Source organism: Melitaea cinxia, chromosome 10, assembly GCF_905220565.1.
Source record: "Melitaea cinxia chromosome 10, ilMelCinx1.1, whole genome shotgun sequence".
Lineage (NCBI taxonomy): Eukaryota > Metazoa > Arthropoda > Insecta > Lepidoptera > Nymphalidae > Melitaea > Melitaea cinxia.
In genome coordinates, this window is record NC_059403.1 from 16,208,992 (window position 1) to 16,497,349 (window position 288,358).

The 288,358-nt window shown below is 35.1% G+C and overlaps 9 protein-coding genes and 1 long non-coding RNA gene across 12 annotated transcripts; 4 read left to right on the top strand and 6 right to left on the bottom strand.

Annotated features, from left to right (window-relative positions):
- The first annotated feature begins 7,898 nt into the window (after positions 1 to 7,898).
- LOC123657482 lies at positions 7,899 to 56,864 on the top strand. Its single transcript, XM_045593024.1, has 14 exons — positions 7,899 to 7,912; positions 9,391 to 10,160; positions 10,203 to 10,403; positions 10,996 to 11,128; positions 50,969 to 51,103; positions 51,479 to 51,818; positions 52,191 to 52,410; positions 52,998 to 53,172; positions 53,667 to 53,794; positions 53,878 to 54,060; positions 54,241 to 54,568; positions 54,666 to 54,797; positions 54,898 to 56,499; positions 56,711 to 56,864. Exons 1-14 carry the CDS (start codon positions 7,899 to 7,901, stop codon positions 56,862 to 56,864), a joined length of 4,515 nt encoding a protein of 1,504 aa, XP_045448980.1.
- Positions 56,865 to 59,790: 2,926 nt separating this feature from the next.
- LOC123657309 (inositol monophosphatase 1) lies at positions 59,791 to 60,653 on the bottom strand. Its single transcript, XM_045592880.1, has one exon. It carries the CDS (start codon positions 60,651 to 60,653, stop codon positions 59,832 to 59,834), a length of 822 nt encoding a protein of 273 aa, XP_045448836.1. The 3' UTR covers positions 59,791 to 59,831.
- A 4,074-nt stretch (positions 60,654 to 64,727) lies between these two features.
- Positions 64,728 to 151,314, bottom strand: LOC123657483 (myosin heavy chain, non-muscle). The gene is made up of 30 exons (XM_045593025.1): positions 150,970 to 151,314; positions 97,794 to 97,950; positions 90,653 to 90,774; positions 88,735 to 88,758; positions 88,196 to 88,216; positions 87,223 to 87,315; positions 86,716 to 87,145; positions 85,294 to 86,633; positions 84,559 to 84,729; positions 83,920 to 84,087; positions 83,556 to 83,702; positions 82,979 to 83,107; positions 82,563 to 82,683; positions 81,480 to 81,713; positions 79,830 to 80,000; positions 78,052 to 78,214; positions 77,576 to 77,714; positions 76,880 to 77,011; positions 75,644 to 75,809; positions 74,975 to 75,078; positions 74,062 to 74,190; positions 72,756 to 73,004; positions 72,036 to 72,206; positions 71,361 to 71,495; positions 70,806 to 70,925; positions 69,786 to 69,905; positions 68,922 to 69,071; positions 68,025 to 68,207; positions 67,238 to 67,401; positions 64,728 to 64,860 (listed from the first exon to the last, which is right to left on the bottom strand). The coding sequence occupies exons 1-30, from the start codon at positions 151,312 to 151,314 to the stop codon at positions 64,728 to 64,730; spliced, it is 5,931 nt and encodes a 1,976-aa protein (XP_045448981.1).
- A 3,049-nt stretch (positions 151,315 to 154,363) lies between these two features.
- On the top strand, positions 154,364 to 164,284 carry LOC123656881 (probable low-specificity L-threonine aldolase 2). The gene is made up of 7 exons (XM_045592494.1): positions 154,364 to 154,643; positions 154,912 to 154,986; positions 156,174 to 156,340; positions 157,181 to 157,401; positions 158,174 to 158,310; positions 159,107 to 159,255; positions 162,986 to 164,284. The coding sequence occupies exons 1-7, from the start codon at positions 154,439 to 154,441 to the stop codon at positions 163,160 to 163,162; spliced, it is 1,131 nt and encodes a 376-aa protein (XP_045448450.1). The 5' UTR covers positions 154,364 to 154,438; the 3' UTR covers positions 163,163 to 164,284.
- Positions 164,285 to 164,652: 368 nt separating this feature from the next.
- On the bottom strand, positions 164,653 to 164,879 carry LOC123656883. The gene is made up of 2 exons (XR_006743613.1): positions 164,737 to 164,879; positions 164,653 to 164,698 (listed from the first exon to the last, which is right to left on the bottom strand). It is a non-coding gene; the product is annotated as an uncharacterized LOC123656883 (long non-coding RNA).
- A 1,332-nt stretch (positions 164,880 to 166,211) lies between these two features.
- On the bottom strand, positions 166,212 to 167,350 carry LOC123656879 (beta-1,3-galactosyltransferase brn). Its single transcript, XM_045592493.1, has one exon. It carries the CDS (start codon positions 167,311 to 167,313, stop codon positions 166,276 to 166,278), a length of 1,038 nt encoding a protein of 345 aa, XP_045448449.1. The 5' UTR covers positions 167,314 to 167,350; the 3' UTR covers positions 166,212 to 166,275.
- A 1,286-nt stretch (positions 167,351 to 168,636) lies between these two features.
- On the bottom strand, positions 168,637 to 172,439 carry LOC123656882 (protein C10). Of its 3 annotated transcripts, none has more exons than XM_045592497.1 (4): positions 172,259 to 172,439; positions 171,882 to 172,122; positions 169,616 to 169,762; positions 168,637 to 168,746 (listed from the first exon to the last, which is right to left on the bottom strand). In XM_045592497.1, the coding sequence occupies exons 2-3, from the start codon at positions 172,108 to 172,110 to the stop codon at positions 169,629 to 169,631; spliced, it is 363 nt and encodes a 120-aa protein (XP_045448453.1). In that variant the 5' UTR covers positions 172,111 to 172,122; positions 172,259 to 172,439; the 3' UTR covers positions 168,637 to 168,746; positions 169,616 to 169,628. The 3 variants fall into 3 exon arrangements, with proteins under 3 accessions (XP_045448453.1, XP_045448451.1, XP_045448452.1); XM_045592495.1 differs by having other exon boundaries at positions 171,882 to 172,119; positions 172,271 to 172,438; XM_045592496.1 differs by having other exon boundaries at positions 171,882 to 172,119; positions 172,195 to 172,287.
- A 2,056-nt stretch (positions 172,440 to 174,495) lies between these two features.
- On the top strand, positions 174,496 to 191,700 carry LOC123657378 (transmembrane channel-like protein 3). The gene is made up of 14 exons (XM_045592933.1): positions 174,496 to 174,659; positions 181,435 to 181,597; positions 182,667 to 182,814; positions 183,243 to 183,482; positions 183,895 to 184,040; positions 184,873 to 185,044; positions 185,801 to 186,039; positions 186,833 to 186,947; positions 187,590 to 187,693; positions 187,983 to 188,175; positions 188,832 to 188,926; positions 190,168 to 190,323; positions 191,037 to 191,170; positions 191,383 to 191,700. Exons 1-14 carry the CDS (start codon positions 174,536 to 174,538, stop codon positions 191,658 to 191,660), a joined length of 2,307 nt encoding a protein of 768 aa, XP_045448889.1. The 5' UTR covers positions 174,496 to 174,535; the 3' UTR covers positions 191,661 to 191,700.
- Positions 191,701 to 196,187: 4,487 nt separating this feature from the next.
- LOC123657484 (dynein axonemal heavy chain 3) lies at positions 196,188 to 249,642 on the top strand. The gene is made up of 71 exons (XM_045593027.1): positions 196,188 to 196,374; positions 197,422 to 197,535; positions 198,615 to 198,812; positions 198,931 to 199,072; positions 199,987 to 200,125; positions 200,609 to 200,784; positions 201,570 to 201,773; positions 201,923 to 202,159; positions 202,375 to 202,462; positions 202,608 to 202,815; positions 202,907 to 203,121; positions 203,242 to 203,432; positions 203,784 to 203,968; positions 204,654 to 204,916; positions 205,038 to 205,195; positions 205,344 to 205,536; positions 208,522 to 208,748; positions 211,193 to 211,370; positions 211,676 to 211,938; positions 212,156 to 212,357; positions 212,646 to 212,816; positions 213,243 to 213,390; positions 213,815 to 214,013; positions 214,343 to 214,511; positions 215,056 to 215,249; positions 215,547 to 215,675; positions 215,949 to 216,150; positions 216,846 to 216,998; positions 217,738 to 217,961; positions 218,291 to 218,459; positions 218,767 to 218,872; positions 218,963 to 219,129; positions 219,745 to 219,859; positions 220,324 to 220,538; positions 220,708 to 220,914; positions 221,645 to 221,716; positions 222,121 to 222,264; positions 223,153 to 223,338; positions 224,340 to 224,566; positions 225,206 to 225,386; positions 225,709 to 225,856; positions 226,443 to 226,531; positions 226,960 to 227,073; positions 227,456 to 227,581; positions 228,100 to 228,260; positions 228,539 to 228,682; positions 229,267 to 229,386; positions 229,997 to 230,162; positions 230,333 to 230,585; positions 230,817 to 230,943; positions 231,736 to 231,847; positions 232,192 to 232,305; positions 232,640 to 232,817; positions 233,386 to 233,490; positions 234,215 to 234,376; positions 234,615 to 234,801; positions 235,595 to 235,715; positions 235,955 to 236,122; positions 236,581 to 236,816; positions 237,612 to 237,795; positions 238,266 to 238,402; positions 238,988 to 239,125; positions 240,524 to 240,761; positions 241,316 to 241,523; positions 241,968 to 242,218; positions 242,660 to 242,817; positions 243,063 to 243,222; positions 243,982 to 244,164; positions 244,881 to 245,089; positions 247,150 to 247,360; positions 249,028 to 249,642. Exons 1-71 carry the CDS (start codon positions 196,188 to 196,190, stop codon positions 249,322 to 249,324), a joined length of 12,351 nt encoding a protein of 4,116 aa, XP_045448983.1. The 3' UTR covers positions 249,325 to 249,642.
- On the bottom strand, positions 245,780 to 250,286 carry LOC123657379 (GSK3-beta interaction protein-like). Its single transcript, XM_045592934.1, has 2 exons — positions 249,935 to 250,286; positions 245,780 to 246,699 (listed from the first exon to the last, which is right to left on the bottom strand). The coding sequence occupies exon 2, from the start codon at positions 246,692 to 246,694 to the stop codon at positions 246,338 to 246,340; it is 357 nt and encodes a 118-aa protein (XP_045448890.1). The 5' UTR covers positions 246,695 to 246,699; positions 249,935 to 250,286; the 3' UTR covers positions 245,780 to 246,337.
- Between the last annotated feature and the right edge of the window lie 38,072 nt (positions 250,287 to 288,358).

Genomic DNA, 288,358 nt, shown 5'->3' on the forward strand with positions numbered 1-288,358 from the left:
TTACAATCCTAAATTTTTACCCTTCTACCACCAACCCCTATTTTTAAAACCGTTTAGCGGTAAGCCAACCGTTTCCGGGTCAGCTAGTAAGATATTAATACTACTGATAGGCTATCAGCGAATTTATCAATAGGAAAAACAAACTATGTTTTTCTATCTAAACGCATTTACCACAATTTTCGGTTTCACAGACAGATGAATCCCCCACTCTAAAACCATATGATATGTACAGCAATTTTTTGTTTTAATCATTTCGCGCCCCTTTGTGAGTAGCGCCCGAGGTATGATGCTGCCCCCCCCCCCCCCATTTTTCCCGCTACGCCACTGACTACATGAGGCTTATAAAGCTATAATACACAATCATACCAGCAATAGTTATCGTTTTATGACATACCCGAAGGTCTGTTGCATAAATTACGTGATTTGTATCGAAAATCAGATACGCAATACGACCCTAGCCTAATTCAAAGTGACGTGCGCATACACACCTATGAATACAACTTACCAATTTGACGTCACAATTGTCACGCATATTTCTGAATTATGTATTGCGAAGGGCTTTAACGTTTCTGGACAAAAATAGCTATTTTAAATTAGTTTACGATTTGTAATCTGATGTTATATAGCCTATTCACAATAAATATATTTCTAGTACATAGGTGTTCATTCTTTTTGAGATTATAGCGTTACATCGGACAGTAAAAGTTGTGGCATTATGCTTCCCTCTTCTTCTAAATCTTCTTTACAAAAAATCGTAGTCCTCGTGTGTGATGAGAAGTTTCACCGCAATTCATATGGGAGTGTTCATAGCTGCCATTAGTCTGTCTCGTGCATTAGTTACCTACCACGTTACACATTATTGTTCCCTAAACTTTACCCTGGAGTATAGTTTATCTATCGATATCTCTCCTCGCCGTGAGACACGGGTAAAGCAATTGTATTTGCTCGTAAAGGAAAAAGATGGACTTCAATTGACATTAACCAATAACATAACGTGGGTATTTCGATTAAATTTAAATGGGCCCATATGACAAGTACCAGCTGTATATTAAAAAAATCATCGAAATCGTACCCAGTAAAAAGTTATGAGGTAACAAATTTAAAAAATACAATCGAATTGAAAACCTAATCCTTTTTTCTGAATTCGATTAAAATGACAGTATACAAGTAAGTATAATTGGAACATCGACGCTGTTTCACAACTATCTATGGTTTGATTTACCTATCTTTATCGCAATAATCCGATTTTTTCCGACCAAATTTATACCAATTAATATAGATGTAAAACACTTTATCCCGGATCTGCAGGCATAGGATCCCTCCAGTAACAGGCTGGCCTCAGCGAAAAGGCCAGACTTCTCCTCCATAGAGACTGTCCAGCTCACCTCTGAACAATCCCGACGACGCCGTGTCTAGCAGGACCGGTTTCCCATCCCGGCCTAACACGGGCAAAGGGGCGTTACTGGAGGCGCATTAAGTAGCGTTTCCTACGCAGCCCCGTTCGTCACCTGCGGATAGATGAAAAACACTAAAAAGGACACTGATTGTTTTTTTTTTTAACGAAGAATGGTTTTTAGATCGTTTAACGTCATATTTCATACCGCCAATCTAAAATATATTAAAGACGTTTGTTATAACTTAAAAAACATTTACGACGCAGCGAGATGAGTAACCTTTACGTGATAGCGTAAAAAATTACAAGCAACTATGCACACTTTCGCAAATAACTGTTTTTGTTGTCACAATGCCTATTAAGTCTGTCTGCAATGTAATGCCAGTAGGTACCATTTTAATGCTTATAATTAATGATTAAATAATAATTATTACAAAAATAATAATAAATATATAATAAGACGTTTAGAAAAAAAACGTGGGCAGTGATACGCTGAAGTGATGATGATGATGATGATGATGATGATGATGATGATGATGATGATGATGATAATGAAGACGTTTATTCGCCAAGCATAAAAAAGTGTGTGTGTACTTATGTACGCACGTAAGAAGTTATGCTTCATTGGCTAACTTTACGTTGCCAACTTCTTCGTTAACTAGCTAACTCCAGGGTGTCGGTTTTTTGTGACGGTGTGCGCGCACATCGTAAAAATTTACTCTCATTATTTTTCCCTTACGCTCCAAAAGAAGTATAACTTCAATAAAAGATTTCTTATTATTATTTATTATTTCTTCAATAAAAGTCGTATTTACAGAGATTTTAGACAAAATGCTGGTGAAAAGGTCGTAGACTCAGCTTACTGTTGCTTTTCAGTCCGCACCTTTACAATTGCTGTCAGCACAGGACATTAGATTTACAGCTAAAAACTAAGTATATGTAACTAAACATATGTATGCGTAACATTAAATAAGTATATAAAAATTATAATAAATAAAAAACAGGAATAATAAATTAATGTCACCGAAGATATAAGTAGACAATGGTCCAAGTACCATGTCAAGGATTATCAAACACATACCCAGACAGACCTAGCCTAGTTTATAGCTAGCGCATTAGTTAGTCGCTCAACGTGTAATGGAACGGGCTATGCTTGGGGTTTCTCTCAATGATAGGAAAGTAACCGACATAGCCCACAGAATTAGCAAGTTGAAGTGGCAGTGGGCTGGTCATCTGTGTTGCAGGACCGATGGCCGCAGGAGCAGACGGGTCCTGGAGTGGAGAACGCGTCTTGGCAAACGCAGTGTGGGATGTCCTCCGGCCCGTTGGACCAACGATCTACGTAAGATTGCCGATGTAAGCTGGACGAGGATTGCGGAAAACCGGGATGTCTGGTGCGAACTTGGGAAGGCCTATGTCCAGCAGTGGACTGCAATAGGCTGAACTGACTGACTGACTGACTCTAACGAACCATTATGTCCTGAGTGAGAATCCAGAAACGCAATAATAAAACATAAAACCATAAAAAACGTGTGTGTGTCAGCTCCAACACGACTGTAGTTTACTCCAATCGACTGTCTAAATAGGCATAAAAAAGGCTTTACTAGTCGAAGAAAAAGATTAATAGCATATCAAATGGTTAATAAACGAATACGACGTTAAATAACGCCATCTATCGGAACCCTATTGTATAATAAATAATAACATAATAGATGGCCCACAAAAAAATAACGAGGTCATTCGTTCAGTAGACTTTACTCATATTTTTTTAATACCATATATAAAATGCCTTATATAAAAAGTAAACTCCGAAAAACACTTCAATACTTCCTAATTAACACATGTAAAAACAAGTAAATAATATCTAGTACAGTGCCTAGGCTATAAAAGGACGATATATTTAAATTCTAATCGTTAAGATGGAGTCTGTCGTTGAATCTTAAAACATTTAATGACTTTACGCCTCTGTGACACACTCTGAATAATAACGTGTTCTTTAAGGTCATTGAGAAATTTCAATTTGAATTTAATAAAATTGGATAACATTGTATTGCATTTTACCGTGATTTTCCAGTACAACGATTTAGAAAAAACTTGATGCTGCTAACTATAATTTTTAGGTTAATATCTTAGAATATTTTCTACGAATGAAGAAAAACACAAGAAACAAAGAAACACGTCGATAATGAAAAAGCAATTTTTATATCAGTACTTTATGCTATGATGTTTTGCTTTTCATTTCAAATTTATCAAGTTCTTTATAGATATATATGCATTTGTGTTTTATATATCATTTGTAATACTATCTACGATTTTATTTTTGTGTTACCCACACATTAGGAATTCTAAACTTTTTTTGAATATCATATCAAAAATTGACCGTACCAGCGGGGATCGAACCTGCGTCTCTGACTGACCGTGTCGGCGCTCTAGCCAATTACGCTATGGAGTGTTCGAAAGTGTAAAAAAATTAATTAATTAATTAATTAAATTTAATAAATGATTTAAAAATTTTATAAGTTCCAAAGTAAAACTCTTGTTATTCGTTTAAGTAACTTGACGTTTTACCGTAATATTCTCATCAATCTAGTTTTTACCACGCATTTATTAGCTTGGGTTGTATGTATGTAATGGAATCTTTGAGCATAATTTTCACCAACTTCCAGAAGTTTGATTAATTTGAAACTTTGCACACGTATCAAGGACCGATGACAATGCAATAATTCAATAACAGTTTTCCAATATCCTTATTAGGACCGCAAGGATTAATAAATGAATAATAATGACGCCGCGTTGGCGCAACGGTCACAGCTATAAATTGTTCTTGATGCGCTGGCGATTGCGGGTTCGATCCCCGAACATGACAAACATTTGTATTGGCCATACAGGTGTTTGCCGTGGTCTGGGTGTTTGTGCACTCGTTGTGCGTCCTCCCACCGTGCCTCACTACACTACCTACACTTGATATCGATCGTTACTCATAGTAGGGAATATATGTGCCAACCCACATCGGTGGATTAAGCTCTGGTCCTTCTCCTTACACGGGGCCCAGTAGTGGGATATTACAGGCTGAAGCAGGATTAATAAATTCTTTCTTGGATCCTATGTAAGGAAGTGAGAGAGATAAAGCTAGCGCTAGTTTCGGACTTACTCTTTCGCTCGGGCACTCGGCACAGCACAACGAAGGCATATACTTTTTCAGGCTAGTTCATTTTTACCTTTTTTATTCCTTACTAGCTGTTTCCCGCCCGCTTAGCATAGCGTAAGTTCGTGGCTTCGCTCCACGCGGAATAGTTATCCTTTTGTTGTTTATATTAATAATGGAAAACTATCACATATCTGCAAAATAATTGATTTAAAAATCGAACAAAAAATAAAAAATAAATTATAGTTTAAAAAAAAACTAAAAAACCACGCTTTTGTAGCTAATCGAACTAAAAAGTAGAAAATAATTTTTAATTACATGTAGTTTATATTACAGTAGTACAAGATCGCACAATCAATCATAATTAATTACTTCAAAATAAAATTATAATTAAATTTAAGTTATTAAGAGAATAATTCAATTCAGAGTAAAAAGCGTGGGGTGCTTGATAAATTATTAATTAATAATTATTAATTAAACTAAAACTTAATAATTATTAAATGTAACAATTATTCTACTTGCAACTACGAGTATATATGTGCGGAGAGTTATAAAAACATAGTAAAAAGTTATGAAAATATAGTAAAGGAACATTAAGTAGCTTATGTCTGTGTGTAGAGTATATTTTGTAAAGTTTTCTTGGCTTCATTTTGTATCGGTTCTCACATGTTTTTTTTTATAGATATATATATATATATATATATATATATATATATATATATATATCAGCCAGAAATTGCCAGTCTTAAAGCAACAAATACTGCGATATTGGTATACGAAAAATTACATAATAACATCACTACATCACTCACTCACTCACTTCAGCCTATCGCAGTCCACTGCTGGACATAGGCCTCCACAAGTTCGGGCCATAAATGGCGTGAACTCATGTGTGTTACCCATAGTCACCACGCTGGGCAGGCGGGTTGGTGACCGCAGGCCTGGCTTTGTCGCGCCGAAGACGCTGCTGCCCGTCTTCGGCCTGTGTATTTCACAGCCAGCAGTTGGATGGTTATCCCGCCATCAGTCAGCTTTATAAGTTCCGAGGTGGTAATGGAACTGTGTTATCCCTTAATCGCCTCTTACGACACCCACGGGAAAAGAGGGGTGACTATATTCTTTACTGCCGTAAACACACAGCAGGCCTATAACACAAGTATTGTCTATGTGTTCTTTATTTATAGTATAAAATCAGTCCAAGTTTTAGTGATTTATTTACTACAGTTAACTTGTTTCTTGCGACAAACATTTATTTTTTTAATATTTACATCTTCATTTTATAAAATGTAATTTGTTAAGCTATAGAACCTTTTTTTTAAGGTACAAATCTGCAAAACCATTATTATATTTTAAAACTGACAACTATGATTCTTTAATGGCTGTTAAATAATTTTGAAACAATATATCGTTAGTCACATAACCTGTCGCCATAAAGATACGCATATTGGACGTTTTTTTTCTTGTTTAGCATCGAACTATTTATATTCGTTGACTGTGAATACAAACATTGTATGTATGTAGTTCATTAGTTGAGTCTATCTCAAAACTATTTTTTTTTATACACATTATTTATACATCCCTACTGATAAAGCCTATTAGTGACATATGTACTAGATAAACTTGATCAGTAAACAAAGAACCAAGATTAATAAATTATATTATTACTACCTAGTTATATTATCAACACAGGCAAAGTCTAAATCATTACATATACACGTTAATTTAAACGAAACAAGAATGAAAAAAATAAATTGAATAAAAGAACGTGTAATAAATGTGATTGTGTGTTTTTGTCGTGCAAAGGTCTTTCACCGGTTTCGAATCGCTTACGTCCGCTCTGGGAACCGACTTCTTATAATTGAGCCTTTGGTCAACGGTTGACTGTTACACCGTTAGGCGTATATAATGTTATTATTATTTATTATCTTTACGTTATTGCTTAGAAGTTTGGGTGGATATTTATAAGTAGCTACACGTTTTATACATTAATAGATACTATGATTCATAATGGTTTTTTTTTTAAATACGATACCTTTATCACGTAATTAATAGCAAATGTAATCCATAACTTATAATGTGGTGTTTAAGAACCTTTCATAAAGACACTTTGAAATACATTTTTTACTAACAATTTATAAAAAGAAATCTTCATAATATTAAGAAAGTATTTTATGCCATTCTAAATGTATATATTAACTTATAATTGAATTATTAAATGTTGTTCATGCAAATAAAATTTTTTAATCTCAAAATCTTTAATTTCTATTTAATATTTGTATTTGTAAAATAGATATATTTCGACGCATTTATAAACATTGTGTAAGGTTATAAGGCTGTAAAACTTCACACTTACAACAGACTTAAACTTCAGGAAGATGATGAATGAAGATGGAGTCCCAAATTCCAAATGACCATATATCAATCATAATTATATAAATCTGCCAGTAATTTACTGTCAAAATATAATCGTGTTTGCTAGCAAACGAAAAAAACCGACTTCAGTTAGATACATCGACAAGTAATACAACGTAAGTGGACGAAAGAAACTAACAAACGTACTAGTCACCACTACGATTTTCAAAAATTCCCCTCGGTTTATCTGGGATACCATCATCAGATCCTGGTTTCCTCATCACGGTACCACCATTGGGGTGTCCCCTTTCTAACAATAAAAAAATCAGCAAAATCGGTTCGTAAACGACGAAGTTATCCGCGAATACACACAGAAAACATACCTATATACGGTCGAATTGAGAAACCTCCTCCTTTTTTGGAATTCGGTTAAAAACTACAAAAGTAATAATAACAAATACAAATATACCAACAACCGACTAACTGCAAAAAAGTGTCGATAAAAACGTTATTCCTAAACATCGTAACAAATTAAAATAAGTTATGGTCTTAAAAAAAATTGTAAAAAAAATCGCTAACAGCGGAAACCTCAAGCGGACCGTCTGTACGGCGTCCAAGAAAGCTCATTTCGCTACAAAACAAGCAAGCAAGCGAGATCATCGCACGGAGCAAGGTCTCCTAACTGTATAGTTCCATCTAGAGATTATGTAACTAGTACCATCTTGCCCGCCCGCCCCACACCACGTTCAAGGGAACAAATACAATAATAATATATACCCAAAGTACATAAAACAGTTATATTCGATTAAAAACAAGTTTCCTAAAAATTTTGGGATCAGTGACTCGACCGGCCGGTGCGCATGCGCATTGCAAATGTTTCGTTCCTAAACGATTTTTTTATAGTTAATTGCGATTTTCTATACAATTCATAAAGTAACGGTTCTTATGCAACGAGTTTAAGTTACAATTGTGGTTATTATGTTATAATTTTTATTTTGGATTACGAATATGGAAATAGTGAGGTCAGTGAACTTGATTATTATATATATTTTTATGTAACTACAATATTTGCATTAATAAACAATAATTTAACATATCTTAAATCAAAAGCAGATCATTAAAAATTTCCATTACTTAATTTTTTCTATTTTTATTTTTATTCAAAAGAACTTTACACGGCGATTTATCACTCAAACCTGATTGTCAGGATCGAAGCTCGCTTCTGTTATAAATAAAATTAATATCAAAGACAATTAAAATCTTTTATTATACATTGTGCTGTGTGGCTACGGCACTAAAGAATTTAGCCACCCCCTCTCTTCCCGTGGGTGTCGTAAGAGGCGACTAAGGGATAACAAGGTTCCACAACCATCTTGGAACTTAAGAAGCCGACCGATGGCGGGATAACCATCCAACTGCTGGCTTTGAAATACACAGGCCGAAGACGGGCAGCAGCGTCTTTGGTGCGACAAAGCCAGTACTGCGATCACCAACCCGCCTGCCCAGCGTGGTGACTATGGGCAAAACACATGAGTTCACGTTATTTTTGACGTAAACTTGTGGAGCCTATGTCCAGCAGTGGACTGTATAGGCTGTAATGATTATACATTAACACTGTTCAACACCTATAAAAATAACTTAAACAAACAGATTGATCATTTTAACACTGTTTGATTAAACATTGTTGTTTGTTATATGTAAATAACTTTATTAACAAATTATGTGTAAACAGTAATAAAAAACAAACAAATATCGTCTGCTTCCCTATAAACTACGGTTTATTATACAAAAACAGAAAAAAAGTAAAAATTTTCTTACTTGAAGTAATCTTTAAAAGCACTTTTGACTTGCAAAGTAATAGTGTAGTGTTGTTCGTGTAACATACAGTAAGTAGACAATACACACAACTGTTGGTTTGATTAAGACATTGATCGGAATTCGATATTTATGATTAATGCTTTGCAGTGGCGTAGCGTTTATGCCGCCCGGGGTGCGCCGAAAATTTGGCACCCGGGGCCCACCAGAATTCGCCGTCCCTATCAATTAATTTAACTTTTTTATCAAATTAATTTAACTCGCTCATTGCAAGCACGATTTTCATAAAGTTTAATTAACTTCTTACTACTACTTCAATAAAGGATAAAACATGCTCTCAATTCTACTATATTATTATATGTGTTACATTGCGGACCTGATTTGGATTTTTTTATCCGTTGAAATGTGTTAACTTTGCCGCCCCCTTTCGTGTTCTGCTGCCTCCCGGGGCCATGGCCCTCAGCACCCCTCACGCTACCCAAATGCTGCTTTGCATCAGTGACTTGTGATTTTACTGTATTTTTTAATTATCACCTTAATTAAAATCTTTATTAGTACACCTACATATTTTAAGAATAAAAAAATTTCAATAGTTCTCTCAAAGTTTATTCATACCCGAATATTTCATATTTAGTTACAAGCAAGTCTACGCTTAATGTAATTCCATCCCTTTCCATTTTTTCAGATACATATTTATCACAGCACTATTCGTCGTCACCAATGCAAAAACAACGACAGAGACAAAGATAGAAAATACAACACACAACTGTCCATTTACAAGAATAATAGAAGACATATTTAATATTAAAAATAAAAGCACAAGTGTTAATAGCTACAATAATAAAACAAATTTGTATTCAAATGTAACAAACAGTTTCATTTCCGGTAATCAAAACATCACTCAATCTATTCAAGATGAATTAGTGAATGATATCATCGCATCGATACGAAGAATAAAAGCGAATCTTTCTATATCTGAAGATCATAAACTAAACGAGGCAATCATACTCATGCCAAAAAATAATCAAAAGGCTGAAACTGAATCAGTGGTTAACAAAAAAGTCAATCAAATCAAAAGCGGTATAGAGGATAAAGTAGATATATCTTATATCAACTCAGATACAAAAGAAGGTAATAAACATGAGATAGATAACTCAAAATCTACCATCACAAAACCTACAAGAATTGACAATAACTCAAACAAAGCTAACTATATTGAAATACTTACAATAGAACCAAATAATACGAGTAACAGCAACACAACAACGCATAATATTTTAGAAGTATTGAAAAATCTAATGCCATCACTAAATAATTCGATCACAAAAGATCTTCACAGCATCACTATCATTGAAAAGAACCAAAACAAAAACCATTCTTATACAGAGACGAAAAATATATCAACAATTATTGTTAAATACTGTGATAAAGATAACACGACTAAAAACGAAACAAGTAATGGTGATGAAGCTAAGAACCCAGATGAAGATGTGAAAGCACTGTCATCACCAATTGTGTCGTTAACAGATGATGACTATGAATTAGACGATGACACAGATTATGAAGAAGTTTATGAAGAAAAGATTCCAAATAATAGATCTAGTGAGAATGCTAAAGATGTGTTAGAAGCTGCTGAATATGGATTACAGAAAATGCACGAGTTATATGGTATTTTAGAGCCAAAATTATATTCGATGGGTAAGTTAGTATTATCTATAACTATTATAAATAGGTCATAAAACTTTAAGTGGTAGTTTGTTACTTAATCATGCCAGAACGACTACACAAAAGAAAAATGGCATGCTGTAGTCAGGAATAACACGAGGGTACATACTTTTTATACAAAAAAGTGTATGATATCCGGGATTTTAGTGTTGACATTTTTTTTCTCGCAGATCACTGGACACTTTTTTTGCATTAATTTACTAATTAGAGAATAACATTGGCTACATTTTATCCCTATTTATATAAATAAAAATTTCGCAAGGACACAGCCGCGTTTATAGCTATCTCTTCATATACTGTGAATAAATTTTAAAAGCAGAAACAGCAGATTCGAACACTTAACACGTGTAAAATATTCATATATAATTCACGTTGAATTCCCCAAAGACGTATCCATTCTTCATGATTTACCCACCGCAAATGACACTAAAAAACTCTGACGTGATACTCTGGATGTTCACTTGCTAAGTTATATGCACATTTCCTTACAGTCAATGCTAAATTAAGATTCTAAAAACGACCGTGGAATTACACACATTAATTCAAGTTTTAAATAATTTTCAAGGTCTGTGGTTGAATGAAAAGGACCCCGCTCGCTACGTAGCAGCCTTCAACGCACCTTCCGAAGATATCGCCAAGTATTCGCGATATGGCTACGCTTCTTTACAAGCTGCTTCTAAATTGAGACAATTAATAAGGTAAGAATTAGTATTATACTCGTATTTTAATAATTTACTTTGATCATCACTTCAGCCTATCGCAGCCCACTGCTGGAGATAGGCCTCCACAATTCGCGCCAAAAATGGCGTGAACTAATGTGTGTTGCCCATAGTCACGTGTTAAAATCTGGTTGCTTTATAAACTAATTAAATTCTGTTAAGATGTTTCCAGTTAATATAGTACTTACAGCCTAAATATTAGATGAAATTTCGCAACTCTAGTCTTATTATTATAGAGTTATAAACCTATGAATTAAGATGTAATAAAAAACTTTAATTACTTAAGTCATTAAGAAATTAAGGATATGTAATTATAAAAGTAATACGTAGGCAGGAAACGGCGTCAACATATCCTAGGTATTCAGGTCATTTAAATGTCTAGAGCCTAGACCATAAAGTGTATTTCGAAATTTCGAGAATCTTATACCACAGACAACCACGACAGATAAGATTAACACTGTGGCGCTGCTGTCAGTGTGTCAATAAATTTAATTTTCTAAAGAAAACATTATATAATTTTGGGCGGTACATTTTATTGCCTAGATAGAAAGCATAGAAATGAAGTCATGCATGTGAAGCTGCTATTCCAGTCATGACAACGTTTCCGCGTCCCCTAATAAATATATATTTTTGATTAAGTAATTTTTTTTTATGATTTGTAACAACAAATGTAGTTTATTTTTTATTATATATAATTAAATCAAATAAACGCTCTGGTGTAGTGGTGCTTGTAGGCGCCTAAACACCGACGGTTTGTGGGTTCGGTTCCCGCTCCCGTTGGATATTCGTATTCGTTCAAAAATTTCCTTCCAGTTTGAATATCTGTCCTTGTGACTTTCCCTACCATAGCTTGGAGATTAGATTAAACTCTTCATCCCTTCATCATAATCACTTGATAACTAACGTTATTTATAGTAGCAGCGTTGTGGAATCCCTACATGGAGATGGGATACTCCAATTATTAACCAACATGGAGAAGTTGGCCTATGCCCAGCAGTGGAATGTTCCAGGCTGAATCGGGTATCGAGTATATAATTTAAGTAAATGTATAAAATTTAATTATATAAAAAAATAAAAAAAATAAAAATTTTTAGTTGTGCTACAAAGGTCTATAATTTTCACTGGAATTTCCATCTCTAATAATAATCTTTCTGGAAACATCCAGAACATTTTTATAGAAAAAACTGACATTTCACACAAATATAATTATTGTAATAAACTCTTTACAACCGGAAATGAGAAGCTACGATGATAGATAAAACAGCCTTTTTATATGTATTTGAAGGGAAAACACATCGGTGCAATATCCATACCATTAACACTATCCGCTGTTGACTGTTAATATATTATTATTTTCAAATACACGGTTTTATTTTAGTGTTTATTATTACTGCCTAGCTTATAACCAGTAAATTCTGCAATTATTAATTTATTAAAACTTTTTGAAAAATAGTAAAATAAAAAAATTAATTAAAAAACCATCGAGCATTATATGCAGGAGGTGGCTAACACAGCGATCTGGAAATAACTTCTCAAATTATAGTATCGTTATGACTCATTTAAAGCATATAAAACATTTATTGGATTATTTATTTATTTAGTGTTATCTTAAGATTATTGAAAATCATCAAATCTGCATATCCAAAGTGGATTTTTATCGCTAAATAAATTACGTAGAACAAGAAAATAAAAAAACGAAAATTTAAATTTATTTAACGACAGATGAATAGACTAAATATATTTGTATGTATTTACATATGTGTATATATGTTTATGTAGGTGTGTACCGTTTAAATGTATGAATATTGTATTATATAAGTACGTTTAGTATTATAAATTGATTTAATTATGTGTAATAAACTTGCGTTGTTGATTGCGCACTATTACCGACATATTTTTCATATACTACTTTTATTAAAGGTTGCCTGGAAGAGATCGCTATAAGCGATAAAGCCGCATTTGCATACATTTTCATTGGTTTTTGTATCTAATCGTTCTAAAATTGATCTTCTTTTTTGTGTGTGCAATAAAGTGTAATAAATAAAATAAAAACTAATATTAACGAAATGTTTCTAGTAATTTCGATTTTTTTCTTATCGAAATTACTATTTACAAATAGAACGCCCAGAGTAAATTGAATTCAACGTAATGAATTTATAATTTCACACCGCATCAAAGCAATATTTGCAACACTGATACTTGACTGAGTAAAAAAAATAATCATTAAAAAACAAATTACTGTCGAAGCACATCACAATCATTACGGTCGTGGGTCGATAAGGGTTCGTTCAGATGGTACTTCAATCTATACAACGTGTTACTAAACTGGCTTCCTTTCATTTAACAGCGATGTCAGAACCGATATTATAATCTAAATATTTAACTTACTTGCCATTAACGCTTTAATAAAAATAATAAAATTAATTGTTAAATTATTATTTCCTATTCATAAAATCACCGTCGTGTGTACGTTAGTGTCTTGTCGCCTGAGTTTTACAGTTAAGTCGGATATTTGTAACCGATTTTTCCTTGTCTTCTGATCATTTTTTTTCCAAATTTTCGATTTTAATGTTACGCAGTAATAAGTTGTACTTATTACTGCTTCATTTTTCCACGTATAATTTCGGCTATGGCTGACTTCATTTTCCTATCTCTAATTCTCTATATGGCCTTAAACGAAAAGACGCTAGTTTAATAACACGTTGTTTACATATCTTCTTTCTCATCATCATCATCATCATTATCATCATCATCATCATCATCATCATCATCATCATCATCATCATTTCAGCCTATTACAGTCCACTGCTGGACATAGGCCTCCACAAGTTTGCGCCGAAAATGGCGTGAACTCATGTGTATTGCCCATAGTCACCACGCTGGGCAGACGGGTTGGTGAGCGCAGGGCTGGCTTTGTCGCACCGAAGACGCTGCCGCCCGTCTTCGGCCTGTGTATTTCAAAACCAGCAGTTGGACGGTTAGCTCGTCATCAGTCAGCTTTTTAAGTTCCAAAGTGGTGGTGGAACTGCGTTATCCCTTAGTCGCCTCTTATGACACCCACGGGAAGAGATGGGGTGGCTATATTCTTTACTGCCGTAGCCACACAACACATATCTTCAGCAGTCTTGTATTCCCGTGGCGAGTGAAGAAACCATAGTTTCTGGGGTAGAGGGTGGGTCGGCAATGCGCTTGTGATGCTTCTGCTGTTGCAGGCGTCTATAAGATACGGTAATTGCTTGCCATCAGGTGAGCCGTTTGTTTCTCGACGTAGTTGTATAGAAAAAAGCAAAATCTGTTTGGTTGAGGTAATATCAGCTAATATCGTAAAAAATCATTTATATTTAATACTTATACGCGGGACCACATTAAAACTCCTTGATTTTCCTTATAAAATGGACAAATCGCATCATGAACGTACCCTTAGGTTCAATGGTTGCTCGGACGTGCGCCGGTGCAAAAACTATTACCTCATTGTGATCGCGTCTGGTTTGAAGCACAACAGTCCATCGCTCTGAGAAACCATTGTTAAATTTTGAAACTACCGTTGAAGTTCTGTCAATTTGACATTTCAAACTTCATTAAAATACATGACTTGGAATAATATTTTTAATTTAATTACCATTATTGACAGGTTGAATAATATTTTATATTTGTAAGAATGTGTCATGCGTTTTGTACTTAGGTTTGACTTGACTTTAAGTATTCTAAACAAAGTTGTATAACTATTTTATAAGTAATAAAGGTAATTTTACCTTTTTCCTTATGTTTTTCTTTACCATTGAACGTCAGATGAATTTCAAAATAAAAGTACTTGAAAAACAATCCTACCTTTCCGGTATTAAATCCACGGCCATCGATTAAAATCTACTTCTTCAATTTTAATATATTGACGCGTTTTGATATTTTGATTTTTTAATTACTATGGAAGGCCCTTTATTGAAAGAATACTTGTAAAATGTTTTTTTTTTTAGGTCCCGGTTTTAATAAATATGTCCAACACATCGTAAAACAACGCGTAACGCGCTGTAATATTAACTAAAATCCAATGTTAAATAAAAGAAAATATTGCTAGCCAGCGGACCCTTATTGCATAGTAAAAGTCAAATACTGAAAAAAAATTGCTCAATTAACAATTGAACATATATGAAATCAAGTTGTAATCCAACATTTTTATAAATCACACAACACTATTTAATTAGTAGTAGTTAGGGGATGTGAAAAATCAACACAGAGCCAAGAACGGATTATCCACGTCGTACTTAAACTCCTTAAAGCACTTAAATATTTTAATAACTAGTTTTTATTAATTAAATATATGCGACTCAAGCAACTTAAATCCACATATTTCTGCCATAACATGCACTTATTAGCCAAATATCTCTTGACGAAATCTGCATGTTTCGGAAGAAATTCTACAACATAGCGTGACCTGCAATTAAGCTCACTAACGTATAAGAGGTAAGAACTTTGACCAACTTTTGTAAGTATCTAAACATTTTAGCACCGTACATATTTGACCAATGACGCCTACGCTGTAATAATTTGTCTTTAATTATTGCATCATGTAATTAAATTAAAAATTTACTCATTATCAAAAATTAACTTATCTACTTGAAGGCCTCAAAAGTGCCATAATTACTGTTACAATTAAAATAAACAAAATATTACATTTGAATTTGGAATCTGTCGTTTTTATATGAATAATCATTGTGTTTTCTCAATTTCGCGCCTATAGATTGTAAAATATTTTGTGAAATTAAAATGGGATGGGATGATAAATAGAACCGAATCGCTGTGATTGCATTACACAAAGTAGGTATGGAGCCAAATACAATTTTTAAAACTCTCCATACACTTGGTATTAGTCAAATGTTTGTGTACAGGGCTATTGATAGGTACAGTTATTTCAGACAAGGCCCATACAATGAAAATATAGCATACAAAATAATTAGCTTACAAACGGAGAAAAACTTAAATAAACTTAATAAAACAATATATAATAGGTAAGAAATGAAATCAAAATACAATACATATAATTATCATCACTTCAGCCTATCGCAGTCACTGCAGGACATTAGGCCTCCACAAAGTCGCGCCAAAAATAGCGTGAATTCATGTGTGTGTTGCCCATAGTCACCACGCTGGGCAGGCGGATTGGTGCCCACAGGGCTGGCTTTGTCGCACCGAAGACGCTGCTGCCCGTCTTCAGCCTGTGTATTTCAACTAGCAGTTTGATAGTTATCCCGCCATCGGTCGGCTTCTTAAGTTCCAAGGTGGTAGTGGAACTGTGTTATGCCTTAGTCGCCTCTTACGATAACAATGGGAAGAGAGGGGGTGGCTATATTCTTTACTCCCGTAACCACACAGCAGACACACCCACATATAATTATACAGATTAAATTAGATATATATTTTAATGTCAATAATTATGAAATTCTATGTCAACCAAAAAAAAATATTAATGAGACAAAAAAACAATACATTCCAAATTATTAAATAAATAAAAAACGGTCAATAATATCAATTTAGACATCTTAGCTCATAACTCAGCATATAAATAGTTACATTGAAGCAAAAACAACGGCCCAGTTATGGGCTGACGCTATTGTGTCGCAAGTGCTCGCTTTGTTCTATAATCCATTTAGTTGTGAAATATTTGATACATTAATGGTTTGTTTTAATAGAGTCATAATTATTTGATATATCTGATCCTAAAGAAAAAGAAGAGAACTTCAAAAAGGAGAAGTTCTAAATTCGACTGTAGTCTTTTGTTTGTTACCTCAGATTTTTGCTTCATGGACAGATTTCGATGAATCTTTTTTTAATCGAAAGGTGGTGCCTATCATGTGGCCCCATTTAAATATTATCGATATCCGATAAGTACTTTTTGAGTTACCTTTAATAATGAATTATTTGACTACTTTTTCGTCGACCTACGTTGTATCATACCTCATAACTTTTTACTGGGTGTACCGGTTTTGATGATTTTTTTTAGTCAAAATCTGGTGCTTGTCAGTACCATTTTAATTTGGTATATATAGATCTGACGACAAGCGTACGGCTCACTTGATGGTAAGCGACTACCGCAGCCTATAGACATCTGCAACACCAGAAGCATCGCAAGCGCGTTGCCGACCCACTCCCCAATCCCCCCAGGAGCTCTGGTCACCTTACTCACCAACAGGAACACAATAGTGCTTGAAAACAGTATTATTTTGCTGTGATCTTCTGTAAGGTCGAGGTACTACCCCAGTCGGGCTGCTCCATATTTTGAGCAGGAAATTCCTGCTGTGCCCTACCTCAGTTATCTTTAATAATGCTTATTTACTTGACCATTTTTTTCGTTTATTTACGTTATATGACTGGTCGATGTACTTAATGGAAGTCGGTTTGCGAGCAAAATCAAACTACACATATGCTTGTTTTTTCTTTATCATTATATTATATATAGCAATGTGATTATTCCCGCGTAGACCTTAAAGTAATAGGTTTTTTATAGAGCAATGTATGGCATCTTAAAGAACAGGTTCTAATGACTTGTGTTGGATTCATCTCAATTTACAAGCACTTGTAAAAGTAAAATTGTCTTTAAATATCTGCTTATAGTAATAATAGCCATAAAATAAAAATACAATTTACATTCAAAATGCATTGTGTTCTTGACAAAAAAGTTTGCTATAAATGTTCAACGCTAGGTGAAATTTTCAATCAAAACTTAAACGAAAGCATCATAAACGACAACTTTAATTTAACAATATCAATACAATACTCATAATAAATACGCTTACAAATGTACCACGCTATTGGTATATATCAACAGACACAATGCCAGTTGCTCAACCCGACATTGAAAATTGGATGACTATTAAAAAGACACATCAAAATTCAACGCGATACACGTCGTCGCCGTCGCAAATTTCAATTACTCGACCATCTGAAATTCTCAATAATTACTCAGCAATTATACTATCATGAACAAACAGGGGAAAATGTTGCAGAAAACTCACTGTCTGGTTCTTAAAATAAGAATCTTTTCTGTTTTTACTTTTATAAAGAGTCACTGACTTTAGCATAATAGAATTACCTTCAAAAATGGCGCTGCCCACAACTTCTTTTGATGGTAGCTTCACATCAAGGATACTAAGCTTATCAAGGACCTATATAATTACTAGCTGACCCCGTAAACGTTGTTTTGCCATATATTAACCCCCTTTCACCCCATTAACCCCCTTGTAGCTTAGGGATATGAAAAATAGATGTTGGCCGATTTTCAGACCTACCCGATATGCACACAAAATTTCATAGAAATTGGTCCAGTCGTTTCGGAGGGTATTTTAACTGACATTGTGACAAGAGAATTTTATATATACGATAATACGGACTACGACCTTTAAGAGTCTATTGATGCCGTATTCTCAACCGCACCGATTAATCTCCTTCGTGTCTTCTCCATTCTACGTGACATTGGCGAAATCATCTGTGCTAGTTTGGCACTTTTGGAAGCCATTAATCTGAATGAATAAATAAATCAAGATAATATGGTACAAGGGTGCTTTTGAAGCCTATTTGAAAAAAGAATTATGATAATTTCATTTTTATTTATTTCTTCATTCATCAATTTGTATATCTATAATTTCTGAGCGACCAGTAACAAACCAGAGGTATTGAAATTTTGAAGTTTAAACGTTTATCTTACTAATATTACTAGAAGCAATCAAATCGTCTCACGGTGACTCAACACGGTCGTTCATGCGAAAAAAACAGTATTTCTTAATCGATTTTCATAACGCAGTTCGATTACGAATCGAAATACAACCGTAATCCAAAATGGCCGCCATCGCGATGATTTCGATTACAATATACCTTGCAATGATTATATAATAAAACTTATATCTATATCGCTTAGAGTTCGCCACAAAACATTAATAACTGCCAGGCTTATTGCCATTAAGCAACAAATCCTGTGTATTTATTATTATTATTCTAGCTACAAATACGTTGAGCTTAACGTAAGCAGTATTGTGTTCCTGTTGGTGAGTAAGGTGACCAGAGCTCCTGGGGGGATTAGGGATTGGGTCGGCAACGCGCTTGCGATGCATCTGGTGTTGCAGGTGTCTATAAGCTACGGTGATCGCTTACCATTAGGTGAGCTGTACGCTTTTTTGCCGACCTAGTGATATAAAAAAAAATCGTTTTCTTACCCGACTGTCAAAGTCAAGCTTGCATTTTGTTTCCGTATCTAAATTGACAAGCATTCTGGTATAGTGGTGTGTGTAATCGCCTTAACACCAATGGTCGTAAGTTCGATATTCTAGCCACCCTATAGCGGGACTTGAGTGTCTTTTACTCGCGCTAGGGTAATTATCCGCCAATTAGCACTCTTTTACCATTTTCTTAAATCCGGAAGAGATATTTGCCCAGAGTTGGGCTGATTACAGGCTGATTTAAGTAAGTCAATTTGTGAATATCCACAATAATAACGTTTATCCTAGAAGAAGGGACCTGTAACAGAGCTTCGGTAGATACGATGGTATCACACGCCTCTCAAAATACATATAATGGTGCTACTAAAGGTGAAGTTGTATGTTAAAATTAAAATCACCAATAACTTTAGCACCATCACAAATAGAATAACTTACGCTTGACTGAGCACCGCTATGTATCGTGTGAGATAATTTGACGTTCTCACGTAAATTACTAACTTTGACCGTATATTGCCAAAAACCGTGAAGCACCGAAGAATATGGTCGATGGATCTTGTGTTAAAGAAGGTACAAGTCCCTTAAAATACTAAATTATTTAAAATTCAGTCTCATTGTACAAGAGTACATTGTGATCTAAGAAGTGCATCTCACGAAAAAAATTCTCAGTCAAGTACAATGATCAATCTAAATTGGGGCATAATGACCCATTAAACTCTAATCCCGTTCCGGTCTTTGACCACCAGTGGGATACTTCAGATTACCACAGCATCATTACTTTTGTAATATTTTATAGACTATTATTCTATAGAATTAACCACCTACAAACTTTAATAACTGAAGTAGGGCAAAGCAAGAAATTTCCTGCTCAAAATATGGAGCAACCCGATTCGGGAAGTATCACAGTCAAATAATACTATTTTCAAGTAGTGTTGTGTTGCTGTTAGTGAGTAAGGTGACCAGAGCTCCTGGGAAGGATTGGGGATAGTGTCAGCAACGGACTTGTGATGCTTCTGGTGCTGCAGACGTCTATAAGCTACGGTAATCGCTTACCGTCAGGTGAGCTTTACACTTGTTTGCCGACCTAGTTATACAAAATAAAAATTCTACAAATAATCATCATCATTACAGCCAATACAGTCCACTGCTGGACATAGGCCTCCACAAGTTTACGCCAAAAATAACGTGAACTCATGTGTTTTGCCCATAGTCACCACGCTGGGCAGGCGGGTTGGTGACCGCAGTACTGGCTTTGTCGCACCGAAGACGCTGCTGCCCGTCTTCGACCTATGTATTTCAAAGCCAGCAGTTGGATGGTTATCCCGCCATCGGTCGGCTTCTTAAGTTCCAAGGTGGTAGTGGAACTGTGTTATCCCTTAGTCGCCTCTTACGACACCCACGGAAGAGAGGGGGTGGCTAAATTCTTTAGTGCCGTAGCCACACAGCACAATACACTACAAATAATACTATTAACAAATAAATAATCAAAAAAAGAAAGAAACTTTGCTACATTTTATATTTCTAAATGAAATTAATTACATTTGTGAAAATCTACGATTTTATTTTTGTGTTACCCACACATTAGGAATTAAATATAAAAATCATCATATCAAGAATTTCGATCTAGTACATCGTTCCATAGCTTAATTGGCTAGAGCGCCGACACGGTCAGTCGGATACGCGGGTTCGAACCCCGCTGGAGCGGTCAATTTTTGATATGATATTCAAAAATGTTTACATTTGTGAACTTTTTGAAGCACCAATCGGTACACCGGCATATTTAGTCATCAGTCAGTCAGTCCTCCAATCTGTCCAAGTAACAAAAGTTATTTATTCCTTATATAGGTGTTCACTTTCTCAAGTGAAAGCAGTGGAATAGGTAATATCAGTGTTTTATGAAGGAGGCGCGGCAGGAAACTGACTGTACTTTAAACATTGAATTATTGATTACGATTGAAATACATATATATGTACATACATACGTATATCTAGTTGTTTGTAGTTTTGTATTTTTTTTTTAATCTATTTACTTTTTTTAATTTTACAAACAAGTTAAAAGTAACGAAAGTATTTTAGTTTTTAATGTTACGAAAATAAATTAATAATTAATAAAATTAGAATAATACAAATTTAAATATGTATATGTCAGGTATTTGTTTTTAAGCACGGTATATACACACACGGTCGTCTGTTCCTAAGCTAAGCAACTTAATGATTGTGTGGTATTAAATGCAAAATAACTTAATCGCCTCTAATCTTATCCATATAAAAAAATCATCTGGCATACAACCTGTGCTAAAACTGTATATACAAAACTTTATTAGTAATTTTCATGTATACCAATAAATAAAATTGAAGTGTCTGTTCGTAATATTAAAATTTCCACTTTTTACTAAATGCATGTAGATCTACATGCATTTAGTACATGTACACGGTACTTATACCTAAATAATATTTTTTTACAATTTTGTCTCTCTGTCTGTTTGTTCCGGCTAATATCTGCAACGGCTGAGCTGATTTTGGCGGGACTTTCACTGGCAGATAGCTGTTGTAATAAGGAGTAACTTAGGCTAATTTTATTTTAGAAATTTACTTATTTTATAACTCTGCGAACTGAACAATATTTTTTTGTTAAATACCACACAGACGAAGTCGCGGGCACAGCTTGTTAACAATAAAACGAACAAAAGCCTTATAATACTGATTTCTCGTTAGTAACGACGCATTGTCCATAATCACATACACAATAAATATCTCACTGACGTTTAGCACTCTCCCACGATATAATTAATCTAATAAAATCGTGTTTTGCTTATTGTACGAAGTTAGGAAATAGTTGGAAATTCCAATACACACAATCTACATTCATGTGTATCCATGACCATGGGGCTTGCAACACCGTTGTTATATAGGGATTATACTGAAGGCGTTACTTTTAAGTAGACCTATCGAAGATACTAATATCGTTAATTTTAATTAGATCTATCCGAGATACAATCAGTATATTGACGAGGCTCAAGCAACCGGGAGCGAAAGAAAGATGGCGCTGTGCTAGAAACTACTCGCTTATCCACAGGCCCTAAAGATGGCCTCCAGAAATTAATAAATCCTTTTTGAAGTAAAACTTTACGCGCGCTTGCCTTGAGAAGTAAGCTGGTGAATGCGTGACGAGAGTGTTACGAAAAATGTGATTGAGTGAGGCGAACGGAAGTTGGATAGAGGTGAGGGAGGAAGATATAAGTTAGATGGAGCTAAAAAAGTTTTACTTCAGTCGTGTGGTCTAAAGCACTCTCGTTTTTTTTTTTTTTATGAGGAACTCATTAAATTGAAACATTTTTTACAATTATAAATACTCGTATTATACTTGTCAAAATATTTTAAACTATAACGATTCTACCTGCTTTCAATAACTTTCTCCCATGCCTTATGGTCAAGTTATGTTAGCCATGACCATAATCGATCGGCAGGTCAGCGTTGCGTAATCTCCGACGGCGGTATGCGGAGTCAACTATTTGCTATAACATTAGTTTACGAATATTCGCGCGCGTTTTCACTTGTTTTAAATTTTACTAAATGTAACATGCTTGATATCACAATTTTTATAAAACACTGCTTTTTTTAATGGGCAATTGCGGAATTTCTTACCGATTCCAAATCGATGGTCCACATTTACTTCAATCAATTTATGAAACCAAACATAATTTTAATTTGTAAAAAAAAAATAACTATTCAAGAGCTGTGCTATTGTAGCCTAAATAATTTAACCGACTAAATTAAATTATCCGACTTACATACTGAAAACTTCTAGACCGACTGCAATATAATTTGGTACGCAATTATCTGCAGATCTAGAATACAGATATACTATATAGTACCTAGTAGTATTTTGTAGTAGAAGTATTTTCTAATTATTATTCTTTAACTTGTGTTGGTTAAAATATAAAATCAGCTAAAGGACTCATTGTAACTAAATCGTAAAATATTCACTTCAGCCTATCGCAGTCCACTGCTGGACATAGGCCTCCCCAAGTTCGCGCCACACATCCCGGTCTTCCGCATTCCTCATCCAGCCTACACCAGCAATCTTACGTAGATCGTCGGTCCAACGGGCCGGAGGACGTCCCACACTGCGTTTGCCAAGACGCGGTCTCCACTCTAGGACCCGTCTACTCCAACGGCCATCGGTCCTGCGACACAGATGACCAGCCCACTGCCACTTCAACTTGCTAATTCTGTGGGCTATGTCGGTTACTTTCGTTCTCTCGCGGATAGTCTCATTTCTAATCCTGTCTTTGAGAGAGACCCCAAGCATAGCCCGTTCCATTGCACGTTGAGCGACTTTAAACTTGTGGACCAGTCCCTTGGTCAGTGTCCACGTCTCGGCTCCGTATGTTAACACAGGCAGGACGCATTGCTCGAAAACTTTTGTCTTCAAGCATTGCGGAATCTTCGAAGTGAAGTGAATGAAATGAATGAAGTGAATCGTAAAATATATCATTAATTAATTCTTAATTTTATTTTCAATAAACCGATGTCTTGAACTCAACCAAACGTTGTTCAACAGGGGGCGTGATCTTTGCCCCGACGCGTTTACGAAATATCAATTAAATGTATTAAGATAAAAAGTGAGATAAAATATTTTTCATATGTCAGATATAAATATAGTTCGGCTTTCTTGCAATCGAAAGCTGTAGAAAGCGAAACAGGTTTCGGCGGATGTAGGCATTTCTTATGTTTGCGTGTTAGCTAACTGGTGTGTTTACTTTTTTTTATTACCATAAGCTTCTCCTTCGGCTTATTTCTATATATACTTTAATTGTTTGATAGGCATAGGCCTCTTTCTATGAGTAGAAGGGGAATCGAAGCTTAATTCATCAAACTCCAACGCGTGTTAGCGGATTTATTCCCGACTAAGAGTAACGATCGCTATTGTCTATAATGATAACCGGGACTGACAGCTTTACGTGCTCTCCGAAGCACGGTGGGGAAACCTACTTAAACAGACACGTACTTGAAGCAGATATTTGTATAAATACAAATACCCCGCACAGGAACAAACTCGCGACCACTCTCCACTTAACCCGAACGAGTGTCTTATAAATGCTATTTCTATTTTACTCAATAAGACTTAACCCCGAAAGTAACTCCTAGAAATTTAATTGTACTAATTTAGAATTAAAAAAAAAAGTATACCTAATAGTAGCCCCTTAATTGTTTTCTTTAATCCCTCCCTGTTTTTATAAAGACCTCTCGTTTCTCCTACATCGAATTTTGACATTTTTTAAATTTCATTGATATTTAGTAATGATTAGATTATTGAGAGTAATAATTAGAATAATGAGTTAGTAAATGTGATTCCTTATTAAGTAGCCTATAAAAACAAATAAAAAGATACTTACATATTAATTTCTTCCTCTTTTTCACCCCTATATTATTGTCATTACCCTTAAAAATATAAATTCTATTTCGTTTTCAAATATTCAGAATTAAAAAAAAAACGCAATTCCGCACTTCATTAAATAAATTTGAATTCCAACATATTACCTTAAAATATACAGTAAAGATTTTTTTTTTAAATATGTCGTTGTCGAGACGAGCAATTATCGGATTAGTTATACTAAATAACAATACCAATTACAAAAGAAATTCTAAATATAAAATTCTAATAATGTTCGACCGTTAGAAAGTAGTTATTAAATATAAAAATAAAGTAATCAAAATATAAAAATGATAGATCAAATATATAAATGATAATAATAAGAGTGCCGTGTGGTGTCGGCCGAGTAGAATAGCACCGAGGGATAAACCTGGCTCAAAATCATCAGGGTCCTGGAAAAGAAAAACTTCATTTGAAACCCGGAATGGGGTCTCCGTCAAGCATTCGTGGCATAGCTCTAAAATGCGAAAGACTCCTGCAACCGAACTGGCTCCACACGTATCGACTCGTTCCTGTGGGCCTAGCCAGTGAGGTCGAGAGGGTGGCACAGAGCTTAGACAACTATGCGTTTTCCTGAAGAGTGTCCTAGGCGACACAGTGTCTGTCTGACACTGTCAAATCGTCTGCAATACACGGACTAAGGCCAATGTTATGTTATGCTATTCAAGAATTTTTATATGCTCATAATTAAATAGTCATAAAAAAATTGTTTATCTATTTATGTTTTGTATATTTTCTGCTATGCCTCAATAGTGTGATGAGGTAGGTAGACAGAGCTGCCCTCGAGTCTGTCTAACTTACTCACTACAGGAACTAGGTATTGCCATCCCGCAATTCGCTACCTTCCATTTTATTGACCTGCGGGATCCCACCTCAAAAACAAATATCCGCGAATCCAGTTTTAAAAATTTGTGCTAAATCTTTTGATAATACGCAAATAAATAAATATATATATACAAACACTCCCTGTATCTTCTCATATCTCATAGTCGCTTGAGCATCTGCAAGTGACACGGGTAGTTATCACGTTAAATGCCGAAATAGCTCCTGCTCCTTCTATGCCCTCAATAGTCATTTTTAAATAGTTTTGTAGCTCTCAATATGAATACAATTAAATCAAATAATATCTCAAATAATATTTACCCAAAACGGCTCACGCAAGTTAGCCATCAAATGTTACCAACAGTTCGAAATGTAGATTCTCTCAGGAAAAACCTGTACTATGACAAGATTTCCTTGACTCAAAAAAGCCTTAATAACATTCGTATAACCTTTTGGAATTAGATGCCTACTCTATCTACGTTTATACCGAGTACAACAACTAGTAATTTGTTCCTGCGATTTTAAGTTAATACATTTTGACTTTCATCCAATTTTTCTTGTTGTAGGTACGTACGTTTTACGTACTGTATTTTCTTATAAAAAGTATCCAGAGTCTTAATTCGTACTAAAGATCATCTTATTACACCAACACCAAGAACTTTTAGTCCGACCTGATTTGAACTTATGGTCAAAGAAAAAAAATCACCTAAGTCCATTTCAATCAGTAGATATCATTTATAATATACACAAAACAACCCCGTTAGCAAATGCCATCCGGGAACTCTGATCACCTTGCTCACACTGCTTGAAAACAGTATTACTTAGCTGTGATCTTAAACATACAAGACGCGCGGTATAAAAAAAAATTCTAGTTAAATCTTGTTAAACATCGAATCAGCAGTGAAGCTGACAGTTGCGCTTAAAATTACGTATTATAGTACACCAGTATTTACTGTACCGATAAGAATAACGTTTTGATTTTAGATTTTTATTGTTTACTAACTGTGCCCGCGACTTCGTCCGTGTAGAATTAAAAAAAAGGTATTCTTCAATTCGCAGAGGTATAAACGAAATAAATTTCTAAAATAAAAGTAGCCTTAGTTACTCCTTATTACATCAGCTATCGGCCAGTGAAAGTCCCGTCAAAATCGGTCCAGTCGTTTCAGAGATTAGCCGAAAAAAACAGACAGACAAACAGACAAACAAACAGACAGACAGAGAGACAGACAAAAATTGTAAAAAATGTTATTTTGGCATATGTACCGTGTATACATACATCCATATGCATTTAGTAAAAAACTGTTATTTTAATATTACAAACAGACGCTCCAATGTTATTTATTTGTATAGATTTAATTACATGTTTGTAAAAGTATATTTAGAACATTTTAATTTTTAAATGTCACGCTAAGCGTAAACTGTAGTCGCGTGTCTGACACACACTTGTTATGCATATTTTTTTCATTTATGCAATAAAAACATCGCGGTCATTAATCGAAATGAAGTTTCAAGTTTCAAGTTGGATAAAGTTACATATCTGTGCATATCAAGACTAGCCGATTATATATAAACTAGCTGTGCCCGCGGCTTCGCCCGCGTGAAATTAGTGTGTCACAAAGTTTTCCCGGCAAACTTCCAGTGAATATCTCGTCAAAATCGGCTTAGCTGTTCCGTAAACCTTCCTCTTGCCAATAGAGCCCTCTATCCAATGGTGAAACCGTATGAAAATCCCTTCAGTAGATTTTGAGCGAATCGATCACATACACTTTTGGGGACTTTGTTTTATAATACACTAACTGTTGCCCGTGACTACGTCCGCGTGGTTATGAAGATATGCATTACTATTAAGATAATTAACGCAAATTATTTTTTTATTTCAGTCACTTGAAAAGTTTATCAAACTGAGTAACTTTTTAAAAGGCACAATTTAGTATAATTTAATAGTTATTTTTTTTAAATCTTTCTATACACCACATTTTTAGTTTTATTTTCATGCTGTATATGTTTCATACAAACTATCAACCCCAATTGAACCCCCTTAGCGGTGGAATATCGTAAAATCCGTTCTTAGCGGATATTTACGCCCTATAAAAAACATACCTGCCAAATTTCAAGTTTGTAGCTGTTATAGTTTCGGAGATTTCGTGATGAGTGAGTCAATACACCATCCTTCGTTTTAACCCTAAAAGGGAGTTACTTTCTAAAGACATATTATTTGGAAACCTCACCATCTATAGAGCATACATTTTAAATTTCAAGTCTCTTACTTCAAAAACATAGGTTTTTCATACAAACTTGCAACCCTCGTTTTACCCCCTTGGGGGTCGAATTTTGTAAAATTCGTTCTAAGCGAATGTCTACGCCCTATAAGGAGCCTATCTGCCAAATTTCAAGTTTGTAGAAGTTATAGTTTCGGAGATTTCGTGATGAGGGAGTCAACCTACCATCCCCCGTTTTCACCCCAAAAGGGAGTTGATTTCTAAAGATACATTATTTGGACAACTTCTCATCATCTATAGAGCATACATATTGAATTTCCAAGTCTCTTACTTCAAAAACATAGGACTTTCATACAAACTTCCAACCCCCGTTTTACCCCCTTAGGGGTCGAGTTTCGTAAAATCCGTTCTTAGCGGATGTCTACGTCCTATAAAAAGCCTACCTGCCAAATTTCAAGTTTATAGGTGTTATAGTTTTGGAGATTTCGTGATGAGTGAGTGACCTTTCGCTTTTATATATATTATTATAGATTACTGTATTTATTTATTTATAGTACACCAACAAAGTATACACCATATTTCAAGTACATCATACAATAACAGTAAAGACTGAGTGTAACTTTAATTACTTTTATCTGGGGGCACGGTAGTGCCCCCGCCAAGACAAGACAAAAAAAAAAAAAAAAAAAAAAAAGAAAAGCTCTACCTATCTTTTCTCGAAGTGCTTCGTCGTTTTTTTGAACCCCCATAACTTGGGTTTGGATTATACTAGATAAACAACATTCTCGGAATATAATGTCAATAGTAGACTTATTAAACATATAAAGTTTCAATTACATAGCTCTTATACTTTAGATTTTATTGATATCTAAAAAACCCCGATTTCGTCACTCACTGATGATCATCAAAATTCTTAGAGTACTTCCTGAAGTCCCAGAAAGCTGAAATTTAGTATGTAAGCTAGTATTAGTACACAAACAAGAAAAAAATTCTAAAACTTGGAACTTTTACCCCCCAACTCCTTAAACTAGGGGATGGAAGTTTGTATGAGACTTCCGCAAATTTTGATGCTAGAGGTCTGAAAATTGATATAGGGACTCCTAGTTACTCCTTGTTATAGATAATAACAATAAAATACATAAAAAATAAAAATCGGTTATTAGTTTAGGTCGAAAATTTACATTGTGTAATTTTGGTATTTAAGTTTTGGCGGAGGTCCGTTTGCATATCAGTTCAACATAAAATCAAAAACAGCGTGCTTAAACCGAATATGGTGAAGATTGAATGATATTTATGGTATAAAATGTGTCGGAGGTAAAATGCAGCTATAATATTGTCATAAGCAACTTACAAAAAGAAATGAAATCCCACCAAAAACATTTTCATGTCAAATGTTGCCAAGACGAGATCACATGGCTCGCACTGTCAAAAAGTTATCAGATCTCATGTAGAGCCAAGCTTCTAACTCTACACGCCCTAACTCTACAAGCCCTAACTTCACAAACTCTACACCTTAGTCAAAATATGTGTCTTGGCCGTTTCGTTACTACCGGCTGCCGATGTTGTGACACGACTTTCCTGTTTCATTTATATATATTCTCTTTTTATTTTTATTTGTATTATATGTATGTATCAATTATTCTTCTTCTTTTTATTTTTTCTTTAATAGAACTATTGTATAACAGAAAAGTAATAAACAGTGAATAAATTTTTCACCTTACGCCCACGTGAAGGTAGCGAAGGAATGCAGATTCCACTTTTAAAAATAATTAAAATGAAGAACTTTTAACACAGTCATATTTTTAATATATAAATTTTTCAAATGTTACCACAAACTTATTGTAGTACAAAACACATTACTATCATATATCCTACCGTAACAATATATTTCCGTATCAGAGCTATAGATATAAAATCGAAAGTATTTAGTGAAAGTAGAACCTTGCACTTGAAAGCGAAAGTAAAGACCGATGCGTCGGCGCGTTACGGCCGAGGACAATGAGGAAATTATACTTATCTCGATTTTCCATCTCAGTACACAGTTGTTTTGTATTTAGTAACTACAAACTACTACTTAACTAGAAAATAATAAAAATTTAAGCTATTTTGGTAAACGAAACGCTTCTATAATTTCTATTGCCTTTGTTTTATTTTAAACTAAATTATTATTCTAAAAATTCCACTTTTCTGAATATTTTTACTCAATATTATACCTAATTAGTTCAAATAAAATAAAATCAATTTACAATTATCGAAAATATAAGCGTAACATAAAAATTACACCTGTTCAAATAAAATTAACTTAAATGAAACAATAATCTTCTTCATCATTTCATTATCACTTCAGTCTATCGCAGTCCACTGTTGGACATAGGCCTCCACAAGTTCGCGCCAAAAATGGCGTGAACTCATGTGTGTTGCCCATAGTCACCACGCTGGGCAGGCGGGTTGGTGACCGCAGGGCTGGCTTTGTCGCACCGAAGACACTGTTGCCCGTCTTCGGCCTGTGTATTTCAAAGCCAGCTATTGGATGGTTATCCCGCCATCGATCGACTTTTTTAAGTTCCAAGATGGTAGTGGAACTGTGTTATCCCTTAGTCGCCTCTTACGACACCCACGGGAAGAGAGGGGTGGTTATATTCTTACTGCCGTAACCACACAGCAACCGTTGCTGTAATAATATTCTTAGTGCGTAAGATCTTTCTGTTTCTAGAGGCGATCGAAGATCGAAATGTTTCTCTGAGTTTTTTTTTATTATTTATATATCGGAGAATTTCATTCCTAGTTTTTTTTTTATTAGTATAATATATATTTCAAAGACTGTCCCAAAAAATATTTCAATGACAAGATATTGTATGAATTTTTTATAAGAAAAAGTGCAAAAGCTTTACGGCGTACTGCCTTGATTTTCATATAACATTTATTTTGTTTCTTTTACATATATACATGTATTATAAAATACACGTTTTTTATGATACCATAAACATGTTAATTGAATAAGCGAGTGAAATCATGAACGTATGTCATAACATCGAAGTATTACGATTAATTACAAACAATAGAACACAATGGAGAAACTTATATGGAAACAATATGACAACGGTTGTTTATTATCTCACATACCTCGCAGTTTATTAGCTTGACGGATATTATTGAAACCTTTGCATAAAATATTCTAGAAATTTCCATGTTCCAGCTAGAAGTGTGTATAAATTAGTCCTAATATATTTAAAGAGACGTTGTTGATTTAGTTAAGAACGATGGAGGTGACGTGGTCACTGTGTGAAAAAACCTCCATTTTTTTTTTTAGAATTAAAAAAATCCATGTTACATGACAAGTATATGGCATTAGTAAGTAAATGGCAATATTATAAATTTATTAGAATGCTAGCAGATTTGTATGCTCGCTTCTATGCAATGTTTTCTTGAGGTTTAAGGACATATATTCTCACCAGCTATTTTTTTCTTAAATATAATAATTACATATATCAAAACAAAATATAGACTATCTTTTAAATTGGATCAAACTGCACACGGTGTGATAATTTAATTAAAATCGGGGAGTCCATTGCGGACAAAATAACGTGACAAGTAATTTATATAAGTATATTAAGATTAAGACATTGTTATCATCTACATGAGAACACATTTATAACAATCATTTAAAAAACAGTGTGACATCGCACTTACCTAAAAAATAATTGACATTGAAGTAACACAGTTAATTTAAATTATTACATATAACATTTTTTTTAAATAAAATAAAGTTTAATTAAACTGTTTTAATTTTAATTAATTGAATTTCCAATTGTTGAAACTTAATTTTATTTTGAAAGTATCTTCCGGCTAAAAATAAAATCTTTAAACTCGTGTAGCCGTTCTCTGTGTGCGTATAGTTCGAATTATGCAATTTTTTTTTTGTGTAAATGACGGCAGTCATTGTCCGAGCGGTACGCGTTATTGCTTTGTTATGTACAAGTCCATAAAAATAAAACTTGATTTATAACTTCTGTTGTTCTAAGTTTTGAATAACAACTTAACAAGAAATATATTGTACTAGCTGACCCCGCAAACATTGTTTTGCTATAACACAAAATTTCAAATATTTTTCTCAATTTGATCGCAACTGTCGGGACAAACTGAAATTAAAATAGAATAATATTTAATATGTGATGCTGCGATGGTACCGGATCTAATGTAAAACATTCCAAAATTAACAACTACTTATAAATGAAAAATTTGTTAAATAAACATTTTCCAGTGGACCAAATTGTGAATCTAAACCATCCTCGAATCCCCTTGAACTCACACAAAAAATTTCATTAAAATCCGTCCAGCCGTCTAGGAGGAGTTCAGTGACACACACACGCACACAAGAAATATATATATAAAGATAATACTAGTGATTTACTATAAATCTTAAACGCACACATAGTCACATTGTTTATAAGATTTGACGACCTTATGACCACGGCCAAATAACACCGTTCTCAAATAATGTAATAATTTGGATTTATCAAGCTTTGCATTTTAACGCTGGCATGTATGAGGCTTTTATATTTCATTTATTATTATTATTGTTGTCTTTATTAATATATTATTAATGTTTTTTTTATAGTTTTCAACATTTTACTGCATTTTAATAATATACTTTTATGAATATTTATCTCTAAACTATATATTTGTAAATATATTTATAATCTGATGATGACGATGTGTTTTTTTTTATATACTTAGCGGTACAATTATTTCTGACGATGACAATTATTAATTAATTATTATCCCTTAAGCTCATCTTTGGATGATAGTTTTCATAGTGTTTCTTTTCCTTTGAATAATGTCGTTTGCTACGTTTTTCACTTTGCAGAATAATATTTTTATCGTTCACATAAACGCATGAGCATCTCGGCCAATTATGCCAATCTGTCACCCACTTTTGCCATTACAATATCCATGCCACACTTGTCTCTGAGTCTTTCTCAAAACCATCTTTACCTTCAACTTCTTTCGTACCCCTGACATTTCACCTTATTCAAAACGATCGAACTGGCAAAGAGAGTGGTGGCTATTTACCTTCGAAGTCACACCTTTCTCTATTCTGAACGAATCTCCTTCAGCTTATTCGGAATCAGCGGAGCATATTATTTTGGAAGTATTATTTGGCAAAATAAAATTACTCTTAGGACTATTCTATTCTCCGTCACTCCAAATTATCCGATGCGGGCGATCCCCGCACATGACAAACATTGGAGCAGCGTTGCGGATTAAGCTCTGATCTTTTTCCTACATGGGAAAAGAGGTCTATGCCCAGCAGTGGGATTTTACAGGCTGAAGCTTCAAATTTTTCAAAGCTTGCTTGAAACTTACCTCACTAAAGCCGATCAAACGATTAGCATGGGCGATATTAATACTTGCGTGGTTAAAGATGACTCAGGTGCTGAACAACACAAACACATAGGCACCAGCTCTAACCTCATCTACTCCAAACTAAACCCTCAAACACTTCTCACGAAATTTCTCATCTTCACTTCTTGATTTCATGATCGTTCCTTCTCTAGATTTTGTTGGCTACACTACAAAAGGCTTTTCGTACCATGACTTGGTTTATATCTATATAAATAAATAAAATTGGAGTGTCTGTTTGCAATATTAAAATAACCGCTTTTTACTAAATGCATATGGATGTATAAACGGTATATATACCAAAATAACATTTTTTACAATTTTTGTCTATTTGTCTGTTTGTCTGTCTGTCTGTTTGTTCCGACTAACCTCTGAAACTGCTGGACGGATTTCGACGGGATTTTCACTGGCAAATAGCTGATGTAATAAAGAGTAACTTAGGCTAATTTTATTTTAGAAATTTATTTATTTTGTAACTCTGCGAACTGAAGAATAGTTTTTTGCTAAATTCCACGCGGACGAAGTCGCGGGCACAGCTAGTATTCTATAAGATCCAACCAACCCCCTACAATGAAACCATTAATAATATTCCGTATAAATTTTACAATAAGTCTTTCCGCTTAGGAGGGCAGGGTGATCTGTACATCAGTTACATCCAGGTAATCAAATAAATAAACAAACTCATAATTATTTATGTAAATCTATAATAAATATCAAAATAGAAAGTAAACGTGCGCGTATAATTTCTTAGAAACATTTAGAAACTACTATAAAGTAATAATTGCGTAGCTTTCGCTCCGTGGGGAACGTGGGTTCAGTTCCCAGCATTGTGTTGGTGACAACAATAATAGGCAAGGTTTTTCTACATTGTGATCTAGAACAAGCACATATATTTATCACTTATAGTGTTTATAATCGTAAAAACTACATTGTCAGTCATTTTATTACAGGAGAAAAGTCAGAATTTATTTTTTAATTACTTTTAATACGCTTATTTGCCGACCTAGTTATATATAAAAAATACCTATTTGCGAAAAAATGGCAACTCCAAGTCTCCCATTTAAAAATGTAAAAATCTTTATTGGCCAACGTGCACATAAAATCCCACAAACAATTTTCCAATTGGCAATGAATAAATTCAATGCTTATATTAAATAGTCCTAAATACCAGGGTACAATATTATATAAGTAACAAAGACGTGTGGGCTCAGTGACGGAACGTTTTATGCAAGATTTATATCTAATGATTGTGTTTGCTCGCAAACGAAAAACACCGACTTCAATTACATCGACACGTAATACAACGTAGGTAGACGAAAAATTAGTCAAGTAACTACGCGCTATCAAAGATTACTCAAAAAGTACTCATCAGATACACTACATGAACAGCACCACAATTTGAATTTGAATTAAAAAAAGAATTATCGAAATTGGCCCAGTAAAAAGTTATGAGGCATTGTGGTGCATTATTAGCGATAAATCAAAAGGACAATATGATACGCACTATCATTTGATTGAAAAAAAAAAACATCGAAATCGGTCCACCCAGTCAAAAGTTCTGAACATACATAAAAAATACAATCGAATTGAAACCCCTTCTTAAATGAAATAATGTGTTCGCGTGTTTTAGTTAGTTTCTTTTCAATATTTTTTTTTTTTTAGGACAACATGTGACATTCCGAATAGACACTAGCACGAAATTAACACAAATTTGAATGAATAGTTAAGTAGTATATTGCAAATATTAAAATTCCTTGGAAGCCCACTTAAGTCAAATAACTATCAAAATTTCCTCGTCAACGACATCAAAGACTATAAATGTTAATAAGGTTTAATTCATAATAAAAATATGCTTCAATAATCCTGGAGGATTTTTTAACTCCTAGCCCTCAAATTTCCAAATATGTAAATTTGAGATGTATAAATATAGTGTACACGACTGAAGTAAAACTTACGAAACGTAACTCTCTCTCTTTCTATCTTCACTAACTTATATCTCCCTCTCAACTTCCGTTCGTCTCACCCGATCACACTTTTCGTGCCGCTCTCTTCACACACTCAACAGCTTACTCGCCTAGGCAAACTTGCGTAAAAAAGTTTTACTTCAAAAATAATACAGTTCATAATTGGCAAATACTTCTACACCACAAAATATATGGACACCACAACTTAACAATGGAACAAAAAACTCTTATTCATTTTCATAGTCATTAAAAAATACTCATTAGGTATTTAAGAAATCGTGCAACACAATACCATTTATACTCATTATTTTAACTAAATTATTACCTTTCTCATTTCATCACTCATATATTATGACTAAGGATAATTAATTATCTTTAACAAAAACTGTCAAACGATACAAGTAGAAAATCACTGTGAAAATAATTAGTCATTATGCGTCTGCACTCACAAACAACATCACACTTTTCTGTATTACATCTTCAACCTTTTGCCGATATAAGCAAGTGTCATAATCCTGTAACGTAAAATAATTATTTTCTCTTGACCTAGAGTATGTAACAAAGATGTGACATTGCGTAATAATCAAAGAAAAAAAAGTTACATCCTTCCTACGAACGTGTGAACATGTACTGTGATACACTAGGTTTTCATACTAGTTTTTTAACCGACTTCCAAAAAAGGAGGAGGTTCTCAATTCGACTGTATTTTTTTTTTTTTTTTTTTTATGTATGTTACATCAGAACTTTTGCCCGTGTGGACCGATTTCGACAAATTTTGTTTTAATCGAAAGGTGGTGTGTGCCAATTGGTCCCATTTAAATTTATTTGAGATCTAACAATTACTTTTCGAGTTATATCTAATAATGTGTTTTTACTTGACGCTTTTTTCGTCGACCTACGTTGTATTATACCGCATAACTTTCTACTGGATATACCGATTTTGATAATTCTTTTTTTGTTGGAAAGGGGATATCCCTAGTTTAGTACTGTGATAAGGAAACTAGGATCTGATGATGGGATCCCAGAGGAATCGAGGAAAACTCTCGAAAATCCGTAATAACTTTTTACTGGGTGTACCGATTTTGATAATTTTTAATTTAATCGAAAGCTTATGTTTATCATGTGGTCACATATAAATTTTATCGAGATCTGATAACTAATTTTTGAGTAATCTTTAATAACGCGTAGTTGCTTGACTATTTTTTCGTCGATCTACGTTGTATTACTTGTCGATGTAATTGAAGTCGGTTTTTTTTCATTTGCGAGCAAACACAATTATTATTTTTGTATTTTATTCCTGAAAAAAAAAAACAAAATTTAATGAAATTCGGTACACAACTAGCTAGGAACGCATCTTTTACTGGTTTGACATACATGTATAAAAAGGAATCTGTTTTAATCTGTTTTATAAGCTTTCCTGTTTTCATGCCAACAATTCAAAGATCAATTAATAAATATTATAATTGTCACGCTCTAAGCCGACTCGTTGTGCAGTAATTCTAACCGGAGAAAGTCAGTTACGTTTATTAGCTAATTACATCCGATGACGGCTACGTTACGTTACGATAATCGCGTGACTGAGAACTTTTTGACATCTCGTAATACATGTGAAATGTATTATTACTGTATAAATATAGTAATGTAAGAGAAATTTGCGTATCAGGCAATTAATAATGCCACCATAATCCTACCTTTTTGGGGACCGCTGAGTGTAAGGCATTTATAATATATTTATTGTATACCATGTCTAAGGTTACGGAATTAAAGAATATAGCCACCCCCTCTCTTCCTGTGAGTGACGTAAGAGGCGACTATGGGATAACACAGTTCCACTACCACCTTCCTACGTCTTGGGTAGGAACCCCACGTCGGACGGGATCCTACGGGTGCGCCGGATGGGGCAAGAAGCACTAAAGCGGGGGTGGCGGAAGAACCTGGCGGAGCAGCAGTATGGCACACGCGTAACGGCTGCCTTACGCCCGGTCCTAGAGCGGTGGATGTTCCGTAAGCGCAAGCCCTTCCGTCCGTCTGACGCAGGTTCTCACCGGGCACGGGTGCTTTGGTGACTACTTGTGTCGGACGGCCCACAGGGAGCCGACGGCTGAATGTCACGATTGTGGCGCGGCGGTGGACTTGGCCCGGCACACCCTCGAGGTGTGCCCGAGATGGGCGGCGCTGCGTCGCGATTTGACGACAGTCCTCAGAGGGACATGTCACTCCCGAGCGTCATCACCGCGATGCTCGGCGACGACGAGTCCTGGAAGGCGGTGGTCTCCTTCTGCGAGACAGTAATGTCCCAGAAAGAGCATGACGAGCGAATGAGAGAGGAGGCCGCCGACGAGCCCTCCCTCCGCAGGCGACGAACAGGGGTGCGTAGGAGGCGCTACTTAAGGCGCCTCCAGTAACGCCCCTGTGTCAGTGTCGGGCCGGGATGGAAACCCGGTCCTGCTAGACACGGCGTCATCGGGATTGTTTAGAGGTGAGCCGGACAGTCCCCATGGAGGAGAAGTCTGGCCTTTTCGCCCAAGCCAGCCTTTCCCTGGAGGGATCCTGTTGCCTGCAGATCCGGGACCCTCCAATTAAAGCGGCTGAACGCTCCCCGCAGGGGTTTGGTCGGTATTGAATCCCCAAGTGCTGAAGCTAACATACGGTCTAGGACTGCCTACCTGATCGTCCTGAATATCACCCGTAAATGGGTTCCCCTGCGATACCAAAAAAAGTTCCACTACCACCTTGGAACTTTAAAAGTCGACCGATGGCAGAATAATCACCCAACTGCTGGCCTGCTGCTGGGAATGTGACAATTGCAACTGGCAACATCTATGTGTCAATGATAAAAATATTATACTGTCAAGTGTACACCAGATCTTTTTTAAATAAATTACCAAAATAAGAAAAACTATAAAAGAGTTACTTATCTCATAAAACAGTTTCTTTCAGGTAAGTTTTATGTTGTTTGAGGTATAATTAATATGTAGTGTTTATCGACACTCATAGAAAGATAGGAGCCATTTTCCCAACACTAGTTACAACACCCATACAGCTTCTTTCAGTTTCGTTTAGCTGTCTTTTATCTAGCTATGTATTATACAACTGCTAAAGTACAGTAATATCAGTAAAACTAAACTCGACTTGGCGTGAAGGTATCCATCTCATCATTGTTTTATAATATCATTTTAATGACACTTAAAATGTTTACAAATCGTTTTTATTCTCTCATCATGTTTTCATGCTGATGATTAATCACTATCTATACCATAGGTATAAATAAAATTAAAATGTCTGTCTGTGATTCCAAAAATCTTTTTTTTTTCAAATTTTCAATTTTAGGTATCAGTACAGAATCGACGCCGCGTTGGCGCAACGGTCATAGCCATGGATTGTACCTGTTGCGCAGGCGGTTGGCGGTTCGATCCCCGCACATGACAAACATTTGTATTGGCCATACGGATGTTTGCCGTGGTCTGGGTGTTTGTGCAGTCCTTGTGGGTCTCCCCACCGTGCCTCGGAGAACACATTAAGCCATCGGTCCCGGTTATTATCATGTACCCCTGATAGCGATCGTTACTCATAGTAGGGAATATATCGGCCAACCCGCATTGTAGCAACGTGGTGGATTAAGCTCTGATCCTTCTTCTACATGGGGAAAGCCCAGTAGTGGGATATTACAGGCCGAAGCGTACAAAATCGATCTACGTAAAATTACCAACTCTATATTTTTTTGTAATTGACAATGTATGTACCTAGTGTAGATGACGACAATAATCTTTACTAATATTATAGAGCTGAAAAGTTTGTTTGTTTGTTTAAACGCGCAATCTCAAGCTCGAAAAATTACTTTTTATCGGACGCTCATTTACCTAAAAGGCGTTTGTTCTTAAAATACATACATACATACATACATACATACATACATACATACATACATATAATCACGCCTCTTTCCCGTAGGGGTAGGCAGAGACGGCTTCTTTCCACTTGCGACGATCCTTACATACTTCTTTCGCTTCGTCCACTTTCATTATTCCCTTCATACATGCTCTTCGGTGTAGGGTACTTAGGGTTTTTTAAAATAATGCGGCCGAAACCGCAGGGCACAGCTAGTCCAATATAAGAAAAGCAGTATACATAATAAGTCATTGAAAACTATTAGTAACTTATAACTAGAACAAAATGCATATTTTACAAAAAAAAAAAAACAATATTCTAACTTATAAAAGTGCAAAGGCGGTTTTATCACCAATAGCGATCTCTTCCAGCCAACCTTTGTCAATAGAGGAAATATGACATTACTAGGTAAACCTAATGAATAGCTTAGAATCTTCATTATTGAAAACAATAAAGTATTAAAATTGATTATTCAAACTACACATTATGTGCAGTAATTGAGGTTAGACTGATCGAATCTATCATTAAATAAATGTGTTTGCTCGATGCTTTCGATTAAAAATCATCGAAATCGACCAGTGAAAAGTAATGAGAAAACATAAATAAAAAATACAGTTAATTTTAGAACCTCTTCCTTTTTAAGTCGGTTAAAAAGATGACGTTACATCACCTCTTCCTTTTTTAAGTCGGTTGAAAAGATGACGTTACATCGTCAAGAGCTAAATTAGGCACATTCTAAATTTTCATATCTCTTTGAATCATTAAGATGATGGTATATCATTAAAGTCGTAGAAACGAAAAAGAAATCGACTCAGCAAAACTAGAAAGCACTTAACGTTGTCTAAGTCTAGCTTTCTACCGCGAATTCACTCTTCGACGTTGCTTCACTTTCGCCCACCAAAAACTCTTCATCGTGTAATTATATATCATTAATATCTAAAAATATAAATATAGTTTAAATAATTTAAACCACAGTCTCTGAATTACGTAATTCTTTTAACGACTTAGGTATACTAGATACCTAACACCTATAATCCACCAGTGGACGTATTTTAAGATTGAGCGCCCCGGGTCAATTAAGTTTTCCACCGTGAAAAAAGCAAAATCAACGAATGCATTAAAGATGTCATATTACCAAAAATAAAAAAATAAAAACACTTAGTGAATAATCGATTATTTTAAGAGCAGAAGCCGCAGCCCGTCCGGTGTTGTGTGCTTGAAATTAGTATTTTTAGATGACTTCAAAAAAGGAGGAGGTTACTCAATTTGACCATATATATATATATATATATATATATATATATATATATACATATATATATATATATATATATATATATATATATATATATAGATCCCAGAGAAATCGAGGGGAAAACTTTGAAAATCCGCAATAACTTTTTACTGGGTGTACCGATTTTGATGATTTTTAATTTAATCGAAAGCCGATGTTTATCATGTGGTCACATTTAAATTTCATCGAGATCTGATTACATCTTTTTGAGTAATCTTTGATAATGCGTAGTTACTTGACTATTTTTTCGTTGTAATACTTGTCGATGTAATTGAAGTCGGTTTTTTTCGTTTGCCAGCAAACACAATTATTATAAATACAATATATCTATTTTATACGGTCGAACCCGTGACCGTTACTATTTGGGCAACTTTCAATAATTAATCGTAATTCGTAATATAATTAATTAAATTTAAATAAAATGAAAAGTACACAAAATTAGTAAGACGAAATCGATTTCATAGTATTTCAATGTTGTTTCGAAGTTCTCGACAATCAGCTTTCTCCTGGTTTTCTCCGTCTGATTATTAAGGCATATTCGCGACTGGTTCGACTTTCCTCACACTTGCAGCGATACAAGCGAGTCTCTTTGACTTTCTCGTACAAATTTTAGAAGATTCTAAGTATATACTTAGTGCCTTTTACCTGTGGTAGAATATGTTAAGAGCTGGACCGCATGAACTCTGTACCTCCATAATCTTTTCGCGAATACTAGATTTTTATTTTAATGGCATTTAATGTTCTTTACAAACCATGTCCTCACTAAATTAAATAAGAAGATTTACCCATTTTGGTGTCAATCGTCGGAACATACGCGTGTGCAAACATTTCAAGTTATTTTTTTTTTTATTATTATTTATATATAAAAATATTGAATATATTTATAATCAAATGTTTTTGTGATAGTTTTTAACAATATAACACAGACATATATATAATTACTAAAGCACGATAAACAATAGAAACGTACCTCTTAAGGGTAACTTTTAAACCAAACCTGTTTTCATATAAAACCTTTTCTTCGTAAACCTTATGCAAATATTTTCTAGTGAAAGTTAAGTCGCAAGTATGTATAACGTCACAGTTGCCGCGTAACTTGAATCTTTACACATATGTACATATAGAAAACCTGAAATTTATACGTCCATACTTAAGGTATCTTACTAGATATCACATTTTTATAGGAAACATTAAAACAAAGTAAATTGGATTTCGTAAAAAAATTTTTTTTTTATCTAAACTATTTTGGAATTAATAAAAAAAGTAAATTTTAAATTGAATTCGTTTTTATCTAGTTGCGTCAACAAGATAAAAACGAATTCATTTTGAACCGACTTCAAAAAAAGGAGGAGGTTACTCAATACGACCTATATGTTCGGGGATAGCTCCGTCATTTATAAACCGATTTTGATAATTCTTTTTTTTGTTGGAAAGAAGATATTCCAGGTGTGATACCATGGTAAGGAAACCAGGAACTGATGATGGGATCCTAGAGAAATCGAGGGAAACCCTTGAAAATCTGCATAACTTTTTACTGGATGTACCGATTTTGATGATTACATTTAAATTTCATCGAGATCTGATCACAACTTATGGATTAATCTTTGATAACGCGTATTTACTTGACTATTTTTTCGTCTACCTACGTTGTGTTACTTGTCGATGTAATTAAAGTCGGTTTTTTCGTTTGCCAGCAAACACAATTATAGTATATTTTTAAATCATCTACGAGTAGTATCTATTCGTTATAGCTTTGAAAATAGTCTAAGGCAGATTTCCAAAACACCTGCCAAAGAAGTGAACACTAGATTGGATATCTCCATATCTAATGTACTACTATAGATGTAATTCAATATGATAACCCAAATAAAACCAATGGTCAATATACTCATATCTTCCGCCAGTAATTCATGTAATTATGCTACAATTGTTAGGTATACTTACAAATTAAATTAATATAATAATAGTTAATAACATTTATTTCGGGACTAATCCATATAGTGTTAGTAACAATTTTAATATAATAAATTAAATGATTTCTTTAGCAATATTAAAATGCAATTAAACAGATAATGAATTTCGATACCATCAAATTGTTTTTTTTTTTTTTTTCGTTACTCAATTAACGATATTTAACGCACTATTTTTATTGATTTTTTTTTTTATTGAGGAAGCGAACAAACACGCAAGATGGTGTGACTTACGATCACGATATCACTTCACGTGCACTGAACTCTTTAAAACTATGTTAGAAATAACAACTTCCTTACAAATTTAAAAATATTTTATTACATAATATCATACACTATCATATACTACATAAGATAATACATACATAACATATAAGTACATAAAAAGGAAAGTGATTTATTAATAGGACGAATTCTAAAGCAGCCTGAGTGTAGGAGTACCTCAGTCTTACCAAATATAACAGCCAAATAATATAGCTTTCAACTTCAAAAGTAGCGTTGACTTCAGACGATATGCTATGTTGATAACGAGGTCGGCTAAGACGAGCGCTGTTATGCTCCTGGCATGGCAGTGTCCATAGGTAGCCACTTACCATTAGGCGGGTCGGTTGTTTTTGTGTATAAAAAAAGGACTTCAAACTTTTATTACCACATTTGAAGTCATATTTTTTTAGTCGTTACAGTTTATCCCTTCACAGACTATATGGTTTAATTCACAAAACAGGTTCACAAATGAGGTTTAATTGAATTTCCAGAACTTTTTTTTTAATATTTATACCTTGTTACTCTGTGTTAAAAATATTTGATATATATAAATCTTAAGATAAAAAACTTCAATTACTTTTGTATATTGTAAAGTAGTAACTATTAATAAAATTAATTTATCACTTAATTGACTCAGCTCAGAAACAGGAAATCAACATAATTAAAAATGGATGTCAAAATATTTGCATCAAGCAAAATGAAGAAAAATAAAATAACAGCTTTTATTACTAAATCAAGTAGTAATCAAAAAGTTATGAAAAACATTTCGACAGACAAAACACCGTAAAAAAATTACGTAAACATTAAAACCTAAAGGTTGTCGGGAAGAGATCGCTCTTCTAACGATAAGAACGCCTTTGTACACTCTCTTTATTTGTAATATGTTATTGTATTGATTGTTGTTGTATACAATAAAGAGTATTATTATTATTATTAAAATTAAATTATAGTAATCCACACTATTATACAAAAACTAGCTGACCCCGCAAACGTTGTTTTGCCATTTAATATGTTATTAACCCCTTTATTCCCCCCCCCTCCCCCTTATACCTTAGGGATATGAAAAAATAGATATTGGCCGATTCTCAGACCTACCCGGTATGCACACAAAATTTCATAATAGTTTATTAACCCCCTCAATATCCCCCTTATAACAGGGGTATGAAAAATAGATTTTGTTCGATTCTCAGACCTACCCAATATGCACACAAAATTTCATGAGAATCGGTCAAGCCGTTTCGGAGGAGTTTAACTGCAAACACCGCGACACGAGAATTTTACTCGTATATATTAGATGGCACTGCTGGGCATAGACGTTTTTCTCCATATAGGTGAAGGATCACAGCTTAATCCATCACGCTTCTTCGTGGGCTGGCGTATATATTCTATACTATTAGTAACGATCTCTATCAGATGTCTATGACAACAACTGGAACCGACAGCTTCACGTGCACTCCGAGACACGGTCGGAGACTCACAAATAACACCGAACAGACAAACCGGAAAGAAATATCTGTACACATATGTACCTACAAATACAAATATCCGGCCCGAGTTAGAATCGAACCCGTAAACCGTCGGTGTTTAGGCGACTTCGTTCATCACTACACCAGAGTGGTTGTTATAGATGTTCTCATAAATCTCTGAATAATTCGCATCGTGCTAAGTAAAAAGTTCACGCAAAGCCATAGATCATAAACAGTATTTTCTCTTAATATCTCTTTAATTGATCTTTAACAATTCTTTATTTATTTATTTTTTAATATTTTTCAAGTCAAAGACATTTATTATCATAAGAATTAACGATTCGCTTATATGAGAAATACATTAGAAAGAATACATTTTTAAATAGCTATAAGTTTACAATAATTATTGAAAGAAGATACCCACAGTCGAGGTGCCCAATTGGTTCACAAATCGATTGTAAGTAGGTATATTTTTAGGTGTGTTTTTATGCTTATTCCTATAATGTTTTACTGGTTGTACAGATTTAAATGGTTCACGTTTAAATTTGAGTGTGATCTAACGGGTAGTTTTTAAATGCGCAAATTTGGTCGTTTTTTTTTTTTGTTGGAGAAAAATATAATTATTTAATTGTCGTCTAAAACAACTGTACTAAAAAGATATTCATCAAAGATGCGTAACGCATTTCGACACCCGACCTTTGACTAAGCTTACCTTAAAAAAAGACAAAAACAAATGACTCGGTTCGTTTCGCAAATTCCCGATACGATTCGTCGAGGTGTGAAAATTTTGTTTTATTACAAGCAATAGTTACCGTCTCGGAACCAAAGCAATGCTAACGAGAATCGCAGAAGTAAACAGCTGCTGTTTTGTCACAAGCCATAGTTCGATGGTTTGTAGCCTAATATATCGTAACCTGTCCCTTCAATTAATAATTACAAACAGAAAAACCAATTTTACTATATAGTAAAAATCGTTTATTGACACATCAAAACTAATATAATATAACTCATTATATTTTGTTTCTTATTCGTATTTACAGTGGTTATAGAACAGTTGACAAAGTTTGTCAACTTAATGTCATGTTACGGAATAGTGAAAGACAACATTTTAAGCAAAATAATATTTAATGGTTTATTTATTTAATAACATGTTTAAGTAATTTGTAATATATCATTGAGTGCAAATTATTACAAGTTTCAAAAGCTATCATTATTTTTTGTACGCCCTAACGATAATTGTATTAAATTAAAGTTTACTCAAAGATACATCAAATAATGTCTCTACAGTCAGATAACTGAAGACGGAATCACGGTGAACGATACAGATAAAGTTTTTTTTTATTAATATTTCCAGATCATACTAAGCAAATAAGTTATTAAATAAACTTTATTGGTTTGTTTATTAAAATTTTAATAAATACCATAAAATAGGTATCTTGCTATCACTACTCTATATTTCGTCTAGAAACATTTCATCAAACGATTTTAATTAAGCAGATAAATGTGTTTTTTTAACCTTTAAAATATAAATAAATACAAAGTACATATGACCGAAGTGAAACTTCTTTGGCAAACATATTTATTAAGTCGTTTATATTTATACAAATCTAAAGCTTTTGATTTCCGTTCCAGCGCTATCGACAAAAACGTTGACGTTTCATCCCTAAAAAAATTTACCTTTATCCGCCTAAAAAAATTTCATTTCAAAAATGTAGTAATTAAAGATCGTCAGCCACAATAATAATAACGTAAAAATTATAGTATTTCAATAGTTATTAATCGTCGACGAGCGGCCTTCCGTGGCTTGTTGACAAACATTTTGAGACACGGGTAGTGGAACTATTTGAACGCGCGAAACCCTCCCCTCACGACAGTATCGCGCGGGCGCCATGGCGGCTACACGCCAGCTGAGGCGCGCGAAAATTAAAATTACCTAGTCAATTTTTTTTAAGACTGATATGACTAAAGATGACTTTGATGATAAAGACTCATGATATGTACTCGTGACTTATGTTTTGACTGACTATTGACAGTGACAGTGCATGTGACTTGACTTGACTTTGACTGGATTTTTTTTTTTTTGAAGCGACAGATGAAAATGGTATGTATTTTTTTAATTATTTTTTTACACAGATTCTTAACTGTAAAGACAATTATAATAAGATGGAAATACGGATCATATTTTGAGTAACTAATGTATAACAGAAAGATTTGAATTATCTCCAATAAAATTTATACTAGAATAAAAAAGTTGGAGAAATGTAATAACATTAAAAATCCATACACGCGAAGCCGCAGGCAGAAAGCTAATTATAACAAACCGTTTTCTTTGACTCGAGCTTATAATTTACTATGAGTGATATCGTAATTTTTATGGTATGCCGCAAAAACAATTTGTTTCCAATGCGTACAATGTTTTTTAAAATCGAACAAAACAAACGTTTACAATTACAAAAATAAAAAAATCCAGTGGTTCAATTAAAATATTTCCATTTGTTCATTAATTTGAATGATATCTCCAATAAAATTTATGACATTCATTACTACAATCGAAGAAAAAACTGAACTCACTTCGGTGCCTTTCTAAGCCTATACAATCTCGCTAGGAAACACTTTTAGGACGAGCGTCTTTTCTGAGCCCTAATGGGACCTCTCAATTTTCACGGATGGTCTTTTTACCCGCCTCTCAATGCTCTAGAGGTCCCTAGGGCCATCAGACACTTCGACAATAAAATAATCACTACTAAAAAGAAATAAATACATTTTAAACATTGATTTTTTATATATAAGAGTAAATTATATAATAGATATAATGAAAGCTTGTTTTGTTAGTAGTTAATAAAGGTCTCTAACGCTTAACGTTATCCAGCGAATAAGTAAAAGATTATTTTATATTTTTCTCTTTCAAAATCAAACACTACGTAATTGTTTAATATTTCTACTTTCAACCATGAATCCAAAATTTACAGTGTTTGAGATGAAAAAAGCCTTTAGGCTTCCATCGCCTTCTTCAAATAAATACTATACTTACTTAATTACTACTAATAAACTTTTTTAACAAATAGTGAAACAGGCACTTGCACTACATACTCTAAGTACATTTAACAATTCATGCAATCAATCATTTATTCATTCAGATTAATGGCATGCAACCGGGGGTGCCGGAGCTATGGCCCGGGCGGCACACGAAAGGGCAAAATCATTACGATTTTTTCAATTGACAAAAAAATACGTAGTTTCTAATCGCGTTCGCAATGTAACACATGTAAAAATATCGTAGATTTGAGAACCCTTTTTGATGTCGGTTAATGAACATAATGAAATTTGTGCTTGCAATGAGTGTCTTCAATTAATTTGGTAAAATTAAATGAATTGGTAGGGGCGTCAAATTTTTAGTGGGCCCGGAGCGGCAGAAAACCGTGCTACTCCACTGCTTGCAACAGTCCAATAGTAGCACAGGTGATTTCACCAATCTCACAAGAACGGTGAAGATGAGAAGGAGATTAAGTAATAATTCATACAAAATCTTTCAAATAAAATGCCTACATACTAAAAATTAATTGCTAATAATTGTGTTTGCACGTAAAGGAAAAAAAATCGAGAAGTAACCACAATGTAGGTAGTCAAAAAAATAATCAAAGAAATACGCATTATTAGATATAACTCAAAAAGAACTCGTCAAATCGCGATCAAACTTAAATGGGACCACGTTACAAGCAATCAATTTTCGATTAAATAATTGTGTTTGCTCGCAAACGAAAAAAAAAACCGACTTCAATTACATCGACAAGTAATACAACGTAGGTCGACGAAAAAATAGTCAAGCAACTACGCGTTATCAAAGATTACTGAAAAAGTAGTTATCAGATCTCGATAAAATTTATATGTGACCACATGATAAACATCAGCTTTCGATTAAATTAAAAATTATCAAAATCGGTACACCCAGTAAAAAGTTATTACGGATTTTCGAGAGTTTCCCTCGATTTCTCTGGGATCCCATAATCAGATCCTGGTTTCCTTATCACGGTACCAAACTAGGGATATCCCCTTTTCAACAAAAAAAGAATTATCAAAATCGGTACATCCAGTAGAAAGTTATGCGGTATAATACAACGTAGGTCGACGAAAAAAGCGTCAAGTAAAAATGCATTATTAGATATAACTCGAAAAGTAGTTGTTAGATCTCAAATAAATTTAAATGGGACCAATTGGCACACACCACCTTACGATTAAAACAAAATTTGTCGAAATCGGTCTACCCGGTCAAAAGTTCTGATGTAACATACATTAAAAAAAAATACAGTCGAATTGAGAACCTCCTCCTTTTTTGGAAGTCGGTTAAAAAAGAATCAACAAAATCGGTACACCCAGTAAGTAAGAAGTTGTGAGGTAACACACATTAAAAAAACATACGAATTGAGAACCAACCCTTTTTTATTAAGTTGTTTAAAAATTATAACAAAATAATTTATCTTAGATTAAAACACCTATAACATATCGACGCACATGGCGAGCGAAAGTTATCACTTTCTCTTAAAACAACAAACAGGCTCCTCACAACATCGGTGAGAAATTATCACAACAATACAAAATACCATAATTTAGTATTATTATGGACGCACAATAATTTTGATTTTGAAGGAAAGTGGCTATCTATCTATGTGTATTTACTATAACTAAGTAGGTATCCATTTTTGTTGCGTTAGCGCAGTTGACAGTGAACAGTCTGCTTTTTTCTACAGGGTTATGGTTTCGATTGCCGTTTCGCGCCTGGCTGTTATATTTACATACGTAATTTATGTAATTATTTAAAAAAAAATATAGGTAGTGTATATCTGTCTCGTTCGTACCAAGTTAAAATAAAATGTTTTTTAAATATTTCTTTCTAGTACTTCCACTTACCACTACTACTAATAATTATTACTACTTTTGCTTCTTGATGAACATTAAGAACAATAAAAAAATAAATCATATTAATTTGCACTTTTTCGCTAAAATTCGCTATATAAAATAATACACATATAATAAATTAAAACAGTTCCTACACCAAATCATTAATAATTTCATAAGATACTAGTTATACAACATTTTTAAATAAAAAAAAATAAATTATCGCTAATAAAACTAAATGTAAAATAATAAAATATATATATGATATAATCTCGTTACGGTACATAAATAATGTCCACGTAATTGAATTCTAAAATTATTATGGCGGAATTTATATATTATATTATATTATTTATTATAAAATTATTATTTAACGATGCCTATAATTATATGGTAATTTGGAAGACTTTCTCTTTTTTACGTTACGGTGAGCATAACTATCAGATATAAATGCGACGGTTATGAATATTGTTATATAATCACATTTTAAAAGTAATTTCTATGCATAAATGACTTTTTAATTTTGTCTTTATTTGCCGGCGATTGTGTGATGTGTTTGCTGATTGTCTAAAATTCTCTCAAAGTTTTCACAAATGTAACTTTTTAGAGGTGCGTTTGGACTTTTCCTTAAATCATGGTGCCTTTTTCAGAAGTAGAAAAAACTTTTTATTGTAACTTTTATTAAAATATTACAATTATCAAATAAGATCAACGAAAATAAAATTAAATACGTACTACTAGATTATATATTATTATTATTAATAATAATATGATAAAACATATAAGTACAAAGATTTATCCCAAAGTTAAATAATTATTAAGCATTATTCCGTGTACCTTTTTCTTAACTTTTAAAATTATAGTTGATTTAACATGACGGTAAAGTAATGTGTGCGAACAGAGCTTGTAAGTACTCTGTCTAAAATGAACAAACGCGTTTCCGAGTAAAATTTCTCTGCGCAATTAATCACAAATTAAGTCCGAATTAAAATCCGCAATTATTAGCTTAATTACCTAACATGACTATGTAGTTTTACGTTTAATGTTTTCCTCCTACAGCCGAAAAAAGTCATTTTTTTTTTAAGATATCTTGACACTTAAACTACGCACTATTTATTACGCAACCAATCTTGATACCGAACCAGAGATTAAAGATTATATTAACATATCCGAACGAAAGAAAGTCTTACTTTGTTCATCATTTAAATAATTTAAACGGTCAAAGAACATGAAAGTGACATTAACATCTCATTAATATTTATGTATGTATAGCGTCTTGATTTTTTTTTAAATCTATATGACATTAGCGGAATCATACGTAATATTTTTGACGACGCGTTTAGTACAATAATCACAGCGCGCTGTTGCGCTAGCGGTCGCGGGCTCGATCCCTGCACGTGGCATACATTTCTATAAGCCATAGTGTTTGCCGTGGTCTGGGCATTTGTGCTTGGGTATAGTTTGTGTTTCCGGACCCCTGACACATGAGAAAATTGTAGTGGGGACCGTTGAGTGTGAGGAATTATTTATTTATTTATTATTATTAATTCAAATAAAAAATAAATATCTTTAATTCACTGTTGTCACGGATGCGAAAATTTTGACATCCGTGGACGCAGAGAAAGATTCGGAAGTCGGGATTTTTCAAAATATTTCAACTTTATGTACATAAATAAGAGAAGATCGATTAAATTTTACTGTCTGTAATTTATTCATTTTCTGATAATACAATTGAAAGATTTTTTTAATAATTCTCATGAAAATGGATGTATAGCTTTATAACAAAAAAAATGCTTAATTTTAAAATTGGTGTTTTGTGTTTAATTAATAATAATATTGCATTATTCAATCACAAAGTAAAATACTGAGCTTAAGCTACCTAGCTTAATAAAAATTAATTTAATATGTAGATGCATTTCAAACCAGTTATTAGAAAAAATATAGAGTATAATTTTTGTATATTAGTTAAGTTTCTCAAAAACCCATTTCCTTCTTCAGCAGTGACAATGGAGACGGGATTGAGAGCCGCACAGAAGAAAGCCAGTTTCCCGGCGCAAGTGCACTGCGACAGTCGTCTCTACTGGAGCAGTGTCCGCTTCGAGGTCCCCCTAAATGCCCACCAGCTTCTAAAAGGTAAAAAAATCGTCCTTGCTCCATTTTTATACTGTTAGAGCTTGAGGTCCGCTTGATGATAAGCGATTACCGTAGCCTATAGAAAGCTGAACTTATTATCTGACTGTGATCTTCCGTAAAGTTGAGGTGCTTTTCCAGAGGAACAGCTCCAAATTTAATTCCAACAAAATCTAAGCAAATTTCGTACTGCATCGTACCACAATAACAATTATTGTTAAACTTTTGTTTTGTTAAGTATTCATGCCTATATTAATTATACTATTATGCTATAAACGTTATATGAACAAGTCAGCTTTCTTGGTCACTGAAGTCAGGTTACAGAGGATGAACTAGTTTTGTTTCAAAGCAATCGTTAAAAATATTTTCTATCACCAGATACCGGACTCATGATGGTACATGCAACAACCTCAGCCGTCCAAGATGGGGTGCCACCATGACCCCCGTCCAACGTTTTCTCCAACCAGTCTACTCGGACGGTATCCAAACACCACGCAAGTCCATCTTCGGGGCCACTCTTCCTTCAGCTAGAGAAATAAGCGCATTGATCCATGAGGACAAAAATGTGGAGAATTCCGGTGTTACTCACTTGCTGATGCAGTGGGGTCAGTTCTTGGACCATGATATCACCTCATCTTCACAATCCAGAGGGTTCAATGGTTCGGTTCCGAGGTGCTGCAAGGATGGTGGAAGGGATTTCATACCTAAGGAGTTTATGGTAATTTCTGTTTTGTTAACCTTTGCTGTTGTTAGTCTATTGATCAAGTAAAAAAAACAATATTTATAAACAAGTAAATAAATGAAAAGTAATAAATTATAACGTTGATTAATTATATAATGTACAATTATTCCATATAGAGCATAGTTTTTACTTTTTGTTTAAGTTTTGTTAAGCTTGCGCCTACTCGATTTTTTTTTCGTATTTATTAGTTCATTTGTAGAACTCTGCCATATCAGAGAGATCAGAAGATTTTCATCAAATGACTGAATCTGGCTGATGCTACATTGCATAGAAATTTTTAATGTCTCTTAGTAAATTTCTAACAGAAAAACAGTCCACAGCAATTTGCTAAAATATTTTATTTTCCAGCATCCAGAATGTATGCCTATCGCCGTGCCACCGTCAGATCCATTCTACGGTCCAAGAGGTGTTCGTTGTCTGGACTTCGTACGCTCATCTCCAGCTCCTCGAGACGACTGTGCGTTGGGATGGAGAGAGCAGTTCAATCAAGTATCCGCATACATCGATGGGTCCCCGCTTTACGCCAGCTCCGCCAGACAGTCGGATAAACTCAGGCTCTTCAGAAATGGTAAGGCTTTGGACCAAATCGATGGGTATCATTGCTATTATCCAGCCCTTAAAAATTCCGGTCGATGTAATTAGCAAGCTACAACAAAATCCGTCCTATCTATGAGGGACCTGAATTTGAATAAAGAATAACGTACGTATATACCCATTACTTTAAGAAAATCAATAATAATTATTTTAAAAAAAGTTAGACAACTCATCACATATCTACAGGTTTTTGTCATGTCTGTTAATATAATATTACAATCATAAACAAGATCATTACTTCACAAAATGTTTAGCACATATATGACAGAATTGCATACACTTAAAAACTATTCTATTATTTACGACATATGTCCAACTACATTGAGGTACACACTATTTCGTAATGTTTTTACTGCGAAAACATTAATGATTTACTTTCCCAATTCAACTTTTAGCTAAATATTACGTTACATCTTTAAGTCATTTTAAATATAAAGATAAATAACAACTTTGTTTAATACAGATACGATGAAAAAAATGATAATACTTAGGAAAGAATACAAAAAGGATTTATTTTTTATTTGTAAGATTAAAAAGTTCTGACGTTGGACATAATTATAGGAATGCTACAATATGGGCGCGTACAACAACGTCGACCGTTACTACCGCCGGACCGCGATGAGCTCTGTCGTGGCGGAGCAGTCTCTACCGAGTGCTTCAAATCTGGTGATGCAAGAGTCAATGAACATCCAGGACTGGTAGCGGCACATATTGTTTGGCTGCGGCAGCACAATAGGTAATACCAAATTTAGGAGAAATACAAATGTGGTTTTGTTTCATTACTATACCCGTGATACACACGTGCACGTTCCAACTATTAAACACATATTTACTGGTAATTCGTTCTAGGTTTTATTGGTGGATGTTTAATGTTTTCGTTAATCATTAATTCATTCATAATAAGCAGAAACGCAGTGTAGTCAAGTAGTTATCAATTCACTGTGGAACAGCTTAACACCTCACACTCAACGGCCCCCAGTAGGATTTTTTTCTGCGTCGAGAGTCCAGAACCACACAGAATACACAAGATCAACCGCCCAGACTAATACAAATATTTATATCGCCAATACAAATTTTTGTCATTTCCGGGGATCGTATCCGTGACCGCCAGCGCAAGAGCCAGTGCTGCGACCGCTGTGCCAACACGTCGTCTATTGAATAAACCACAGCTCTTGTCAAAAGACTAATGTGATGCACATATTAGTTCTTATGTAAATATTTTAATGGCAGAATGGCTCAAGAACTCGCACATCTGAACCCACACTGGAGCGACGAAAAGATCTACCAGGAGACTCGTAAAATAGTCGGCGCGATGATCCAACATATCACGTATCGAGAATTTCTACCAATCGTGTTAGGTGGGACATAGTTTTTCAGTTTGTTTATTAAATTTTGTAGATTTTATTAATTCAGATAAACTAAGTAACAATTCGTATTTCAGGAAGTGATGTAATGCGTCTGTTTGAATTGGAGCTACTGCAGAAAGGCTTCTATCGCGGTTATAGTCCTAAGATCAGCGCTAGTCCGGCAAGTGCCTTTGGATCTGCCGCTTTTCGTTTTGGACATAGCCTCGTACAGTCTTCCTTTGTTCGCTTCGACAGGTTCCATCGCCCTATCAATAACAGTACGTTGATTTCTTTTTTTATTCACCAATAAAAAAATTAACGTTATTTTATATTTGGTAAATTTTGCAAACAATTTCTTAAAAATATAAAGTTAAAATTAGGACATTATATAAAGATAACGATTGCACTATTTACAATAAAAAAAAATTCTATTAATACATTACAAGTAATTATTCCAGATGTTTCTCTCCATGACGAATTAACTAACCCATCTAACATCTGGAGCATGGGAGCTGTCGATCGTTTACTCCTCGGGATGGTGAATCAACCGATACAGAAACGTGACGAATTCATTACCGAAGAGTTAACTAATCATCTCTTCCAAACTCCTCACTTTAGCTTCGGGATGGACTTAGCAGCTATTAACATCCAAAGAGGCAGAGACCATGGAGTCCCACCGTACACCGCTTGGAGAGAACCTTGCGGCTTATCAGCTATAAGTAACTTTGACGATCTATTCAGAATGATGCCTGCTAGAGTTGTAAGGAAATTGAAAGTTTTATACAGGTACGCTAATTATTTCTATCCATTTTCATATTTTACAAAGAATTCTAAACGGCAAAGTTATGTGAGTGTGCATCCTGAAGATATATTTTTGTCCTAGACACGTTGATGATATTGACCTGTTCACCGGTGGTATGGCAGAACGGCCTGTTATTGGAGGCTTGGTGGGTCCAACCTTTGCCTGCATTATCGCTCAACAGTTCTCTAATTTACGGAAGGGTGATCGTTTTTGGTGAGTTACATTGAAATTATAACACATTACCACAAGAAGTTATATTGTACTAACTTTTAAGAACCATATAAATACAAATCTTTTTTTATAATTGTTTTAGGTATGAGAACGGTGGTTTCGAGTCTTCCTTCACGCCAGCACAATTGCAACAGATACGAAGAATATCTCTAGCTCAAGTGCTCTGTCGTACTTTAGATTCAATCGACAACATTCAACCTTTTGCTTTCCTCTCCCATCAAAATCCTGACAACGAGCGGATATCTTGCCGTACTGGACAGCTTAATAACTTTGAACTATCGCCTTGGATTGAGATAAATTCGGATTCTACCAATGACGTCAAGAAATCCGATGAAGTTGATCCTACTACTACGAAACCCAGAAGAACAAAACCTACTACAGCTAGTCTTGAAACAACTACACGAAAATCTCAGAAAGTATCACAAGGTAATCGCAAGAAACCAAACGTTGTGCATGAATCCAATAAATCACAAAAAACAACTCAAAATTTAAATGAAACTGTTACTAACGACAACGACAAAGGTGATAAAAATACTACTGACTCAAAACCTAACATTATTTTACAAGCGATAGATGACAAATTAGACTTTAGGAATAAGACAAGACGCTACAGTGACATTGACATACGAAATCGATTCAACCCAAACAGACAATACAATGACTATTACGATGACGTGCAAAATGTACAATCTGTAGTTATTAATAATACCCCAAATAAAAGACCTAGTAGACCATACATTTCTGTGACTGAAAATATAGACAAATACACATACTTAATAAATTACGTACCGAGACCGACTCAGTCTTGGCGACAGACTACACGACGGAGCCACGACAGAGATGTAGTTAAAGTTACTTACCAGAATTATGATGATACATACAGACGACCAAACAGACCGTATTATAATAGAGATGACTTAGACAATGACTTTGAATCGAGAGACAACAAACCGAATGCGCCCGTGACTGAAAATTTTCAATCGTCAGCTCGATCTAATGATGATAATACTTTTGACAAAAACCTTAAACTTTCCACTGAACAGACGGTAATTACTAACAAACCAAAACTCCAGACAAATAAGACACCAGTTGACAAAATAGACCCAACGACTGAAAACATTTACAAATTACTTACATTCGGTTATGTTGGTACTTACAGAGGTGACGTGACAAACAATAATGGTAAAAATAATACAATTAATACTGACAAAGACAAAAAACCTGACGTAATAAGCAAAGACTTCTCGACTGTTGAAACTAAGGCATACGACGATAACGTTACAGACGACTTAAGCAATGCTAAACTATCGACATTCATTCTCTACGAAACTGCAACAAAACCATATAACTTACACAGACCGACAAGACGTAACGATGACGACCATTTGACTTTAGACACGAGAAATAAATACTTCTTTATGCATAACGTATTACACAAATACCCAGAAGGATCGTCGCTTAAAGACTTCAATAAAAATAAAGGTGAACAAAAAAATGATGAGGTTAAAGCGGTTTCACAATCATTAGATGATTTAGGAATACAAGAAAGGTCAGGAATTAATAAGTTACCTTCCAACGCAGCTGAATCTAAAACTGTTGCTAATGAGAGGCCAAAGCGTAAGAAGCCCTCTTCTTCAGTGAAAACTCCATCAGTTGCTTTCCAAATAATACCCAGTGAAAACAAGTAAGTATATCTTTTTCCAACATAAATAAGTAATTATGTCTAACGTATTAAGGTTGACTGGAAGATATGGGTGTAAGGCTTTAAGTCCGCCTTTTGCGTTACATGTTATATTCAGTTGTGTAATAAAGTTTAAATCGATAAAAATAAATAAATATTTTACACATATATTACGTACTTATCACAAGTAACGGTTTAACGTTTTTTTTTTCAGTCCATCACAATGGGCAGTATACGATGAAAAAGAAGACTTTCCCGTGGTATTACCTCAAAAGATGCCTTCCATTAAATCTGACCCTTACGCTCTCAGAGAAATTCCCAAACCAATGAACTTTAACAGCTTAAAAAAAAGACCTGGAAGAATTTAAGTAAGAGATATCTGAAAAAAACATAGTAATGGTGATAGTTTTTAGTTGTTTAGTAATTTTTTTTTAGAAATTGTAATGATGGATGTATTGTTCAAATGAAAGTCAATGAATTATGAAGATTACTTTGAAACTTTTCATAACTCTTTGCACGATCATGTGACTATAAAAAGACTTGACAATTTGATTTACATCAATTGTCTCTATAAACCAACATGACAATTCTAAGCTGTTATTTATGTCTGTCAAATTACTTGACTGAATTCTTGACTCGATTGAAAATGATTTTTACGACTGAAACTTGATGTTGAACTAACGTGACGGATGCAAATTCATACGACTGAAACTTGACATTCACCAAACTTGATTGAAATAAATTCTCATGAATGAAACCAAAACCATTGTGCTAACCCGACTACATAACACTTACTACTGAAACTTGACCTTAACCTAGCTGACTGAATAAAAATCACAAGACTAAAACTTGACACTGACGTAGTCTGGCTCAATTCTCACAACCGATACTTGACATTGACCTAACCTGACTGAATAAAAATCACAAGACTAAAACTTGACACTGACGTAGTCCGACTCAATTCTCACAACCGATACTTGACATTGACCTAACCTGACTGAATAAAAATCACAAGACTAAAACTTGACACTGACGTAGTCTGACTCAATTCTCACAACCGATACTTGACATTGACCTAACCTGACTGAATAAAAATCACAAGACTAAAACTTGAGACTGACGTAGTCCGACTCAATTCTCACAACTGATACTTGACATTGACCTAACCTGACTGAATTAAAATTACAAGACTGAAACTTGACATTGACGTAACCAGACTAAAGTAAATTCTCTAGACTGAAACTTGATACAAAATTAATTACGAACAGAATTACTTACCAGACTTACGAGACAACTTGACATTAGATAGTAATATTGATTATTTGACTTTATAACTGCTATGTTAATTGACTGTTACTCAACTTTATGACTGACAAAAACTTTACTACTGACATGACGAATTAACTACTAGTTGAAGTTGAAACCTAAATGAATTTAACGACTTGATGAACATCATGATGACTGTACTAAACAGTGAATAACTAGACTTTTGACTGCTTGAAACATGCCTGACTAAAATAAAAAAATTAGGTTTTACATTACAAATTATTAGCGAATGAAGGTGTGTGTGAAGTGGCTTAATTTTTAATAACTAGACTAATGAGGTGAAATAATTTTGTGTTGTTAGACAAAAAGTGAGTATCTAATAAGCATCTTTTGACATGACTGACACATGACTATTAAAAATACGACTAGATTAGGCGAAATAAAATAAAATCTGAAGCTGTTTAAAGCCAGGACGACTTTAACTCTACTGTGACTCTACTTTGACAATGTTACAAGAACTACTAGATTTACAAAAAAAACTAGATTTAAAAATAGTTAATAGTTACTATGGACACATGTTACTTGACAGAATAATATAGTAAAGTGAGATGACAAAACTTAAGACTAAAAAGAAACTAACTCTACTTTCAAGTTTATTTTAATGAGAGTTATGCTTGGATAAATAACTGACTTGACTTCAAGAATTAATTATAAGTTTCGACTGAAAACTATTTAATAATAAATAAATGTAACTAATATAAGTAAACTGTGGAAGAATAAAGTGTTATAACAAAATGGAACTTAAATAGCAGAATTGATATTGTCAAAAAGGTATATGGTAGATATCTAATAAATAAGTTAATCACTATATTTTTGAAAAATTATTTATAAAACCGCCTTTATTTATATAAGATATATTCAAAATTATTTTAAAGGGATCTTCAATAAAACCTTTGTAACTTATTCAACATTTATATTTCCAGTACATTGATACATTAAGTACAATCATAACAATAAATTATATAATATTACATAATGTTTCATTAAGACTTGGTTTGACCTAATGACCTTTAAGATAAAAATAAATATTATTTATATTACATTTGTTCCTATTTAGTATTTTAGGGAGAAAATAATTAAACAATATGTTTAAATTTTTTTATAGAGATTATAATATTAATAACAGATCCACTAATGAAGCCTTAAAATATTTTCTTTCAATAATTACTTGTCAATGAACCATGTTTAGTCAAAAGATTTAAAAATAAAACTAAAAAGAATTCTTTCCATATTATTACTTCCATCCATAAATGAGATATTAAATAAAGCTTTAAAAATATCTTCTTTGCTGAGATATTAACAAATATATAATTATATTATTTACTCAGAATTTCATAAAATACTTATTTTCCTTTGTCACATCCACAATGTTTGGTTTAAAAAATATATCTGCCTAGTAATGTATGTTCTTATTATATTAATATTGAATTCAAATAATAAAATCCTACAAAGTTATATTCTTATTTCAGACACAATCTCTACAAAAGTTAGGTACTACAGTATTTCCTTCTTTTGAAAACTACATTGATTATAAAAATTCTTATACTGGTAGAACTATACATCATTTTCCCTACAATATATATTTATTTTTCTTATTAATAATTACTTTTCAAACGTGAAAATCTATCTGCTATATGTAGTTCATACAGACATAAAGTACAGGAAACAAAGACTATATGTATTTATCAACTGAGGTAGGGCAGAGCAGAAAATATCCTGCTCAAAATGTGGAGCATCCCGACTGGGGAAGTACCTCGATCTTACAGAAGGTTACAGCTAAATAATACTGCTCTCAATCAGTGTTGTGTTCTTGGTGGTGAGTAAGGTGACCAGAGCTCCTGGGGGGATTGGGGGTAGGGTGCTTCTGGTATTAGTATGTGTCTATAAGCTACCATAATCTCTTACCATCAGGCGAGCAGTACACTTGTGTGTCAACCGTTGTATAAAGAATATATATATACATATAAATTTCAAATTATTAAATTATATAAAATTTATTCATTTATTAATTAATCTCTTTCTGGGTAGTACTGGTGTATCATTTTGGAGAACTCCTGAGCCAACTCATTGCTGCTAGCACAGAGAACTCTTCGAGACAAAACATCAAAAGGTCCCCCCGCTGGGTCTATACACACACCTCCGGCCTCTCTGACTATGATATCTCCAGCCGCAATATCCCATGCATGAATACCAAACTCAAAGTAAATATCGGACCCTCCTAAAGCCACCATTGCCATGTTTAAAGCTGCAGAACCAAGTGTCCTCGCTCCCTGTGCTTTGGTGACTATCAATTTAAAATTCTCCAAAACAATCCTCTGTCTTTCTGCATCACGAGAAGTTCCAGCCTCAAAGGATACAAGTGCATTACGGACCTCCTTTACTTGAGATACGTGAATCTTATTACCATTTAAAAAAGCTCCCTTACCTTTCTTTGCGGTAAAAAGTTGATTCACAATTGGGTTGTAAATGATACCAGCAACGGATTCCTTATTGATAACAAGTCCGAGTGAAATGCAACTGCTAGGATAGCCATGAATGAAGTTAAGTGTACCATCGATTGGGTCAATAATCCATGTTGGTTCGTCAGTGAGAACGCATTTAGCACCGTCAGCCACTGATTCCTCTCCGATAAACTTGTGTTCAGGATATTTTGCCGATAAGCCCTTAATTAACGTATCTTCAACCTTTTTGTCTATTTCTGTCACTAGATCGATATCGGAAGATTTAGATGTAAATTCTTTGCAACCATTTCTGAATTCAATTATAAGGTTTCCGGCAGTTTTAACAAGCTCTAGAGCTACTTCAAAGTATTCGTCGATTGCATCAGTCATGTTAAATAAACGTATTTAGTAACGTTGTGGGGATTTGATGTAAAGAAATATTCACTTATAAAAGCTATTAATTTTTTTATTTAATTTATACAATTGTAAATTTTATTTAAAAAAATAACTTTCAGATCACTGAATTCAGAATTCACTGATAATGAGCGTGACAGTTTTAGCTGACAAACTGTCAGAAACAGACTGTCAAATGTCAGACTCAGACAAGTGACAAGTGAGACAAAAGGGCGCATTCCACCTAAGGCCTACAACGCCAACGCCCACGACCGCTGAAATTGCCATTCCACTAACGCAAAAGACGCCACGGGCGTTGTGGGCCAATTTTATAAGTGGAACGCTTATTTGGGCGGATTGGGTGCTGTCAGGTGTCAGCTGTGTGCTCGCAAGGTGGCGTGATGAAAACGTGCAGCTGTGTGTTGTTTTTTTTTTAAATTTCCGCCACGCTTTGATGAAAGCCAACTTTAGCCCACCTATATTTTGTGGGCGAAGTAGACGCGCCGGGTCGCGATCGCATATAGAACGGGCACCACGATCGTTGCGGACGCTTAGTGGAACACGGCCAAACAATATGTGTAATTTTGTAATCCACAGATTTTTCAAAATGCATAAATCTTTCAGAATTTACTTCTTGTTTTCCATGGATGAGTGATCTGTTGTGTCTTCCACTCTACGTTATAGAAAGAAGTAGATTTTTTGTAGCTGTAGATCGTTTATCTTCGCGCGCAGCTCATGCGTGCATGACACGCTCTGCGTGTCATTTAAGTATGTAACATCGATATAACGCGATAGGTCTTCCAGGAGATGTGGTCTCAGGGCTTCTTTGTACGAGTAGAAGCAATAAAAATGAAACGACGTTTTGATGTATTATAGATATTGCATAATCATCATATATACGCTAAGGTTTATTAATTATATTAATACGCTAAGGTTAAAATGTTGTATGTATGTATGTATTTATTTATGTATGTATGTATGTGTGTATGTATGTATGTATGTATATACCTATATGTATATGTGTTTAAGTATTATTCAAACGTTTATGTCTCAATTTGAACAACTACGCCGACACAATACCATCTCCTCTGCCCCTAGGTTGCCTGGAAGAGATCACTTTTCAGCAATAAGGCACCCTTCAATCAGCACCCTTTGTATTTTATTATACTCTGTTAAAATCAATTTGATATGTATTATTTCTGTATTGGTGTACAATAAAGTGCATTGTTATATTATGTTTGCCTCCCTTTTTAACCGACTTCAAAAAATGATGAGATTATTCAATTCGACCGTACATATATTTTTTTATGTAAAATCGTAGTGACGACTAGTGCGTTTGTTAATTTGATTCGTCTACTTACGTTGTATTACTTGTCGATGTACTTGAAGTCGGTCTTTTCGTTTGCGAGCAAACACAATTATTACAATGTTTTTAACTAAGGTTTGGGCACAGCAGGATATTTTCTGCTCAAAAAATATGGAGCAGCCCGACTGGGGTTGTACCTCGACCATACATAAGATCACAGCTAAATAAACTGTTTTCAAGCAGTGTTGTGTTCCTGTTGGTGAGTAAGGAGACCAGAGCTCATGAGGGGAACTGGAAATGGGGTCGACAATGCGCTCGCGATGCTTCTGGTGTTGCAGACGTCTAAAAGCTACGGTAATCGCTTGCCATCAAGTGAGCCGTAAAATTGTTTACCGATCTGGTTATATATATAAAAAAGTTAAGATAAAGTTTGGAACTTATATGTTGTGCCATTTGTAAAGTTGTTGTATTACTTCATGCTTTTTTGAAAAACAACGAGCTTGAATTTGTTTTTCTTAAAAATAAAAAAGGATAAATAAAACACAGATTATTAAAAATCATGAAAAATTGTTTAATTGGCATACCAACTGACAACTTGTTACAACCTATGGCCAATTTTACAATTATCAATATTGTTAATAATTAAATATAATATTTATGTAAAATATGTTTATGCTTCAATGGTTTACTTACATTTAAATTTTATATTATTATTCAGAAACAAACTATATAATAAAAAAAGAGGTCATTACATTAATTAAAACTCGGGATACAATAGTGTAAAAATTTCACAAATGATGCAAAAATACGTTTACAATAATAAAAAAAAAAAAACGTTAGAACGTCGAAACGACAGACATTACTTTAGACGAGTTCCGCGATGAAAAACCTAAGGCCACAATTTATTACTAAGTTTTACCTAAATCTAGTTATAATTGAAGCGGCGTTCTAGCGCAACGGTAATACCAAAAGCTATTGTAAAAAAAAAATACCGCGTCAGCGCGTATGTACAATCCGCTGACGGGTCGATTAAATAATAATAATAAAAAATATCCGTCGTATTCTGAACGTGTCGATACTCACTCCGAGGCGAACACGTTGCCGCTATACACTCTAGCGTGAATAAAATATTACCAAAAAATAAACGTTTAAAAAAAACCAAGTAAGTACAAACATCGCCCGGGAAGCTCCGTACCGACACGACTGGCGGTTAGCGCTACTGCTAACCGTTACTTAAGCTACGTTTAAAAATTTTATGGCAACTAAGCGCTCAGTGCATCACACTGATATTATTTACACCGTGACGGGATTTAAAAAAATATTTTTTTTTAACTGTTTTGATCGCTTTAATAAACGTGGTCAAAAAGACCCCATAGTGAATCAGAGTGTCAATGTGTATAAAATATTGTCGCAACGGCAGTCTTTGTAATCAGTCGCGATAAATGCAATACAGTGAAGAATCTAATTTGCCACAAATTATAATACTTTCAACTTTTACAATTTCATCAAAATATCACCCAATGAGTAAATTTATATCTACCCGGCCGACCGCGTCGCGACGGGCGGACAAACTCGATTGTTCAGGAATGTCTCGATATTAATACTGTCGCGATACATAACCGACATTTAACGGACTGAGAGGGATTCAACGTTTTTCTCTTCTATTCTGCGATGTGATGACGTAGATTTAAAAACAGAATTCTACAAAAAAGTTTCTACATAAAAAACATCCGTCACACACCACAAATGTATTTTTTTTAAAGCACCAATCCTCAATCAGTTACAAAACGTAGATATCGCGTTTCGGTGCATTTCATTCGTAAAATAGTAAAAAAAAAAAACATTATATACTGTTATATATAAACCTTATTATTGTATGTACAATCGTTACTTGCGATCGTTGTCTTATATCAATGTTAAAGTACGTCCAAAATACATGCGATAAGATTACGATACAGAAGCGATATCGTTGAAACAAAAAAAAAAATAATTAGCACAATGCAACCACGATCGCAGACAGAATCAGGCTTCCGGATTCGCTTACAAATAAACTGCGGTAATGTTAAATCTATACAACGCTGTAGGCACACAAACGATATAATTATTACATAAGATACCCATAAAGATTTATTTTTTAAAATGATTGTCGACTAAAACATTGTACATACAAATTAACGGAGACACTCGGAACCGCGATTCGATAGAATATAATCATAAGTTTTACTAACATTTGCCAATCATTCATAATAATTTTATTAATTTTACACAAAACAGATTTACAATGTTCTTTTTATTTTTATAAATAAATAAAATAAACTACACGCTGTATTAAGAAATTGTACTTTTAACATTAAAAACGAGCATATGATCGTCAAAAACAATTAAACATCAAAACGGTCATTTTAAAAATCAACTAATTTAATGTACACATAAAACATTTTATTGACACAATACAATAAACATCGAATCGCAGTACCGAAAAAAAAAGAAATTACAAAAAGAAATCCTAAATAACCGATATTAAAAATTTACACTAACGAATATTATTGGAAAAAACAAGGAGTAGTCAAAATCTACCCAGCCGGACCGGTGAGCTAGACTCTAGATAGGGCCTGGGGTCCTATCTAGACGAGACTAGCTCCCCAAAGCTTAATGGCCGATATTAAAAATTTACATAAACAAAAATTATTTTGAAAGAGAAGTCGGTCAAAATCTACCAGACTAACCGAGGGTCGGAGGCGAGGCGAGGCGAGGCGAGACGAGGCTCACTCGAGCGAGTTGGCGGCGTCCGTGCCGTCGTCGAGCGACTCGTCGCCCGAGGCGGCGCCGGCGCCGGGCGCCAGCGACGAGCGCTTGACGCGGCCCGCGCCCGCCAGCCCCATGGCGCCGCCCTGCCGCCTGCGGACACGCGCGCTTAGTGACCCACCGCTGGCCGTGGGCGTGGGCTCCGTGTACGGGAAGGGTCGGAGCCGCGACCCACTGCGGGCCGGCGGATTTGTTCCCTAATTTTGACTGAGGTAGAGCACAGCAGGAATTTCCTGCTCAAAATATGGAGCAGCCCGACTGGGGTAGTACCTCGACCTTACAGAAGACCACAGCTAAATAATACTGTTTTCAAGCAGTATTGTGTTCCTGTTGGTGAGTAAGGTGACCAGAGCTCCGGGGGGATTGGGGATTGGGTCGGCAACGCGCTTGCGATGCTTCTGGTGTTGCAGGCATCTATGAGCTACGGTAATCGCTTACCATCAGGTGAGCCGTACGCTTGTTTGCCGAACTAGTGATAAAAAAAAATATGGGCAACGGTCGCTATCGGGTATTTATGATAACGACCGGCACCGACGGCCCAACGTGCTATCCGAGGCACGGTGGCGAGACCCACGATGACAGAAATCCAATCCGGAGAGAAATATTTCGACTGTCCCTACGTACAGTATCGAAACTGAAAATTTTCTATTTTTTTTTTATTGCATAAAAAAACTACTTATGTATATTTTCAAAGAAAAAAGAGAAAATGCTATAAAATACACATAAAGTCACATTTTTCATGAGCTTATACGCAATATCGATACTTAACAAATCATTCAGCGTAAAAAATCTAAAGTGCCTTTTTTCAATTTTGATGTTATCCAACCGTCGGTGTTCTAGGCGACTACTCGCACCACTAGACCAGAACGAAAGATTTTATACATAGAAAAATTATATTAAATCATTTATGTGCTTAATAAATTGATGGTAAACACACATAGTACATTTTTTTAACTAGTCTGAGAAAAAAAAGTTTTTTTTTTTCTTATATTTAGAAAATTTTATCATTTCAAGTGAATAACGAATGACATCTTGTTTAAATTTCATACAAAAAACCCACAAAAGTACAATATAAATTCCTCAGACAAAAGCATATGATGATGATGATGTAATCAATGTTTTATTTGTTGATGTAGTACTGAAATCGCTCACAAAATTATTTATGACGACAGCAATTTCTAAAATTTTAACATTTTGTTAATAGGCGCAAAATTTTTCAAATAATACTAGAACAAGAAAAACAATTAATTGTTATAGTTTAAAAAGAAAATCAGATCAAGTTAATTCATATGCATGAAGTTTTCTGAAATAATGAAACTATAAAATATAGAAACACAAAATATAGAGATAAACCCAAACATAGAACGACACAAAAAGCCCTCGATAAAAACAAGTTCGACAAATCGTAATCAAATAAACGATTAGTTGATTTTATGAAAACCTATTCCTATATTCAAAAAACGATTCGTCATTACGAACCGTTCAATTTTGAACACAGAAAGTAATCTTAAATGAAAGAATAACAATGACATAAGCATGCTACCAAAAAGGTTACTCAATTTTTGTTTAAATGTCAAATATAAGTATTTATTGAGTTGGAGATTTTTTAAACATGGTAGACTCCGATGGCATAGGCGTTTAAGTACGATTTATGATTATTTTTTGTTGCATGTCAGCGTATGTTCCAAAGCGTTCCCCCAAACATTTCTTTACCTCTCTCCTCGTTGACAGCTCTCTTATTCACTATCGTCACTTATGGTGGGCCTAGACAACCATAATAAGTTTAACTAACACGGAAAAGTTTGTCTGACATCGTCAAACACCCAGAAATTAAAGTCAAAGAACCTTTAAACATATTACAGAAGAAAAATGTAATAAAAATCACTCGGGATATGTTACTTTACATAGATTTCAATTATAATATAGATACATATTACAATTATGACTAGAATAAAAAAAATTGTTTTGATGAGTACGGATGATACATGGATGGATGATAGTTATGGAGTGACCGCAGAGGGTAGTGTGATAGTAACTGGGTGGTAGTTATCAGGTCGAAACGTCCAATATGAGTTAGGTATGACGATAGTCAGGTAGTATTTAACTCAGCTTGTAGCGCAGATTCGAGCAGTGAATTTAGTGACATAAGGTGACATGACGGTGGTCAGTAAATAGTGAGAAGTTATTGGTGAAGTCGGAATGAACGTCTAATGGAGGAACTGCAGCAAGTGGTATGAAAATGTTTATGGTCGAGTGTTGGTAGTTTAGTTGAGTACATCCAAGCTACGGTAATGTGACAGTTGTCGGCTGAGTAGTGTCACACACCTAAGCTCGTTACGGATACGGTCTCGGAACACGTAAGGGCAATGATTAACAAAGTTACGAGATAATAACGATGACTGACAGCGATGTATCGGTGGTTAGGTGGTAGCGCTGTGGTATGTAGCTGGTGGGTGGCGGTGCTACAAACCTGAGCTTGTTGCGCAGGTTGGAGCACTCGCGCGCCAGGGTCTCGTGGGTCTCCAGCAGGTCCTCCAGCTCGCGTTGCGCCTTCCGCTTGCCGACCTTCTCGCGCTGGACCTCTTCCTCCGCCTCGTCCACGGCGCGCTTTAGAGTCTTCACGCGTGCGTTCATCTGACACACACAAACACACAGCGTCATATATACACATGTGTCGACAGTACACCCGCTGAGGGACCTAGAGGTCATCCATTTACGTAATGTATTTAGCAATTTATTAACCCTCTACCTCTCTCGGTGATTTGTGACGTTTCAAAAGTCACGTGTATTTTTTATGCTAAGTATATTAAAATTTAAGAATATTATCTTTAAATACAGATTTAATCTGTCTAAATTTTGAAAGTTTAAGCTTCGTAATACAAATTTATAGGTAGACATCAAGGCTGCAGGATGTTTGTTGGTTGATTTTTCTTTTTCATTGGTATCTCATTACAGAAAGGAAGGTGGGCTCTTTGTAATATTCGTGATTTTCTCCTAACCCCGGCCCACAATTTTTTTCACCAACAAACCAAATCCTCAACCTAATAGTTACAGTGCAAATAAGAAGTCTGCCAACTTGCAAATCTACCATAACCTGTACGTAAAAATATAGCAGAGTCAAATCTCGAATTACGTCCAGAGTGAACAAAGAACTAGGCGACCATATAGATCTAAATTACTTTGGCGGTAAAGTCGAGAACGACATTTATTTCGGTTCTTATTTCAATATTTATGTTTTTGATGGGATTATATTTTACCTTTTCAATCTGCTCCTTGTACTGGTCGGCATGTCTCCGTTCCTCTTCCAGCTGTAGCGCCAGCTCCTTCATCTTCTTGTCGAGCTTGCGCGACGCCTTCTGCTGCGCCAGACGCTCTCGAGACTCCGCCTCCAGCTGCTCTTCCAGGTTGGCTACCTTCAGCTCCAGAGATGTGATCACGCCCTGTGCAGCGGTTACACAAGATTAGCGCTACCCAATAACTCAGTGGCCGATTTACGCAAGCTGAATAGGACGAATCTTAGGTCGCATGAGTAGTATAACTCAGTGACCGATTTACGCAAGCTGGACGAACCTTAAGTCGCCAAATTTTAGGAGGCGGTAATATGGCCTAATTTTTTTCCAAAAACTACACTAATTTTGAGTGACAAGAGTAAGCAAGAGAAAGCAGAACGAAAGAGAACTCACTTGTCGTGCACTCGAAGTTAACATACACAAGTACATTGTGATTGATGCAAACAATTTTTTTTAACAAATTAAAACAATTACATCACCCATAACTCATGAATATGGCTCATACAGATGTCTGTGGGGGTCTGGGCGAGAATTACGCATATTTTAAGACCCTAGGACAAAATTCGAGAGAAATCTACATCAGTGGTATTTTTTATACAACTAGATTGGCAAACATTCTTATGGTCCCCCTGTACCGTACCGTAGACTATAAACGCTTGCTACCTCAATCCCGCCACTCCCCAATAGCTCTAACCCCTCACCACAGGATCACAATATTATATGAGAGCAGTATTATTTAGCTGCGATCTTCTGTAAAGTTTTTACTACTTCTCCAGAAGGGCTGCTAAAGATTTCAAGCACGATATATCCCGCTGTGCCCTACCTCAATGAAATGTAAAGGTTAACTTGGTCTTTTCGTATTACCTTGGTCTTTGTACGGCCCGCAGTCTCCAACTCAGTAAGCTTGGTCTTGAGCTCCTTGTTCTGCCGCTCGAGCACCAGCTTGCTGCTCTCCAGTTTCTGTGTGGCAGACTTCTCCGTACCCAGCTCCATTGTCAGCTGATCAATTTGATTCTGTACAAGATAGGAACATAATGTTAATACATATATAATATAAATATAATTAGATATTTTACCTTAATTTTCATTTACATCTTTAACACAAAGGGTTACAAAGTTTTTCAATAAATATCTTATTTCTTAATAAAGATTTAATTTTTATTTGAACAGGATCTTTATATTTAAATTTTCAAGCTTCCATGGTCACTATCCACACTGACTTTTACGAGACTTATAGATTGCTAGCAACCCGACCCGTTTTCGAAAGGTTCCAAAAACTATCATTGTTCCTCTTCTATATTATGCATGTATCATACATTAAAACCTTCCTCTGGAATCACTCTATTTACTAAAGAAAACCGTATAAAAATCCGTTGCGTAGTTTTAAATAACTAAGCATACAAACAACGGGAAGCGACTTTGTTTTAAACTATGTAATGATATATATAGTTTTCTAATGTGCACGCCAATTACACTCATTATAATGGAACAACCTTTTCGGATTAAATCGCGATTTATTAAGTTTTTTAAAAGCCCGATGTTTCGGATACTTTACAGCAACCGCGGACACGGGAGGACGTACAGATTATATTGTTATTGTACTTCACATTTTCATTTTGAGTGTCGAATACACTAAACTATTTTACATTTGTACTAAAATTATTTATATTATCAGCGATATGATCGAGTGTGAGACGTTCATACAAAATATTAAATAGTGTCAGTTACCTGTGCCTTCCTGAGCCTGTCGTTGAGGATCTCGGTGTTCGATTGTTCCTCATCGAGATCCTCTTCCAGAGCCGCTATCCGCGCCTCCAGACGTTTCTTCTCATCCACTAACAGCGTCACCTGTTCACGGTTATACATTCATAGCTCTGAACACACAATATTAAGGTATGTACATTAAAATCTTGCTTGTTTGGTGTGATGAGATACGGTGAGGGACAGAGAATAATTAATCTGTTTTCATGGGTTCGTTTTATTATAGAAAATTTTTCAGGATAGTAAAATGTTAGTTGTAGAGGGTTGGAGAAGTTTAGCTTTAGCTCAATAAGATACACATATACGTGTAGTAGAAGGTGGTGGTACTAGAAGGTGGTGGTAGTAGTAGGTGGTAGTAGTAGGTGGTGGGGGTAGTAGGTGGTGGTAGTAGAAGGTAGTGGTACTAGAAGGTGGTGGTAGTAGAAGGTGGTGGTAGTAGAAGGTGGTGGTAGTAGAAGGTGGTGGTAGTAGAAGGTGGTGGTAGTAGAAGGTGGTGGTAGTAGAAGGTGGTGGTAGTAGAAGGTGGTGGTAGTAGAAGGTGGTGGTAGTAGAAGGTGGTGGTAGTAGGAGGTGGTGGTAGTAGGAGGTGGTGGTAGTAGAAGGTGGTGGTAGTAGAAGGTGGTGGTAGTAGACGGTGATGGTAGTAGTAGATGTTGGTAGTAGAAGATGATGGTAATAGTAGTAGGTGGTGGTAGTAGTAGGTGGTGGTAGTAGAAGGTGGTGGTAGTAGTAGGTGGTAGTGGTAGGTGGTGGTGGTAGGGGGTGGTGGTGGTAGGTGGTGGTGGTAGGTGTTGGTAGTAGGTGTTGGTAGTAGGTGGTGGTAGTAGGTGTTGGTAGTAGGTGTTGGTAGTAGGTGTTGGTAGTAGGTGTTGGTAGTAGGTGTTGGTAGTAGATGTTGGTAGTAGGTGTTGGTAGTAGTAGGTGGAGGTAGTAGTAGGTGGTAGTAGGTGTTGGTAGTGGTAGGTGGTAGTAGCCGGCAGGCAGTACCTTGGCGCCGGTGGCGGTGAGCTCGTCGTCGCGGTCGTCGCGCTCGGTCTCCGCGTGGCGCCGCGCGCGCTCCGCCGCCGCCAGCTCCTCCGCGTGCTGCAGCGCCTCCGCCTCCAGGGCCTAGCGCACCACATTACGTTTACTATAACACATACGTCATCGAAATATTTCTTTATTCCGGTAACTTACAAAATATAACATCAATCTTAACTACATTTAATATCTTTTAACAACCGCTTTGGTGTGTGTAGTCGCCTAAAAGACCGACGGTTTGCGGGTTCGATTCCCGCTCGGAGTGGATATTTGTATTTGTACCAATATTTCTTTCCGGTTTGGATGTCTGTCCTTGTCCCCACCGTGCTTCCGAGAACTGTCCGTCCCTGTTGTTACCATAAGTACCTGATAGCGATCGTTACTCATAGTAAGGAACGTATCCGCCAACCCGCAGAGAGACAGCGTGGTGGATTAAGCTCCAATCCTTCTCCTACATGAAGAAAGAGGCCTAGGTCCAGCAGTGGGATGTTACAGGCTGAATGCCTGATGACTGAAATTCACCTTCACTCGTCGCTCGGCCTCCCGCGCCAACGCCGCGGCCTCTTCTCGTCCGGCGCGTGCCTCTTCCGCCTCTCGCGCGGCCTCTTTCAGTTGCACTGTTAGCTTTTTGGCTTGTTTCACCGCATCCTCTTTCACCTGGAAATGGTAAAAACAATAGTTAAAGCTTTTAAATACGATATCAACTTCGATGAGTTTGCTTTTTTTATAATATTTAATTTCAAGTATTTATTTAGCAGCGTCTTTGATGCGAGATAGCCAGCCCTACGGCCACCAGCCCGCCTGCCCAGCGTGGTGACTATGGGCAAAACACATGAGTTCGCGCATTTTTGGCACGAAATTTTGGAGGCCTATCTCCAGCAGTGGACTGCAATAGGCTGGAATGATGATGATGATGATGATGATGATGATGAAGTATTTATTAATGTAAATTTTACGGTATTCCATTTTATTTACTATTAAGATATTAAAAAGAGGCGACAATATGTTTTGAACAAAACCTAATTTAGAATTTGGGATAGGTAGGTGAGAAGTGGGAGGTGAGGAAGGTGAGAGGTGGGAGGTGAGACGTGGGAGGTGAGACGTGGGAGGTGGGAGGTGGGAGATGGGAGATGGGAGGTGGGAGGTGAGAGGTAGGTGGGAAGTGGGAGGTGGGAAGTGCTCGGTGGGAGGTGGCACCTTGTTGGCGAGGTGCAGCGCCTGCTCGGCGTCCTTGAGGTCGGCCTCCAGCTTCTTGCGCGCGGCGGCGGCGGCGGCGCGCTGCTTGCGCTCCTCCTCCAGCTCCGCCTCCAGCTCGCGCAGCTGCTTCACGATGCCGCGCCGCTTCTCCTCGCCCGCCTCCTCCTTGGCCTGCCACACACACACACACACACACGTGACATCAGCGATGCTGGATACAACGATACACGGCCGACGTAAAGTCGTTTTGGTTTTTTATTAAATAAGTAACACATAAATATCGTTAACAAACACGGTCGTGCGTTCCTGAGATAAGCAATTAAATGCTTATGTTATTTATTTTTATACAATACAAAAAATTATATAATTCTGAAAGAGTATTTATATCAAAACCAAATTTACTTCAACATGTCTCATACTTATTACATTCTAATATAATTTCATAACTTATATGTGTATAAAATTCTCATGTCACAATATCCTCTGAAACGGCTGGACCAATTTTTTATCAAATTTTGTATGCATATCGGGTAGGTCTGAGAATTGGCCAACGTCTATTATTCATACCCCTATATTCTAAGGGAGAAGAGCATTAAGGAGGTTAATACCATATATGGTAAAACAACGTTTGCGGGGTCAGCTAGACTTTATATAAAACAAAGTTAAGAAACTCCCCTCCAATTACTTAAAGTTACAATACAAATGATGCATGATACATACCTGAAGGTCCCTCTCAAACTGAGCCCTCATCGCCCCCATGTTGACCTCTAGCCTCAACTTCGCATCCTCTGTGAGCTGTAGATCATCCTCGATTTCCTCATTCTGAGCCTTTAACTCTGCCAATTGTGATTCCAAAGCTCGCTTGGCTTTCTCGAGTTCGTGAACATTCTTGTCTGCAGTGCCTTGCGTGTTGGCCAACTCGTTTAGTTCCGATTGTAGGAGGCGTTTCGATCGCTCTAATTCTTCTATCTGCATCAAAATTTTTTTTTAAATATATAACCAGTGCTGTTAAATTTGGTACACAACTAGAATATATACAATTTACCGTTACAGTTATCTATTTACATGATACCAAGCGATTTAAGAAAAATAAGTGATAATAAAGTAACATCTCTAAACAATTAAATATTTTATTTAATAGTATCTATACATATAATAAAGTGGTAGGAAAGTCAAAACTGTACATTGAATATTTTTTTAAAAGAATACTTGGGGTGTGATCTACAATCGATACCGAAGCCAAAAATATGGTTTTTAGAATTTTTGTCTGTTTGTCTGTATGTATGTCCGGAATAAACTCAAAAAGTACCACATGGATGTACTTCGAATATTATTAAGAAGTCGGGTCAACATATAGGCTACATATTATCACGTTATCACCCACGGGGAACGAGCAGTGAACTTTTATTTCTTCAACGCATTCTGTAACAACGTGTAATCTAACGACGAATATTTGAATGTGTATGTTAATAACCATGTATAGCATGGTAGCTAGCTTCACAGTATAAAAATCACGCATTATAAATAACTTAGGCTGATAAACATAATTAAATGAATATAAGTAGTATAAAGACAATTTTAAAGCAGCGCCATCTATGAGATTTTTCTGTAGATATGAAATGTAAAGAAGAAACGGGTTAATGAATGTTATTTTAAAAGGTATAATCGTAGATATTTTTGGTGCTGTATAACATTCACGCAGACGACGTCGCGGGCAGCAGCTAGTAATAACTAGAAACGGTAAGAAAGTACATTAATTAATAACTGGGCTATCTTCGAACAAATTGGGTTAGGTTAGTTCAACTTCAATAGTAAAAACTGACCATCCGAGTTACAAGAACTAGTTCACAGACACGCAGACCACCCAAGCAAAGAGCTCGTCCTCACACAGCCGCAGCGAGCACAGTAGGCTACGGACAGGTCACAGACAGGCCACAGACGGGCTACAGACTGGCTACAGACGGGCCACAGCCGGGCCACAGCCGGGCCACAGACGGGCCACAGACGGGCCGCAGCCGGGCCGTACCTTCTCGGCGGCCACGTCGAGGTCGCGCGTGAGCGACAGCACGCGCGTCTCCTTGTCGCGCGCGTCGCGCTCGGCCGCGTCGCGCTCCGCCGCGTACCGCTCGGCCACGGCGCGCTCCTCCGACACCACCTGCGACCACCACAAGGGTTTTTTTTTTTTTTTTTTATACAATGATAGGCTTGCGTTTGACCACTATTCCACCTGATGATAAGTGACAATGCGGACTAAGATGGAGCACGCTTACCTAGAAGTAACCTTCTGGAAGGGAATGGTGCTGATAGCCGAGATACAGACTATGCCTAGTTCGGTTACAGATGCTAATCTCATTACTTCTGATATTGTTACCACATTATCATTGTAATATAGTTCTAAGTTTGTGAAATAAAGATATTATTATTATTATATTATTATTATTCACTTGCGACTTAAAGATCCCCAGGTTATAATTTTCTGGAAACACAGACGCTGGTAGAGTTCCATTCTTTGGCTGTACGGATCAAGAATGTACTAGCGAATCACTAGTAACATCCTCCTCCCCACAATTTACATCCCGTCTACTTGGTTATCCTTGCGTGTCTCCCCACCGTGCCTCGGAGAGCACATAAGCTGTCGGTCCCGCTTGTTATCGCGTACATCTGACGGTGATCGCTACTCATAGTAGGGAATATAACCGCCGACCCGCATAGGAACAGCGTGATGAATTAAGTTCTGAGTCTTCCAGTCCTGGATTTATAAATAGGACGTATAAGCCGCGGCCTAGCGGTGGCAGATTTCAGAAAATTATTATTTTAGAAAGGTATGTACATGAGGCGGTAGAAATAAAGTGGCCTACACTCATACAAAATATAAATCGGACACTGGAGTCTTCTCCGATATGGAGAAAGAGGCCTAAGGCACATAAACTGATAACAACCTTGTCAAAGTTCTTTTGTTTCTTTTCCAGCTCCAGCACCTTGGCACGCTGAGCGCTTAGTTCTATATTCGTGTCTTCTAATTCTTCTTGGATCTTCTTTTTACCTGTAAGTATAAATTAATTATTAAAATAAACATTCTCTATTGAATAATTATTGATATTACAGAAATACACTGATAATAATTATTTAATTTTATTACTGTCAGTAGCTTTAAAAAAATATATTTTGTTTTGTTTTTTTTTTCTCGTTATTAATAAAATAGTTAATATAAACATAATTGGAGAATTATTGATAGTAAGTAGTTATTAGCCGACAGTCTAAAAACATTATTATGTTGCATTGTTAACTTTAAAAAAAAAATATTTTATATCTTCAAGTAGTCGATTATTAATTATTTTTTTTATACAACTAGGTCGGCAAACAAGCGTACGGACCACCAGATGGTAAGCGATTACCGTAGCTTATAGACGTCTGCAACACCAGAAGCGTCGCAAACGTGTTAAAGGCCCTTCCGAGCTCTGATCACCTTACTCACCACAGGAAGGTCGAGGTACTTCCCCAGTCGAAATGTTCCAGACTCTGAGCAGGATATCTCCTGCCATGCCCTACCTCAGTTGAACTCCATATACAACCAACTCTATATACATAGACAAGATAACGCCACTCACTTTTGTCTAGCTTGTCATTGGCCTGTTTCAGCTCGTCCAGCTGACAGTGAAGTGCTTCGATGTCCTTGCTGAGCTTCTTACGCTGCTCCTCTAGCGCTGCGGCAGCTTCTGCCTCTTCTTCTGCCTTCTTCTTCGCTTCGGCCAGTTGTTGGGTCAGCACTGATACCTTAATGATGCATAATGATTTTAGTACACAAATCAAAAATAATTCTAAGGTGTATCATGTAAAAAAATACAGTTTGTTATACATATAATTTAAGGTATAATAGAAAAATTACAACTACATAAACTTTTTAAATAACCTGATAAATTCGACTTTCTCTCTACATTCCAAAGCAAATAGTATAAAATAGACAAAGAATACAATTAGCAATTCTCTATAAATAAATTTAAAAATTACGAGTATTTTAAGATGCGCAAACGGAAAACAAATTTGATGGCAAATTTATTATCAGTATATTGATTGCAAAGCAAATTAGAATCACACGATATAAAGTGCACTGGCCAACAACAAAGAAACACAAAGAAAAATTTATTTATTTAGAAAAAAATACAATGACTATCTACTCGGGCTGTAAAGTTTTCAAGTGTCACTTGTTACAGGGCCTTATATTTATTTTAGTTATTTTTATATATCTTTGTGTTTTTTGTCTTAGGCAAGTTAACTTTCCTTTCAGGCAAACTTGTGCGGGAATTGGAACCGAACTTGTACTCCCACTATTGCTCCAAATAAAGCAAAGTTTACATACTCTGATATTGGCAAATCCGCAAGGGGGCATTCTTTTTTTTTTTTAATTGTTATACTTCTGCTATATTTTTGTGATTTGCTGCAACTCTAAAACTGTTATTTAATGTCTTCTAAGGCGAGTGATGTATGCACCCGTAACTGGCATGCATACCGGACTATGTACATGAACGTGATATTGTAATGTTTAGTATGTTATGCTGTTGGTGTGTCAGTAAATAAATAAATAAATAAATAAATAAATAAATAAATAAATAAATAAATAAATAAATAAATAAGGGGGCCATTTCAAGAATAAGAATACGGGGCCTTCGAAGCATGTGTCAATATAATTATAGATAATTATTTTCTCGTGTAAACTATAATACACTGTGTGCATGAATAGTATATGTCAAGTTCTAATTTGTAAGTGCCTATGTATATATGTATAACTTTTGGATATTCGTATTAATAAATAATTATGTAGACGTGACACGCGAGGCGTGCCCCACCTGCTTGTCGAGGTTCTTCCGCGCCTGTTCCTCCTCGTCCAGCTGGTCGCGCGCCTGCTCCAGCTCCTGCTCCACGTTGCGGAGGCGCGTCTGCAGCGACAGCTTCTGCTTCGTCTCTTCTTCCAACAGCGCCTGGGCAACAACAATCACATGTTTATAAAGTAGATGAACATCTCAGACTGCGATACTACAAATATCTGTATATAATATTATCTGCTGATTGACTGTACAATTTATGGATAAGAAGTCTCAAGGAAGAATCATTAGGAATGTCAGCAGAATCTAGTAGAAATGACACAGCAGGAAATTAAAGGATGGTCCCAAGCGGTCTCACTCTCGTTTAGGACATCGCAGGGATGTCTCATTTTAAAGTGGAACGGTAGGCGACTAGTCTTTAGATTAAGACGCTATTTTGTAGTTAGATAGGGTTATTTTTTTATTTTATTTTTTTGTAACGAAATTATGTCGACAAACAGTCTAATTTTGAGCTTAGGTAATTCGACGGGTCTTAATCTAAAGACTTTCCCGGTAGGCTATATTACTATTATTTATAGTTTACAAACATTTTTTTAATTTCGGTTTTAATAGCGCTAAAAGAAATGATGTTAAAAGTAAGGTTTTTCCTATTGTGGTGTGTGCTACTTATCACATTTAAAATACCTTTAAAATTATAATATTTACATAATTAGATATTACCTGTACTTCAGCGTGTTGCGAGCCTGCGGTGGCTGCTTGTTTGGCGGCCGCGGACGCTTTGAGTTCTGCTTGTTCTAATTGTTGCAACGCTTGTTCCGCTTCGCTTTGTAGACGAATGCACTTTTCTGCTAATTCGGACCTGAATAAAAAATACATGTAGTCAGACATATTCTAAATCAAATTATATAACATTCCCTCAAACTGAGAATTTAAACTCATTTGACGAGAAACATCTGTATGCCTTATACGAACATGCTATGAGCGGCGATCAAACAAGCTACTGCAAGCTGGTTGCGACCACTGTGTCAACCACTTAATATAAAAATTTCTGGTAATGAACCGCACGTGTTATCAGACAGACACTATGTGCCAGTTCAATCCAGATTTAGCCGATTTTGATAAGAATTTACACAGCATAGCGGTAAGAGAATAATAGCAGAGTCGCTCTCTCACAGCCACACAAGTGACGTCAGTACCTGGCGCGGTCCACATCCTGCAGTTTAGCGGCCAGGTCTTGCAACTGCGCCTCAGCTTGCTTGCGACGCCTCTCTCCCTCAGCTCGGGCAGCACTAGCGCTCTTCAGCTCCGTAGCCAAGTCTGCGTTCTCCGCCTCCAGAGCCTGCTTCGCCTTCTCCAACACTGCCAATACATGTCACTTTTTAGTCCTTACTACGTAATGTTTGAATTAAGGTCTGATCCTTCTCCCACACAGAGAAAGAGGTCTAGGCCAATAGCGGGACGTTACAGGCCGAATCATAAATAATGTTTCTTCTAATATAATTATAGCTCTAAGGTTATATATATATACAAAATCTCAAAAACCTAATTATTTATTTAAACAGGTCAAAACTAGTCATTAGATTAAAAGCCATCATTTTGAAGTTAGGTTAGGGGTATTTTTTATTTTTTGGTAACGAAATTATGCGGATAAACGGTCCAACTTTGAGCTTAGATAATTCGACGGCCCTTAATCTAAAGACCTTACCTTGGTCAATAAACTAACACTTATTGTGAAAAGTCACATCCTGTTTCCGTTCAGGCGACGAACTGTTACACTTATGTTGCCAATAATCTCGCGTCGAATGAAACACACTCCCTTCTTCATAGGGTAGAGAATTTTCCACATCAAAATTATCATCTTTCGACAAACCGAATTTTACGCTTTTCTGCCTCCGTTCGTTACAATTAGCCATTTTTACATAATATAATATTAAAGTTACATAAATACATTAAAAATTTTAAGTAAATCTTGTACTAAAGTTTTCGTTTTGTTAACAAATATTGACATTCTATGTCATTGGATGTGTTAATTAAGGAACTTTTAAATTTGGAATGATTCATGATATTTTTTTTTTTTTTTTTTCAAATATTAAAACTGCTATATTTGACAAAAATATCACGAATTAGATATATAAACTCTTTTCTTATGCGAAGCGTTAAAAACTCTACCAAGTAATGTAACCTATTACACACGTTTAGTTAAGTAATGAAAAAAAAAAATAGACGTAGTTATATATATATTTAAACATTGAGATAGGCCACAGAAGGATATATCCTGCTCAAAATCTGGAGCAGCTGATCTGAGGAACTAACTCAACTGTACAGAAAGATCACAGCAAAATAATACTGCTCTCAATGAATATTGTGTTCCTGTAGCGGGTAAGATAGCCAGAGCTGTGGAGAAGGGTAGGGTCATTAATGTTGGCAATGCTTCTTGTATTGAAACCGTGTATAGGCTACGGTAAGCGTTTACCATCAAGCGGGCCGTACACTTGTTAGCCGACCCAGTCGTATAAAACGGTGGGCACATCCTGCTGGAATGCGGTAGTGTGGCGAATTACAGGGCGCTACACCTCGGGACACCGAGGTCGCTCCGGGAAGTCGTCGGCAACACAAGGGGTCTGCTAGGCTTCCTCGAGGAGCTAGGCTGGCACGAACGAGGCCCCCAGCCTACCACGCATAGGCGCACCGAGACGTCGAGTTGCGGAGAATAGCCCGTGGAAAATCAATCAATCATCAATCGATCAATAGAACGGTGAGTGTGAGGGCGCTCACCGGCCTTTTTTTTTTTTTTTCTTTTTTTTTTTTTTTTTTTTTTTTTTAATTTGGCATCGCGCGGTTTGCGCATATGCCACTAATAAAAGCAGGGAAACGTTTATCAAGATTTGAAAGGTTATTACTTACGGAATTGGAAAAGGATCAGATAGGATTACTACGATACGATAAGTATACGGATTTATAATTTGAAACTCACCGGCCTTGGCCTTCTTGAGCTGGTCGTGCTGCTCGTTGAGCAGCTGCAGCTCCTGCGAGTGCCGGTGGCGCTGCTCCGTGAGCGCCGCCTCGTGCGCCGCCGCCTCCTCCTCCAGGCTGCGCTTCAGCACCGCCACCTCCTGCTCGCGCTTCGTGCGGAGCTCCTGTTGCGCTGGGGGGGGGGGGTTAGTGGCTCTTAGTGACGTGTATACATATATGTATGTAAAGACAATACACTCAAGTACTAGTTTCGCAGTTTTCTTAAGTATGATCTTGCCGCGATATACACAGAGACTACCTGTTGCGCTGGGGGGGGGGGGGTAGTTACTCTTAGTGACGTGTATACATATATGTATGAAAATAAAAGACTACACTCAACTAATAGTTTTGCAGTTTTCTTAAGTATGATCTTGCCGCGTTATACACAGAGGCTACTAGTAAGGCTGTAAGCTATGTATAACCTATTTTTTGGACATAATAATGCAGTCTATGGTGATGGCATTAGAATAATTGAGAGGAAATATTTTGATTGTAAGAAATTTTGTTTCGTATAGTTACTCCACCTGAAGTGAGGGCTTTAAATGTTGTTTCTTTTGTTTTTATAGGTGAGTGGAATGTTTTATTTATAAGAGAATGTAGTTCTAAATATTGTAAGAACGTATTGTAAATACATTTTTTATTTTTATAGATATGTGCAATTTCATTTATTTATTTTACACTTTATTGTACACCAAACAAAATAAGCAAGCAATATTAGCAATAATTTGTAAAAAAAAAGAATGTACAAAAGGTGACCTTATTGCTTAAGAGGAATCTCTTCCACCTTAGGGCAAAGGAGATAGAGATAGGGATATATTGACGGTGTAGGTGTAGAGTTTAATTTTATCAAAAATAATATATAATAATTCATCTTAGTTTTAAGATTCCTACCACGAGAGACATGGGATATAAGTATAATGACTATTATATGTATGTATAATTTTATAATCTATTGTGATGTATTCTAATTTTTATAACAATTATTTGTACACTTCCTAACCGCTTTTCTATGCGCTGTCCTATACCCAAAGGTTGTCTGGATGAAATCGCTCTTTTAGCGATAAGACCGCCTTTGCACATCTTCCTCTAATTATACTACTTTTGTTTGTATCTTTTAATGGTGTGCAATAAGAATATTATTATTATTACTATAATAATAATAAATATCTACACAATACACACACGGTTGTCTGTTCCTAAAGTAAGCAACTTAATGCTCGTGTTATAGGTAACAGCCGACTGGTATATAGCTACATATATTTTTTTTTTTTCGATAAATATACTTATAAATATTGCACATATAAATATATAAATAAATATATATATTACACCCAGACTCGGGGTGGGAATCGAACCCACAAGCCTCGGAGCAGAAAGCAGGGTCACTACAAACTGCGCCAACGGGCTGTCTACTATAATATCGATGGCTCCTAAGTATACTGAGTCAACTAACAACTTTTGACAATTTCATTTTTTAAGATATTAATAACATTTACTTCATTTCCTATCTATCTATGTAAAAAAAAAATAAAGTTATTAAAAGTAGAGTTGACTCAGTATACTTAGGAGCCATCGATATGTACGAAGCCGATCTGCTCGGCACGCGACTCACCGGCGGTGGTGTCGAGCGAGTCCAGCAGCTCGCTCTTGAGCGCCTCCAGCTCCTCGTTGAGGTCGCGGCGCAGCTTCTCGGCCTTGGTGCGCGCGGCGCGCTCGGCGTCCAGGTCCTCGTGCGCCTCCGCCAGCGCCGCCTCCGCCTCGCGCGCCGCCTTGTGCGCCGCCGCGCGCGCCGCGCCCTCCTCGTCGGCGCGCGCGCACGCCGCCGCCAGCTCCTCCTCGCGCTTCGCTGCGGGCGTGCGGGCACGTTACTACGACTGGGGAACTACCTCGGCCTTACGGACGATCATCATTCATCATCATTTCAGCCTATTGAAGTCCACTGCTGGACGTAGGCCTCCACGAGTTCGCGCCGAAAATGGCGTGAACTCATGTGTTTTGCCCATAGTCACTATCTGGGCAGGCGGGTTGGTGACCGCAGGTCTGGCTTTGTCGCACCGAAGACGCTGCTGCCCGTCTTCGGTCTGTGTATTTCAAAGCCAGCGGTTGGATGGTTATCCCGCCATCGGTCGGCTTTTTAAGTTCCAAGATGGTAGTGGAACTGTGTTATCCCTTATTCGCCTCTTACAACACCCACGGGAAGACAGGGGTGGCTATATTCTTACTGCCATAACCACACAGCAAACGGATGATCGCAACTAAATAATACTGCTTTCGAAGCACTGTTATGTTCCTGTGGTGAGTAGGGTGACCAGAGCTCTTTGAGGCATTGGAAGTAGGGTCAGCGACGCGCTTGCGATGCTTCTGGTGTTGCAGGCGTCTATAGGCTGTGATGATCGCTTACTATAATGATATGACTACACGAGTTAGTTACAAGGTCATTTCCAATTTCTACCATTTTAGACCCCTCACTCCCCCTTTATCAAGCAAACTTTCAGCGACACACTAACTTACTATTACAACTAATTACTATTAGATATTTTCTTTCTCATTGTCACAACTAATCGCGCTAAGAAAAACCCCCTTCCCTATATTTGCAAACATATTTTATGAACGACCATCTAAACATTCAATGGTAAAAAAATGTCGACTTTATTATTCATATCTGATTCATTCTTCTTCATTTGCACAAACTCACTCAGAATAATCTGCAACTCTTCAACTTGGACCTTCCTTTCAGATAGCTGCTCCTTGACATCTTGGAGCTCGGTCTCCAGTTTTCTCTTAGCTCTGTCTACTTCTTGTCGCAATTGATGATCCTGTATAATTGAAATAAATTATTTATGCCACTTTTTTTCAAGGAAATTTCAGATACATTACTACTGTTCAATGTTAAAAGCCTACATTTTGAATGGACAAAGCTTAACACATACATGGCAATGTATTCGTTCAAAAAATTAAGTATGAAAAGTTCTTGCCATATCTAAAGAAAGCACCTACGTCCCAAGCAGATGGTAGCTTTCCAAAGAATTTAAAATAATTTTCAAACACTCAAAAAGGTCCAAAAGAAAAATTTAGTTTACTGAAATCTTGATCTTAAAGTTATTTACTTACCTTAAGTAATTTCTCCTCTAGTTCAGCGATAGCCGACTCCTGTTTTGCCTTCAATTTGCTGAGATGTTTAGCTTTCTCCTCTTCTTCGGCTAATGCTTGAGACAAGTCGTTGGCGCGTTCTTCTAGAACCTGTAATTATAACAATATTTATAAGACACAGATAGATAAAGAGTACTCATTCCTTGTCCATTTTTTCCATGAGCATTAAACTACAGACATCCATCAACATGCAGCACAAGAGAAGGTGGAATTCATTCTCTCTCACCATTCAAAAACGGCTAACCTTACCACTAATACATAGAATATACTAAAAATTTGTGTTAAGGTAGGGCACAGCAGGAAATATCCTGCTTAAAATCTGGAGCTGCCCGACTAGGGAATTAACTCGACCTTATAGTAACATCACAGCTAAATAATAGTGTTCTCAAGTACTGTTTTGTTCCCGTGGTGAGTAAGGTGGTCCGAACTCCTGGGGAGCGTCGGGAGTAGTGTTTAGAGGCTGTGGTAACAGCTTACCATCAGGAAGACTGTACGCTCGTTTGCCGACCTAGTTCTATAAAAAAAGAGACCAAGTTACCTTCTTTTCTTTGAGCAGCTTCTGGTTGGTATCCTCACTTAGAGCCAGTTCCTCTTCTAGTTTCTTTAACTTGCCGTCGCATTGGACACGCTCAAGCTGTAACTTCTGGCGGGCTGCCTCCTCTTCTTCCAGCTGTTCCTCTAAGTCCTGTAAATCAAGAACAATATTAAGTGGGGTGACCATATGAAACCATTTGATAAGGTTTCATCTTCACTCTTATTATTATAATAGCAATTTTTACAGTGGAACATTCACATGAAAATTATTATATTTGTGAATATGTCTTTTTTAGTAAAAGAAGATTTAGTAGGGGGAGAATATCCAAGACATTAGCAGAAGATTTACCGATTTTATTTTGTCTCACCTGTATATTAAGTTGCAGACGTTTCTTCTCCTGCTGCAGAGCGTTACAACGTTCTTCTTCTTCTTCTATACGCCCTTCTAAGTCGTGTAACAGTTCTTCTAACTCTTGCTTTCTGGCTGCTACTCTAGCTCGACTCTCTTCCGCTTCCGCACATAGTTCTAATTCAGCCTAAAAGAAATAAAAGTTATTTATTATTACATTTTATTGATCATTTGGATAACATGATGCAGAATTTTTCTATTGAACTTGGTTTTTAATATATCATATGTTCTATACTTTTTTTTACACACATACACATACGTCCGTCTGTTCCGAAGGGAAGGTAACTTAATGCCTATGTTTTAGTTATATTGTTACATATTCATATATAATTATATTTTGAATCTCTTCTTGATTGTCAGACTTAAAAAAGCTCTTTTTATTTCAGTAACATTATATGTAGACATATTTTGCCTCAGATGAATTTAACAAGTGCCTAGCCCGTTGGCGCAGTTTGTTGCAACTTCTGCTCCAGAGCTTGTGGTTTCGATACCCACATTGGATGATTTATTTGTATTTATTTATATATGTATTATTTCTATGTGTAATCGGCTATTACCTGTAACACAAATAATAAGTTGTGTGTTCAAAGCTATGTACCTGCAGTTGTTCTGCCAGCTGTGTTTTCTCAGCGCTTGCCTGCTGGTACTTAGCCTCATACTCTTGACATCTCTTCATCTGTACGTCTAGCTTCTCACGAATCTGTCTCAGCTCATCTTCCTTCTGTGTTAGCTTCTCTTCTTGCTTCGTCACTTCTAATAGAGGTTTCACCTGAAATTATTACACCGTAATATATTATTTATGTATATTTGTGACATATCTATTTGCAATCTTTTTTTATTATTATTGAATTCTTGTCGCCAGTAATTAAGACATAATGTGCCTTTTTTGGAAATGGTGTAATTTATTTTGTTTTATCCTTATAGCCATTTTATTTATAGAGTTTGAACAATATTATTAACATGATTGTGGTGATGTAATATAAATGGAATTCTTCAAAACGAAGATAAGTTCATTTAAATACAGTATCTAAGACAATAATCTATTGAATAAGCCTTCCCATCGTATTAGCATTACAATGGTAATTTATAATAATACAAAGGAATGTTTTCAAAACACAACCACATCGGTTCTAACATCTAAACTACGGATACGGTGTTATATAAGTATGATGATTTCAGATGTTATATTATTTAGAAATTAAGATTTAATATTTTTTATTAACATTATTTAGAACAACTTTCTTTGAAGACGCTAGATTTGGTATTAACTAGTTTGGTTAAAGTTGCATAAGCCTAACGTCCGTCGTCTAGTTCACAGGTATAGTATGCTCACCTTTATATACAACCTCCACCACTGCCAGTTCCTAAGCTTAAGGTACGCGGCACAGTTTCTCTGGATTATTCGGATCGCGTTCAACTGCTGAAGTCTCTTCTGGTAGTTTCTCCTTGCAAGGTACCCTCGACAGAACGCCTGGAAGTTCACGATAAGGTCCGTGATCTTGTAATCTCTCTCTTCTTCCAAGTGAGCCAACACTCCGGCTCTGAAGAATATCTTCGACTGACCGACGCGGTACAGGTTATGGTCGAGCTCCAACGCCTCGATCATTTGCTCGCAAGCCTTCTTGCCGTCCATGAAACCTTTGGGTATTATGTTCGGTGTGAGCAATTCGTAACGCTGCCTGAACTCTTGGAAGGGTATCCTGTTCGGGAAGCCCTGACGACAGATTCTGATACCCTCGAGGACACCGTTGCATCGAAGCTGGTCTAGTACCAGTGGTGCTTCTATTTTGCCAGCTTTCTTTTCATGATTCGGAATGATACATCTGACAAAGTTCGGATTCGTATTTCTCAACGTTGCCATCAGTTTTGTCAGCTGCTCCTTGTACAGCTGGGAAACTGTCCTGAACATTCCTTTTCTCGTTCTCGCTCCGAATTGCGTGTCTGTCAAGGCCTGTTGCGCCATGCCGACGATTTCAGCGTCCTTCCATATGTGGCATACGAAGGGATCCTGGGACGACTGAAGGCAAGAAACAACGTTCTCGTTCAGGGGGTCCATGTTCTTCATCAGCCACTTGTCTGCCGAGTAATCGACCTTTCCAGCGTAGTGGATAATCGCGAAATCGGCAACACCACGGAAATCTGTCTTCATGAATTTGGGATGGACGGAGTGAGATTGAACTAATTTTTCCACGAATGTCTTGTCGGTGGCCTTGGGGAACCAACATTCTTCGTCCAACAAAGCCATGATACCCATAGGTTTGTCGATAAGGTCTATAGTCGGTTGCAAATCTAGACCGAAATCGATGAATTTCCATTCGATACCTTCCCTTTGGTATTCCTCCTGTTCTAAAATAAACATCGTGTGATTGAAAAGCTGTTGAAGCTTTTCGTTTGTATAATTGATGCAAAGCTGTTCAAATGAGTTCAGTTCGAATATTTCGAAACCAGCCATGTCGAGGATACCGATAAAGGAGGCTCCTTGTCTCTTTGTCCTGTCCAGAGATCTGTTGATTCTGTTTACCAACCATCTGAAGAGGCGTTCGTAGCAGGCCTTAGCGATTGCTTCCACGGAGAACTCGACCTGTTCCTTGGTTTGTGCTTTAGTTACGAAATCGCGGCCAACCTTTATCCTTGGTTTTAGGAATGCTTTCGTCATTTCCGTTACAGAAAGACCTAAAAAATACAAAAAACAATTATATTTTATTATTTATTTTGTAAACACATCACAAAAAAAATCGACTCTACTTTTTCTTACCAAGCAAATGAGCAATTTTCTGTGCAACAGTGTTATCAGGCAACGTAGCCTGATCGGAATTTCTTTCCTGTTTGAACTGCATGGACCCAAACAGAAGCACGGCTGAGACTATTCTGAATATAGAATTGAAGTCTTCATTGTTCATTCCCATAATGTTCATCGATTTGATCGTCGCCTGGAACTCTGCGGCGTCATCGATACCCGGTACTGGTAACGCTCCGTTGGTGAGGAAGGGGTAGCTTTTGGGGTCTTCTAGAATATACTCGGCTTTCTGTTGCGCCGTCGCTCCTGCTAGAAGCTGGTAGAAGATGTGGAATGTTCTCTCGTCCTTCGCTTGTCTGATCGCTCTGGATTTCTCCAGTAAGTACGTTTCGATGTTCGCTCCCGCAATGAACCCGGAAGCGTCGAAGTTGATTCTTATGAATTTACCCTAAAAATTATAACTTACATTAAGCAACAATTTGATTTATTTACAAAAACATTTTACTAAATGTATAAAAAACTTACGAATCGAGATGAATTGTCGTTTTTGACCGTCTTCGCGTTACCGAAGGCTTCTAGAATTGGATTCGCTTGTAGTAATTGTTGTTCCAACTCTCCCTGTAAACATGTAGCAATAACTGTAAGGTTCGAATAAATCGTGCAATGATCAGTTTCAATGCGATCTTAAAATAATGAAGCATTTGTCTAATGCTAACCGACTTCAAAAAACGGAGGAGGTCTTCAATTCAACTGTTTTTTTATGTATGTATCCTCAGAATGTAATTGAAGTTTTTTTTTTTCGTTTGCAAACAAACACAATTATGTTTCGTACGCCTAATGAAAATGTAACGTACAATTTTGGAAGATCTTCCATCAACTATGTTAGCGTTAATCTAATTGGACATTGCTTTATAATGTCCAGCAAAAAAACAAAAACAATTTTATGTGGTGTACTATTATATGGACCTTAAGTTACCAAATCTCGTTTATTACCAACCTTAAAAACAAAAGATGGACGATAAGTTTTTAAGATACAGTAATACCCCGGACCTACGCGATAGGTGAGACTGAGCGCTATCCGCGTAAGTCGAATTCGCGTAAGTCGGGGTACAGTTTTGCGGGGTACTTTTCGTAATTGATCTGACTATCGATTCCCAAAAAAACACAAAATCGTAACTTATGTACCTACGCGCCGATTCCGCACTACACGTCTGTGCCTGTTGTAAACTGAACGAATAATAATGCGGGTGGGGGAGTCAAACAAAAAACGAATAGACGAGAAAATTAAATCGCGTAACTCCGAATTCGCGTAAGTCGAGGTAGCGTAAGTCGGGGTATTACTGTATATGTACGCATGATTTGTTCTCTATATTAATATGTTTGTGTATTGTGACGTTATTTCAGTTTATACTTTTTACATAAAGATGATAATGGTTTTAACATAGCGTTCTATACATGTGTCCATGTTATATTTTTCAAAGCATGTTAAGCTTTTTACCTCAAACGTCGGTCCATTGCTCTGTTATGTTTTGCAGCGTGTAATGAGTTAAATATTTTTGTTAATAATTATTCGATGTTAAATATAATATGCATTGACAACTGTGTTAAATTATTATGGTAATACAGTACAATTCATTTCTTATTGATAATATTATAAATAAAACATACCAATTGACACATATACAAGCATATATAATAAAACAATAGACCAACACCGACATATTAAATAATTACATAAAGCTTAGCATACATTATGACAACATAATAATATAGTACAGACAAGCGAGAAACCTTAAACACTATATACAATTTCAAATTAGTCACATATTACAACTATAGGTACAACGACTTGCAACTGACTGACAACTGTTTCTACTCATTTTACTTTGTATGTGCTATATTGGTTATAATTTACGTATCTCACGCTTGTCTCCACCACATATAGTATATAAAAAGCTTCAAACTAAAAGCATAAAGAATGAGTGTATGACACACGTTTAAATGTATGTCTTGAGTCGGTAACAACTATCTACTTACTATAATCAACTGAGGCGATGGTCCCTGTTGTTGAAGATATCCAGCATCGCGAAGAGATAGAAAATAGAGAAAATATATTACAAAACCGTGCATTTAAAGTGAAACGTGTGATTTAAAGTACTCAAAAGTTAACTTATAGTAGAACATTGTGTTTTACATCTTAAGATTTTTTAATACAATTTTCGGTACACAATTTGTAATAAATACAATTTCTAAGTCTGTGGATTTATAATCCACATTTCAGGCATACGTATACTTTACAGTTTCCGTGAACAATTAGAAGCCCAACCTAAAAACCATTAAAAGAAGATTTTTCCTACATCTTTACGCATTCATTTTGTTATTTAATAAATAAAAAAGGAAACAAATCAAAATAAAAAGTCAGTACTGAAGTTTACGCAAATTCCACTCATTATAACGATACATTTTTTTTTTCGGATTTTATAGAGGCTTATTAAGTTTTTAAATGCCCGACGTTTGGAGTCCTCCCGTAACCATGGTTGCATTCATAAAGTATCCGAAACGTCGGGCATCTAAAAAACTTAATAAACCGCGATTAAATCCGAAAAAGTACTGAACCCTAAAATAATGCCATTGTAATATTTGTGTATTCAATATACTACAAATTACAATTGTCACTATAGTCATTTTAATAGAGTTATCAATGTAATAGAGTTACAATTACTATAATTTTTTCTATTAAAAATTAAAGTCATTAAATTTTTATCATCTAAAAGCATGAAATACTTAGCAATACAACATGTTTAACAATTCATTTTAAAGAGAGCTGTTCACTAAAGCTAATTTAGCCGACAGTAGCAAATAATTGATAGAAAATTTCGGTTGTAAGGACTCTACAAACTTTCCTCGTCTTTACCTCGTCTACAATGGCAAATAAATGTTTCAAACAAAATCACAAAATAGTAACATTATATAGCATTAGCAAAAAAAATCCATTCATGAAAATATAAATTGATTTTAAAAAAGGAATTCTATCTCTCTATTCTATTCTATTCTATATTCTCAATTCAATTTTAATGATTTTTTTTTTATACTCGAAAGGATCTTGTCACGTGACTATGTGTTTTCGAGTTAAAATAATGCGTGTTTGAAGTCAGCTTTTTTTGAGAGCAAACTATTATTTTTATAATTACAAAAGTATGGACAATTGAGTATTATCACGGAGGATGGATTAATTGAATACTAGGACGCTATAGTCACACAAACGTCTCGTTATGGCTACGAACAGTTCAACTCCGAGCATATCGTGTTCGATATTAAACTATTCGTAAGCGAGACGGAACGTTTTTGGAGTAAAAGTACCGGGCTTAATTATTTTAAGAACAAAAGGGCTCGGTTAATGTGACGACTAGCGAATTAAGACTGATTTACTAGCAAAATTACATACTGAATTAATTTTTTCGAGCGATATTATACTTTCTTACCCGAATCCGATAGTCGAACCAGTAAACATTGAGTCGCTTAAAAATATAAATTATATAAAGTTACTCAAAACTTCCCATCTTTTATCACTGTTATTAAATACAATCTACAGATATTTCACCGATATAGTTAGTTGTTTTTAATGCTTCGAAATATATAAAACAAAAACCAGTACTTATATTGATCTAGTTTCAATCATCCTGTCACTAAAGATACTAAAAATGAATCAAATAAATAAAAAAAAACTAAAATTCATATAGATAGATACATTTTTATACTAGAAACTATATCCAATTTACTAAATACTTTTTTCGATAAACAATAAAAAATTAAAAAAAATAGTGTCAAAACTAACTATACCTATACAACTAATATTTCAATAAAACCAATATAAAAAAATAAGTAAATAAATATTGTCTTAAAAATAAATAGTGATGCTACACCTAAATAATTATCGATATCGATATCGACTCACCGCGCCGGATCCCTTCGGTTTCGAAGCGGCGACGTACGCGAGGTACTGTATAACCTTCTTCGTGTTCTCAGTCTTACCAGCACCTGACTCACCAGTGCAGAGAATCGACTGATCCTCTCGATCTGTAACGAAAAAAATAATAATAAATACATATCCTTAAAAAACAAGGCCAATAAAAATAATAACAATTAAAAATGAAGTAAGCGAAGAATGGAACCATAGTTCCACGGATATACCTCGTATCGACTAGCCACTGGACTAGTCGCCATGTCATTTCGTCGGTCAAATTAAGGGTAGATAAGCTAACGTAAGCGGATGGCTAAACTTTAAGGGGCTATATCTCGAAAAACGAAACCAAGTTGGTTGCTTAGTGCCTACCCACCCTACAACCATGCGAAGTACTCGATGCACCTGACGGACCGTCTCTTCGTAAGACTAGAAACTTAATTCTCGTAACAGCTGACTGTTATAGCTACATTTTTTTAATAAGAATCATACTCAACAAACTCGAGACGGAAAACAACCCCCGGCACAGAAAGCAGGATCACTGCAAACTGCGCCAAAGGGCTAGTCATCTATATCTATACGAATAAACAAAATTGCAGTGTAATTATACCAATATATTATACCAAAATAACATTTTTTTACAATTTTTGTCTATCTGTCTGTCTGTCCATTTGTTCCAGCTAATCTCTGAAACGGCTGTACCGATTTTGACGTGACTTTCACTGGCAGATAGCTGATGTAATAAGGAGTAACTTAGGCTGCTTTTAGAAATTTATTTATTTTGTAACTCTCCGAAATTTACATTTTTTTTTATTCCACGCGGACGAAGACGCGGGCGCAGCTAGTAGACAATATAAACAAACTTCAATAAAGACTATAAACTTAACTTTACCCAATTCCTATAACATAATATAATAAATACAAAGCTTGAACAATGAACTCATTAAATTCAAATGTAAGGAGCATTGTGTCCTCAGATAATGCCCCGTTCTCCATACAAGTGACTAATTAGTCCAGCTAGCTCTCACAATGGATTCCTAGGAAGGACCTGACAATTCCCGATTGTATTCTGGACTTGATACTTTGTGTAACTTCTGAATGGCTGGGGAACTATTAGTTTTATCTATTGAGCAAGTTATTTTTGGAAGCTTCAAGAAATATATTTGAATTTTATTTCTATACTAGCATACAGCCCCGGCTTCGCACGTGTATTAACAAAAATTTCAAAATATTTTTTCACCTAATTTATTTGAAAACTAGCTGACCCGGCGAACTTCGTATCGCCTAACAGTCGATTCTTTAATTTTATTAATTTTTTTTTTAGAATTTTTCTCTCCGTAAGAACCATCCTCGTACTACAAGGAATATTTTAAAAAAAGAATTAGCGAAATCGGTTCAACCGTTCTCGAGTTTTGCGCTTAGCAACACATTTTGCGATTCATTTTTATATATAAGAAGATATCATATAGACTACGTCACCCGCGGATAGTGTTACTTCCCAGCAGTGAAAATTTTTTTCAAATCTGTTCAGAAATTTCGGAGCCTATTCAATGCAAACATACATACATACACATACGCAAATCGTTCCTCTTTATAACATTAGTATAGATATGCGTATAAAATTCAATTTTATATGATTATTCAACTTACTTTGAGTACAATTGATATCTTTAAGTGTTATGAAAAATATGTTACCCTCATACAAACATTGGCGTATTAGTTAGAAATGGCCGGTAGGCTAGCTGTTACGGATTCATTACCCATACAAAACAAAGTCTGGGTGTTTTATATGTATTTTATTTATATAGGTTTATCGCATCTTTGCATGTGTTTATCGAAAAAAAAAGTAGCTATACCAGTCGGCTGTTACCTATAACACAAGCTTTTAGGTTACTTGATTTAAGAACAGACGACCGTGTGTATATTTTAAAGATATTTATTTATTGTATTGTAATAAATGTAATTTATTCGGTAAATTACACAATTAAGATTAATATCTGATTACAGTAGCGTTCTAAAAATGTTGTGCAAACCTTTAATTTAAGTGCATATTGTATAACTTTGTGGTATTGTTTTAATGTAGAAAGCTTTTTTATGTACTTAGTTGGTATGCCTTTGTTAAATAAATAAATAAATAATTACGAAACATGCGTAACTTGTGAACACAACAAACACTCGATGACATTAACAGAGGTGCATTTAAGCCCTTATCTCTGTTACGAGGTAACAATTTATAGCCGAACACGTAATAATGAATCAAGTATAGGGGCTTGACGATCGTCCGCCATTAGGGAACTATTAGACAAACTTGTCGATGATGTTACTTTATTGAGAATAGTATAAAGCAGAAAATAAAACAGTAATTAATATAATTTATTTTAATAAATAGATATTGAACCGTAATTAAGAAGCATAAGTATCATTAAATAAATAAACAACGTTTGAATTTAGGTGTGAAATTCTATAAAATATTTATTTACATAATTTACATAAAACCCCCCATATGCAATCGGTTTATTTTTAGCTGAAAATTCTTTACATGTTTACGTAAATAAGCTGTTCTTCAATCATTTGGATCGATTTTTACAAAACGTATTTAAGAACCACAGCAGGGATATTCAGTTTCATGTTAAAAAAGTGTGTGTGTACTTATGTACGCACGTCAGAAGTTATACTTCATTGGCTAGCTAACTTCACGTTGCTAACTCCTTCTTCGTTGACTAGCTAACTTTAGAGTGTCGGTTTTGTGACGGTGGGCGCGCGCATCGTAATAATTTACTCTCATCATTTTTCCCTAATGCGCCAAAAGAAAAGTATGACATCAAAAATCGCTTAGGAATCGATCTCTATGCTCACGAGCTGCGGTACCACAGAGCGTCAAACAGATATTAGCGTAAAACTTACAACATCTCTTCTTTTTGCGTCGGAGGTTAATACAATAAATAATAAAAGTTTATTTGCAATGTCTTGTCAAAATGTAGATCGAACGCCTAGCACAGATGGTAAACCAACATTAAATACATAATTATATTTATCTTTCCAGCTTTATAGTACACGTTTATATTGTACTAGCGACCCGCCCCGGCTTCGCACAGGTGCAATGCTGATACTAAATATACTATAGAATGTCTTTTTTTTATAGTATGAAGCTAGCTTATAGCATGGTTATTAACATAATAACAACATTCAAATATGCGTCGTTAGATTACACGTTGTTACAGAATGCATTGAAGAAATAAAGGTTCACTGCTCGATCCCCGTAGGTGATAGCGTGATAATTTGTAGCCTATATGTTGACCCGACTTCTTAATAATATTCGTGCCAAATTTGAAGTAAATCCATGCAGTACTTTTCGAGTTTATCCCTGACATACATACAGACAAACAGACTAAAATTCTAAAAACTATATTTTTGGCTTCGGTATCGATTGCAGATCACACCCCAAGTATTCTTTTAAAAAATATTCAATGTACAGTTTTGACTTTCCTACCATTTTATTATATGTATAGATATAGATATTTCAAGAAACAGTATAATAAATTTAATAAGGACTTTCCTAAGGAGGGAGAGATCGCTCTGAGACCGACAACGCCATTAGCGGACAATTAGACAAATGACCGGCTTCCAACCTGCCTCTTATCTCTAGTGACGTGCCCTAATCGATAAAAAGTGTTAACGTGACTTCGAAAAATAAATTGTAGTTTACTCTAGTTTTTTTACGTCGTTTAAATTATTTTATTTAATAAGCATATTAGTTTTGAGGTCACAAAATGTGATTACTATTTACTTTATAAAAATTATTGCTAAATTTACTGTTATTATTTATACATGAGTTTTGTTTAGTTATACACAAATCAGTACGATCACGGTCACGATTCAGCCTGTAACATCCCACTGCTGGGCATAGGCTTCTTTCTCCTTTAGGAAAAGTATTGGATCTTAATCCACCACGCTGCTCCACTACGGATTGGCGGACATGTTCCCCCACTATGAGTATCAATCGCTAACAGGTATTCATGATAAACATGGTTACCATGTGCGGTTCTTTAGTTGTATGCGGCAGTTAGTATTAATATTTCGGTTTATCGACGTATTTTAGAATAATACGGGATGTTTATGCAGAAGTACTTTGTCAGAGTAGCTCGTATATTATAAGACAAAGGAAAATTTTAAAACGGTTTGGGATTTTTATAACATCCACACACTTCAGCATATCGCAGTCCACTGCTGGACATAGGCCCTCCACAATTTCGCGCCAAAAATGGCGTGAACTCATGTGTGTTGCCCATAGTCACCACGCTGGTCAGGCGGGTTGGTGAACGCGGGGCTGGCTTTGCCAGTCTTCGGCCTATGAATTTCAAAGACAGCAGTTGGATGGTTATCCTGCCATCGGTCGGCTTTTTAAGTTCCAAAGTGGTAGTGGAACTGTGTTATCCCTTAGTCGCCTCTTACGAAACCCACGAGAAGAGAGGGGGTGGCTATATTCTTTAGTACCGTAGCCACACACACACCACAGAACCCCCTATTTGAAGGAACGCGCTTAGGAGTCGAACACCTTATATAAATTCATCTATAATTGAAAAAATTCTTGAATTAATAATTGAATAAATTAAAGCTTCTTATTATTCATCACATAAAAATAATGAGATTAAAAGTTATGTATTAATGTATATACTAATTAAACAATCGTAGCTACAATTAACTATGTTTTATAACTGTAGCGATAAATAGAAATGACATATAATAATAATAATTAATCATTACATTTTATTTAAAGATAATAATAGCGACCTGAAATGTTTAATTTTATATTTTTTCAAACGTCTATGTACACAAATACAATTGTTTTATTCTTAGACGATATATTCTTTATTTTTGAAATTGTGGTACAGTGGTCGCAGTAACTGGCACATGAAGAATATTTGTACGTGCCATACTATTATTTTTAGTGGTCACGTTTGTTTTTGTGTTGTCAAATGAAATCAAATCAAAAATAACCTTATTCAAATAGGCTTCAAAAGGCACTTTCGATTCGTCATTTTAAAAATTAAAATTTTTATATTCTTAAGATTATTATTTTTTAAAGTAAAGCTACCACCGATTCGAAATGTAAATTCTGCGGAGAAGAATCGGAAAGAAACTCGGCAGTTACTCTTTTGAAAAATAATATATGAACTGTGTTTTAGTACATAATTAGTAATATCTTGCATAAGATACAGCGTCACTATGTGCTTCCAGACCCCTAATACACGATTCTCATTTATGTATGTACCTATAATTCATTTATAACTATAAAGCGATAATTATTTTATTATTTTTAATTCGACCCTAACAAGACCAAGATTAAAGAACTACAAGGCCATGTAAAACAAACATACAGCGTTTATCATAAAAGGTAATAACGAACAAATACTTCATTTATCTAATTACCTATTCATGAATAGTAACATCGTAGGACCACAAACATCCGGTTTTAATAATGTAAGGTTTTAAACTTAAAACTTTTTAGTGTGGATTTCGGTGGAATGTATGGTGGTAAATATAGTAAACTCTTTTTCTGTGTATAATATATTTTTGGGTTTACAATAAAATATATTTGCATTGTATTTTATCGTACTGTATTATGGTAAAATTAGCCAGACCGTCGATACCGAACAAATTCATCCGTCTTCTAATTCACACCACGAACCGACTGATGAAGCACCTTGACCTTCTCCCGACCGTCCCTCGGAGAGCACGTTAAATCATCGGCTTAATCGTGATACACCTTAAGGTGGAATAAAATTACCTAGACGATTCCTATTCACTCTTATATTTAAGTCTCATATATTGCATTCCATTATCTATCTCCGCCCTTACAAGTTGACTACGTAACTAGCTAATGTAAAATTAATTACATCATTGACTCGTAACGACTAACTCTATTAAGTTCCACTTTAAGAATAATCATTTTCCTATATACACAACAAACTCACCTTACAAATATTTCGCAAAACTTATACATTTTTTTTACATCATCACAGTCATCATCACTTCAGCCTATCGCAATTCACAGCTGGACATAGACTCCCAAGTTCGCGCCAAACCAAATCCCGGTTTTCGCAATTCGCATCCAGCCACCAACAGCAATCTTACGTAGGTCGTCGGTCCAGCGGGCCGGAGATTTGACTTTTTTTACACACACAAGCACACACACACACATCAGCCTATTGGAGTCCACTACTGGACATAGGCCGTCAAAAATGGCGTAAACTCATGTGTTTTGCCCATAGTCACTTGTTGAATAGTTATTACCGTTAACGTGATTTTAGCTAGCCAATGGAGTATAACTTCTTACCTACGTACACACACTTTTTTAATATATAAACCTTGATTTAATAAACTAATGTCAAAAAGAGATCTATTTAAAGGCCCCAAGAATCAAAAACAAAAGGAATTTCTTCGAACATTTAGTATTTGAAGTTCTCAAATTACTGCAAGCTTTGTTTACCAAGCACGCTCATTTGGTGCAATATCGATTATTGATCGAAGTATGTTTTAAATAGAACATTATTAGTATTTGCGTTCTTAGAACAAGCCTCACTTAATACACTGGCTATGTGAATGTTTCATAAGTGCTTATGCTTTAAAAACCTTTCATTTTCTCAAAAACATTATTACCTAATGAAAAGAGTGACGGATGACTTTTAAACTGATTATTAACTGTATCTATATTTCATATTTAGTAGTACCTTCATATAAAGTATACGATGAATCAACAATGTCTCTCCAAAGTACCTTTAGAGTCGAATTATAATTTCAATTTTGATTTTTTTTTTTGGCTCTTTTGGTGTTTCAAAAATCCACACGGTCTAAATGACATATTTTGATTGACCTTAAGCTAAAAATAGTTTTAAGTCGTTGTCGCATCTTGTATCTTTAATTTATAGAGAGAAATAGAGATCTGACAATGGAGATATTAACGCCTAAAAGGCTTGATCGAGAAAAAAATCATAACGACACAGGTCCTCCCATTTACCAATTCATCAACAATTTAAAAGGTAATAAAATTTTGCTATACCTTGTAACATAAAATGTGATCTAACTTCTCTACTTTCCTGTAATTCGGCACTATTTTACCAAAATATAACTGTACCTTGTAACATAGAACGGTACGCGGTGTCTGTGATGGCGAACACGTGGGGCGGGACCTCGTGCCGCTTGATGCCCTTGTATCGCTCCATAATCTTCTCCGTGTAGATTGGAAGCTTCTTGTAGGGATTTACGACCACGCAGAAGAGACCCGAGTATGTCTGGAAAGGAAAACAAAAAAAAAAACATTAACTTTTTGATTTACTTAACAGAGAAACGAAAACTAGGATACATATTATTAGATATGCAGAACAATTTTGCGTTTTCACCTTCTACAAAGTATTAGAAAAGGAAAAAAAAACACATGTCAAATTCTTAATGTCATTACTAAGTTATGGTGTGACCAAAAAAACAAGTTTTAATTTTTTATCATTATACAGATAACAAATACCTTTTTAATTAAAAGTAATTACATTCCTGACGCAGAACGAATAATTTCACCTCAAGCTCTACCTACATAAATGCCTTCACACTAAAAACATTCAATTTTGTCTCCACATTTTGGATTCATTTAAATGCATGATTGTGTACGATCATTAATCGCTTTTGAACAGCAGACGATAGTTTGATTAAAATTCGTCCCGGACAATACGTCACGCTCAATCGAGAATATATAGTGGCTATCACTAGTGAGTGCTACGATGGAGTACTGTTGGTTGTTTTAATTGAAAGAATATAACAGATGAGGGCCATTTTTTTTTTGTCTACTATTATTTACTGATTTCAAAGTCCGTTTCATCGTTTGCTGATAATCTCGTACATTATTTATTGATACGTTTTATCGGCAAGAGGTAATAAAGAATCTTTAGGAGTTTTATTTCAACCGATAAAATACCACTTTTGGATTCACGAATTGAGAACAGAAATATGTGATGGATAATGTAGATTATGATGGTGAAAAAACGAGTGTGCTTTAGACCACACGACTGAAGTAAAAGTTCTTTACTTGCCCCTACAGTAATATACAAAACATAACTCTCTCTTTTTCTATATTCAATAACTTCAATCATCCTCTCAACTTCCATACGCCTCGCCCGATAACACTTTTCGTAACGCTCTCGCCACGTATGCACCAGCTTACTCCCCAAGTAAAGCGTGCATAAAGAAGTTTTACTTCAAAAATAAAAATATATAATAAACATTTCTAAATAACGCCAGCCAATAAGCCAGGTCTAGCCGGTAAAAAGGGCATTGAACCCTGATTAAACCGAAAAATCTTTCGTTGGATAATAAGATATGTTATATGATTATTTTCTTTTAAGCATATCAACTAACATTTCTTCTACAAGGTATTATTAAGCCCGCGTTAAGTATTAAAACATAAAAGATCTAATTTATCTTCTGGATAAGATATCTTTGCCTATATTCTTGCTTTTTCAAACCGTACCTTAAGTGTATAAGGTCTCTTAGATATGTATATGTATACTTTTCCGTATTTCGTCTTCGCGAACATCAGAGCTCGGATAAGGTCAAAGTAAATCATCAAGTAATAAAACAAATGCGCAGAGCAACTAATTAATGCGGGTAATATAGCTAATTGGAGATAAATATTAATGTGACATGTTAATTATTTATTACAATATTACTGTTTACAGTTTCCGACTGCGCTGGAGGATTTCTTTAAGATGTTGGATTGGAGGAGAAGAGATAATAATGCCTAGGCCTCTCTCACCTTCGTTTAGCTGGCGATATCGTCATATTTGCAGAGACGATAAGCTAGACCAAATGCGGCCTAAAGCCGAGTCCTCCCGAGGAATCGGCCTCGGTATGAACTTGGACAAAACGAAAGTTATGTTTAACAACCAAGTCATACCGAGACTGGTATCGGTCGATGGTACCCTTCTCGAAGTTGTTCAGGATTATGTTTACCTAGGCCATACCATCCAACTAGGTCACAACAACTTCCAAGTAATAAACTGATAGGAACTTAATGGACTGGGCAACGTTTGGCATGCTTCGTCAAGTCTTCACTACAAAGATTCCGCAATGCTTGAAGACAAGTCTTTCAGCAACGCGTCCTGCCTATATTAACATACGAAGCCGAGACGTGGATACTGTAACATCAGTATCCATGACAACGACAATATTTTCAAAACGATATTTGTTAATACTGTTCCAACATTTAGATACTTTGTTGGTTGCATGTTGTATTTAATATTTTTTTAACAAGCTTCAATATATTATAGATATTAAAGGAATAGATATTCAATATATATATATATATATATATATATATATATATATATATATATATATATATATATATATATATATATATACATATATATATATATATATTTTTTTTTTTTATTATTATATAAATATAATTAAAGTTATTTTCAAACTACTTATCAATGCTAATTTAAATTTAAAATAAATATTTAGGCACTTTACGAGTCTATAATTCTATATTGTTATTCACTGGTAGTGATAGTTTTTTCGAATTATAGATTATAGATTTATCAAATTCGTCAGTATGTGTATAATGAAACATTAAACAATAAGTAAATTTTCTATTTCGGAATATTAAAAAAAAAAGCTATCTGCAAGACATATTCCTAACTCGAAAAGAGCTGTTTGTGTGAATAATCTAATCTCAACATATAATAATTTATTACGATTCATATCAATTTAGAAGATTGCGGGCTATAAAAACGCGGTTCCTAAAAGCAAAACACTGAACATAATCTAGGCTTATTAAAGTCATATAGAAAGTGTGTTCATGGGAACTGACTACTGCACCAGGAGTCGCTCTGGTCACCTTATTCACCAACAGGAACACAACACTGCTTTAAAGCAGTATTATTGAGCTGTGATCTTCTGTAAGGTCGAGGTACTACCCCAGTCGGGCTGCTCCATATTTTGAGCAGGAAAATTCCTGCTGTGCCCTACCGCAGTTATGTGAAGGATAAACATTAGGCACAACCGATGAGATGGGCCCTTATTAACCCAATTTAAAAATTAATTTCGAAACTAAACACGGACAAAACCGCGCATTAATCTAGGTATCATAAAGATTAAAGTAAACTACAGATGTTATCACCCACTGCAACTTCAAAGGAAATCGCGGATTTATCAGTCGATGATAACCAGTTGTTACTCTGAATCAATTTACGATCTGACCCGTCGCCCGGAGTGCTTGACGTGGCTACGTAAACAAAACGCAGATATTGATAGAGATTTATAAGTACTTAGTTGTTTATTGATGCATTATTTATATAAATTGGTGTCCGACTGAATCAGGAATTAGAAACCAACAGTTAAAAATATGTCATAGATTGATATAAAATATTGATTGAATCACGAAATGAAAATATTGCATTGCTTTTAAAAATCATACATTTACAAAAATATTTTTCAAGTTTATATATATTTGAGCAAATTACAGAGTAGAGTTGCGTTGTTTGTGTTTGTGTTTATTTGAGTTGACATATAGATGCTGTGTGGTTACGGCATCAAAGAATATAGCCACCCCACTACCACCTTGGAACTTATAAAGCCGATCGATGGCGGGATAACCATCCAACTGCTGGCTTTGAAATACACCAACCCGCCTGCCCAGCGTGGTGACTATGGGCAAAATACTTGAGTTCATGCCATTTTTGGCGTGAACTTGTGAATGCCCATGTCCAGTAGTGGACTGCGAAAGGCTGCTGTGATGATGATGATGATGATGATGATGATGATGATGATGATGATGATGATGATGATGATGATGATGATGATGATGATGATGATGATGATGATAGATGCGTATGTAGACGATTCACACCACAAATATAAAAAATTTCGAAAAGAAAAATGAAACGATAAAATCGATAAACTAACATTATCTATCATAATAAACAAGGATTATATCTCAATGAACGAAGATTTATTTAACGTAATTCTTAAACGCACAATCTAAGCCGGACGAACCCATAGACGTCGAGAGCTATTAGCGACGCAAGCTCACGTAGCTATACCATAAGAATATCGCGGCACAGTTTCCACGATACACCTCCTAATTTGGACCGATACACTCATTGTTATGTGTAGCATATGTGCTTGAAATTGTGTAACGTATATTTTACACCTATTTTTTTTTATGTAATTACGTTTAAGGTAAAACCGTATGTCCATTACTTTTAAGAATTCGAAGTCGTAAAGAATTATGTTGACACCAGATTGACTTTAACTTGACAAGTGTGGAAATTTACAGATAAAAAGCGTGTCACGTTTGAATACATAAGACAATAAAAATAATTATTGCTAAAATTATTTTATCATTGTCACGCATAAGCGGCGTCCTCTTCTGGACGTAGGTCGGAGGTCGTCTTTTAAGTTTTCGTCTGTTCTTAAAGTTTTAATAACATCATTAAACGAACTCACTACTACAGAATATTTGCAAATAAATTACATTAAAAAAAAATACGTCTTTTTTTAAGGAATTTAAAATATAACATAAATTCTAGTTTCATTGGAGTTTTTTGATTGGAGACATAAAAATTTATACTTAATTATCTCCTTTTATTAAAACACTAGCGACCCACTCGGCTTCGCACGGTTGCAAAAATTATCAGTGTTCCTCTACTATATTATGCATGCTGATCATCATCATCATCATCATTACAGCCTATCACAGTCCACTGCTGGACATAGGGCTCCATAAGTTTACGCCAAAAATAGCGTGAACTCATGTGTTTTGCCCATAGTCACCACGCTGGGCAGGCTATATATGTACTGTGTGGCTACGGTACTAAAGAATTTAGCCACCCCCCTCTTCCCGTGGGTGTCGTAAGAGGCGACTAAGGGATAACACAGTTCCACTACTACATTGGAACTTAAAAAGCCGACCGGTGGCGGGATAACCATCCAACTGCTAGCTTTGAAATACACAGGCCGAAGACGGGCAGCAGCGTCTTCGGTGCGACAAAGCCAGCACTGCGGTCACCAACCCGCATGCTGATACTAAATATAAAATAAATATAATATAAAATATATGCGAAAAAAATAGTGTTTATTAACAACATCACATTAGAAACCTCTAAAGCTATCAGTGTTTCTCTACTATATTATATATGTATTATACACATAAACCTTCCTCTGGAATCCCTCTATTTACTAAAGACCGCATCAAAATCCGTTGTGTAGTTTTAAAGATCTAAGCATACAGACAGCGGGAAGCGACATTGTTTTATACTATGTAATGATACAAATGTCTTTATCAATGTACATAAACTGCTATTAACGTCAAGAAAGTTTAGTAAATGATGTCTGCTTCTATGTCAGTCCGTCAGTCTTCTTGTCTCGACTATCAACAAGATAAGTTGATAAACTCTTGTTGATGGAAATTAATGAAACACAGACAGAAAGAATTTCTTTTAATAATCTGTAAATAATCTTGGCTGGTGTTCATCAAGGGTCAATTCATAGCCTTACTGTATTTAATAGATTTAAAACACACACAACTTTTTTATCAATTCATCTGTCCACACTTTTGAAAATTTTATTATCTATACAAATAATAAATAAAATTGGAGTGTCTGTTTGTAATATTAAAATAACCGCTTTTTACTAAATGTAGGTAGGTAGGTACTAAATGTAATATGGATGTATACACGGTACATAGGTATACCAAAATAACATTTTTTACAATTTTTGTTTGTGTCTGTCTGTTTATCCCAGCTAATCTCTGAAACAGCTAGACCGATTTTAACGTGACTTTCACTGACAGATAGGTGATGTCGCACGGAATAACTAAGGCCACTTTTATTTTATAAATTTATTTCTTTTATAAATCTGCGAACTAAACAAAAACTTTTTTGTTAAATTCTACGCGGACGAAGTCGTGGGCACAACTAGTAATGTATTTAATTATGCATAATTGCTTTTTTGCAAGTTCAACTGAATTATAATAACCAATTATAACAAAATCAAACCCAACATATTTCTTTGATCAAGTACGCTTCTTAAACACTTAAATCGCCACTTTATAAATTATAATTATCATTATATTCTATAGTAAATTAAATATGCTCTGTCTGAAGCTACTGCTAGTATATAGGGGAGAGGGTCTCGGAGATATGTCAAGAACAAAAACCGTACATTCATATAACACTTTGGTTTTAAATATAATTTAACAACGAACAAAACCTTCTGCGGTCATGGGACGTCAAACGTGTCATCAGTCATCACACTCACAGACTCCTCCACGTGATAATAACACTTGCTATTTTACAATAAGAGTGATAACTGCTTGACGAGTTACACTATGTAATCAGTTGTTGAACGAAATATGCTCACAAAGGCAAAGTATGGCACACTCACGTTCGTGGATGAGTCACGAGATCAGAATTCCGCTCAGCAAATGTACTTTAAGAAATATATTATCATATCTCATAAGGAAATATAAGAGAATTTATTAATTAAACTAAAATAATGGATTTTTTGATGTAATCCTCTTTGCAGACTTTACAGAAGCGTTTGACTCATGTTTAGATTAATACTAGCTGACCCCGCAAACGTTGTTTTGTCATATATTTTATTAACCCCCTTAATCCCCCCTTTTAAAATAGGGGTATGAAAAATAAATGTATGCTGATTCTCAGACGTACCCGATGTGCATAAAAAAATTTCATTAAAATCTAGCCGTTTCAGAGGAGTATCGTAACTAACATTGTTACACGAGAATTTTATATATAAGATTTCAGTATATCTTTAAAATTCCAATCATTTCTAAACATATTTTAAAAATAGTCAGTGGAGTAGATTAAGTTATATCGAAGATCAGCACGTTCATGATAACAATCAAATATAAGAACACATAAAAATTTAACAATTAGCTAAAAAGAACAACACACTTTCAATTTTAAGTAAATTTTATTGTTAAAAAACATTATATTCTTTCAACACTAGCTTATTTTACTCCATAACTATATACTACAAAGTATGGAGATGCTTAATAAAAACATTTATTTCATAAAAAATCTTTTTCATATATACTAATATTATAAATTAGGTAAAGTTTCTAACATTGTTTGTTTTTCGGGGGTAATCTTCGCTAATACTTATCCGATCACGAATATTCTTTCACTAACAGAAAGCTACACTATTCAGAAGTGCCATAGGCTATATTTTTTTTGTTATTTAACAAAAAAAATTCAGAGAAAAATAATATTATATGTAAATCAAGTCGGAGAAATGCGAGAGAGAGGGAGATGAAAACTTAATTAATATTAATATATGCATCACAAACATAATAATTACCGTCCAACGAAGTAGGTACGGGTTGGCTAGTATTATATATAAGAGTATTTAGTATTTGACATTGACTTCTCAGTTAGGGTATTACTACCAACAAAACCCCGCATATCATAAAAAGAACAAAACGAAATGAAAATAGGTCCGTAACACGTATCCACGCCCATAACACATAAACGATGACTCATATTATGTAAAATTTGAAGAAGAAAAAAAATCTGGAAAAACAAGACCTATCGGCGCGTCGTGATCGTGGAAGACCTTGGCACATAACGGACAAAACGATATATAGTAAACAATTGAGCGAGCGAGATTAAGTTTAAAATTTATATATAACTCTACATAGCCTTCGCTAATTCAGCTAAGATAACTTTGCTAGGCTATATATAATAATGAGGAGTTAGAACAACGGTTTATCGAATTTATTCTGTATTAGATATTTATGAGAAAGGTTATAAAGTACAAAATACGATATGCCTTCATTCATTCATTCGGTTTCATTATTTTCAATCGTGGACAGTATCATGTAGGATAGTGACGTTACAATTTATCATAGAAGAAATGTTATCATCAATCAATTGACTTTACCATCAAATTTTAAAATCAATAAATTAGGTAATTTTATTTGATAGGCTTCAAAAGAAATTCTGAATCAAATTTTTAAGAAACCTTTAAAAGTATTATAAATAAATAACCTTAATCACATGAAAGACCTGTTGGTGATTTTAAAGTAGTTCTAGATAGGTAGGATAGGTAAAAAGTGGAGGACGACAAAACAGTTTGGTACAGGAATTAATTACTATATCTAATCTAAATAATATATTAAATCTAAAAGTGATCAATATCTATCTAATAAACGCTTTTTACTAAATTCATATGTATATACACGGTACATATACCTACCACAATAACATTTTTTATAATTTTTGTCTGTCTGTCTGTTTGTTCGGGCTAATCCCTGAAACGGCTGAACCGATTTCGACGAGACTTACTGGCAGATAACTAATGTAATAAGGAGTAACACAGACTATATTTATTTTAGATTTTTTTTTTATAACTCTACGAACTGAACGATAAATTTTTTGTTTAAATTCCACGCGGACGAAGTCACGGGCACAGCTGGTAATGAATTAAATATATCAGTAGATTATTTGGTATCACTAGTGACGAAGTAAAAAAAATCATTTAAATACAATACGTCGATAAGTTATCATATGTATGACGATTTCAATACAAGATACATTGTTTATAATATTGTATATATTACACTAACAAACCCCGATCAAAGACACCTATATATTGAATTAATTTAATATTCATCATCATCATATCAGCCTATCACAGTCCGCTGCTGAACATAGGCCTCCACAAGTTCGCGCTAAAAACGGCGTGAACTCATGTGTTAAATCAATTACCATAAAAAAGAACGAATTTAAATTTCTATAATTATTCTAGCTTCTTAAGTATTTTTGATAAAAAGTCAATCACTTTTTATTTTTTAAAACTATTAAGTACTATATCTGTTTCAATCTATAGATGGTCTGGTCACGATCAGATCGAAGAATTAAGTACTCTTACAATTGGGCACTAGAGTTTTTTTCTACAAGTCCTGCCCGGAAACATCAGCCAATTTACTAGATTACAAATTTATAACACATTTTATCAGACAGCGCAAACTGATAGCTACAAAAGTTTTAGGGAAAAAAATACTGAATTGTTTTCATTATTGACACAATAACAATACAATGAACTTTGATATCTGTCGAGAGCTGATGATGAGAGCTCGACCTAAGATTGTATTAGCACTTAAATAAAGTTATTTACATTCCACAATAAGCGATTTCGCTACATTAATAAAGAAAATAAACATAATACATATGAATTCTAAAAAGACATTCTCGCATATATTGCATGCAAAATTATTTCCTGCTGAGTCAGCAGACGCTGTCGCTAGGTATACTGGCAAGTTTGTGTTTGTGGTCGGTCACGAAGAGTGACAATTACTTATTACCAACTTCGTGGAGGGACTGAACTTTATTGAAAACGGAAACTTTAGTTATCCTTAGGCATGTAAAGGAAATAATGGTACACCCAACTGTGTATCTAAAGCCACTTTATTCATTCTGAGCAAGACTAAGTATTTAAAAAAAAAACATTTTACTAGCATCCAAAAGCATTTAAATTAATTTATACATATGTAAAAAGACACAAAATGCTTCTTAATCCTTTGCGTAAAATTACTTTCTAGATATAGATTGTTCGATTCATAGGGAAAAAGTTAACAGAAACTATTATCCCCTTCCAAGTTTCTCTTGACCTGGACTCGGGCTACTAGGAATTCTAGCCATGAAAAACATCACTTAATTCTAATAATTATGGTATTACTATATTAAGAATTCAGTCATGTTTTACTCTGAATCATCACAACCGTACATCGTTAATAGGCTAGTAACAGCCTCCAACGCGCATGTGTGCAATCAGGGCACGACGCACGAGCAAGGCCGCTTTTTAATTGCTACTACTGAGTTTGTCTTCGTTATTCATATATAATCACTTATCTAATATATAAAATTCTCGTGTCATGGTGTTAAACATTGAACTCCTCCGAAACGGCTCGACCGATTTTAAAAAAATTTTGTGGGCATATCGGGTAGGTCTGAGAATCGGCCAACATCTATTTTTCATACCCCTAAGTTATAAAGGGTTGGGGGGATTAAGCATAACATATATGGCAAAGAAACGTTTGCGGGGTCAGCTAGTAATTAATATAAAATAATTTTAAATATGAATCATTCATTTACGAGAATATTATTCTAATTTATAATCATTAAAAAAAAACATCTAATAGTGTGAGTTCTAGTGTCTAGTAAAAAGGAAGACAGGGTTCTAATCTGTTAATTATTAGATAAGTAATGGAAATTGGAGATATTTTGCTGAACATTCAAAATTAGAAATTAGGCAAAAATTATGAATCGCTCTGCAAATTCATGGTTTGGTATAACAGTAATTGATCAAGTTCATCAAGTAAATATAAAAAAGCCTCAAAAATATTTTTATCTACAAAAAATATGTACATAACATACATTGCTCCCTCGATTTTACAAAACCTCTATAATTTTTATGTAAAAACGTCATTAGACACCGCATTAATTGTAAACACTTATCGACCATTTTCATTTCTAGCCCGTTGGCGCAGTTTGTAGTGACCCTGCTTTCTGCTCCGAGGGTTGTGGGTTCGATTCCCACCCCGAGTTTGGGTGTAATATAATTATTTCTTTATATATTTATATTTGTATTATTTATAAGTATGTTTATCGGAAAAAAAAATATGTAGCTATATACCAGTCGGCTGTTACCTATAACACAAGCATTAAGTTGCTTACTTTAGGAACAGACGACCGTGTGTGTATTGTGTAAATATTTATTTATATTATTATTTATTTATTTTCGTTACACAGCGGACGAGGTAATCCTTATCTGTCGCCTACATTCCATATTGTTTCTATTCTATTCTCACATACTCTATTACCTAGCAGTATGGTCGATATTCCTTCATATTGACGATGTGAGTCATATTCAACATTTACGGTTACAACATAAGGTTTATAGTACGTGACTTGTGAGGTTATCCATATTTGGTTATTTAGTGCCGTGCTCAAAGTACTCCGAAAGGATTTTTGCAATTGATATTAAATTCTGTTCGTGACGTTTGCGTTAGACACCTGTCAATATAACCTTTAAGATTATCGATACGAGAATAACATACAAATAATAAAATTAGGCATCCAAAAAATGCCAATTCGCCACTAAAATGTAAGATTGGTGATCGAAATCGACAAAAGAAAAAAATTATATTCGTAAGATTAATTCTTATATATAAAATTCTCGTGTCACAATGTTAGTTACAATACTCCTCCAAAACGGCTGGGCCGATTTTTATGAAATTTTGTGAGCATATCGCGTAGGTCTGAGGATCGGCCAACATCCCTTTTTTATGCCTCTAAGTTATAAGGGAGGATGGTTGAGGGGGGCTAATAACATATATGGTTGCGGGGTCAGCTAGTCATTTAATAATTTACACAGCACATTTTTAGATTACGAAAAATGAACATACGTTTAATTCGACATTTCATCCAATCTACAACATTGTTCCCGATACCTGACTTGACCAGGTTTCCGCTGTACTTTTGGCTATAATCAGCTTTGCGCTATTAGATTAAAAGTCGAGCCGTTTAAGCTATTCGGTCCCGTCGAAGAGCCGACCCACGCGTCACCGAAATTGGCTAAACAAACAATAAACTACGGTGATTTATTATTTGAGTGAAGATGGATGTTTGAATGGTTGTTGCTTCGAACAAATTTGATTTTACGTCAGAAAGTATTATTAGAATTCGTAATGGTACATTCGAAAAAACAATGTCATGGTAAACTTGATTCTTTGTTTTTTTTAGGATCTAGGTACAGTGCTAACTGTAAGTTAAATAAGATATTAATGTCATTGTTTTGTTATTTTTACAGACATTACAACAGCATTGCTATAGAAGTTTTAGAATTTCAACCCTATTTATAATAATTCTATAATTATCAAAACAGGATAAAATAATTGTGTTTGCTCGCAAACGAAAAAAAAAACCGACTTCGATTACATTGACGAGTAGTACAACGTAGATCGACGAAAAAATAGTCAAGTAACTGCGCGTTAGCAAAGATTACTCAAAAAGTAGTTGTCAAATCTCAATAAAATTTATATGTGACCACATGAAAAACATCAGCTTTCGATTAAATTAAAAATTATTAAAATCGGTACACCCAGTAAAAAGTTATTGCGGATTTTCAAGAAGTTTCCTCGATTTCTCTGGGATCCCATCATCAGATCCTGGTTTCCTTATTATGGTACCAAACCAGGGATATCCCCTTTCCAACAAAAAAAGAATTATCAAAATCGGTACATCCAGTAAAAAGTTATTGCAGATTTTCAAGAATTTCCATCAATTTCTCTGGGATCCCATCATCAGATCCTGGTTTCCTTATCATGGTACTAAACTTGGGATATCTCCTTTCCAACAAAAAAAGAATTATCAAAATCGGTATATTCAGTAGAAAGTTATGTGGTATAATACAACGTAGGTCGACGAAAAAAGCGTCAAGTAAAAACGCATTATTAGATATAGCTCGAAAAGTAGTTGTTAGATCTCAAATAAAATTAAATGGGACCAATTGGCACACACCACCTTTCGATTAAAAGAAAATTTGTCGAAATCGCTCCACCTAGTCAAAAGTTCTGATGTAACATACATAAAAAAAAAAAAATACAGTCGAATTGAGAACCTCCTCCTTTTTTGGAAGTCGGTTAAAAAGGAAAGCACTTCACAACATTGATCTATAACTTGTTTATTAAATGTTATAGTAGCTTAATTAATAATTTTTATTTGAGTAACAATGATTCGATTTCCGTTCGGGATATATGTTTGTATTTGTACAAATATTTCTTTCCGGTTTGGATGTATGTCCTTGTGGGTCTCCATGCCGTGCCTCAAAGAGCATGTTAAGCCGTCGGTCCCGGTTGTTACCATAAATACGATAGCGATCGTCACTGATAGTAGGGAACATTACCACCAACCCGCAGTGGAGAAACGTGATGGATTGAGCTCCAACCTTCTCTTACATGAAGAAAAAAGCCTATGCCCAATAGTATTATAACAGGCTGAATGCGTATACGCATGGGTAACAATGTGACATGATTCGAAGCGTGAATTAGTTGAATTTGTTGTATATACATGACCATTTATGGTCAAAATTAACACGCAACCGTTAAAACATGTGTAATAAAAATCTAAGATGTCAAAGTTACACCCATTTGAAGGTATTCTAATACCTTAAATATTGATTAGTAAACACTTCACACACAACGGAATAGGATTTCAATCATACATGACCTGAAGAATTATACAAGGAGGCAAAAGCTAGAGCTTTAGAACTAAGAAAGTAATTGATTAATAATTATTATAATATTCATACTTGGTATTAAATCTTTTTATTTTAGACCGTATATATTATATTTCGTAACTTCGTCATTTATTAGCCGATTTTGATGATTCTTTTTTCGTTGGAAAGAAGATATCCCAAGGAAAGCAGGAAATCATGATGGCATCCCAGAGAATACGGGGAATCGTAGTGGCGACTAGAGCGTTTGTTAATTTTTTACGTCTACTTAAGTTGTATTACTTGTTGATGTAATATTTTAAAGTAGTTTAGTGTCAGTGTATTAATTTAAAGGTGAAATTCTATTTCAAACCGTTTTCTCATTTAATATTTTTTAATTTTACTTCGAATAAAATTCAAATAAAATACCACAGTCCAGCTTTATACAAAAGTCCTGTTTTTTTTTTACTATTGCAGTGATAATTACTATCACGCTAGAGGGTCGTTAACCCTCACGCAGGATACCTCGGTCTCGTATCGCGACTTCCGCCGATATGCCTATTGCATTACTGAGATTACTGTGGATGCTGAGATAAAAATTTATTTAAAAATAGGTATATTAAATAGATACTCGTTCATTTATTTCGTTCATTTATTCTTTTTTTTTTAATATACAACCATAGGTCGGCAAACAAAGCGTAAGGCTCACTTGATGGCAAGCGATAACCGTAGCTTATAGACGCTTGCAAAACCGGAAGCATCGCAAGCGCGTTGCCAACCCTACACTGATCCTTCCAGGTGCTCTGGTCACCTTACTCACCATAGAAACACAAAACTGCTTTTTCAAGCATTATTATTTAGATTTTCTGTAAGGTCGCGTTTCAGCCTATAATATCCCACTACTGGGCATAAAGCCTCTTTCCCCATTTAGGAGAAGGATCAGAGCTTAATCCGCTGCTCCAATGCGGGTTGGCGGATATATTCCCTACTATGAGTAACGATCGCTATCAAGTGTACATAATAACAACCGAAACCCGAAAGCTTAACGTGCTCTCCGAGGCACGGTGGGGAGACCCACAAGGACTAACAACCAGACCGGAAATAAATATTGTTATAAACACAAATATCCACTCCGAGCGGGAATCGAACCCGCGACCGTCGGTGTTTAGGCGCCGCCGACACGGCACACGCATCAATACACCAGGTATGTAAGGTCGTTTACGTAAATTAACATTTCAATCTCCTATATTAACAAAAATGAATATCTGATATGTATGTTAGCGCAGAACTTCCTATCTGCATCAAATTGCATGATTCTTCTTTGTTAAATAACGAAGGAATGAAAGAATCTAGACAAAAAAAAAAATAACAAAAAGATATGTTCAAAAAAATGGTAAGAACAACCTTTTTTTAAAAATTTTGTCGAGTCAGTAGATAATCAAAATCAAAATCAAAAATAGCTTTATTCAAATAGGCTCCAAGAGCACTTTCGAATCGTCATTTTACAAATTAAAACTTTAAAAATCAATTATTATACTATTGTAGAAGTACAGCTACCACCGATTCGGAATGTAGATTCTGCAGAGAAGAATAGGCAAGAATGATATTTAAAAGTATTAATTTTAGTTACATAATCTTCTCAATAAGGAAGATGATAATAAAATACGTAAACGAAAAATATTTATTTAATATTAAAAATATCATAAAACTATAAATATCTTATCTTTGTTTAGGAATGTGCGTTCAATTTGATTACAAAATATGTTTGATAAAACATTATTGAGAAACAGTCTTTCACTCACTCGGTAATTGTAAACTGGATATACAAAAACTATGTCAGAATTACCATCATATATTTTTTCAGATTTTTCCCAAGACGAGATGGCATATCGCCATACCATTAAAGCCGCCTTTGATCTCGCTGAAGACGTCCTGCCCTTAGGGTTTACCCGGTTTTTTTTTTTTTCAAAAAATATCTAGTCTAAAGATAGTTGAACCTGGCAGTACCAACCTCATACATTTTAATGAGCAAGGTATTTTCCTGGTCAATTTTAAAATCCCTTTGAAAATCACATGGACCATATTTTATTAACAATAGTCAAGAAAACTAGGTATTACGTAACTGGGTTAAAACGGAAATTCGATCCCAATCCGGTCCCATCCAGTCTTGTACAAATTGTTAGTGTTTGTATATCTTCAAAATAAGATTTACATCCACCTGGGAACCAAGTGTTATGCGTATACTAACATTCATTAAGGTCATATTCCTTAGAATTAAAAACCTAAGTCTAATGGAGATTGCACAATCTTAAAAGAACTAAGTGCATGTTATCACCCATAGTTACAAGTCTAAAGACACAAAAGTAACGAAATACATCGTAACGTTACGAAATATAATCTTCACTTTATTTACGGATTATGAGATAGCTTCAAGATTAGACAAACTAGCCAATGACGTCACATCCCATCGTACTTGAACTGTATGACATCATATTTTTTTCGGACACTGATGGCGGAGGATGGGTCTTTTTAATCACAAAAAAAAATGTTAATTATGACTGAGTATACTGAGAGGAACACATGGCCACTGATTGGTTTTTTTTTATGTCACTAGGTCGGCAAACAAGCGTACGGCTCACCTGATGGTAGTAGCTTATAGACACATGCAACACTAGAAGCATCGCAAGCGCGTAGCTGGCCTTATATTCAATTCTTCCCAGGAGCTCTGGTCACCTTACTCACCAACAGGAACACAATACTGCTTGAAAACAGTATTATTTTGCTGTGATCTTCTGTAAGGTCGAGGTACTACCCCAGTCGGGCTGCTCCATATTTTGAGCAGGAAATTCCTGCTGTGCCCTACCTCACTGAATTTGTATTTGTATTAACTCTTAATTAGGCCCAAGGTTCTATATTTGAATATCTAAATTACAATTTTCGTTTCAATATAATTCATTTAATAAAAAAATAAAAACTAAACATTCATTATATTATTAAACTTCAATAAAACAGACTATGGAAAAAGTATGCCTACTACATAAAGTATCAAAAAAAATTACATTACGGCTAAAAAACCAACTTTATCGAAACTCGACAAATATAATCAATGGACAAACTGTACTCAATGTACGTACGAATTGACCGGTAAGTGTTTGCGTCAAAAATATTTTAACATGGAGGAGATAATATTGTTAAGACCGGATATCAAATATGCTTATCTAAGTCATATGTGAGAACTATATCAGTACTAAACAGATTTTCTTCTTCTATCTTAGGAAATAAACAATGACTCATTTTAGGCTTCTATTTTTCAAATAAAACTTTTTAACGAAAATATCAAACCTCCAAAAAATTTAAAAAGCAAAAAATAGTAAACCTTTTTTAGTTAACCTTAATAACCAAGTTCTTAAACTAGTTTGCTTAGTAATTTCGAGACAAATTATGCGTGTTCATACAATAAAAAAAAATATTTACGTGTCGACTTAAGAACCTCCTCCGTTTTCTGGCCCGTTAATAATAATACAACTATTCAAAGAAAAAAAGACGGATAGGAAAAGTGTAACTAAAAATATATATATAATAATATATAAACTTAAAATATATAAAAAAGTAGAATATATTATTGTACTAGGTGTGGCCGCGACTTCGTCCGCGTGGAATTAAAAAAAATATTGTTTAGTTCGCAGAGTTATAAAATAAATAAATTTCTAAAATAAAAATAGCCTAAGTTACTCTTTATTACATCAGCTATCTACCAGTAAAATTTCCGTCAAAATCGGTCCAGCCGTTTCAGAGATTAGCCCGAACAAACAGACAGGCACTCAGGCAGACTAGAAAGATAGACAAAAATTATAAAAAATGCTATTTTTGTATATGAACCGTGTATACATCCAATATGCATTTAGTAAAAAGCGGTTATTAGTTAGAATCCCTAATGTGTGGGTAACATAAAAATAAAATCGTACATATTAAAAAGCGGTTATTTTAATATTACAAACAGACACTCCAATTTTATTTATTTGTATATGATATGTGATCAAAACTTTAAATAATCTCCTGCCGTTATATATCGCTATAGCCAATTCTAAAAAGTAAAAATCACTAAAAACTCTACAAACGCTGGCACGAATTGGGAGTGCACCTGCTGCGTGGGGAGGCCACCTGCCACCCGAGGGGAGGCACTTGGTGTATACTGAGGCTACTTCAAATTTAAGTTTTCGTTGCGAGTCCTGCAAGAGACAACTACGGTGCCAAGATTTTCGAGAACAATTTGTTTATTTTATATCTTAAATTGTAACGAAACTCGAAAGCAATTCTATCTGCATAGCTATACAAAAGACGAAATAAACAAGCTTATAGAAATATTGTTGTAACTTATAACGTTATACACAACGCTCGACTCCTAATTACGTTGCTTGAAATGGGGGGTTCTGTATGTTAATATCACGTTTCATGTGGAAAAAAAATTCTGCCCTAGTTTTTAATTTGTCTGCCTTAGTAAAACTATACAATATAAAAAAAATCACACATACCGATTTTATACAAAAAGTAAATCTATTAACACACCGAAAATGAGACATCCGGTATAGAAAGATGAAGGTCGTTCGTTGACCAGACACTAAACTAATACCAATATTTGCATTCTGAGTCAAAAGAAATTGAGAAAGTCATTAGTTTGCAACATATCCGTCTTACAATAAAAACCATCGTCGTGACTGTCGCCTGATGCGTCACATCCTCGACGGCTCCGAAGGACCAGAAACTGAGAATCACATTCGAACCTTTTATCTTATTTAGTTAAAGATCAAGTTCCTGTGAAATTTATGCAAATAAATTGCATTATACTGAAACACAAAGAGCGATAAACAAAATCATTTCACGTTTACAATTGGATATATTGATAACTGTGACTTATGACTACTAATTAATATCATAGAATATAGTAAAAAGATACTGATTATGAAATATATAATACATATTTAATGTAAACATCAAAACTATTGTCGCAAAGATATAGCTGAATAACCTTCAATGAACTCATTTTAATAACCAAAGTATATATTTCAAAAGAATTTTATCGTTGCTCTTAAATCAATTGCTTACACTTTATTACCACTCAGTAGCAACTTCAAATGTCCATTTCGATTTCCTATGGCGTCGAACTATCAAATGTATTTTTATTAGAATCCAAACGCTTCACCAAACACTTTTATTACTAGGAAGCGAGACCACACACGTTACAACGTTCTAATGAAATTTTAACGAGATTATCTAATAGGAGATTTTCGTCCTTGTTTCGTTTGAAACTTATTATCAAAGGCATATTTTGTAACTGAAAGTTAAAATTATTTAGGAATCAAGTATTACGTAAACACCGAAGGGGGATAGGAGGTTCTTTGTTTTGCTTATTTTTGTTGAAATGGGGTCTAGAAGTCTAGATGGTAGTTACGTCAGCAATGATTATTATTTCTGAATAGATTTATATACTAATGTTTACGAAGCATAGGCGGGGACGGGGGAAGGTTGTGCTGACTTTCGCTGCCAAGGGGTTAAAGGGTGATAAATTAATTAGGTTCTTAATCGTTTGGACATGTAATCTATCTATACACATCAATAAAATTGGAGTGCCCGTTTGTAATATTAAAATAACCGCTTTTTAATAATATCATATTATGTATGTTTACACGATACACATAACAAAATAACATTTTTTATAACTTTTGTCAGTCTGTCTGTTTGTTTCAGCTAACCTCTGAAACGGCAGGTTCGATTTTGACGGGACTTTTACTGGCAGATAGCTAATGTAATAAGGAGTTCTCGGCTTCCGGCTCCGGGAGTTCCGGCTTGTCCGGATAAGCTCTTGTGAGTTTTCGTGGCAGGCTTATGTATAAGTTTTAACTATGTGTTTTTAGTGTTTTGAACAAATAAAAAAAAAAAAAAGTAACTTAGGCTGCTTTTATTTTAGAAATTTATTTCAACCTTTTTTTGTTAAATTCCACGTGGACGAAGTCGCGGGCACAGCTAGTAGAAAATAAAATTTTAAGCAAGAATGATAAAGGAAATACCACTTTTTTGAAGCATCAACTAAACACTAAACCTTCATTACGATGAGTTATTATTTTTAAAGGTACTGGTAACTTATACGAACTGTAATTATTGTAATTTAAAAAAAAATACAAATGGATACAGCATTATCACAAATACCTGACAATTTGAGGAAGGATGTCAATGATACAATAAAAGAATGACATCATTCGGTAAAAACATTCAAATACGCATTTCGCTTTCTACTCATAAACGATTTGGATTTGGTAAAATTCCCGCAGAATTTAACCGCGAATTTTTAACAATTTTCTAAAGCCGTGAGTCATATGTGTGATACATCTCATCCGGACTGGGAGGCATTCAACGGACGGACTGTGATTCATTGTAATACCTTCGCTACTAATTGTAAAGTGTAGTGCTGTGTGGCTACGGCACTAAAGAATTTAGTCACCCCCTCTCTTCCCGTGGGTGTCGTAAGAGGCGACTAAGGGATAACAAGGTTCCACAACCACCTTGGAACTTAAGAAGCCGACCGATGGCGGGATAACCATCCAACTGCTGGCTTTGAAATACACAGGCCGAAGACGGGCAGCAGCGTCTTCGGTGCGACAAAGCCAGTACTGCGGTCACCAACCCGCCTGCCCAGCGTGGTGACTATGGGCAAAACACATGAGTTCACGTTATTTTTGGCGTCAACTTGTGGAGGCCTATGTCCAGCAGTGGACTATATAGGCTGTAATGATTGATAATTGTAAAGCCTTTGAATATATTTAAAATTAAATTAAAACTGTAAATTGGAATAAAATCTGGCCCCAATAACTAGTCTTGAGGAAGTACTTTTTGGACTAAATTTCGAAGCACCAATTTTTTGCTGTAACGTCGCTTTTCAAATCAATTATCGTAGATTTTTTCAAGTTACTTCAAAGCAATTGACTAATTTAATGCCGATATGTTTCCTTAAATGGATTTCCAGTGAATCACGAAGACGCCAATTACGCACATTTCTCCTGAAGCTATTATTGATTCATCGCTCGCGCAACTTACTAAAAAAAACATGTGAGGTCGATCCAATTGACTTCGTCACACGATGGCAAATATATTGAATCACATCGAAATTAAACTTAGTATTTTTTTGTTGGTAATCGTTTAAACAAATTTAATTTGCACTTCTTTGTGGATTGAATTTAATTTCTGACGTAACGTATCTTCTAATACGTTTCACGTGACCTTTATAAATTATTTTAAATAACCGTCAAGTAAATGCACTTTGTACTGTTAAATAACAAAGAAAAACCAACATTATCTAATCAAAAATTATAAAATTCAGGTCAACAGGTCCCAGAGTAGCGAACTAAGTAAAATTTAATTTGCAAAGCGACACGATGACAAAATAGAGCCATTACACTATCTATATTATACATACTATAAATACGTTTTTATCCACACAACTCGTTAGTCATCGACCCCAATTCAAAATTCCGCGTAATCCACGATAATGCGAATATAAGGTGCGCTGTTTTGCGTACGTTCGCTCTCTTGGTCGATTGTTTTTTTTTTTTTCTCCATCGCCCCTTTGTACATGATTTTCTTCAAAACAATACAACGACTGTATAACAATCTATTGTTAATTTATATAAACTACGAATGTTGCGATATTGCGAAAGTATAAATGCATCGTTGACATTTTTTGCGATTGATAAATTCTTATTTACTAAGTGTGCTTACGATCTTTCGAGTAATTTCAATAAATATATGATAATGTCACGTCGTAACGACCACAACCTTCGCAATAACTCTTTGTGCTTGGAAGACCTTTGTTGTTTCCATACCCATTATCCTTGGATCCATTGGAACGCTTCCAAAAATTTTTATCAGTAAATACGAAATCTTAGCAACCTTTCATTTATTACTCATTTATTTTTTCTAACTATACATAAATGATAATTTTGATCTCATCCATTATAATAAGTTGTTTAGGTTAACTGTCAAACAAAATAATCATTCCATCATCATCGATTTCACTGGTAAACCACAAAATGTAGTAAAATAAACAATTCTTTGGCAAACACTGTTATGAATTGAACAATTTTCGTAAAAAAAATAAAGTTAAACAAAATACATTTGAACGAGTTTTCCGGGAAAGAGGTACGCAAAGTTTTACGATCAAAACATCGAAATGCAAAAGAGCTGGGATAAAATGAGCATATGGTAACATAATGCTGGGCTAATTGCAGCTGCTACTGAACCGCATTCAAAGTACGAACATGTGAAAACATAGGTACTCATGCTTCGAAGTTTACATTAGCGATAGTGGTACTGCCAAGTTTGATTAATTCGAAACGAACAATGTTTATATTATTAGAAAACTTTGTATGTATATCCAACTTTACCACTAAGTTAAAACTATACATGTAACTATAACGTAACATTCATTTTATGACTTGTTTCTCAAAACTAAGATATTAATAACAATGGATCCTGATATTTATTTCACAAAAAACAAAACCATACAGAACTTAACTGTAAGAATTCAGTTCTCACTTAAAATCGAAAAAAAAAACGCTAGAAATTAAAAACTTCATCTTCTACATAAATAAAAATTAATGTTGATAAGCGCATAACTCAAGAATGGCTTGACCAATTCGGCGATTTTTTTTTGTAAGTCTTCTAAGTTTAAGGTTTTAATTCTAATAAAAATTTTTTTTTTAAAAATTGCTATTAACTTTTGACAGAACGAAGTTTGTCCGGGCAGCTAGTTACAAATCTTCTGGAATATACCTACAAACAAAAATAAATGAAAATATTCTTTGTTGTATTTCCAGAAGTTTCCAGATTTGTCAGACTTATTTAATATTAAATCTTACGACAGAACTGTAATTTGTACCGAGATTTATGTACGTCTAACAATGGAACGTTGAATGATACTTTATCCTACCTAGTGTCAATCATTGTGATTACCATTTTAAGTACTTTCAAAAATCGATAGCATACCGTAGACGAGGCCACTTGGCGTTCAAAGTAAGCTTGATTAGATGGACATTTTATGTAATCATTTTGACCCATTAATAACTGAATCCATTAGAGAGAAAAAAGTCTAATTTTAAACTCAGTTCGACTTAAGTGTTAACAATTTTTTTAAACTTATTTTTCGTTGCATAAATTTCATTATAAAAACACACAAATAGTTTTTAAAGGACACATCTAGGTCTTTTATTCTATTAAAGTCGATTATTGTAAGAGAGTACTAGATCGTTCAATAAGTCCCGAGACTAACCTGGAAATGGCGCATATATTAAAAACTCTTTTGATTTTTAAAAAGTACTGGCTATCAATACAAGAATATGTGTCAAATTTTTAAAAATGGAACAATAAAATTATTGATTTTGAAACATTTAAGTGACGCTACGGTTGTAATTTCGATACAATGGAAAAAAACGAGTTTCGCGTGTTGATAAAACATTGTTTTTTAATGGGAGAAAATACCGTTGAAGCACAGCAATGGCTTATAAAATGTTATGCATTATGAGCTCCCTCTAAAGCAACCATTTGTCGGTGGTATGCCGACTTCAAACGCGGTCGCATGGACACCAATGATGGGGAACGCTCAGGTCGTCCAAATGAAGCAGTGACTCAACAAAATATTAACCAAGTCCTCAAAATCGTATTGGAAGATCGGAAGGTAAAAGTGCGAGAGATAGCCGAGATAGTGAAGATTTCAGCTGGTAGTGTTTTCACTATTTTACATAAAAATTTGGCCATGAAAAAGCTTTTTTCTAAGTGGGTGCCGCGTTTGCTTACAACTAATCAAAAGGAACAACGTATCAATGATTCAGAGCGATGTTTGGCGCTGATGAATCATAATAAAAAGGATTTTTTACGTCGGTATGTAACAATGGATGAAACCTGGATATACCATTTCACTCCGGAATCCAATCGGCAGGCAGCGGAGTGGAGAGCGGCTGGTGAAAGCCGCCCGAAGCGTCCAAAGACTCAGAAATCGGCCGGTAAGGTTATGGCGTCTATATTTTGGGATCAGCATGGAATACTTTTCATCGACTACCTTGAAAAGGGGCAAAATATAAATAGTGACTATTACATGTGCTTATTGGAGCGATTGAAGTACGAAATTGCGGATAAACGGCCTCACATGAACAAAAAGAAAGTGGTGTTTCACCAGGACAACGCGCCTTGTCACAAGTCCGTGAGAACCATGGCCAAAATTAACGAATTGGGCTTCGAATTGCTTCCTCATCCCCCTTATTCGCCAGACTTGGCCCCCAGCGATTACTGGCTGTTTGCAGACCTCAAAAAAATGCTTCAGGGTAAGAAATTTGACTCAAATAGTGAAGTTATCGCAGCAACGGAGGCTTATTTTGAAGCCAAAGACAAATCGTTCTACAGAGATGGGATAGAAAAGTTAGAAAAGCGTTGGAGGGACTGCATCGCTCTTGGAGGAGACTATGTTGATGAATAAAAATTAATTTTATAAAAAAGACCTTTTTTTAGTACTTTGTCTCGGGACTTATTGAACCACGTGTTAATTTAGGAACAAAGTACGGGGATATTGCTGAGATATTTATGTATAAAAGAAAAAATCTTATATATAAAATTCTCGTGTTACAATGTTAGTTAAAATACTCCTCCGAAACGGGTAAACAGATTTTTATGAAATTTTGTGTGCATATCGGGTAGGTCTGAGAATCGGCCAACAAGCAATATATGGCAAAACAACATTTGCTGGGTCAGCTAGTAAATGTATAAATTACACTATTCATACAAATTTTCCACCAGAATTTTTCGTGGATACATTCATCGTTTTCGGTTTATTTTGCTAAATGTATTGGTTAGCGATTATAAAAATATTTTGAGCATCGGCTTTGTTTACGATGCGAAGGCGAGCGAACGACCTCCGAACATTCGTCAGGGCTTTGTTTGACATCGTATCTTTTGTTTGATATTTCATATATTAGTACAAATACGCAAGTTTAAATTAAGGATAGATGTTTTAGTAGATACTGTGGAATAGCATGAGTTTGCTTTTCGTATCATAATAATGCATGACTCCCGCGGAATAAATTTCAGAAGCAAACGAATTAGCAAACAATAAATATCAAATTATTCATTCATATTTTGCTGTAAGCATATTTGATAATCTTATACGACATATAAAAAGCACGTTATTTCTTAGACTTACAACTAGACTACATTTTAACAAACTTTATAGTATCAGGAGATGACTAAGTTCTAAGATTTTATTATCATATACTAAACGTATCCGCAACGAGGTCTGCTTTGGTGAAAATACGGAGAGGACAAATTTTTCCACGCATAATAACTAGCTAGACTTTTCAACCTCGTAAATCCTTCTATTCACAGACCGAAGACGGGCAGCAGCGTCTTCGGTGCGACAAAACCAACCCTGCGGTCACCAACCCGCCTGCCCAGCGTGGTGGCTATGGGCAAAACACAGGAGTTCACACGTTATTTTTAGCGTAAACTTGTGGAGGCCTATGTCCAGCAGTGGACTGTATAGGCTGTAATGATGATGATGATGAAATCCTTCTTAGGCTAACAAAAAGGTTAACTACGTAAACAAGGCGGTACCTCGATCTTACAGAAGATCACAGCTAAATAATACTGTTTTCAAGCAGTGTTGTGTTCCTGTTGGTGAGTAGTGACCAGAGCTCCTGCGGGGAAAGTGGGGATGGGATCGGCAACGCGCTTGCGATGCTTATGGTGTTGGAGACGTCTATAAGCTACGGTAATCGCTTACTATCAGGTGAGCCGTAAGCTTGTTTGCCGATCTAATTACATAAAAAAGGCAAATTTAATTAAACCATATCAGTCATTTTCAAGAATTGAACATGAACATGACATGAACGTTTTAATCGTACTTAGTCTAACGTAGTCAAAACAACATCTATTACAACGCTCGTTAGAACAAAATAGTACATAATTTATAATATAGCTCTAACGACGCACGAAATCGGATAAAGGTCACGAAGTAACATCACGTACTTACAATTAGATAAGATTTTCTGTTAATAAGACAATTTTATCGCATCACGCTCCGATTTATTATATTAATTACTAAAAATAAGTGTGTGTGTTTTAGTGGGAATGTGACACACATACGCACAGCCACATTTAGATGCTTTATACATAAGACATTGTTCTGTTTCAATAGTCTTTATATATACGATGACTCGTTTAGCAAAATTTGATTTTTCTCGAAAAGGTGACTTTTAAATTGTAAAAAAAAATATATATATAAAAAACAAACTATATTTGTGATAGATTAAAAATACTATATTTTTACTATCAGCATTGCTTCAATTCATCGTTTTAATTCGACTAATAATAGCTATAGTCCTATCAGTATGATTATAAATATATAGAAAAAAAAATAAGCAATAAAACGCACGACTAAATTAAATAATTAATTAATACTTACATACATCAATATTTTGCTGACAATATTTCACTCATCATCTGTGTCAGCCCTGACAATTCGCAACGCGGTACATTGACTCCGATGTCAGTTATTTGTATTAAACAATGCCTCCATCAGCTCTTAAACATGGCTATATTTACCCATGGTAAATTATTATATGTATAATTATAATTTATAATAATATCATATTTATGTATTTAAAAACATAATATGTTATGTTATACAAATATTCAACGGTCTTTCATAATAAATAAAAGATCTTGGTCTTTTAAAAGACATAAAAGTCAAAAGTAGTAATTAACTTAATTAATAAGTTCGTTAATTTAATTAGAAACTTTTTTTATATAGCTAGGTTGCCAAACAACCGTATGGCTTACTTGATGATGAGCGATTATCGTAGCTTATAGATATCTGCAACACCAGAAGCATCACAAACGCATTGCCGACCCTATCCCCCATTCCCTCCAGGAGCTCTGGTCTCATTATTCACCAACAGGAACACAACACTGCTTAAAAATAATACTATTTAGCTGTAATTTTCTGTAAGGTCCTCAGTTAAAATTAATTTCGGAGTATCTTGCCAAAACAAAATACAAAATTTTCTAGGATTCACCACGTTTCATTCTATTTTTCTTATTTTCAGAGCTCATTATGAAATCAGAAGGCTGTATTTATGAAAGCATTACGCATCACGGTAGAAACTTGAAAAATTTCCCAGCAAACGTTTTACTATGATCGTTATATAGATCAATATTTTTTTAAATCGAAGTACATCTTTTCAAGAGACGAATATTATATATGTTACATGCGAATATTATACGGTCCGAAATATTCATATGATCTTTAAATCTTATGTTAAAAAAAAAACTACATAAACTAGACAAATTATATTAGTTCAGCAATTAAAGATCTCATTTTGTATTTTTAAGCTTTTCTATATTATTTAAACTTTTTCGAAATTAACGTTCCGAATCGTTTCGCCTTTGACACATGTCATCATATTTCATTAAAAAAAAGACCGTTAAGCGTGAGTCACGAAGTTACGGAGCGAGAGTTAGGCAACTTACGGACTACGCGATAACGTAAACGCGCAGTTAGCTTGACCACGAGACATGAACAAGGGAGCAAATGTGTCAGTTTAATTATGTCAAGGACATCATGATTGTTAGCTTTTAACAATTGTAGTAATATACTTTTTTTATTAAGTGATATAACATCAATGGGATCTTAGTTGCCTATATTTTATGTTATTGTAACATTATTTAAGTGGTACAATTTCAAAATTATATTAATCACCTATTTTGAGATCAATAATCCACTACACGATTACGCAAAGCAGACGAAACCGCGGGTATCATCAGTTAGATACATAAATAGTCAACGTAGATTTCTATAGCTAGAAATGCGAACAGCAATACACATTACGCGTCAATAAAAACGCGCCGTACGCCCAACGCCTTACGTCGCCTTGCGACTTACAATTGTTTTAACGTTTTGCGTCAAGACGGACGTGTCAAAGTTTTTAAATATCCGGATCTGATAGTGGAATGCGTTAACTTTGTTACGCCATTAAAGACTCCATGTTCGACCGTATTGCGACACTTTTAAATGTTGACTTCTTTTAAATGTTAGAGGCTTTTAAATCTAATTTATCTATGTTTTCTTACGTTTTAAACAGATCTGCTAACAAGCTACCATCGAAAAGATACTTATAATATTCATTTTCTTTTAACATAAGTAATTTTAATAAAATTGTGTACATCTAAAGTAATATTTGTGAGAGAGGAGTGTTTAATTAAACGGTTCTTACCTTACTTTAGGATTTATTTGGCCTACTTCATATAATCTTTTTTCATTTGAATGTACCTTTTTATTGGGAAGGTTCCAAATATCATCGTCTATTACAAGCTATAGCCCAAAAGTCTAACTTTTTTTGTATCGCAGGGGAACCCATTTACGAATGATATCCAGGACGCCCGGGTAAACAGTCCTAGACCGTATGTCAGCCTCAGCACTTGGGGATGCAATACCGACCAAAGACCTGCAGGAGCCTTCAGCCGTTTTAATTGACCACTCACACTTAACAGACCCCAATAGTATGACAATTCTGTTTCAGTTATGTTGGGGGTCCGGATACACACAATACAAGTACATAACACCGAGACTAACATCTGTCATTGGAGACAGAACCAGAAACCGCCAACGTAAAAACCAGTTTCTCTGACGTCATCGAATTAGCCCAAAAATGCTATATATCTAATAATAAACGGCATAGGATATGTAATCATGTCATAAAAGTACACAGTTCTCGAAGATAAAGAAAGCCTGTAAACGGTCTCGTTTATACTAGATCCGATAATATGGCGGCTCGCAGGTAATTGAATTGTAACAGTTCTGCAACAATGTTTAACTCTAACCGCTATGTTTCACTTGTATATTGTTACGAAAACTTTCATGCTACATTTTAATGTGTATATTTATAATTACCACAATTTGTTGGCCATGTGTGTTCATGGCCGGTCTGGTGTAGGTGCGTGTGCCGTGTCGGCGGCGGCTAGACACCGAACATCGCGGGTTCGATTCCCGCTCGGTTTGGATATTTGTGTTTATAGAAATATTAATTTCCAGTCTGGTTGCTAGTCCTTGTGCGTCTCCCCACCGTGCCTCGGAGCGTACGTTAAACTGTCGGTCCCGGTTGTTATCATGTACATACACCTGATAGCGATCGTTACTCATAGTAGGGAATATATCCACCAACACACATTAAAGATGCGAGGTGGATTAAGCTCTGATCCTTCTTCTACATGGGGAAAGGAGCCTATGCCCAGCAGTGGGATATTACAGACTGGAGCGTGTGTTCATGCAAGATATGACTAAATTTTATTAGACATTTTTAGTGCTAGCTTCACTTTAACTATCTTTAATTCATTAAAAACAAATATAATTACAATTTGAGAAACGAAGATTCAAAATTAGTTTTGATGTCTACTTAAATGAAGTCATTTTCGTTTTTGATTTATATTTTAATGATATTTAAATTGGAATGCAATAGGGTGAACTAACTTACTGACTGACTGACTGATATTTAAAAAATATCGACCAAAACCATCCGATTTTCTAAGTATGATAAACACAGTGTATGTATAAAAACCCACGTCAAAGCGTAGGCGTAGTACGAGTGTAGTAGCTTCACATACGCTGAGTTAAAAAAAGTGTTGTTCTATTAAATTAGATAACAGCGTCACACAGAAACTACACAAGAGACACGGAAAACTTCAACGGATTCGATTTTATTAACCAACTTCCAAAAAATGAGGAGGTTCTCAATTCGAATGTATTTTCTTTTATGTATGTTACATCAGAACTTTTGATTGGGTGAACCGATTTCGATGAATTTTGTTTTAATTGAAAGGTGTTACGTGCCATTTGATCCCATTTAAATTTAAATGAGATCTGACAAGCACTTTTAGAGTTATATTTAATAATGCGTATTTACTTGACTATTTTTTCGTCAACCTACGTTGTATTAAACCGCATAACTTTTTACTGGATTTATCGATTTTGATGATTCTTACTCTAATCGAAAGCGAATCTTTCTTTAGTGGTCACTTTTAAATTTGATCGAGATATAATGACTACTTTTTAGTAATCTTTTATAGCGCGTATTTACTTGACTATTTTTTCGTCTACTTACGTTACGTCGTCACTACGTACTATGTCGATGAAATTGAATTCGTTTTTCTTTTTTTCGTTTGCGAGCAAACACAATCATTAAAACGCTAAGTAAATGTATCGTTTGACGAAGGTATTAGTATAGCCTTAGGTACTAACGTTGCAAAACCGGTCAATACGGAGTATACGATAACCTTCAATTGTCAGCGAGATGCGAATTCTTAGTGAATGCATTTTGAAAATTATTCGCTTTAAGATTGATAGAATGCTATGGAGGCTTTTGATTTAATGTTCTTAGCTGATGTACTGGATATTTACTCTTTATTACTTATTTAAAAAATTATTGTACACATACAGAAATATGCTGTGCGGCTACGGCATTAAAGAATATAGCCATCCTCTCTCTTCCTGTGGGTGTCGTAAGAGGTCCACTACCACCTTGGAACTTATAAAGCCGACCGATGGCGGGATAACCATCCAACTGCTGGCTTTGAAATACACAGGCCGAAGACGGGCAACAGCGTCTTCGGTGCGATAAAGCCAGTACTGCGGTCACCAACCCGCCTGCCCAGCGTGCTGACTATGAGCAACACACATGATTTTGCGTCATTTTTGGCGCGAACTTGTGGAGGCCTATGTCCAGCAGTGGACTGCGATAGGCTGAAGTGATGATATGATGATACAGAAATATGTTCATTCTAGATGATTTATAAAAATATACATTGTCAACCTTATTTTGGTTTCATTTGATTTTATTTGAGTGATCAGTTTTGTAGCTTACTAGCTGACCCCGCAAACGTTGTTTTGCCATATATGTTATTAACCCCTTAATGCCCCCCTCCCTATCGGAGGAGTTACAAAGGAGGAACTACAAACACCGCGACACAAGAATTTTATATATTAGATTTGTGGCTTACACTTAGTGATATGACGCCATTCTAAGCATATAAGTATCTCTTCAAGATACGTTTTAGACGTAATAAGTACATAGGCGTCAGGTTGTCACAGTGGTCACAGAAAATTAGCTGTTGCGCTGACGATATCGGGTCAAATCATATAATAAATCGTTTGTGACATTTTCTTCCCCAGATTATAGCATTTAAATCTTATTACTTAGAGTCGTTTAGTGCGATGTGTTTTACTATACAATATAGGTGTATGTAAGTTGAGTTTGAGGTCATCGTTTTCCTTCTTCATGTTTATTACAGTGCATAAGTTATTATTTATTATTATTTGAACCTCAATTTTGTAGTGGTGTATTATTATTATTTTAAGAGTAATGATGTATTCTGTTATCTAATATGTATGTACCTTCCAAGTAAATCTAATTAAAATTTAGTTACTTTAGTATTTTTTCTTGTAATTCTTTTTTGCATCAGCTATATATTCACTGGATATGAAACTTTATTTACAGTTTATTTACTTTTGCTTGTTTATATATATACACAATATATTCTGTACTATATCTTCATATATATAAATTACGCGTCACGTTGTTTGTCCGCGATGGACTCCTAAACTAATAAAACGATTTTAATCAAATTTGCTCACCGAGTGCGGTTTGATCTAACTTGAAGGAAAGGCTATATTTTATTTCGATATATATAATTATTATTTTCAAGAAAAAAAAAATAAGGTGGTACGAAATTCGCCAGGTCGGTTAGTAATACTATATACATAAATAAACATTCGCATTAAATAAAGTAGCTTCCATACCCATACAAGAACAAAACAAAAGTGATAGACATCATTACGCATACCCATAAAAAAAACTAATCTAAAACAGAAGTTAATATTAAATAAATATTCAAAGACACAATAATTTCTTGACATGATACTAAGGAATCGTCGTATGTGTGTAAATTAATTAAAGTCTAATAAAAACAAAATTAATACAACCCATAACAAAAAAAAACGTAAGATATGTATTATTAATTGTGCTCGATAAAAGAATAGATAAAAAAACAGATCACAATTCAAATCAAGAAACCGACAGACGGGCAATGGATAATTTTCATAATGACACGTTTACTCTCTTCCCGTGGGTGTCGTAAGAGGCGAGTAAGGGATAACACAGTTCCACTACCACCTTGGAACTTAAAAAGCCGACCGGTGGCGGGATAACCATCTAACTGCTGGCTTTGAAATACACAGGCCGAAGATGGGCAGCAGCGTCTTCGGTGCGACAAAGCCAGTACTGCGGTCACCAACCCGCCTGCCCAGCGTGGTGACTATGGGCAAAACACATGAGTTCGCGTTATTTTTGGCGTAAACTTGTGGAGGCCTATGTCCAGCAGTGGACTGCAATAGGCTGGAATGATGATGATGATGACACGTTTACACTATTTTAGTACGTAATCCTAATTAAAGCACCACCTTTTAACTACGTATTTGTTTGAGACACATAATATATAATTATCTCGTTTGATGTAATGGTAATCGTGTTTAATGGACGGTAAATCTTAATTACATGTAGTGCAAGATACGAATAAAAAACTGCGTATGTATCGAGTATCGCTAATTCTAGGAATTGGCACTCAATTATTGATGTCATATGTGTTTTATGTACATCAATACAAATAAATAAAATTGGAATCTGTTTGTAATATTAAAATAACCGATTTTTACTAAATGCATATGGATGTATACACGGTACATATACTAAAATAACACATTTTACAATTTTTGTCTGTCTGTCTGTCTGTATGTATGTATGTCTGTCTGTTTGTTTGTTTGTTCGAAAACGGCTGGACTGAATTTGAGGGAACTTTCACTGCTAGATTGCTGATGTAATAAGGAGTAACTTAGACTACTTTTATTTTAGAAATAATAATTTATTTTGTAACTCTGCGAACTGAACAATATTTTTTTTATTTCAACACAGACGAAGTCAAAAGAAGAAAAAATATATTTTCATATGACAGCGAATACATAATTAGTAAACGATTTGCTAGTCTAATGTATGTTAACAATATCCATTTGATTTAGAGATTGACTAACAATTATTATTATTATATAGTATTAGAAGAAGCAAAAATTTACAAATGAAATATGTACTTCCCTGTAATGATATTATTCTGTAATGTAACACATAGCTAAAATGTAACTTATATGAGTTAATATATCGTCTTAAACTTGTTGTGTTCAAAGATAAACCCAATAAAGAGACCTATTGTTTTGAGGAAAACATCGCATAAAGATACGCGATATATACAAACGAATATGACCCGATTTCTCAAGAGACGTAACGACAATAATCGCTTGAAGGTATCTCTAATCAACGCCCAATATTCCGTTACAACTAATTAGTATACAGACATGTTATTCAATTAGTGCTTGATAAGAGAACGATCGGTTCGGGTCGGTGACCTCTGGACGACCTTTGATATATCTCATATTGCATTTCGATCGAAACACAGAGAACTACAGGAGACATTATATTGTACGAAGAAAATAAATGCCGATAAAAGTAATGCGAAAGATCTTCCAAGAGAAATGATTCGTCAGCAATGTACTAACTTTTTTTGGAGTTTGACCTCGATAAATTGCGAATTAATTTTACCTGATCATCAAAAAGGATCACTACATAGTATAAAACAAAGTCGGTTTCCGCTGTCTGTATGCTTAGATCTTTAAAACTACGCAACGGATTTTGATGTGGGTTTCTTTAGTAAATAGAGTGATACCAGAGGAAGGTTTATATGTATAATACATGTATAATATAGTAGAGAAACACTGATAGCTTTAGAGGTTTCTAATGTGATGTCGTAAATAAACACTATTTTTTTTTCGCATATATTTTATATTATATTTATTTTATATTTAGTATCAGCAATGCACCCGTGCGAAGCCGGGGCGGGTCGCTAGTTTTTAATAATTTGATTATTAGAGGTTCACTTTTTTTAAATAATCAAATAACTTTTAAGTAAAAGAAAAGAGATAACTTTTCGACTTGTATTAACGAATTTTTTTTAAATAGAAACGTTAATTTGATGTACATAAAGATAAATGATACAAGTTTTAGTAAAACTTAACATAAAAATAAAATAAGAGAACGTTTGAGAGTCATCCGAGCACCGCGAGTTATCTTTCAAATAATGTCCATTAAATTCAACGCTATCATAAATATTTTGATGACAAATATAGCAATAAAATCACAAATTGGAATTCTTTGGCATAAATTTGGGTTCAAGAAACGAATAGATCGAAAAAAATATATACATATATAACCGAACATTACAAAACATTCTTTGTAAAATGTGCTTAATCTTCAACACTCTTCACACTCATAATATAATATTAACATACGAGTAAGCAAAATAAAAAAAAAATGACCAAAAAGGTAGCAATGATCGAAACAAAATAAACTTCAATGCTAAAAGATATACTCAAATCAATAATAACACAGCTAGAGTATCAGGTCTAAAAGCCTCCTTTAACTAATGATCCATTATTCACCAACCGGTACTGTAACGTTAAACCAGTCAGATCATTAGCGTATCTTTAAGACAAATTCTCTTCCCATATCTCAAGAGCAATATATTTACATCAGAAGACTAAACGCTCAATTGTTAATTTATTCGCGGTACCATATCCGGTACCGAAACTGCCATATTGTCATACGAAATACAAATTTGTGCGCGTACGACGACCTTCGCTCCGTGAGGGCGGGCGATATGGGGCGGGGGGGGGACATTGGGATCCGACTGGTCGAAAAACCGGTCAAGATTGAGCCGACAGGATTCCGGTGGAGCTCACGAAATTGATAAGACGAGTTTTACTCATAAATAATCTGGATTATCTTAAACCGTGTTTTTTTTTTCGTCTTCTGAAAGCCTTCGACATAAATACGAGACTACCGAATTTATTTTGAATGAAAACACTATTAAAAATTTGGTGGTCTAGAAAATAAGACTTCCAAGTTCATACTAAAGTGAAAGTATAATTTACAGACCAGTAAATACGTCTAAAACTCTAAAAGGAAGACATAATATCAACTCTAAGGAACTCTAAATCATTAAAACAATCGACACGCCTAAAGATGTCCTTGACGCACATCGTTACGATTCCAGCTAGATCGCTCCTAATCGTAAGGTCTTATTCCCATATCTTAAGGTTCAATATTACATAGTTATAATCAAAGGAACTATAGCACTTTATTGGTGACAACTTAAGGTAGAAATCTGTTTGGAGGAGAATAAAAAATAGTTATGAAAGGCAGTTTAATGAAAATTCGAGTAACGGAATAATGAACAGGTCATTTGGTAAAATAGCTAAAATATCTTTAAGTTGAGTGGTTGCATTTTTCAGATTGACAATAGTTACTTAAGGATATATTTTAAACTTACAATGAAATCTAGTTAGAAAATTAAAAGAACAATGAGAACTTTCTTAACTACTGCTAAAATCAAAACAAAATTACTTCGTTCAAGCATTTTTTAATCAAGTTTTTATTGTTAAAATGAAGATGACTCCGGTTCTAAATGTTTATTCAGAAAAGTATTGGCAAAGACATCAGCAGTTACTCTTTAAATTGAAAAATTTACCACGTTTTCTAATTTAAGCAGAGTATGCTCAAATTAGAAAAATTTACTACGTTTTCTAATTTAAGCAGAGGATGCTCAAATTTTCACATTAATTCAATCTCAAAAGCTCTAAATTAAACTAAACAAATGCTACTTTCATTAAACCAAAACATCTTAACCATCAATCACCAAAACCACAATTTCTCTTACATCGTTCTGTAAAGAGAAAAGTAACGAAACAAAAACCAAAAACAAAGAACAAAAACGGTCCGAGAGACCTCCGACCCGTTTCACTTGACCGGGCGACAATGACCGGATGATTCTGATACTGTGACCGTGTAACGGAACGATTCCATTATAAAAATCTGGAGGCTTTAATTTTACGACAGATTATAAACTTACTAATTTACGGTCGCAGTTAATAGATTAATCAAAAATTTCTTTAGTCAAGTCTTAGACTTTATAAGCACTTTTATTAATCGTTATTAGCAGACTTTGATTGTGGAGAATGTTCACGATTCGATTGTTTATTTCTCTATTTTATGTGTTACCTCATAACTTTTTACTAGGTTACAGATTCTTTTGAAAGATGGTGCTTGACTTATGGTCCCATTTAAATTCATTTGAGATCTGACGAGTACTTTTTGAGTTATCGCTAATAAGACGTAAAAATGCGTATTTACTTGATTATTTTTTCGTCGACTTATGGTCCCATTCAAATTCATTTGAGATCTGACGAGTACTTTTTGAGTTATCGCTAATAAGACGTAATAATGCGTATTTACTTGATTATTTTTTCGTCGACTTATGGTCCCATTCAAATTCTTTTGAGATCTGACGAGTACTTTTTGAGTTATCGCTGATAATAATGCGTATTTACTTGATTATTTTTTCGTCGATCTACGTTATATTATACTTCATATCTTTTTACTTGTTGTACCGATATTGATGATTCTTGTTTTAGGCTAGTGTTTCCCAAAGTGGGCGATAACGCCCCCATGTGGGCGCTGCAGTACTAAACGGGAGCGGTAAGAGACCTGTAGAGGCTTGGGGCGCGATTTGTTATTTAATCTATAAGAACTCTCGACTACGACTTGTGAACATCAACTAATATTCATTAAAAGATTGCTCAAAGGGGGCACAATAAAATAATTTATTCTCTTAGTGGGCAGTAGACAAAATAAGTTTGGGAACCCCTGTTTTAATCGAAAGCTGATGCTTGTCTTGTGGCCCCATTTAAATTTGATCGAGATATTATGAATACTTTTTGAGTAATATTTGAAAACGCGTATTTACTTGACTATATTTTATTCTACCTACGTTGTATTACTTGTCGATGTAATTGAAGTCGGTTTTTTTTCTTTTGCGAGCAAATCGATTTAAATTTAATTCGATTTTTGATTTTGATTAATAACAAACACAATTATTTAATAAGAAATAACTACGTAATATTTATTAATTTAATTTAAGCCTAAATAAATATGACGATCGAAGCTACTACTGCATCAATTCATAATCACATCGCAAGTAAATTTTGAAGTCAAAGTAAAGATTACAAAATTCTAAGATAAGTAAATTGTAAGTGTTATAAGAAGAAAAATTGAAAAATAATTCGTGGACCCTGATTCTAACTAGATCTAACAAATGGAAAAAATCTGAATACCGATTAACAACTTTGCTGCATGAGAAAACGGCAAATTCGTTACTACAAATTGAAAATCTTGATAACCCATCACGACAAGAGTAAAAATCGTCGAACCGTATAATAACACATCTGTACAACGTAACGCACGAGGGCGACAGTTGCCATGAAATAATATCTAACAATTGACACTTTCAATTGAATACAAATGATCAATTAATGTTAATAGTGTTATATAGAAACACATTAAATTATATGTGTCAAATAGATACTGTGATAGTCAAATTATTTTATAAAAGGAAAAAACTTCGAAATAAATTTTACCGTAATATTACATATTACATATATTTACAGTTAAACTACTTTTGAAGAAGTGATGAAATTTGAATACAACTGACCTACAAGCCTAGGAATATAATGGAAAATGGTCGAAACTTACAAACACACATACGTACAATTTCCTTAGCAAGAGTAATAGTCGTTATCAGATATTGATGATAAGATACAGGATCATAATAACAAACACCCAGAACACAAATAAGATAAATATCTGTCCCGCGCGGGAATTGAACCCACAATCGTCGTCGTTGGTCGAACTTCAGCACAACTACACAAGAACGATTGTGGTACTAAGAAAATTTAATCTATTCTGTCTAGACATTAGACAATTAAGTAATAGCCCAGACAGAAGCTACATGTAATTTGAAAGCCCACCCACGAATAAAGATGCAAACGTACGTTGTGAACCTTATATTATTAAGCGTACAGACCTAATCTTGAATTTAAATACGTTGTATAAAGGGCAGCAACTTACCTGAAAAAGAATTAAACAAATTAGTATAGGAAAAAAAAACAGATTAAATAAAATTAAATACTAAATGAAGATCTATGTAAAATTATATAATATTATTATAACGTAAAATATGTTTATATTTAAACTAATTAATCACTACTATCGGTTCAATTTTATAAATCTTTATTGCGTTAAAAATTTGTCCTTTGCGTGCAGGACACGAAACTAAATTTTTTTTAATACGGTTATTTTAGGTTAATTAATCTACAATTATACAATAATTGCGATATATTCATTTTAAAAAGTAAATATTTAAAGAAATATATGTTTTTATACACAAATTTTATAATCAAAATATATTTTTGTTTTCGTTTTTTACTCTGCACATAAAATTCAATAAAAACGCTACGATGAATCGAAGTCCAAATATTAAATTAACTAAAAAAATCTGACGTGAAACAACTTATGGACATTAGTGATTAGACAGAACGATAGAAACATATATATAGATAAATATTAAAAGCGCTGCACCGATAGTAAACAATGCAGCGCCGCGTGATCAAAGCGACCTTCGTCTAAGAAGATAGGAATATCAAAAGCGTTAAAGCGTATGCTAATAGGGACATTTCTTATGTGTAAAGCGTATATAGCTTCCTAGAAATAACTACTAAATTAGGATTACTCGACAACAATAATGATGAAGCCGACGTGAAACTAAACGTTTCCAGAGATAAAATCTTTGTTTTTTTCATTTAAAACAGAATTGATAAATGTGATAACTAGTCAAGTATATCGATGGAAAATGGGCAAATCACTTTACTGCCTAAGCCTGTAATATCTAAATAGCGTATATTTGCCATTTTATCGTGTGATAGATACAAAAACCACAAATGAGTAGCAATGATATAATCAATTGCAATGTGCTTATACATTACTTATAAATACGAGTATCGTTTTCCTATATTACTAGATAAAAAATCGTATGTTCCGTCTGATAGTAAGCGGTCACCCTTACCCATCGACACGTGCAATAGTAGGAGTATTAAAGTGCGTTGCCAACCCTTCTTTTACTATCGACGTAGCATCCGGACCTCCAGCTACCATACGACAGGAACGCAGCACTACTAAATAAGCAGTATTATGCAGGTGTACTAATGCAAGTTCGAAGTTATCCTAGTCGGACTGCTGAGGATTTTGAAGAAGATATTTCCTAAACATTTTTTGAATATCATATCAAAAATTGACCGCTCCAGCGGGATTCGAACCCGCGTCTTCGACATACCGTGTCGACGCTCTAGCCAATTAAGCTATGGAACGATATACCCGCTAGAGCGAAACTTTTGATATGATGATTTTTACTTTCGGTTTAAGCGAACCGTGGCGCCGTCTATAGTGAGTTCTTTACAGAGACTCGTAACTATTCAAAGTTTCATATTACAATGAAAATCTTTGACAGGAGACGACACCATGCTATTTTTAATATGTACGATTTTTTTATTTTTGTGTTACCCACAATTAGGATTAAGATATTTCCTGCTATGTCCCACCTAAATTGTATATTTGTTGCATAGTAAATTTCCTCGATTCAACAAGATAGAGTTAAACGAAACTAGACGGATATTAATATTATAACATAAAAAGATCCTCTTATCTAATGTTTTTGTTTGCAGTTCTGCCCACTCGAATCGGCAGCAAAAGTCAAGACCTCTGATGATGGCGATAGTGAAGACAACACGGATGTTTCACACGGCACAATGATGGGAACGAGATCAGTATATAACGTAATTTGTGATGTCATACAACAATAACTATTATCAATTACAGTTGGGAAGCGTGAACGATCACCTGATCTGTATCGAACACGAGACATACATTTACAGACCGAGCAAATAAAGATAATGCGTTTTATATCAACTTTATATTTTATAGAGTGGTTAGCAAAAGTATAAAAAACCAATCGTAATTGTTGCCCGATTTGTAACTTATTCAAGAAGATGACAATTAAATAAGAATATTAATTTTATTTATTTAAAACAACTTGTAATCAAAAGTTCATCTACCCAATAAAATTGTTACTGTAGGTTCATTGCAATTGTAATGAACCTACAGTAACAATGCTGAAGAAGCTAAAACATTACCTTATATAATGTATTTTATGTCACATTGTAATTGAAACCATTTTTTTACGAGAGTAAATGTCGTTAAACCTATTAATATAATTTATACTGCACGAAAAGCGAGACAGATATATTCAATTTGCATTGCATGACAAAGGAATAAAAGTGGCGCCAGTGTTGCACAAGGTACATTCTCGTTCCTACGGAATGTCCATTATTAACGGCTTTCGTGTTAATTAAGAAAGAATTAGGGTTTACACCGACGATCTCGCACGGTTACATCACGGTCTTGTCCTGCGACCAGATGGCATTAAGCTGACCCACTTCAAGAAGGTCCGACCGGTGACCATTTAAGGTAATGCAGGGTTACACAAGCGATTCTATGTAGCTCGTTTTGTCGTGAAATGGGTTAATTCTGACGACTCCAATTTATATCCTCGAGATAAGGCTATTTATTAATTTTATTTTATTGTTTACATTACTACCATGTTAAGAATTTTGCTTGTTTATTTTTTTAATTGTTTATTGTTCTTTACAAGAGATAAAATATTTTACAAGATACACATATTGACATAGAGAACCTTATCTTTATCTTAGATCTAGAGGTATCATACAAGAACTAGTATTTGTCACAAGTTCTTGAACTAAAGAATTGTCTATTATTCTGGTTCCTTTGTTATGTAGCATAAAAATACAGCTTTACAACATTTTAACTTGCGCAACTGCTAAATGCCACAAGCTTTCAAGAAAATCATAAAGGCACCAACAATTTATCTCCGTAAGAAGGTCAGCAAAAGTTTTTTAGGTAACAAACAAGTTTCAAGCTGTGAGTGACCAAAAAAGTTACTAAGGTCTGAATGTGAATGCTGATTGCGGTCCAAAGCCGTTTACAGTTAATCAATGCTGCACCATCTGTAACGCGGTTTCCCAACTAGCACTCGAATCATTTGCAAAAATATTTCAACACTAATATGTGACTTAAACGTTTGCACAAAGTAGTATAATGGCTTAAATATTTTCATAGTTAGTTCCAGCGTTCTCGTATAAGCAATCTGACATATGGCGTCTAAAACGTGCCCATTTAAGGTACACGCATATGGAGGCGACTCATGCTGATAGATTATTTGACGAATTAAACCGTACATAGCGTAATGGCAGCTTTTTAGAGTACAATAGAGCGAACAGCGACAAACGACAACTATTTTTGAAAGGATTTTCGTGTGTAGATTTTAGCCGAAACATTTCCACTACAAACCAACCAGTCACTGTCTGACTGACTTTAGTTTGCTAACGAATAAAAACTGACAAAACAAAGTTAGGCTTTCAATTTACGAAAATTTAACCTTCCGAAATTATGCTGAAATTTCATGTTAAAGTACTTGCGTCTTATCATATCCAATATACACAAAGAAACACAAAGATTATACTTGCAGATTTCAAACGCAATAAAAAGTTTAATTAATAATAAAAAATATTGTTGGACAAAGTTCAGTAGCCAAGGGAATGTCAACTTATTTCTTCAGATCGACGAACTGATATCATTTGAAGTAATATTAACGTTATTAAGACGATGATTCTTAGCGCATAGCTCTCGCAAAAGAATATATTACTTGAAATATAAATTTCCCAAACTACTAACATCAGTTACGCATATAAGAAAGTTCAGTTCCCCATAGTACACCATATTTGGGCTATCTTAACAACATACCAAGTATGTCACTGAAAATGAGAGAAAGGTAATTCGCAAGTTTCTCGATAATATCTACCCAACTGGTATTTAATATCGGCACGAGTTGACTACGCAACACCTACTCCGAAATACCATTTTCGGTCATTAAACATTTTACAGATTACAACGATGATAACTAAGCACGACGATGTGTCGTTTTGAAATTATACGTTAAAATAATATTGTAATAAAATAACAAGAGAATATAAATGAACACAAATGAAAAATAACATAAATGTAGCTTCAAGCATGTCTTTTATTACTTATATCGTTCAGGTTAATTATAATTTATCAGAAGATATACGATCAGCTGATTAAAACTCTGATACTCGTATTTAAAACCGCAATACCAATCAACTTCGCATCAATTCAAATAAACAAATCAAGGACTCGTTTAAAGATCCTTTTTTATTGCACCTTTAATAATCAAGACATATAATCAATATAGGAGTCCCTATTTATTTCTTTGAATTAATTCAAAGCGCAATTCATTCGAAGTGTGTCATAAGAGGCGACTAAGGTATAACACAGTTTCACAACCACCTTAGAACTTATAAAGCCGACAGATGGCGGGATAACCATCCAACTACTGGCTTTGTGTTTTTTAATACACAGGCCGAAGACGGACAGCAGCGTCTTCGGTGAGAGAAAGCCAACCCTGCGGTCACCAACCCGCCTGCCCAGCGTGGTGACTATGAACAAAACACATGAGTTTACGCCATTTTTGGCGCTAACTTGTGGAGACCTATGTCCAGCAGTGATCTGCGAGAGGCTGAAGTGAAGTGAACTATTCACTTTTAACACAATATAATGCGATGTAATATGACGTAAATATCGGTAATTACGATCTATGACCAGGTCCAGCAATGAATTTATTAATAATGACATATTGATCTAAGCCCACGTACAACTCGCCTTTCAAGTGACAGGCATTATTAGAGCTCGGCTAAATTGTTTCGCGTATATTTATCTATGATAAGTTTTTCTAAACTATTGTTGACTAAGATTTCACAGCTCGCGCTATCAAGATAATTGATAGTGCATTTAATAATAGCAGAACATTTAGCTTGAAAATATATTAAGGTTTTTATTAAGGGGTGTGACTGGATGGACGTGCAAACAGGAAGCCTCCACGTCGCCATACCTCGGTTATTGTAAATGGAATAACATTACTTTACATTGCTATGAGGGGAAATAGAATGCTAGCCGTCTAGACAACATAAACCAGCATGATGCAATAAAAGTGATTCAGGCTACTACATAGCTCTGTTTGGTTAGTTATTAAGTATTGTGATTGTCCAATTTGAACTTACAAAATCATTTGTTTCTCAGGCGATATCTGAACAGATTGTATAAACTTATACACTAAATGCTGGTCTGTAGTTGCCAGTAATCATCCTAATAGGCAACGATTTCTTCATTTATCAATTAAAAAGCTAAACTACCCTCTAGCACATTAGTCCATCGCAGGCGAGGCGTATCTCCGAATTTTGTCCAAACATGTTTTCATTTTTAATAAAAAATTCGATATAGTCTAAAAGCAATTCAGCTTTGGCAGGTTCTTTTCATGTATGTTTTGTATGTCTGTCCGTTATACATTGAGAATACATGTTTTGTCGTACTGTTTGATCAGAAGCATCCATCAGAGAAATATCGATCAGAGCTGGACAAGACTCCGCATGATAAATATCTTAGTCTAAGATCTTTGCGATGTGTAGTCTGAATAAATTACATTATAAATTCTAAAGTACGTGGATTTTTTGTCACGTTAAGATTATCGATCATTTTTAAATTCACAAAATAAAATATCAAAATCAAAATTCTTAACCGCATATTTACGTTTTGATGTTGTTTTAATGAGACCATGTGACAATCTTCATTGTTTTAATGCCTTGTAAAATTATACCCAAATAGGGTATAATTTTACGAGAAATCGACACATTACAAAACTTATATTTATTTCCGGTGTGGTTGTTAGTCTTTGTGCGTCTCCTCGCCGTGCCTCGGAGCGCACGTTAAGCTGTCGGTCCCGGTTGTTATCATGTACACCTGATAGCGATCGTTACTCATAGTAGGGAAAATATCGGCTAGTCCGCAGTTGAGCGGCGTGGTGAGCTCTCATCCTTCTCTTTTTTTAATACAAAAAAGTGTTTGACAACTATTTCACCTGATGATAAGTGAAAATGCGGTCTAAGATGGAGCACGCTTACCGATATTACAGGCTGAAGCATAAAACACTTTTATTCTATGTAAGGTTGATGTTTTTCTGATGTCTATTGTAATTAAATATTATTTAGACTGGCAGGCTTCTATACTTTACCCCAACTCAAAATTATAAATTATTATAAATGTGAATTTAAGTTTGTATCGTCATGAAACTTTGTGTTTGTGTTGTTGTTGTATTCGTGGAGTTATTAGAAGTAACATAGGATTCTTTTTATTAAAAAAAAAAAATCAATGCGAGCAAAGCCGCGGGTAAAAGCTAGTACTGATATAAAAGTAACAACGTGTTCGTTCTTTTTTAATGAAAAATGTTGCCTGAATGTTAAATTATTTTATTTTATTATTTAATTATTAATTAATATTTCTATTTTGAGCTTTCCGATTTCCAAAAAAAAAAAATTTTAGCGGAGACCGCTGGTAATATAATTAAGACATAAGTACATTACATTTACTTTTTGAAATAAAACTTTACACACGTTTGACTTGGGGAGTAAGCTGGTAAATGCGTGACGAGAGCGTTACGAAAAGTGTAATCGGGCGAGGCGAACGGAAGTTGAGAAGTTAGATGGAGTTAAAAAAGTTTACTTCAGTCGTGTGGTCTAAAGCACACTCGTTCTTTTTATTTAATTTACAACAACTAGTTGCACTATAACCGTGAAAAAGAAAACAAACAAAAACTTAACTTACTATTTACATTCATTAAAAATACACAAAAATTCCAAACGGCGTGTTGATTTAATTAAACGCAATCAATTGTACCAAATGAGATGAAGTCAGTTCAAATGCAATATACTCGTATTCCCCGTATATCAAGGCGATATAAATAAAAGGAACACTGGCTTGAAAGATGAAAATAGCAACGATAATCGTACAATTTGTTCGCTCGATATCGACGCTGGAGTCGAGAACAAACAGCTCGTTCATTGTGAATTCGGGCACGTGTGAGGCTGAAGAACTTTCAATTAATAGGCATGCGTGAAACTCTGTACCGTGTACTAAATATTTCATATAATATAAATATTGAGAGTAAATTGTTAATCTTGATAGCAATATTTTACTTCTTTTATTAACCGCTCTATTCGTCAAATATGATCGATATTTATTTCAACTGAGGTAGGGAACAGCAGAAAATTTCTCGCTTAAAATATGGAGCGACCTTGGAGCGTACCTCGACCTTATAAAAGATCATAGCAAAATAATACTGCTTTCAAGCAGTATTGCATTCCTATTGGTTAGTAAGGTGACCAGAGTTGCTAGTGGGAAGCAGATCGGCGACGCGCTTATGATGCTTCTGGTGTTGCAGGCGTCTATAAGCTATAGGAATCGCTTACCAACAGGTGAGCCGTACGCTTACTTAGTTATATAAAAGAAAGAAAAAATCAATTAAAATTAGCTGATAAACTGATGAAATCTTCTAAGTTTTAGTAAAATTGTAAGCTTTGAATGTATAGTTAGCAAATTTGGGCTTGATAATAGTCATCTAACATAACAAATACATTGTAAAAAACATTATACCTAAGTAAGGACAATTAATATGTAATAAGTACTAAATACTACTATAACAACTGAGTTTTAGACATTTTGTCGCTTCTGTTATGTGAAAACCACTCACGACTGATATTTGTATTAGCCATATGTCTTTCGTGGTCTGGGCATTTGTGCTTGTGTATTGTGTGTGTTCGCGGATCCCCGACACAGGGAAAAACCTGCTGGGGATCGTTGAGTAACTAAGAACTTTTTTTAAGAAGTCATAAATACCTTAATACTTTATTCCTACCACTACTATGACCTACAAAAACCTATAAATTTAATTAAAATCGCCTTGGTAATGTATCAATTACCGACAAATTGTTCTTTAGATGCTACTCGTTACGATAACTCGACGTTGTATTCATTATACATTCACACATTAGACGTGTCGACATGACATAATAATTACAATTTTCATAGCGTTTCAAGTAGGTGATTAAAATATCAAAACGTCAATACAATAAATAGCAATGGACATTCGGACATCGACGATGTTCATTGAAACACGAAATAACCCATTACATCAGACGTCCAAAAATAATTTAGCTCTGGACTATTCCAAACCAATGTTACGTAGGACAGAATTATGCCTCCGCCATCGACGATACTATGATGAATCATTTAAAATTAAACTACATGACGTAACCAGAAAGTTAGAAAAATGAAAGAAACTATTCAAACTGAAAGAAACTATTCAAACTGAACTATTCGACGATGTTTCAAGCTCCTGACAAAATAAGACCCAAAACTCTTGGTAACTTTTGACTCGTTTTCGAGTCGACGGTTTTCTTAGTAAAAATTTTAAGCAGTTGCAAAATTTAATTTCAATTCCAAGAACAGTCTTTAAAGTGAATTCGAAACCATTATTGGACGTTAAATGTTTACCTTGAAAAAATAACATTACCGACGAATTTACAAACGTTATTTTTCTTTAAACGTTGTTTTTTTATTACTGCAATCTTTACAAAACTTTGAAAGCTTCTATATGTTATCGTAGCATTTAACGATTGACGCATTGCTTCACCTGCAGACCGCAGTGCAGATAAAATGATAGGAAAGATGCTGCAGTAGCTAGTGACAGGATATACGATTTATAAAAAAAAAAGAACTGCATTATTTATTTTCATTTATTTATTGTTACTCTTAGGCCATTTTACTGTTATAAGAAGAAGATACGTCATAGATAGACAGTTTTTACAGAAGTTTATTTAAGTAAATATAATTACGGCAAGCTTATAGTTTCCATAAGCCCACATTTATTATGCTTATATTAAAAAGGAAATTTGCATAAAAACTACACAAGTTTCCCCCATTCAAACATTTCAAGCTGAAAATCCGGAGGGAGGCGGACTTCAGGACAATTTTAAGTGTGACTCAAAGAGGAATCCTCGATTTCCCCTCATTCCTTAACAACTGCCATACGTCAGACATATCCGTTAATACAAACAATCTATTCGCGTCTGAAGCTTTCATTTGACCTCGTCTGCGCCCTGTCTACCTCCACGCGGGAGGCTCGGGAGGGATCGCCGACTGCAAAGGGTGCGTTCATCGAGATACACTCAACCCTATTACAAAAAAAACTCAAACAAATAACAGTCTTAGCGTTCAAAACATTAAGATCAGAACGGAATGCGAACATTTCTGCTTCGCTTTGTGGTCCATCTCGCTAGTTGATTGTATGAATAGGATTTGATGCGACGAAATATAGTTCTTATTTGCTTACAATACAGCATAAAAAGCTGATATAATTGACTGTGAAGAAGTGACTCGACTTTCAGCTGACTTTACAGATTAGGGGAATTGAGGATTTCAACAAATCCGCACTTTACATTTCCAGCGAAGTGACTTAATTAAAGTGGTTAGTCCTAGCCTAGAAATACATTTTTTATGGTTACCTGAAAATTAAAAATTCAAAATGCATTTACTCCTGAAATTTCTAGAAATCGCCGAGTAATATTTACATTTTTTTTTTAATTTAAAATCATATAATACTCGTATAGCGTCCAAGATAAAAAAAGGTGATCCAAACTATGCATATTAATTAATTGTGCGCTGATGCTTTAAAACACTTTTAATTTATTTATAATCTTAGATATTTGGAATGCATTATGAGTTATCAGCATGACCGTCACTTATCGTTTTATCGGATAGCGTCACAATCATGCATTCTGCTGATAGCGGAGTCGGGTAAACGGCCTGTTCTATTTTAGACGGCCAACGCGATTCGCTAACTTAGCTCTCACCAGTGCTAATTATTTATTAGCTTCGTAACTAGTAATTAAACAAGTAACCATAGAGTTTATGATGATATGTTATAGGTGTTTATGTTATAGAGTTTACGTTCTAAGCTTCTTGAAATCGGACCTCTAAAAACCACAATGAGTTATTTTAAACGTTTAATCATTAAAAACTATTTTACATATGATTAGACAAATTCATGTTATAAAAGGACTTGTTAAGTTCATGTCATTTCATATTTAAGTGTCGGTATATAATAATGTACGTGCAATAAATAATAAATATAATAAACGGCGTGCGATATAAATATTTGTACACTATTTATTACACATTAAAACAGTTTTACGAGACATCGACGCCTCTCGAACGGATATGCGTAATTTTAACCTTACAACAAACATTGCGTAAACACGAGGCTCATTCAACTTTTCAGGGACAAATCTAATTTATCTCAAGCTTATATTTAAAAAAAATATTTAAACATGTGTCCATCTTGCTTCACGTGTTATTAAAGATCTTACATGAAAAAAAAGTTTGGGAATGTTGAAGTTTGGGATAGAATTACTACTCTGCATTTCAATTATTTTTTGTTCTAGGAAGTTATTATTTTAGAGATAAGCTATTATGACTCTGAGTTACAAAGTAGACATCATTCTAATTTTCTGGTTTTGTTAGCCCCCTTACTATCAGTAAAAGCACACCTTTATATTATGATTCATCTACTTAAAGAATTTATTTACCTCATTTACATTTTTACGAGAAAGAAAAACTTTTCATATCTCCCACTAGTTAAGCCGGGAGGGATACGAAGTAAGACGGTAAAAGTGTGACAAGAATTAGACGAAGTTTACCGCAAGTACCAGGGCGGCAGAACGTCGGTGGAGGTTAAACGCGGCGCATATATTCGCGTGGGCCGTCCCCCGCTCACTCCACCCCTGACAGGGTCGACGACCGCCGCGGCCGATTCGGCCGACGGCGCGCCTCACCTTGACATTCATCTCGAGCACGCTTTGACCAAACGCTTGAATTAACCCATACAAATCTGAAGTGACACTGTTGATCAACCCCTTGCTAATTAACGGATTAACTCCCTATTTGTTCAGATTATATTTCCCAGCGAAAGAAAACGTTATTAATTACTTTTTTAGACAAAGTTGTGTTGAACGGAAGAATGAAATACGACCAATTTTATTTAATAAGACAAAAGCAAAACAACTTATTGGTTAAATTACTTAGGTTTAATTAATAAACAAGTGGCTAATTCAGCGAATTCAATCATTAGGACTTAAATATTAATAAAAAAAAACTTAAACAAAAACTTTAATTCTTTGTTTTCAAGCCGTGCAGGTGATAAGTGCGATGCAATGAGGCATGACATCATCGCATTTGAAAAAACCGAAATGCAAATTGCAATCAACACTAAATCAACTTTGCTCTGTAAAACAATGACATGCAAGAGCATTGAACTATAAAAGTGTTATATTTAGATACGATCATCATTGCACGATCGCGTCTTAAAGTAGCAATTGCAATAATTATTGACGATAAATAAAAAAAAAGTAACAAAATATGATGAGACAAGATCTCAATAAGAATACATTTTAAAAACCACAATTAACTGAGCGAAAAAGGTCCTAAGAGCCTAGACAAATCATTGGGCGTTGCCGTGTTTTGATTGGAAGCATGTTGTACTAAAAATCAAGCGCAAAAAAAAAACATCGTACCATTGAATCCGGACAGCGTGTTGAAATGAACTCTAAAATTTAATAACTTAATAACATTAGAATGAATTAATACTATTGATTTGGTAGAAAAATGAAAATTTATGAAAATAATAATATAACGCGAAATTATTTAAATGTTTTAAGGCAAAAGTAGAAGTTGCCTTTACCATAATATATCGTTGTTTACAAACGATTTGTCTAACAGATCTATTGATGTTTTAACATAGGATTCTTATTCTAGCAAAATCACTATTACTTTAATAGTAACATCATAACAAAATTACGAACACAAATAGAATTACAATTTCTAGGGCTAAGGTCTAGACTAGGTAAAACCGAATTAGAAAAACCGAATTATGGGGTTTTTGGGTGTGAAGGGTGGAGGGTGTAGGGGAATCTGTACAAGGTAACACTGTCACACCTCAAAACCCCATGGTTATGGAGATATCCATGGTTAAAGTTTTGAGGTTAGAAGAAGAATTTAAAGCTATTATAATACCTTTGAGCTCGTACTGTTTGCATTGTGTGACAAATCGACACTTTTAAACAAAATAATGCGTCAGACATAATATTCTAATAAAATTAGTAACATTGCGTGCTAGAATATAGGTTTAGAAATTCGAAAAATACCCAAAACCGAATCGGAGCACCCCACTGTCCACGTGGTCTCGGTCTGTCCTACCCCTAGAGTGTTTTTTTTGTGCCGCGGAGGCGCGGAGGCGCGGAGGGAGGTCAGCCCTCGCCCGCCGTGCTTTCGCACGCAAGGGCGGAAGAGCTGCACTTCCCGCAGCGCCGGAGCCAAACGTTCCTCTAACTTTCGAAATTCTTTTTCTAACCTCAAAACTTTAACCATGGATATCTCCATAACCATGGTGTTCTGAGGTGTGACAGTGGTACCAGGGGTAGCGTTCCCCACCCTCTCCCCCCCTTCCCCCCACGGTCCCGAAATTCGGTTTTACCTAATCTAAAGCTTTACCACCAATACTAATAATCCTAATCAATCATAATAACATCCAATTTAGTTATTGGATTTAAATTTTTAAACTTACTCGGTCACTGAACTTTGAATTCTACGTGACTTACTGCGAAAGTCATTTTGAAAGTCCCCGATATTTCGACGACGTTGCAAACGCCGTGGTCAGGAACGTATAAAAATCGGGAGTTTAAAAATGACAATTGCGGTCAGTTCCGTACAATCAATTGTTATTTTATTTGTCAGTACATCTTCGTTCCTCGATTGGACCGGTAACGGGGCCTGCACACAAAGTTTTTTTGGCGCGAACCTAAACCGCAGTGTGCCATTAATCAGCACGAGTTAATGGAGCGTGAAATCCTTTAATTTGAATGACAAAGGTTCTCGTTCTATTCATTTTCGAGCGGTGACCGAGGCTCGCGACTTCGACATACTTGTACGTCACGATAATAAACCTGTGACTATATATAATTTTTCCTTTACACATGTTTGGACAACATACATACACATACAGGGCTAATATAACCGGAAATCATTAAAATAATTGAAGACGTAAAACGCACAAAAAGCAAGTACTCTTACATTCAAATTTTGATATCTTTAAATTATATTTAGTGAATGATTCATAAAGTGTTTTCATAAGTAAAAATCAATGTTTAAAAGTTATGTGTGTGTCATTTATTAGTAGAAATCATGCAAATACGATATGTGACTTTTTAATTCCAAATAATCAAAACTTTAAATTTAAAACAATTTTATTGCTTACCTTTAAAGGTCGAACTTTATTTGGTTGAATATATGACTAATATAACTGGAAGTAATGCATTCGTGGGTTCTCGAAATCTAATTGTGTGTCAGTTATTTTTTAATATAGCATATATTTATATTATATTTTATTCATCTATACAAATAAATAAAATTGGAGCGTCTGTTTGTAATATTGAAATAACCGCTCTTTATTAGATGCATATGGGTGTATACATGGTACAGGTACCAAAATAACATTTTTTAATATTTTTATTTATCTATCTGCCTGTCTGTTTCTTCCGGCTAATCTCTAAAACGGCTGGACTGATTTTGACGGGACTTTAACTCGCAGATAACTGATTTAATAAGGAGTAACTTAGGCTACTTTTATTTTAGAATTTATTTATTTTATAACTCTGCAAAATGAACAATAATAACTTTTTTTTACATTCCACACAGACAAAGTCGCGGTCACAGCTAGTATATACATAATTACATAGAATTTAATAGCACTACATAAAAATAATGTAGAGTGAGAATTATGTTATACAAATACATATGCTGCTGTGCCTAGGTAAAAGACAGTAGTCCGGAAATACAAACAATACAATAAGCGCAAACACCCAGACCACGGCAAACGTCTGTGTCTGTAAAAATTGGCAAGTACTTGTTTGAAATAACTATATATTCCCCATAGAGCAATTATATTTTATATTAGAAAAATTCAAGTTGTTCTTGAAAATCAGAATAGCTTTTCAAGAGCAAAATAACTACGTTTAGAAAGAAGTTATCACTATGTTATTAATAGATAGCGTTAACAGGCTATCAGTCAATGTTGAGTTACGGCGCAGTCGTTCTTTGTTAGATTATTTTGTTTGATTTCAGCTTATCTTTCCTTCATTTCAATATTTTATAATGAAAATTATATATTTAAGAAATCATAGCTGAAAAATTGTAGATCACAACCTAATAACATTGCTCTCAAGTAACATTTATAAGTTCTTTAAAACATTAGTTTAATTGATCGGATTCCTGTAATTTTAAGCATATCATATTACTCACTATACCTTTTAAATATGATCTCAATTTTAGAGTTAAAACATGCAATTTATTCCTATTTTCCATGAATTATTTATTGAGTTAATAGTCAGATTTATTTTTACTAAAATTATATTGTGGATATTTGAATTGGCTATTGTTATAACTTGGTTTAGACATATTTTACGTGACTTTGGTAATATTATGGGATATCTTGGTAAAATTTGAAATCATTAAACCAAATGAATGAATTCTTTAAAATATATTTATATTATACATCTTTATGAACAGACAACTGTGTGATAAAAATATTTTGGATGTTTGATTCAGCCTATAACAACCCACTTGTAACATATAATATGTATATGTATTACATATAATATCCAATCCTTCTACTACATGGAGAAAGAGGGCTCTACCCAGCAATCTAGTGTTCAGCTGAACCAATCAATCATAAAGATAGTTATTTATTCTTATTATCTATGAGAGCCTGTAAAACCCCGATTATAATTCTCATAATATATATTGTAGTATTTTGTGGCATTCTGGCTTCCGATTCAAAGAGTTTTTCTTCCCTCAAGAATGTGAGTTATGTGAATATCTACAATGCCAGTATTTTTTATTTATTCTACTTACTAAGCCATCTACAAGATTAAGCTATTTATTTAATCGTCAGTAAGGTCATTAAAACTATTTTGTAATTTAGTAAAAACGAGTTACAAATAACATAAAAATTTAAAAAAATATATTATTCAGTTTTGACTATTATCAGGACAAATTGTTTTATAAAAGAGATGAATAAGGGCAGTATGTAGTTTAATTATCATAAATAAATATAGAGATAATCTCATAAGAATAATCTCATCAAGGCTGAGACATGGTATTTTACCATTAGCTTTTTCCATAATCTCAAGGTCGCTCAGCGAACGATGGAGAGAGCTATGCTTGCTACTTCTCTATATGACTACTCTCCAACCAGGTGAACTGATGACCTAAAGAAGACAGCGAGAAGCTGCTGGATTCTGAGAGCACAGAACTGGATGGAGCGGCAAACATTAGGTGAAGCCTATGTACTGCAGTGGACTTCTAAAGGCTGATGAAAGTTTAGAGATCTACCATTTTAAGCTATGTATGACTAATAACCACAAAAGTTACTTAATCATTATATGTTTTTGTCATGGATACTGTAAAGGAACATAAGTTAGATTTAATGTAAGAAAATAGAAATCTTTTAAAATAATAATATTAAATATAGGTAACGTTAAGCACAGTGGCTATTATATCTTTCTTATAAGAAATACAATAGACAGTAAGGCCATAACAGTTTACTTGACTATGATGTCTAGTGATATGAATCACTAGAACTCCTAAAGTAATGCAATTTAAAATATTCTCTAGTGTCCTCATCGTTACTCATACTTACTGTTATAATTTCCTTAATTTACCTAATTTTTTATTACGTATTTTATGCATATTGATGTATTTTTGTCATTCTTCTAAGAATTATGATGTTAGTAAAGTAGTAATATTTTTAGTAATAGACAAGTGATTTGTTGTGATACTTACATAAATGAGACCCGAGTAGTATCTGTCTTTGATGTTGTGTAGGACAGAGGCTTCGTTGAGGCAAGTCAATTCTGCCATATCTTCCACTTTGTCGAACTTCGGCGGATTCATCTTCTGTATATCGTCTCTCGCGACCAGGATTCGCTTCCCGGACTCCGCGATCTCCACTTCCATCTCATCTCCACGATCCGCCTTGATCCCCGCGGCAACAAAACCCTGGGTTTCATGAGGAACCCACACCAATCGCTTCTGTGTCCATTCTGCCTGCGTCGCCGGGTCATTGAAACTGTTCCGATCGACTGACAGGTACCGGAGCTCCGGGTCGTTTCTATCCATGTCCACCATCGCGCCCAATCACGCCGCGCGACCCTTACGATAACCTAACACCGGCACTGTATACCACATTAAACGGTCGCTAAGACCGACACACCACACAACACGTTGTTAAAAACCACCGGCTCTTATTCGTATGCCGGAGTAGCCGACACGTACAAAATGACGACTGCGACTGACTAGAGTGACAGTGGCAACGGTTACAAGTAGGAGGGATGGACCGGTCGACGCCCGAATTCACGTTTTGTCCAAAATATGTACAACGTTTTCGGTGTTCAATAAAATTTCGCCTTTGACACGATTATTTTATGTACACTTGGCACACTTAAAATTATTTTAAACCTTACAAATAGAATGTACTTTTTATAATCGAACAATATATTAAGTTAAACCGACAAATCACTCCAAGTCCAAATCTTCTTGTTTTTGACACGAAATGTCGAGTTTGCCTTGCCGACTAGTAGCTAAACTAGCTAATAACATTCTGACAATAACCGTTAAGCTGTTTTACGATTGGTAGCTATCTACAAGGAAACATTCTATTTTTTTTCATTGACCAATAGAATCGACTCATATTGCAAAACTGTCAAATTGGTTGTAAGTGGAAACAAACTTTATTATTATTGGTTTGATCAAGTTAACTTGTAAATTGTAATTACAATTCAGGGGATTAGGGGTATTAAATTATTAAACTTATTAGATGTTGTTTCGTTATAATAATAATAATTTTATTTATCAAAGACTTACAGTCCACTTGTTAGTAATATTAGTAAATTAACAATTTAACAATTTACTTGCTTAACCTTTCTTGCCTCACCACTACGCCAACAAAGTACTGAAGCATAGGGTCAGCAAGCTTGTTCCTGAACATTTTCAGAATTTTGTTAGAACTGAGCCGCATTCTGTTTAACAGACAAGCGGTCCGTTTCCTCAAGATTTCAGTTTGCGCGTTCGATTTCAGTAAAGATTTCAGACGCACTACAGAAGCGTCTCATTCCCAACAAAATCCTAAAACCATTATTATATTACACTCTAAGTGCGTCCAGCGATTTTTTACTGTAACTGGTCCACAGGGCACACGGATAAAAAGTTTGACAATATGCCTTTAACAAGGGGGCAACTGTGGGCCAAGATATTAAATCTAGCGGCAAGTGCCCTTCGTTCTCGTTCTATGTCAGCATGGTCCCTGAGATCCTCGGAAATGTAATGACATAGATATTTAAAAAGTTTTTCCGTCTTAATTGAACATCGTTTAGTTTTAACACTGGTTCATCCCTCCGCGGACCACAAAAAACGTGTACTCACATTATGTCTCGTATATTATCTTATAAATATCAACAATCATTACAATCACTGCACATAACTATATTTAAAATGTATAATTCAAAACATTTTAATATCATTAAATATATCATTAAAATAGTTCAATTTTGTACTAGATTTACCAATTTGTTTTGTAATTTTACATAAAAGAATGCAATAGTTTTTCGCCTAAATAGTTGTATAATCGTATATTATCTATATATCATTATGTCGACTAGTTTTGCATTATAAAACCAGGGTATCTTGGGCGGCTCATTTTTAATTGTTTTATAATTGGCACGGAGAGAATATAACTGAGGTAGGGCATAGCAGGAACCGGGGCCCGGAGGCTTTGTCCAGGCCTACCGCCGCACCGGAGCGAGGTGGCGAATGCTAGCGCAACCCCATCTCGCCCTACCTAGGCGGACGACTGCTCACACGTGGTGGTTTTTTAGTCAGTGGGAGTCTGATATAACCCTCTGGCACCCCCGCGCTGGGCGCTGGTATCCATGAAGAATTTTCTCTACGTAGAAAAAAAGAGCACAGCAGGAAATATCCTGTTCAAAATCCGGATCAGTCTGATAGGGGAAAGTACCTCGACCTTAAATGAGATATCAGCTAATATAAAATAATATTGCTTGAGGAGCGTTGTTTTGCTGTGTCTGTGTGTGTGTGAGTCAGCCGCTTGAGATGCTTGTAGTGTTGCAGGTGTCTATAAGCTAGAGCTTACCAAAGGGTGAGCCGTACCTATGCTTCGAGCAGCAAAAAAACACGCTTCACCTTCTTACTGTCCTTAACATTTAAGAAATTCTTAATATTTCAAAAAACTAGCCGTACTTATTTTTTATCCTTTTGTTTTAAATTTACTGTGTAACAGTGATACATAACTGTTTGAAAGTTTTAATTTATGTGAAGGTAAGTAAAAATAGTGTTTGTAGTGACATCTATCACGCAATATACGAACTAAGAACTGACGTATCCTACATGGCGATATTAAAGCTATCTGAACATTTAATATATACACAAAAACCCGATAACAACCGTTGAGGCAGTAGCCTACCAGACACAACTTCCGTCTTGTCGGAGGATCCTCCCTTTTCGATGGGTGATGAGGACCTTTACACCCTAAAGTAAAGAGTAAATATTTCGCATGGACCGGAATAAAATTGAATTCATCATGGATTCCCGGAAATTTATCATTGCATTTTTGCTGAATCGACATTGACTTGAAAATGAATTTGACGTTTTGATGAAAACTTATATTTTTCGGGTGAACTGTGCACACTGCACAATGTGGTCGCAAACGCCAAAAGTGACGTTATCAATGACGTCGAGCGGTCGCTTGCGAGGATCACTGGCCACTGGCCTTAGGTGGATCGATAGAAAGAGCGTTGTGGTCGCTTAGTGGAACGCACTGGTATAAAACTTTGATTTGACTTTTTATTATTTCGGATTTCAAATTTTACTCCAATGACTTAGAGTATAATTTTCTATACAAACTGAAATTAATTAATATTTGACAGTAACAACCATAAACTATTTTAAATTATTATCACTGATTATTAATATACTGCATTATCTATTTACCTAATGTTTTTTTTTTTTTGATGAGTTCAAGGCTTCAAGCTCGATGTTGAATTATCTTGATATCTTCAAACTGAATACGGTTAAGTAACATAGTTGTTATAAATTTAACATATAGCAGTAACCAGTCGTATACCAGAGCCGCCATTTGGTGAATAAGAATCTCCTTAGGTGTTTAAGTTATGCTATTGAATACAAACGTTTTTAATTGAAAGTTTTTCTTAGTAAGAAAGTCATATAAACTAGAAACATGGCATATATTGTGGATTTGAGATCGGATACGGTTACTAAGCCGACTGAATCTATGAAGCATGCAATGGTGAATTCAGCTTTAGGAGATGATGTGTATAAGGAAGATCCGACAGTAAATGCACTGGAGAGCAAAGTAGCTAATTTATTAGGAAAACAAGCGGCATTGTTTGTACCCAGTGGTACGATGGCCAATATAATTGCCAGTAAGTTGTAACCCGAACCGTTTATACTTATCACATGTATCATATGTATGGTATTTAAAATTTAAGACTGAAATAACTGAATTTTATTACCTAATATAAAAGAAAAAACAAATTTGGTAATGCTACATTTAATTTTATAAAGCAATGGCTTATAGAACCCTTTTTTTGAAAGATGGTACGCAATTATAATAGGCGTTAATCATATATTGTAGTCAAAATACCAGTAAATTATTGTCTAAGTTTAAATAATAATAAAATTTTATTTCAGTTATGGTACACTGCAATAAAAGAGGTTCAGAGGCAATCGTTGGTAACTACTCACACATCTACAAGTATGAACAAGGTCTGTACCTTTTAAAACTACTATTTAGTTAAAAAACTTATTGCTTAAATAGTTGCCGTATCATATCCACATGGAATAGTATCAATAATGCTGGTGGGCATTTCCCTGTTAAATCCTAGTTTTAAATCTCTAGGCTCAAATGTAAGTCTTCTTGTCACCAGTAGAGGCAATTTGGTGTAAAAAATTAACAATTATCTAATCATTACATAGTATAAAAGAAAAAGTCGCTTCCCGCTGTCGTATGTTTAGGACTTTAAAAGTATGCAACAGATTTTGATGCAGTTTTCTTTAGTAAATAGAGTGATTCAAGAGAAAGGTTTATATGTATAATACATGCATAATATAGTAGACACTGATAGTTTTTGCAACCGTGCGAAGCTGGGGCGGGTCGCTAGTTATGTATAATTTATAATGTTATAAAATATATTATAATTTTATTCAAGCGCTTATACAGCCTTCTCAGACTTACTACTTTACATAATTATCTATTGTCATGTCAGTTATGAGATAAACTATATCTACGAATATAATTTTAATGCATCCTGGCTATAAAAAAAAAAATATATGTTAATTTATAATTAAATTAGGTTTAAAAATATTGTTTTTTTTTTTTTTTTGTTATTGCGTTATAAATGTATCATTTGCTAAAAAATTCAAGTTAAGGAAGACAAAGCTCAGAATAAAAGCCCTTATAGGTCTTACAATATAGAACTGAGCTGAAAGCTATGTAGATCTGATTTTCTATTAAAAGATATTATGACTAATTAAGCCGAAACATACGACCATTAAAACTAAAACCTACTCACATTTTTCTGTATACACATTGTCCGCGTGACTCAATTCTGTCATACATGATTTTTGCGAAACTTTTACTGTTTACGCAGCGCATGCAGCGGAAGCTCTCAAATGGAAAAAAAATCCCTGATTTTGAAACATATTTCATTATTGCTCCGCTCCTATTTGTCTTAGCGCGATGATATATAGCCTATAGCCTTCCTCAATAAATGGGCTAGCTAACACTAAAAGAATTTTTCAAATCAGACCAGTAGTTCCTGAGATTAGTGCATTCAAGTAAGCAAACAAACAAGCAAACTCTTCAGCTTTATAATATAGCCAATATAGGTATAGATATGCCATGAATCAGAAGGTATATGCTATCACATGTATTGTATACTTTACTTTTCAAGGTGGTGCTGCTCATGTAGCAGGGGTTTTGTTAAGTACAATCCAGAATAAACCAGATGGGACGTTTGATTTAAAAGAGTTGGAAAGTAGAATACGCGGATCAAATATTCATGAGCCTATTACTTCTCTTGTGGCTATAGAGAATACGCATAACTACTGCGGTGGAAAGGTTAGTTTCATAAATTATCCTACAAAATAATCTGTTAGTGTAACTATGATTTAATCGAATGATAATAACTTATGATTAACCATATTTTCTGAAATGCACGAACATAAATCCTTTTTTTTTTTAATATAACTAGGTCAGCAAACATGCGTACAGCCCACATGATGGTAAGCAATTACCATAGCTTATAAGGCGTTTGGAACTCCAGAAGTATCGCAAGCGTGTTGCCGACCCTATCCCTGAGTCCCCCCAAGAGCTCTGTTCACCTTACTCACCAACAGGAAAACAACACTGCTTGAAAACAGTATTATTTAGGTGTGGTCTGCTCCTTGTTTTGAGCAGGAAATTTCCTGCCGTGCCTCACTCTACCTCAGTAAATCTGTGAAATAGTGGCCTGGAATGCCTTTCTAGTGTTTGTAAATATATTTGTTACTTCAAAATAAATTTTCAAACCAATACTGCTTTCCCTGAGATAGGTTTGGTATCAAGCAGGAACCATATACAAAAACATCATTGTCACAAATGAAAAACACTGACTTCAATGTACTAGTGTACACGACAGTCATCAATCAAATATGTCAGTAGTCAATGAAATATGCTATGTTAGATATAACTAAAAAAGTACTTCTCCACATGACAAGCATCAGGTTAGGATTTAAAAAAGAATTACAAAATCACTACATCAAAACTTTATGAGGTGACACATAAAACAGTCTAATTGAGAACCTCGTCCATTCTTTGAAATCTTAAAAAAAAATCGAACTGAGAACATCCTTTTTTTAAATCCATATAAAAAGTTATTACCATAGTACACATTGAAGAATTCAGTCAAATTTTTTCTAGGTCTTACCCCTAGAATGGATAGATAATCTATCTGAACTGTGCAAGAAGCACAGTATACCACTGCATATGGACGGAGCCAGGTTGCTGAACGCTAGCACATACCTAGGGATAGCTCCGGAGAGGATTGTCAAGGACTGCGACAGCGTATCGTTGTGCTTCAGTAAGAACTTATCTGCACCGGTCGGTTCTGCTCTTGTTGGATCTTGCCACTTTATCGAACAGTGAGTGATTACTCTATAACATATAACAAAAGTAGTTGTTCAAGAAGTTTGTATATCTCAGATTCTAAGCGACATATCAACATGAAACAAGCATCAGTTTGTAAGTTTGACTTCCAGTAAAACAATTGTGAAAACCTCTATCCCTTGTGCTTTTATGACGTCACTGTATACTAAGTGTCCACTCTGAACTGAGGTGGCTATTAGAATTTCTCCTCCCGATACTACTCAAAAGCTCTGGCCATCTCACTCATTACAGGAACACAATACTACTTGAGAGGAATGTTATTTAGTTGTGATCTTCTGTAAGGATGATATACTCCTAGACGGGCTGCACCAGATTTTGAGCAAGATATATTCTGCTATGCCTTATAGTGTTTATGGTGTGGATTAGATAACTTAATGAATTTTATTTGGTATCGTCACTTTACAATACAGCACAATACTATGGAAATATACTTTATTATACACAAAAAGAAAGATCTTTTACATAGAAAACACATACATAGAAGTAAAACTTCTGCATAATAAGTCTGCACTATGTCTTAGACATACGAAACGTAACTATGGCTATGAGAGAAAGATAGAGAGAGAAAGAAAATGTGTGCTCGCACCTCTCTCTCTCGCTCCGTTCGCCTCGCCCGATCATACTTTAAGTAACGCTCTCATCACGCATTCAGCTCACTCCCCAAGTCAAGCGTGCGTTTTACTTTAAAAATGTTAGGTAAATGGAGACAGTCAATGACTGGACGTATATGGCCCTGTCAACTTTCAGGGCGCGGCGCATGCGCAAGATGCTGGGCGGCGGCATGCGGCAGGCGGGCGTGCTGGCGGCCGCGTGCGTCGTGGCGCTGGACGAGGTGGCGCCGGCGCTGGCGCTGGACCACCGCCGCGCGCGCCTGCTGGCCGAAGGTAGGTAAGGAAGGTGGAAGGTAGGAAGGAAGGTTCAATAATCGGTTCTTATCATAAATACCTGGTGGCGATCGTTACTCATAGTGGGAACATATCCGCCGACCCGCAGTGAAGCAGCGTGGTGGATTAAGCTCCAATCCTTCTCCTACATGGAGAAAGAGGCCTATGCCCAGCTGTGGGATGTTTAGGCTGAAACGTATCGTAAATGTCTTTAACATAAATACACACGGTCGACTGTTTCTAAGATAGTCTAACTCAAGGGTTCCCAAACTTATTTTGTCTACTGCTCACTAAGAGAATAAATTATTTTATAGTGCCTCCTTTGAGCAATATTTTAATGAATTTTAGGTGATGTTCACAAGTTGTAGTCGAGAGTCCTTATAGATTAAATGACAAATCGCCCCCCAAGCCTCTACACAATGGCACCATTTTTTTTTCTAGGTCTCTTACACTTTTGTACTGCAGCGCCCACAACGGGACGTTATCGCCCACTTTGGGAAACACTGGTCTAACTTAATAAGCAAATGTCTCACACTCAACAGACCCCACTAAAATTTACTGCTAACAACACACACCACATAAACACCAACGCCAAGACCGCGACAAAGCCGACAAACATCTGTTTGGCAAATACAAATGTAGGTATGTCATGGAATTGATCACCAGCACAACAGCCATAAGCCGGTGCTGTGATCGTTGCGCAAACGCATCGTTCATTAGTCGTTAATATCAATATGTATAAGTTTAGAAGAAATCTGAGGCAGTCTTTTCAAATATAGACAATCATTATCCCCAGTGATCCACGGTCTCTTCCTCAAGTCGTTCTCAGTGGATGTGGCAAGTCAACACACCAATATGGTGTTGGTTCGCATCGCGGAGACCAGCTCATTGACCTCCGATATGGTGCTCCAAAGGCTGGAGCAGGTCAGCCTTGCGGAGACCCAGGTGAGACCAACTGTTTATTTATTTATCCCACTAATGTGACAAACAAGTCGACACCAACAATTTATACTACGCCAATTCGACTTTTCGATAAGTTTGTTTTTTTCAATGCGAACTTGATAAAATGTGTTTGTATATGTAATAAAAAAAATGTGAAATTGCAATGAATAAATTAACTATTAAAGATACCAAATTTCAAATAAGTTTCTTAATTAATATAAAAGGTATCACGTTTTTCCCTTTTATAAGTCTCTATTGTAATGTTCACTTTTAAGAGTTAGCTTAGTATAAATTGCTGGTGTCGAAGTGTAGCCCATCTGATGGTAAGAGGTTATCTTATCGTCTCTAGTCCAAACTCAATGAAAGTCAATCTAACAATGAATTTATTGAGATAATTGTAAGTATATATAGACAGAGGAACATTTGTCATATGTGCAGTACTATATGCAAAATCAGCAATTTCGCAAGTTAAAGAAGGTAATTACACTGCAAAGACATTTCATCACTAAGTGTGCGGTATCCCGTATAATACCACTTGTGGGACAAAAAAGTGTAAGGTCCACCTAATGGTAAGCGATGGTTTCTATAGCCTATGACACCTGCAATATCAAAGCGTTGCCAACCCTACCCCTGACTCTTCCCATCTTTATCACAACAACACTACTGAGAGTAATATTATTTGACCGTGATATCTTGTAACGTTAAAGTACTACTTGATGAAAGCACTTTTGACTAGCTTGTTGGTGTAGTCTATAGTGGCTCTGCTTTCAGCTCCGCGGGTTGCTGGTTCGATTCCCGCCTGAGTCTGGGTGTAATATTTATATTTATTTATATATGTACAATGTCTGTGTATATTTATAAAAAAAATGTCTATAACAGTCGGCTGTTACATATTTTTTTTTTTTTTTTTTTTTTTTATTTAGGAACAAACAGTTGCATACAATGTAATAAAAATACATTTATGATAATAATTTTAAACCTATAGCTCCCTGAAATATCATACAAAATAAAAAATAAAATAAAATATGAAACTTGTACAGCTAGATTGTTACATTTTTAAAAGAAGAAAATATTTTATTCATTCAATACTCTAATTAGATCTCTTTTAAAGATTTTTTTACTCATACCAAATATATCTATATCACTTAATCTATCATTATACAATTTACATGTACGTCGTATGAAACTATTGGCGGTGTAGCGTGCCCTACTTTTAGGTATTGTAAACAAATCCTTTTTGCGGACACTTCTTTCTTGCCTGCGAGGAATGCGGAAGTAGATATTAGAAAGCAGAAAAGGGGCATCAACCATATTATTTAGAATCTTAAATAGATAAATTGCATCGTTACAGTCTCGCCTTTCAGCAAGGCCTGACAGCTTGTGTATTTTTAAAGAACTGCTATAGTCTATATAATTATTGCCAACTCTATACTCTAACGACTTAAGAAATTTCTTTTGCAATCTCTCTATTTTCTCTACATGTACTTTTTGATAAGGATTCCAGACGCAACTAGCAAATTCTAAACGACTACGGACATAGCTGTTATATAGAATCTTATAGGTGAAAGCACTTTTAAATGGTTTACCCACACGCAAAATGAAACCTAAAAATTTATATGCCTTATTTAAAATATTTTCAATATGAGATATGTAACTTAATTTAGAATCTAAAATAACGCCAAGATCCCGGATTTCATTAACTTTTGACAAAACATTATCGCATAACTTATAATTTTTATGGATGGGATTTTTTTTACGAGTGTATGTTATTGCAAAGCACTTGTTTATGTTAAGGAAGAGATTATTATTATGGCAATAATCAACGAAACTATTGAGATCTTCCTGTAAAAGATTCGAATCATTGGTATCTTGAATAATCCTAAATATTTTAGTGTCGTCGGCATACATTAATACCCTAGAGTTACTGATTGAGTCAGAAAGATCATTAATATATAAGGTAAATAACAGCGGACCCGAACCCTGTGGAACTCCAGAGGGTATATCCTTATACCGAGAACGATGACCCGATATTACAACAGCCTGACTACGATTTCTTATATAAGAAGATATCCAACGGAACAAATCTCCGTGGATTCCGAGATAGAAAAGCTTTGAAAGCAAAGTATTGTGACAGATTTTATCAAACGCTTTAGCAAAATCAGTGTAAATGGCATCAACCTGAAGATTTCGATCCATGGCTTCAGTTACCATTTCAGTAAATGATAATAAATTACTTTCAACGCCACGACCCCTGCAAAAACCATGCTGATTTATTGAAAGCACTCGTCGTACTGCATTGAACATCTTAGCAGCTATGATCTTTTCAAGTATTTTACCAAATTGACACAACTTAGATATAGGACGGTAATTGACAATATCTTGTGTTATACTGCCTTTTGGTATTGGTGTTATCCAAGCATTTTTCCATAAAGATGGAAAGCAACCCTCGCTCAAAGATCTCTTAAAAATAAGAGTAATTGGGAGAGTTAGTCCGCTGGAGCATTTACTGATAAGTAAAGGATGCACACGGTCAGGACCAGCACCTTTACTAACATCTACATTTTTCAACTCTTTATACACTAGATCTTGGGTAATATCAAGTGAGCTTATTTCAATGACTGTGTTTTTAGTTGTATCTAGGCATACAGTTGAATTACCCAATGGCCTCTCAAAAACGGAATAGAAATGTTCATTAAAAAAATCGCATATCCGCTGTTCATCTGACGTTGTTACTCCCTTGTAAGTCATTGTCCGTGGCAGACCCTTAGAGGCTTTTATTGTTTTTATATATGACCAGAAGAAGTTAGGATGTGATTTAATTTTATTTTCTGCATAACTAACATAATCTGTAAAACATTTAATTTGCATAGATTTAGCACGTTTCCTTAAAATTTTAAAACTTTCATAATCAAGTGGATTTTTATAAATTTTCCATTTTTTGTGATATTTATTTTTTTCGTTTAAAAGTTTTCTAAGAGGTTTGTTGTGCCACATTGGAAAGGAACACGATTTGTTTATTAATTTACGAGGAACAAATTTAGTAATTAAATCATCTAAAATGTCATAAAAAATCTTTACACAAGTTTCTACGTCAGACGAATCGAACAGTGTATGCCAATCAATATTTTTTAGTTGTGTGTTAATAGAGTCAAAATCACCAGCAGAAAAATTAAAAGTGTAAGAAGGTACTGATTTCAAAGGGGGTGTTAAATTAATCGCGAAATCTAATTCTATAGCTTTATGGTGTGCATCTTCAGGTAGTAAATATTCGATGGCTGCTGAAGTTTTACAATTAAAATTACTCATGACTAAATCTAAAATACGTTTTTTTGCATTAAGTACACCATTCGATTGAGTAAGTCCAGTAAAATTTAAGAAGTCATTCAATAATTCAACTGCGTAATTATTATTTTTATTTAGTAGTTTTTTGTTCGATGATGCATCACAATCAATCCAAATGGCATCAGAAATATTAAAGTCACCTGTTATCAAGAATAAATCATCTGGATGGTCGTTTATTATATGACTAGTCTTTTACTTCTTTTACATATACACAAGCATTAAGTTGCTTATCATATATAGATATAGATATCTATTTATTTATAACAACCACATTCGAATTGCTCCAAGTTTTGACTTAGATATTTCCAAATGAGCCTTATATCAGTAAAAATATCATAACAATTTGCAAATTTTAGTCTACAACTGCAAAATTATTATTTAATGTCAAAAGGGCGATTGCAAGACAACGAACGACGAAGGCGTGATAGTCAAAGCTATAAACTTCGATGAGAAAACAATTCGTATCACACTTCACCGTGAGATACAAGATGAGGATCTCTGGCTCGCTATAATGAAGATCACATACGTTTTCAAGGAGCTGGATGCTGCACATTCTATCAAGAGCTAAAAAAATTACCTAGACTCTACTGGCAGGACGGCAAGACTAGGAATTTTTAGGTGCCAAATATACTAATTAGGGAACGTGTCCGTACTTCGTGATGTATCTGTTACTATTTACGTAGGTAGTCAGTTATTAATCAGCTGACGTCCTGACGTATGTGCGGCAGTGTTGCCACTTGAGTTTAAAAAGTTCCATATTTGAATACAGCCCAAAAAACGTGAGATTTTTCTAAAGATGATCGATTGCCCCTGTGACCAAGAGTGGTATTTATACTCTTTTCCCCCCTCTGAACGAGTCACGCAGTATGGGTACGTTCCCTATTCGAAAGTTATGTACATTAAAAAATCAATCGAATAGAGGGAGTAGTGTAGGTAAATGGTAGGTTTTTAACTTTGTGTAATTTACTATCAGTTAGACATTTATAATCTTAAATATTTGTGATTCAATAAAAGTTATCGCACATACACATTACAAATGGAAAAGGTGCTTTTTATATTATGGTTAGGTTGATAATCCTAGGGTATTTGGATATTTGATAAGATTTCTTGCCGTGCTGCCAAGTATACACAGGCTCTTAGCCTAACACAAACTGATTGTAAATTCAGTCACAATAACTTCTTTAACACAACGTTACCAGTGCAACATTACTTAACATTGTAAATAAAATCAATAAAACAAGATAGTTAAAAACTAAAACTCGACTACGACAAAAAAAAATCGTTCGTCACTTTGTGTCGTTTAGAGGGCGCCACATAAAATATAATGTTAAATCATACATCCTATAACCATAGGACAATTAAGACGCTTCTTATGATACGTTATTTGGCTAAATATGACAAGTATTTTGGGAGATATGAGGGAACAGATGAACATACATACATACACAGATTGCTAAAATTATAACCCTCCCTTTGACTTTGCCGTGGTCGAGAAATAAACCGTCAACTAGCCTACAACTCATGTTATCAATAAATTGTTTTTTTTTTTTTTTTTTTTTTACATAGTGATTCTAGTGTTGACCAATAAAAAATATACTTGTGTAGGGGTTTTATAAAAAATATATTCCAAAATAAAAATCATTGTATGATTTAATCAGTAGTGATGAAATCTAATTTTAATGTTCTATTAAATATTTCGTTTTATTGTTGATTAATTTTTATTATAATAACATATCCCTAAAGGCCGGAAACGCACTTGGAACTCTAATGTTGCAGATGTCCGTGGACAACGGGTAGCCATTAATTATTAATAATAATTTTTTATAAAAAATATTTTAATGTACCAAATAACTATTATTTACATATATTTGTATGTATTGAACGTAATTTTTGTTTAATTAAGTGTAAATAAAGTAACTTTAACTCGAATGTAACAAAGTTTGCTCAATTTTAATGACATATTTTTTATTACATAGACGTAATTATTATATTAGTGACAATTTTCGAAATATTATGGTCAATGTCAACGCCACACATTCTTTAAATAAAGTCCATAAATTATGCCTTTAATGTGTTTGTATAACTAACATTTTTGTTATACAACCTGTTATTAAACTGTCGTCAATCCATTTGACATACAACACATGTATAAACGTTGTAAATACATTTTAATAGCACATAGTCAATTGTAATTAATCTGTATAATTTAAGTAAAAAATAAATAAATAAATTGGTAGTCTGTAAAGTCGGCTTACGGACGATAGTTTTACGTGATAACCTCATAAAGAAACATTGATGAAATATTGCATTCTTTTATTAATTGAATTATTATCACTGAATTATTTCGAGCTGCTAGCTCTGACGTCACGCGAGAAGAGAGATAACTGTGTCTTGTGCCAACGCTTGGGCTGATCGTTCCTTTTTCTCGCTTGCACACTTGGGCTCCGGCGGAACGTGACACATTTTCGTGCATGCAGCCGGTGTTCATCGATTTATAAGACGTTATCGCATCAACAATATTTGAATTAACGAGTGTAAATAAATGTTACTTTATCGAAAATATTAATTACTTCTTTGTATTACACAAAATAATGTTAATTCAGTGATAATAATTCAATTCAATTCAAAAAAGTATGCAATATTTCATCAATGTTTCTGTATGACTTTTTTTATTTATTTATTTATTTTTACTGTAAAAAAACTTGTAAATAATAAAACGAAGTGATTCAAAGACAAATTATTTTTAATTGAATTAATGTGTGGCGTTCGTTTTAAAATGTATGTATGTATGTACAAAAATTATGACATTTTATTTGTGCTGATATTGTATGACAATGTCAATTGTGTTCTTGCTATGAGCAAAGTTTTATACCAGTGCAAATTATATTCGATGGTATAATTATAAAAATATTTATGTTTATAAAAATGTTATTTTATGTCAATGTTAAATAAAACTATATTCCAAGTTTTGTTTTTTTAATTCGAAATATAAACCTTATAACAAAAAATAAAACCTAAATAAATTACAAAGTATTTATTATTAATAATATTGCTAATAAAATAAAAGAGATTCTTAATTCTAATATTCTTGATGTTCAATCCATATCTAATATTACTCTAATCTCCAAATCGATATGTCTTCGCACGGCTGCAAAAACTATCAGTGTTTCTCTACTATATAATGCATGTATTATACATAAAAACCTTCCTCTGGAACCACTCTATTTACTAAAGAAAACCGCATCAAAATCTGTTGCGTAGTTTTAAAGATCTAAGCATACATACAGCGAGATGCGACTTTGTTTTAAATTATGTAATGATGAAAAAGATCGAATACTTGTAAATTTATAATACATAATGTATTCTAAAACATTTGCAGAAAAAGTAGATTTATAAAAAAAGTTATGTAACATATAATGTACAGAATTCAAATAAATATCTTCAGTTGACTATTGGTGACGTGAGCATTCTAAATTATTTTTATTTCGAGAAATAAACTAACAGCTATATTACTTCGCCTTAAACTTGTATACATAATTTAAAGCAGTGCAATAAAAAAAAGATAAAATAAATTTTTTTTTTTTTTTGTAATTTCGACATAGTCAAATATAGCTAGGTGTGAATCTCATTCAGCTTATCATCGATAAAATATCTTTTTGTGACAATACTTAAAATGTAAAATTACAACGCATTTTGTTCATTCCAAACCCTAATTAGTTCCTCAGGGTTATCATAGCCGTGTGAGGCTATCACATCTCGATAACCCTTAATACTATAATTCTTCTTATAGAAATAGAACTTAGGACAGTGGGTAGGTTCTAAACCTACCTTCTTCGCGACAATACCCAGGTATATATCGTCGAAACGAAAGTGCTTCACGAACAAACTACCCGCATAAATAATCCTCATACAACGGTTAGAGACTACGTACGCGCCAGCAGTTACGTACGGCGGCCATTTATCGTACGGATACTCATCCAAAGATACGTGCCATTTACTTGAACGAAATCTTTGGGGTGCAGAATTGAACACATATCCGGCTAGAAGAATCATATCCGTACCATTATCTAAGACACTTGAATGGCCCTCATTCCCTAAATTATTCTTGGAAAAGGCGTTATCGTTAACGTAATCAAGGAGATTCTTAACAGAGATGTACATGTCGTCATCTGTGAATAAATAGTAATCCGCGTTCGAACAGTGTTCGTAGAGCCAACGAAACGACATCATTGTTTTTATCGTGTTATTGAAGTAACTGTCGTGAAAATCCATTTGGATGATGTCTTTGAATTCGGCCATTTCCTGATTAAGTCTTTCTTGTACCGAAGAATGGACGTCATCGCTACCTATGAAAAATAATACCCTTATTATTGTACCCGGTATTAAGTTTTCTTGGCCGAAAGTCTGTCTGATGGCATTTCGGTTTTCGAAATTACTTCTAGCCGTTTTGACGACTATGAACAAGTCTAACTTTTCCAATGTGTAACACTTTCTTGAGTTCGTTAAAAACCTGTATGGGTAAAAGTTTATAGGTTCGACTGATGGTTTTCTTCCGAGCATTACTTCTGTTACTAAAGGCTGAATATTTCTATTGAGTGGATAATTGAAGTCTTTCTCGAATTTCTTGGAATAAATGTAGTCACTCACACCGAAATAATAATAAACATACAAAACGGCACACGCAAACACAACGTATTGAAAAAAATTTTTCCTCCTCATTATTATTTAGTCTTTTGAGATTCTTCTATCACAATATTGATTTCTGAAAATAAGAGAAAAAATACATAATTACTTAAATATGATAAACTATATAAATAACTAACAAAATAATAACATATTCTTTATTTTACATCATAGACAAACATATACAGTAATTCCAAGAAGAAAGTTGTAGAAAGATCTCATCGTTATAGCATGATTTCTTGCAAAACAACTTTAGCGCTAGAACATGATGTAGCAGTGATTTGAAAATGTACAACAAGTCAACATGATAGACTCATCGCAAAATCTACTACCAAATTTCTACTAAAATATTTTAGAAGTTGCTGACACGCATAATTATTAGTTTTAATGTTTTGACTATTTCTACAAGTAAAAAATTTAGACACTCAATCTTTGCTTCTTAGCTAATATATTATGTTGCATTATGCACTATGGAAATGTAATCATTTTTGGCAACTTCTCACACACACACACACAATACAGTTTTTCAAGGAGTAACAGCGGATTCTCCTCCGCAGAATCAAGATTCCGAATCGGTCGTAGCTTCACATTTAACTATAGTCAATTGAAGAAAAAAACAAAAAACAAATGTAATTTAAATTTGTAAAATGACGATACAACAGTACTTTTGAAGCCTTGAATAAAGTAATTTTTGATTTCAATCTAGAAACTCCTACTAAAGTAGGAATTATGCTAATTTTGTATCTTTCAATTAGTAACAAGTATAAAGAATATTTAAATATAACATACACTGTCTAAAATCTAACCTCCTTTGCTGTGGATTTACTATCTTATCAAACATTAACGTTTGTTTGTTAATTAAACAGGTATTATCTAATATATAAAATTCTCGTGTCGCGATGTTTGTAGTTAAACTCCTCCGAAACGGCTTGACCGACTCTCATGAAATTTTGTGTGCATATTGGGTAGGTCTGAGAATCGAACATCTATTTTTCATTCCCCTAAATTTTAAGGGTAGTCCACCCCAATTTTTTTTTTTAATTTTTAGATTAAGTATTTATTATTTATTATATTATGATTTGGCGTTGAAAAATACATACAACCCTAAATGTTCACCCTTCTACCATCAACCCCTATTTTTAAATAGCGTTTAGCGGCAAGTAAACGTTTGCCGAGTCAGCTAGTAATTATATAAGTCAGTTAAGGCGCTTTCAAGACAACTAAGGCAGCACGAATGCATAGAAATTGGAATATTTAAAGTCATACCGTGTAGTCAGGGACGGTTCACCCCCCTTAACTTAAAAAGGGCTGTCTCCAACATAATTATTATAATATTCGGAAAACAAAAAAACTACAAAAAACACATTTGTTGTTTTTATTAAACATAATTATATATCCAATTAGCAGGTGTTAACTGTTAAGCAAGCAGTACGATAATGTGAAGGTGCAGGTTTTGATTACCAGAGCCCTACAAAAAAATAAAAAATCAATAATACAATAAAATTTATTTTAATGTATTGTTAATACTAAATTTATATATAGGTGATAGTGATTAATTCAGAACGAAAAATTAAGATTGGTTTGGCGTCCTGAGGTTGGCAGCACTATCGCGGTAAGCGGAAAAGAGGACAAGACGTCGACGAGTCGCACGATTGCAAAGAAACTTGAGAAAAACATTCAAACAAAAATTTACAACGTAGTTTCTTTGCTCGATTATGGGAGCGTCTATAAACCAACATAGCTTGGTAAAGCTACGTAGTTATCTTCTGATGAATTGACCCCCTTACCCCCCCCCCCCCCCCTAACTTAGGGGTATAAAAAATATATGTGTTTTATACATAACATTAAGTAAAAATTGTTATTATTCGTTTACAATAAACTTTATTTTTAATTAATGTAAGGTTATACCTTAGCAGAAAAATTCTTGCAGAAAAAAAACCACATGACATCGGGGGGGGGGGGGGGGAGTGACGTGACAACACATGTGAAAGCTACGTGAAGCTACTATAAGACTGAAGGTTCTATATAAATAACAAAAACAAGAGACTACATTTGGTCTTGTATGTTTTGAGGTAAGTGAAAACCTTAAACTGATAATGATTTATACACAGACTTTGTTTTGTTGGTAATCTATAATATTAAATAATAAACAAATTATTTTTTTATGACAAATCTATTTTTTCAATTTACATCCTAAGATTCTAGTAAGAACTCACTATCCGTACATAAAGTTACTACGAACTCTTTACGCACGCTTGACTTGGAGAGTAAGCTGGTGAGAGCGGTATGAAAAAAGTGATTTAAATGAGTAATATAAAATGTAAAGCAATAAACTTACCTTTATCACGAGATTACAGGGAAGTATCGACAGTGGAGCTGATAGAGACAGGGGGTAAATAGTGGCTTCGTATTTGACTGTGAAGACGAGCTACCTCGTTGTCCATAGTCTCCATTTCCCTCACGAGCTGTGTGAATTGCACTATACCTAAAAAATATGTATAATCATATAAATGGTTAGTCGAAATGTATGTATGTGCACAACATTTTAATGATTGCACCAAGGAGACAACTTTTTTTTTTTGTTTTTTTTATGTTGATAGTCAGGGCAAGGTAATAAAAGAAAATTATTTAATAAAAAACAGCTTATTCATGAAAATAGAAACACAGCGGTCAAAAGTTTGAGATTATTAAATAAAACACATATCATAATGAAGGAAATTTAAGAGGGTAAAATGCTGATAGTCTGCATAGCTTAAGGCCTTTCTCACTGCTTGTTGATAAAACTATCTGACACATGATGATAACCAACTGATAAAAGCTTATCACATAATATTTTCCTTTTTCATCATCAAACCCCACTTATCTATCAGATATTTCTAATCACAACCTGTGAATCCTAAAATTGTATTTTACTAGTATAAATGAAAAAAGCCTAAGTTTTACTTTTGCCTTCTGCTGATAACATGTAGCAGTAATTTATTTACAAGATACACTTTATTACCATATAGTGAAACTGGCTCTTTACATAAGAATCTGATGACCCCGAGTCTCACAGTCTTACAGCTACTCTATCTCTATTAATATGAATATTACACAATATGAATTACTGAAAATAATGACAGGTCAAATGTACTTTTGAAGCCTACTTGATTTAAAAAAAAATGAATTGATTTGTGTTAAGCCAACTGTTACAGTAAAGTAAATATTAGAAATATTTCATTTTAAAATTAATAAAAGAATTTGACAAAATATATTATATTATTTTATTAATACAACTTAATGTAAAATTAAGTACCTATTTTCAATAATTCATGCAGGAAAAGCCATAGTTTAAGTTTATTATTTCAACATTTGCTTTTAGAAACCACAAAGGAATAAAACATATTACAATTAATAATAAATAAATCTTAATATATATAAATCTCGTGTCACAATGTTTGTCCGCGATGAACTCTTAAACTACTTAACCGATTTTAATCAAATTTGCACACCGTGTGCAGTTTGATCCAACTTGAAAGATAGGGTATATTTTGTTTTGATATATGTAATTATTATATTTAAGAAAAAAAATAAGGCGATACGAAGTTTGCCAGGTCAGCTAGTATCTTATAAAATATACACACGGTTGTCTGTTCCTATGGTAAGTATCGTAATGTTTGTGTTATAGGTAACAGCCGACGATTATAGCTACTTTTTTTATGAGTGTAATTTTTTTAACTCTTTACCCACACAGTTAAATAACTAATTAAGATATAAAATTCACATTTAAACAGTATCAAGTTCGGCTGGTATTTCAAAATGGAAATAATTAATAATTCCTTATTGAAATACAAGAGACTAACAGTTTCAACTACGTTTACTAATAAACAAAATTTACAATTAAATATACGTACTTAGAGCCCATCAATAAAATATGTCACACAAAATTTTATCATTTATGATGCCAACCTCCCATTTTGTCACGCTGTCACAGTTTCAATGACGAAAAATAGTTTATATGTATTTAACAGTAAATCGGCTTCCAAGTATGTCGTAACTTTCTATCATCATGAAAAAACTTTATTTAGTTATAATTAAAAAACTGAACAAAGTTTGAAAGGCACATTTACTTAGACCTGCCTCTCAACCCGTGTTATATTTTGTCACGCTAAGAACATATTTTAAGGATGACTCCTTAAAGCAAAATATAAATTTACAGAGAAATATAATGGCAAGAAATTTATTTATATGTGTGAAATACAACAGACTGTAAAAAGGTAGTAAAAAGTAAGGTAAATAGATATCTAATTACCTAAAATACCTAATTTTTTTAATTTTTATACACTAAATGAATAAATAACCGCATGACACCCAACAGGCATAAACCTCCACTAGGGTTTATGCCTGTGTCTGGTTCCAGAAATGGAAACACACACAGCACACAAGCACAAACGCCCAGACCAAGAGAAACATCTGTATGGGTAATACAATTATATGCCAAGTATGGGGATTGACCACGAAACTTCCAGTGTTACAGTTATAATATAATTGACTGACTTTGTTAACTGAAAATGTAGATATTATGCATATAATATATAGTTAAAAAATGTTACTATTAAATTTACCTTCTCGGGAACTGCTAAATCCATGACGTTTAATTGTTTCCATTTCAATCTGAACTACCATGGGAAAGACGAGCTGCATCATTTTCAACATCTCATTGCCGGCAGCCTCCTTAGCCTCGTCCAACTTAGACGCATAATCGGGCGACTCTAAGGAATCTATGACCTCGCTGAGTATTGTCCTAACTGTCTGGACTGATACGTTTGGGGGAGAAGCCATGTTTACGTTCATTCATTTGCTCTAAAAATAAAAATAAAATTCACAATTTACAATTGGTACCTCAGTACATAATGGCCAATATTAAATTCACTATACATTTTCACTATAAATAGACTAATTAATAATATACTCCTAAACAAAGTCTAGTCTAGACCGTAGTTTCTCTACTCACGTATTTTGTTAGGCTATCTTTATATCATTCGATATCTTACAGTTAGTTAGAAGTGCTTTTTAAAATTTAAAGATCGGTAATTATTAATTATTAATCGTTTACACAAAAAGCTAAATTGCTTCTTTGTCTCAGGTTACAGGTGTTTTGCTGTTTAATTGGATTTGAATTGCGATATTGGTTATTGGTATTTGGCACGGTATTTGGTCATAGTCTGTGAGTCAAAGATAACAATAGCCTATAATTTTAAAATAAAAAACAGGGCTTGGAAATTGGAATACTGTTCCGAATTAACTTGTCTCGGCAGAAAATGTTATTTAAGGAATACCCTAATAATTGTGTCTACATGCAAACGAAGAAAAACCGACTTCAATTCATGTAAATACGCATTATCAAAGACTAATCCAAAAGTTGTAATCAGATCTCGATGAAATTTAAATGTGACCACATGATAAGCATCGGCTTTCGATTAAATTAAAAATCATCAAAATCGGTACACCCAGTAAAAACTTTTGCGAATTTTCGAGAGTTTCCCTCGGTTTCTCTGGGATCCCATCTATGCAAGATGATAAAAATGTGTGGACTTCGTGACGCTATTTCATGCAATATATAAGATACTGTGTTATGTATTTTAATACAGATTTGGTATAATTGTTTAATTAATAGATTTTCTTGCCAGTTCTTCTCTGCAGAATCTTCATTCTGAACCAATAGTAGCTTTAAATTTATAATTAATATTTTAATTTGTAAAATGGCGATTTGAAGGTGCTTTTGTAGCTTATTTGAATGAACATATTTTGATTCTACACGAGGATATACAGAATATTCGATTCCTAGCTGTGTTTCTTCAAATAGGAAGTTTTGTAAATGTTATAGATCACGTGCTAAGTTAAAAACTTTGATCATTTTTTAAATTTTACTTTGTCTTAAAGCTAACTACTCTAGCAATGTAAAATGAAATATTAATTCTAAATACCGCATACAACTAAAAAACCGAACCGTAACATTTTTCTCGCACGACGTAAATCGATGTGGTGATTCCTAAACGTTGATTTGTATCGATAAATATATCGTTATTTATTCCGATATTAGAGGTAACGTTATTGCTATCGTTATTCTATTTACCGGTACAATTTATCGTTATAAAACGTTTCGTTACCTAATACAACAAAAAATACTTATGACGTCAATTGTCAATTAATGACAACGTCAAATAGGATTACATTATAGGATAAACAAAATAACTTGAAAATAACAAATTGCTCACATTCAACAACAAAACATTTTATTTATTTACATGATTTATATCTTTTCATAGACATGTTATCATATCAACTGAGATTACAATCAACGTGATAACGTTAATAGTCATTATTGTAATTGGAGTCAATTGGGTTTTGTCCACTTGTAAATATACTGGGGTGTTTAATGAGGATATAACAAAGTGAGTCACTATACTAAAATAATGTAAGTAGATGTACCTTTCTTTTATTTATTTTAATATTTAGTACACAGTAGTATTCTCAGTTGCAACAATATTTTGAGGGTGCACAAGTGAATGCCAATTTCTAAAACTTTTTATGAACACTTCTTCCATTTGAACCGCAGGCAACATACAGTCGACCTTCTTTTGAGCATTAGTAGTAGCTAAACTGCTTCTTACACACAAATAAATAAATTTTGGACACTTACCACAGAGAATATAAAGGCAACATCCTCTCAATTAGATGCTTAGGGTTAAAAAGTACCCATAATCTATTTGATATATTAATCAGTTAATTTTTATTAGTTATCAAATACTCATGTAGCCCTAAATAAAATTGGTAAGTAATTATTTATATTTTTTTAAATAAATATTTGTTGGGTAAAACTGAAAATATCTCATATCACATTTTATTTATCAATTAAATTATTCTAAATCAGAAGTACTTTATGCTCCATCTCCTTTACATCACGAAGACATTATGCCTCTTATTTTTATAATTATGAGAATGTGTTTTTAACTAAAATACCTTGTTATTTACATATCACCGTGTCACTATTAGACTGTCATTGCACAAAATCACTGAATACAATTGCTATTTTAATTATTAACATAATGTTATAACAAAAATCTTTAGTATTACATACATTTCTTATCATTTTTTTTTTAAATATTTTAACAAGTTTTCATATACATAGTTTCTATTGTAATAAATTTCTGAATTGTGTATATAGTTTGTGTTACTATAATATCTATAGAGAGTTCAATAAACTTTAACAGAAACAATGGAAGACGATATAGAGAATATAGAGCTGAAGTCAGCAGGTATGAGGAAGACGTTCACCCTTCGGAACAATGTCGCCAGACAGGCAGCAGTCAACTTTATGCCATCTCGTAAAATGGCATACAGTAAGATTTTAATTATTCTATTTTTTTACTATCTACAGTCAATCATTGACATCAGTCATCATGACTAGCCCGTTGGCGCAGTTTGTAGTGACCCTGCTTTCTGCTCCGAGGGTTGTGGGTTCGATTCCCACCCCGAGTCTGGGTGTAATATAAATATTTATTTATATATTTATATATGTACTATTTATAAGTATGTTTATCGAAAAAAAATGTAGCTATATACCAGTCGGCTGTAACCTATAACACAAGCATTAAGTTGCTTACTTTAGTAATAGACGACCGTGTGTGTATTGTGTAAATATTTATTTAAAAAAAAAAAAAAAAAAATCATTTGGTCAAAATCGAGATCTATTTAACTAATTTAATGTCTATACATTAAAATAAAATAAAAAAGTTTTAATAATTCAAATTGTAAAACTTTTTTTTTGAAAGTTTTATAATAATAATAATAATAATAATAATAATAATTGGTTACTTATAAACAAATAATAATCAAAGTAGAGTGTAGTTCAAAATTACTTTTTTTTACTTGTTTTGTTAGTACCAATAATGTTCACATGCTTAAGTCTATTACATGGGATTCTTCCTGGCAGAATGCCCAATATGCTCTGAAGTACTGATGAGTATTTAGAAACAATTTTTTATAGTATAAATCTATATTATTAAAAAAAAGAACACAAATACAGTAAAAATCTTCAAAAAGGTGTTCTCAATTTATAAGTTTTTTTTTTATTTCATGTTTGTTACCTCTAACTTTTTACTGGTTTTACCTATTTTGGTTATTCCTTTTTTAATCGTAAGGTGGGTCTTGTGGACCCAATTAAATGTGATTGAGATCTCCTTTTGAGTTATCCTAAAAATGCGTATTACTTGTCAAATTTTTTTTCGTCTTCGGGAACTTTTTACTGGATTTGATAATTCTATTTTTAATCGAAAGCAAGTACTGGTCATGTGGCCCTTTTTATTTGAGATCTGACGAGTATTTTTGAGCTATCTCTAATAACGCGTATTTACTTGACTATTTCGTTTACCGACGTTGTTTCACTTGTCGATATTATTAAAGTCGGTTTTTTCGTTTGCGAGCAAACACAATTATGTTTGAAGCCCTGCTGAAAGTTCCAGATAGATCCAAATAAAAAACGATGATTGATGGGAAGTTATTGTAAACTATTGTGTGTTTGAAACAGGGATACGTTAATAATATATTTCATTACAAGTGTGGAAAGGCTGTCATTGCAAAGAGTTCCGACAAATGTCTACCCGAGCCGAGGCGCAGCCGAAGGCGAGGGTTGACAGTGGAACAAGTTGCAATGACGGTTCCGCACGTGTACTGAACGACTATTTTTAATACAGTTGCGAAAAAATGAAGCAATTTAATACAATAATAAAAAGAAAATTTGTGAATAATTGTGTTTGCTCGCAAACGAAAAAAAACCGACTTCAATTACATCGACGAGTAATACAACGTAGATCGACGACAAAATAGTCAAGTAACTACGCGTTATCAAAGATTACTCAAAAAGTAGTGATCAGATCTCAATAAAATTTATATGTGACCACATAACAAACATCAGCTTTCGATTAAATTAAAAATTATCAAAATCGGTACACCCAATAAAAAGTTATTGCGGATTTTCAAGAGTTTCCCTCGATTTCTCTGGGATCCCATCATCAGATCCTGGTTTCCTTATCATGGTACTAAACTAGGGATATCTTCTTTCCAACAAAAGTTATGCGGTATAATACAACGTAGGTCGACGAAAAAAGCGTCAAGTAAAAACGCATTATTAGATATAACTCGAAAAGTAGTAGTTAGATCTCAAATAAATTTAAATGGGACCAATTGACACACACCACCTTTCGATTAAAACAAAATTTGTCGAAATCGGTCCACCCGGTCAAAAGTTCTGATGTAACATACATAAAAAAAAAATACAGTCGAATTGAGAACCTCCTCCTTTTTTGGAAGTCGGTTAAAAAGTGGCGTATTGCAGGGACGTAAGTATAGCGTTCGGGATGTGGGCTATTACATACTCGTGCTTTTTTTTTACCTTTCCCGAACTCGTGCGTACTCTTTCCCAACTGTTAAAATAATGTCTATTAATAATTGTGTTTGCTCGCAAACGAAAAAAAAACCGACTTCAATTACATCGAAGAGTAATACAACGTAGATCGACGAAAAAATAGTAATACTTTGTTCGTATTCCATATAACGCGACATTATAAAATTGTAGAATTATATAATGTTCTACTGTTATTTCTGACATTTTGTTAGCGATTGTAGGCAAAAATTTCATAAAAGGCCCGTCGTCGATTCGCGCGAAGCGCTGACATCGCTTATTACGGCGGGTTTTTTAGTTGAAGCGGATTTATATTGAATTACGGTTTATGTCTTTTTTATTAAAAATATGTAATGTTCATGTTTTCACACAGCTCCGATGCACGACTGGAGTTTACCCCTTCAGATCAACTGTCTAAATAGGCACAAAAAGGCTTACTAGTCTAAGAAATATATTATTACTATATCAAATTGTAAATAAATGAATGCAATAACGCCATCTATCGGAACCTAATTGCGTTATTAGAAAACGTCTGAACGCCATCTCTAACAAGGTCATTCGTTCAGTAGATTTTACTGTTCAATTTTTTCATTCCGGGGCCTTAAATGAAAATCGATTCTTAAGGAGAAAACTCCAAAAACAGTCAAGTAAATACGCCATATCAGATATAGCTCAAAAAGTTCGAGTCAAATCTGAATTATATTTAAATGGGACTACATGACAAGCACCACCTATCGATTAAAAAAAGAATCATCGATATCGGTCCACCCAGTAAAATAGTAATGAGGTTAATATAACGTTGGTCGACGTAAAATAGCCAAGTAAATACCCAGTATTAGCGATAACTCAAAAATTAAAAGCTCAAATATATTTATAACGAATAAACTGCTACTCTCTACTCTAGTGGAATATTGTAATTTGATCGATAGTGAACGAAGTAATTTCATTACATTTTGATAGATGGCGTTGTGGCAAAGTATTGAACATGACCACAGTCGTCTTAACATCGTCATGTAAATACGTGTCATCAAAGATTACTCAAAAATTGCTCATTATATCTCAATCATATTTAAAACGGACGACATGACAAGTATTCGCTTTTGATTTATACAAAAAAGATGAAAATCAGTGCACCCAGTAAAAAGATATAACGTATAATACAACGTAGGGTGACGAAAAAACCGTCAAGTAAATACGCAATATTAGATATAGCTCACAAATTACGAATCAAATCTCAATTAAATTTGAATGGGACCACGTGACGAATAGTAGCTTTTAATTTATATAAGAAACGTCAAAATCGGTGCACCCAGTAAAAAGTTATGAGGTATAATACAACGTAAGGTGACGAAAATAATGTCAAGTAAATACGCGTTATCAAAGATTAATCAAAAAGTAGTTATTAGATCTCAATAAAATTTATATGTGACCACATGATAAACATCAGCTTTCGATTAAAGTAAAAATTATCAAAATCGATACACCCAGTAAAAAGTTATTGCGGATTTTCAAGAGTTTCTCTCGATTTCTCTGGGATCCCATCATCAGATCCTGGTTTCCTTATCATGGTACCAAACTAGGGATATCCCCTTTCCAACAAAAAAAGAAATATCAAAATCGGTACACCCAGTAGAAAGTTATGTGGTATAATACAACGTAGGTCGACGAAAAAAGCGTCAAGTAAAAACGCATTATTAGATATAATTCGAAAAGTAGTTGTTAGATCTCAAATAAATTTAAATGGGACCAATCGGCACACACCACCTTTCGATTAAAACAAAATTTGTCGAAATCGGTCTACCTGGTCAAAAGTTCTGATGTAACATACATAAAAAAAAAAAAAAAAAAAAAAAAAAAAAAAAAAAAAAAAAAAAAAAAAAAAAAAAAAAAAAAAAAAAAAAAAAAATACAGTCGAATTGAGAACCTCCTCCTTTTTTGGAAGTCGGTTAAAAAGAAAAACCAACCATGAAGTTTTTAATAAAAAAATTCATAGAAGTTTTTATGATTCATGCAAATACGTATATTTCTAAAAAGAAGCTACTAATTTGTTTCAATATCAGATTTAATGATTTGATTGAATGAGTTTGGTTAGGTTTCATTTCATTTCATCTCATTAAATTTCAAGGAAACCAGGATCTGATGTAACGTAACGTAATAATCTTAATCAATGGGGAAGTTGCCAGGTATTAATTTTGAAATCTAATTAGTATCATGATAGTGGAGACATACGACGTGTGAATTCTTTTTTCATATTATAGTTTTTTAACCGATTTCCAAAAAAGGAGGTTCTCAATTCGACTGTATTTTTTTTTATGTATGTTACATCAGAACTTTTGACCGTGTGGACTGATTTCGACAATTTTTTTTAAATCGAAAGGTGGTGTGTGCCAATTGGTCCCATTTAAATTTATTTGAGATCTAACAACTACTTTTCGAGTTATATCTAATAATACGTTTTTACTTGACGCTTTTTCGTCGACCTACGTTGCATATACTACGTTGCTTTATACTGGATGTACCGATTTTGATATTTCTTTTTTTGTTAGAAAGGAGGTATTCCTAGTTTAGTACCATGATAAGGAAACCAGGATCTGATGATGGGATCCCAGAGAAATCGAGGGAAACTCTCGAAAATCCGCAATAACTTTTTACTGGGTGTACCGATTTTGATAATTTTTAATTTAATAAAAAGCTGATGTTCATCATGTGGTCAAATTTAAATTTTATCGAGATCTGGTAACTACTTTTTGAGTAATCTTTGATAACGCGTATTTACTTGACAATTTTTTCGTCGATCTACGTTGTATTACTTGTCGATGTAATTGAAGTCGGTTTTTTTTCGTTTGTCTGCAAACACAATTATTGAGCAACTGTATTAAAAAATACAATTTTTATCTGGGAATTTTCGATCCAGATAAATATATCAGGATCCCCAATGGAAGTTAACATTTTATATCGGAGTTTTTTAACAGGGAGTATCGGTCGAAAATTTCAATTATAATGCATTAAAAAATTTAAAGTTTTTTTTTCCAAACTGCTGGATATTCGACGAAAATATTTTGAAGGGTAAAGAGTACTTTATTATGTTGCCTGCCCTCCAACACATCACAAATAACATCGACACAGTCTCATCTTAAAGTCCGTTTCCCATCTCGTGCCGTCTCCTTGTCAGCTAAGTTACATAAAAACAAATGAAAGTTATAGTAAACAGACATATTTTGTAAAAAATCCTTTTCCAAATAAAGTGTAGTTTTATATTTCGAATCTGATTCAAGCTTGATCATTAGTGTAACAAGTTTGAAACAACTTATTAACGAAATAACACGACCTTAACAAGCACTAATTAACATTGGAGCTTCTCAAAGAATCGTTTGTATGAATCAGTTCAGTGTATCGGCACTTTTTGTGGCGTATTGTTGTTAAACGTAACTGACATATTCCATTTAAAAAATAAAAAATAATAATTATGGTTTATAATTATGAAATTAAATAAAAAAGCAGCAAAGGATTACGAGGAAAAACGAATCGGTAAAATATTTAAAAATAATAACTTTATTATAATGAAAAAACTTTTTCGGATACTTTACAGCAACCATGGTCTCGGGAGGACTAGTCTTGTCAGTTGTCATACGAAGCGTCGGGCATTAAAAAAACTTAATAAACCGCGATAAAATCCGAAAAAGTTGTTTCATTAAATGAGTGAAATTCCCGTAAACATTAAAAAATAATATAATAATAGTATGATAAAAATTAATAAGTTAAATAGCAGCTATAAATAGCAGCTATAATAAAATAAAAATTATCGCCGTATGTACGTTACATATGTTTCTTGTACATTAGTACCCTTTTAATGACCGAGTCACCTGAGTTTTACAGTTAAGTTGGTTATTAATAGCCATTTTACCCACGTCTACTCGGCATTTTTTTTGTCAATTTTGTCGATTTTAAAATTACGTAGTAATGAGTGTTACTTGCTAGTACTTTTTTTTTCGGCTATGGTATGCCTCTCTTTATGTCTTATATGGTCCTAAATGGAAGGACCCAATTTAATATAATATGACGACGCATTGGCTTAGTCGTGACAGCACTAGTTCTTGCGCTGGCAGTCGCGGGTTCGATTCCCGCTCAGGACAGACATTTTTCCTGGCCATATACGAGTGCATAGATGTTTGTCGTGGTTTGGGCGTTTGTATGTATTTATGTATCGTGTGTGTTTCCGGACCCCTGACACAAGAGAAAATCCTTTTGGGGGCAGTTAAGTGTAAAGCGTTTATTATTATTTATTATAACTGAGGTAGGGCACAGCAGGAATTTCCTGCTCAAAATATGGAGCAGCCCGACTGGGGTACCTTACAGCAAAAGATCACAGCAAAATAATACTGTTTTCAAGTAGTATTGTGTTCCTGTTGGTGAGTAAGGTGACCAGAGCTCCTGGGGGGATTGGGGATTGGGTCGGCAACGCGCTTGCGATGCTTCTGGTGTTGCTGGCGTCTATAAGCTACGGTAATCGCTTACCATCAGGTGAGCCGTACGCTTGTTTGCCGACCTAGTGATATAAAAAATAAATAAATAATAATAATACGATGTATATAGATAGGGTAGTTGTTAATAAACTAATATTAGCTTTAGGATTTAAATATGATCCAATCGAGTTCTATTCGAAAAATGTTCAAAATTGTTCGTTCAATTGTCTTGTATACCAAAAATTTCATTAGGCACCCTAAGATTGAGGCGAGTAAGTAGCGAACACAATGCTCTGCTCGAGGCGATGTCTGACGCACCAGATGCGGCCGAAAAGCAAGCGGACATCATCGTACGAGAAATGGAACAGCATCACCATTTGATGGAAGATAATCCGCTTTCTGAAGAACTAAGAAGGTATGCTTGACATGGTTTAAAAAAATTGTAGTCCTCAATTTTATCGAACGATTTTGGCCGAAATGTATATGTAGAAGATAAGGCTGTTTAGCATAATATGTGAATATTTTCTATTATGCTTATTACAAGTCGTCTAGTATTGTTCGACTTGGCGATGATCATTTTAAGAATTTTCCAAGAAGTCTTACACGACCAATGATTTTTGGACTATTTGAAGTATTTGCGGTTCTTCGATGTTTCTCATTTTAAAACAAATATTAATTATGAGTGATTTCCTGTGTGGCTACGGTACTAAAGAATGTAGCCACCCCCTCTCTTCCCGTGGGTGTCGTAAGAGGCGACTAAGGGATAACACAGTTCCACTACCACCTTGGAACTTCGATAGATACCGACCGATGCCGACCATCCAACTGCTGGCTTTGAAATACACAGGCCGAAGACGGGTAGCAGCGTCTTTGGTGCGGTAAAGCCAGCACTGCGGTCACTAACCCGCCTGCCCAGCGTAGTGACTATGGGCAAAACACATGAGTTCGCGCTATTTTTGGCGTGAACTTGAGGAGGGATCACATTTGTTACTTATGAGATCGTGACATATGTGTAGAAAAATAATCTGGGATTGAATTCAACTCCGCGGTAGACAAGTAATTACAGGTGTGGTAGGAAATATAAGAGAAACCAAAACACACACGACGACTTAAAATCCCTAGTAAATAAGACCGAAGATAAATTTTTTAGTAAAATTAAGTATTGTAACATAAAGTATTAAAATAAAATGCTATTTAATTGATGATCGATTTTTAAAATAAAAGAAATAGATTAAGAAAAAAATAAACGAGTGTGACGACAACTGAAGTAAAACTTACGAAAAAAACCTTTATATCTTCACTAACTTATATCTCACTCTCAACTTTCGTTCGCCAATCATACTTTTAGCTACGCTGTCGTCACGCAGTCACCACCTTACTCCCCAAGTCAAGCGTGCTTAAAGAAGTTTTACTTAAAAGAAAAACTTTTAGTATGAAATCTCGTAATCAAAAACAGCCCATAAAATTTGTGCTATTTTTTCCAGAGCAGCATTACGTGACCTTCCGCAAGGGTTGACTATGAAACGAAATGTCCGAGCGAAGTTATCGGCTTCTGTTAGTTTACGCTCCAAGCGGAGACCAATTTCGATGTTCAAGAGGATGAAGTACAGGATAAGCTTTGCTTGGAAGAAGGTACGTTATGAGATTTTTCTTACGCATTTTATAATAATAAAACAATTATTAAGATATTTTGGATAATCATCATTATTACAGCCTATACAGTCCACTGCTGGACATAGGCCTCCACAAGCTCACGCCAAAAATAACGTGAACTCATGTGTTTTGCCCATAGTCACCACGCTGAGCAGGCGGGTTGGTGACCGGATTTTGGATAATAATAAAGAATATTTTACTATTATTAATTATTTTTTATACGTGATTATATACGAATATATTATGCATGTACTTTAAAATAAATAATAATCCAAATTTGACCAAAGACATTTTTGCCCGTTTGTTGGATGTACCTCTTAAAATAATTAAACTACTCCTATGTAAAAAAATATATTGGAGAGTCAGAAGACTAAAGCTTATTCATAAATATATATTTGTCATTTCAGTCACGTGACCACTTCCGTGACTTTATATTTTCGATCGAGTTGTGGTACGAAGCTATAAGAAACATCGAGGGTCACTTGGGCTCAGCGGTCGGATCTTACTTCCATCTCCTGAGGTGGTTGTTCGTTCTCAACCTGATGCTGTCCATCTTCTTGATATCCTTCCTCATTGTACCCCAAACTTTGCACGATAATGGGAGAAATGGGACTGATTTGAAATTCGTGGACTTTATAAGTGGCCTCGTAAGTAAAATTTTGTACTAGTATTTACAATATATGGTTGAAAATTTTCTTTGTCTGTATATGCATTCATTTTCAAGAATTGTCTAATGATTTTCTTTCGTTTCAATTCTTGAATTTTATCTCTCGCCATCTAGTAATGATTGGGCTTATTAAGTAACGTTGTCCATTTCATTATAGTTGATCAAATTTAGCAAAAGATGGCGCTGTAAGTTATATATTCCAATAGCGAAAATTTAAATAAATAATATGAATCCAAAATTCTAGATTCTAGTAGATGCGATCAATACAAGCGCGCCTATAAATATATGCATATTCTGCCTCTGATAAATATTAATTTTTATTTTCCGAAGATGGAGGACACATACACCCCTAATACTGTACTATTTATTACGAAATTGAGTATAATTTACAGGGTGGCTTAGAAGACACGTTACTGTTCTACGGCCACTACCACGACGGCATCATCAGTACTGGCGCCTTACAATACAATATGCCCTTCGCATATTTCTTCACTATGGTGTCACTGTATCTGATGTTCTTTGCCGTGCTGTGCTATAGGTAAGTTACTTGGTTGATTATTTGGTTGTGAATTTGTAGATATATTATTCAAGCAAGTAGCTCTTATTAAAATCTTATTGTATCTACCACGTCCTTTAACGCAAAATTTTGTGCTCTAGTTTATTCTAATTTTTATTTTGTTTTTTGTCTTGTTGTCAAAATCAAAAGCCTAGGTCGCTTCTCAATTATTAAAATTTTTAATAAAAATAAGATAAAAAAGAAAAATTACCAGGACGTTTCAATGTCATAATGGCCACAATTGCCATAATCTCATGGATGGCTTCCAAAAACCGAGCGCCTTCAACTTTATAAGAACAATTTTCACTCACACTTTATTTCACGCGATTACCGTAGCTTATAAGACGCCTGCAAGCGCGTTGCCGACCCTAAACCCAATCCACCCCAAGGGCTCTGGTCACCTTACGCACCACAGGAACACAGCACCCCTCAAAAGTAGTATTATTTAGCTTTGATCTTCTGTAAGATCGAGGTACTTCCCCAGTTAGGTTGCTCCAGATTTAGAGCAGGCTATATCCTGCGTACTGCGGTCACCAACCCGCCTGCCCAGCGTGGTGACTATGGGCAAAACACATGAGTTCACGTTATTTTTGGCGTGAACTTGTGGAGGCCTATGTCCAGCAGTGGTATACAGTCCACTGGCTGTAATAATAATAATAATAATAAAAATATCCTGCTGTGCCCTACGTCAGTTTCACATTCGAAGCTAGCGTTGAAAGTGAAACTTAAATTCCGTCTGCCTCGTATCATCACTCGTGTGACATTTTCCTCGTCTTACCCAACTTCTGGTGACCATGTCGGGCCGTGCCCCCAGGACGGCGTACTCCTACCGACGGAACTTCATCGAGCCGGCGGGAGGGGGCGGGGGTGGGGGGAGTGCGGTCCGCGCCGCTCTGGCTACGAAGCTGTTCTGCGGCTGGGACTTCGGGATCGCCTCGCCCCGGGCCGCCGGCCTGGCCTCGCGCGCGCTCTACTACGAGTTCCGGGTCAGTGGCCTGTCCCCTTGTATCTAACCTCTATTCGCTCTGTTATATCCCATTTTATAACGTAGTAAAAGCTTCATAAGCATTTATATTATACACAGTATTTTTCCTTTAGTTTTATCATTACTCAGCAATTGTATTGTTCCTTTTCTTCGTTAATATTATTTTTATTTTAAAACAGTCAGTTAGACTCAGAGCCCCGAGTAGATCGGACATCAATTAAAGTTCGGAAGTCAATTATCCAACATTGTGTCCAATCTTTTTAAATAAAGCAGTTAGCGGTGTAGAGTAGTTTTTTTTTTTTAAAAGACAAACAGGGTCGGCATGCTAACAGCTCACTTCAGCCCACTAATATCCCACTGCTTGGCATAGGACTCTTTCCCCACGTAGAAGGATCAGAACAATCCACCACGCTTCTCCAATGCAGGTTGGTAGATATATTTCCTACTATGAGTGACGATCGCTAACAAGTATTGGACGGACAGCTTAACGTGCTCTCCGAGGCACGGTAGGAAGATGATAAAACGTTTTGTTCCTTTTTTTGTAGTATGCAAGTAAAAAAAACAACATCTAATATTTTGTAGTTACTGCCGCCGATGGATATTGGCAATATTTGAGGAGTTGCGGTGCAGGTGTCGACAGATTGTCTCCTTATAAAAGATTTGTCACCTTAAAAATTTTTATTTACTGCTCTACTTTTACACAATTAAATTATTTACCTTAAATATCACATCACTAAATTACTCTTATCTTTATCAGGAACTCCTCAACGAGCAGAACAAAAAGCAGGAGGTCTCTTCAATCTGGACAAAGATCTGGCAACGCTTTACGAATATCGTCGTTACTACCATCGTGTTAGCGGTTATATTTGGAATTTTGTACGGACTGTGGATGCTTATGAGCGTGGAAACTTTGACCAGCAATAGAGAGATCTACATTTCACTTGTTATAACCGCCGTGACAGCTGTCTGCCCGATCATGCTGCATTTTATAGTTAAGTGAGTTGTTTTTTATTTATATATCAATGATGGCAAAAAGGATCCAAGTTCTGTTAAATGATAATTGGGTACTGTATAGCTTTTCTCAAGTAGAGTTATGTTCCTGTGGCGAGTAGCTAGAGCTCCTGGAGGTGGTCAGGGTTAGGGTCAGCAACGCGCTGACAATGCTCCTGGATATGAAGGCGCTCATAAGCTACGTTATATGCTTTCGACCAGGCGGACCGTATGCTTGTTTTCCAATCTGATAAAATTCTCGTGTCGCAGTGTTAGGGCCCAAACTCGTCCGAAATGGCTTGACCGATTCTTATGAAAATTTTTGTGTATATTTGTCAAAGGGAAAGATACTTCCCAATTCGGATTGCTTTAGATTTCGATTAAGATGTAATTTATAGCAAAACTAGCGGCCCAGCAAACGTTGTTTTGCCATATATATTATTAACCCCCTTAAATCCCCCTTTTAACTAAGGGGTGTGAAAAATAGATGTTGGCCGATTCTCAGACCTACCCGATAGGCACACATAATTTCATCAAAATCGGTCCAGCTGTTTCGAAGGAGTGTTGTAACTAACATAGTGACACGAGAGTTTTTTAAAGTAATCTGTTTCGTTATTTTTTTTTAGGTTACACTCGAACTGCTATTCAATGTTTATATGTAAACAAAGGAAAAATATCAAAAAACAGTTTTGTCATTTGTCTTCATTGATAACTAAATTGGATTACCAAATTGGTGTCATATATTCTCCATTTTGTATTCATCAAAACAGGCACATAAAAAATGACCTATGTCACCTAGGTTAGAGTACTACACAGTCCGGACAGCCTTCTACGTGACTTTGGCGAGGACCTGGCTACTGGATATTGGAATCCTCATGCTTCTTCTGGTGTTCTGGGTTCGTTCTGATCAAGCGGTGAGTTGGTTTTGTGTATACGTCGTAGAGGATATAGCTAATGTTGTTTTAGCGCTATCATCTTTATGGGACCCTGTGATAAAGGAGCCTCTCCTCTTAGACTATACTTTAAAGCTATCACTACATATTATATTAATAACTTAACTGAGGTAGGGTACAGCTGGAATTTCCTGCTCAAAATATGGAGCAGCCCGACTGGGGTAGTACCTCGACCTTACAGAAAATCACAGCAAAATAATACTGTTTTCAAGCAGTATTGTGTTCCTGTTGGTGAGTAAGGTGACCAGAGCTCCTGGGGGGATTGGGGATTGGGTCGGCAACGCGCTTGCGATGCTTCTGGTGTTGCAGACGTCTATAAGCTACGGTAATCGCTTACCATCAGGTGAGCCGTACGCTTGTTTGCCGACCTAGTGACATAAAAAAAAAAAAAAAAAATCCTGCTCGAAATCTGGAGCAGCCCGACTGGGGAAGTACCTCGACCTTACAGAAGATCAGAGCTAAATGATACTGCTTTCAAATATGTTTCAAGTTTCAGTGTTGTGTTCCTGTTGGTGTGTAAGGTGACCGGAGCCCCTTTAGGTTAAGTTTATTCCACACTCTTTTTTTGACAATCTGTATATATATATTTGTTTTCCGATCCAGTGCTGGGAGACCAGTATAGGCCAGGAAGGTTATCGTCTGGTCGTGTTGGATGTACCGCTGTCTTTGTTCCTGCTACCAGCCGTTGAGCTGGTCAGAGGACTGCTGTTCCAGTGAGTTCCAATTGTTTATGCTATTGTTTATTTATTATGTTATGTTTGTTTGAATGCGCTAAAAATATATATTTTGTCTTGGATAGCCGAGTGTGCTTTAGACCACACGACTGAAGTAAAACTTCTTAAGCTCCTTTTTAACTTATATCACCCTCTCAACTTCCGTTCGCCTCGCCCGATCACTTCGTAACGTTCTCGTCACGCATTCACCAGCTTACTCCCCAAGTCAAGCGTGCGTTTTAGAAGTTTTACTTCAAGAATTAAAGTATTGAATATTTCGCAGTTACAAATACATCGAGACGCCGCCCGAGTTCAACATCGCGTACAACTCCCTCACCCTCATCTACAACCAGTCTGTACTCTGGTTCGGGATGGTCTTCTCCCCCCTACTAGTCATAGCCGTTACTATCAAGTTCCTACTTCTGTTCTACGTCAAACGAGAGACTGCCCTACGAGCCTGTCAGACTGGGAAAAAGGTATATAATATGACTTAGTTCTGTCTGTTTGTGTATGTTTATATATATATATATATATACATATATATATATATGTATTATGTATTTTTTTGAAAATGATTCCTGCAGTTTTATTTAAAATTTAGCGAAGAATTAAGGCAGTGACATTCAGCCTGTAACATCCCATTGCTGGGCATAGGTTTCCTTGGATTGGAGCTTAATCCACGACGCTGCTCCACTGTGAGTTGGCGGATATGTTCCCTACTATGATTAACGATCGCTATCAGGTATTTATGAGAACAACCTAGACCGACAGCTTACCTTTCTGAGGCACGATCCGATCACACTTTTCGTAACGCTCTCGTCACGCATTCACCAGCTTACTCCCCAAGTCAAGCATGCGTAAAGAAGTTTTACTTCAAAAAAATTAAGTTTTAATTATTTTAGTTCTATAGTTCTTTGGTGTTTAGTGTTTTAGTTAGTTAGTATTGGTCTTCGGTGCGACAAAGCCAGTACTGCGGTCACCAACCCGCCTGCCCAGCGTGGCGACTATGGGCAAAACACACGAGTTCACGTTATTTTTGGCATCAACTTGTGGAGGCCTGTGTCCAGCAGTGGACTGTATAGGCTGTAATGATGATTATTTTAGTTACTAATATGTGTGTGTGTGTTCGTAGGTGTGGCGCGCGGCACAGACACAGACGGTGCTCCACACCCTGGTGACGCTGTCTCTGTTCACTACGCTGTTCGCGCTGGGCTCGCTGTTCCTCAGGTATTTAATAATAATAATAATAATAAGGATTGTCCGCCGGTTTCTCAGCCTACAGCCCTAACCCCCGGCCGTTTGATCTCCCTGCCGGGGCGTATTCCTCCACCCGCTTATATTTATATATGTAAGTATAAGTAAATTTACTATATTATTTATATAAGTAGTTATTATAATATATGTATCTATTATGTATTGGGCGGGCGGAGTGACATTCAGTAAGATAATAATAATAATTTAATTCAGACATATGTCCATATTTTTGTTAGGTTATTTATTGACCCACTAGAGGTTTGCCATTACTTCGTTCACAAGCGTTCGTTGTTCGTTCATAAAGATGTGTGGTAAAAGTGACTGTATTTCATGCAAGATAAGTAATTAAGTAGTAATTTTGTACTAAAACACAGTTTATATATTATTTTCAAAAGTGTAACTGCGGAATTTCTTGCCGATTCTTCTCTGCATAATCTACATAATCTGTGGTAACTTTACTTAAAAAAAAAAAAAAAAAACATTTTGAAAAAATAAGGAATTTTGTTGTTTTTAATTTTGATTTTGATGTGTAAAATTTTAATATTGTCGCATTTGTCATAATATCTTACAAGCTGAGACCCCGTGATTTCTTTTTAAATAGTGTCTGTCTATTTTTAACTTGCTTGTAATTACAGGTAAGTAAAAATTTAAGTTTTTTTTTATTGGCCCGACATTTTAAATTTTATTATAGTCTACATTCTAAATTAAAATTTGATATTAACTTTATTTGAGCTGGCAAAATTTTATTTATACTTCATATACAGACAGACGTATCTAAGTATAGTTGTTTATAAATAAATGTGTCTATATGTATAGGCGTGTAAATTCTCGCCCCTATTATGTTCATCATTGCAGCCTATTGCAGTCCACTGCTGGACATAGGCCTCCACAAGTTCACGCCAAATATGGCGCGAACTTGTGTGTTTTGCCCATAGTCACTACGCTGGGCAGGCGGGTTGGTGACCGCAGTACTGGCTTTGTCGCACCGAAGACGCTGCTGCCCGTCTTCGGCCTGTGTATTTCAAAGCCAGCAGTTGGATGGTTATCCCGCCATCGGTCGGCTTCTTAAGTTCCAAGGTGGTGGAACCTTGTTATCCCTTAGTCGCCTCTTACGACGCCCACGGGAAGAGAGGGGGTGGCTAAATTCTTTAGTGCCGTAGCCACACAGCACCTATTATGTTAGTCCATATATAATCCAAGGTCACCTTCCCCAGGTCGTCTTCATCATGCGGGCCGTTCCGTTCATACGATCACGTGTACGAGGTGTTGAGTGAAGGCGCGCTAAGGCTTTCGGAGCACAGCACCTTGTCTGCCGTGCTGCACTTCTTCACCAGGCCTGGATCTATCGCCTTCGTGCTTCTAGCGCTCTGGTAACTGTCACTTTCCCATGTCAATATTTTAGGTACAAAGGAAATGCAGCATCATTTGGATCTATCATTCGTGATGGAATTCTTGGTCGGTGTTTAAATAAATAAATGGTTTACACTAAACGGCCCCAGTAGGATTATCTCCTGTGTCGGGGGTCCGGAAACATACACAATACACAAGCACAAACGCTCAGACACGACAAACATCAGTATGGCCTATACGAATGTTTGTCATGTGCGGGGATCGAACTCACAACCGGCAGCTCAACAGCCACAAACCAGTGCTGTGACCGATGCGCCAACGCAAAAATGATCAGACGCTATCTAAGATTCCTACCTCCTCATGTCAATGTTTTAGGTGCTAAGAAAACGCAACATGCTAATATGTAGATTTATCATTTCGAATGAAATTTATGATCGGAGGCTTGAAGGTATACATGACGCGAGGAGAAATACTTAAATGTTATCAATCATCTGTATGCCCGTAAAAATTCAATCATTTTCGTGTCACAGATTATATTATACTCACACATCTTATGCGCCGTCTATAAATTATGTAATACGATTTTGCGGGAAATGCATGCATAAAATTATTCATATATTTCTGTACCTATTTTAAAATATATTTATACGTATAATTGGGGGGGGGGGGCAGAACCCTTTTGCCTCCATCAAGGGGGGGGGGGGGGTTAATACGAAATATACCTGTGTCGCAGTGTGTCGGTGTACATAGCGAGGGCCAGGGCCAGCGCCCGGCGGTCGATGGCTCACCTGCTTCGTCACATGCTCCGGCTACAGGCCAAGGACAAAGACTTCCTTCTCGCAGCCATCGAGAAGGTCTCCAACGGGGGTAAGTAACAGATGCTACCCTTATCTTATCGGTCCTTAGCGATCTGTCTATTTTTCCGACAACTTTCACCAATGAAAATTTGAGCAGTATCAGTGAGATAAATGCATTCAGCCTGCAACATCCCACTGCTGGGCATAGGCCTCTTTCTCTATGTAGGAGAAGGATAAGTCATATAATCTGGTATTAAGTATTATTTGATATTTACATTACAGAATGGCTCTACAGTCCTAAGGCTGAAGACTACGGCGCCGACAGTCACACATGGAAATATCTAAACGAAGTCCGCAAACCATCGAACGCAGGCTACCACTTCGATGCGTCTAGGCTTAGCCATTCCTTCCTAGACCGACCTAGGTCATACGTGAAGGAGACCAGACCTACCTCGTACGTCGAGCGGCAGAAGTCGAATGAGGATGGGGATACAGATAGCTCGTTTAGTTGGCAAGGATCTAGTAGCTATTTGAATCAGAATGATGTTGAAAAGAGGTAACCTGGCTGCTTGGTTACTGGGTTGGTGGCTCGACCAAAAATATAAGTATGTATCTGTCAAATTATCAGAGATTCTTCCGAAATAGTGAGCGATCTTCCAAAATGTTGTTTATTGTGATTTAAAAATAATGGTGCTTATTTAAGGTACATTAATTTTTTTATTTAGGAAAAATTAAAAACTAAAAACCTTCATAATTGTATGTGCAGATATAACTTTAAAATAATAATAATAAAAACTCTTTATTGTACACCAAGAGTGAGCAAAAATACAAAAATAAAAATAGGAGTTAAGTACAAAAGGCGGCAAAAATAAAGCAATTTTATCCTGTACTCTCACTGAAATGAAATGAAATTAAATGAAAATATTTATTTCGACTTAAGCTAAGTAAGATAGTTAAGGTAACACACATTTGACGAACGTCAGAAAAATAATCAAATTTTCAAGAAAATAAAATAAAAGTCATGGTAGCAAATTAATTAATAATTTCAAAATTGCTACAACATTAACATTAGGTACATTACAAACTCAGGTAACGTACCCAGTGTTATGGAATAAATAATAATATTTATATTTTGCACTAATCTCTAGTGTATCTGTAATCATAATAATAATAATTTATTTATTTTGCAAGAATATGGTATACAAGTTGTCAAATTACATCGGTGTGCAAAAATTTTTTTTAAATGTGACATAAATAGTACATTTTAATTTATAAAATGTCAAAAAACAAAACAAATCATGTCAAAAAGATAAAGAAAAAAAATATGAATTAATAAACAGCAAAAACCATGTCACATATGGTCATTTAAGTAGTCATTAATATTATAACATTTGTAGAAATCGTCTTTTAGCCTAATGGACCCAATGTTCGACGAGAGGAAAAAAAGCCCGAAAAAAAAACTCTTGGTACTTTCCAAATTTAAGGTAGTTAAACAAAAACGTAAACAAAATTCACATTATCACCATGAAATATAAATATAAGCAGAACAAACACGAGACAGCCGATCGTGTGCTGAAATCATCATACGCCACCTGCTCACAATATTTGGAACTATATCTGACAGGGTGGAATATAGAGATCGGCCAAGCCTAATTCAACCCTCTGCATTTTATATAGTTAGGGTATTCATTGATATCTTGTAACTATTAAAGTGAAACATTAACTGCCGCATACAACTAAAAAACCGCACATGGTAACGAATTCTTTTCCTCGTAGAATGTTTTAAATTATAGAAGGTGTCATGCGGAATGAGTCTATCAAATTATCTCGTCTAATTTAACAAAGTCAAATTTAAAAATGGGCTGGGATATTTTTTTTCACGTATAACGTGATCCTACACCTACAGAACCCCCCATTTGAAGGAACGCAGTTAGGAGTCGAAGACCTTATATACATTTCAATTAGGAGTAATTTAATATTGTGATATAAAACAACGACGCATAATATATACATACCTATATAAAAATAATTTGTCGGACTGTTTGTATGACGGGAGCATTTTACCCAATTCTTTATATATATTTTTTGTCACGGAAACTATATACAAAGTATATTTATATTTAAATAAGGCTAATTATATTTTTATAAATGTAAACTATATATAAAATATTATATGTATATATAGATATATAAATAAAATTAATTTTTTTCGGTCTTCCATTATAAAAAAATCTGTTGAACTTAAGTTGTGAAATTTAGTTAACTAGAGAATTCTTCCAAGTTATAAATTATCGACTATCAATTAAAAGTTGTGCCAAATCTCTGTGGAAATTATGACTATGTATTGTTCTTGATGTAATTGATTCTTATTCTTAAAAATTATATTCTTATTCAAGAATTTTTGAAGTAAAACTTCTTTACGAATGTTTGTCTTGAGGAGTAAGCTGGTGAATGCGTGACGAGAGCGTTACGAAAAGTGTGATAGGGCGACGCGAACGGAGCAAGAGAGATAGGCGCGAGCATACATTTTCTTTCTCTCTTAGCCAGTTACGTTTCGTATAACTAAGACAAAGTGCAGGCCTATGGTGCAGAAGTTTTACTTCAGTCGTGTGGTATGAAGCACACTCGTTTTTTTCTGATTTTTTGTGTGTTTTTATAACTTGCTTGGTATGTAAGGTTCACCGTATATTGTAGGAAATTTCTGATAGAAATTTTCTGAGCTTTGGCCATCCATTTGTAACGCATTCGATTGTCGCTTATTAAATTTTCTGCTAGTATGGATTATTCTTTGTTAGAAATTAATTTCATAAACATGCTAATTCGTTTTATGAAAATAGTGCTTTTAAAATACATTTTTATTACCTTTTAACACTTGTGATTTTCGAAACAGGTTTTATTGAACGATTCATACTACGACATAATTTTTTGGACATGTCAATATATCGTACCAGTTTCATGGTCCATACTACTCCCTAGTCGCAACGAGACAGACAGCGAAAAATTTTTTCTTCTGGACCCTGTGACCAATATTTAAAACTCAGTAATCTGTATGTGACAATTTCTGTCAAAAAATTCTTACAATATACGGCGAGGTTTAATTTAATTATTATAAGTTATTAATGAAATAATAATTAGGTGTGATTTTTTTTTTGTGATTTACATTTACAATTAAAAGGTTTTATTTATTTTATGCATTTGTAAATTTTTCTATGTCATATAAATTAAGTACAATTTTTATATTATGTGTTTTTTATACTACTTTTTAATATTTTTATACTCTTTGACAATAAAATTTCTTAATAATAAATGAATTATATAAAAAACTTGTTTTTTTTTAATGTATTTTTAACCGTCTAAATTATGTAGTTACAAAATGAGAATGCGTTAGAGGAAGAATATCAAGCTTCTAGTAACTAGAAATACTTTATGCTAAAAAGTTAATTGGTAATTGAAAAGGTAATGGGATTGAACCTGCATCTCCAACTGACCGTGTCGGTGCTTTTAGCCAATTAAGCTATGGAACGATGTAACCGCTAGAGCGAAATGGATCGCGCCACGGTCGCTTAGACCGAATATAAAATCATCATATCAAAAATTTCGAAGTCGGAGATGCAGGTTTGATCCCCGCTGGAACGGTCGATTTTTGATATGATATTAAAAAATTGTTTAGAATTTCCTCATGTGTGGGTAACACAAAAATAAATCATACGAATTAATTTATAATCGTTCAAATTAATTTTTATTTATTTCATTAAATTTTATTTGTAATAGGCCACATTAGTTCAGTTCATAGACGAGTTATAGACTTTACTGCGCTAGCGGTCGCGGGTTCGATCCCCTCACACGAAAAACATTTGTATTGGTCATACAGATGTTTAATGTTAATAACCGCTCTGGTGTAGTGGTGCGAGTAGGTGCCTTAACACCGACAGTTAACCGGTTCGATTCCCGCCTGGAATGGATAGTCCAGTTCGTGCTACACGGCGACGCAAAATGAGTTGTTTGCCGAATCACACTTTTGTATGAAACCGAAGTAGAAATTACGCGACTGACAACTCACAAAACGCTCCGCTTACGCTCGTTTGGCCTCACCCTTAGCGCTTCATTTTTATTTATATAGAGTATTGATATATGTATTTGCGTAGCTTTTTGTTCTACCATGGTATTTTGATAAGACTGGCTGATGAAAATAAATACATATTAATTACCGTTTCCATGGTAACGTTTATAGTTTTTATGACGCGACGTCAGTGTTTGTCTTCGAATACTTGTGTTTTTGTGATTGACGAATTAACTTCATTAAAGGTAATTTATGGATTTACACTAAACTTTAACTTGAAATGTATTCGAATTAGATTATAAAGGAAGTTTTTTTTGTTAGAATTATTTGTTTCTAGCAAGTTTAATAAAATAATCGTAATCATAAATAAAGCTGTGTGGTTACGGCATTAAAGAATATAGCCACCCCCTCTCTTCCCGTGGGTGTCGTAAGAGGCGACTAAGAGATGACACAGTTCCGCTACCACCTTGGAACTTAAAAAGCCGACTGAAGGCGGGATGACCATCCAACTCTGCTGGCTTTGAAATACACAGGCCGAAGATGGGCAGCAGCGCTTTTGGTGCGACACACATAGGCAACACACATGAGTTCACGCCATTTTTGGCGCGAACTTGTGGAGGTCACAAGTCCATGTCCAACAGTGGACTGCGATAGGCCGAAGTGATGATGTGATGATGATGAATCATAAATATACTATCTTTAAAACCATTCGCGAGATTGTTTTAACTTAGTAAGTACTTAGTTAACTATCATATAGAAGAATTTTCACACAGCACATCAAGGAAATTACAATATATTATTATAGCTTAATATACAGAATAGCAGAAACGAGTGATCGCCAGCTATTAACTTTTTGGTCTATCGTGTCCTCGATGATGTGGTCATTGTAGTATACTGACATTAGGTTTTATTTTCTTCTTAATCAGGAATATAGACTTTTATCTATCTACTGCAATAAGGAATACTTAAAACACATTACAGTACTTTTCAAAATATCAGTTAATCCATATTTGATAAATGTCTAGAAATGACAAGTCGCGATCGAAAACGACCAGCGCCTCCATCGAACAAGGGTCAGAAATGTCCTTCACGCTTCGTGACGACCCCGGCTAGGAAACAGCCTGGGTTGCCATGGATGCCACGAGCTGGCTATGACCATGAACTTGACAAGGACAGCCAACTGTTGCGAGCCGCTAAAAGCTTTTACCCAGAAGGTAAGTATGCATTCTTTTCAAAAGATTCGTCTCACGAAATTCGTTCATTCGTTGTAGGCATAGTGAAAATATCTAAATATTGTTATTGAAACAACTATGGATATTTAATCTGAAATAAACTATTTTTTTTTAGTCAAATATTTTTGTTAGTGAATAAACGAACTATTGACCTTAACTGGCTTCAGACGGGTAGAAGATATATCTAATAATCTAGGAAAGGTTAACGGAAGTTGAGAGGGTGATGTTAGATGCTCCATCTAAAGATGTTTTACTTCAGCCGAGTGGTCTAAAACTCTAAAGAACACTCGTTTTTTTTATATAAAAATTACTTAATCCTAAGATAATTGTGATAAACTTAGCAAGAAAAGTCTGTACGTTAAGGAAAGTTAAAATAAAGCTTATGCATATAAAATGATATATATCTTCTAATATATAAACTTCTCGTGTCGCGGTGTTTGTAGTTAAACTCCTCCGAAACGGTTTGACCGATTTCGCATGAAATTTTGTGTGCATATTAAGTAGGTCTGAGAATCGAACAACATCTATTTTTTATACCCCTAAGTTATAAAGGGGGGCGGGATTGAGAAGGTTAATAAAATATATGGCTAAACAACGTTTGCGGGATCAGCTAGTATATATATATATATATATATAAAAGCACCAGAGGGTGGGCAGCAGCGCCTTCTAAATACATGGTCATAACTGCGATCGCCAACCCGCCTGGCAAGCGTGGCGATTACGCCAAATCTCTCAAATGACAGACACGACTAACAATTGTATATATAACAATTATATATAGAATACGCTGGATGCGTGTTGCGAACATAGAGGATCGATAGGATCGATCGTCGTGGATAACATTAGGGGAGACTGGGGCAGTGGGCGCCCGTAAGCTGATGTGATGATGATGATGATGATATAAAATTACGTTATATTATTACGAAATTTAAGTCAAACAATCATGAAAATATATAAGGGTATTATTATGAGATCTATTTAATGCTTAGTAGTGTCTGTAATAAATAACGAAAATGGCTATTGTCAAAGGTGAGAGCGAAGGCGGCTGCAGCGAATTTCCTCCGCTGGTGCAGGCGAAGTCTTGGACGAGGGGTGTTCCGTATAGAGATAGTTTCAATCACGCGAAACCCGTTGACTCCATAGGTAATTAGAATATGGACGTTACTTATGTTTTAATTTCAACTTTTATTCATTACTTAAGAAAGATGCCATTCGATTAGAAGAGACCATGAACTATATTATAAATAATAAATAAATAAACAAATAAATATCATATAACATACCACACGCGGTCGTCTGTTCCTATGGTAAGCAACTTAATGCTTGTGTTACAGGTAACAGCCGACTGTTGAAACTATACTATTTTTAACCGACTTCCAAAAAAGGAGGAGGTTCTCAATTCGACTGTATTTTTTTTTTTTTTTTTTTTTTTATGTATGTTACATCAGAACTTTTGACCGGGTAGACCGATTTCAACAAATTTTGTTTTAATCGAAAGGTGGTGTGTGCCAATTGGTCCCATTTAAATTTATTTGAGATCTAACAACTACTTTTCGAGTTATATCTAATAATGCGTTTTTACTTGACGCTTTTTTCGTCGACCTACGTTGTATTATACCGCATAACTTTTTACTGGATGTACCGATTTTGATAATTCTTTTTTTGTTAGAAAGGAGATATCCCAAGTTTAGTACCATGATAAGGAAACCAGGATCTGATGATGGAATCCCAGAGAAATCGAGGGAAACTCTTGAAAATCCGCAATAACTTTTTACTGGGTGTACCGATTTTGATAATTTTTAATTTAATCAAAAGCTGATGTTTATTATGTGGTTACATATAAATTTTATTGAGATCTGATAACTACTTTTTGAGTAATCTTTGATAACGCGTAGTTACTTGACTATTTTTTCGTCGATCTACGTTGTATTACTCTTCCATGTAATTGAAGTCGGTTTTTTTTTCGTTTGCGAGCAAACACAATTATTTGATAAATATACATAGAAATAATACATATATAAATACAAATATTACACCCAGGCGGACTCACCTCACTCAAGGCTCACTCAGGCGGGAATCGAACCCGCAACCCGCGGAACAGAAATCAGGGCCACTAGAAACTGCGCCAACGGGCTAGTCAAATTATTAATAAATTATTAATTAGTCAAATATTATTTATCATTAGACTTAATTTTTAATTTAAATTGAATTTTGGTCAAAAGGTAATTGCTATACGAGATCTACAAAAATGATGCGCATTGCTAATATGCCGCCGAAAAAAAGACCGCCGCCACAACTCTATGGACCGTTGGGACCCAATGGAGAGCTCCAGTTTCCACCGTTGAAGTCGTGGGCCGAGAGAGAAAAAGAAAAACAGGAGGCCCTTAAGAAAGAAAGGGATAAAAATAAATTACCCAAAGGTAAAATATAAATAGACAAAAAACAAAAAACAAAATCCTTCTGATATAACTTTTGAAAATAAAATAACTTCTGTAAGTAAAGTTTTGAATACTTAATTGACATGATATTTTGTGGTAGGGTTGGTGTTGTTAGAAGACTTAGTTTCCGGTGCGTATGAAAGACGAAAGGCAGCTGAAGCAGAGGCGAAAAGAAAAAGAATAGAGAAGAAGAAGAAGGAAAAAGAGGAAGCGGAACGCGCTGCGCAGGAGGCTTTGAAAAAGTACCTTTTTGTTAATTATATTTAAATAATATGCTCAATGTGCCTTTCTACCAGTAAGATTAATTTGAAAGATAAAGTTATAATAGGTACCAACCATATTATGTATGTAATTTACCATTTGACAAAAACCGCTCTGGTGCAGAGGTGCGAGTAGTCGCCTAAAATACCGACCGTTTGTGGGTTCGAATCCCGCTATGGATGGATATTGTATATGTGCAAATATTTCTTCGTGTAAGTTACTCCAGCGTGCCTCGGAGAGCACGTTAAGTCGTCGGTCCCGGTTGTTACCATTAATACCTAATAGCGATCGTTACTCATAGTAGAGAATATATCCGCCAACCCGCACTGGAGCAGCGCGGTGGATTAAGCTCCAATCTTTTTCCTACATGGAGAAAGAAGCCTATGCCCAGTTGTGGGATGATACAGGCTGACGAAACCAATTATTTTTAGGGGTGAATGATGATCATAAAATTTTATTATTTTATAAAAACGAGTGTGTGGTCTAAACACACACGTCTGGAGTAAAATTTCTGCACCATAGGCCTACACTATGTCTTAGATATACGAACCGTAGCTGGCTATGAGAGAAAGAGATAATGAAAATGTGTGCTCGCACTTCTCTCTCTTGCTCCGTTCGCCTCGCGCGATCACACTTTTCGTAAAGCTCTCGTCACGCATTAACCAGCTTACTACCCAAGTCAAGCGTACATAAGTTTTACTTTAACATGCTTCGTTAATGCATTTTACAAAAATTATCTCATTAAATCACTTAATATGTTCATAAGAAAATGTCAGTTCAAGAACTGTCTGCCAACCCAACCCAGTTTAGTAGTGGAAGTTTATTTATACAGTACATTCAGGAGCAAAGTACTAATTTGACAAAATTAATATGAGTGTATTTTCAACCCTAATAGACATTTGGCAAAGTTGGAGTTTGAGTTACCTCGTGACCCTGACGAGCAGAAGCTGGAGCTTTTGAAAATTACAGAAAAGGAACATTATAGATACATACATCCTAAGGAGCTTGAGAGGATTCAATATTATTTAACTACGGTAACCATTTTATTTTTACGCTAAAAACACTGAGAAATTTGTTCAAATAGGTGTCGTACACCGATGTTTTTAATGAATAGCTATGGCTATTGTTATACTAGCTGCACCCGCAAACGTTGTTTTGCTTTTGTTGATATATGGTATTAATCCCTCCCCTTTATGGCTGACGGGTATGAAAAATAGATGTTGGCCGATTCTCAGACCTACCCGATATGCGCACAAAATTCCACAAAAATCGGTCCGGCACGAGAATTTTATATATAAGATTATTATTAGCAAAATCGACTTTAATGCACTTGGGCAGGATTCTTAGAAGGCTCTGGGATTAATGTAAAATGAATAGGACTTTTGAAGAGATTAGCAGAATGTATTATTTAATTTCGCTGATCATTTATTTGATAGTAGACTGGTACAAAGACGTAGCACAGAAATGCTTCAATAGATCAAGTACCTTAATTAAGAAAATTATCAATAAATTAACAGTCTCTCGCCGGGCCTCACATTCCTGATTTTCCACAACATTTGTATGAACGTGCGAAGACAAGAGTGGACAAGCAGACGGTGATGATCAAAAAGAGGCTCATGGTGCTGACGTACCAGGCTTGTGTGAGACAAAACGAAGCAGACATTCGGGAGTTCTTTCTGATCGCTATGAAGAGGTAAGCTATTTGTTTTATTATTAAAATGATTTAAAATGGAATATTTACCTTGTTTTTTATTTTTATTTTGCGGAGCTCGATATTTCAACATTATGAGACTTGAGTTTACGGGTAGACTTCGACGGCATTAGAAGTGTTTAAACCGGACTACCTCCTTTTATGATTATTCTAAAATCTTTATTGTTTAGAACACTAAGGATTTTTAGAGAAAACGAAATCCTCGCTAATGCAAAATTTGATTATTTATTTATTTTATATCATTAGGTCGGCAAACAGACGTACGGCTCACCTGATGGCAAGCGATTACCGTAGCTTATAGACGCCTGCAACACCAGAAGCATCGCAAGCGCGTCGCCGACCCAATCCCTAATCCCCCCAGGAGCTCTGGTCCCCTTACTCACCAACCGTATTATTTAGATGTGATCTTCTGTAAGGTCGAGGCTACCCCAGTCGGACTGCTACAGATTTTGAGCAGGAAATTCCTGCTGTGCCATACCTCAGTTGAATCTTTTGATCTGTCAAGTTAGCCAGTATGCCTCACAATGTCGTCTAAATATTTAGTTTTTCTGATGATATTTTTAATATGACCACATAGGTGCAATTTAAATAACATAAAAACTTCAGTGAGATACTAAAATTTAAACATCAAAGGTTAGATAAGCTTAAGTGACTTGAAAAAAAAAGTGTTAATAGAGGCTTGATTATAACCTGCGATTGTTTATCATTTTTGTTTCTCTGCGAAGCGTCATCTCAACAACAGAGTTATAATAACGTTTTCATTTTAGATGCCTTCTCGCTTATATCTTGGAGGATCCAGCAGAAAGGGAAAGACTTGGTATATCCTTCTTACCGCCGCCGTGGCCTGCTCTTTGCGTACGTGCACCCTTGCCGTGGCATAGTGCGGTTGTTCGCGCGAAACATTCGATGTTCTACCGATTTTATCAAGGGAACCCAATTTTGATAGAGCTTAGGAGAATGTGGCAGGAGAGGTTAGCATATCGTATTGTTTGTCTAAAAGTAAAATTCTAAAATTCTCTTCGAAAAATGATGTGCAACAAAACATGTAACAAAATTCAATTTTATCCTTGATAAATATTTTACGTTCAAATAAAATAAATGAATATATAATACATTTTAGATATCAAAACATGTATATCTGTGATATGAACAAAATGCAAGCCGATCAGCCATTTCCTCACTATCCATCTGATTTCACGGAACGTCTCAACCAGCTTTGCGCCGAGACAAGAGCGGAATTATTAGATAACTGGCTGATAGATGTAGCTGATACGATGGTTAAGATGAGACAGCACTGGGCAATTTATGTATCGAAGAAGAAAAAGGAATCTACATTTCAGGTTGAGAAGTTTTTCAGGTAAATTTTACTTATTTTTATTCTAATCATTACACAATCCTTTTATATTTGCCGTAGAAGTCAAGTCGTTTGCTTGCAATGCCAATGTTAATACGATAATGGCCTCATTAATACTAAAAGTGGTCGTAACTTTTATTTTCTTTGAGTTTCCAGTTTTATGCAAATTAAATTGATTGATACCAAGGTAGAAAATTAATCGTTTAACATATTTGCAGTTGTATCCATGCGTTAATGTCAACACAAGTTCGTGATTTAGTCGAGAGGAGTGTGGATCATTTTGCTGAATACTTTTCTTATTATTGGGTTAGTATGATGCGCAGTAAACTCTAAGATCATATATACGTGTTACTTTTACCATCTGCCTAGAAAGGAATTGAAAGTCGCGAACAAAAGTTTTAACTAATTAAGAATTATAATTTTTGGTCTAATAATAAATATCCTATCCCAGGAAGGTAACAATTACGGACAAGAGTATCAAGACTACACGTATATTAAGCGTCCCCTCCTCCGCATCAAAGTGGTTGGCAAGCCCGGTTCCACCGTCATCAACTTCGATCCCACCCTGGAACATATGCGCGTGATGATCATCAAGTGGTTCCACACAATCATCAACGTGAACAATCAGCTACCTAGCGTCGATAGCATCATGTATCCCGGTATATATCTTTAATCGATTTGCTTGATAATTAGGATCTCCTACATTTTACATACCATTTTCTCTTTCAACGTATACCGTTTTTATTTTAGGAGTAAATCGTCCAAAGCCATACCTTACGTCAGTATACCCTGACGAGGTGTACATGATTAAGAAAGTGAACAATTGCATTACTTATTTCAACCTAAACCGTCCTGGTCCAGTGAGCTTCCTCAACAGGTACGAGGAGTACTTCTATCTTCTCGATGAAACCGCTCATCAAGATCTCCTCAAGTTTTTTGCTTTAGATCCACCGCCGTATTTGAAGGTTAGTAAACGCAAGACGCATGGACAAATTCATACAAGTTAGGCATGAGATTAATGATTATTCAACAACAGGTACAAAATTAAATGGTTTAAGATCACACACAAAAACACATTTTTTCAGGATTTTTCAAGTCGTATTTACATGTACGAAAAGCTGCGAGATGAGATCGCGTTCCTTCGGCGCGATATTCCTTTGAACATGATTATGTTGGACTGTGGGCCTATCAACGATGTTTTGTGGAATGTGGTGGACGGTCTTCGTCAGTACATTGTGGACCATTTTATCAATGTCAATAGGAAGTGGAATAGATCGTAAGTTGTTCCTTCGAGCATTTTCCCTTTAGCAGATGGAAATATTTGGTTTTGCACCATTTTGCTATTCAGTACAATGTCGGTATTCTTTAGATCATTTTAGAAATTTGTTAGACCATTTTTTTTTTGATAATTATTGAATATGATTGTACAAATAGTTTTTTTTAAAGGGTTACGATGGACTTTGTTGTCAATACTTCTCGGTCGGTCTAATCGGCGGTAGCTTCACCTTAAACCATGTTTAATTAATTAAAAGAAATATAGTTCAAGTAAGTAAAATGAAGATTAAAAAGTGATTTTGATGCCTACTTGAATGAACTAATTTGTGATTTGTATTGAATGTGTGCACAGCATCTGCGATGCATACGAGGAGATGGCAGCGCGTACGTCGGAGTCCCCGGACAGCACGGGCGCGCTGGTGGAGCTCCTGGCCTACGTGCTGGACTGCCGCGACTGCGCGCTGTTCGAGCTGCGCGAGCGCGCGCGCACGGCCGCTGCGCACGTGCTGTTCCTGCTCGACCACGCCCACCTTTCATGTGAGCAGCATCACTGATTTGATCCATTGCTGACCTATGTCAATGTTTTACTGTAAATTTTGTATTAATATAATTTCATGTTATAAGCGCTTCAGCCTGTAATATCCCACAGGTGGGCATAAACCTCTTTTCCCATGTAGGAAAAGGATCAGAGCTTAATTCACCACGCTGCCCCAATGCGGGTTGGCCGATATCATGCCTATTATGAGTAACGATCGCTGTCAGGTGTTCATGATAACAACCGGTTCCGACAGCTTAACGTGCTCCTTGAGGCACAGTGGGGAGACCCACGAAGACTAACAACCAGACTGGAAATATATATATTCCATAATAAATCTAACATATAAAATTCTCGTGTCGCGGTGTTTGTAGTTAAACCCCTCCGAAACGGCTTGACCGATTCTCATGAAATTTTGTGTGCATATTGGGTAGGACTAAGAATCGAATACCATCTATTTTTTATACCCCTAAGTTAAAAGGGGGGGGGGATTAAGGGGGTTAATAATATATATGGCAAAACAACGTTTGAGTGGTCCGCTAGTAAATATTCTACTTCGACCGGGAATCGAAGCCGCGACCGTCACACGAGGCACACGCATCATCACACCAGAGCGGTCGTCATATTTCTTCGTCGTATTAACAATATTTATTTTGGTTTATACTTATTTCTTGGTTTAACATGTAGTTGAAGATATTAACCTGAACACGCGTGTCTTTCTCTGGCCTCTGGATATGGAGGAAACGATCGACCTAACGCTGAAGACTCTCAACACAAAGAAGACGATGGCGGAAGATAAATTGAGAAGTAGAAAAGCCATTTTCGATGAGAAGCTGAAGAAACACGAGAAGGAATTGGAACAATTTCGTCGGTTCGACCCGCCTTTGCTCAACTTGGATCTGTTGCGGGAGGTGGTTGGGAAAGTTGACGACATCTTTAAGAACTTATCGGTAATGGTCAAAAACATTTTTTCTTTAAAGGTCTTGTGTTTTTACAATCCACTATTAGTAGTTAAACGTAGTTTTCACTAATGAGATTGTGTTTAAGTAAAAATATGTGATAAATATATAGGAGGATAAACGGGAAGCAGACGAGATAATAAATGAAGAGACGCTTCTGGAGCAGGAAGTGTCAGTGTACTTCAGTCTTCAGACAATGTTGGCTGGCATCGAGCCATTCCACAAACTGTGGCACACTGCGTACGACTTCTATGATGGATATGAAAAATGGTACTTTTTATATTCAGGATATTTGCGTTTCTGCTATTCGTTCGTCGTGCTATTTAAGAAAATTTTATATATCTTTGTATTTCAAAACAAGTCATAAATTTTATCTTACGGACCCGACTCTAATCACAAAAACGTAAAAATATTTCAGGTATCATGGGCCCTTCCTGGGACTAGATGCGGAGCAGATCTCTGAAGATGTAGAGGCGTGGTGGAAGCTATTGTACAAGTTGGGCAAGCAGCTCTTTGAGTTTCCTGGCGCGAAACGTATAGCAGACATGGTGCGGAACAAGCTCGAGAAGTTTAAGCAGTTGCTTCCAGTACTGTGCGCTATTTGTAATAAGGTGAGGATGTTGATAAACTAACAAAATAAAGTAAAGCATACAGAAAATGTTGCACATTCTGTTGGGATATGTAAATATTCGAAGAGATTCAGGATCTAAGGATTGTACATAAAAATACCTTAAAACAACCTCAAGACGATACATTCTTAAGAGCCATTTCACAAAAATCGGTAACAATCCGCGAAATTGTAATATTTTAACGTCGTTAATCTCAGTGTTGGATGCAATAATGTAATTTATATTCTTGAAATATAATAGAGCAACCTTTGTTGTAATCCATAGTCAGATCAGAATTTTGATTTATATTATGTGTATAAAATTATTAACCTTTTCATCAGCCTCCTCCCTGGGTAAACGGTCGCAATGTATACTTTGAAGTCCTACTTTTCAATAACCTCTACGTTGAAACCATTTTAAAAAAATATCATAATATGTGGAATATAATTTTGTTGTCCACTATCATAGATTTTTATTCCATTTGTATCTCTATTAAACGATAAAAAAAATTTAAAGTTACGAATATTTTCCAAATAAGTACAATTTTAAAAGCGATATTTCTCTTAGAAAACTAAGAAATTTTAACGAACTATCTTCATCAAAGTAAACTTACATCATTAAGGAATACAAAAAAAATAATTAAAAGATGTAATTATTTTTAATACATTTTATATTAAATAATAAAAAGATAGTATATATTGCCACGCATCAAGCCCGGTAAATCAGTCGAGCGCTAGCGCTCTTAGAGGTAAGGTCCACGCCAAATTCTGCGCAGCCGTCTCTTTCGCTCACACGCGCCAAGCGCCTGTTGTTATAGCGGATAAAACGCATTTGATACTTTCATAATAAAATATAAATAAAATAAACATATACCGAAAATGACTGTAAAATAATATAATGATAATTTCTGTAAACAAATGTATAATTTAATTTTCTTTTCTCACACTATCAATACAAATAGGCATTTCAATCTGTTTGTCTTGTTATTTGTTAATTAATATGTTTGTCGGTGTCGATGTCATTAAATGCTTTTTTATTCATATCGTAAATATTAGATTCATTCGTAAACTGAAAAAACTAAATCAATTTAAAAAAATTGTTTCATAAAATTGATTTTTTTAATTTTATTTTAAATTTATTGACTGTTGTTATATAACATACTTGAAATTTTTAACAAATTAATTATGTAAAAAACATTTTATACCATAGTTATAATTTTTATTATACATCAGAAAATGATCACGATGGTCTTTTGGTTGTCACGCTATACGTACTAGCACAAAGATCGCGCGGCTCGTACGACTCGCGCGATGCGACCAAATTTACCTAAACTTGCAGAGCGTAAAATTGTGAAATGGCTCTTCAATCATAGGAACTCTGGTCACTTTACTCACCCCAGGAACACATCACTGCTTAAAAACTGTTATTTACCTGTGATCTTCTGTAAGGTCGAGGTACTACCTCAGTCGGTCTGCTCCATATTGTGAGCAGGAAATTTCTAGGAACTCTGGTCACTTTACTCACCCCAGGAACACATCACTGCTTAAAAACTGTTATTTACCTGTGATCTTCTGTAAGGTCGAGGTACTACCTCAGTCGGTCTGCTCCATATTGTGAGCAGGAAATTTCTTGTTGTACCCTACCTCAGTAAATCAGTAAACATTAATAATGACAACACATACATAACATTATATAACACGACATTATATAACATAAATTACAAATTGCTATTTTAACTTAATAAAAAAAATTACTCAACAAAGTTCAAGTTTTCTTAAACTACTCCCTCGTATTTGCACACGTATTGTTCTGAGCACGGCGAGCATGTGTGAACAATGCGTATAATAGCTGTTATTATAAAGCGGTTTTATATAAACATACCTTTGTGTTGATTAGAATGACTTCGTTTTAGACATGGCATAGTTGCTTTGTAAGCTGTTAACTGACTTGAAAGCAATTTGTTGGTATAATTGTACAGGGTTAACACAAGCTGTAGTTTAATGACACTAATTTTTTTTTTATAACAACTCGGTCGATAAACAAACGTACGGCTCACCTGATGGTAAGTGATTACCGTAGCTTATAGACGTCTGCAACACGAGAGGCATTGCAAGCGCATTGCCGACCCTATCCCAATTCTCTCCAGGTGCTCTGGTACCTTACCAACAGGAACACAACACTGCTTAAAAACAGCATATTTAGCTGTGATCTTCTGTAAGGTCGAGGTACTACCCCAGTCGGGCTGCTCCATATCTTGAGCAGGAAATTTCCTGCCGTGCCCTACCGCAGTTAACTTAATATATTCGTAACATGTAATATATAAGTCCTATTTCTAAGTTGTATTAAAAATAGTTGAACAGAAGCTGTAGTTCTTTAGACACAAGGTACTGGCTTACTACTACATACCATTTCTGTCCTATAAACAAGAATAAGAAAATTTACCGATTTTTATGATTCTATATTCGACCACAGTGCTTTAGACCACACTACTGAAGTAAAATTTACGAATCTTAACTCTCTTTCTATCTCCACTAACTTATATCTCCCTCTCAACTTTCGTTCGCTTCACCCGATCACACTTTTCGTAACGCTCTCGTCAGCTTACTCCCCAAGTCAAGCGTGCGTAAAGAAGTTTTACTTAAAAAAAAATATTGGAAGCTTTGGAAGAGGATCGTTGTGTTTTTCATTGTTATCATCGTAATTTTTTTCTATACAACTAGGTCGGCAAACAAATGCCTGATGGTAAACGATTACCGTAGCTTATAGAAGTCTGCGACATTGCAAGTGCGTTGCTGTCCCTATCCCCAATTCCCCCCAGGTGCTCTGGTCACCTTACTCACCAACAGTAACACAATACTCCTTGAATACAGTATTATTTTGCTGTGATCTTCTGTAAGGTCGAGGTACCACCCCAGTCAGGCTGCTCCATATTTCGAGCAGTAAATGTCCTGCTGTGCACTACGGAAGTTAACTAATCGCTCCACGCAGGGCATGCGCGAGCGCCACTGGGCGCGCATCAGCGAGCTCGTGGGCGCGGAGGTGGTGCGCACGGCGGCGAGCACGCTGGCCGACATGGTGGAGCAGGGCGTGCACGTGTTCGGCGCGCAGCTGGCCGACATCGAGCAGCACGCCGCCAAGGAGCACGCGCTCGAGCGCGCGCTGGCCAAGATGCAGGACGAGTGGCTCGGGGTCAAGTTCGACGTCGTCCCCTACCGGTGAGTCAAATGCGACGAGCGCGCTGGCCGACATGGTGGAGCAGGGCGTGCACGTGTTCGGCGCGCAGCTGGCCGACATCGAGCAGCACGCCGCCAAGGAGCACGCGCTCGAGCGCGCGCTGGCCAAGATGCAGGACGAGTGGCTCGGGGTCAAGTTCGACGTCGTCCCCTACCGGTGAGTCAAATGCGACGAGCGCGCTGGCCGACATGGTGGAGCAGGGCGTGCACGTGTTCGGCGCGCAGCTGGCCGACATCGAGCAGCACGCCGCCAAGGAGCACGCGCTCGAGCGCGCGCTGGCCAAGATGCAGGACGAGTGGCTCGGGGTCAAGTTCGACGTCGTCCCCTACCGGTGAGTCAAATGCGACGAGCGCGCTGGCCGACATGGTGGAGCAGGGCGTGCACGTGTTCGGCGCGCAGCTGGCCGACATCGAGCAGCACGCCGCCAAGGAGCACGCGCTCGAGCGCGCGCTGGCCAAGATGCAGGACGAGTGGCTCGGGGTCAAGTTCGACGTCGTCCCCTACCGGTGAGTCAAATGCGACGAGCGCGCTGGCCGACATGGTGGAGCAGGGCGTGCACGTGTTCGGCGCGCAGCTGGCCGACATCGAGCAGCACGCCGCCAAGGAGCACGCGCTCGAGCGCGCGCTGGCCAAGATGCAGGACGAGTGGCTCGGGGTCAAGTTCGACGTCGTCCCCTACCGGTGAGTCAAATGCGACGAGCGCGCTGGCCGACATGGTGGAGCAGGGCGTGCACGTGTTCGGCGCGCAGCTGGCCGACATCGAGCAGCACGCCGCCAAGGAGCACGCGCTCGAGCGCGCGCTGGCCAAGATGCAGGACGAGTGGCTCGGGGTCAAGTTCGACGTCGTCCCCTACCGGTGAGTCAAATGCGACGAGCGCGCTGGCCGACATGGTGGAGCAGGGCGTGCACGTGTTCGGCGCGCAGCTGGCCGACATCGAGCAGCACGCCGCCAAGGAGCACGCGCTCGAGCGCGCGCTGGCCAAGATGCAGGACGAGTGGCTCGGGGTCAAGTTCGACGTCGTCCCCTACCGGTGAGTCAAATGCGACGAGCGCGCTGGCCGACATGGTGGAGCAGGGCGTGCACGTGTTCGGCGCGCAGCTGGCCGACATCGAGCAGCACGCCGCCAAGGAGCACGCGCTCGAGCGCGCGCTGGCCAAGATGCAGGACGAGTGGCTCGGGGTCAAGTTCGACGTCGTCCCCTACCGGTGAGTCAAATGCGACGAGCGCGCTGGCCGACATGGTGGAGCAGGGCGTGCACGTGTTCGGCGCGCAGCTGGCCGACATCGAGCAGCACGCCGCCAAGGAGCACGCGCTCGAGCGCGCGCTGGCCAAGATGCAGGACGAGTGGCTCGGGGTCAAGTTCGACGTCGTCCCCTACCGGTGAGTCAAATGCGACGAGCGCGCTGGCCGACATGGTGGAGCAGGGCGTGCACGTGTTCGGCGCGCAGCTGGCCGACATCGAGCAGCACGCCGCCAAGGAGCACGCGCTCGAGCGCGCGCTGGCCAAGATGCAGGACGAGTGGCTCGGGGTCAAGTTCGACGTCGTCCCCTACCGGTGAGTCAAATGCGACGAGCGCGCTGGCCGACATGGTGGAGCAGGGCGTGCACGTGTTCGGCGCGCAGCTGGCCGACATCGAGCAGCACGCCGCCAAGGAGCACGCGCTCGAGCGCGCGCTGGCCAAGATGCAGGACGAGTGGCTCGGGGTCAAGTTCGACGTCGTCCCCTACCGGTGAGTCAAATGCGACGAGCGCGCTGGCCGACATGGAAGAGCAGGGCGTGCACGTGTTCGGCGCGCAGCTGGCCGACATCGAGCAGCACGCCGCCAAGGAGCACGCGCTCGAGCGCGCGCTGGCCAAGATGCAGGACGAGTCTATAGTGAGTTCTTTACAGAGACCCGTAACTATTCAAAGTTTCATATTACAATGAACGGTTACACGGTTCGCTTAAACCGAAAATAAAAATCATCATATCAAAAATTTCGCTCTGGCGGGTATATCGTTCCATAGCTTAATTGGCTAGAGCGCCGACACGGTCAGTCGGAGACGCGGGTTCGAATCCCGCTGGAGCGGTCAATTTTTGATATGATATTCAAAAATGTTTAATGTTAAAGAATGTTAATGAGCGCATCCGATGATTGACACGGTGAATTATGCACTGAAGTAACATGCACGGCGTCGGCCTAATTTATTTAGTGCGGCGCCATGCATGTGCGGTGTTGTTGTGCTGAGCAACACCTAAATGCTCGGTAATTGACCGAACACGTACAAACATAAATATAGACGGAATATTATTTAAATATATGAGATAACGTGAAAGTATAAAGTCTACCGGACATTTATTTTTACACAAAATTAATTCAAAATTGATCATTCATAAATTATCTGTTCGTCTTTTCTTTACCAAAGTATTTCTTGGGATTTCAGAGATACGGGTGTGGGTATATTGACCGGTCTGGATGACATACAACAACAACTAGACGACCACATTCTCAAGTCGCAGACCATGCGCGGTTCGCCGTACGTAAAAGCGTTTGAAGCAGACATGGTCTCTTGGGAAGAGAAGCTCATCAGCATGCAGGATATTTTGGACCAGTGGTTACAAGTATGAATCCAAACGTTAAATCAAGCACAGCTCCAAAAAGGAGAAATCGATTCAGTAGTCATACCCGTAAAATCAAATCTAATTTCCATCAACTTTAAAAATAAACGATGCTCGCGCTGAAAATTCGAAATAACAAACGATGGTTGTATGGGAAGTTATTGAAACCTTACCACTTTCCACAACTGAAAACTTTACCACTTTCTAATATTAGAGTAGACAGAAATTCCGTCACTTATGAAATAATTTAGTCCTTTTCATATTAATATGCTTAATAGTTATATAACTTTTGAATTTTGTTTTTTCAGTGTCAAGCAACATGGATGTACCTCGAGCCTATATTCTCGTCTGAGGACATAATGCGTCAGATGCCAACCGAAGCCAGGAATTTCCGAGACGTGGACAAAGAATGGCGGACCATCATGGCGGCGACGCAAAAAGAGCCCTTAGTGTTAAAAGCCACTGACTACCCTGGCTTATTGAAGAAGTTGCGTTACAATAACGCTTTGCTGGATGACATCCAAAGAGGCTTGAACGATTACTTGGAGAAGAAGAGGCTGTTCTTCCCGAGGTTTGTGAATATTGTTGTAAGCATTATTTGAAATGGGTACATAACATTTTTTTAAATCGCGTTCTAAGAAAAAGTTTGGAAAATTGATTGAACCATGAAAAAAGTTCCAAGTGCATATATTTATGATTTACTAATTTCTCAACATACTATTTATCAGTAAAGGAGACAGTAAAATGAATATTATTTCATTGTTTAAGTGTTTCTCGTCTTTGAACAGATTTTTCTTCCTATCCAACGACGAACTTCTCGAAATTCTCTCCGAGACCAAAGACCCGATGCGTGTTCAGCCTCATCTCAAGAAGTGTTTCGAAGGTATCTATACGTTGGAGTTCAATGCAGCCAAAGAAATTGTTGGTATGGCTTCGGCTGAAGGGGAAATGGTCAAATTATCCTCAACTATACAACCTGCTGATGCTAAGGTAACTTATACTGGAGCTTTAAATAATTTTAAGGTATTTTATTAATGTTACAGGATTTTTGACATTTATGATTTGTAACTATGGACGTTAATTGATAAAAATATTGAAAAAAAAAAGTATGAAGTATTAAATTTGATTTATTTAATTTTAAGTATGGTCAATGGATCTTTCAATTACATAATGTAATTTTTTTGTATATACTTTTTTGTCAATTTTTTTAGTATGTCATTATGACAAAAAAATGTATGTGTTGGAAAATTTAACTTCGTGTAAAAAAAAATGTTGTAGGGAATGGTAGAACGTTGGTTACAACAATTGGAGCAACAGATGATAATAAGCCTTCGGGACGTGGCTTCAGAGGCTGTAACCGCGTACCCGCTCACCAAACGTGAGGACTGGGTGTTGAGCTGGCCTGGACAAATTGTTCAAGCGGGGTCCTGTATTCAGTATACAGCTGAGGTAGGTTTGACTTTATGTACAAATAAAAAAAATGTTATAAAACAATAAGTCGTAATTTGTACGAAAGGAAAACAAATGACTACGATAATTATTCGATTTTATTAGAGAGATTTTTTTTGATATTATGATAAATTATTTGCTAGTATACACGACATTTTGCGGGATACAATCAATTCCCATAAATTTTGAAAATAATTTGATGACATTACCATACTTTATTTCCACGAGTAAAAGATTTGCGGTGTTACGATCTTAGTCAATGGGGAAGTTTCCAGGTACTAATTTTGAAATCTAATTAGTATCATGATAGTGGGGACATACGATGTGTGAATTCTTTTTTCATATTATAGTTTTTTCTGCTTCTAATGATTTGTAGTATACCAGATTTGTTCATCTCGTAGCCTGTTATTTTGTTATCACCCTTAGGCAATAGAAGCAATCCAGAGCAACAGCCTGCCGCAGCTGATCGAACGTAGCACGCAGCAAATCAACGGCCTGGTGTTCCTGGTTCAGGGTTCACTGGACCCTGGGGCACGGATCACTGTAGAGGCATTAATAGTCATCGATGTACATGGTACTGTGGGATGTTTCTTTTTATATTCATCTAGGGTGGCAAACAAGGGTACGGCCCATCTGATGGTAAACAGTTTCCGCAGCATTCATTTTTAAACGTGTGTATTCTGTTTGAACCGACTGCGGATCGGTATTGGGCTGATGATAATTAGTAACCTTTGGCTCTATTTTTAGTTGTCTGTTTAACCTAGTTCGCGGCCTGTTCGTGTTTATTGTAATTGAAATTCAATATCACCATTCTAGTATCTTTTCTAAATTGTTATTATGTAACATTAATTAATTCTTGACTGTAATCGTTTTATTCTCAATTTTATATACCTACGTTTCCTTAACATCAGACGCTCATCACAATTGTCCAAATGACTTCGAGATGACCATCGTTAGAATTTTTAAATGAATTGATTCAATATTAATCTTATGATCAGGTCGTTCGATACTCGAAGAAATGGAGAAGAAAAAAGTGCGTGACGTAACGGACTTCAACTGGATATCTCAGTTGCGCTACCAGTGTCGCGGCGACCGCATTGTGTGCTCGATGGTGACCACAGACGTTGACTACGGGTTCGAATACCTCGGTAACACCGGTCGCCTGGTCGCCACTCCTCTCACTGATCGATGTTTCAGGTAATGGGAATTTATGTTTTACCTTCAATCAATACCACGTAAGTATCAGTGCTCTAGAAAAAAAGTCTTAGACAAATCAAGTCTGCTTCCTTCATCAAATCAAGTTTTATTTTGTTATAAATTAGGACCCCTATTACAATGTTATTATATTTTCTGACTAACTGTTGTATATTTTTAGGAAAATAATTGAAAAATAAAATATTAAATATTTAATCGTCGTGAAAATTAATCTGCATTTCATTCAAAAGCAACGGCAAGGCCATTGTAGTTGGAAATCAGGTTCGATGATATTTTCCAAATGAGATTTTACAGAAAATTTCGATTTCCAGAACTCTAATGAGTGCTCTGAAGCTGAACCTTGGGGGAGCGCCAGAAGGTCCCGCTGGTACCGGAAAGACTGAGACCACTAAAGATCTGGCTAAAGCCGTCGCAAAGAAATGCGTCGTATTCAACTGCTCCGATGGCCTCGATTACAAGGCTCTTGGGAAATTCTTTAAGGTAAATCTTCTGGATTTTAGCTAGTTATTGCTTCTTTTCTTTTATACATAATTATAAATTAGACTATCCGCCGTTTTTATCCATGCAAGGTTTCAGGTAAATTTCTTTAATGTAATCGTTTCATGACTAGTTCATCTGTTCATTGAATAATACATTGTGTACAGGCATGATTAATCAAATTTGAAGACTTTGTTTAGAAATGAACGACCATACAAACTCTTCTGACTTCTAATGTTCTACTAATGACTTTCAGTTACTTTATGTGAAAGTAAGAAGTATTATATTATGTAGGAGTAAAAATTTAAGCTAATTTTTGGAGCTGTTAGTTTTTGTTTATATCATATCCCAATTGAACATTTAGATGGATTTGATATTTGAGACCCTAATTAGGTTTGTTAACAAACTAAATATCGGTATCTGTTTTAATTTTAAAGGAGCTCTACCAAATTGTAAGATCGACTAGCGTTAACCATATTTTAATTTATTCATCGTTAATTGCGTATTTATGGTAAGCACATATGGTAATATGCACATTCGCATCTAGGGTTTGGCGCAGTCTGGTGCGTGGGCATGCTTCGATGAGTTCAATCGCATCGAGCTGGAGGTGCTGTCTGTAGTGGCGCAGCAGATCCTGTCCATCCAGCTCGCGATCCTGCGCCGCGAGAAGCGTTTCATCTTCGAGGGAACCGAAATCAGCCTCGACCCGACCTGTTCCGTCTTCATCACCATGAATCCTGGGTCAGTTGAATTTGTTCGAGAGAGTTCAAGTAGCTAAGTAGCTAGGAAATCAGTGCATAAAATATTAGATTCTTGTAATAATTGTCATGAGAATCAAATCAATCGTTCGTGGCTTAGGAATTATTCACATAAAAAAAATGTATTGTCACATTTTGTCTTAAATTTTCGAAAAAATATCCAATTTTATATTCCTAATTCTCCAAAGCAAATTAGTAGAAAAAGTCGGGTTACATTTTACCAATATTTTTTTTTTAATATAATACTATCATTATTTTCTTACACGCTATGTTGAAACAGTTACGCTGGAAGAACCGAGCTCCCGGATAACCTGAAGGTGCTGTTCCGTACGGTGGCTATGATGGTGCCAGACTACGCCATGATCGGTGAAATCACTCTTTACTCCAATGGCTTCGTCAATGCTGGACCGTGAGTGATTAAATACAAAAATGGCTCTTGCTTCTGGTGTTGCAGACATCTATAAGCTACGGTAATCGCTTACAATCAGATGCGCCGTACGCTTTTTGCCGACCTAGTTATATATAAAAAAGTTCAAGATTTCATCAACCGTGGGTAAATTGTCATAATTATGTAATACCCATAGAAACTTGGGTAATTATAGACTTTAACAATTTATGGAATACTGTCCATAGATTTAATCATTTGTAGGTGCTAAATGATAGAAAACTATCAATATTACAGCTTAGCTCGTAAAATAGTTCAAGCCTACAAGCTCTGCTCCGAGCAGCTTTCGTCCCAGAACCACTACGACTACGGCATGCGCGCTGTGAAGTCTGTATTGCTGGCGTCGGGAGCTCTCAAGAAAAACTACCCCGAGAAAGATGAGTCTCAGCTCGTGTTGAGGGCTATTATTGACGTTAACATGCCCAAATTCCTCTCACAAGTAAGTACTTGTCACAATTTTAGTTTCACAAGAGTCTACTGTCATTTATCTTTTGGTTTACTTTTCGAAGACATTTGGACCGACACGTCCAGAAACGTAACTGTCTCTCCAAGATTCGTATCAAATTAATATGTGTTACAATTTACCGCACAACTTGTACTATATACTATAAAGTTGCTGTAACATTACGTCAATGTTCTTCGGCTTTTCTAAGTATTAACCTTAATCCTTATGACTAGTTCAGGTTGATTTCTGCCGAAGTATTCATTTGATGGATATCAAGACGTTTGCTTTACCACCGAACGAAACGGATTATCTTTAAAGATAATATTTATCTCAAATTTATATATATACTATAATATCTCAAATTTTTTGTTTAACGGACTTCAAAAAAGGAGGAGGTTACTCAATATATATATATATATATATATATATATATATATATATATATATATATATATATTATGTATGTTCGCGGATAACTTCGTCGTTTATGAACCGATTTTGATAATTCTTTTTTTGTTGGAAAGGAGTATCCTAGTCTACTTACGTTGTAGTACTTGTCGATGTAATTGAAGTAGGTTTTTTTCGTTTGCGAGTAAACACAATTATTTCGTTAAAAGTAGGTAATGTGTCATTTAATTTTACCAATTTAAGTATATGCTATTTAATTATGACGAATCCCCCGCGTGAAGGACGTACCCCTCTTCACCGGGATCTACTCGGACCTGTTCCCGGGCGTGGAGGTCCCGCAGCCGGACCGCGCCGAGCTCCTGCGCTGCGTCCACAAGGAGCTGGAGAAGCGGAACCTGCAGCCCACCGACTGGTACCTGGAGAAGATCATACAGGTAACGGCTATTGTGTACTTGACTTAACCCGCTCGAGCTAAGGATCCTTAACTCCTCGGGGGATTAGGGGTAAGGTCGGTAACGCTTGGGATGCTTGTGGTGTTGCAGGCGTCTATAAGCTACGGTAATCGCTTACCATCAGGGCTGTACGTTTATTTGCCGACCTAGTTGTATAAAAAAAGACTAAGTCTTTAATTATCTTTATGCTTTGTAATGTATTTGTGGTCTACAATAAAGTATAAATAAATAAATAAAATAAAAACTTTTTATGCGTGGGTTACTGTAACGGGACGTTACCGTACGGTACGGTAACAGTAACGTTATCTATATAATTTGAAAGATTTAGTATCGGTGGCCTAAAATGTTACGAATTTATTTATTTATTTTATAATTTATTGTACACCACAAATATATTACAAACAAAGCATAAAGATAGTTACAGACAGTGAAGTACAATGGGCGGACTTATGGCTAATTAGCCATTTCTTACAGACAACCCATTTTTTTTTTAGAGAATAGTTTCGTAATATTATCGATATTATAATCATATTATAATCGAATTTTTCTTTTTAGAGAATAGTTTCGTAATAGTTTTTTATGTTATCACATTATTTTGTAGTAGACAGGTGACGGTGGAGAACGGTTTCTGAGATAAAGAGGCAATATTGTGTAGGATACTTATTTTAGTTCAGTACATAATTGTTATATGTGTATAAATTATAACCTAATAACATTTCAGATATACGAAATGATGCTAGTCCGTCACGGGTTCATGATAGTCGGGCCCCCGATGGGCGGTAAGACGCAGGCGTACCAGTCGCTAGCGGAGTCCCTTCGAGCGCTGCAGCTCATGAAGCCACCGCCTCGACACAAGGAGTTCGGAGCCGTGTACCGCATCATCAATCCCAAGGCGATCACAATGGGCCAGCTCTATGGCTGTTTCGACCCCGTGTCCCATGAGTGGTGAGCGTTTATATGGCGATTGTGCATATTTGTAGAAAAAGTTGAACATCTTGTCTACCCAAATCAAGAATAAAAAGATGGTTTCCTTTGTCTTTTTGTCCTTCATTTGGTACAACCGCCGTGAAAACAATTAAGTTCATTTATTTAGTAAAAAGCTATTTTGTCAATAACAATTCTATGTGATTTTGTTTTTTAATTAATTTATTTTTTGTCAATATTATAAAGTGAAAATTATCTTTGCTAGCTTGAAATAATTTTTAGACCATAAGCAAAAGATGATAGCAGATTAGTCTTGATAAAGCATTTTGCTTTCAATATTCGTATCCCAGGTCCGATGGTGTACTGGCGATAGCGTTCAGAGAGTACGCGATGTCAGCGACGCGAGACCGGAAGTGGATTCTGTTCGATGGGCCCGTGGACGCGGTGTGGATCGAGAACATGAACACCGTCCTCGACGATAACAAGAAGCTTTGCCTAATGAGCGGCGAGATTATACAGGTTTGTGACTGGACAAGTCAGTCCGTTTGAGGGTTGTGATGGAATTATAGAGGTTGTAGGGAGATTACCAGTAAATAGTTTCTTAGGATAACTAGTGAAGATGATTGTGAAATGATAAAATCAAATGATTTTAAAATAATATATTTTCAAGTTAAGTATATTGCTTTTTCCTGTATTAATCTTTAGTTTACACAATATGCAGTAAACGAGAACAAACCAATACACTGGATCCCGTCAAAATTTTCTCAAATTTTGTATGATGCTAATATTTAGATGAAATTTTAGTACCTAAATAACGTATTTATAGATGACAAACAAAATGAACCTGATCTTCGAGCCAGCGGATTTGGAGTTCGCTTCGCCCGCCACTGTTTCGCGGTGCGGTATGATTTACATGGAGCCGGAACAGCTAGGTACGATGTGACTAGATAAAGACGAGATAATCAGTAGAAACTTGACTATGCTTAAGAACTAAATGATTAAAGTAAAGTAAAATTGACAAGGTTGGCGAGCGTTTCTCACATCCTACAACACTCATCTGAGTAAGCGTTTGATACCGGAGCAGTTCGACCTGATCCAGGAGCTAATAGATTGGCTCGTGCCACCGATATTTGAGTATTTCTTCAAATGCCAGCATTTCGTCCAAGTCGGGGAAATACATCAATTCCATGTAAGTATTTCAAACTATTTAGCTGCGTTGTAATGACAGTAAATATACGTTAACTGAGGTAGAGCACAGCAGGAATTTCCTGCCCAAAATATGGAGCAGCCTGACTGTGATAGTACCTCGATCTTACAGAAGACCACAGCTAAATAATACTGCTTTCAAGCAGTATTGTGTTCCTGTTGGTGAGTAAGGTGACCAGAGCTCCTGGGGGGATTGGGAGGATTGCGAATTGGGTCGGCAACACGCTTGCGATGCTTCTGGTGTTGCAGGCATCTATAAGCTACGGAAATCGCTTGCCATCAGGTGAGCCGTACGCTTGTTTGCCGAATTAATTATATATAAAAAGGTCCGTTTTTTCTACTTATTATATTTCTCTAAGTTTTTAAACTACACTACATTGATCACAAGTATGTTATTTAACTTTAAAAGATAATATTATCTTCATCATCATCACACAATTCTCTACCAATATTGTCAGATATTCAAACATTTGAAGACATTGTATACGCAGCCTTCTGTAAGACTGAACGCTATACTGACCATAGAAACAGAAATTTTTTATACAATAATTTTGTCACAACCCTATTGTTATTACTAGTTATATTTCCTTTCTTGTAGTCGTTTACGCGTCTATTCACTTGTCTGCTGGAAGGCGAGACTCAGTTCAGCACGGTCTGGTTGCAGTGCACTTTTGTGTTTGCGTTGTTGTGGGGATTATGTGCCACAATTAATGGTAAGTTCGATAAAATAAATTTTAAAGACTCTTTTAAATTTATGACTTTTTACATCTAATACGTTCTAGTTCATAAAATTACTAGCTGACCCGCAAAGGTTGTTTTGCCATAAACGTTATTAACCCCCTTAATTCCCCCCTCCTTATAACTTCGGGGTATAAAAAATAAATGTTGTTCGATTCTCAGATCTACCCAATATGCATACAAAATTTCATGAGAATCGGTCAAGCCGTTTCGGAGGAGTTTAACTACTAACACCGCGACACGAGAATTTTATATATTAGATATACTGAAAATGATTTTTGAAAAAGTACCTTAAGCTATACTTTAAGTATTTGGGTATTTGATAAATTGATCGTAATTACTTCGTTCTGTGACGATTTTCAAGTATTTGTATTAAGTGGAATATAATTTTGTTTCTCCAAGGGGCATAACATAACGTTTATTAACCTTCGTCTTTAAGGTGAGAGCCGTAAAGGTTTCGACACGTTTTTCCGTAAGCTACTAGATGGCAGCAACGCCGCTCATCCGAAGCCGAAATCCTTCAAGTTGAACAAGAATCAGCTTTTCCCAGACAAGGATTTGGTATTCGATTATGTCTACGACAAGCGTAATAATGGGACCTGGATACCGTGGGCTGAACTGGAAAAGGAAGTACCAATACCGGCTAATGCTAAGGTAACCATTGCTTTCACGAAACATATGTGTCATATAGTGTTTTGTGTTGGTAGAGATCATTCTTGATTGAAAACATTAAAGTGTTTGAAGTACCTTGTATTTATCAATGTCTTGTAAAAATATAAAATGTCATTAAAGAACGTTTTACTGTATAATAATGGCAAAACAGGTGACTGATCTAATCATTCTGACGAACGAGAACGCGTGTCTGCGTTACTTCGTCAGCAAGATGGTTAACTCCAAAATACCGATACTACTAGTGGGGCCCACGGGAACCGGAAAATCTTCACTCATCCTAAACTTCCTACTCTCGCTGCCCAAGGAGAAATATATCACGAATACCATTAACTTTTCCGCAAGGACTACCGCGAACCAGGTATGTTCTTTGATAAGGTACCGATTTGGATAAAATTGGTTGGTATGTAGTAAAAATTACTAAATAGAATTTTTAAGTATTTATCGTATGTAATGAAGATTTTTGAAGTAAAACTTCTTTAGCCTGACTTGCGGAGTAAGCTGGTGTATGCGCGAATGCTGAGTGTTATGAAAAGTGTGATTGGGTGAGGCGAACGGAGAAAGAGAGAGAGAAATACGAGCACCCATTTTCTTTCCTTCTTTCTCTTATAGCCAGTTACGTTTCGTATATCTAAGACATAGTGCAGGCCTATTGTGCAGAAGTTTTACTTCAGTCGTGTGGTCTAAGGTACACTCGTTTTTTTGTTAGAAATTCATTATCATTACAGCCTATACAGTCCACTGCTGGAAATAGGCCTCCACAAGTTTACGCCAAAAATAACGTGAACTCATGTGTTTTGCCCATAGTCACCACGCTGGGCAGGCGGGTTGGTGACCGCAGTACTGGCTTTGTCGCACCGAAGACGCTGCTGCCCGTCTTCGGCCTGTGTACTTCAAAGCCAGCAGTTGGATGGCTATCCCGCCACCGGTCGGCTTTTTAAGTTCCAAGGTGGTAGCGGAACCGTGTTATCCCTCAGTCGCCTCTTACGGCACCCACGGGAAGAGAGAGGGTGGCCATATTCTTTAGTACCGTAGCCACACAGTACAAGAGAAAAATACGTTTAATTAGAAATTATACGTTAAAATTGCAGACGCAGGACATAATTATGTCAAAAGTGGACAGACGTAGGAAAGGTGTCTTCGGGCCGTCGATGGGTAAAAAGGTAAAATTACTTGTTTGAATACTTTAGTGCATTGTATTTATGATATTTTTTGTCGATTGTGATGCCGATGTGAAATCACCTGCTTATCTTTGGTCACAACTTATAGGTCCTCCCTTAGAGGTTGATTTTAGTCTTGAGGTTGGCTAAAATGGGAAATGCTACGATTATTTTCTTCTCTTCTTTATATTTAACCTTATTAATCTAATCAGAATTCACGATTTGGTAGAATAAGAATTTGAAAAAATCTGTTTATTTTAATTTAATCTTCAAGCCATCAAGTATCAAAGCTATTATTAATTCAAATAAAAGTAAACTATCTTGATTAACTTTTACCTTCTAAAATTTCTCTGATCATAATGTCTAAGATCAGTGACCGCATATCTAAAAAGGCTATGATGCACTAGTGCGTACTGTTCGTGGACGACCTGAGCATGCCGCAGCGCGAGCAGTGGGGCGCGCAACCACCGCTGGAGCTGCTGCGGCAGTGGGTGGACCACGGGCACTGGTACGACCTCAAGGAGATGGCGCGCCAGGAGGTGGTCGACGTGGTGAGTACCAGGGCTACATGAGTGCGCAGGATATATAGCAGTGGGGCGCGCAACCGCCGCTGGAGCTGCTGCGGCAGTGGGTGGACCACGGGCACTGGTACGACCTCAAGGAGATGGCGCGCCAGGAGGTGGTCGACGTGGTGAGTACCAGGGCTACATGAGTGCGCAGGATATATAGCAGTGGGGCGCGCAACCGCCGCTGGAGCTGCTGCGGCAGTGGGTGGACCACGGGCACTGGTACGACCTCAAGGAGATGGCGCGCCAGGAGGTGGTCGACGTGGTGAGTACCAGGGCTACATGAGTGCGCAGGATATATAGCAGTGGGGCGCGCAACCGCCGCTGGAGCTGCTGCGGCAGTGGGTGGACCACGGGCACTGGTACGACCTCAAGGAGATGGCGCGCCAGGAGGTGGTCGACGTGGTGAGTACCAGGGCTACATGAGTGCGCAGGATATATAGCAGTGGGGCGCGCAACCGCCGCTGGAGCTGCTGCGGCAGTGGGTGGACCACGGGCACTGGTACGACCTCAAGGAGATGGCGCGCCAGGAGGTGGTCGACGTGGTGAGTACCAGGGCTACATGAGTGCGCAGGATATATAGCAGCGGGGCGCGCAACCGCTGGTGCTGCTGTGGCAGTGGGTGCACTGGTACGACCTCAAGGCGCGCTAGGAAATCTAATTAGGATGCTTCGGATTTTGAGCAGGATATTTCTTGCTGTGCCCCACCTCTGCTACATATATGTATACAAATATAGCTAATAACAACGTTATGATTGTAATAAATCATATTTCAACGATTACCAGCTTTAAGGCGATAGATAACACACGTATTATAAGCAACACTGTCGCAAATCCTTGTTTTGAATCATGATATCACTTTTGTTCGTTCAGCTCTTCGTATCAGCTATGTTGCCGCCCGGTGGAGGCTCCAACTTGATATCGTCACGTCTGACGCGTCACATGCTGCTCATCACGCTGGACTCCTTCGAAGACAACACGCTCAATAAGATCTTCGTAACTATCATGGACTGGCACTTCTCTAAAGGGTTTCCTGAGAGCATCGCTCGTCAGAGCAAGGTATTTTAACTTGTGTGTAAAATATATTATAATTTTTGTCTGTGTGATGTGTCATATTGTAGATCAAATTTTTCGTTGTTGTGTTTATTTATTTTTATACAGTTGCTCAAACAGTGGCGTATTGCAGAGACGTATAGCGTTCGGGATGTGGTGTATTACATACTCGTGCTTTTTTTTTACCTTTCCCGAACTCATGTGTTCTCTTTCCCAACTGTCAAAATAATGTCTATTAAAAAGAAAAACGAACCATGAAGTTTTTACTAAAAAAATTCATAGAAGTTTTTATGATTCATGCAAATACGTATATTTCTAAAAAGAAGCTACTTATTTGTTTCAATATCAGATTTAATGATTTGATTGAACGAGTTTGGTTAAATTTCATTTCATTTCATCTCATTAAATTTCATTTTTATTTCATATCGATAAAAAACTTCTACTGAAGACTTGGCTGTATGGGCATAGTTCCCGTTGCCTACCAGAATGGGTGAAGAAAAAAAAACTCTCTTATATTCTACGGTTGGCGCCATTTTTCAGAAATTTTCTTTTTATTATTTTATTAAATTGCTTTATTTTTTCGCAATTGTATTAAAAATAGTCGTTCAGTATACGTGTACTTGTTTCGACTGTCAATCCTCGCCTTCGGCTGCGCCTCGGCTCAGGTAGACATTTGTCGGAACTCTTTGCAATGACAGCCTTTCCACACTTGTAATGAAATATACTATTCCACTTGTGGTATTTTTAAATTTACGCAGTTACATAAAGGATGTCCATTTAGAAACATATTTCTCGGAAACGTGTTAATTAGAAATAGTTTTCACCATGCATTACTATATATAAAAAAAACTTACTCGACTTTATCGCTTATTATTTATTACGCACAGGGACTGCACCCCCCCCCCTCTCATATAATCCAAATCATATAGACGTATTACTCCAGGCAGACGCCCGGGTACCGCATACAATTATAATACGAAGGATACGCATGACGTGCATGCCCCTAGGCGGTGGTGTCGGCGACGCTGGAGGTGTATCGCGCCGTGACGCGTCAGTTCCTGCCGACGCCCAGCAAGTGTCACTACGTGTTCAACCTGCGCGACTTCTCGCGTGTAGTGCGGGGCGCGCTTCTGCTGCCCCCGTCTCGCCTGCGGGAGCTGCCCAAGCTCGTGCTGCTGTGGCTGCACGAGGTCTACCGCGTCTTCGCTGACCGGCTCGTCGACGATGACGACAGGTGACATATTGTCTTCATCATCATTATCATCATCATTACAGCCTATACTGTCTAGTGCCTATATTGTCTTCATCTAACAACAAAATAGCGTTTTGCTCTTGTCGCCGTTTCGTTTCATCTCGGAATGGATATTTATATTTGTGAAAATTTTTGGAGTTTACTCCATAAATCAAATGAAATCGAATCAATCAATCAATCGAATAATATTTTATATAAGGCCTCCAGTATGAAAAAAAATTACTGAACGAAGGACCTCGCTATGTTTCTCGTAACAACGACGTTTTCTAATAATAAAATTATTTGATTCGTTTATTTACCATTTGATATGGTATTAAGCTTTTGCTTAGACTAGTAAGCCTTATTTGTGGCTATTTAGACAGTCGATCTGAAGGAGTAAACTCTCGCTTTGGAGAGAGTGAAGTTGTCTATCCCGGTTGGTATCACCGACACCTGATGCGATCGTTACTCATAGTAGGGATCTTTCTTTTCTTATATGGAGAAAGAATGTAGTGCAGAATATCTCTGCCAACTCACAGTAAAGTGTTTTGGGCCCTCCACGGAGTAAGAAGCCTACTTCCAGTAGTGGTAAGGTTAATCAATGCCATGACATCGTAAATCCTGTTTTTACTCTTGTCCCAGAGTGAAACTGTTCGACATAGTGTACAAGGCAGTATACGCAAACTACCGCGTGCACCTCGACCAAGTGTTGTCGGAACTCGGCTACATACCCGAGGGAGAAAAGTGCTCCAATAAGCACGCCGCTAACGTGTTCTTCGGTAATTATATGGAGCCGGATGCAGATCCTAAGATTTATGACCAGGTATGAACAATATTAACAATATTTAATGACTATGACTAGCAATTTAAAATGGTCTTTAATCAGGACTAAAATAAAATCTATCTTAGCAGTTTTAATGTGATAATTTAAGTGCTTTCGGATTATATATTTCGTCAAAATCAAAATCAAAATCATAAACAGCTTTATTCAAATATGCCCCAAGAGCACTTTTGAATCGTCATTTTACAAATTAAAACTTTAAAAATAAATTATTATATTTGTTTGTGCTTTCGGATGTTCAGCCAATTTAGATAAGTTTCCATTTATATGAGTAAATAAAAAAAGTTCAATCAATCGCCCAAAGGTAACTGATCTTGAAGACATGGCAGTGAAGATGGAATATTACCTCGAAGAATATAACGTGGTTTCATCTTCTCCTATGTCACTCGTCATGTTCAGATACGCTCTCGATCACATCTCGAGATGTACACGCGTCCTACTGCAAGACAACGGTGCGTATGCAAAGTAATCATTATCATCACTTCCACTGCTGGACATAGGCCTCCACAAGTTTGCGCCAAAAATGGCGTAAACTCATATGTGTTGTCTATAGTCACCACGCTGGACAGGCGGGTTGGCGACCGCAGGGCTGGCTTTGTCGCACCGAAGACGCTGCTGCCCGTCTTCGGCCTGTGTATTTCAAAGCCAGCAGTTGGATGGTTATCCTGCCATCGGTTGGCTTTATAAGTTCCAAAGCGGTAGTGGAACTGTGTTATCCCTTAGGCGCTTCTACGACACCCACGACACACAGCTTCATATACTCCAAGGTATCAAGAATGAGATCGTAGTGGCTGGCGGCTATATTAGTTTCGGGCTTTTGCTATGTCTCCTTCACGACTTGACTATTCTTATCTTAGGGGTGATTTTATTGTTTGAGTTAAAAAAATACATAATATTTCAATTTGATTTCGAGTAAGCTATAAAATGGGAAATTACGTTACTGAGATCAATTTTATTGATATCTTGATATTTTCTGGATCTTGACCTTTAGATTTTTGGGCTGTATACCTATTTTCAGAGCGTTTTGTCATATGGTAGGTAATCTTTTACTGGTCGGTGTCGGTGGTAGCGGAAGGAGTAGTGCGGTCAAGCTAGCTGCTAGCATATTGGAGATGAACGTCATTCAGGTACGATTGTAATGAGTAAACAAATAAAGTGTTATTTGTATAAATCACACGTGAGTTTTTGTAAAATCACTCAGCTGAAAATTTTTATACATTTATTTATGTTGATACACTTGCTGAAAGCTTCAATAGCATCGTGATTCCTATATTATAAACTGTGTACAAATTATAATCAAAATTAGAATTACGCTTTGTAGGAGTATAATTTCATTTCCAATAAATGTACGTTTTAAGCACGTTTCTTTCTTTGCTGTGATGTCCTCTCGATGTAAGAGCACTAGTTAAAGAAAATTTTACCTATAAGAACTCATTAGTGTCATTTCCGACCACCTGATAAAAATTCACGTATTTTATCTACTGGTACACCGCAGCCCATACCTGGCAATGCTGTTATATATAATATTATGATACTTACTGTTCAACGTTAACAGATCGAGATATCAAGAGTGTACGGTCAGAACGAATGGCGTGATGATATACGGAAGATGTTAATGAAAGCTGGCATCATTGGAAAACCGCTCGTCTTTCTATTTGCTGACAATCAGGTGGGAATATAAATAACATGATTGGAGATAAAAAAATCTTGTACTCCCTTTGTTCATCTGTCAGGGTTGTAAATTAAAGAAACCTCCTATATTTGAGTTTGAAGTGACATAATAACTTAGCTTTCAGTTTTCATTCCGCCATTTTGACTATAATTGTGGTGTAATACCACTGTTGCGATTCACGATTCAGCCTGTAACATCCCACTGCTGGGCATATCTATCTGGGCCATTTTTCTCCATGTAGGAAAAAGATTGGTAGTGAATTCATAACATCCATAATTTTTTTAAGCGTTTATGATAATAAACATATTGAAAATTCTTACTTATTTCTTCCGGTTTAGTTTTGTAATCTGAAGTTATTTTTGCTGCATATTCTCACTAGATAATGTACGAGGGTATGGTAGAAGATATCAACATGTTATTGAACACTGGTGATATACCCAACCTCTACGGCATGGATGAGAAGGTCGAAATACTTGACAAGATGCAGGCTGCTGTCCGGGAAACCGTAAGTAGTAATCAGTTTTGAGGTAAAAATTCTTTACGCATGCTTGACTTGGGGAATAAGTTGGTGAATGCGTGACGAGAACGTGACAGAATGTGTGATGGGGTAAGGCGAACGGAAGTTTAGAGGGAAATTTAAGTTAGATAGAGCTAAAGAAGTTTAACTACAGTCGTGTTATCTAAAGTACTCGTTTTTTTTTCTTATTTCTTTATTTTTTTTAATGTTATGATTCTCGTTCTTGGTCGTAAGCGTTAAAGGATTGATGGTACTTTTGGTTGGCAGAGGCTCTTTTAGTCGAAAGATGTTGTGGTATTCATGACGAAATTCTGGAAATTTCTTCCCTTAAAAACCTTTCATCCCTTAATCTGTCATCAAAATTTCTATTGATTAAGAAGAACGTTTCTGTTGATTATCGTTGAAGAAATGAAGGAAAGATAGTAACAACAATTATGATAGGCAGATTTCAATGAAATAAATATCCAATAAATAATAACAAGCATTCGATTTAATCACGATGTCAGGGTAAGAAGATGGAGACCACGCCATTGGCTATGTTCGGGTTTTATGTGGAACGTGTGAAGGCCAACTTGCGTATGGTGCTCGCTCTGTCGCCCATCGGGGACTCCTTCCGCAACCGCCTGCGCATGTTCCCCTCTCTCATCAACTGTTGCACCATCGATTGGTAATAAAGAATTCCTATATAATATATTAATCACGCTTAATTTTTTATGATGTAAAGATAAAAATATCCTTAGTGTTCACTAACTGTTACTGTTAAATTAAAAAAAAAAAAAAATTAAGTCGATTTCAAAGTACACGTTTTAAATGGTCTTAAAACATTGTTTGAAAATAATAACGTTACTAGCTTTAGTTTTATAAGGAGAAAATAAATATTTTGCACATGGTGTTCGTTAATTTGATTAAAAAGTTATGCACGACATTTTTATTATTATTTATAAGGTTCACAGCGTGGCCGACGGAGGCCTTGGAGCGCGTAGCGTCTATGTTTATCGCTAAAATGGAGGGTGTTGAGGGCGAACTTCGCGACGCTTGCGTTCAAATGTGCCAGCTCTTCCATGTCAGCGTCGTTCAACTTAGTGATCGGTAACTCAATCGCAATCGGTTCATTTCTAGTATTTATGTATAAGTTATCTCCTTAATGTATTGGTCCTCTCGTGACCATGGTTGCTGTAAAGTATCCGGGACGTCGGGCATCTAAAACAATTAATTAACCGCGATAAAATCCGAAAAAGCTTTTTCATTATAGTGAGTGCAGTTTTCTGCTTTTCCCGTGGATGTCGCAAGAGGCGACTAAGGGATAACACAGTTCTACTACCACCTTGGAACTTAAAAAGCCGACCGATAGCGGGATAACCATCCAACTTCTTGTTTTGAAATACACAGGCCGAAGACGAGCAGCAGCGTCTTCAGTGCGACAAAGCCAGCTCTGCGGTCACCAACCCGCCTGCCCAGCGTGGTGACTATGGGCAACACACATGAGTTCACGTCATTTGTTCAGCAGTGAACTGCGATAGGCTGAAGTGTGTTTATAATGAGTGAAATTTGCGTAAAAATTAGAAAAAATATATATAAATTATGATTGATAATGTGAGAAGCGCAATACTTTACTAACGAATATTTATAGGTCGTTATTTTTATCGTATCAATGTGGTGACAAAATGTTTCAGATTCTACGATGAACAGAAAAGGAAAGTATACGTCACACCGACGAGTTACTTGGAGCTGATAAAAGCTTTCCAAAATTTGTACTCGTTGAAAGTTGACCAAATAACTAGATCTCGTATTCGGTAAGTATATGAAATTAAAATGAATGATTTAACTAGTTTATTAAATATTGTTAAGTATATAAACGCTTCACACGCAACGGCCTCCAGTAGGACTATCTCCTGTGTCGGGGTCCGGAAACACACACAATACACAAGCACAAACGCCCAGAATACGACAAATGTTTATATAGCCAATATAAATGTTTGTCATTTGCGTGGATCGAATCCGCAACCGTTAACGCAACCGCCAGTGCTGTGACAGCTGCGCCAACGCGTCGTCAAAAATTAATATTCTGATCTGAAAATTGCTTAAATTGCTTTCTGGAATACTAATACTAAAATTTAAAAAATGTGTGCAGTTAGTGGATATCTATAATTAGTCAATTTTCATTTCATTAAAATTTAATATATGCTTCATACGGCAGCCCCCACAAGGATTAATTCTGTCCAGAAACCCCCTGAAAACCCTTGTGTATACAAGCACAGATGCCAAAACCATGAAAAAAAATTGAATTGCAAAAATATATTCCGAGTGCGAGGATTGAACCTACAATTGTCAGTGCAACAGCCATAAGCCAGTGCTGTGTCTTTTGTGCCAACGCGTCAATGATAATGATATTAATAATTTCAGATACGAAACGGGATTAGAACAACTAGACTTCGCGGCCGGTCAAGTGGCCGTGATGCAACAAAACTTGATAGACTTGCAACCACAACTGGTAGAGACCTCGGACAAAACAGAGAAGCTTATGATCAAGATAGAACAGGATACCGTCGTCGTTGAGAAGCAGAAAGAGGTATTAAAATGAACAAAAATTACTTGAAAGACCAGATTGACTAACGCTTTTCAAACTTGCAAAAAAGATAGTCAATTATCCATCGCATTTTTATTACGTTATGTCAACAAAATTTAGCAAAAGTGCACTTGACACTTCAAAACTAAGCTTAAATATGATTTTGTTCGCAGATAGTCGGTGCAGATGAAGCTTTAGCTAATGAAGCTGCAGCTGCTGCTCAAGCTATTAAAGATGATTGCGAATCTGATCTCGCCGAAGCTGTACCAGCTCTTAGAGCAGCTTTAGACGCTCTAGATACATTGAAACCAGCTGATATAACCCTTGTCAAGTCCATGAAGAATCCTCCCGCTGGCGTCAAGTTGGTTATGGAAGCTGTTTGTGTGATGAAAGGGGTGAAGGGTGACAGGAAAATGGATGCTAATGGTAAGTAGTTCACTAGAATTGGCACCGGTTAATATCAATATGTGAACACACTTGTTTGTGTAGAGTCTATTAATATGAGATGTGATGTCATACAGCATAATTATCATTAAAGAAAATTGACTCTTCTTACAATCATCGTCAATTATATAAAGTAAATGAATACATAAATACTTAATGTAACGAAAAGTAATAAAAAAGCTTAAGGTAATACAATTGTGTAATTTTTTTTAGGTAAACCTTACGAAGATTATTGGGGACCATCACAGAAGATGCTCGGTGATATGAAATTTCTTGAAAGTCTCAAGAATTACGATAAGGATAATATTCCGCCGGCTATAATGAAGAAAATAAGGGACAAGTGAGTTGAGGATATAAAATTATTCGATTGTTTTACGACGCCTTATTAGGCGTCTACATTCGATTCTAGATAGAGACTCGACTAGATTTTTTTAGCATTATGAAAGAAAGAAAGAAAGAAGACATTTATTTGAGACACATACACTGCTTACAGACATACAACAAACACAATGAGAGCACAAATACATTAAAAAAGTAAAAAGAAAAAAAAAAGTCAAAATTAAGTAAAAATGTAACTAAAAATTTAAATATTTGATTTAAAATAAGAAAAGTAAAATTTTATCAAATAAAAAAAAATTAAAATAAAAAATAAAGCGAAAAGAGTAATAATAAAAAAAAGCAACAAAATTAACAATATGACGTAAACAACCATGAAGAGAAAGTTTATTTATTTCAAATATTTAAATAAAAGTTGGTAACAGAGAATGAGACACTAAAGAAGTAATGATAAACTTAAATAACTCAAAGATTGTTATCAAGGATAAAAAAAAAAGAATTGTGAGGTTTTATGAATAAACCGCGATGCAAGTGAAACGTTAGTGAATAAAAACATTAACATGAATACACAGATCAAAACACACAAATACCGCGGAACATTTGCACGAATAAGTGAGAATATAAATGCTACACAGTCAGCTGATGCGAGCCGTGGGCGCCGCCATATTGGCCTTGGCTGTTGTAACGCGACATGGCACGACATGCGATAGATGAACGAAATTTTTTGGGGTTATAGAATAAAAGTTTCAGTTTAATAATTATTACAAAATAATCAAACATAAAAATATTCTAACAGATATATTCCAGACCGCGAATTTGACCCCATGGTGATAGCGAAGGTGTCTTCGGCGTGTGAGGGGCTGTGCAAGTGGGTGCGCGCTATGGATGTTTACGATCGCGTCATCAAGGTATATAGACACATACAAATATATTCCAATGGTGAGAGGTAGAATACAGTCAAACCAGACTTTTTTTTGTATAACTAGGTCAGCAAGCAAGCGTACGGCTCATCTGATGGTAAGCGACTACCGTAGCTTATAGATTCCTGCAACACCAGAAGCATTGCAAGCGCGCTGCCAATCCTATCCCCAATTACCCCCAGGAGCTTTGGTCACCTTACTAACCACAGGAACACAACACTGCTTAAAAGTAGTATTATTTAGCTGACCTGTACCAGAGTTGGAAATGGCACAGTTGGTCTTTAGAAAAACTGATGCAGGAACAATGTTGTTGAAATTTATTTTTATTATAGGTCGTAGCTCCTAAAAAGGCTGCGCTGGCAGAAGCCGAGGCAGAGCTGCAGGCGCAAATGAACACTTTGAACGAAAAGCGAGCTCAGCTACAAGGAGTGCTGGACAAACTTCAGGTATACATTCAACTTAATATTGTTACTATTATTACTATGATGTTGGTTTTATATGAACATCCTTAAATGTTAAATTGTCTACTTGAACACGCCATCTGGATTTAAATTCTAAAGTAAATTAATTAAGAAAGTCACAGTATTAATGATTATACTTAAATATATTAGGTAAGCGGTGGCCATAAAGTCTATGATCCAGTTTTCAGTTAACTGTAGCCTGTCCAGGTACTTTCAAGTTCGTTTCTAGTCCTGATCTTTTACTATATACATTTCCGAAACAAGTTTCCAAATTAAAACCAAAACTGCAAGATATATTCCGTCTCATAAATTCCTCCAGGCTCTAAACGACGAGTTCGCGGAGATGACTCGTAAGAAGAAGGGTTTGGAAGACGAGATAGAGCTGTGCTCCACTAAGCTGGCGCGCGCCGAACAACTCATCGGCGGACTCGGAGGTGAAAAGGCGCGATGGACCGATCTCGCTACCCAGCTGCAACAGCTGCTTGCCAATATTATCGGTGAGACAATACTACGATTCTGTTTAATACGCTTAGGAATAAAGGGATAAGACTTAGGCAACATAAACATGGATATTATTTCATCTAATGGTGTGATAAAATACTATCCCTAATAATACCTATAATAATACTGTCAACAAAATATCAGATATTTGGAACAAAACAAGGATTTATTTTTAGGACTTATATAAATCGTATTTTTATTTAATTTCACAACGCTATTCAGAAATTTAGATTTATTTGTTACTTCAATCAACCCGCCTGCCCAGCGTGGTGACTATGGGCAAAACACATGAGTTCAAGCCATTTTTGGCGCGAACTTGTGGTGGTCTATGTCCAGTAGTGGACTGCGAAAGACTGCTGTGATGATGATGATGGTGATGATTGTATTTTCAAATAATCACGTGACCATTAAATGTTAAAAAAATGCGATGGACCAGACTGACTACTTGACAAAGGCCGGATCTTCTTTATAGAGAAGCGTTAAATCCGTTGTGAATTAGCTGATGTATCACATTGAATGTCTTACAATAATAACAATATTAACCTTAGTTTTATTTTATAACAGGGGATGTCTTACTTTCCGCTGGATTCATTGCCTATCTCGGACCTTACACCGTCAGCTACAGGCGAGAGATCATACAGATGTGGAACGACCGTGCTAAAGAATTGGGTGATAATTATTTTTTGTTTTGTCTCTTTTGTTGTTAGAATAGTAGGTCTATCAAACCTTCTTTTGTTTCCTATACTTTATAGGATTGTTGATTGGATAATAATAATAATAATAGTAATAATAATACACTTAATTGTAGACCAAAAACAGAAATAATACATAGCAAAGAAATCAAAATATATTAGGATAGTTATTGAACTTATAATTTTTATTGATCTATTATGCACTATTTATGGATTTTGATTTTTGATTGATGTGTTCAACATTTACTGATTTTTTTTTTGTATACATTAGATCACTATAATCATAATATTATTTGCTTCAGCCTGTAATATCCCATTACTGGGCATAGGTCTCTTTCCCTATGTAGGAGAAGGATCAGAGCTTAATGCACCACGCTGCTCCAATGCGGGTTGGCGGATAGATTCCCTACTATGAGTAACGATCGCTATCAGGTGTACATGATAACAACCGGGACCGACGGCTTAACGTGCTCTCCGAGGAACTGTGGGAAGACCCACTAGGACTGCACAAACACCCAGATCACGGCAAATACCTGTATGGCCAATACAAATGTTTGTCATGTGCGGGGATCGAACCTGCAACCGCCAGCGCAACAGGTACAATCCATGGCTGTGACCGCTGCGCCAACGCGGCGTCAAATAATATTATTACTGTTACAAAATACTTTGTACATTGTCATAAAATCCTCTTTTTATTTTAGAGATTCCGTGTTCAGACATATTCAGTCTCGTCAGTACTTTGGGAGAGCCAGTTGTCATTCGTGCTTGGAACATCGCTGGTCTGCCCGTGGACGCGTTTTCCATTGAAAACGGAATCATCGTGGAGAAATCCAGGAGGTGGCCGCTGATGATCGATCCTCAAGGTTGTTGCCTCGTAAATTTATTCATGGTGTTTCTATTAGGGGTTTTATTGAAATCAGTTCAATCGGGAATTTTGGGGGCTTTGATTGACGGTTTTACCTGATTTTTTGAAAAACAATGTTCTTTTATTAGTATTGTACACCTTAAACAATATATTACACTCACTAGTTAATTTCCCCTTCTTATTTAGACATTTTGGTAATGCATCAAATAACGAAACGAATACATTTTATTCTTTAGAGCAAGCCAATAAATGGGTGAAGAATATGGAACGAGAAAATCAGCTGAAGGTGATCAAGCTGACCGATTCTAACTACGTCAGAGTATTGGAGAACTCGATACAGATGGGGATGCCTGTTATACTAGAGAACGTTCGAGAACAATTAGATGCCGTCCTAGAACCCGTGCTCTTGAGAAATATATTCAGGTTTATACGAAGTTCTACTATGTCGTATATTTTTTGGAATTAATTTTCGAATTATTTTTAGTTTTAATGCATATAATAAAGTATCTATGTCGTCTTAGTCGTAATCATCATCGTCTGGTAGTACTAGTGGTAGCATTAGTTTTAGTTGAGTTGTAAATGCATCATGTACCTTAGCCTACCTCATATTGTACTGACTTTTATTGTAGCATAGAAATGTTATACGTTTTGTTAAACTGGCGTCTTTCCATTTAACTGCGATATTAGGATCGATATTATGCAACTTACTTTTTTTTACGTGGGGAAAATCCATCATGGATAACCTCCAGCACGGGGGCCAGAGGGTTATGTCAGACTCCTACTGACTAAAAACCACCACGTGTGAGCAGTCGTCCGCCTGGGTGGGGCGAGATGGGGTGGCGCTAGCATTCGCCATCTCGCCCCAGATTATGCATCTTACTTGCCCTAACGCTTAAAAAAAGTATTTGTTAAAGAATTATTATTTATGTAGTTACCGTCGTGTGAACATTAGTGTCGTTATGACCGAGTCATCTGGGTTTTACAGTTATGTTAGTTATCTGTAGCTAATTTTTCCATGTCTTCTCAACATTTTTTTTTTCGATTTTAAAGTTATGAGCTGTGCTTTACTGTTGCTTTGTTTTTTCACATATAATTTCGGCTATGTTATGCCTCCATGTAAATATGGCCGAAAGACGCCAGTTTAATAACAGTTATATATTGTTTAATTTAACGCTTTTCTCTTGAGACAAGAGACTTAATGGTAATATTTTTATAGATCCGGTGGTGTTGATTGTCTGAAGTTAGGTGATAACATTTTGGAATATAATCATAACTTTCGTTTCTATATCACCACGAGACTGAGTAACCCGCACTATCTGCCGGAAATAGCTGTCAAGGTTAGTTTTATTATTAATTTAAGCAATATTGTAACTGCTAAAGAAGATTTTGGCGAATTCGACAGGTTTATGTCGTAAAGATAAACGAAAAGTGCAAAGAAGAAACCTCTCTTTTCTTTTCAAAGAAGCTTTTTTTTGACAGATCATATATATATTTGCAATCCTAGTAATGGATGTGGGATATAACTCATTTTTAATGATAAATAAATTTAGCGCCATGTAACGATATATTATTACAGGTAACCCTATTGAATTTTATGATAACACCCCAAGGTCTGCAGGACCAACTGCTCGGTATAGTAGTTGCACAGGATCGACCTGAACTTGAATTGAAGAAGAATCAGTTAATCGTCGAAGGTGCTAATAATAAGAGAACGCTGAAAGAAATCGAAGATAAAATTTTGGAGGTCAGCTAAGTTATGAACAAATATGAATTAATTTATAGCACTTCATTTAATGTCTAATATCGAGCGAACCTAAAAGCCATTCACGCATTTTCTACTCTTCCCAATATGGAGATTGGGAGGATTATGAGTGAGGAATATGGTGCACTTTAGGTTTTAAAAAACTTTAAGAAACCAATGAATGAAATATTCTTTAACCTATCACTCTAAATGGTTCAATTACAAAAAATATCGCAATTTTAATATTTGTTCCAAGTAACTAAGAACTCCTCATACGATGTTAGAAAATAAGTACCTACAGTTCAATTAGTTACACTCACTTTGGTATTTTTGATCAGCGAAGGATTGTTTGGAGTGAAGATTGTCTGTATGTCACATAATTCTCGTGTTTTTAAGTGGAGCCAAGTTGTTGTGAATATATCACCATATCACGTATCACAACTTTGTAAAATCATCACCAGGTCCTATCCTCAGCCGGTAACATCCTTGAAGACGAATCGGCAAACCAAATCTTGTCGTCATCGAAGGTGCTCTCTATAGAGATAGAAGCGAAGCAAGCGGCAGCAGCCGTCACGGAGACCGAGATAGACGAGGCTCGCCTGTTGTACGTGCCCGTCTCGAGGCATAGTTCAGTGCTTTTCTTCTGTATATCTGATTTAGCTAACATCGATCCCATGTACCAGTATTCACTTAATTGGTGAGTTGGTTTTGTTTAAATTTTTACACAATTTCATTATGATAATCTGTGATATGAAATGGGTGTTTCGTGACCAATATAATGCTAATATTGTCTATAAATATTTTACTTGAATTACTGTAAGTCTTTGTAATAAATAATAAATACATATATTTTTTAAATTCTACAATGGAATATGTTATTAATTGTGTTTTCTGTTAAACGAAAAAAACCTACTTCAATTAAATCGAAAACTAATACAACGTAGGTAAACGAAAAAAAGGTCAAGTAAACTCGCATTATTAGATATGACCCAAAAAGTAGGTACTCGTCAGATCTCGACTAAGTATATTTAAATGACACATGAAAGGTGCTACCTTTCGATTAAAAAAGAATTATTAAAATCAGTCTACCCAGTAAAAAATACAATCGAATTGAGAACCATCTCGTTTTTTTGGAACTCGGTTAAAAGTAAACCCACATCCTTAGGTTTCACGTGTTCATTTTTCCTATTTTTTTTTATATCACTAGGTCGGCAAACAAGCGTACGGCTCACCTGATGGTAAGCGATTACCGTAGCTTATAGACGTCTGCAACACCAGAAGCATCGCAAGCGCGTTGCCGACCCAATCCCCAATCCACCCAGGAGCTCTGGTCACCTTACTCACCAACAGGAACACAACACTGCTTGAAAACAGTATTATTTAGCTGTGGTCTTCTGTAAAGTCGAGGTACTGCCCCAGTCGGGTTGCTCCATATTATGAGCAGGAAATCTCCTGCTGTGCCCTACCTCGGTTTTTTCTTCTTTATTTTTAGGTTTATAAACTTGTACAATCAAGCGATTCAGAACTCCCCGAAGAGTGACAATTTAGACGTACGTCTAGAAGGACTCAACGCTCACTTCACCCGAAGCGTGTATGAAAATGTGTGTCGCAGCCTCTTCGAAAAGGATAAACTCATCTTTTCTCTTGTTCTCACATTGGGAATTATAAGAGCTAAGGTACGTTCAGCTGATAAGCATTTTTTGGAGTTATACTTCTTTTACGCGTCAGAGAAAAATTATAAGAGTAAATTTTTACGATGCGCGCGCACACCGTCACAAAAAATCGACACCCTGAAGTTAGCTAGTCAACGAAGAAGTTGGCAATGTGAAGTTAGCTAGCCAATGAAGTATAACTTCTTACGCGCGTATAAGGACACACTTTTCTTTTTTTTATTCTTTTATTAAATTGAGGGACTTTAGGTTCTACACGGACACGCCAATCCCGTTGTAACTTTTCAAAAATCAAAAATAATCGCAAGTCATACAAAAATCTCAATCACTAAAATCTAATTAAATAAATCAATAAGGGCTAATTTATAAAAATCAAAAATTATTCTAGCAGATTCTGTTAAGGCATTCGATTGAATAATTTTGGGCCGTAATTGACGTCGCAATTACAAGGTATCTTTATTCTTTTCTAAATCAAGGGTGAATTGGATGACGAGTTGGTTTCGTTCCTGCTGACGGGCGGTGTGGCGCTCGATAATCCTTACGAGAACCCCGCGTCCTCCTGGCTGTCGGAGAAATCCTGGTCGGAGATCGTGCGCTGTAGCAACCTTAATGGGTATTATTGTCTACCACTGTGTTTTACATAAAAATAAAAATAGTATTAAAAATAAATTAATAGATAAAGCGTATTATTCGATGCAGGATTACACAGATGATAAATATGTGTGAACTTATGTGTATTTCATGCAAGATATTACAAATTTTGTACTAAAACACAGTTTATGTATTTTTTTCAAAAGATTAACCGCGGAGTTATTGTCGATTCTTCTCGAAGCAGAATCTCCATTCCGAACCGGTGGTAGCTTCACTTTAAAAAAATAATAATCGCTTGATACTTTTAATTTGTAAAATGACTATTCGAAGGTGTTTTTGAAGCCTGTTTGAATATTATGTTTTTATTATAAAATTTTAAGAACTTTTTTGTAGGTTGATAACCTTAATAAACCTCTAGCTACCCACTATTTCTCTATTCTTCATGATGATAACAATTAATTATAAAGACATTAAGTACCTAGTTACGAAGTGTCGGACTGATATTATTACTTAAAAAAAAAAGAAATTTAAGTAATATAGAAAAAGTAAATGATTAAGCAATTGTATAGTTTAACTATATTTTGACCTTTTTAATATTTTTAATTAGGCTCCAAGGTTTTAAAGAGCATTTCGAAGCAAATGTCTCGTCATGGAAGGAGCTGTATGACTCGTCTGCACCGCATGAGAGGGAACTGCCACCACCGTACGACGTCATGAAAGGAATACCTAAACTTATTATTATGAGGTCAGATAAACTTTTGGATTTTTTTATACAACTGGGTTCATCTGATGGTAAGCGATTACCGTAGCTTATAGACGCCTGCAACCCATAGCTTATAGCGTCACCTTACTCACCAAAAGAAAGACAACACTGCTTGAAAACAGTATTAAGTTGTGATCTTCTGTAAGGTCAAGATACTAGCCCAATCGGGCTGCTTCATATTTTGAGCTGGAAACGTCCTTCTGTGCCTCAGTTAAAATTAAATTAAATAAAAATTTTACAACTTTAAATCTTATGGTATAAGAAATTGTTTGAGCACTACGCGTGGATTGCGCTAGGAACGATTTTTTTTAAATGGTTTTTTAAAATTCTCCTATGTATAACCAAATTGTGGAACAGCTTCTTTTAAAACATTGCGAGAAGTAAAATAGATAATCTAAATTTTAGTATTTTTTAGTATCTAACTGAGGTAGGGCACAGCAGGAATTTCCTGCTCAAAATATGGAGCAGCCCGACTGGGGTAGTACCTCGACCTTACAGAAGACCACAGCTAAATAATACTGTTTTCAAGCAGTGTTGTGTTCCTGTTGGTGAGTAAGGTGACCAGAGCTCCTGGGGGGATTGGGGATTGGGTCGGCAACGCGCTTGCGATGCTTCTGGTGTTGCAGGCGTCTATAAGCTACGGTAATCGCTTACCATCAGGTGAGCCGTACGCTTGTTTGCCGACCTAGTATCATTAAAAAAAAGTATAATTTGATTGATTTGTATATTGGGTAATGCGACTGTTAACCGGTTTTTTAACCGACTTCCAAAAAAGGAGGAGGTTCTCAATTCGACTGTATTTTTTTCTTTTTTTTTATGTATGTTAGATCAGAACTTTTGACTGGGTGGAGCGATTTCGACAAATTTTCTTTTAATCGAAAGGTGGTGTGTGCCAATTGGTCCCATTTAAATTTATTTGAGATCTAACATCTACTTTTCGAGTTATATCTAATAATGCGTTTTTACTTGACGCTTTTTTCGTCGACCTACGTTGTATTATACCGCGTAACTTTCTACTGGATGTACCGATTTTGATAATTCTTTTTTTGTTAGAAAGGGGATATCCCTAGTTTGGTACCGTGATAAGAAAACCAGGATCTGATGATAGGATCCTAGAGAAATCGAGGGAAACTCTCGAAAATCCGTAATAACTTTTTACTGGGTGTACCGATTTTGATAATTTTTAATTTAATCGAAAGCTGATGTTTATCATGTGGTCACATATAAATTTTATCAAGATCTGATAACTACTTTTTGAGTTATCTTTGATAACGCGTAGTTACTTGACTATTTTTTCGTCGATCTACGTTGTATTATTCGTCGATGAAATTGAAGTCGGTTTTTTTTTTCGTTTGTGATCAAACACAATTATTATATTAGGTGTATACGACCGGACAAGCTCATTCCACTTGTCCAACAATACGTAGTCGAGGAAATGGGTCGTCCGTACATCGAGCCACCGCCTTTCGATCTGGAGAAGTCTTATAATGACAGTAACTGCGCGTCACCTCTCATCTTCATCCTGTCTCCTGGTTCAGACCCCATGTCTGCTCTTGTGAAATTTGCTTCAGAGAAAAAGGTGGTCAGTTTCGAGACCATATCTCTTGGACAAGGACAGGTAAGTTTGGACGAATGGTGCTTTTAAGAAATGAAAATTGTTTAAAATTGTAGTTTTATAATATAACTAGCTGTGCACCGCGGTTTCACCCAGGAAAGAAGTTGCCTATAACCTTCATCACTATATCTCTATATCTTCTAATGATTGTCCCATAAAAATTCAACAAAATTATCTAAACAAAAAGAATTTGTTCGCAAAAAAATTGTCGTATTTAATAAAAATGTTCAAACAAACAAACAAACGAACGAACGAAAGAACGAACGAACGAACGAACGAACGAACAAACAAATATATACACGTTTGACGCTATTTGGGTGTTTGTGCCGTCCTTGTGGGTCTTTCCACCGTGCCCCGGAGAGCACGTTAAATCGTCGGTCTCGTGTATTATCATGTCCACTTGATAGCGATTGCTACTCACAGTAGGGAATATAACCGCCAACCCGCATTGGAGCAGCGTGGTGAATTAAGCCTTGGTCCTTCTCCTACACGGGGAAAGAGGCCTATGCCCAGCGGTGGGATATCACAGGCAGAAATGAGCGTAACGCCGCCCCCAGGGGCCCATCGCCGCGGAGATGATCGCGCGCGCGGCCGCGCTGGGCGGCTGGGCGGTGCTGCAGAACTGCCACGTGCTGCAGTCGTGGCTCGGCGAGCTGGAGCGCGCCTGCGCCGAGCTGCTGGCGCCGCCCGCCGCGCACGCCGCCTGCCGCCTGTGGCTCACGTCCTACCCCAGCCGGGCCTTCCCCGTCACCGTCTTGCAGAACGGTCTGTACCCTTCGGTGGCCATTCGCCGAACGCGCCCACTGCGCTGTTTCTGTGCACCGTCGCCTGTATCTTCTGCTAGCCATTTACTGGACGTACTAAGCGTGGGCATTGCGATATTTATCTTTCTACTGCTGCTGATATAAAGAACTGATATCGCTAACGTTACAGAGCTTTTTCCTCGCTACTTTCAGGCCGTGCGGATGCCTTTATATTTTTCCTTTTTTAATCTTCTATATTTACCACTGACGATGCTAGTGAACTTACTCGTATACCTTTTTTCAAGGTTCTTCACCCGAATGGTACCCACGAAAGCCTGTTAAGTAGACCGTTGTAAAATTAAAGGAAAAATTTATCTTGGTCATTTATGACCAAGGGAAGAAGTACAAGAAACTTGTGTTTTGAATGGCTAGAATGTGACGTCATAATTTTTTTTCCAATCTTCAGGTGTAAAAATGACAAACGAAGCACCAAAGGGCCTCAAAAACAACATCTATCGTTCCTATATTTCTGATCCGATCTGCGACCCTGAATTTTACATCTCCTGTCCTCGAACAGAAGAGTGGAGGCGACTTTTGTTTGCTCTGTGCTTTTTCCATGCTATTGTGCAAGAGAGACGTGCGTTTGGACCTTTGGGTTGGAACATTCAGTACGAGTTCAATGAAAGTGACCTTAGAATATGCATCATGCAATTACAGGTACTTTACAACTTATCCGTTTCATTAGATAATAAAATATATTAATCTTATATATAAAAAGCGTGGTGAAATTCTCGTGTCACAATGTTAGCTAAAATACTCCGCCGAAACGTCTAGACCGATTTTTATCAATTTTTTATGGGCATATCGGGTATATCTGAGAAACGGCCAACATCTATTTTTCATACCCCTAAGTTATAGGGGGGAGGAGGATTAAGGGTGTTAATACATATATGGCAAAACAACATTTGTGGGGCCAGCTAGTCGTTTGTCTGATTTTTGCTGCTTTCGTTTTTCGAGACTTTTCTTTATCGTTTTTAAAGAATAAAGCTTTTAGTCTTGGTTATCTTGTAATTATAAAACTTCTACAACAGTAAATTTTATTGCAAATATTTTATTAATTTTATAGACAAACAAATAAATTTCTTATAATGTTTCTAGATGTTTCTTACCGAATACACGGAGACTCCATTCGAAGCCCTCAACTATTTAGCCGGGGAGTGCAACTATGGCGGACGAGTGACTGACGATAAAGATCGTCGGCTTATACTGTCTCTCTTGTCCATATTTTATAATGAAGACGTTACCACGGATCCAGAGTAAGGCTTTATTTAGAAATATTATTTTGGATCATAAGGAGCAACAAATCTTCCATTAGATACCAAGGAAAAGAAGTCAAATAATTGATATTTTTATTTGCTAAATCTTTTTTTGAAAGTAAAATCGAAAAAATAATAATACGTAAGGAACTATTGGATATTTTATTAAAAAATATATTCATATAGAGTTATAATGTAGGTATTATAACTCTGAAATTCTCATTATCCTTAAATAACATTTCTAGTTACTCATTTTCTCCGAGTGGTGACTACCGCATGCCTCCCAGTATGGACTACAACTCTGTGCTAGAACACATAAGGGCCCTGTCTATGATTGCGAAGCCTGAAGTTTTTGGACTTCATGAAAATGCTGACATCACTAAAGACAATAAGGAAACCGCCGCGGTAAGTCAATACACTCAAGAATCTTATTTACCTACTATTCTACTATTTTGTTTAAAAAAATAATAATTTTAATACTTAGTGCTTAACATGGAATAATTTGACGCATTATCTAAATTATTTTAATCAATGTTTATGAATTAATATTTAATAAGTGTACCTACAACCCCATTATCGTTAGATTGCACCGTACTAAACACAAATTCGGTCCAATTCTAGATATGATTATAATCTATAAGTTTTGTGGTGATGCTTAAACATCGATAATTATACATTTGCTGATACTACGTTTAAGCCATATAAGATATAGACACAAGAGGTAGAAATTGTACTCAACTTTAACTAAAAGTTACATTGGTACTGAGCCCCCATCCCATTTTGCAATGAGAATGACCATAATAAAATAAAGCTTTTGACTAGCGCGTTAGCGCAGTTTGTGGACCCTGCTTTCCGGGAGTTGTGGGTTCGATTGCCACCCCGAGTCTGGGTGTAATATTTATTTATATATGTTTTATTTGTATGAATGTTTATTGAAAAAAAATATAGCTATACCAAAATTAAATCAAAAACAGCATTATTCAAATAGGCCCCAAGAGAACTTTCGAATCGTCATTTTACAAATTAAAACTTTAAAAATAAATTATTATTTTTGTATACCAGTCGGCTGTTACCTATAACACAAGCATTGCTCACTTTAGGAACAACCGCCGTGTGTGCATGTTGTAGATATATAAAAAAAGCTCAAAGTGTCATATGGTGTAGTTGCTGTGGGGCTGCAGTGCTACCCAACGCTTAGGAGAAACTCGCGCGGGGGCGGCAGGGGGTGGTTCCTTAGAGTTGGCTCGTGACGTATTAGCGCGACTGCCACCGCCCTATGACGTAGTGGACGCGTCACGACGCTACCCCGTGCAGTACTATAACAGCATGAACACTGTCTTGAAACAGGTAAAAGCTAGAAGATTTTTAAAAAATAATCTCCCTGCAGATAGTTCCAGATAGATCTAAATAAAAAACGATGATGATCGATGGGAAGTTATTGTAAACTAAGTTGACCTGTTAAGTAAAATTATTGTGTGTTTGAAAAAGGGATTCCAAATACTTTATTCGAATTTGATACGTTAAAATACAATTTTTATCTGTGGATGGATGTGGATGTGGATAATGGAACTTAACATTTTATATCGGAGTTTTTTCACAGGGCTATAATGGGTACAATCTTTTCGTGTGATTTCATTAAATCTGTACCTACATCACAGAAGTATATATTAAAAAACATCTTCAAATTTAATTCCTTAGTATAGATAAACACTCTATCAATTATAAATAGGAAATTCTCATAATAGTACTAACGTATACCTACGTATTCACTTAGATATTTGTCTATTTTTATTTCATAGCCACTCAGTTAATAAGCGATTTAGGCAATCGGGTAATAAGCAACTTAGCCATTCAGGTAATAAGCAATTTAGCCAATCTGTCCATATGAAACTAAGCCAAACTATTAATAGATCACTTACTCGATCAAAGCAAATCTGTTCCTAAGCAACTTAGCCAAATATTTAAAAAGCAATTTAGCCAATAATTTAAAAAGCAATTTAGCCAATCGTATAAGTTTGCATGTATATGTTTATATTTTAAATAAATATTCATAACCACATTAGGAGCTGATCCGCTACAACAGACTGCTGAGCGTAGTCCAAAGAACGTTACACGGAGTCTATTTGGCCGCACAGGGTTTGGCCATCATGAGTGCTGAACTGGAAGAGTGTAACAACGCCTTTGTAAAGGGCGTCGTTCCTGAAGCCTGGATGTCTAAATCTTATCCTTCGATGAAACCTTTGGGTTCCTATATCACAGACTTTTTGGCAAGGTAAGCTTAGAGTTAGTTTATAGCAATTGGCAAGACTTTTCTACATTTTAAGTTTCCAAACTGATTTGAATAAAGTTAGAAATATGCCAAAATAATTAAGTTTGCTTAGACGTTAGACGAAATCGAGTCAACTAAATAAGCAGTATCAAAGATTACTCAAAAAATTTCAAGACAAGCACCAGCTTTCGATTAAAACGGGAATCATCAAACTCTGTACTTACATACAGTAAAACGTTATGAGGTATATACAATGTCGTAGTCAATCAAGTAAATACGTATTATTAGGTATAAATCAAAAAGTACTATCTGATCTTAATTAAATTTGAATTGGTTACATGACAATCTCACAAAAAAAGAATATCGAAATCGGTCCACTCAGTGAAAAGTTCTGCGGTATCATACATTTAAAAAAAAATAGAGTCGGATTGAGAACCTCCTCTTGTTTTTGAAGTCGGTTAATAAAGTGGCGTTTATCGACCATGAAAATTCCTTTCTGTAAATTAGTAGTTGTTTTGAGAATTTTTTAGGGTTCCTTTAAAAAAAAAAAAGATTAATTGATTTCATTTCTTTCAGTACCTAGTTTTGGAAGTATATTTGTAGGCATTATTATATCCGTTATTGAGACTAATAAACAAGGCAGGAATATGGTATATTTAGGAGTCGGGTACTATAAAGTAAGAAAAACGCAAATGAAATAAAAAAATTTACTTGCATATCGCAACACAGTGATACATTGTATATTTTTCTTAATTTCACATATATTTGTACTCAGTCTGTCCCCTTTTATACACTCAAATAAGCTCAGACATTGCGCCCAATAAATAATTACTTAAATAAAGACAACAATGTATAGTTAAATTTACATGCATACGACTTAAATAGTGAAAATTATACTCCATTACATATAAAAACACAATATGGCAACTTTTATTTAAACTATGTATACGTGTCATAACAACCAGCATCTAATGATTGGTCAATAATTCTTATAAATCTAATGATTATAATGTTATAAAAATCAAATATACTCGACAAGTATATAAATCTGTTACATGTTGAAAATTTATCCATAGAATAAAAAGTTATCCCAACAAATAAGCTGAATTTATTCTAAAATTTATAAATGCAGTTTAGTACCGATATCTTGTGATATAAACGCTCTCTACAAAAATGTAAAGTAAATACACAAACTACGTTTATAAATTAAATCTATGTGTACACCCAAAATTTAAATAGTTGATTTTGGATTCAGCCTTCCGATTTTTTTGCCAGATCTAAGAGTTTGTTCATAAGCTCGCCGCCGAAAGACTCCCGGTACTTTTGACTGATGCTGTTCAGAAGGGCATACGGCGTTTCGTAGTTCATGTTTTCTATTGTCGATAGACTTGTGTCGTCATATTTCCTGCCCACGACCCTGAAACCCGAGGCGGACATTTCCACGCAATACTGGGAATTTTCCAATGTCGTTAGATTGATGTAGATATTCTGATTGGTGCTCTTCAGTTTAGGGGATACTTGAGCTGATTTGACATGCTTCCTAATATCATTAATGGCCGCTTCAGCTTCTGCGGGCCAAGTTTCTTTGTCCAGAACTTGCTGCGACATGTTTTCTGTAATAAATAAAACCAAGGTGATTTAATGTGTTTTTTTTTTTAAATAATATATCGTAATTTTAGGGCCTATTATCTGACTTTAAAACGTAAAGAGTTGGTTCTTTGACATAAATACCTATAAAGTAACACCAAAAAGTATCGTCAATCGATTTATATTTGCCGTTTAAAATATTGGACTTCCTGATATTTTAGAAGAACGTAATGACACCGCTTCCTAAAAGGTGACTGGAGTAGTACAAGACAATATATCTTATAAATTGAATAAATAACAAATATATTTAAAATGTACACACGGTCGTCTGTTCCTAAGATAACAAAACTTAATACCAATTTTACGTAAGAGCCGGCTGATATATACGGAACCTATAAATAAATTTACATTATTATTGACATTCAGTTATTATTATATTCTCGAAACAAACTGTTCATAATTTCCCTTCTACATAGGCTAAAGTTCCTCCAAGACTGGATAGACGAGGGTCCGCCAGTAGTCTTTTGGGTATCTGGGTTCTACTTCACCCAGTCGTTCCTGACCGGCGTGCTTCAGAACTACTCCCGTCACAACCGGATACCGATCGATCAAGTGCACTTCGAATTTACGATCACGTGTATGGAAGCTGAGTGCGAGGAGGAACCGACGTTTGGAGTTTATTGCAAGGTATAATTGTTTGTAAATAATGATTTTTTTTTATCGATAGACATTCTTTAATCTTGATTGTGACAATCATTCATAATTTTCAATATATATATATATATATATTTTTTTTTTTTTCAATCTACTAATAATTAGATTCAGACATTTTAAATTTAGCATAAATATATCCTGCTGTAGTCAGCGTTACTAAAATTTCAGACATTTTGTAAAAAATACTTACAAAATATTTAAATAACTTCACTTTTTCAAAATCGGTGATGTTTTATATCGCCGAGCGTCAGACACGTGGAAAATAACGAATTTTTTAGTTTTAAAGATTTAGTTCGAATAGGAACATGTGCACACATATGAAGGATTTACTATGGTTTGTATGGTAACTTGTTATATAAATGGTTTGTATAAACATTTGATAATATTTTCAAGCAAACGCAACAAATGGACAAGCGAGGTCAGGAGCACAGTGTATTTGTGTGGGTGAGTCATGATCGCTTTGTGCATGCATGTGTGATGGGATTATATTTTATATAATAAAATACTATTTTTTTCATTGATAAAGGGCTTATTTCATCAGTTACTGATAGTCTATCGCGAACATAATTTACTGATAGCTTTTATTAGCAAAATATAAAATAAGCTCGTATATATGTATTATCTGTAAATAATATGCAAAAAATATATCACAATAGTATGTAATGTATTCTTTAAAGTTTTGCACAACAAATATTTATATTATGAAATAAAATTGACACAAGTTATTTGCAACATATGTAATGTATCAAAAGTGAGTTTTTTTTGTTTTTTTTTTTTTGTAAATAACTGCATAAAAAAAGAAACTGAAATGACATTTCATAAGATTTTATAAACATCAGTTATGAGGTCATAGGTTACTAGTAGAACTGGGGTTTTTAAAATTGGATTTAGATTGTTATCTCAACCACTGTGTGCCTTCTCCATTTTTGTGACATTGGTGGAACCATTTGTTCTAATTTAGCAGTATTTATTGAAAGCCATTAATACGAATATATTAATTAATGAATTAGTATAACAAATTCAATTATAAACAAACTTGTTTTATCACTAGTATAAAAGAGGATAATAGTTGGTTACGCTTCACGCTTATGTTTCAGTCTGTAATATCCCACTACTGGGCATAGGCCTCTTTCCCCATGTAAGAGAAGGATCACTATGCTGCTCCAACGCGCGGATATATTCCCAACAACTGGGACCGACGGCTTAACATGCTTTCAGAAGCATGGTGGGGAAACCCACAAGAACTGCACAAACACCCAGACCACGGCAAACATCTGTATGGCCAATACAAATGTTTGTCATGTATGTTGTATGTGTTGGGATCAAACCCACAACCGCCAACGCAACAACCACAAACCAGTGCTGTGATTGATGCGCTAAAGCCGTGATAGTTGGTTATCAATAATTTATTTTAATTATGTGAAAAATGTGTTTTTTAATAAGTTTATTTTTTTTTAATATTATATTATTGTTACAATTTTATTTTTTAATTTATAATTGTTTAACTGAACCATCTCATGTTAGTACGCTTGTGTACATTAAAACATTTCTTAACATTCAATAATTTTTAATAGCAATATAAAATAAAATCGACAAAGTACATAGTTAACTAACATAAAATATAAATGCATCATCCTCAGGGTCTATTCCTGGAAGGTGCTAGATGGAATAGAGAGACTATGCAACTGGACGAATCATATCCAAAGATCTTATTTGACACGATTCCAATCATCTGGTTCCAACCAGCTCTGATAGCCGACTTTAACCCCCCACCGTCCTACTTCTGTCCTATTTACAAGACCAGCGAGAGAAAAGGAGTTCTCGCTACCACAGGGCATTCAAGTAACTTTGTTATGTATATAACACTGAGGACTGACGTTCCAGAAAAGCATTGGATCAACAGAGGCGTGGCTAGTCTGACGCAACTCGATGACTAGGATTTGTATAATATTATCATTTATATTATTATGATATATTTTATTACTTGTATTAATTTTCTTAAAACGATGATCATTGTAATATAAATCCAGATAGTCGATTGTTTCTAATTTTTGAATTTTGACTTGCTTTTCATTGTTTAATTATGTTGAAAATCGTTAATTAAAACTACATTTGATAGTACTTTATAACCATTTTTAATATCTTATGTTTTCGTGAGGATTTACAAATGGACAATGGTAACTTAAAAATGTACTTTTTAACTGTGATATGTCTGGTACAAACAAACAAATAAAAAAAAATTTTTTTTGGCTTAAGTTTTGTTATTTTTCACCAAATTATTTTTAATAAAAGGTCACTAATTTTAACAATTTAATTTAAATTCAAAACGGTTTTTAAAAACCTAATTAGAATCAAATATACAGATATCTATCGCTTAAAATAACAAGTATTTAGCGAAATCATATGCTACTATTTTTTTAACAATAAAGTACAAAATATTATTTTAAACTGTGTAACAGATGTATTAAAAATTATACTAATAAACATTCTATTGACGAGATCATTAGTTCGAATATGGCGCGCTTTTTGTTTATTTTTAATGCTTACCTAAAATTAGGCGATCGATTCGATTATATAGAGCTATTGATGTCCACAAAGAGCATGTAAATGCGGAAAATGAAGTCACTTGTAGTACATGAATTAAACTCTAAAATGTAATATATATCTAAAAATCTTTAAAAACGAATTTGAGCACGACTAATTACAAATTTGACATTTAGTGCTTGTGCTTTATTGACAAACGAAAGTAGGTGACAGTTATTTGAAGGCGGCATCACAGATTATAAACAGCATGATGTAAGCGAAATCGTCTTTGGCAGAGTCAAGACGCAAAATGAGTTTATCGACTTTTGCGTTCCAGTAAGACAATTTAAATTACATTGTGTGCTAGGTAGCATAGTAAAATACTTATTTTGTGAAAATTAGCATGATTGAATCTAACTTAAAGCTCAATTTTCAATGTCCAAAATATCTTATACACATTGTCCACAACATGATCATGATGAACTGTTTTTCAATTTTTAGCATGTTTTTAGCATACTAAAATCATATATTTTTACTACATTAATTTTTTTATAAATTATTGTCACATTATTTTAAAAAAAGTCTTTTAAAAATTATTTGTAATTTTTATTTTTTGTTGGTTACTGTTGAGTTGAGTGACAACAATCAATAAACGTGCTATTAAAACGAACACACTATTCTAGCCTTTTTTGTTGACTCGCATAGATGGCGCTTCGAACTTGTAAACTGCGTATGCCGAACTGACGTTTTTGGTTATTTTTGTTCTCGCCTCGTGTTTACTTTAGTGTCTAATTTCGATCCAATTGTGAAAACTTTGTTGTGCAATAGCTTAAAACCTACAATTTCGGCTAAAAACCTTCTTACAACACGGTATAGTATCGATCCGCGTTTTCTGACTAGATATATGTATACAGTTTTATCACGTGGTGGTGTGATTTATATAATTCTTGTTTACCGTACAAGTCGAAACTTTGCGCATGTGCGTCCCTTCAGTAACCTCAAATAGTAGAACAGACACAGATTCGGCAGGTTCCGGATATCCGGGTCTTGGCACGGCGGTCTCGGGTTTGTGATGTGCCATCGCGGTGAAGGTGCGCGCTCCGCGTGTGGACATTGGTGATATAGGTACGCCTGACATGGCTCAGACTCAAATCTCGCGAAGCTCGGAGAGCGATGCCTGGGCTCTCCTCGCGCTCAAGTCGGCGCCCTCTTCGCCTTCGAAGGTGCAGTGGGCGCAAGAGCCGGCTCCGATAGCGATCGCACGGCTCGACGGTCGTGATTTCGAATATTTGATACGCCAAAAAAGGGTGATAATCGGTCGGAACTCTAGCCGGGGTCAAGTGGACGTAAACATGGGTCATTCGAGTTTTATTTCGCGCCGGCATCTTGAACTGTTCTACGATCAGCCTGAATTCTACCTGACGTGTAACAGTAAAAACGGCGTGCTCGTGGACGGAGTTTTCCAGCGGAAGGGATCGGCCGCGATGTTGCTGCCAAAAAGGTCAGTACACTTTCCATAGATAAGCTAGAGGTCATTACAGCCTATTACTAGTTAATAGCTTTGTTTGTAAACAAACTATTTGTTTATATATTTATACCTACCCACTTGTTTTACTATCTTGAAAGTTTTATTTCTAACCATAATGTGCACATGGTACAAAAACAATTCTTTGACAATGATAATACTAAAAAAAAAAAAAAAAATTAAAATAAAAAATGGTAAAAAATTACTCATAATAAGTTTTCATTTTTATAAGTATTTTTTAAAATGGCTATGCGACTTATTTAAAATTTTATGAATTTTAGTAATTATATGATTAGTATCAAGTAAGTTTCCCAGTGTTCATTGTATGCTGTTAATATGTGACTAATTTTATATTTATAATGCAACAATGTAGGTAGACAATAAAAATTGTGTATAGTTTTCCATTCCTTGTGGCACATATGACCTTGTAAACTTATAAACAATATCTGTAAACTATTATTAATTTTGATATGAGCAAAGGTATTAGCTAGATATTAGGCTAATTTGTTGGAGTCTATTTGTGGTATGACTATTAAAACTTTTTTAACTGTATATAATAAATAAAAACTAGACTAACTCAGTAACAAAGCTATAATTATAGTATAAACATTTTGTTATTGAAGTTATTGCCATATAAAATAAAATAAAATATTGATGAGTATAAAAAACACAATGTAAATACATAAAAAAAACTAATAAGAAAATTTATGCAATCTGTATTCATATAATAATGTACTATGTACTATTTATTGTACCTGAACTAAGGTATTCTAGACAAATCTACTATTTACTAAGATAAAAAATCTGTTGAGTGTTTTTTACACAGTATACACAGTACCAACGTAAATTAATGTTATTATATCTCTTGGTGCTATTTATTTCTTATAAATCTAACATAGACTTTTACTGGTTTGATGTGAAAATGTTTCATGTCAAAAAGCTTATATAATGATAATTGTGTTTGCTCGCAAACGAAAAAAAAACCGACTTCAGTTACATCGACGAGTAATACAACGTAGATCGACAACAAAATAGTCAAGTAACTACGCGTTATCAAAGATTACTCAAAAAGTAGTTATCAGATCTCAATAAAATTTATATGTGACCACATGACAAACATCAGCTTTCGATTAAATTAAAAATTATTAAAATCGGTACACCCAGTAAAAAGTTATAGCGGATTTTCAAGAGTTTCCCTCAATTTCTCTGGGATCCCATCATCAGATCCTGGTTTCCTTATCATGGTATCAAACTACAGATATCCCCTTTCCAACAAAAAAAGAATTATCAAAATCGGTACATCCAGTAGAAAGTTATTGCGGATTTTCGAGAGTTTCCCTCGATTTCTCTGGGATCCCATCATCAGATCCTAGTTTCGTTATCATGGTACCAAACTAGGGATATCTACTTTTCAACAAAAAAATAATTATCAAAATCGGTACATCCAGTAGAAAGTTATGCGGTATAATACAACGTAGGTCGACGAAAAAAGCGTCAAGTAAAAACGCATTATTAGATATAACTCGAAAAGTAGTTGTTAGATCTCAAACAAATTTAAATGGGACCAATTGGCACACAAAACCTTTCGATTAAAACAAAATTTGTCGAAATCGGTCCACACGAGCAAAAGTTCTGATGTAACATACATTAAAAAAAAAAAAAAAAAAAAAAATACAGTCGAATTGAGAACCTCCTCCTTTTTTGGAAGTCGGTTAAAAAAGGAATTCTATTATCAATCATAAAAATAAATTAATAAATGGAAAAATAAATCCACTAAGAATTGAGACTTGAAATTAAAATCTAAAATTGCAACACCATGATCAATGTTAAGTTTATAACTTAAAATGCATCGATTATTGGAATATAATTTTATAAAAGAATTACTTTAAATAGTAACAAAAAGCTGTGATCAAAAAAAGGCCAATAAGCTTCAATCCTTCTATATGGAGAAAGAGGTCTATGCCCAGCAGTGGGATGTTATGGGTTTAGTCGTGATTGTGAACAAAATAACACTTTGTCTCTTAATGTTTATCTATTATAAAAAAGAAAGAATTTTTAGGATAGTAAATAAACAATTCACTTTTACAATATATATTTAATGTTCTAACATGAATTCAGCCAAACATTGCATTCGTTATGTATATTCATTATCATAACTTCAATCAATTAAAATTTTATTCATATATTATTTTATGCATACTTAATGAGAATATAATTACAATAAAAAAAAGTAATTAAATATATGCAAATAATATAATTTGAGTATAAAAGCAAGTCATTCATAAAAGCGTGTAAACACGTCCCGATCTTTGACTTTATTTTCATCATGTTCATTTATCTTTGTATATATATTTTATCATTTTTAGCAAGATTAAAGTCCAATAACAAGTAAATCTAATATACTGTTAAAATGCTATACAATAACATGGATGATGCAACAATGTCTCAATGTGTTTCCAAATGTGTTTCTATCTTTAGATTTTCTATTTGTATGTATGTTGTATATAGGTCTTTGTTTACAATCAAAATAGTCGTCTTAATTAATAGATTAAATATTTTCATTACACTACATACTTATTAAACAATTACAAACTGTTACAAGATTTTGTCGAGAAGGAAGGGCAGTGAGTAGCGTTTTTGAGTGTGTTTGGATGTTTGTTTCAAATTTGACCATTTCGTTACTGCAGTTGGCAGTGACCATGCTTTCTGTTCTAGGGTTGTGTTCAATTTTCCCATGAATTTGGGTCAACAGTCAATGATATTTAAATTATAGTCATTATGTTCCCTACCTTAGACAAAAATTACCTTACCTTAGATTAAAATGTTTATGTATGTGGAAAAATGATTGCTCTTTTTTTATATTAAATTAGTGAAGGTCTGATAAGAATAATATGATAGAAATGTTGATCATGTCATCAATTTTTCAGAAGAATGTACTGACAATGCTTTTTCTGTTTTTTGGTTGATTCTATCTAGCTGACCCCGTAAACGTTGTTTTGCCATGGATGCTATTAACCCTCTTAATCTCCCCCTCTTAAAACTTAGGGGTATAAAAAATAGATGTTGGCCAATTCTCAGACCTACCCGATATGGACACAAAATTTCATAAAAATCGGTCCAGCCATTTCGGAGGAGTATTCGGAGACTAACATTGTGACACGAAAATTTTATATATAAAAATTATAGTATGTACTTAAAATGTAGATTTTCCTGAATTACCTGTAATTAATTTTTTACCAATTGTAAGAATGAGGGTAATTACATACTCTGTCCAAAATACGTTGACACCTTTACTTGTACGTCACTCTGGCCAAAATATATGACTTTGTACAAACTTAGTGATAAGATCTAATGATTAAGGATAATATTTTTACAACTTTTATTTAATAAACTTATTTTGAGGTCGGTAAGGGAATGTTAAGTTGTATGAATGTAGTTGTGTATGTTGTATTTTTTGTGAATATAAAGAAGTATGCTTATTACATTATTTGATATATTGTTGAAGTATGTGTTCTTGTATAACGATGACTTGGAGAAATGGTAACAGCACTAGCTGTTGCATTTGCAGGGTGTCTATATCTACTAATGACAAACAATTAAATAGAATCTAGAACTGTCTTAGTCGGGGCATTTGTGCCTGTGTTTTTGTCTTTGATGAAATCCTATTGGAGGCCTTGGAGAGAGAAATCTTTGTTGTTTGTTATTGTTTACTATTTTTTGCATCATCAATAAAATCATTATCATTTAAAAAAAAATTGTTTGGGTCTTCGATTCTTTTGTTTACCTACAAAACGTTTTTTTTGTTGTATATCCCTTAGTAAAAAAAATATAACAAAGTTATTGTTTGTATTGTGTTTATGCTACTGTCTTAAACAATTTATTTTGGGCTTTTGTTTGTTTTTTGCCCAAAAATATTTTTTTGTGGTTATCACTGCAGACAAAAGCAATAGCATTAAAATCAATTGTCTATGATGCAACTTATTTTGTTACAAAATATAGTTACAATGGAACTTCACAATGGTTTTTTTTAATAGCTTTATTTAGGGACTTTTATACATAATGTACATGACAGTCCTATACTAAACTTATATATATTTTAACATTTTTAATTAAACTAAATTATAACACTAAATTATTACTAGATCTTAACTATAGTACTAAATAAAAACTCTAGTATATATTTGGCACATTAGGATGTTGGTTCAGACAAGACTATTGAACTTGACGAGGTTTAATTTATCCTAAAAGATCTCTACTGTCCCCTTGGTGGTGATGGATGATGTTACCGTAAGGTGAATTAGTGTTAGGGAAGAAAGTATGTCAGTTACAAGTATATTGTTAAACACAAGGACACGATAAATTAACACAACCTTAACATTTAACTAGAACTTAGAAATGTAAGCATTTATTGCAGTAATTAAAAAAATAATTTATTTATTGATGTATTTAATTATATTTCGTACATTTCTATTTTCTATTACATTCTTATTTATCAAATAAGTATAAGGTCATGCCTATTTTTTTTTTATTTAAAAATTAATGATGTACCTATGTCAAAATAATAATAATCTATATAAATAAAAATGAACTACTAAGTTTTACTGAGTGCAAAACTCAAGAATGGTTTCACCAATTCGGCTATTATTAATAAACTTTCTTAATTGTTTTTATAATTATTAATAAAAATTAACGTAAAAAATGCAATTAGATCTTTAACGTCTCTAGTATCATAGTTTGCAAGAGAGGACAGTGTCTGTCAGTTAGTAATCTATACTAACTTTGTTTGTTTGTAGGTGGTAATCTCCGCAAATATTGATCCGATCACGAAAATTCTTTCACTAAAAGAAAGCTACACTATTCTAAAGTGATATAGGCTATGTTTTATTGTTTTTGAACTAAAAATTCGGTGAAAAATAATAGAATATGTAAATCAAGTCGGAAAAATGCGAGCGAGATGAAAACTTTACTATATCTTTGCATCACCAAAACAATTAATGCCCAACAAAGTGGTCACGGGTTGGCTAGTTATTAATAAATTTATTAATAAAATAACAATCGCTTCAGCCTGTAATATCCCACTACTAGGCATAGGCCTCTTTCCCCATGTAGGAGAAGGATCAGAGCTTAATCCACCACGCTGCTCCAATGCGGGTTGGCGGATATATTCCCCACTATGAGTAACGGTCGCTATCAGGTGTACATGATAACAACCGGGACCGACGGCCTAACGTGCTCTCCGAGGCACGGTGGGGAGACCCACAAAGACTGCACAAACACCCAGACCACGGCAAACACCTGTATGGCTACGCACGGCACGGGTCGGCTAGTTATTAATAAATTTGTTAATTAAATAACAATTTTAAACGATATTTTATGCCACTGGTAGATCCATATACTTATGTTTTAAAGTACTTATCATAAGCCTATACAAATGAAGGCCTAATTTGAATTTGAATGCATATATGTGCCCAAAATTAGTAAGTACATTAGATTGCATTCCTATGACTTCATTCAGTGACGCATTTCATTTTGATGCAATGCTTTCTAAGAAATCTAGTCATCTATATTTTTTTTGTATCATCAAGTAATAAATTCCAATATGTTATAGCTAGCCTTTTACCCGCGACTTTGCTCGCGTGGAATTTTCCTTGTAACTGTTTAAGCACAATTGATAATTGCGTATTTAGATGGTGTATCGAGATGAAATTTCCATCAGATTTCAAGTGCGATCTCCGGATTTACAACTGAATACCGAGTCAATTTTGTGTTTCAGGCTTTGTGTAGTAACGGAAGAAACAGACAGAATAACATAAATTCGAAATAATATTCGCTTTGGCGTCTATTTCTCTCACGAAGACTACTAATATGAAAATATTACACACAGATTAGATTATTTGTTTTCTTTCTTGTTTTGTTTTTTTTAAATATAGGTACAATGATAGGCTTGCGTTTGACCACTATTATGCCTGATGATAGTCTAAGATGGAGCACGGTTACCTAGAAGTAACCTATTAACTCGCGATTTAAAGATCCTCAGGTTATAGTTTTCCGGAAACACAGGCGCTGGTAGAGGAGTTCCATTCTTTGTTTGTCAGTAACAATTTTATTATATGTTGACTGACTCTTAAGAGATTTTGATAAACATCTTCGTTCGTTTTTAGGGTTCCGTACCCAAAGGGTAAAAAGGGGACCCCATTACTAAGACTTCGCTGTCTGTCCGTCCGTCCGTCTGTCACCAGGCCGTATCTCAAAAACTGCGATAGCTGTTGAAGTTATAACAACACATACTAGAGACAAAATAAAATATATACATATTTAAGAGGGGCTCCTATACAACAAAACCGATTTTTTCCTCCTTTTTTGCTCGATATCAATTAAGGCAATAGGTAGGCACTTGAAATATTCACAAAAAACCCAGTTGTAATATTACTTTTATAATAAATAATAAAATTAATATTTAAGGGGGGCTCCCATAAAATACAGGTAAAATATTTAGACAGATTTTTTTGTCTAAATATTTTACCTACTCAACTTAGATTTTACCTAGTCGACGGTACGGAATCCTTCGTGCGCGATTCCGACTCGCACTTGGCCGGTTTTAATCATAATATAACGACGTCAACAAATTCACTAACTTGGTTTTTGAATTTATAATATTTATATTTTGATACTAATTTAGATCTTGTGGAAGTGAATTAAAACAGTTGATATAATAATGTAATTTATCATATGTCCTTGGATATACTTGTATTTTAGATTTGAGTATATTACTGGTATATTTTGAATAATTTAATCGACTTCAAAAAAAGGAGGAATTTCTCAATTCGATTATTTGTTTTTAATTTGGAAAGTCTGTCCAGAATTCTTATGTTGAAAAACCAGTAATCCAACCCAATTGAGGATTCATGCCCCTAATAATATCTATTTCGCCAATTTTAAAATATAATTAATATTTATATCAATTAATATGAAAATATTACACACAGAGTAGATTATTTACATAATGTAAAGTGTAATTAATTTTAACTAAGTCTCAACATTATCAGAGTGGGTCGTTCAACTATTTGTCTAGTCTGTGGCTAGGGTTGCCAACCATACTTTATAATAAAGTATTCTACTTTATTTTTGGTAAATATACTTTATACTTTTGCAGACAAATAAAGTATATGAAAATACTTTATTTTCAATCTTTACTGTGATGCGTGAAACAAAATACTTATTATGGGTACTTAACTATTTAACTGTACACATAAGGTAAAACGGATGTTGGAAAGGATTTAAAATTACTGAACGAAATGTTAGACGTCAGATGTGGTGTTTTGAATGTGACAGGACAGGTGACAATCTGACATTTGTCACAGATGTCACTACTCACTATCAACGATATTGTAGAATAATTGTGTTTGCTCGCAAACGAAAAAAGAACCGACTTCAATTACATCGACGAGTAATACAACGTAGATCGACGAAAAAATAGTCAAGTATCTACGCGTTATCAAAGATTACTCAAAAAGTAGTAATCAGATCTGAATAAAATATTATATGTGACCACATGACAAACATCAGCTTTCGATTAAATTAAAAATTATCAAAATCGGTACACCCAGTAAAAAGTTATTGCTGATTTTCGAGAATTTCCCTCGATTTCTCCGGGATTCCATCATCAGATCCTGGTTTCCTTATCACGGTACCAAACTAGGGATATCCCCTTTCTAACAAAAAAAGAATTATCAAAATCGGTACATCCAGTAGAAAGTTATGCGGTATAATACAACGTAGGTCGACGAAAAAAGCGTCAAGTAAAAACGCATTATTAGATATAGCTCGAAAAGTAGTTGTTAGATCTCAAATAAATTTAAATGGGACCAATTGGCACACACCACCTTTCGATTAAAACAAAATTTGTCGAAATCGGTCTACCCGGTCAAAAGTTCTGATGTAACATACATAAAAAAAAAATACAGTCGAATTGAGAACCTCCTCCTTTTTTGAAAGTCGGTCAAAAATTGACCGTTGGCTTTTTTTATATGTAGTTAAGGAATCAATGGTTGGAAAAATGTTTTGACCTTAGCGAAGATAACTGGCTTTCAATACTTCCTAACGTGTCCTTAAAAAATGCGGTTAAATTTGAACATTTTGAAATGATAATTATAAAAACTAAATTACAAGACAGATTAAATATTAAGATGCAGGATATATATTCCGAATGTATAAGACTTAAAGAGATCCAAAAAAAAACACTAATGATGATAAAGAATTTTCAGTGTAAAGTACAGTTGAATAATTGTGTTTGCTCGCAAACGAAAAAAAAACCGACTTCAATCACATCGACGAGTAATACAACGTAGATCGACGAAAAAATAGTCAAGTAACTACGCGTTATCAAAGATTACTCAAAAAGTAGTTATCAGATCTCAATAAAATTTATATGTGACCAAATGACAAACATTAGCTTTCGATTAAATTAAAAATTATTAAAATCGGTACACCCAGTAAAAAGTTATTGCGGATTTTCAAGAGTTTCCCTCGATTTCACTAGGATTCCATCATCAGATCCTGGTTTCCTTATCATAGTACTAAACTAGGGATATCTCCTTTCCAACAAAAAAAGAATTATCAAAATCGGTACACCCAGTAAAAAGTTATTGCGGATTTTCGAGAGTTTCCCTCGATTTCTCTAGGATCCCATCATCAGATCTTGGTTTCCATATTATGGTACTAAACTAGAGATATCTCCTTTCCAACAAAAAAAGAATTATCAAAATCGGTACATCCAGTAGAAACTTATGCGATATAATACAACGTAGGTCGACGAAAAAAGCGTCAAGTAAAAACGCATTATTAGATATAACTCGAAAAGTAGTTGTTAGATCTCAAATAAATTTAAATGGGACCAATTGGCACACACCACCTTTCGATTAAAACAAAATTTGTCGAAATCGGTCCACACGGTCAAAAGTTCTGATGTAACATACATAAAAAAAAATACAGTCGAATTGAGAACCTCCTCCTTTTTTTGAAGTCGGTTAAAAATGGCAATATATACTTAAAAATGCAACTGATAGCTTACCAAATATAAAAAAAAAAATCTTACTTACTCTCTGTTCCCACTACTTAAGCTTTCACTGAAAGGGTTTTTTTTAGTAATGAATCTAAAGTAGCGAGAAGAAATATAGCGTCAATAAATTTAATTAGAAACGAATTTTTATTTATATAAATTTAAATATTGATTGTTAAATGAGTTTGAAACATTTAAACATAACAAAAAATTGTTAGCATGTGCTAAAGGCACACAAAAATAGGTTTTTAAAGCAATAAAAACATAAAATTTGAAAAATACTTTTTTTTTCTTCCAAATACTTTATTTTTTCCTATACAAACCATTTTATACGTTTTTTTTGTCAAAAAAAGTTGGCAACCCTATCTGTGGCATTGTTCTAGAAATAACTGGCTTAAAATTAAACTCTCTCCTTGAACGTAGGTTTTATGTTACAAAGAAACTTAATATTTTTCTTTAAATTTTGCCGCTTTTTTTGATATAATAGATTATTAACTCTTGTTCTTGTTTTTGTACATTACTAACAATTTTTTTTATTGGTATATAGGTATTATCCGTTGATTTGTTAAAGACAAAATTTATACTAATGTTATAAAGCTAAGGTTGTTTGTTTGTTTAAATACGCTTATGTCAGGTACTACTTGTTTTAATTGATTTTTTTTGGGTTGGATAGCCAATTTATCGAGGACGGCTATAGGCTATTTTTTTCCTCAAATTAACGCGGTTGAAGCCGCTGAACACGGCTAGTGTGTTATATGGGTGATAATATATGACCTATAAAGCTCCCCAAAATATAGTTTTTTAAAGGCAAAAATAGTTTTTAAATATTTTTGTTTTGATTTTATGCTAAAAACTGTTACTATGGGTGTTATATAGCTGATGATCTTTAATACTATGTACTGCTACATGATGTTAAAAAATTATTTGGAGATCCTCATGAGAATTTTACGTCATTTTCAAGCCGATACTAGGTCAGTCTCATAACATTATAAATTCAAACGTGAGGTCGAACGGCTTTTGTATAAAAAAAAATGTATGTATATGTATGGAGTGCATTATTGTCGTGTTTTCTAGATACTAAGTCTTGTCTAGAACTAGTATTTGTGTCACGAGCGATTTAAAGCACACGCGTCTAGCCTGTCCTTGTCCAACATAGAATTGCTTATACGTATGTGATAAAATGAAACCTTTTTAGTTTATTTGTTTTCGTGTTTCTTATCTGTGTTTGATATTAGTTTTATAAATGGCTGGAAACTATTTGTCTATTAAATAGCGTTTTAAATTTGGAATAGATGTTATACGATTGTTCCTACATCGGCCATTAATTTTTGCATAGTGTTTTTTATATTGTTCGTACTTCGTTATGTTGCTGTCATTAAAACAGTATAGACGTCTGTCGAACTATTGTGAATAGCTTTTTGGATCTGTTATGTACATTATTACCTTTCTCCTTTATATTGATGTAAAAAGCTATAAAGGCTTACTAGTATACCTACAAAGAAAATAAGTATTAAAAAAGGTGTAATAATACAGCAATAAAAAAATGCTTGATTATCGGGCACATAGGCTCTTCTTAGTCGGAAACATCGGGCACATGTTTACATCGTGGCGCTGACGAACGACATGTTTATGCGTCTGAACGCTTACGTAATACTCAGAACTCGGAGATCGGAAGTGGTACGTGAAATGATGCCGGTCTTTGGAAGTCGGATAATCGAATGTATGAGGAAAAGTTTTTATTTACATACATAATGATGTTAGGTAAATATTAAGCTTTTAGCTACCCATGTATTTTTTTTTTTGTTATACTAGTACCGACGTCTGTTTGTAATATTAAAATAATAATAATTGTGTTTGCTCGCAAACGAAAAAAACCGACTTCAATTACATCGACAAATAATACAACGTAAGCATACGAACAAAATTAACAAACGCATTAGTCGTCACTACGATTTTCGAGGGTTTCCTGCGATGTCTTTGGGATGCCATTATCAGATCCTGGTTTCCTTGTCATGGTACCACACTTGAGATATCTCCTTTCCAACAAAAAAATAATTATCAAAATCGGTTTATGAACGATTTGAAGTCGGTTAATAACTGCTTTAATACTAAATGCATATGGATGTATACACGCTAGATATACCAAAATAACATTTTTTTACAATTTTAGTCTGTCTCTGTCTGTTTGTCTGTTTGTCTGTCTGTCTGTTTGTTTGTTTGTTTGTTCCGGCTAATACTGGCAGCGAGACTTTATTTATTTCATAGCTGATGCAGTAAGAAGTAACTTAGGCTACTTTTATTTTAGACATTGATTTATCTATAACTCTGCGAACTGAACAATAACTTTTTGTTAAATTCTACGCGGATGAAGTCGCGGGCACAGCTAGTATAGAATATACTTACAATATACATCCAACTACGGGTTGTATTGCTAATGTGGTCTACAAATGAAAATGAAGATAATTAGTATAATCAACTTTAAGTTTGCAATTATATTGCTTTTAAACTTTAGCTCCGCTTTTTAATTAAAAAAACCGACCAAGTGCGAGTCGGACTCGCGCACCGAGGGCTCCGTACAAAAATTATTAAAATAAAAATTTATTAAACGATGTGACTAAAAATTTATACTTTTCGCAATTTTCCTTTATCTGTGCTGTATAAGAAGTTGTTTCGTACCAAATTTCAAGATTCTGAGTTTACGGGAAGTACCAGGTAGGGTTTGATTACCTTGTGAGCGTCGAAAATTTGCCGCATAAACGGCCGTATCTTTTGATTACGTTGCCGTAGAAGTTTTATTTTTTCACAGCTACAAGGGACTTAAGTATTTGATATGGAATTCAGCTTGATACCTCCACGCGTTCCTGAGAAAAAGGGTCCTCTAACAGACAGACAGACAACAAAGTGATCCTATAAGGGTTCTGTTTTTTCCTTTTGACGCACAGAACCCTAAAAATTACATTTCGCAAATTAAAAATTATAAAAAAAATATAACATCTTATTGACCATGAAATATAGCTTTTCTTAATTTTTAAACAAGACTAAAAAAACTTTTTAACAAAGAAGTTTTACTTTAGTATTGTGGTCTAAAGCACACTCGTTTTTGTTTTATTTTATTTTATTTATTTATTTATTCTTTATTGTACACCACACAGAGTAATTTCATACAGAATCGTAAAGAAAAAAAAAGTATAATGCACAATGAGGCGGCCTTATCGCACGATAGCGATTTCTTCCAGGCAACTTTAGGGTTAGGATTAGAGGAAAAAAAAAGAAATAAGTAGGTGGTGTATAATAAACGTACATCAAACAAAATAAGATACAAATAATACAAATAAAATAAATATGATAAACTATTCAATATATGTTTGTATATGTTTTTTATTTTGTTGCTATTTATTTTATTATTAAATTTTTTTTCGTCAATGATTTATCATTGATGACGAAATAAGAATAGTATAGTGATGAATTGATGATAACGTAAGTCACTTTCGAAGAACGCTGTTCTGTGTCATAATTATAGTTATGTACTGGCGTGTGTATGGAAGCGTAACAATATTTTACGATACATCGCTTTGTGATTACTGATTGATTTCATATCGCTCTGCAGATAAACGAAAGATAGATAAACTTTAAAATTAGTTACGTGTCAAATGATTTTGTTTGCTAATAATATAAATATTTGTATTTACAACAACTATATAATGTTACTTTATCGTATAATATTAAGGACTAGCTGCCCGGACAGACTTCGTTCTGTCAAAAGTTAATAGATTTTTATTTAAATAGTTTTTTTTTAAATTTATTCTTAGTATTAAAACCGTCCGTGGGCCAAAAAAAAAATAAATTAGCCGAATTGGTCGAGCCAGTTTCGAGTTATGCGCTTAGCAAAATTCATTTTTTTTATAGAGATAGATTATTTTTTGTATTTTCAATAATATTTAAAATTACGCAATAAATTAAAAGATGGCGAGATGACATGGAAAAATTCTTTACTGCCTATCTAAGGTCGTGTAACTCGTAAAGAGTATAATACTATAAAGAAGTTCAATGAACTTACAAATTTAATACGTACATAACTACAGACCTGTAGAATATTAAGTCTAGTGTTTTTCCTTTTTATTCGTTATATAGTAAAGCCAGAAATTTTTTTAATACCATAAAACATTATCAATTCTCTCATAATGAAAGTTGTTTACGAATCAATAGTGTTTGAGACAGCGACACCGCTTCGTGTATACTCGGACTGATGTCGGCAATTGATTGCGTACTATCATGTCAAGTGTCTAGGAGACGGTAAGGAGAGAAGGGACCTGTGGAACAGTGGGGTGGAATTTTTTGACGATTGTCATCTTTTATACCTATATCCGCCGATACGCAGTGAAGCAGCGTGGTGGATTCAGCTCCAATCCTTCGTTACATTTTTAAAACGTTCGTCGTTGTCATCGCTTACATATTATGTATATGTTTTCATATTCTTGCGGTGATTAAAAATATTTTGTTACCATCTATGTTATGTTTTAAATTATAATTTCGTGAAAAATAAATAAATTTTGTTTCAATTGTAATACTTAGTTGTTATTATGTCTATACATTTTAATGCATTTTAGTATATATTTGATTCATTCTATCAAGAGTAAATAAAAAGAGAAATAGTTTCTTACGCGGAATTTTGTTATCATAATTATAAAATAATATAGGTATTATGGCGCGTTTATACTCGTATTTGTTTTGACGCCGAAATTTGACAGTTTATCGTCTTCCGAAGGTTAATTGCTGTTAATTTGCGATATGACGCTTACAAATGAACTTTAAAGTCATGATTTAAGGTTCAAATTGTATTGACATAAATTCTCTGTCTGTATACAGGTTTTGCGACCGAGTAAACTTGGATAACGTTTTGTTTTTCCACCTGCTACTGACACTATTGTGCCATGTTTCTATAAAATATTACATAATTATCTGGTGTTGTAAATTTTTTCGAGTAACATATAAATTTATCGAAGATAGCTTAGTACTAGATTTTCAGTTAAGATGTTTGCCTCCCTTTTTAGAAAAAAAAACCTCACAATTACTTCACATAAATTATATATCATTTTATAGATAGATAACTGCTTGCTCTACCGGCAGTCACAATTAAAAAATTTACTAGCGCTTTTGTTTTTGTAAATTAATTAATAGTTAAAATCTATACGAATATTATAAAGCTGAAGAGTTTGTTTGTTTGTTTGCTTGTTTGTTTAAACGCGTTAATCTCAGGAGCTACCGGCCCGATTTGAAAAATTCTTTCAGTGTTAGATAGCCCATTTATATTATAGTATATATATCATCACGCTGAAACCATTAGGACCGGAGCACCAATGAAAAATGTTTCAAAATCGGTTTTTTCCTTTGAGAACTTCCGCTACGTGCGTTGCGTGAACTGTTAAATTTTCGCAAAAATCATGTTACAGAATTGTTCCCGTTTAAAAGTTCCACGCGGACGAAGTCGCGCGCAGAAGCTAGTTATTTATATATTATGACGGCTTTAATTTTGAAACAACGTCAACATGATTGACGGTCGGTAATTTTTTTACTTATTTAGTGCGAATTATTCGCACGGGTATAGTTAGTACACTATAATGCTTTAAGGAATTTACAAAACTTACTTCTGAGGCAGTATGCCAGTTTCTGATGAATTGGTATATATCACCGCGTTGTAATTTTTTTTTAAATTTCGCTAGTCTTGTGTTTCGATATAATTGTATTTGCGTTTTATAGATTTTATGCTCTCTGTTCGACATATTCTTTTCGTTAAGAGGATCTTATTGTTAGTTTCATTTCGACGATGGTTACGACTTTTGATATACGTAATCTTAAATCTACCTACAAGTTTAACATTTTAAATTTCGAATTATTTCGTGCTGTACAATCTAAAATTCTTTTGATATCACCACCTCGATAACAATAAGATTCCATTGATTTCCATTCGCGTTTATTGTTAGTGGCCGGAGCGTCGGGTGGAACGTAGCCGGATGTACGATTTCAATTTCGTCCTTATTCCCACTGGAATACAGTTTACAATCTCAGCTTTAAACTTATTCAATTACTGTATCGACCGATTCTACTTCATGTAGTGTTTGATACATAGTATAGTAAGTCTATATAAACGTTAGAGTACAAAAGGAAAAATTTTACGTTTGTGGTCAATAGGGCTTGATTTGTCCGTATTTTTAAGGTTCCGAGGTCTAAAGGGTCACTGAGATTCCGCTCCCGTATGTGTTTCAATCACATCTTTTATTAACATTGATCCGCTATGAAAATAAAGTGAAGATTTTTTTTTCTAAGTAACTAATATTTAGGGGTTTCGCTAAGGCGGAACCCTTCGTTTTACATTTTACTCTGACTTTGCTGTTTATTTCGTTACCAAATTGTTGCATTGTTCAAAAGTCGCTGTTTATTTCGTTGAAAGAAGTAATTTTTCATTCCAGTTGATATTCAACTGTAAATATAAAATTCTATAAGGTGACTGTTGAATGGAATTGGAAACTGCTTGATTGATTGTCGCGAACAATGTTATCGGCGTGAAGGTTGATTAAGCTTTTTGGATTAAATGTGTGTATCCGGTTTTTATTTTTTACATTACATTATTTAAAAATACTAAAGTGTCTTATTTTTTTTGCGCCAGTCCACAGTTGAATAGTATGGTAGATTAAGCTACGATCCTTCTCCTACACGGAAAAAGAGGCCTGTGCCCACTATTGGGTAATTACAGGCTGAATCGATCAATTATGCTAATTTTCATTTGTGTACACGAATACTACGAATACTAAAATACATAACAATAAAGCTAACAGTTCAGATTTCAAATTATGTAGCACAAGGGGTGGCTTAATGGATAATTAATTTGCCATTTTCCAGAATTCTATTGGACTTTTTTTACGTAAAGACATTAAAACTTTCGCGACCATATTTTTACAAGGCTTTTTAATCTATTATAGATTAAATAGTTGCCTGAAAATAGGTCATTGACTAATAAATTGTTTGTTTATTCAAATTCAGGTCTAAAGTTTTGGGTCCTGTTTCGACATGCTCTGTTCGTTAAATGAAATATATTAACAAACGTCAAGCTGGCATGTCTCGTCTGATATTTCGGTCTTAGGCATGTAGTAATGTTCTGGGCTCGGGTCCAAGGCGCCATGGAACCTGATCTTAGTCATGTGATATGTATTACATAAATAACACTAACAGAATTTTGACTTGTTTAGTACATTTGTTTTAAGATTTGAACATGGGACGGAAGCCTAACGGTCTTGGAATTTAGAACTGATGTAAGCTTGGATAGGTTTTGTTTATCATTTGTTCAAAGAGATCGTTTCTGGTGTAGTGTTGTGACACAACATACGTTTTTTTTTTGTCGCAGTGTTTGTTGCTTCTGTGAACAGATCCATCTTGTGTTTGTGTGCTAGTCCGTGTTTGTTGTGTTTGTATGTTGTTGGCTCTATGGAAGTTGTTACTTTTGAATTTGTCATATCAAGTCAATATCAAATAACACTAATTATTTTTTATTAGAGAAGTTATCTTAAAAACTAAAGTGGTGTTTGGCGAATTATGCTCGCAACTTTTCCCAAATCGAATGCATGTCTCGTTGTGGACGTCTGTTGGATGTCTTTTACTTAAGTTAATTACAGTTTATATGTTCATACTTCATAGACTATCTTCAAAAATATATTACTGGTTTCGAAAAATCTATAGAGGAATAGTCATGCTTATTCTGACAATTGCATCGGTGTCTATTGTGCACTTGTACTGACCTATACCCCTTATGTATTATACGTCCGCTCGAAGAGGGACGGTAAGTGCGATGCTCCAAGCCGACCAGTAGAATGCAAGCTATTTGCTAAGTACACCACTGTCCGAAGTCAGCTTCATCGTATCGCAGAAGTCCTAGCACATTTTAGTCCTTATGTCTTATAACATAGAGGTTAAATTCTCTCGTAGAGTATCGGAAATCGTGTTTCGATTCGGTTTTACAGCGTGAACGCCTTAAGTCTTATCGGTTGTTAACAGTTACTGTTATGGCCGAATATCTATGTATGTACGTGTGGTCGATAAATATTATTATCAACGTACGAAAATGTTTTATCTCGTTTGACGCCATTGAAATTCTTTGTTGGTTTTACCTATCATTAATTTAACGACGGTGCAGATTTTATGATATATGAGGCTAACGTTTCCAGGTTGTTTGTTATGATTTTGTGATGTCTTTGAAGAAATAGATCGATATAATATTTTGTTTATTTATTTGGATCATTATCTTAAAAGTAAGTTTTTATTTACAATATACATATATATAGAAAGTAGTCTGAAATTACGATCATCACATATTATAAATTCATCACATCATCGTAATATCTGCAGAACCGATGTCTACATATTCTATTAAATTAGTTTAAGAACTAACAAAATATTTAAGAGTAATACATAGTTTAATATATAAACATTGTAAACATTTAGGCAGTTACTCGGAACGTATTCACGTACCAGCTGGTTTCGACAAAAAGACGAATCCGACGGTAGTTTCGTCTCTTTATAAAGTAACGTCGCTTCAGGAGCGGCATTCCTCGCGCATGCTCAGCCCGAGCGAACTCAACCATCGTTCGCTGTGCAAAATTTTTCAACCATATTTAGATACTGCTTGTAATATAAATACGTGTAATGGCAAACGAAATTAATCGGGAATTAGCTATTCGTACATTGTAAATTATTGTCAAATAGCTAGTTTGTTGTTTGTTTTGTTTTCGATTTTCATTTTTACGAGATTGGTGAAAATAGGTAATTCGAAAATGAAATCAAAAAGAGACTGAAAGAGTGAGATAAGATTTCTCTGAGTCTATGTCTTTGTGTCAAAAAAAAACAACCACTAAAGAAAAATAAACCTGCCAACAATAAGGATTTATTTATACAAAAATAAAGATTAACTTTCACACCCACAAACAACAACCAAGACCATTGCAACAAAATACAATATAGCCGCCACAGACAAGCCCTCCTCATCTATATCTCCCAGTACGGTCGGTCACCGAGGGAGAGTTTGACCATAACCCTCCAAAGGAATACAGACAAAAACTGGATTGATGTAGCAAAGATGAAAGAATTTTAGCATTTTTTGGAGGAGGCTTTTACCCGAAGGGGGTCCATACATAATTTATACACATAGTGGATAGTTGCTAAATGAAAAAAAAAATACTAATGAAAGGAATGTAAATTTGTAAAAGGCAATCGCAAAATCTATTTACTAAAAATATAGTATATATTGAAATTTATTGTAAATTTATATAACTGAGTTGTAATTATTTATAATTGATTTGTAAAAGTAGTGATAGTCGGTATGTTATTGTTATTGCTTTGCTTGTTAGTTGTACTGGTATCAATGGTTGGTAAAAAATTGCTTTTAATATATATGATTGTATAAAAAAAAAAAAAAAAAAACAAAAAAAAAAAAAAAAAAACATAAAAACATGAACTGGTTGAATATATTGATTAATTGTATGAGAAATTGTAAAAACCAAATGTCAGTGACAGTATTAATATTTCTATAATATAACTGGTTGTTAAAGTATATAACTGTTTGGTAATTATTTGTCGTTGATTGGTAATGTATTGATAGTTATGGTGAGGATTAATGTGAATAATGTATAATAATAACAATATATTGTTATTATTATACATCATTATTTCCAAGTATGAACTGATTGAATATATTGATTGGTTACATAAGTAATAATGAAAAATAAAATTTGTCATATATAGCTACAATGATTACCTATGATGTTTTGATATTTTTACTGATTCTTCCAGTACCGTTATATTAAAATCTTTTTGTAATTCAGATATGTATGGAATAAATAAAGCTTTATTATTATTATTATTATTATGTCTTTGTGTATTATATACCTACGTCTACTGGCTGTGCCCACACCTTCGTCTGCGTGGAATTGTGACTTTGGACAGCTTTTTCGGATATATCTTTTGGTTTATTTTGGATTATAAACACCGTAGTTTGTGTATTTACACGTTCAACTTGATTCTTTAAATTGGCATAACTTTTTTGTTTATGAACCGATTAACATGAAACAAATACTAAATGTTAAGTGAAGCTTACCACAATATATTAGTTAAAACCGCATCTAAATCGGATGAGCCGTTTCTGAGATTAGCGTGCACAGAAATATTACATTAACATTTCTATTGTATGTATTGTTTTTTTTTGTGTATTTCAGTTAGAAGTTGACTAAAACATTGGTACTTAAGTTGCCTACGAAGGAACAGATAGCCGTGTATATGTTGAACATAATATGTTGTAAAAAAAAGTGCGGTATTTACGCAACTTATGATGTAGATGTATAACTATTATTATAATTACCTTTTTGATATATAACTAGGTCGGCAAGCAAGCGTACGGCTCACCTGATGATAAACGATTACCGTAGCCTATAGACGCCTGCAATACCAGAAGACAACTTTGGTCATCTTACTCACCACAGTAATACAACACTGTTTGAAAACAGTATTGTTTAGCTTTGATCTTCTGTAAGGTCGATGTTCCTACCCCAACCGGGCTGCTTCAGATTTTATTTATTTATTTATTTATTTATTTATTTTATTTTCTTACATCTAATATTACAGGCATAACCCAATACATTAGACATAGTAAAGGAGACAAAAAACAAAAGGAAAAAAAATGTTAAACTACAATTAAAAAAGAATTAGCTGACTTAAACAATAATATCAAAATTCAAAAACAAAAAACAATGTAACATTAACAAATATAAAAACATTAAATTCATTTCTTTGAGCAGGATATTTCCTGCTCTGTCCTACCTCCGTTAAAAACCTCGTTAGCAACTAGTTAATCGTTTTGTATAAAAATCACGATGACAATTCGTTTAATGTTGACTATTTTTAGTCGGTGATAAAGATTCGGACGTCAGGGTACGTGTGAGACGTTATCTTGACCTACATCTGCGCTACCGATCTATTTTTACCAGATAACATTTTTTTTTTTAATGAAATTAATGCTAACCGATAAGAAATTTTCTTGTGATTTTCATCGTGACGAAGGAGATGTTAATTACTTGACACTGATTGTGTTTTAATATATGAGGTATAATGATTGTAAACATTTTTATGGATGTAATTTGAATTACTAGTCAAACCAAGAAATTGTTTCGTATTTTTATTTGAAGTTATTCCTTTTTTTTAAATACAGAAAAATATAAATTTGTCGTTTCAGACCTCGTGTGTTGATTGTGTCGCGTGTAATTGTAGTTTGATACAGAATGTTCGATAAACCGAGCCGATACGTCGAGCTTAACGTGCTCTCCGAGGTATCAAGAACAGGCTCACAAGAACTAACAACCAGACCGAAAATAAATATTGGTATAAACACAGATATCCACTCCCAGCGAGAATTGAACCCCGCGACCGTCGCGTCGGTGTTTAGGCGCCGCCGACACGGAATGCGCACCATTACACCAGAGCGGTCGTCTCTCTTTGATGTTTCTTAATATTGAGTCTTTGACTGCGTTAGTATTTATAAAATTGTCATATAAAGGGTATGTTTTTGTCTCGAACCTTCTGTGGAATTTTTTCTTTTCTAGAATCTTCTTTTCTAATTTCGCTTATACTTACAATACTTTTTACTATAAATATGAAATAACTTTGTCGTCGTTCGTAAGTAAAATAAATAAAAATATCATTCTTTTTGCATACCATGATACTATTATTATCGTGAAATGTTTATAAAATGATTGTATTTATATTCTACTTTTTTGAAATAGTCTTAAATAGTAAACAAATATGGCGTACTTCCGACCACAGACAATAGAGTAATATTGTAATTATATTAAAGTGACACAAAGACCAAATGAATGAAAAATATTAATAATCCATAGACGAATATAAAATTCATTTTATGTTCAAATATTTAACGCTAATATATTGCTAAAATTATTTCAAAACCTAATAATATATCAAATATTTTTGCTAAGAATTAGTAGAGGTACAGAATTATGAAAAAATAATAATAATAATAATAATAATATTAATCGAGCATCGAGCATAAAAGGCAACAAATTTATATTTCGTTTATGTGAAATGGTCGGTAAAAAAGACGTCAAAAATAAAAATTTTAACAAAACCTGTCTAGAAAAAAAAAGTCGACCTTATTAATATTGTCACATTATTTGTATTTACTATGAATAAAAATCCTGGCGCCGGCGGCACACTAACATCTAAAAAAAAAGGACCAATAACATTGTTCTCCACGAAGCTCTCATTGGGTAATCCTAAGTCTCATCCTAAAGTCTCAAAAATTTATCCTTTGAACTACTGCAAGCTTTTATGCCATTGCTATGTGGTATACTTAATATTATATAGGATAGCGTTAAAAATGTTCAGGGTGAAATTGATATTCAGAAATATTCATAATATAAAACATTTACAATGAACACCTTACCATAAAATATTGACATTTGCAATATTTTATATTCGAATTATAATTTTAACAAATTATAATTCGAGAAGATTTAAAATATAGGTAAAGAACATCGCCTATTTTATCGCTCATGCTGTTCATTCACTTATACTCATTCACCTCTAAAAATATTATGACCACATCTCTATTTGCCTTTAAAGAAAAGATATTGAAATATCATGTTCAAAAATATTAGTTATCTGTACTCTCGAAATTCGTATTTTAGTAGTTTTTATGTGTTTAAAATGATAAATTGATATTTGTTTTAGTGAAATAAATAGTAAATGGAGTTTTACAAATGTCCCTAAGCTAGTGTTGTGAAAGTGAGTGATAAATGCGGAAAAGACGTGAATTACGATTGACAGGGGTTTGTTTGCCAAATAAGACTCTTCCAAAGAAACGGAATATAAGATTGAACGTATTTTCCAAATCGGAGCGGAAAACCCCGCAGAGACACTAAGGACAATTATGACTAATACAATGTTTCGAGAAAGAGTAAATAAAGCCTTTAAGATATCGGCTTACTATTCCGTGCGTAGTTATGTTTTGCTTTTATTATTATATTAGCCGAGCTACGCGGTTTTCACCCGTTTTAATTTGATCGAAAATGGCCTATAGCCTTCCTTGATAAATGAGCTATCCATCACAAAAAGAACTGTTCATTTCGAACCAGTGGTTCCTGAAATTAGTGCGTCTAAAAAAACAAATAAAGAAACTTTACTAGACGATAGATTATAGATTTGGTCTCAAAATTGTCGTATTTAATAGAAAGCGTTTGCTTATTTTTTATTTACATGGGCGGTAGGTACTCGCGCGTTTCTTACCCAAATCCCGATTTCGCGTAAAAAGTAGCCCATACGTTGCTCCACAATCTTCTTTATCTTCTTATGAAAGTCACATAAAGATCTGTTAGTTCCAAAGATTAGCCCGGACAAACCGTAATACAGACAAACAGACAAAATCTTTAATATCGTCTGTGTTGTAGTATCGTGTAGATAACAAAAAAAAAAACAGTTATTTTGAAATCACAGACAGACACTGCAATTTTATTTATATGTATAGATTTTATTATTCCTATTGATACTGTATAAAGACAAACAGACATCGATTCTTAGTAAAAAGATCTTATATATGCTATTATAGGAAAACGAATTTGATTTTACTTTGGGTATCTTAAATTTTTCCAAGAATTAAAAATTATATGTTCGATGCAATTAATCGCAATGTAAAAACCTGTAAACTTTCTGTTTTTTTTTTTGTTTATTAAGTTGTTCAAAAAGAAAACAAATGTTCCTTAAAAAAATCTTCAAAAGTTAAGGGTTAACGCTACTTTAAGAAAATAAACTGAATTTTTGTTCGCTTGAGGAATTTTAGAAAGAGCTAAAGATTTCTGCTTCACATGAGTTTATTATACTGCACATTTTAACGTTAAGGTGGATTTATATTTGACTGTCGCGTCGTGTCGTGTCGTCTCGTGTCATGACGTGATGGCTAACGTTTACATTATTATGTCGCGTTCTGACGCAACAGAACGATATTTTGAATCAATACAGCCGCAGCTCTAGAAAAGGTCAAACGTTTGAAATGTTCTTCTATGAGTCATCGGATTCTGATTTAGATTTTGAAGAAGATATTCAATTTTTAATGCTCGCAACTCTTTTGAAAAAAGAAAGAAAGAGAAGGAGATTTTGGATTTATCATTTTAAAATTTACGTAAATAAACAAGCGACGCTAACGCGTCATAACAGAACACTGTTCACATTAATCTGACGTGTCGTGATAATGCCGTTTCAGCATCCCCCGCAATCCGCTTATCTGACGCGAATCGGGATCGGTCCTGATGCGACACATCAGAAGCCATCACGACACGACACAACACATAAATGTAAACGTTGTCATATAAAATGTATGAAACCGATTCTGTTCTGATGCGACACGACACGACACGTCAGTCAAATATAAATTCTCCTTTACATTAGATTTCGCGACTATTTTTCGCTCGCGACTGGCAACTCTTACACTGCCAAAAATACGTCGCGTTCGTCAGCCCGATGCGCCACCGTTTATTTTCGTATCCCTGCACGGTTTGTTTACTTAGGGTGACATATAATGACAAAGGCCTGTTTATATATATAAATATATATATGTCCTCGATTATACACTGCACTTGTCGTATTATTGTTGTGCTGCGTGTTGCGGTCGCGGCGTTTCAGGTATACATTTTTTCGGCATATTGTGTTTAATGATCAGCGTTTTTTTTAAAAAAGAAAAAAAATGACAGCGAATTATGTTTATCAGGACATTATTGTCAGGTAGGTTGACAGAATTTCTCCGATAGGAAGAGTTTTTAGCCAAAATAAAAGGACATCAGAAAACATTATAAATTCTTCGTTTCAGGCTTTTAATATTCAATATTATAAATAACGATAATTCCACGCAGCTTTACTTGCATTGGTTTTTATAAAGTCCCCCCAGGATATTTCCATGTTATAGACCCTAATTATTCCTAACTAGCGACCCGCCCCGGCTTCGCACTGGTGAAATGCTGATACTAAATATAAAATATGAAATAAATATTTGCAATATAAGCGTAATAAATGTGTTTATTTACGACTTCACATTAGAAACCTCTAAAACTATCAGTGTTCGTCTACTATATTATGCACGTATTATACCTATATACCTATATAATATATGTAGTTTTAAAGATCTAAGCATATACAGACAGCGGCAAGCGATTTTTTTATACCATGCAATGATAAACAAGTTAACATAGTAAAATTTTACCTAATTTCTTTATTACTTCTATCGAAAAAATACCAATAGATAAGCATAAGCGTGTCATCATTGAGTTGGCAATATTTTATCAATTGTAATTGAAGCAAATTAAAAACAAATTTATATAATTTGGTTATTTAGGAATTAGTATAGTATCTAGTTGAATTCTGTTAAATGTATTTTCTGTATTTGTGTCTTAAATTCGCAAGAAATAAAAGGCTTTTTTAATTTTATTTATATTTTGGTTGTAAACTAAATATAATAAATAATAGAAATTTTCTTGAAATTGGATTTTTTTTTTTCTTGTAATACCTGAAAAGACAGACATTGAGTAGCGAACTGTCTGGAACTGGAATTTAAATAATTGATACGATTTCTGAAATTATTTTCTGCCCAGTTTTCTTAATGTTTCATTTCATAAGACCCTTGTTAAACCTTGAAAATAATTAGCCTAATCGAAGTCTTTCGCTTGGCAACACATTAAGCTATTAATTTTCATTGATGTAGATTATATTTTTATTATTTGTAGATACATCGGGCAAAGTAACAACTACATTATACATATTCTGTAAAAGTTTACGAACTAATGAACTTGGAAACACCTACATGAGTACCATCATTTGAATAGGGTACCCTAAAATAATTATTTATAACTATGTCATCATATTTCTTAGTTATATCGTACCGTAGACCCAATTTTTTTTTTTTTGTTCAACTATAATATCACGTAGAGGAGAATCGTGAAGGGTTAAATTTAAAGCTATCTCATATATTAATAGTACGTTTTTTTCTCAGTCGTACGAAGTTAACTGAAAGACGTTTTACTTCAGTTTACTGATGTTTCAGTTAATGCAAAATAATATAAGGAACATAATGATTAGTGATACGCATCGCAATCGGTTTGGCGTTTACTAAGTTCAGACAAATTTTATGTTAATTTGCCGAAGTTGTGGTTTGTTTTATTGTACAGAGTTGATGATGACCGTTTGCTGGTATAAATAATGATTCCAGAGTAATATCCCAGGCTCCCAGATCTTACTGAAATCATTGACTATGTATGTTTCACGGTTAAACATTTATTATATTTCTGAAGTAAAACTTCTTTATGCACGCTTGAGTCGAGGAGTATACTGGCGAATGCGTGACGAGAGCGTTACGAAAAGTGGAATCGAGCGAGGCGAACGGAAGTTGAGAAGGAGATATAAGTTAGTGAAGAAAGATAGAGATAGAGAGTTACGTTTCGTATATTACTTTAGGCGTAACTAAAGAAGTTTTACTTCAGTCGTGTGGTCTAAAGCACACTCGTTTTTATTTAGACTCGTATAGTAAAAAAAAAGCCGAATGTATTTTGCGATAGGCTTAAGTCGAGACATTGGCTTTTAGATGTTAGTAAAGTTCAGTGATCTCGCGAGACTCAGCGACGCCGTTCCTCGGAAGCCTACGTTACAGCGTCTGTACCGTCTGTACCCCACGGCGTGGTACGGCGCAGACTTTCGATATCTCGTGTGATTTTGTAATTCGTATTCTTTTAATTACACGTATTAAGTGTGTACACTTATGACAATTTCTAAATGAGTACCGGTTGTTTCTTGCTAGTTCTCTATACTAATATAATAAACCCGAAGAGTTGGTTTATTTGCTTTTTTGACCACGCTACCACCTAATGTTTCGAATTGAGGAAGGCTTTTAGGCTGAATATTATCGCAGTACATTTTTTCCTCAATTTAGCGCCGGTGAAACCGGGGCGCACAGCTATTAGGTTCATTATTTGGTGGTTAGTTTACATTAATTGTTGTAATATTAATACAACTGGCAACTCGCTCCAGCATTTGGACGGGTAGTGTATATTTTAGCGACGGAAAGGGGCGCGGCGCAGGGGTGGTCGCATCAAGTTATATGTGACTTATTTTGCTTTGACTCTTAGATATGTATTTACGTAATACAGTTTCAAAGGGATATTTATGATGCCCTTGAAATGCTTAGCGTAACTAACGTGTTTAAGTAAAGTTTAATTTATAGAAGCAGTCGAAACAGAAAATACATAAAATGCATTTGGCGTAGTATATTTATTTATAAGCTGTCGGTACGAAAAAAAAGAAAGTCTATGGTTTGTGTTGTATGCTAATGTCGTCTGTGGACATACATGAATGGATGTATGAAAAAAATTGGCGAATGTTCGTAATTTGAATAAAAAATACTTCGATTGTGGTCGTATGTATAAATAGATACCTATACATCATACAACATACCATTGCGCTTTCCACCATATATTTACTGCTAAGTTCTCGTGTGTTATTTATTATTTATAACATAAAACTTAAAAAAAAAATATTTGAAAGTTAATTTTGTAAATTATTGGCTTTTTATTATAAAGGCTTATATTTCGAAATTTCGTGACTACGAATCTAGGTCGTTTTGATAGTATAATAATAAAAATAAGAGATAAAAATAAGAGAAATATACAAATTCAAACAAGAGGATCATATGACCGTTTAAAAACGCTGTTACTTTTAAGGGATTTTTTAAAAATACAGTATAACGGAAGATAATATTTATTCCGCCATAACGTGACTACATACTTAACGAACTTCAAAAAAAAAAAAAAAAATTAAATAAAAAAAGTCAGCAAAATCAACTAACATTTTTTAAATTGCATTTTTTAAATTTAACATTAGTTACATTACGAACTTAGGTAATGTACCGAGTGTTATGCAATGAATAAATGATATTATTTATTTTGCTCTGATCTCTTCTGTCACGGTAGATATCGCCTTTCTATTATGTCATCGGCTCAATTAAATATTATTAATTTATAACCTAGTGTCTCTAATGTTTACTAGTGGTCCGATAGGAAAACATAAATATGAAATATAATTATTATCATTGTGTTGGTTACGTGATAATAGTTAAGTATTCTACACTCTGCTTCGACAATTTGTTCATTGTTGTTTCTATGGTGGAGGTCAAATTAATACTTACATTCAAGGCATTGCTAGTTTGTTTTCTTATTTTTAAGTTAATGTTATCATTCAATTTTAGGGTGGGTAACCCTTGGGATATCTACCTTCCTACAAAAAAAAAGAATTATCAAATTCGGTTCATAAATTTTAATTAAATTATAGATAGGAGTTATATGCTGTCTATGAATTGCCGTTATCCATCACAATCGGTGAGAGAATTGTTTCGGTAATTTTCCGTATAGTTAATTATTCTCATTATTATTTTGAGTGCTCTCAGTATGTTTACATTTTAGTATCAAACTAATTCCTTAATGCATTCATTGTTGACGATCAATCGAGTCGCAGTCGTGTGAAGTAGAACAATTCAAAGTTAAGCTAATTTAAACTTTAAAGTACTTGTATTTTGAGTACGTTTCTCCTTAACATTTTTTATCACTGGTTCTCAAATTTTGGATGACACACATCCAGTAAAGCTACCTCATAATTAAACAGTTATTTAAAAAAATAATGTGGCAAATTATAGTAGATGGTTTTATAAGACTATTGTTGTGGTAAATAATGTTAATTAATTGTCCGGCAAATAGCGATCTATTTTCGTTCACGACGACCGTGACATTTTTTTAACATTAGCAAATATTACAATAAGTTATGTAAACAACCGTTTGGACAATGCCCACGTGTCGTGTTTTTTCTCGTTTTTAATAATAAACTGTGTTATTATATTTTTAGTAAGTTCGAAGTTTTATTTTTATTTTTGCGAAAGCCATTAAAAAGTAGAATGAAAAATAATGTCGTTGAACATTTTTTTTGTAGTTTAAGTTTAGCCTAAATTGAGTTTTAATGTGAAACTTCAGTTCGTTTTTCGTTATTCTAGAAATTATAGAAAACTTGTTTGAACCAATTATTTATTATATTATTTATTCATTCATTTGGATTAAAGATTTCCAACAGTGCCAAAAGAGTATGGATGATTTCGCCAATGTCATTTAATGGATAAGCTTACATACATTCAAATAATATTCAAATTTCTAGCTCAAGTTTTCTTTAATGTAAATATAATACAAGACGTACAAGTATTTCTGTGCGTGTTTAATAAGATTGAGAACCACTGAATAATCCAATCTGTCTCAGTTACTTGGTACCCTCGCACCAATTTCGGCCATATTACAATGGTGGAAACTGAAGTTTGGCCTGTAGTGTTACGGGTAGCAACAGACACGTCTAACGGGCGTCTGACGCTTAGGGTTACCAACCAGGCTGTCTGTATAAATAAAATGACGGTGTTTGCCGTTGTGCGTCAACATGGAAATATTACTGAATTGATTAAGTCGTCTAGTATTTTATTTCGTAGGTGCTTGGTTTGATCCTTGGTTAAAACATTGCGAAATTTTATTTAAAATAAAAGTTTTAAAATGGGAGATTTTTATAATCACAGTATGTTACTGAAGTAGTTGTGTTTTTAAAGTTTTGTTTTCTTGCATATATTATAAAATACCTTTTTATTATAAGAAAAATGCAGATAAGTCATCATATAACGTTTAGTCAAGTTACACGTTTCTCATCTGAATTCCGATATCATTATAATATTATCCTTATCAACAAAAACGATCTTTATCAGGTTATAGAAATAACCAAGTGACTCTCACTCTACAAGAAAGATTTACAAATATAAACATCCGCAGTATGAGTTACAAGCTGTTTCGTTGTATTGTTTTGTTGCTTGTATTTTATTGCATTGTTGTTTGTTGAAATGGAGAAAATGAAAGATGGAAGAGAATAAATTGCTGTATTACAAATTACATTATTATGCAAACACTTCGTACGACGAGAAGAAGTATGGGAAAGAGAGTTCAAATGCCAAATCACTGTCTTATATAGCTAACGTTCTGTCACATCACTGATTGTCTATTGCACTCACAGTTTATAAACACTTCACACCGATGACCGATAAATTAAAGTGCGGACCACACGATGTGAACCAAGAGTTGCAACGCAAGATGTGAGACGTTCCTTAACATACTCCCCCCGTTGAAGAATCAATATTCTTCAACTTTGTGTGTTCATTGTCGAGCAAGGGGGAGAGGCGAACCAGAGGGCGGCGAAAACAGCCTGTAGTGGGCCGAACGCGAGAGCTCCCGTCTGGCCCCGGATATAGTCTGGTTACTGGCGTCCAGTACTCCAATATAAAGGTGGCAGGTCTCCAACCTTTAGCTTTGTCTTGTTTGTCTTCATTTTGTTGTTTGATTTGCTTGAGACATGCGTAGCGTTTTAATTGTGGTTCCCTTTCATTCTCCAAGGCGCGAGCCGGCAGCTCATTTAGTAGTCTTCTGATTAAGAAGTGCCCTGGGGAAAGGAAAAGGAAATCGTCAGGGGAACATGGATAATGGGCGCAAGGGACGACTATTCAAAATAGCCTCCACTTGTGCAAACAAAGTTAAAATTGCTTTAAAAGTTAAAATTTCTTCAAAAGTTAAATGAGAACTCCCATGACTCGTTTATATTTTATATATATGTTTGTTTGTGTGATGTATTGTTGATATGATGTTTTACCGGTCACACCGGCCTCCCATATGTCGCCGAAGTGAGGAGCGCAAGACAGAATGAATTTAAATTTTGATGCCTTGCTGAGCTGTAAATTCAGTTAACGCGATGTTTTGTATATAGGTGAATTTACTGAGCTCTCTTGCCGCTCCTACAAAATTGCAGTTTGTTATTGGAATAGATGTCCGCTGGCCTACCGCGGCGCGAAACAAATCTATGCAAAAATCATGATGAAGGCATCTTTAGATAGGTCATCTACATAAAAATCCTTTTGTATAATAATTTTGATAAAACTATCGTCGCATTCATCTCCTATCTGCCCTAGACATCGCGTACTTAAATAGCTGGCACTTGCGGTACAGCAAGTGACAGTATTTAGTGGCATTGCTTTGATTGGTAGGGACTCATCTTCTCTCCATAAATCAACCGTAACTAACTGGAATTAATATGGAGAAAAGAGAATCCTAAATTTTGTGTTGTCCAACCATTAGCAAAACATAGATTGAAAAACCAGAAGAAGAGAAAGCGGAACTATCAAATATGACCCTAAGCTTAGTAGATTAATTAAATGTTTTGAAGACAGCATGATTACAAAAATAAGAAGGATCTGGTAAAGCAACTGTAGATTCCGACGGATGGCCTAAATTTTGATATTCTCTCATGAAATGTATGTATTGAGATTTTAATGAAGTATATTTTTTGAAACGTTTTTCTAAATTGAATAATCGCCCCTTTGCTAAGTTATATGTTTCACCTAGACAATCAGGTGAATTGCGTAATGGAAGTCTGACACTAGACCTGCCAGAAGGAAGCCGTGAAGTGTGAGACCGAAAGTGGTTCTCACAGGCTAATTCCTTTTCGCTTAGAATTGTTTTTTGGTGAAGCTCTTCTAGCTTCCTAAATTTTGTTATTAAATTGTTAATTTTGTTTTTCTTTGGGAGGTTATCATTGATAACTGAATTATTGCAAAATACTTGTTTAGCTTGATATGAAATAGGACCACCAATCAACCAACCGAAACTGGAATATTGTAATGTAGGCTTGTTTACACCTAAAGAAATACGTTCATTCTTCAAAAGTTGCCAGAAAAGATCGGCTCCTATTAGTATATCAATAGGAGCTGGCTGATTGAAATCGGGGTCAGCTAAATGCAAGTGCGATGGTATGTTTAATTGTTGTATATTTATAGGTGCCTTAGGCAGATTCCCAATCAGCCTATCAAGCACAAGACAATTTAATTTAGTCTTATAATTATTGTAAATGGATTTTAATTGGATCACACAGCTTTCTTTTGTTTGTTTATCTGAGTGACCGATACCAATAACATTTGTAGAAATTGGATTTGAATGAATTGCAAGTTTCTGTTGAAGAGATTTTGAAATGAAGGATGACTGACTGCCTGAATCCAACAAGGCCCGTACCTTAAGAGGCTCTTTAGTGATTGGATTCAAAATGTATACTTGGGCAGTAGTCAATAAAACTTTATTTGAATTTTTGTTTGAAAAGTTTGCTATAGTTTCAGTTATCTCACTAGAGGCACTGTTGACCTTTGGCGTGTCAACTGGATGCAATAGAGTATTATGTTGTTTCTTGCATATTTTGCATGGCCCTAATCGACATTCGACTAAAGAGTGACCCTGCCTTAAACAATTAATACATAATTTGTATTTTGAAATATCGTTTAGTTTGTCCTTTCTGGACTTTGATTTGAATAATTGGCAATCATAAATCCTATGATTTTGATTGCAGACAACACACCTAGACGAAGTGCTATTGTCGTTTTGATTAGTAGTAATAAATGAATTTGAAATTGGTCGATCACGCTTAATATGATGATTATAATGATTGTAATGATTATGATGATAATTGACAGGCCTTGAATGTTGCATTTTGCTATTGTTATTTGTTGAAATGTTATTATGAAAACTAGAACCTTGATCATTCTTATTGTGACGCGTACATTCAAGAACATAAGCCCTATCAATCAAAAATTTATTGAATTCAGTTAAACTTGGAATTTCACCTAAACTATTGCGTTGCTCTTCCCATTTAACAAGTGTTTGCGTATCGAGTTTAGATGAAACCAAATGTATAATTAACGTGTCCCAGTGATCAGTAGGTTGACCTAGGTTAGCTAAAGCACGTAAATTTTTTGAAACATGATCGACTAAAGAGCGTAATGAAGTGTCCGATTCGCGGTTTATTTTTTCAATATTGAATAATGATTTAATATGATAATTTACAAGTAATCTTTTATTATTGTAACGTTCATAAAGTAATTGATAAGCGCTATTATAGTTGGCTGCGGAAACCTCAATGTTTGAAATTACTCGAGCTGCATCGCCTTCCAAATAGGAAACTAAATAATGAAACTTTTGAATTAATGAAATGCGGCTATTGTTGTGAACTAAATTATTAAAAGTATCTCGAAACTCTAACCAACGGAAGAACGAACCATCAAACTTTGCAATTTGTATTTGCGGCAAGGTTATAAAATTCTCATTATTATGATCGCGACCACATTGAGCATCTTGGAATAAGGACTCACGACGTCTCTTATCCTGTTCTAAATTCTTTAATTCATTTTGTTCTTCAATGATATTTTTTGCCATCGCGGTACATAATATGAAATCTTGCTCAATGCGTTCACGCTCATCGAGCTCTTCGTCTAAATTGTCAGAATTTATCAGTTCAATTTGAGTTTGCAGCTCATCGTATTTAGCGGACAGATTCTCAAAGCGACTGAGCTTCAGTGAAAGCTCAGCGACTTCGATACCCGTCAGTTGAGATTGCCTTGTAATCTTGTCTAAATAGTTTTTGAATTTAGTAATTTGTCCTTTTATAGAACTGCGCTTTACAATTAAAACCTTTATCCCGGATTCTTTGTTCATAGTTGATATTGAAGGTTCGGACATTGTGAAAAATATAGATAGAAAATATTTTTTGTAATTATTGAAAATAGAAAACTGTATGAACTAGAATAATACTAATATTATTTGTATATGAATATGAATAATACTAAAGTTATTTGTATTTGTATATGAATACGAACTGGATTAATACTAGAGTTATTTGAATTTGAATATGAACTGGATTAATGTAAACTACAATTGAATTTAAGTTAATTACAAGACACCTCAAAAAAGAAAAGAAAATAAAATGAAATGATGCAAATGTCTTAGCTGAAGCTCCTCAATCGACGACACATAGAAGACCGGCGCGGAGCGGCAAGACAAGATGGCAGAAGCCCCAACCACGTTGGTGCACTTCATGTACCGCAACGCTGAAATAGTCGGCCAAATCGTCTAAGCATCGCACAATAAATAGGATTGAGGATTAATATTGCCTTTAGAATTGAATTAATTTGAAATGAATTGAATTAATTTTTGAAATGAATTGAATTATGTTGTTGAGTTAATGTTGTATCAAGTAAGGGAATTTAGAAAAGGTTAAATGTAATTAAATTGAATTAAGTATTGTATAAACATTTGTATTATCGTAGTTGTATAAAAAATTTGATGCTGTTGACTCGAAATCTAATATAATAAAATATTAAGTTTAATTTGTATTAAGTAAGGGAATTTAGAAAAGTTAAATGTAATTAAATTGAATGAAGTATTGAATAAACATTTGTAATAATGTATGGAAAACATTTGTATTAGGTGTGACACACCTTGAAGTAAAGAAATAAAAATCTGAAGCGGTTAAACTAGTAATATAAAACATTAAATTTAATTTAAAGTAAATTTGGAAAATAATATGCAAGTAAATTAAAAACTACTGTTATAAAATATTAAATTTAATGTCTTAATGAAAGAAATTTGGAATAAGAAGTTATTGTGAAATATTAATTTTAATGTATTGATGAAAGAAATTTAGAGGTTAAGTTGAAAAACATTATTATAAATTTGTATTAAATGAAGAAATTCGAACAAGAAAATTGAATATAAGAACACATGTTTGTTTAATGTAGTACGGCAATTAAGAAATTAAACCAAAAATCATAGTAAATTTGCAATAGCAGAATGCTAATTTTGAAATATAAATGGAAATAGGAAAAAAGGAAATATAAATTTAGGAGATTAGGATGGATTAGGATTTAGGATTGGTAATCATGATTGTTAAAAATAAGGAAAAATAATTTGGAAAAAGGTTAGGATCGATTAGGATTGATTAGGATTGGGGATCATGGTTTGGGCACTTATCTTATCATGCTGCGAGGTGCATCACTGCTCGGCAGAAGACGTCGGCCATGTGTTCCTTGGATCTTGTTTTGAAGTCTTTTGTTCGGGCGCCAAATGTTTCGTTGTATTGTTTTGTTGCTTGTATTTTATTGCATTGTTGTTTGTTGAAATGGAGAAAATGAAAGATGGAAGAGAATAAATTGCTGTATTACAAATTACATTATTATGCAAACACTTCGTACGACGAGAAGAAGTATGGGAAAGAGAGTTCAAATGCCAAATCACTGTCTTATATAGCTAACGTTCTGTCACATCACTGATTGTCTATTGCACTCACAGTTTATAAACACTTCACACCGATGACCGATAAATTAAAGTGCGGACCACACGATGTGAACCAAGAGTTGCAACGCAAGATGTGAGACGTTCCTTAACACAAGCTTAACCTTTATTGATCTACGTTGATTAAGTTTTAAAAGAAAATATGTACCAATGAAAAACTTTTAAAATATAGATTCGAGAAGCTAGTAGCATTTTAAATAGCCATAAGAATTGAAAAAGTTAACTAAATCTTTAACGTCTCAATCTAATTAAAAACTACCCGTGTGACACATACATTAATCTGGGATAAAGAGCAGCCTTGGGCTATAGCAGATTGACTGTCGTATATCGTCGTTCTAGCCTGATTAAATGACATCCATAAAAAAAAAAATTCTTTTATGATAGCATCAAAGTGCTAGCAACCCTGTGGCGACAGTCTGCTGACGTTCCCAGAAGTTTAGGCGGTCGGGTAACATGCTTTTACATGTTTGATTCGTGTCGATTGAATACGACTACAGTTTTGTCTTTAGATCAAAATTAGTTTTTAAATGTTAGATATTTACTATTTACTTGGAAACTTAGTACATACTTGTAAACAGTATTATTTTATGATAATAAATATTAAAATGGTAGTTACGGAAATTTTAACAAAGAGGATTTTAAACAATTTTTAATATCATATCAAATATCGACCGTTTCAGCGGGGATCGAACCTGCATGTCCGGCCTGTGTCGGTGCTTTAGCCACTTAAGCTATAGAACGATGCACCCGCTAGATCGAAATTTTTAATATTTATGATTTTATATTCGGTTCTAAATCATCATATCAAACGGTCGATTTTTGATATGATGTTAAAAATTGTTTAGAATGCCCTAATGTGTGGTTAACACAAAAATAAATCGTACGAAAGAGGATTTTCTCTACCATCTGTCTGTTACTACGGTAATTAGCTTCAAAAGCAATGTATAAATAAATAAACCACTCGATAATTTTAAATAATAATAAAAAAAACGATTTCTCATAGGATTATAACGTACATGTAGGGGAGCGAGGGGCTTGTTGTAACATTTTTCATGAAAACTAATATATCTTGAAATCTATTGATTATATTGCTACTAAATAAAGATGGATGGATGCTGTAACTCTTCCTCTACCCAATAAAGTAAAAATAATACCATAACTATTAGTCATTATTTTACAATCAATTATTTTCTAGAAGAAGTGCGGTGTTACAACTTACCTCGTGCTTGGGGCAAGTTGTAACATCTACCGGGGCAAGTAGTAACGACAAAAAAAAAACGACACTAATACCTGTAATCATTTATTCTTTGTTTATTTTTAACAAAATTGACACCTTTTTAAAGTACGTATTATGTAATTCTTATCAAAAATCAACTGAAATAGACTTATAAGTAATCAACGCCTAAAAATTAAATAATTAACTGTTTTATGTACTTAAACACTACTTATAATCATCATTGCACTTTTATATCACAGTAAGTAATTAAATTATTTATATGTAAGGTATGCTTCGTAATTATCTCTTTTTAATATCTATCTAACAAAGTATTGTACTTATATAAGAATCAACATTTGGTAGGTTTCATTATAATTAAATTCAGTCTTCATCTGAGCAACAATTAATACAAATAAAAGAAATAGTGTCTCCTGTAACACATCCTACATGTGCCCACATCTTACAAATGATACACTCTACCCAATCTTCTTTATTTGAATCTGTGTAAGCTTCACCAGACAATATGTATCTATAAAGAGATACGTGACATAATCCGAAAGTCTGACTAGCTTTCCGAATACTGCATTTTTTTTCTAAAACTTTAGCTGCCGCTAACTCGTACACTTCTTGGCTTTGTGTTGCCCGCTCTGACTTTCTTTTATACACCCTCAATCTAGAAGAACATAACTTGGGGCATATTGTAACACGTTACATCAAGCCTGGAATTTTGTTACAACTAGCCCCGGGTTTTTGTTACAACTAACCCCATGGTATGATTTTTAACATTTATCAACATAACTATTTAAACAATTTAGCAACCTTAAAAACTGTTACACATTATCAAAGATAGATAAATTTGTATGTAAATAAGATATAGAAAGTCTGAAATTAGTCAATATTAATAATGCAAACCAAAATTTTACGACAGTACAATTTTACATTACCTGGCAAAAATGATGCGCGTGCACAATTTCGCTCATTGCGCCGGCTGGCGGGACACTGGCTATGGCAACATGATGCAGCGCGGTTTATAGGTTAAATCGAGTCAAAGAAATGCGTTGATAAAGTTTAAGATCCTAGTAAAAAGAGCCTGTTACTACTTACCTCTGTTACAACAAGCCCCTCTCTCCCATACATTAGCAATCATTAATAATTTAAATATATATATTATTACATAAATTATAAAAAGTAACGATTGATAAAATAGCACCTGGCAACCTAAATGTTATCTAATCAATTGTAAACAGCATTCTTGTCGGTAATTTATTGTCATTCTGTTAGCGATATATAATGAACATGCAATAGTCAGAACGTTGGTACAGTTTGCAGT

Coding starts and splice junctions, on each gene's coding strand:
- LOC123656882 (XM_045592497.1), bottom strand. CDS start 172,110: ATGAACGTAAACATGGCTTCTCCCCCAAACGTATCAGTCCAGACAGTT. Junction 169,763..171,881: donor ATTTAGCAGTTCCCGAGAAG/GTAAATTTAATA, acceptor CATATTTTTTAG/GTATAGTGCAATTCACACAG.
- LOC123656879 (XM_045592493.1), bottom strand. CDS start 167,313: ATGAGGAGGAAAAATTTTTTTCAATACGTTGTGTTTGCGTGTGCCGTT.
- LOC123657484 (XM_045593027.1), top strand. CDS start 196,188: ATGACAAGTCGCGATCGAAAACGACCAGCGCCTCCATCGAACAAGGGT. Junction 230,163..230,332: donor TCGTTGAGAAGCAGAAAGAG/GTATTAAAATGA, acceptor TTTTGTTCGCAG/ATAGTCGGTGCAGATGAAGC. Junction 239,126..240,523: donor CCTAAACTTATTATTATGAG/GTCAGATAAACT, acceptor TTATTATATTAG/GTGTATACGACCGGACAAGC.
- LOC123656881 (XM_045592494.1), top strand. CDS start 154,439: ATGGCATATATTGTGGATTTGAGATCGGATACGGTTACTAAGCCGACT. Junction 154,644..154,911: donor GATGGCCAATATAATTGCCA/GTAAGTTGTAAC, acceptor ATTTTATTTCAG/TTATGGTACACTGCAATAAA. Junction 158,311..159,106: donor CGCGCGCCTGCTGGCCGAAG/GTAGGTAAGGAA, acceptor CATTATCCCCAG/TGATCCACGGTCTCTTCCTC.
- LOC123657483 (XM_045593025.1), bottom strand. CDS start 151,314: ATGGTGGACATGGATAGAAACGACCCGGAGCTCCGGTACCTGTCAGTC. Junction 97,951..150,969: donor ACTACTCGGGTCTCATTTAT/GTAAGTATCACA, acceptor TTTCCTTTCCAG/ACATACTCGGGTCTCTTCTG. Junction 88,217..88,734: donor CATCGCCTCAGTTGATTATA/GTAAGTAGATAG, acceptor AAAACATAACAG/AGCAATGGACCGACGTTTGA.
- LOC123657309 (XM_045592880.1), bottom strand. CDS start 60,653: ATGACTGATGCAATCGACGAATACTTTGAAGTAGCTCTAGAGCTTGTT.
- LOC123657482 (XM_045593024.1), top strand. Junction 11,129..50,968: donor AAATTGAGACAATTAATAAG/GTAAGAATTAGT, acceptor TTCCTTCTTCAG/CAGTGACAATGGAGACGGGA. Junction 54,569..54,665: donor AAATTGAAAGTTTTATACAG/GTACGCTAATTA, acceptor TTTTTGTCCTAG/ACACGTTGATGATATTGACC.
- LOC123657379 (XM_045592934.1), bottom strand. CDS start 246,694: ATGTCGCAGCAAGTTCTGGACAAAGAAACTTGGCCCGCAGAAGCTGAA.
- LOC123657378 (XM_045592933.1), top strand. CDS start 174,536: ATGGAAGACGATATAGAGAATATAGAGCTGAAGTCAGCAGGTATGAGG. Junction 182,815..183,242: donor TAAGCTTTGCTTGGAAGAAG/GTACGTTATGAG, acceptor TTGTCATTTCAG/TCACGTGACCACTTCCGTGA. Junction 183,483..183,894: donor TGGACTTTATAAGTGGCCTC/GTAAGTAAAATT, acceptor TATAATTTACAG/GGTGGCTTAGAAGACACGTT.